Source organism: Hemiscyllium ocellatum, chromosome 5, assembly GCF_020745735.1.
Source record: "Hemiscyllium ocellatum isolate sHemOce1 chromosome 5, sHemOce1.pat.X.cur, whole genome shotgun sequence".
NCBI classification, from domain to species: domain Eukaryota; kingdom Metazoa; phylum Chordata; class Chondrichthyes; order Orectolobiformes; family Hemiscylliidae; genus Hemiscyllium; species Hemiscyllium ocellatum.
The window spans coordinates 123957098-124207251 of NC_083405.1; the positions used below are offsets into that span (position 1 = coordinate 123957098).

General features: G+C 41.7%; 3 protein-coding genes across 7 annotated transcripts in view; all 3 read left to right on the plus strand.

The window, feature by feature from the left end:
- The window catches only part of prkag2a (protein kinase, AMP-activated, gamma 2 non-catalytic subunit a), a 441401-nt gene extending 405929 nt beyond the window's left edge, over positions 1-35472 (plus strand). For 3 of the 5 annotated variants that reach the window (XM_060825154.1, XM_060825157.1, XM_060825159.1), the window contains 8 exons: positions 5530-5575; positions 11127-11181; positions 15268-15394; positions 17469-17634; positions 20843-20880; positions 21281-21427; positions 27500-27593; positions 33874-35470. In XM_060825154.1, the coding sequence (XP_060681137.1) occupies positions 5530-5575; positions 11127-11181; positions 15268-15394; positions 17469-17634; positions 20843-20880; positions 21281-21427; positions 27500-27593; positions 33874-33905 (705 nt within the window). In that variant the 3' untranslated portion in view covers positions 33906-35470. Of the gene's footprint in view, positions 1-5529; positions 5576-11126; positions 11182-15267; positions 15395-17468; positions 17635-20842; positions 20881-21280; positions 21428-27499; positions 27660-33873 lie in introns of all 5 variants that reach the window. The other 2 variants (XM_060825156.1, XM_060825155.1) reach the window with 2 other exon arrangements.
- Positions 35473-69863: 34391 nt separating this feature from the next.
- On the plus strand, positions 69864-197230 carry rheb (Ras homolog, mTORC1 binding). The gene is made up of 8 exons (XM_060825624.1): positions 69864-70245; positions 125959-126030; positions 167419-167486; positions 171163-171245; positions 177942-177998; positions 178090-178137; positions 179137-179218; positions 195820-197230. Exons 1-8 carry the CDS (start codon positions 70194-70196, stop codon positions 195910-195912), a joined length of 555 nt encoding a protein of 184 aa, XP_060681607.1. The 5' UTR covers positions 69864-70193; the 3' UTR covers positions 195913-197230.
- Positions 197231-230825: 33595 nt separating this feature from the next.
- Positions 230826-244422, plus strand: LOC132816153 (gamma-crystallin N). Its single transcript, XM_060825625.1, has 4 exons — positions 230826-230846; positions 237271-237519; positions 240692-240837; positions 244287-244422. The coding sequence occupies exons 1-4, from the start codon at positions 230826-230828 to the stop codon at positions 244420-244422; spliced, it is 552 nt and encodes a 183-aa protein (XP_060681608.1).
- Positions 244423-250154: the final 5732 nt, after the last annotated feature.

Consider the following 250154-nt stretch of genomic DNA (forward strand, 5'->3'; position numbering starts at 1 on the left):
ATCTTGGAGCTGTCCACCCCCATTTTTAAAAAAAAAAGCATTATGGAGACAACAGTGATGTTCTGACTTTTGCTGGTCCTCTATCATGATGCATGCATTTATAGTACTGGAAGAGCCACAAGATGAATTTCATGCAATACCCTCTTTCCTGGTCCCTCAAAGAATCAAGTACCAGTTGTGTTCTGACAATTGTGTTATACGAAAGGTTTCAGAAATCTGTGACCAGACCAGGAATCCTTTTTAAGGGTAGACTTTCACCCTGTAAACATTAGACGTCCTTCTGTCTTATGAAGGTTTAAAGATCAGGGCTAATGCTTTGTGTTGCTTTACAACTGTCTGCCTCATTGTTCATTCTACTGCTGTAATTTTCTCCAGCTCATGTTGCATCATTATGTTTATGACCAAAAGAACTGACTGCCAGACTAGGTATAGGCAATGAGAAGCAATAACAGCATGAGGCTCTGAGCAAAGTGGAGAAACTAATTCAGAAGAGTTCAGGAGAAAAAGATCCAAGCAAAAAGAATGATTTGGAGATGCTGGTATTGGACTGGGGTGTACAAAGTTAAAAATCACACAACACCAATTGGTTATAGTCCAATTAAACCTGTTGGACTGTAACCTGATGTTATGACTTTTAAGCAAAAAGAAAGTAGAGTTAATAAAAGAATGCAGTAGGTGATTTTACTTCCAAAGCTGTCTTTCCTTGATGCAAAACTTTAAATTTATGCATCTTTGCCGTCTTTCTGCACACATTACATCTCTTCTGTAATCTTTCTTATTCTTTAGTTTTTTCACTATTTATCTTTTTATCCCTATTTATTTCTTCAGTCGTTTTGTCTCACAATCCAATAGACAGAATGGCATCCATTTGTACAATCCAATGCCATTTCTTTGTAAAAGGTATCGAATTGGTCTAACTGTTTTCCAGCCCTCCCTGTTTATGTCTTATGCAATCTTGCTCTGTTTTATTTACAGTTTTTATATGTGTATTATTCATATATTATTGAACATTTTTGCAAGGTTTGTGAAGGTTTGTAGCTCAGGTTGAGGTTTAGGGTGTAGGTTTGCTTGCTGAGCTGTAGGTGTGATATCCAGACGTTTCATTACCTGGCTAGGTAACATCAGTGGTGACCTCCAAGTGAAGCGAAGCTGTTGTCTCCTGCTTTCTATTTATATCTTTCTCCTGGATAGGGTTCCTGGGGTTTGTGGTGATGTCACTTCCTGTTAAGGCTGATTTCTGGATTTCTCCAGAAGGCGAAACTTCTCCCAATTTGAAAATTAGTATATTTAATTTGTTTTCTTCGGTGATTGCGATGAATAAAAACATTATATTGCATGATTTGTGCAAATGTTCAGGTACAAATTCATATGGACACTCACTCATTTTTAGCACATGAAGTATCTTGGAAGAAAGTGGCTGAAGTAAAATTGCTGCAGTATTCAAAATCAGGAAATGATTACTGCTATTTGACCCATCATGTCTGTGCCGACCAGTCCAAGCTTGTATTAATTTTTTATATTTGAACTAAGTATAACATTGAACTAAGAACCTGGATGTGAAACAAGGTAAATTAGCTTGTAGCGCTGTTTGAAATTGGCAGGTATAATGTTGTGGGTATCTCAAAGGTGGCTGTATTGGGGTCAGGGCTGCGAACTAAATATCAAACGATACGCGACCTATTGAAAGAACGGCCAGAGGTTGGGTTGCCTTGTTAGTAAGACTTAAGTCGATAGCAAGAAGTGATATAAAGTTGGAAGGCATAGAAGCTGTGTAAGTAGAATTGAGAAACCACCAAGGAGAAAAACCCTTGATGGGATTTACATACAGAGTCGAGATTAGAGTGGTCCTGGCAAAGCACATCTGCCAGCAGAATTCAAAATATGGGGAAGAAAATAATTCAGGTGAAGTTAAGACATGTAAGAAAGGTATTACTGTCATAACCTTGGGGGACTTCAATATGTAGTTGGACTGGGAAAATCAAGTTGGTAGCAGATCCAAAGAAAAGGAATTTGTGGAATGTCTATGAGATGATTATTTGAATGGCAGCTTTTGGTAGAGACCACTAGGGAATATTTCTGATGAAGGGTTCCTGCTCGAAACGTTGATTTTCCTGCAGTGCTTTTCCACCACCACTCTAATCTTGACTCTAATCCCCACTAGGCAACAGGCAGTCTAGTGATTTGTAATGAGGCAGACGGATTAGGGAGCTTAAGGTGATGGAGTCCTTTATAAGGGTTAGTGATCACAACAGAATTGAATTCACTCTGCAGTTTGAGAAGGAGAAGCTGGAATCAGTTGTAATGCCTTTACAGTACAGCAAAGGTAACCACAGAGAGATGCAGGGAAGAGCTGGCCAGAGTTGATTGAAAGGGTCAGATGGTAGAGCAACAATGGCAGGTGTTTCTGGGAGTAATTTGGGAGGTGCAGCAGAAATTCAGCCAAAGGAAGGTGAAGCACACAAAGGGGAGGATGAGGTAACCGTGGCTGACCAGGGAAGTCAGGGACAGTATAAAAACAAAACAAAAAGCATACAGTGTGGTGAAGGTTAGTGAGAAGCCTTTAAAAATCAACAAGGACAACTGAAAAAGCAGTAAAGGTGGAGAAAATGAAATATGAGTCTGAGCTAGCTATTAATATGAAAGATTTCAAGAGGTTTTGTTAGGTTGACAAGAATGGCCGTTGGACTGTTGGAAAATGAGGCTAGAAAAGTAGTAATGGGGAGCAAATAAATGGCAGAGAAATTGAAATGTACATTACATCAGTCTTCATGATGGAAGACACCAGTAGTATCCAGAACTTTGAGTTAGGAGGTAGAGGTGAGTGTTGTGGCTGTCACTATAGAGAAGGTGCTGGAGAAGCTGAAAGGTCTCAAGGCAGATAAATTATCCATATTAGATGGACTGTACCCCATAGGTCCAAAGGAGATGGCTGAGAAGATTGTGGAGGCTTTGGTGGTGATCTTTCAAGAATTGCTGGAGTCAAGGAGGGTCCCAGAAGACTGGACAATGGCTTGTTTAGGAAGGGAGGTAGAAGATGAGAAATTACAGGTCTGTTTGTCTGATCTTGGTGGGATTTTAGAGTCCACTATTGAGAAAGAGATTGTGGTGTACTTGAAAGTACGTGGTGAAATAGTCATGAGTTGGAGATGTGGTGTTGGACTGAGCTGTACAAAGTTAAAAATCTCACAACCCCAGGTTTATAGTCCAACAGGTTTCAGTGAAAACTTTAGCTATAAATTCTGTGACTTATAATTGTGTATTCCACAACTACTTGGTGAAGGAGCAGCACTCCGAAAGCTAATGCTTCCAATTAAACCTGTTGGACTATAACCTGGTGTTGTGTGATTTTTAACATGATGAAATAGGCTTGTGAAGTGGAGGTGATGCCTGACAAATCTGTTAGAATTCTTTGAGGAGGTAACAAACAAGTTAGACAAAGAAGAGCCAGTGGACGTGATCAATTTGGATTTCCAGCAAATCTTTGACAAGGTGTTGTACTGGAGGCTGTTTTTAAAAAAAGAGAAGAGTCCCTGATTTTAGGGGCAGGGTACTGGCATGGGCATAGGATTGGTTGATGCGCAGAAGGCAGAGAAGGGGGATAGAGGGGTCTTTTTTCAGAAAGACAGCCAGTGACTAGTGAAATTTTGCAGCGGTCGTTATTGGGAACACAACTATTTATATAATACATTAACAATCTGCACAAAGAAAATGAGTGCATTGTGGCTAACTTTACAGATGATACAGAAATAGGTGGGGGGAACAGGTAGTGTTAAGGCTGGTTAGCATTGCTGCCTCCCAGTGCTAGGGGTCAGGTTCAATTCTAACCTCGGGCGACTTTATGGAGTTTGCAAATTCTCCCGAGGTAGCATGGACCTGGCTTCCTCCCACAGTCCAAAGATGTGCAAGTTAAATTGATTGGCCATGCTAACTTGCCCCTTGGTGTGCCCAGAGACATACAGGCTAGGTGAATTAGCCATAGTAAATGAGGGCATGTGGAAAAGCTCTTTGGAGGGTTAGTGCAGATTTGACGGGCTCTATGGTCTCTATCCACAGTGCAGGGATTTTCTATGGTAAGGAAGCAGGGAGACTGCAGAAGGATTTCAGCAGACTAGGAGAGTGGGTAAAGAAGTGGCAGATGGAATATGTTGAGGGGGATTGTGCACTTTGGTAAGAAGAATAGAGGCATAAACTATTTTTTAAATGGGGAAAGACTTCGGAAATCTGAAGCACAAAGGGCCTTATGTCTAGTTCAGGATTCTGTGAAGGTTAACATGCACGTCCTTTTGGCAGTAAGGAAAGGTAAATGTAGTGTTAGCATTCACTTCAAGAGGCCTGGAATACAGGAGCAAATATGCTGAGGCTGGATAAGGCTCTGGTCAGACCGCATTTGGAATATTATAAGCAGGTTTGGACCCCGTATCAAAGAAAGAATGTGCTGGTTTTGGAGAGGGTCCAGAAGTTTACAAGAATGATTCAGGTGATGAATGGCTTATCATATGAGGAGCGGTTGAGGATTCTAGTCTGTACTTGGAGTTTACAAGGCTGAAGGGATCTGATTGAAATTTGCAGAAGACTGAGAGGCCTGGATAGAATAACCATGGAGGAGATGGTTTCCACAAGTCGGAGAGAATAGGACCTGAGGGAACAGCCTCAGGGTGAAGGGACAATCCTTTAGAACTGAGAGAAGGAATTCTTCAGCAAGAGGGTAGTGAGTCTGTGGAACTCATTGCCACATAAGGCTGTGGAGGCAAGTCATTAAGTATATTTAAGACAAAGATAAATAGGTTCTTGATTGATAAGGAGATCAAGGGTTCCGGGGAGAAGGCAGGAGAATGGAATTTAGAATTATATCTGCCATGATCGAATGGTGCAGCAGACTCGATGCGCTGAATTATCTACTTCTGCTCCTATATCTTAAGGCCTTATGGATAGGCTGTGTTTGTATTCCCTGGAACAAAGGTGCCTGAGGAAGAATCTAATTGAAATATACAAATTGTGAGGCATAGACAGGGTAGACGGTGAGAATCTTTTCCCCATGGCAGATATGCCTTAAACCATAGGGCATAAGTTTAAGGTGTGGAGTAAGTGGTTTAGTGGGGAATCTGAGGAAAGGTTTTTTTCACCCAGAGGGTGGTAGATGTATGGAACGTGCTGCCTGGAAAGGTGTTGGGGGCAGGTACTCTTCCAACATTTGAGAAGGATCTGACAAGTGCTGAGAATGCCGGGGCGTAGTAGGCTATGGACCTAGTGCAGGTAGTCAGGATTATTGTGGTTTAATATTTGTTGTTTGGCATAGACATGGTGGGGTAAAAGGCCTATTTCTCTACTGGATGACTCGTTAACTGTTTGTGTGAGCAGCTCTCTTCCACCTGGATATTCAAACTGATGGGAAAATTTTGATTTTGCAATGAGCACGTTTTCTAAATATCATGTTTTATTCTTTGGCATACTGTTCAAATAGGAGAATGAACACAGTTGACTGAAAGTTTGGGGTTATCTAAATAATAGGTCATGTGTTTTACATTGTAGGTACAAATCTATGAGCTGGAAGAGCACAAGATTGAATCATGGAGAGGTAGGAACAATACACCTATTGACTTTTGACCTCTCGTAAGGCCCTTATTAATTTGTGAGCAGTGTTCGTAATTCTGGATGGGCATTCAACTGTTTTTCTAAACCACCTAATCCATACTTAACCTTAGATTGAACATTTTCTAAGATTATGATAGTTATGCACTTTCGCAAGTATTTTGTTACAGTCTGACCTTTTGAAGAATGGAGCTAAAATTATTTAGAAACCTATATTATTTTCACTTTTAATTTTCTTTTACCCCTCACAACTCCAAGTGTTACACAAATTTGTTCCAACACTTTTAGTCTTGAATATACATGACCACTATGTTACCTCATCAAATGCACTTTAAACCAAAACATAAGTTTGTAAACCACAGCTTCAAACACAATTAAATAACTCTCCTAGTTGTTTACTTAATAGATGCAAAGGGATGTAGATTTACCTGAGAACAGTGCTCCCCAAACCTCCTCCCCTCATGACACTAGTTGCTGGATTGAAAGTTATTGAGAATGCAGGTCAGAGCTCTGGGGAGGGGGCTCTGGTCATGTGCAGGTGTTGATGTCAGCTGACACTCAGTCAGTTAGTCGGTCTCGCTTACTGTCTTTCATTTACTAATATTCTTGCTACCTCTATCAAAATGCTTCTCATTTCAATCACACGTACTACCCGTTGCAGCTTAGTGTTCTGCTGGCTGTCAGATGTTGTCAGCTGACCCAGCTGGGTATCATGACCCACAGCTTGGAAAGCCCTGGTTTAGAAGAAGAGCATATTCTCTGTTAACTGGTTCCCCCACAGCAACCCAATGGTGGTGGTAAGACTTGTGTTCAGGCATTTGCCTGGACCTTTTCTGTTTCCTAAGTATTTCCTTTTAAATGATCCTCTTCCTCATGAAAACTGACAGAAATTATACATTTGTTTCCTCAAATGATCTCTGACGTATAGCAGTTTCTGTACAGATTGTCTTCGATTTCATGTTTCAGTGCTCCTGAAAGTCCAAAAACAATCAAGTTTCAACGATAAGCACTGGCAACAGCTTAACAAATAGAAACCGTACCAGGTGTTTTTTTTTAATGGTCCAAAATCTTTGACTTTGCCAATCACCTTGTGATTGAACTGAAATGAGTGGTTATTTGCTGTTCTATTGTTCCCAGGATAACACACAAGATATCCAAGTAATGTATTAAAAATGATACATCAGCACTGGTATGAAAACAAACTTAATGTACTAACACTTAAAATCTCCAGTGTGTGTCTGACCTGCAGATTACAATCTTAAATATTTCATGGCTGACTATCTGTAAGTCCTGAATGATTCTTATCTTTTTGATTAAACAGAAATTGTGTCCTTAAGGGTATCCAGCTGCACATTGGCAGAACTAAACCTTGTGCATCATATGCCTCAGCACCTTTGCCCTTCTAAAAGTGCTGGCTTTAGGCTTTTCATGAGAATCACCATGGGTGATCCATTAATAAACGTAGCTTTCCTTTCAGTCCGATTCCTACTCTTGAAGCTGTGGGTGTGTGGTTCTACAAGTCCATCCAAATGACTTATTTTTCTACTTTTGCCTGCACAATAAGAGTTGACACGTTAACTCTTTCAGCTCCTTTAACCTTACCTCATTTCAAAATTTGGAGTCATCTCTCCTAATACCTCATGCTCTTGTGAAGGGTCTTGCAAAGTTTCATGACACTACATTAAAGGGCCTGTGTGAAACCAAGTTACAGGAAGTGACATTATAGCAACTTAGGACAGCATCGCAGCAGTTCCCCTAAAAATGCACTTTCTAGCGGTTGTCAGTGAGCCCTGATGAAGGGCTTTTGCCCAAAACATCAATTTTCCTGCTCCTCAGATACTGCCTGACCTGCTATGTTTTTCCAGCACCACTCTAATCTTGACTCTGATCTCCAGCATCTGCAGTCCTCACTTTCGCCTAGTGAGTACTAACCTGGAGCTAGATTTTTACTTTAGTATTCTGCCCAAAGAGAGCATTGAGATCAATTATAGAATTTCACCTAGCCCAGTTGAGATGTGAAACACTATCCAGTTTGGCTTTATCTGAGAGGATCTCCCATACCATATGGTTCAGTTACTCACCCAACCACATGGAGAGCAGTCAGTAGAATATATATTGTCCACAAGCTCCCTTCATTTATTTCCTTCATAACTTTAAGAAGTCTATTAATTTGTTTTGGCTGAGTCATCAACTGGGCATCAGAAAGCTGACTGGCATCTCAACTTGAGAGCTTCAGATCTAATCCATGCCTATGCTCCTGAACTAGTCCAGTTTCCAGGATTTGAGAAAAGACTGATCCCTCAATGGAATTTGTGCCTGCTTGGGGAAACCCATCCCCAGGCCCACCCACCTGCCCATCTATAGATGGGGAATGTTGCCTGCAAGAGGAAGAGGAAAAATAATCATTCATGGGTTGATCAGTCATGTTTTTTTTCAGGCTTTTACATTTTTCATTCCCATGCTTCATCCTAGCACAGCAGTATTGTACATCAGAGCCATGTGACATTTTTGCATTCATAATTGCAATGGCACTATGATATCAGGAAATACTTCAACTCTTTTCCATCATCTGCATATCACTTGGCTTCACATATAGCAGGTCTTCTATCACTTTCAGTTAAATGACAGGGAACCAGTCAAACAGGTCTCTCTACCAAGTGATTTGGTGATTGTAACTGCCCCCCAGTCTTCCTTTATAATGCTCAGAATGTTTGTTTCGCTGTCATTGCTTCAGTGTGGCATCTTATCAGTTATTCATTTTAGATTAAAATCATCAATATTCAGTTGCCAAATACCACGGATAAGAATCACACCACTACCTTTTGACAGGAACTCTGCTTATGTTACAAAGAATATCATGTCTTGAGTTCTTTGCTTGTTCTGGAACATTTTGTACTAATACTAATTTGAGAGATTTATGATGTGCTCCCTTTGACTTGTTTTGGAGACCTTATCAATACAGTGCTGGCGAAAAGCATTTGCATCTACTAATTAACAAGTGACTCCGTTTTGTTTTGTAAACAAAATTGTTGGATAACTTGAATATTTTGATTTGAATTTGACTTTTAAAGTGCACCAAATAGAGCAAAGAAATTAATTTGAGTTTTTCTATTTATTTTTAATGACAATACAGAGCTGTCTGCGGTGGATGCAAATTTTGTGTTTTCCTTGATACACACAGACAGACTTGGGTTAATTATTTTGGTCACTTCATTTCCTGCAGCGTAAAGCATTTCTCTCCGATTTCCTCCCATTGCCCGAATGTGCAATGTTAATGTGAATCACTGAGGCCTGATCGCCCAACACTTTCCAATACATTTTAGACCCAGGCCCTGGAATGGACAATGACAGAAACAGCCCTGTCAACTTGTAAAGTCCTCCTTGGGACCTGGTGCCAAAATTGAGAGAGCTATCTCACAGACTAACCAAGCACCAACCTGACATTGTCTGCCAGATATGATTCTGTGAATATGACTATGTCCCCAACATCACCACCACAATTCCTGGATATGTCTTGTCCCACAGACAGCACCAACCCAGCAGAGGTGGCAGCACAATGGAATGCAGTCAGGAGGGGATTGTCCTCGGAGTACTACACATTGATTCTAGACCCCATGAAGTCTCATGACTTCAGTTAAGTTTGGACAAAAAAACCCTTTTGCTGATAAGTGTGCACTGCCCTCCGTCGGTTGATGAATCCATACTCCTCCATGTTGAGAAGCACTACAATAATGAGGGTGCAAGATGTACTCTTGGTGGTGGACACTGAAATCCCCCACCTAGAGTGGCTTGACAGCAGCATTACTGATTGAGCTGGTCAAGTCCTGAAGGACATCGCTGCAAGAAGGAAAAACATACTTGATCTCACCCTTGGAAAAAGTGAGGACTGCGAATGCTGGAGAACAGATTGGGAAGTGTATCGCTGGAAAAGTACAGCCGCTCGGGCAGCATCCGAAGAGCAGGAGAATCGACGTTTTGAGCATGAGCTCTTCATCAGGAATGAAAAAAACCGCATCCTTACCAACCTGTTCTCTACAGATGCATCTATCCATGGCACTATCAATAAGAGCGACCGCTGCACAGTCCTTGTGGAGATGAAGTCCCATCTCCACGTTGAGAATAATCTCAGTGTTGTGCCGCACTATCACCAAGCCAAATGGGGCAAATTTTGAACAAACCTAGCAACTTAACTGGGCAGTCATGAGGTGCAGTGGGGCTTCAACAGCAACATAATTATATTCCAGCATAATCTGTAACCTCATAGCCTGGCATATCCGTGACTCAGCCATCACCATCAAGCCAGGGAATCAACTCTGGTTCAATGGGCAGTGCAGAGGACATGCCAGGAACAGCAAGAGGCATACCTGAAAACCTGGTGAAGTTAGCCAACAGTACCAATTACATGCCAAACAGTATAACCAGTAAGTGAGAGTCAGAGTTGAGCAATCTCTCAACCAACAGATCAAACCTAGGTTCTGTAGTCGTGAATGGTGGTGGACAATTGAACAACTCACTGGAGGACGAGGAGGATGCTCCACAAATATCTCCATCCTCAATGATGGAAGTGTCCAGCACACAAATGGAAAAGATAAGGCAGCAATCTTCAGCCTGATGTGCCAAGTGGATGATCCACCTTGGCCTACTGCAGTGGTCCTAACATTACAGCCTTCAGTCAATTCTGTTCAGGATATTGCAAAGGCTTTGGGCCCTGACAGCATTCTGGCAATAGTACTGAACACGTGTGCTTCAGGACTTGCTGCGTGCCTAGCCAAGCTGTTCCAGTATAGCTGCAATACTGATATCTAACTAATGGTGTGGAAAATTGGTCTGGTATGTCTGCACACAAAAAGGAAGACAAGTCCAACCTAGCCAATTATCGTCTCAAGTCTATTTTCAATCATCAATAAAATGATGGATGATGTCAAAGATTCACAGAGCTGTACAGTTGAGTTGTCGAGAGGGCTAGATGATCAAATGACCTAATGCTGCTCCTATTTTCTATTTCCAGCAAGATTAACATTTTCTGCTGAGTTTTGTTGAGCCACCAGAGAAGCTTAATATAATCTGAAATGACACAAAGATGGCTTCGAAGATCTGTGGAATCAGAACCAGAAATCTCCATACAAAATGACTACTGAATAGTGTTAGATTAATGTACTTGTAGCACCCCTGTACAAAGTCATGTCGACTTGATGATGTGATGATGGCAAATGAGAGTCATCCCAGCCTGCTTTCAAATGTCTTGAGTTTCTCTAATAGATAAGGTTCATCATTCTTCATGCCTTGTCCAAGGAAATAAAAACTGGTCTTCGGTAATTTTCTCTTCCATTCAGGAGTTGTGTTAACAATTTGCATTTCAGAATGGTTAGCCACTTTTGGAAGCACACTGAAAAAGGAGGTGAGAGTCCATGTCTATAGTGCTTGACAATAGTATCCTTTTTACTCACCTGTAGCTTTGTGAATAATCTTGCTTTTAATTTGGAGTCTGACATGACCTTACATAGTTGACCTTATGTATTTTTTTTCTCCTTCCTCAGAGCTTTATTTACAAGAAACATTTAAGCCTTTAGTGAACATAACGCCAGATGCAAGGTAGGTAAATCACTTTGCATAGTTTTTTGAGGTTCTTTATTTATCGTTATCTACAATGCTTTTAAGTCCATGCTGCTGTTAGAAGTGGGAGAGCTGGTGTGGTTGCACTTAGTCACCAGCAAGAAAACAGTCCAGCGATTGTCAAGGGGTAGAGTAAATACAGTAAGAGTGGCTGTTGGAGGGGACACACTAAAACCATGATGTGATTTCACTTGGACTCTCTCGTTAACAATAGATGGATTACTTTACCCCCAGACAAACAAATGAAGTGAAGTTATCTAGTTCAGCTGGCAGTTATTTTCAAGGTAATCTAAAAGGATACCCAAACCAAATGTTTTTTAAAAAATGTCAAAGTTTACTTTGGTATTAAGATCTACCACTCTTACATACCACTTGCTTCTGTTTGAGATAATAGCCCAACATCAGTTTGGTGGTTTGTTTTGGTCACCAGATACAGTGGATTTCTTGAAGGAGGGGTTAGAACAAAGAAAATTACAATGCAGGAACAGGCCCTTCAACTTTCCAAGCCTATGCCAATCCAGATCCAAACCTGTCGCCTATTTTCTAAGGGTCTGTGTCCCTCTGCTCCCTGTCCATTCATGTATCTGTCCAGATGCTCTACCACCTCCACTGGCAACAAGTTCCAGGCACCTTCTGCGTAAAGAACTTTCCATGCATATCTCCCTTAAACTTTTCCCCTCTCACTTTGAACTCATGACTCCTAGTAATTGAGACCCCCACTCTGGGAGAAAAATGCTTCCTGCTATCCACCCTGCCTATACTACTCATGATTTTGTAGACCTCAATCATGTCCCCTGTCAATCTCCGTCTTTCTAATGAAAATAATCCTAATCTCTCTTCATAGCTAGTGCCCTCCAAACCAGGCAACATCCTGGTGAACCTCATCTACATCTTCTCCAAAGCATCTGCATCCTTTTGGTAATGTGGTGACCAGAACTGTACACAGTATTCCAAATGTGGCTGAACCAAAGTCATATGCAACTGTAACATGATCTGCCAACTCTTGTACCCAATACCCCGTCCGATGAAGGAAAGCATGCCATATGCCGACTTGACCACACTATCGACCTGCGTTGTCACCTTCAGGGAACAATGAACCCGAACACCCAGATCGCTCTGTACATCAATTTTCCCCAGGGCTTTTCCATTTACTGTATAGTTCACTCTTGAATTGGATATTCCAAAATGCATCACCTTGCATTTCCCTCGATTGAACTCCGTCTGTCATTTCTCTGCCCAACTATCCAATCTGTCTATATTCTGCTGCATTATCTGACAGTCCCCTTCACTATCTGTTACTCCACTAATCTTAGTGTCATCTGCAAACTTGCCAATCAGACCCCCTATACCTTCCTCCAGATCATTGTTGTATATCACAAACAACAGTGATCCCAACATGGATCCTTGGGGAACATCACTGGTAACAGTCCTCCATTTTGAGAAACTCCCTTCCCTTCCTACTCTGTCTCCTGTTGCCCAACCAGTTCTTTGTCTAGCTAGTACACCCTGGACCTCATGTGACCTCACCTTCTCCATTAGCCTACCATGGGGAACATTATCAAATGCCTTACTGAAATCCATGTATATGGGATCTACAGGCCTTTCCCTCATCAATCAACTTATCACTTCCTCAAAGAATTCTATTAAGTTGGTAAGACATGACCTTCCCTACACAAAGCTATGTTGCCTATCACTGATAAGTCCATTTTCTTCCAATTGGGAATAGATCCTATCCCTTAATATCATCTTCAGCAACATCCCTACCACTGAAGTGAGGCTCACCAGTCTATAATTACCTTGATCACCCCTGCTACCCTCCTTAAACAAGGGGACAACATTACCAATTCTCCAGTCCTCCGGGACCTCATCCATGTTCAAGAATGCTGCAAAGATATCTGATAAGGCCCTAGCTATTTTTTCTCTTGCTTCCCTCTGTAATCTGGGATAGATCCCATCCGGACCTGGGGATTTGTCCACCTTTTAGAATACCCAACACTACCTTCCTCCTTACGCTGACTTGACCTCGAGTAATCAAACATCTATCCCTAACCTCAACATCTGCTATGCCTCTCTCCTTGGTGAATACCGATGCAAAGTACTCATTCAGAATCTCACTCATTTTCTCTGACTCCATGTATAACTTTCCTCCTTTGTCCTTAAGTGGGCTAATCCTTTCACTAGTTACTATCTCGCTCTTTATAAACACATAAAAGGCTTTGGGATTTCCCTTAACCCTGTTTGCTAAAGATATTTCATGATCCTTTTTCACCCTCTTAAGTCCTCGTTTCAGATAGGTCCTACTTTTTCCTTTTTCCTCTTAGCTAGTCTCTCAACTTCACCTGTTATCCATGGTTCCCTAATCTTGCCGTTTCTATCCCTCGTTTTCACAGTGGCATGTCTGTCCTGCATTCTAATCAACCTCTCTTTAAAAGCCTCTCACATATCAAATGTGGATTTACCTTCAAACTGCTGCTCCCAGTCCACATCTCTCCGCGCCCCCCCCGCCCCCCAAGCCTCTGCTGTATTTGGTATAGTTGCTCTTCCCCCAGTTTAGCACTCTTCCTTTAGGACCGCCCTTGTCTTTGTCCATAAGTATTCTTAAACTTACTAAATCATTTAATTCAAATATCAGTAAAAGTTGTGACTTTGTTCAGTTACTGACAGTTGTTTTGAGTTTAGGGCAGGTATTTCAATGACTCTTTCACACTGCTTCCAGCTTGTTGATGCATGTGTCTATCTTCACTTTTCAATCATTAAGTATCATCATCTTTTGTTTTTACTCAGCTGGAATTTCTGAAGACAATGAGATATGTCATTAGAAGTACTTTAGTTTGTGAGGAAAGAAGTTTACTTTGGATAAATGCAAGGTGCTGCATTTTGCGAAAGCAAATCTTAGCAGGACTTATACACCTAATGGTAAGGTCCTGGGGAGTGCTGCTGAACAAAGAGACCTTGTAGTACAGGTTCATAGCTCCTTGGAAGTGACTTCACAGGTAGATAGGATAGTGAAGAAGGCGTTTGGTATGCTTTCCTTTATTGGTCAGAGTATTGAATACAGGAGTTGGGAGGTCATGTTGCGGCTGTACAGGACATTGGTCAGGCCACTGTTGGAATATTGCATGCAATTCTGGTCTCCTTCCTATCGGAAAGATGTTGTGAAACTTGAAAGGGTTCAGAAAAGATTTACAAGGATGTTGCCAGGGTTGGAGGATCTGAGCTACAGGGAGAGGCTGAACAGGCTGGTGCTGTTTTCCCTGGAGCGTCGGAGGCTGAGGGGTGACCTTACAGAGGTCTGTAAAATCATGAGGTGCAGGTATTGGATAAATAGACAAAGTTCTTTTCCCTGGGGTGGGTGAGTCCAGAACTAGAGGGCATAGGTTTAGGGTGAGGAGGGGAAAGATATAAAAGAGACCTAAGAGGCAACTTTTTCACGCAGAGGGTATGGAATGAGCTGCCAGAGGAAGTGGTGGAGGATGGTACAATTGCAACATTTAAAGGGCATCTGGATGGTTATATGAATAGGAAGGGTTTGAGGGATATAGGCCGGGCGCTGGCAGGTGGGACTAGATTGGGTTGGGATATGTGGTCGGCATGGACGATTTGGAACGAAGGGTCTGTTTCCATGCTGTACATCTCTATGACTCTATGATAAATGGAGGAACACTTATCTGATTGGAGAAGACCAAACTATCATTGGCAATGTTTCCTGGAACATGTTGTTTCTGCTGTGCAGACGTCTGAGATCGATTAAGCCAATGTATCAGCTCACCAATCGGCGTGCGTGGAACTTCTCCGATACTGCACAGGTCTGAGGGCATGTTGATCATTGGTCCCTCTTTGAGAAAGGATCATAGGTTCCTTTGCATCCGCTGCCGAGGATGCGTGGAGTCTCAGTTTAATGACATTGCTTAGACTGCAGCACTCACTCCACACTGCACTGGAGTATCAGCCTGGATTTTCTGAAATGGAACTTCTGACTGAGACAGAATGCTCCCCAGTGAGCGCAGCTCGCACTTCAGTAACTTGGTAGCTTGCCATCACCTTGAACTTGTTTTGTTCTTTCAGCCTCTTTGATGCAGTGTATTCACTCATAAAGAATAAGATTCACCGGTTGCCAGTCATCGACCCCATAAGTGGGAATGCACTTTATATCCTCACTCATAAACGGATCCTAAAGTTCCTGCAGCTTTTTGTAAGTATTATCATCTTAGAGTAGGACCAGATGTTGCTATGGGTCTATGTGCTGCTTCCTTCATTAAATACTTACGCCGGTTGTTTTTCTTCCACTGGTGCTTTAAAAAAAGGAAATTAAACTTTACTCACTGCTAGTCACTCACAGCCAAAAGATGTTTGAACCTGGGGAGGAAGTTATTTCCAACAGGCTCTATGTTGTTCATTATTATTCTTTAACGTTTCTAGTTGGTGGCCCGGGTTTGGTAAGTATTAAGAGCAGACTTCAAGTCTTAAGTGTTGGTGTGTTCTTGTGTCTGATTTTCAACAAAAGGCAGTCTGACACTCTGAAAAGGCCCTAATATTTCTAAATGGCAGAATTTGAGGTCCAATGTGATTGGAACCTGATGCATTATTATTTCCAGGTGACTTTGTTTTTGTGTGTTTTGCAACAAAGTTAGTAACTTTCAAAATCTCTCCACAACAAGCAAAGTAGTAATTTTCAGCTTTTCCCCACATCTGATCAAACACCCGAGTGGACGTTTGATGGGCCATTTCACATAATTTTTCAACAGTTTTTTTTGATAAACCTGTTAAGATCAATCTGTTTATCTCGAATTGTAGGCTCTCGCAACTTACTGTTCCACTCTGGTGGATGCTTGCATTGCATTTAATTAAAAATGTAACTGTGTTCAGTTGTGCTAGTTCCCTGATGATGAATCCCCTTTTCTTAGGCTTTGGTGTAATACTCATGACTTCATAAAGTATGCAATGCAGAGTACAGGAGGGCATGCCAGGAGCAGCACAAGACTTAATTATAAATGAAGTGTCAAAACTAGACTGCTTGCATATCAACTAGTGGTAGCAGCAGCAGTAGACAGGGATCAGTGTTCCCATGGACAATGGATCATATCTAAGTTCCACTGTCCTGCCACATCCAATTATGATAGTGGTGGTCAATTGAAACTCACTGGAGGAAGAGCTTCACCAATATCCACGTTCTCAACAATGTGAGACCATTAGTCCAAAAAACAAAACTGAGCCATTTGCACCTAACTTCAGCCAGAAGCACCACTATCTACAGGTTCCCTCGGGCATTACACAGCATCCTGACTTAGTAATCAGATGCATGTGTTTTTTAAATTCCGTCATTCTCAGGCTGTGTACGTCATAAGCAAGGATCGCATTTGTCGTCAAGTACTAGTTACCATTGAGAAGATGTTAGTGCCTACACGATTTAAGCTTCCTGCAGTAAATGTAAGTTTCTGAACTAAGATTGCCATTGATTATATTGAAGAGTATGCAAAAGGCAAACACACACGTTCAGAAATTGACTTACTCATCTTTGTTCTAAAATGTTGTGTGTGACTAAAAGAAAGTAAGGATTGTCTCTTTCTGCAGCTTGTATGGGATCCCTATCTGCACTAGTCCAGCTGTGAAAATGCTGGGGGTGGTATCATAGAACATAGAACATAGAAGGATACAGCGCAGTACAGGCCCTTCGGCCCTCGATGTTGCGCCGACCGAGTCCTACCTAACCTATACTAGCCCAATAACTTCCAAATGCCTATCCAATGCCCGCTTTAAGTATCTTTAAGTAACTGGAAACAAATCTATGAATAGGTGTTTGGTAGTAGAGCATTTGAGTACACTGAGTCTATGTACAGTTTCTCCACTTGTAATGTATAAGAGGAGAATGCTGAATAGTTGGCAAGGAGACTGCTAGAGGCATTGCCATAAAGAATGCACCAGTTTACGATGACTGACAGTTAAATACCAAGTCTTGTTTAAAGTTTAAACCAGAAAGGTTAACTCTGATTGATCAAGGCATTGTCCTCAGAGTTAAGGCAACAAAGCAAGACTGTTATTTGGTTGAGATGGAGCAGGTGTATGTGTGTACATGTTATTTCTGACTGCAAGAAACCAGGCCCTGTCTCTTATAGTTAGGTAGCTTCCAGTACATGCAAGTGGGTCACACTGCCAGCCTGACTGATGATCCTAAGTTGGCTGTCAGCCTAATACTTTGCACACCCTCAATTATCCAGTTAAATATTGTCCAATTTGTAGTAAATAATTTTCCTTTTGGGATCTGACAGGTCTCTGAGATGCCAAAGCCCGCCTTTATGAAGAAAACACTGGAGGAACTAGGGATAGGAACATACCTTAATATTGCCTTTATCCATCCAAACACTCCAATTATTAAAGCGCTGAGTATATTTGTGGAAAGAAGGGTTTCTGCCTTGCCGGTCGTGGATGAGTCAGGTTTGTACAACTCCTGTGTGTATGACTTATTCAGATGTGTAGTGTTGTCAATGATTTAAAAACAAAAGCAGCCTACGTTGCTGTCCATGACTTTGAGCAAGGCGATGTACTGAGTTCTGATGAATGATTGCACATGAAAAGTTAATTCATTTTTCTCTTTACAGATGATAACTTTGTTTTCTGTTGCTCCTTTGTATGATATTTAAGTTTGAAATATATGCTGTTTTAAAGTTATTCATTATCCGATGCTACTCGAACAATACCTTGTTTGGTGTTGAGTTATTTGTAAAAGCCACCATTTTGTGCTGCATTGCAAGTAATGCATCCCTGTTGTTCATATTTGCAGCTTTTCAAAAGTAATTCAAAGTTCACTTAGAGTCATAGAGACGTACAGCACGGAAACAGATCCTTTGGTCCAACTCGTCCATGCTGACCAGATATCCCAACCTAATCTAGCCCCATTTGCCAGCACTTGACCTATATCCCTCCAAACCCTTCCAATTCATATACCCATCCAAATGTCTTTTAAATGTTGCAATTGTACCAGCCTCCACCACTTACATACACGTACCACCTTCTGAGTGAAAAAGTTGCCCCTTGGGTCTCTTTTATATCTTTCGTCTAGCACCCTAAACCTATGCCCTCTAGTTCTGGACTCCCCACCCCAGGGAAAAGACCTTACCTTGTCTGTTTACTCTGTCCATGCCCCTCATGATTTTATTAACTTCTGTAAGATCACCCCTCAGCCTTGGATGCTCCAGGGAAAGCAGCCTCTCCCTATAGCTCAATTCCTCCAACCCTAGTAACATCTTTGTAAATCTTTTCTGAATCCTTTCAAGTTTCACAACATCCTTCTGATAGGAGGGAGACCAGAATTGCACACAATATTGATGACAAGTGTGCGCATATGAATGAGGATAAGTTTAAGTTTGGCTACAATGCATTCACAGGTGATCAGCGTGCCTAATTTCATTAGATCGCTTTAGGTTCAACCCTCCAGTGTTTCAGTTAAATGAAAATTGGTCAGACAGGTATAGACAGTCAATGTTAACGATGACCAGTTAGGAATCAAGGCTGACCAGCTCCTACACATGGACAGTTTCCAGCTACTGGATGGTAATCTGGACCAGGACTCCTGATTGATTCTTGCTGAAATACCTGAAACCCCTTTACAGTATCCACACAAGGACCAGGAATTGAACTCAAGACCTTCTCACACTTACCTGTTTTTGTTTCATGTGATGGGGCCATCACACACAAGGTGGCATTCTGGCAATCCCCAACTCTGCCTTGAGAATGTGATGGTGCCCCCAGAGTGTGTTCAAGGATTTTGATTCAGTGATGATGTGCCTGCTTGAAGAGGGGCTTGTAAATGGTGATGTTCCATTGTCACTTGCTCATTTGGATGGTAGGGATCCCCTGTTTGGGGGATGTTGTCGAAGCTGGGTTGGCAGGCTGCGCACTAGTTCTTCACTAAATGCGGATTTTATTTGCCAAGCTGTTATGGTCAAACTGACTCTCTACGCTGTCTTCAGCAAGAAGCACTTGGGACTATATATTATATTGACTCTGACACAATGCACTTCAGCTTGACATGTTTGGATTAAACTGCAGAAGTCCTTGCTGTTCCATTATTGCACCAATTCAAATGTATCACCTGTTCCTTGGACCAGAATTAAATATGTTAGTTAAGACTGCTCTTTTCTTTCATGAACTTGCTAAGGTAGGCATCCGGGAAAAGATTAACAGATGCCAGTCTAGGCAAAGTTTGAAGATAATTCTGCTTAAGTATATCAGGGGAAATCATAGAATCCTTACAATGTGGAAGCAGGCCATTCAGTCCATCGAGTTCACACCAACACTGTGAAGAGCATCCCAACCAGACCACCCTATCCCTGTAACCCTGCATGGCCTATGGCTAACCCACCTAGCCTGAACATCCCTGGACACTATGGGTAATTTAGCATGGCTAGTCCATCTAACCTGCACATCTTTGGATTGTGGGAGGAAACCAGTGCATCCAGAGGAAACCCACACAGACACGGGGAGAATGTACAAACTCAACACACAATTACTCTAGGTTGGAATTGAACCTAGGTCCCTGACGAAGTGAGGCAGCAGTGCTAACCACTGAGCTACTGTCCTGCTTCGAGATGGTGGTATAATGGTGATCCAGAAGCCCAGGTTACTGTTTTTGTTTTAAAGGTTGAAATGCCACCATGACAGATGTTGAAATTTGCATTCAGTAAACTTCTGGAACTTGACGATTACACAACCACTATTGATGGATTTTTCCTTTTTCAAAAAAAAATCAATCTGGGCTCTACCTTGTTCACTGATATCCTTCAGGGAAGGAAATCTGCCATCCTTCCTTTGTCTGGCCTACATATTTCTACAGATTCACAGCAATGTGACTGACTGTAAACTGTCCTCTGGGCAATTAGAGGTGGCAATAAAATCTAATCCTGCAAGCAACTCCTGCATCAATTTTATTTAAAAGCTTTCCTTTTGTGTCGGAAAAAAACCTTGTGATGGGCTAAGTTTCAATAATTGCTGGTGTTCAATATAACGTCAAAATCAGTTGATCATCAGATTAGCACAAGATTGGCACTTTTTGATCTTCAAAAGTGAATTGATTTGAAGTACCTGCTGTAATATGATTTGTGGCATTTGTTCCTAATACTTCATGTTTACACACACCTATATCTTTCACCTGACATCAGCTCTCCATCAGCCATTTGTTCTACGTATCTACTACAATCTTTAGAAATAGATCAAGGACCCTTAATATGACTACAATAAGATATTTAGCTGATTTATTCAGTTGAATAACCTGATATGAGTTGTGAAAACTAAGCGATTTAAGATCGAGCTACAGGTATTTCGACAGTTTTTTGAAAAAGATGTAAGCATCTCTCAGTAGATCTAATCAGTGCCAGAAACACAAACAGTCAAGGCAATTGATTTCAAGCTTTATCGCCTGTCAAAGGTCGAGCAAAATTATTATCAAGTGGCATTTGCTTGTGTTCAGTCATTATTAAGATAATTTGTTTCAAATGCATAATGTAATTTATTTGAACAACAGAAATATCTTGGCGCTGGGGCAATTGGTTCATTGATCCGGTAAAGGGCAGTGGAACTGCATTCTTACAACATAAAATGTTATATCCCAGTCAATCATCTGAGTTCATTTATTTTTCTTTTACAGGAAAGGTTGTAGATATTTATTCCAAATTTGATGTTATAGTAAGTACAGTTTTCACTTACAATGCATGAATTTCGTTATCAGCTTTCTATAGCAGCTATAAATTTTGCTGCCATTCTGAATATAATTAGCTCTTTCGGTGTTAACTTTTTTGACACTCGATTTTGTGGATGCATTTCTGATGTTTTAAAAGATTGCAGGCTGCATTACCAACCAGATTTGACCAGAACCTAATTTGTTGACGACTAACATTGTGTTGAACTGTTGAATTGTTAATTGCAGTTGATGTCACCCAATTTCTGTTTGGATTTTTGAGCAAATTATGAAAATGAAAACATTTAATTGATTGTACTTAAATCACATGAACTTTCACACATTTTCTCTCAAACCTTAAAGAATTTGAGCGTTTCATGTTAAACCAAGTTCATTTTCCTTGCTCAGAATCTTGCTGCTGAGAAGACATACAATAATCTGGATATCACTGTAACCCAGGCACTGCAACACCGCTCACAGTATTTTGAAGGGGTTGTGAAGTGTCACAGAATGGAAGCACTGGAGACAACAGTGGACAGAATAGTCAAAGCTGAGGTAGGGGCACATTTTAGACTGATCTTTGCCTAGTATGTAAAGAGCATGAAGAAGCCATTTGGCTCAAGAAGTCCATACTAGTGTTTATGTTCCACGGGAGCCGTCCCCTACCTCTCTTCATGTAACTATGTTAACATAAATGGGAAAAAGAAAGAGACTATATGTTTATCCAGCTTTTCCTAAGGTTGTTTATTCAATGTGGGCATTTTTGGCTAGGTCAGTATGCATTCCCACTGATTTCTATGGAGAAGATGGTGGTGAAGTGCCTCCTTGAACCGTAACAATTCTTTAGATGTGGGTGCAACAGCAGTGTTAGAAAGAGAATTCTACAATTTTGACCTGGTGACAATGAAGGAATGGCAATGTACTTCCATGTAAAGATATTGTGTAGCTTGGAGGGGAATTTGCATGTGGTAGTGTTGTGATGCATCTGATGCCCTTGGACCCTCTAAATGGTAGGGCTAGTTGGTTTGAAAAGTACTTTTGAAGGAGCCTGGGTGAGTAATGGCAGTGTACCTTGTTGATGGGCACATGGCTACCACAATGCATTCGTTGTGAAGGGAGTGAATGCTGGTCATGATGGATGGGGTGCAGATCAAGAGGCTGCTTTATCCTTTCTGGATGAGCTTCTTGAGAGTTGTTGGAGCTGCACCCATCCAGTTGATTTGAACTTTGTAGATAGAGTACAGGCTTTGGAAAGACAGAATGTGAACCATTGCCCTCAAAACCCTGAGCCTCAGGCCTGTTATTTACGCTCTTATAAGTGTATGACTAATCCAGTTCAGTTTCTGGGTTAGAGTGGTGCTGGAAAAGGACGGCACGTCAGGCAACATCAGAGGAGCAGGAAAATCAAAGTTTCTGGCAAAAGCCCACAACAGGGACTCTTAACAATCATCTCTTGACATTCTAAGGCATTGATGTTCCATAAAACCAGCATCTTTGGGTTAATCATTGACCAGATACTGAACTGGGCAGAGATGGGTACAGCAGTTGCTGGAGATTAGTGATGGTGGAAAATCACAGCAGGTCAGGCAGCATCCAAGGAGCAGGAAAATTGACGTTTCGGGACTCCTAATTAAGGACTTCTGCTTGAAACGTTGATTTTTCTGCTCCTCGGATGCTGCCTGGTCTGTGCTCTAGCATCTGCAGTATCCACCTCCGCCCAGTTCAGTTTCTGGCCAATGATAACCCCCAAGATGTTGGTATTATGGAACGTCAATGCCTTTAAATGTCAAGAGGTGATTGGTAGATTCCCTGTTGTTGAAGATGGTAATGTCCTGGCACTTGTGTAGTGCAAATTTTACTCCTTACTTATTTCAGCCTTGAATGTTATCCAGATCTTGCTGTATGTGGGCACAGTCTGTTTCAGTAGCTGAGGACTCATGAATGGTTGTGAACATTGTGCAGTCATCAATGAATATCCTAACTTCTGACTTTATTATGGAAGGAATGTCTTTGATGAAGCAGCTGAAGATTATTGGGCCTCAAACACTACCCTGAGGAACTCCTGCAGAAATGCCCTGGGGCTGAGTTGATTGACCTCCAATAACCAGTGTCATCTTCCTCTTTGCTGGAAATCATTCCAACTACTGGGGAGTTTCCCCAATTGTCTTTGACTCAAGTTTTGCTAAAGCTCCTTAATGCCATGCTTAAGCAAGTATGGCCTCGCCACGAAGAGCAGTCACTAATTCCACAGCTGGAGTTCAGCTCTCCAGTCTATATTTACATCAAGGCTGTAATGACATCTGGAACTGAGTGGTCCTGGCAGAACCTAACCTGACCATCAGTGAGCAGTTTATTCCTTGATAGCATCCATTCCATCACTTTATTGATGATCAAGAGCAGATTGGTTGATTGGGTGATAGTTGACCAGGTTAGCTGTAGACCGGATATACCTGGACAATTTTCCACATTGTTGGGTAGATGCCAGTGTCGCAGCTTGGTTGGGGGTAAGGCTGGTTCTGGAGCAAATCTTCAGTACTATTGCTGGAATGTTATTGGGGCTCATAGCCTTTACAAAAGCCAGTGCCCCAGCCAGTTCATAATATTATGTGGAGTGAGTTGAACTGACTGAAGATTAAGATCTGTATAGAAGAGGCCCTTCTGCCCATCAAATCTCCTCCAACAAAAAAACATCCACGCTGGTCTCAATTTTTTAGCTTGTGGCCCATTGCTTTGGAAGTTACGACGTTTCAAATGCTCATCCGCGTACGTACCAAACCTTCCAGACAGCACCTCTGGGTGGTTTAAAAAAATTCCTTCAAATCCCCTCTAAACCTCCTGCCCTTCACCTTAAAATTCTACGTCCTCATTATTGACTGTTGAACTAAATAGGAGAACAGCTTTCTATCTGACCTGTCCATGTCCTTCATAACCTTATCCACCTCGATCAGGTCCCTGCCTCAGCCTTCTCTGATCTAACCTGAGCTTTTCCAGCCTCCGTTCACAGCTAAGTGCTGTATCCCAAAATCCCTTTGTTCCTCTGAAATGGCCAAGATAAATATTTCAGCCTTCTGCACTCATGTTCTGGGAGTCTCCCCGTGTTTCAGGATAGGGATATTTTATGGAGCTTTCACCCTCCTATTGCTGTTATTGCCCACCACCATCCCCAACTGGATATGATAGAACTGCAGAGCTTTGATCTATTCCACTGGTTTTGTGCAATCACACAGACTTATCAACTTCTTGCTGCTTCTGCAGTTGGCTGTGTAGTTACTCCTGTGTTGTCGCTTCATCACATTAACACCTCACATTTAGCTGCCTGCTGCTGCTCCTGGCATGCACTGCTCCACTGAACCAGGATTGATAGGATGGTAGAATGGTGGCTATACTAGGCCATGAGGTTGTCCATTGTTTTTGATTATCATTCTGCTATTGATGTCCCACAGCACCAGAGCCCAGTTTTGAGTTGCTATTCTGTTTAACAACATTCCCATCTATCCCTTTGATGGTGTCACAATATTGTGGAGGGCATCCTCCGTGTAAACACATGACTTTGTCTCCAGCATGTAGGTATGTCCGTCACTTCTACCATTACTGTCACTGGATTTTCAGCAGTCAGATTGTTTCCTCCTTCCCTCCCTGCCACAGAGTCCTCAAAAGACTGTCTGTTAGGACTTGGTCAATTCTGAGCCACTCTTAATGATGGGCATTTATGTCTCTCACCTTGAGTACATTCTGCTCCTTTGCCACACTGTGTTTGCTCCAAGTAGTGTTCAACATAAAGGAGTACTGATTCATCAGCTGAGTAGGAGGTTTCTTGATGTCATGGAATTTCATGGTTTCCAGAGATTTATAGAGTTGATACTCAGGACAACTCCTTACTGACTGTACAGCACTGTATTGTCATGTGCTGCTGGAGTGACATACCCAAGGACGATGATGGTAGTATCTGGGACGTTGTAAAGTATGATTCCGTAAATATGACTGTCAGGTTGTCGCTTCAGGAGTCTGTATGACAGTCCTCCCAATTTTGCCACAAACCATGGTATTGGGAAGGAGTAAGGTTACTTAGGCAGTGTTGCTGTTGTCATTTCTCATGCTTGCTTTGATGGTCCATGGTGGTCCATTCAGTTTCATTCCTTTGTTTAGACTTTGTAGCAGTTTGTTAGAATTGAGTACCTTGCTAGGCCATTTCAGAAGACACTTGACACTGCTTTGTCTGGAGTCGCACAAAGGCCAAATTGGATAGTTTGGCAGATTTCCTTCCCAAAGGATCACTAGTGAACCAGAAAGGTTTTTATGTCAATCAGTAATGATTACATGGTCACCAATGGCTAGCATTTTAATTCCAGATTTTATTAAATACAGATTTCACCATCTGCCCTGGCAGGATTTGATTCTGCAGAACACTAGAGTCCTAGAGATGTACAGCATGGAAACAGACCCTTCAGTCCAACCCATCCATGCCGACCAGATATCCCAACCCAATCTAGTCCCACCTGCCAGCACCCGGCCCATATCCCTCCAAACCCTTCTTATTCATATACCCATCCAAATGCCTCTTAAATGTTGCAATTGTACCAGTCTCCACCACATCCTTTGGCAGCTCATTCCATACACGTACCACCCTCTGTGTGAAAACGTTGCCCCTTAGGTATCTTTTATATCTTTCCCCTCTCACCCTAAACCTATGCCATCTAGTTCTGGACTCCCCGACCCCAGGGAAAAGACTTTGCCTCTTTATCCTATCCATACCCCTCATAACTTTGTAAACCTCTATAAGGTCACCCCTCAGCCTCCGATGCGCCAGGGAAAACAGCCCCAGCCTGTTCAGCCTTTCCCTATAGCTCAGATCCTCCAACCTTGGCAACATTCTTGTAAATCTTTTCTGAACTCTTTCAAGTTTCATAATATCTTTCCGATAGAAAGGAGACCAGAATTGCATGCAATGTTCCAACAGTGGCCTAACCAATGTCTTGTACAGCCGCAACTTGACCTCCCAACTCCTGTACTCAATACTCCGACCAATAAAGGAAAGCGTACCAAACGCCGCCTTCACTATCCTATCTACCTGCGACTCCACTTTCAATGAGCTATGAGCCTGCATATGGGATTCTGGGTTACTAGTCCAGTGACCTTCCCCCTGTGTCGCCACCTCAATAATCCTGATGCCAATTGCATCAACTATTGTGTCCCCTTCATATCTCTACAATCTCATCCAGTTCTAAGATATCTGTGCCCCTCTAATTCCAGCCTCTTGATCATGTCTGATTTTAATTGCTGTTCATCTAATAGCTAGGCCTTCAGTTGCCTAGGCCCTAAGCTCTGGAATTGCCTCCTTAAACTTCCTACCTCTCTACCACCTTTTGCGATAATCTTTAAAACTTATCATATTGACCAAGCTTTTGGTCATCTGACCTAATGTTTCTTCGTGATTCGGTTTCATAATTTATATTCCTGGTGTAAGATGTCCCAAGGCATTTTATGTTAGAGGCATTGTATATAAATTTAATTTGTTTTTGTGGTAGCCAGTTCTATATTTTTATTATTCTGGATGAAGCAGTTTCTCCTTTGTTTCCCATTAGATTTCTGAGTGATGCCTGACCCCGAGTTTTGGTTTTATCACCTAGTTTTGGTTGCCTGTGTACATGGAAATCTCTTTCAATTTCCACGCGATCAAACTCTTTCTCAATCACAGGGAACTCTGTTAAGGTCACCCTATAGCCTTTGTTTCACAAACGAGCCCCAGTATATCCACGGTTTTTCATTATAGACTTAACTTCTCCGTTCTAGAAAATGTTTTAGTATCTGCTGCAATGCTTCCATATCCTGTTTATAACATGGAGACAAGAACTCTAGGACATAGTGGTATAACCAAGGTCAAAAACGTGTCCAAGTCTTTCCAGGTCTTTGGAGTTCATGGTAAACATTTTGGTTGTGCATTTCCTCATATCAGCTTCATTTTTTTTTGTTCCTCTTTGATCTGATTGTGATTTTAGTTGCTAACAAGATATTTCAAAATCTTAGACGTTGCCACGCAAATTTTTGCAAAGTGAATATTTTTCTTGTGCTTTACACCTGAGTGGTGAATAACTTTGTTAACATGCCAATTAAGATACTATTTCCCTTCTATCTCACTGCAGTGGCTGTAGGTTTGAAGTCCCAGACCGGGTGATGTTAAATTTGACAGCTGTACAGATGTCTGACTTGTTTTCTGTATGAACCAGATAACTATCTGCAGTGTGTTTCATCGCCAAATAAGGGCTTTGTGCACGTAGGAAGAAATTAGTTGTTAACAGTTGAGATTTGTCAGTAATAGTCGGGTATTTGTGAGAGTTGCTAGATGTTGAGTTTATTTCTTTTAAATGTCCTCAACTCTAAACATTTTGAGTCCATTAAATTCTTCTGGTTCTCCTGTTCTTGACTTGGTGAATTAGAATAAGAATTATTTTGATCATTTCATGGAAAAGATGAAATGTTTTAAGACTTTTTGACTTGATTTTTAATTTGAATTTGAGCTTCTCCTGAAGACCCAGTGTTTGTTGTTGCCATGGGAAGCCTTGCCTGTTGCTTCATTGTTGCAGTTGCTTGGATTTGGGTTTTAACTTGTGATTTTCTTTTGTCTTTTAGGTTCATCGGCTCGTAGTAGTTGATGAAAAGGAAAGTATTGTGGGAATCGTGTCATTGTCCGACATTCTGCAGGCTCTTGTTCTCACCCCAGCAGGTATAGATGCACAATATTCCTAATCTCCTGGACTCTGACCTCTGACCCCTTCCTCTAGGCACTCAGGTAGGGTACACCAGGGCATGTACCCGCTCAGCTTGCTGAAGAGCATTGGCTGCTGGAATCCCCTTTGCTATCTGCTGATTTGCCTAAACAGCTTTTGGCATGGTCAGTATGGCTGAATATGCAGGTGCTTTTGAGGCTGTACAATTTTATTTTGCCAACAGTATACTGAGAATTTTGAATGGGTAACTGAAACAAGTGTGTTCAGTAATGGTGCTTGCTGTGCTTCAGAATGGGCAATGCCCCCCAGGCAATGAGTTCCAAAGTTGTATTTGGGTATGTGGTCTCTGATCACAGACAGCATGGAATTCTACTGTATTTATTATCATGTTAGTGATTCAAAAAAACGTGCATTTTTGTATCATTCACTCAAGTATTTACTTAAGGCAGGTAGTTACAGAGTATTTGGGCGCTGTTTGCCAGAGCCAAAGGATCAGGAACGGGTAAAAGCACAGTCAGACATTCTTAAAGGCAGGGGGTTGGTAATAGGATGAAGTTAGTGAAAGAGGGAGCTCCAGCAGATGGGAATAAGGTCGTGAGAAATGGACCTTTGGCAGAGGTCAGAACAGAAATGTGAGTGGAGTCTGGAAATGATGATCCCATCAGAACTTGAAGTTGAAGACCAGAAACTTATTGGTTTAGATCCTAACTCCCTTCCCTTGGATTAAAAAAAAAAGAACCGGAAATGACATCACCCACCTTAAGAAACCAACACCTATAAATAGAGAGGCTGGGCATACCACCAGCACTTCACCGGTAACTCTCACTGTTGTTACCTATTCATGGGGACAAAACGTCTGAAAACAAATCTTCAAGCTCAGCGAGCTACCTTACATACTTATCATCAACCTGAGCTACAAATCTTCTCAAAAATCCTGAACAAGGCACTTGTTTTACTAGAGTTCAGGAGGCTGATGGAGTTTGATGGGGACAGGCAGGCGTGGGTATAAGTAAAAAGATCATCCTGACATTCTGGAATGGATGAAGCAAACAGACTGTCAGAAACAAATTATCAAATAGGATTTCAATTTTGGGATATTTGGCACAAAGCTGGTGTGTTATGGTGATAAAAAGACATGATCCCAGTCCGGGATGTGTGAGATATAGTAAACTCAGGGTTCAGAAGGCACAGTGGAACTCTGGAGACATGCTGCAGTTTGCAGGAGCTAAAAAGTGACTAGTGTGAAGCAAATTCCAATTCTGTGTTGATATTCAATAAAAACATAAAGAAGCTGCTGATTTGGGCACACTTACCATCCACATATTTTGAGTCTGACGAGTATATCATTGCTATGGCCATGAATTTCCTTACTAATTTGAAAGTACTTTGTCTCACAAACACATTTCACTGGCACTAAATGTGATGAGATAATCGCTTGCATGGAATCAGGATGGAAGCACAAATACACTGCATGTGTCTAAATAGAGGGGCAATTCCGATTTAATACTACAATTAATGCTGACGAAAAGCATGACCAGTAAAAGCTGTTTGCTACCAAATTCCTTATTTGTGTTTAGATTGCAGCCTTGCCTCCCCTTTGTGAATCCCTCAATGATTTTAGTTTGCTTTCAATGAAAATCAGAGAGAAGGAACTCAAGACTGTGACATTTTCTTTTGCTCTTTCTGATACCAGTGAGTAAGACTGCCCTCTGTTGTATTATCAGTACAAGCATTTTGTCATTAATCAAATAGAAGTATAACCCTTGAGCCATTTGTTGAGAGTCTAGCTTCAGTTCAGCAGTCTGTGACTGTGCAGTGTGGAAAACCCAATTTATGGGGGTGTGGGTTCCCAATTTATGAACATCTGACTTACGAATGCTAATGCTTACAAACGCTATTCCATACAGAAGTATAATTTTAAAAACCTAACAAGAACATTTCCTGCATTTATGAACAGCTCCTTTATATTATCCTGCAGACAAATCAACTTGCAAACAGACTCCAGAAAGGAACCCATTCACATCCCATAGACTGGTTTGCACTGTTAGTTAGTGTTTGAACACTGGTGTCTGTACACATATGGTCAAGACCAGTGAGCTGACAGGACAGTAGATTTGTATTCTTGTCGATCTCAAAATTTGAAAGATAGAATGTGTTTCAATAAATGCCACTTAAAGGTGAGGAAAAAAAACTGCAGAAGCTTGATTCCAAAGCAGACAGGCAGGAGGCTGGAAAAACACAGCAAGCCAGACAGCATCAGGAGGTGAAGAAGTCAATATTCTGGATGTAACCATTCTTCAGGACTGGGGGTGGGTGGCGGGGGCAGGGTGGTGAGGTGGGGATAGGTGAAGACAGGTAGAGTGTACGACCTGGTTGGTCAATGGGAAGAATGAATCTGGTTGGTGGCTGGGAGGAGTGGAAGGGAGGGGGAGGGGCTGGGAAGGGAGTTGGGGAATGGGAAGGGAGGTTATTTGAAATTGAAGAACTCAATGTTGAGTTCTCTGTGCTGTATGCTACCCAAGAGAGTCTTTTTACCCTTAGAATTTCTCAGCTCTATCCCTACTGACTCTACATCCCCTGATTCTCGGTCCCCCCACGCAAGGGACTGAATATCATCCCTTACCAACATGGCCACCCCACCACCTCTGCTCATCAATCTGTCCTTACGATAGCACGTGTAGCCTTGAATATTCATTTCCCAGGCCCTGTCCACTTGAAGCTACGTCTCAGTTATCCCCACAATATCGTATCTGCCAATTTCCAAAAGAGCCTCAAGCTCATCCATCTTATTTCTAATGCTTCGTGCATTCATGTATAGTATATTTGTCACCGCCCTCACTCTTCCCATCAAATCCTTTTTCACTCCACCCTACAGCATGATCCCTTTCTGAGCTTTCTGCCTCATTGATACAGTTGTCTTTCTTGACTTCCCTTGTTCTAACTTTCCCTTCAATTTCCTTCTTAAACATCCAGTTTGTCCCCCCTCCCCCCGCTACTTAGTTTAAACGTAGCTGTATTGCAGTAGCAAACCTGCCTGCCAGAATGCTGGTCCCTAACCTATTAAGATGCAGACAGTCTCTCTTGTAGAATTTATGCTTACCACAAAACATACCTCAGTGATCCAAGAATTTAAATCCTCGCTTCCTGCACCAGTTCCCCAGCCACACGTTAAAGTCCATTATCTCCCTGTTTCTGGCCTCACCAGCCCGAGGAACTGGAAGCAAACCGGAGATAACCACCTTGGACGTCCTGCTTTTCAGCCTTCTTCCTAGTTCTCCGAAGTCCCATTGTAGTTTGTTCCTCCTCTTCTTCCCGACGTCATTTGTGCCGACATGTACCACCACCTCTGGCTCTTCACCTTCGTCCTTGAGGATTTCCTGCACTCTGTCTTTGATGTCTTTAACCCTGGCACCAGGAAGGCAACGCACCATCCTTAAGTCCCGTCTGCTGCTACAAAAACCCCGGTCAGTCCCTCTCACTATGGAGTCCCCTATTACCACAGCTCTGTGTGATGGCCAACTCTTCCTCTCTGTCTCCACCCCATCTTTTGATTGACAGACCTGACCGCCTCGTGACTGGCAGTGTCATCTGCCTCTACTGTTTCCAAAATATTCAACTTGTTCCTGACAGGTACTTCCCCCGGCGTCTCTTGCACCTGTCTCCTCTCTACCTTCCTCATCGTCTGCTCTCTTCTGCTTTCTTCTGGTATGGCCGATGTAATAACCTCGCTGAAGGTCTTGTCCAGAAAGATCTCGTTCTCTCGGATGAGCCTAAAGTCCTCGAGTTCTTTCGTCAGTGCTGCAATATGCTCTGTCAGTAGCTGTACGTGCAGACACTTTCCACACTTATACGAGCCAGACACACCAGAGTTGTTGACCTCCCACATCAAGCATGTAACACACTGAACCAGCTTGGCAGTCATGTCTTCACCCTCTTCAACTATGGTGTAACCACTTCACTCAACCTCCTTGTCAAAGACTCCTGAGCTAAAGCCTCACTCTTCAATTCACAGGAACTTCCTTGGACCCTCTTTTTGGGGCAAGTCCATGGACTTTTAATTTAGGTTAGAGGAGGCCCTACTCTCTAGGACCTGGGGTCTAGAACACACCCACTCAAATAACAATCACTTACCTTCCCGACCGGCTTTGCGCTCTGCTTTCACTTCCGCCCAGCTCCCGCCGCTCTCTGCTGCGAAAAGCAGGTGAAGCTCTGTCTAACCTGGAGGGACTGTTTGGGGCCTTGGTTGTGGGGGGGGGGGGGGGGGGGGGGTAGAGGTGGTCGCAGTTTTTGCATCTTTTCCAGTTGCAGGGGAAGGTACTTGGGGGGGATTTGGTGGGGAGGGTGGCACAAACCAAGGACTGTCAAAGGGACAGTTCTTCTGGAAAGCTGAGGGGGTTAGGGAGGGGAATATGTTTTGTTGGTGGGGTCTAGTTGGAATTGGCAGAAGGAAGATGCATTAGATGCAGAGACTGTTGGGGTGGTAGGTGAGGACAGGGAGGTCTCTGCATTTATTATCTGGACATTTCTATCTTCATATTTTGAGATTCATCATTCAGATGGAAGTTGTGCCTTAATCTTTGATTTCTCAGATTACTGTTAGCTAGTTAGTAGAATTGCATAAGAAGCATTGTTACAGCTAATGGACAGAGCACTGTCCCCAGAATCATCTCAAAAGTTAAAAATGTTATCAAAGTTCATTGTCAAATAGCATCAAACCAACAGAAAACATGGACCAGGGCTATGTATTTAACAAGAGCTGTTATTTATTAATACATAAAATAATAAATAGATTCTAACTGCAGATAAACAGTCATGCACTGTTGACATATAACTCTACTGGTTAAAACTCTAACTCCTTTCTAAAACTCCCCTAAACACACACACACAAAATAACATTAGTGTTTTTGGTGGTGGGAGAAAATACTGGGTAAGACGTTTAATAGCGCCAGTCAACAGGATGTGTTAGGATGATCCTTTAACTGCCTGGATTCTGTTCTTCAGTTTCTCCTCCTCTTCTTCACATGAAGCACAGGATTATTACTCAGACTGCAAAGTCTCTTTGTTACTGGTTAAAGGCCTAACCTTACAGCAACTGGTGAGGGAAAATAAACTGGCTTCCATTAGGCTGTAGATATTTTACTAGAGAGAAAGCGAGAGAAGTGCACCATCTGCCCTTGCAGCAGTCCCATTATCATTCACACACACATGAGCTGTTCAGCTACCCAATAGCCAATCAGATGGTTGTTGTCAGGATGATGGCATTTGTCATCTACAAACCACGCAGCAACTGTTTCTGGCCAAATTACACTTTGTACACACCCACCAGCACCAGATGATTCACTGATCTTATATAAAAAAGGCTATGGGCAATCTTCAGTATCCAGTAAGTCGAAAATTTGTAATTCTATTAGCTCGGATAAATTGGAGGCATTGGATTCAGATTTACTTTTCTCATCTCATGACCATGGGTAGGTTATTATTATTTAGCGTAGAGGTTTAATTGTACGTTACTAGCAACAACAAAGCTTTCATTTTTTTATTATTATTATTGTGTTTTTAAAGTATGTCTCCAGGGTCTCGCATTGAGGATAAGCTGCAGAAGAGGGCATTAGTAGAAATTACCAAAAGTTTGATCAAGATGGATATTAAAGAGGATTCTAAAGGAGGAGAGGGGAGTAGTGTTCCAAGTTGGTAACTGGCCTCCTGTTTTTCCAGGTGCTTTTATTGGATCCAGGAACATATGCACTGTGCCTCAGCACATTGACAGTGCACAGCATTTACTTTCTTTTTAATGAGACATTTTTCTGGATGTCGGTTTGCTCGCTGAGCAGGAAGGTTCATTTCCAGAAGTTTCGTCACCCTACTAGGTAATATCTTCAGTGGGTCTCCGGGCGACGCAATGCTGAAACTTTCTACTTTCTATTTATGTGTTTGGGTTTGGTGATGTCATTTCCTGTGGTGAACACCAAGTTGGACCCCATCTACCACCCCCTGAGAAGAAGAACCGGAAGTGACTTTGCCACAGGAAATGACATCACCAACCCAAAGAAACCCAAACATATAAATAGAAAGCACGAATGTTCAGCATTGCTTTGTCTGAGCCCACTGAAGATGTTACCTCGTAGGGTAACAGAACGTCTGGAAATGAACCTTCCGGCTTAGCGAGCAAACCTACATCCAAAACCTCACTTTGAACTACAAATCTTCTCAAAACTCGCTGAGACATTTTTCTTTTTCATAAAAGCTTATGACAAGCTTATGTTTTATAATTTACAGGTTCTTTAAGAAAAGACAGCATTACAGAATGACTGATTACAATGGGCATTGAAAGTGCTTGACAAGAACTCTTTGAAGCTTCTTATTCTGTTCAGGACCAGATTGAATGCTGGCTACTACAGAGGAGAGAAGGCACATGATTTTGAAATCAGGAAGCTGAAACAGTTTAATCAAACACTGTAGCTGGATCTGATCAGTACTGGTGACAATATCTGACCTAAATTGGTGATCTTGCTCACTGAGTAGCTATGCAGATACAGCTGTAATGTTGCAATTAAGACTTTGACAGAATTTATTTTGCAAAAATATTAGCAACTGTACCTAAAAGATATTTTTAAACTATGCGTTAAAGCCAGAATGATTCATGTGGCTATTTATTTCAAGCAGTTTGTTGGTGGCTTTTCCAAGAGTAGGGTTGGTAACCAGCAAAGTTACTGTGTGAATTGTCATGAACGTTTCTAAACTTCAACATCAGTTTGGACCTGCTGACACACACATCTAATTCTCCAGTTCAACACAGTAAGAAAACTGCTAACTGTACTGTACTGTAAATAGGAAGTTGAGGGAAAACGTGCCAGAGAAAGGTATATTTTTTGGTGTATGCAAATGTAAAATTATGTTTGTACGATTGCACTTGTAATTTTTTTGTAAATTATATTGTTTTCATATGGCTGCAAGGATGGGGGATTGTTTTTGTCCTTGTAAATGCACAAAGGCATGAAACTGACACTATATATTGTAGACTTTTTCGTTTGAAAGGTGGGGAAAAGAAAGGGAATGATACTTGGCTGTTCTGGAGATTTATTGGGGCATGAGAAGAAACACTTGGTTTTATGGCAAAACCTCATTAAAGTAATAATGCACTTTAAAAATGGACATTCATTAATTGTGTAGTGAATTCACACAAACGTGATGCAAGTTGAGATTTGCATTGGCCTCAGTCCAGCCTTGTAGTTTTGAAGAATCCCCTGTAGGGGTAAAACTGACGCACAACTTCAAAGTGCTGTGTGGATCATTACCTCACAATAGCTGTTTTTCCAGTGGAAGGGTTCTCCTGCAAATCTGATCTTGATGGGGGAGGTGAGGCTTTAGATTGAGGTTGCTGCATTTAATTACTTGGTTGCCTTTGAAACTTACACTCTCTTTCCTCTTTCCCCAGCTCCAAAAGGGTGACAAAAAAAAATTAATCATTGGTGGTGATTCAGTAATGTCAGTGAATTCTGTATTTCCACTCTGTAAGGATTGTGTAATTAAAACGTGAACGGGTGTATTTATGCCAGGAGTGTGCAGTATCTTTGAATACTTCACCAAAACTTGAAAAGTGTAAGGATGTTCTCCTGTAAGCAACTTTCATCTACAAATGCTTGGGCAGAGGACCTTTTAGAAGTTTGCTCATACCAGTCCTAGTTTAATGTTCCAGCCTTTTGATCTGGGTCGATGAAGTTTACATCACAATATTGGATTTTAAGTGCCATTAAAATTATTCAATCTAAAATTGATGTGAACTGAGTCTAAATGTAGCGTATTAAAACATCTTGTATCATAGTTCGAATGCTGTCCTGCATTTCTTCAGTGCATTATCATATGTATACAGTATTGTACATCTTTAATGTTGAATAAACAAGATTTATTGCCAGGTGCAACTAAATGGCTTTTGCATTTTTTTTGAGGTGGCCATAGCCACCATCACTGGTGCCTCATCACTGCAGCAAGTACGATGTAAACAGGAGGCAGTACTGGGGAGCAACACCAAGGTTCACGCAGTAGCTCCATGCCTTTGACTATCAAGGGAACCAAACATTGTGGGAATATATTCTGTCAAGTCTCACTCCTAGTAATACATACCTTGATTAGAACATGCATCGCTATTCCTCATTGCTGCTGGTTCACAACTCAGAGATTCTAAGCCGTGACATGGGAATGCCACCAGCAAAAAAACACTGCAGTTCGTTTAGGCGATTTAACATGATCCTTTTCAGAGCAACCAGTCAGTGAATGCAGACTTCACTGCATTGCTCGCCATTCTAGAATGAAAACCTTATTAAAATTCTGAAGGTGTTCCTCTTAAAGTATAATTAGAAGATGGTTATCTAACTGGAGAGAAACAGAAGACAGGGTGTGGTAACCTGAGTGTTTTGCCACATGAATTGCACATAGTCCATCTGCCCCCCCCCCCCCCACTACCCAGCCAGTTAGAAATGGGTTATGCTGGTACTGTTGCTACTTTTGAAATACAAGCCAAGTTGTTGCAGTAAGGAAGAATAGGTCACTCCAAACTGATCAGTTGCATGTTTACTCTTGATTATCTGCAACTCGCTGCAGCTTTGAACCTCCATCTTTTGGACTACTTGGGTCCATGTTACTTCTCACTGGGATAGTGTGGTGAAAATTGAGCCACACTCTTCGGAGAATGTGCCAGATGTTAAACTTATTTTTAACATTATGCGCAGCACCCCAATTTACTTGATTTCCCAACCAAAACAGATAGCATGAACCAGATTTTGGTACTAACCAGGAATTATTTTAGATATATAATTCAGACTATAGTTACAAGTAAACAGATATACATATTGGTGTATAACATCACTAATTAAAATTCTAATCCCTTTATAAACTCCCCCTTCCCCACAAACAAATGGAGAAAATAAATGATTGTCTGAGGTAGAAAGAACTGGAAAGTCAGTTCAGTTGTCTTTGCTTCCTGATTCACGTGGAGATGATCTGTCTTTGGCTAGCCAAGCCTTTTGTCTTTTTCTGGAAGCGTTTGTGCAAAGTACAGAGTGATAAATTCACCTGGAAAATGCCTCTGATTTAGCAATTCAAAAGTTAGAGTTCACAGAAGCTGCTGCAGGAAAGTTTTCTTGAAGTTTAAACAGTTTTTACTGCATAGAACAGGCAGTCACTACTGGGGGTAACGACTGCACACAATGTATCTTTCTCAGTCTCTCTAAGTTGTTTCCAGTTTCAAACTGCTCAGTTAGATAAGAACCAATCAGTTTCACTTGTAAAACAGCTCCCTAGTTCCTGATCATCTGTACATTGTAGGAACCCTTTTTTAAAAAAAAAGTTCACAACAGGTATCGAATGCTGTGAAAGTATGCAGCTATCCTGGTTCAACATTGTTTTTAAAAAAAGGTTCTTTCTCTAAAACTACGGATTGCAAAATAAAAACAAAAATGAAAAGGTCTGCCTTATCTAAGCACATATAAAGTTATACAATATTTAACTATAGGATTACACAAAATATCCTACTAATCAATTTCTTATAAATTCAGTCACTTGTAAATTAAGAATCAAGTAGCCAGTTTACACAGTACAACCTACTAGTAACTTTTTTGGGGATGTTATTTGAGGGATGAATATTGGTTGGAGATCTCTCTTCGAGAGAACACTATTGCATCTTATTCAGATTAAGGGCTTTGATTTAAGGCAATCTGAAACCACCATGTGATAAAACTTAACTATTTTGTGAGAACAGACAGTGAAACATTCAATAGATATTTTAAATTGAGGTCTGATAAACATGCAGCTTTATTGAACTGTGCGTAAGATGGAAAGGGATGATATTTAAATTATTGGGTAAGTGGAAGAATTATTCTGCCACAATGGAGAAAACAGACACTTCCTCAACCAGGAAATACAGAGCACATCCGGATGACTTTGAAGCAAAATTGCAGCAATATTTCTTGGATAATTTCAAAAAGAGTAAACTTGTTAATTAAGCATTCAGTATCTGTTTCCATAGAGGAAAGGAAATAAGTGATAGAAAGTAGCCCCAGTAACAAGCAAAGCAGAGGGACCTGATTGAATTTGTTGCAAGTATGGAACAGGAGAAATGAATTTGATTAAAATAAATGCATTTAGGATATGATGTTTTCCATTCCAAGGTTTTGAAAGATGTTACAATAATTACAGATGCATCTGTCATAGTTTTCAAAAGCTCTCCAGAAGTTTAGGGGAGATTTAAGGATTTTTTTTCACCAGAGGGTTGTGGGAATATGGAATGCCTGGGCTGAAGTGGATTTAGCACAACTGCCTCACAGCACTCAGGACCTGGGTTCGATTCCATTCTCAGACACCTATATGTGGAGTTGGCACATATTTCTCGTGTCTGCATGGGTTTACTCCAGGTTCCTTCCAAAGATGTGCAGGTTAAGTGGATTGGCTGTGCTCCAGGGATGTGCAGACTAGGTGAGTTAGCCATGGGAAATGCAGGGTGACAGGAAAAGGGTAGGATGCAGGTCAGGATAGGATGTCTTCAGAAGATCGGTGTGGAATTGATGGGCTGAATGGCCTGCTTCCACTCTATGAATTCTATGAAAAGTACCTGGATGAGCACTTGAAGGCATTTGAGCCTGTGGGTCTAGTGGTGGTGCAGATCTGATGGGCCTCTTCTGTGCTTTATGCAGAAATGACCTCTTTTGGACTGGAAAATCGGAGATGTCACTACATTATTTTTAGGAGGGGACGCTGGGGGTGGGATGAAAGAAAATACACAATTATAATCACCCAGCAGATTACAATAACTTTCTCACAGTTGACTACTAGGGAAAAGGGTAAGAGTAATTGATAAAAGAGAATGGAAATGGAATCAGAATAAAGCTAGCAACATTCACTTACTTGCCCATGAGAGGCAAACTCTTTTTAGCCAAGATTTTAGTATTGACTTGTGCACGATTTAGATTTGCGAGGGTTTTATATCCATCTTTGAGTTCAGGCCACGTAGCAAAGACCAAAACAAAATTGTGATTGAAATTCATAAAAGCCCATCATTTTAGTGACTGAAAAGTGCAAAATCATTGACTTAATTTTAACTGTTGATGGTAACATGGCTTAGTTTCCCACTTTAGGGCTCGAGTGAACAATTAAACATCTCCCCAAGAAAATGCTGAGGATTTGTGTCACTGACCGCAAATGTGGGAACCTCCTCATGTTTGTTTAATGCGGAACAAAATCCGGAATGAAAATAAAGTTTGGAACAGCAATTTCCTATTCTAGAGAGGCAAAGTATTAATCTGCCCCCGTCCTCCATGTGGACTAAGGAGTAAGATGACTTCACTGTTGGTGTACAAAAATTCCTGATGACCTAATCCATGGTTATAAACAATAGGCAGAAATATTAATCAAATTAATTCAATAAGGCTGGAATGTGTTTATAAAGCGATGCTTCCGTTGTACAGAACTTCCATGGGACCTGATTGAGAACACTTTGGCTTTTAGACACCATACCTCAATGAAGGTATGCTGGAAAAGAGATAGAGCAGTGAATAATCGCTCCAGTGGTACCAGTGACAAAAGGGCTAAAATACAAAGATCAGTTCATACAGTCATAGAGATGTACAGCATGGGAACAGACCCTTCGGTCCAACTCGTCCATGCTGACCAAATATCCAACCCAATCTAGGCCCACTTGCCAGCACCCGACTCATATCCCTCCAAACCCTTCCTATTTATATACCTATCCAGATGCCTTTTAAATGTTGCAATTGTACCAGCCTCCACCACTTCCTCTGGCAACTCATTCCATACACGTTCCACCCTCTGCTTGAAATAGTTGCCCCTTAGATTTCTTTGATATCTTTCCCCTCTCACCCTAAACCTATGCCCTCCAGCTCTGAACTCCCCCATCCCAGAGGAGTGTAATGGGAAAAATCACTGGTCTTGGAGTCAGAGTCAGCGTTCAATGACAGAGTTTATTGTACAAGGAAGTCCCGGAACTCCGGTGAGAGAAAGACACCAACAGCACAGTGGTCAGCTGTGATTCTTCTCTCAATCCAGAGCACGTGTCAATATTCTTTTATACATCTTGTGATATAACAGGTCAGTGATGAGATTATTGTCTTTGTAACATGATTTGTTTATGGCAATCATTGCAGAATTGTTGATAGATTTGATACATTGGTAGCTCCAGCGCAGCCTTTGTTAATTTCAGCGTGGTTTTTGTTAGTTTCAATGCAGACATTGTCAGTTTCAATGTCTGCATGGAAGCCCATTGCTGTAGTAATGGGTGCTAATCGCTCTTCCTGAGGAGGATGATTACTGCAGCCCTGGCTATTAGCCCTCTGTATTGAGTCAATATCAAGCTGTTAGCATTTCTATCAAAGGTGTTGACTGGACCCAGACTCTTCGGTGAGCACTGTATGTTACTCATGTCTATTCTGTCGCCCACCTGCCTTAAAATAATCAGCGAGGTTTTGAGTGCATTGTGCTGGCATTCTGAGGCCCCAGGCAATGTCTCTATTGACTCTATTGTCTCTCTCCATATTGTGGTCTGGCGGCCATCTTATGTGTTAAATGGCCAACTGATGGCTCAGCGGCCATCTTAAGTCCGTGTGCCTAGTGTCACCTTGCCCCGTGACATTTCCCACCTTAGAAGAGACATTGTCTATTTATCCTATCCATGCCTCTCATGATTTTACAGACGTCTGTAAGGTCGCCCCTCAGCCTCTGACACTCCAGGGAAAAGTCCCAGCCTGGTCAGCCTCTCCCTATAGCTCAAATCCTCTAAATCTGGCAACATCCTTGTAAATCTTTTAGATTACTTACAGTGTGGAAACAGGCCCTTTGGCCCAACAAGTCCACACCGACCCGCTGAAGCACAACCCACCCATACCCCTACGTATCTGTCTAAATCAAATGCGTGCAAAGATGGAGCACAAACTGTAGTAGATTAGATTACTTACAGTATTAGATTAGATTATTTACAGTAAACCCTTTCTGAACCCTTTCAAGTTTCACAACATCCTTCTGAAAGGAAGGAGACCAGAATTGCATGCAATATTCCAACAGTGGCTTAATCAATGTCCTGTACAGCAGCAACATGATCTCCCAATTTCTGTACTTAATACTCTGACCAATAAAGGAAAGCATACCAAACACTTTCTTCACTATCTTATCTACCTGCGACTCCACTTGCACTCCAAGGTCTCTTTGTTCAGCAACACTCCCTAGGAGTAAAAAATGAGGTCTGCAGATGCTGGAGATCACAGCTGCAAATGTGTTGCTGGTCAAAGCACAGCAGGCCAGGCAGCATCTCAGGATTCCTGATGCTGCCTGGCCTGCTGTGCTTTGACCAGCAACACATTTGCAACACTCCCTAGGACTTTACCATTAAATGTATAAGCCCTGCTAAGATTTGCTTTCCCAAAATGCAGAACCTCACATTTATCTGAATTAAACTCCATCTGCCACTTCTCAGCCCATTGGCCCATCTGGTCAAGATCCTGTTGTAACCTGAGGTAACCTTCTTCGCTGTCCACTACACCTCCAATTTTGGTGTCATCTGCAAACTTACTAACTATACCTCTTATGCTCACATCCAAATCATTTATATAAATGACAAAACGAAGTGGACCCAGCATCGATTATCTGGCCACAGGCCTTTAGTCTGAAAAACAACCCACTACCACCACCCTCTGTCTTCTACCTTTCAGCCAGTTTTTTATCCAAATGGCTAGATTCCCCTATATTCCATGAGATCTAACCTTGCTAATCAGTGTCCCATGGGGAACTTTATCAAACGCCTTACTGAAGTCCAGATAGATCATGTCCACTACCCTGCCCTCATCAATCCACTTTGTTACTTCTTCAAAAAACTCAATCAAGTTTGTGAGACATGATTTCCCATGCACAAAGCCATGTTGACTATCCCTAATCAGTCCTTGCCTTTCCAATTACATGCACATCTTGTCCCTCAGGATTCCCTCCAACAACTTGCCCACCACCACCATCAGGCTCACTGGTCTGTAGTTCTCTGGCTTGTCCTTACCGCCCTTCTTAAACAGTGGCATCATATTAATCAACCTCCAGTCTTCTGGCACCTCACTTGTGACTATTGATTATACAAATATCTCAGCAAGGGGACACCTGATCAGGTCCTGGGGATGTATCCACTTTTATTCATTTCAAGACATCTAGCACCTCCTCCTCTGTAATATGGACATTTTTCAAGATGTCACCATCTATTTCCCTACATTCTATATCTTCCATATCCTTTTCCACAGTGCACACTGATGCAAAATACTCATTTGGTATCTCCCCCATCTCCTGCGGTTCCACACAAAGCCGCCTTGCTGGTATTTGAGGGGCCCTAATTTCTCCCTAGTTACCCTTTTGTCCTTAATGTATTTGTAAAAACCCTTTGGATTCTCCTTTACTCTATTTGCCGAAGCTATCTCGTATCCCCTTTTTGCCCTCCTGATTACCCTCTTAAGTATACTCCTACTTTTATACTCTTCTAAGGATTCATTTGATCTATCCTATCTATTCCTGACATATGTTTCCTTCTTTTGCTTTAGTCATCCAGCATTCCCTATACCTACCAGCCTTTCCTTTCACCCTAACAGGAATATACTTTCTCTGGACTCTCGTTATCTCACTTCTGAAGGCTTCCCATTTTCCAGCCGTCCCTTTATCTGTGGACATCTGCCCCAAATCAGCTTTTGAAAGTTCTTGCCTAATACCTTCAAGATTAGCCTTCCTCCAATTTAGAACTTCAGCTTTTATATCTGGCCTATCCTTTTCCATCACTATTTTAAAACTAATAGAATTATGGACGGTGGCTCCAAAGTGCTCCCCCACTGACACCTCAGTCACCTGCCCTGCAGGTCAAGTTTTGCACCTTCTCGAGTAGGTACATCTACATATTGAATCAGAAATGTTCTTGTGCACACTTAACAAATTCCTCTCCATCTAAACACTTAACATTATGGCAGTCCCAGTCGATGTTTGGAAAGTTAAAATCCCCTACCATAATCACCCTATCATTCTTACAGATAATTGAGATCTCCTTACAAATCTGTTTCTCAATTTCACTCTGACTATTAGAGGGTCTATAATACAATCCTAATAAGGTGATCATTCCTTTCTTATTTCTCAGTTCAACCCAAATAACTTCCCTGGATGTATTTCTGGGAATATCCTCCCTCAGCACAGCTGTAATGCTATGCTTAATCAAAAATGCCACTCCCTCTCCTCTCTTGCCTCCTTTTCTGTCCTTCCTGTAGCATTTCTATCCTGGAACATTAAGCTGCCAGTCCTGCCCATCCCTGAGCCATGTTTCTGTAATTGCTATGATATTCCAGTCCCATGTTCCTAACCATGCCCTGAGTTCATCTGCCTTCTCTCTTAGGCCTTTTGTACTGAAATAAATGCAGTTAAATTGATCAGACCTACCTTGTTCTCTGCTTTGTCCCTGCCTGCCTTGACTGTTTGATTCACCTTTGTCCTCAACTGTACCCATCTCAGATTGACCTCTTTCCTCATTATCTCCCTGGGTCCCACTCCCCCACCTTACTAGTTTAAATCCTCCTGAGCAGCTCTACCAAATCTCCCTGCCAGTATATTAGTCCCTTTCCAATTCAGGTGCAATCCATCCTTCTTGTACAGGTCACTTTTACCCCAGAAGAGATTCCAATGATCCAAAATTGTGGATCCTTCTCCCATACACCAGCTCCTCAGCCATGTATTCATCTGCTCTATTCTCATATTCCTACTCTCACTAGCTCGCAGCACCAGGAGTAATGAAGATTACCACCCACAAGGACCTCCTTTTTAAATTCCTGCCTAACTCTCTATATTCTCCCTTCAGAATCTCAACCTTTTCCCTTCCTATGTCATTGGTTCCAATGTGGACAATGACCTCCTGCTGGCCCCTCTCCCCCTTGAGAACATTCTGCAAGGTCTCTGAGACATCCTTATTCCTGGCACCAGGGAGGCAACATACCATCCTGATTTTTTGCTGCTGGCCACAGAAACATCTGTCTGTACCTCAGACTAGAGACTCCCCTAATACAATCGATCTCTTGGAGCCTGACGTACTCCTCATAGAATTAGACCCAGTCTCAATACCAGAAACTTGGCTGTTTTTGCTTCATTCCCCTAAGAATCGATCACATTTACCAAATCAGCATATTTGTTTGAAATAGGGATAGCCACAGATGACTCCTCCACTGCCTGCCTACCTTTCCTGGAGTTAACCCATCTATGTGACTGTATCTGCAACTTTTCTCCTTTCCTATAACTGTCATCCATCAGATCCCCTTGTTCTTTTAAATTCCTCATTGTCTCTGTCTCTCCAACTAATCTATTTGATTTGATAAATGGCAATTTATTGTAGATATAATTGTCAGTAACCCATAAATGCTCCCTAAGCTTCCGCATCCGCCAAGAAGAGCATATCACTCCACTCAAGGTCATTTTTGCTTCTTTCAATCTACAGACCCAGAAAACAGCACTGGCTTATTCCTCTACAAAACACTGCTCAGGCTAACTTAATACCTATGGCTTATATTTTTAAGTTTAATGAAGAGACATATCTCAATAAAACTGCAGACTTTCTGTAAGGCCACGCTTAAAATATCCACTTAGCTGTGACCTCTCCCAAACAGGTTCCTCCAAGATCAGTTGTAAATTTCACTGTTTGTTAATTTTCCCAGCCACACTCCGAAATTGAGCGTTTCATTAATTCAAACAGCAAAGGCAGTAACTGTGCAGGTTCACTGCTGTGTCAGTTAACAATGTGGGTTTCTTTCTCTTTCTCTCTCTCTCTCTCCTACACTGACCTCACTATGTGCTTCCTTTGTCTGTTCCTCTCCCTTTTAAAAGTACTGTTCTTTTGACTTTTTTTTCCCCCAAGTTCCAAAAAATGCAACAGCATTTGGAACAGTAATTGCTGCTCCTGGAGTTTGAGGATATCACCTCCAACACCGAAAATACCTCAAAAAAGGAGCAGCTGTTACAGCCTGAAATTTTCCCTGTCCTCCATCTTGGATTACCCAGAATCAGTTGCATAACCATGTCTTGTATTTCTTTGACTTTAAGTAATTTGAGCTTGATCTAATTGAGTTGTAGAATGATAAAGGAATTTGATAAAGTTTGGCTATTTAGATGTGAATGCAGGAGCAATGTTTCACATAAAAAGTAGTGGAAATCTGAAACGCTGCTTAACAACCTCATCCCAAAAGAAAATGGCTGCTGGATCAATTGAGGTGTTCAAGAATAATCCATAGGTTTTTATTGCATATTTGTATCAAGAGAAACAAAGCAAGTGAATTGGTTTGAAGGACAGATTCTCCATGACTTAACTGAACAGTGGAACCAGTCTCAAGGAACTGAAAAAGCCTGTGCTATTCGAAGAACTCTCTCTGCAACATCTCTGACCAAAGTTCATTTCTCAGAATTCTATTCCATTCTCCCAGTTTCCTCATCTCAGTCGTATCAGTTTGATGATGCCGCCTTCCAAAGGGGTGCTTCTGATAAGTCTTCCTTTTAACTCAACTGAGGACTCCACCCCAATGTGGTTCACAGGACCTTCAGCCATATCTGACCCATTTCCCACACTTCTGTCATCATCCTCCCTCCCAGAACAACAGTAGGGACTCCCCAGTCCACGATTTCCACCCCACGAGCCTCTATATTCAAAGGATCAGCCTCCACCATGTCTGCCACCTCTTGCAGGATACCGCCACCAAGCACATCTTCCCCTCACTCCCCTGTCAACATTCTTCAGGGACCATTCCTGGTAAAGGACTTTTGCCCGAAACGCTGATTTTCCTGCTGCTCAGATATGGCCTGACCTGTTGTGCTTTTCCAGCATCACTCTAATCTTGACCCCATTCCCTCCATGTGTCTGTCTTTCATTTCAATTGATCCCCCCAACCCTAAGTGCCTTGTTTACATGGTTTTGTTTTCTGTAGAGCTGACGTATGGTTGGCTGGAACTGAGCCATCTATAAAGCACACAATCTCACTTTAAAATTTTTGAAACGTTCAATTGCCTTTTCCAATAAAGTGTGAGGTTCTTCAAGCTGGTCAGAATGAAATTTGCTCTGATGTAACACTGCGGCCAGCAGGTGGCAGTGGTTCCCACCAAATGAATTCCTTAATGCTCAGCCTGTGCAGTTAGATAACAACAAATGTTACAATTATTGACACAATTGGAATTTAATGTCACAAGCCTTAAGTGCACTTGATTTTAATGAATTAATTCATGATTTTAGTGCACAATCCACTCAGATGTTTACAGCACAGAAGGATGTCTTCTAGATCTACAAAGTTCTGATGACACTATTTCTATTTTGTAGCTTTTGGCCTGTTGCCCCGGGGGAACAGACATGAATTTAGGGTCATAAGGTAAATTACAGCATGGAAAGAGACCCTTCGGCCCATCGTGTCTGCACTGGTCATCCATCATCCATTTATTCCAGCATTTGGCCCCATACCCTTGTATCACGTTTCAAGATTTAATCTAAATTGTTCTTAAATGGAAATCTCTGCCACGACCACCCTTTATGTGGAGGTGCTGCTGTTGGACTGGGTTGAACAATCCAGAAGTCACACCTCCAGGTTAAAGTCCAGCAGGTTTATTTGAAATCGCAAGCTTTTGGAGCACAACCCCTTCATCAGGTGCAGTGCAGACGAGCACACAGAGCTTATAGGCAGAGAGATCAAAGCAGAGAGATCAAGGCAGAGAGATCAAAAGATCATACAACTAGCGTGAATGGAGTGTTGAATAATAAGTCTCTACAGGTGACCAAAAGTGTTACACGGGTGAGTAAAGTGCCAACAGCTGAATAACAAGAGAAGGGATGATATAAAATCTGATCAAATGAGGCTGAGAGATAATTACAAAAAAAATTAAGATGGTGCTGGAGACCACCTAAGTAGCTGGAATAACATGATAGGTTTAAGAGTCACATGCCAAGGGTCTAACCAAATTAATAAGTGATCCAAAACTGTACAAACTAATTAAGGGAAAAACGTCATAACAGTTTATCAAGGTGATGGTGTCAGAACAGGACAGTAAGGAAGGTTTTACACATACAGGTACAGAACAGTATGGTGGGGTTACATGTAGCATGACGTGAACCCAAGATCCTGGTTGAAGCTGTCTTCATGGGTACAGAACTTAGCTATCAGTTTCTGCTCAGCGATTCTGCATTGTTGCGTATCTCGAAGGCCGCCTTGCAGGACGCTTACCTGAAGATCAGAGGCTGAATGTCCTTGATCACGGAGGTGCTGTCTGACTGAGAGGGAACATTACTCTTTGGCAATTGTTGTGTGGTGTCCATTCATCTGTTGTCATAGCGTCTGCTTGGTCTCACCAGTACACCACGTCTCAGGGCATCCTTGCCTGCAGTGTATGTGGTACCCATGTAACTCAGCCAATGTTGTCTATTTCATACACTGAAGCTTTGGACATGCACACCAATGTTCTTCTGATCTGTATTTCCTCAGATCCTACCATTCATCGTATAAGCCCATGTTAGTCCTCCCAAAATGCATCACCTCAGACCTACAGTAAATATCTAAATTCTGCTCACATTTTACTGGAGTTTCTGATTAAATCACATTTTCAGGCAGTGAATTTCATACTCCAACCACCCTTTGGGTAAAAAGAACTTCTTTACTCTCCTCTTAGCCATCTACCCACATCTATATCATTCATTCTATGTCCCCAGTTACTGAATCCTGCTATGAATGCAAAATTAGCTTCCTGTCCATCCTACCAAGGCCAGAATCAAGCCCCTTCTCAACCGTTGGTGCTTTATAAGACTATAAAGTATAAGACCAAAATTATGCCATTTAGCCCATCGGGTTTCTCAAATTCTAGGAGCAGCAATTACTGTTTATATGCTGTGGCATTGTTTTTGAACTTTGGAGAAAAAAGTCAAAACAACAGCACTTTTAAAAGGGAGAGGAACAGACAAAGGAAGCACAAAGTGTGTGAGAGAGAGAGAGAGAGAGAAAGAAAAAAAGAAGAAAGAAAAAGAGAAAGAAACCCACATTGTTAACTGACACCGCAGTGAACCTACACAGTTACTGCCTTTGCTGCTTGAATTAATGTATTGCTGGACTTTGGAGTGCGTCTGTGAAAATTAACAAACAGCGAAATTCTCAACTAATCTTGGAGGAACCTGTTTGGGAGAGGTCCCAGCACAGAAACAGATAAGTGGATATTTGAAGTGTGATCTTACATTAAGTCTGCAGTAGTGAATAGAGTGGGTTCTTTCTTGATTATATGTTTCATTATAAGACCATAAGACATAGGAGTGGAAGTAAGGCCATTCGGCCCATCGAGTCCACTCTGCCATTCAATCATGGCTGATGGGCATTTCAACTCCACTTACCCGCATTCTCCCCGTAGCCCTTAATTCCTTGTGACATCAAGAATTTATCAATCTCGGCCTTGAAGACATTTAGCGTCCCGGCCTCCACTGCACTCTGCGGCAATGAATTCCACAGGCCCACCACTCTCTGGCTGAAGAAATGTCTCCGCATTTCTGTTCTGAATTGACCCCCTTTAATTCTAAGGCTGTGTCCATGGGTCCTAGTCTCCTCGCCTAACGGAAACGATTTTCTAGCATCTACCCTTTCCAAGCCATGTATTATCTTACAAGTCTACCCTCAATCTTCTAAACTCCAATGAATACAATCCCAGGAACCTCAGCCGTTCCTCGTATGTTAGACCAACCATTCCAGGAATCATCCGTGTGAATCTCCGCTGGACACGTTCCAGTACCAGTATGTCCTTCCTGAGGTGCGGGGACCAAAACTGGACACAGTACTCCAAATGGGGCCTAACCAGTGCTTTATAAAGTCTCATCCAAATGGGGTAAATGCCTTGAAGACATTTAGTGTCCCGGCCTCCTCTGCACTCTGCGGCAATGAATTCCACAGGCCCACCACTCTCTGGCTAACCAGAGCTTTATAAAGTCTCATCCATATTGAGATATGTCTCTTGATTAAGCTTAAAATATAAGTCATAAGTATTAATTTACCTGGAGCTGTGTTTTGTAGAAGAATAAGACAGTGCTAGTTTCTGGGTCTGTAGATTGAAAGAAGCAAAAATGGCCTTTAGTACAGTGATATGCTCTTATTGTCGGATGTGGGAGTTTAAGGAACATTTATGGGTTACTGAGGATTATATCTGCAATAAATGTCATTGGTTGTGAATCCTTTCAGATCGAATAGATCGGTTGGACAGACAGTGAGAGGCAATGAGGAATTTACAAGACCAAGGGCATGTGATGGATATCAGTTATATGAAAGGAGGAAAGTTGCAGATACAGTCACGTAGATGAGTTAACTCCAGGAAAGGTAGGACAGGTAGGCAGTTAGTGCAGGAGTCTTCTGTGGCTATCCCTATTTCAAACAGGTGTGCTGTTTTGGAAGTGTGGGGGGTGGGAGGGGTGATGGATTCTCTGGGGAACATAACATGAACAGCCAAGTTTCTGTTATTGAGACTGGCTCTAATGCAATGAGAGGTACATTGGGTTCCAAGTGATTGATTGCCTTCGCGGACTCTCTAGTCCGAGGTACAGACAGATGTTTCTGTGGCCAGCAGCGAAAAATCAGAATGGTGTGTTACCTCCCAGGTGCCAGGAGTAAGGATGCCTCAGAGAGGATGCAGAATGTTCTCAAGGGGGAGAGGGACCAGCAGAAGGTCACTGTACACATTGGAACCAACGACATAGGAAGGGAAAAGAATGATATTCTGAAGGGAGAATATAGAGAGTTAGGCAGGAATTTAAAAAGGAGGTCCTCATCGATTGTAATATCTGGATTACTCCCGGTGCTGCGAGCTAGTGAGGGTAGGAATGTGAGGATAGAGCAGATGTACTGAGGGAGGATATTCACAGAAATACATCCAGGAAAATTAGTTGGGTGGAACTGAGAAAAAAGAAAGGGATGATCACCTTATTGGGATTATATCATAGACCCCCTAATAGTCAGAGGGAAGTTGAGAAAAAAATTTCTAAGGAGATCTTAGGGGCGGCACAGTAGCTCAGTGGTTAGCACTGCTGCCTCACAGTACCAGGTTCTATTCCAACCTCGGGTGACTGTGTGGAGTTTGCGCATTCTCCCTGTACCTGCGTGGGTTTCGTCCAGGTGCTCCGGTTTCCTGCTGCAGTCCAGAGATGTGCAGATCGGATGAATTGGCCATGCTAAATTGCCCCACAGTGCTAGGTGCATTAGTCAGATGGAAATGGGTCTGGATGAGTTACTCTTCGGAGGGTCGGTGTGGACAGGTTGGGCCGAAGTGCCTGTTTCCACCCTGTAGGGAATATAATATAATATAATCTTAGTTATCTGTAAGAATAATAGGGTGATTATGGTAGGGGATTTTAACTTTGCAAACACTGACTGGGACTGCCATAGTGTTAATGGTTTAGGTAGAGAGAAATTTGTTAAGCATGTACAAGAATATTTTCTAATTCAGTATGTGGATGTATCAAATAGAGAAGGTGCAAAACTTGACCTACTCTTGGGAAATAAGGCAGGGCAGGTGACCGAGGTGTCAATGGGGGAGCACTTTGGGGCCAGCGATCATAATTCTATTAGTTTTAAAATAGTGCTGGAAAAGGATAGACCAGATATAAAAACTGAAGTTCTAAATTGGAGGAAGGCTAATCTTGAAGATGTTAGGCAAGAACTTTCAAAAGCTGATTGGGGGCAGATGTTCACAGGTAAAGGGATGGTTGGAAAATGGGAAGCCTTCAGAAATAAGATAACAAGAGTCCACAGACAGTATATTCCTGTTAGCGTGAAAGGAAAGGCTGGTAGGTATAGGGAATGCTGAATAACTAAAGAAATTGAGGGTTTGGTTAAGAAAAAAAAGGAAGCACCATGTCAGGATATATCAGGATAGATCAGCACATGTCAGACAGGATAGATCGAGTGAATCCTTAGAACCTAATCAGGTATAGCCTCAAACTCTGTGGGATGCTACGGAAGTGATTGCTAGGGCCTCTTACTGAGATATTTGTATCATCTACAGTCACAGGTGAGGTATCGGAAGACTGGAGGTTGGCTAACGTGGTTTCACTATTTAACAAAGATGGTAAGGACAAGCAAAGGTACTATAGACCAGGGAGCCTGACTTTGGTGGTGAGCAAGTTGTTGGAGGGAATCCTGAGGGACAGGATGTACATGTATTTGGAAAGGCAAGGACTGATTTGGGATAGTCAACATGGCTTTGTGCATGGGTAATCATGTCTCACAAACTCGATTGAAGAAGTAACAAAGAGGATTGATGAGGTCAGAGTGGTAGATGTGATCTATCTGGACTTCAGTAAGGCATTCAACAAGGATTCCCATGGGAGACTGGTTAGCAAGACTAGATCTCATGGAATACAGGGAGAACTAGCCATTTGGATACAGAACTGGCTGAAAGGTAGAAGACAGAGTGTGGTGTGGAGGGCTGTTTTTCAAACTGGAGGCCTGTGACCAGTGGAGTGCCACAAGGATCAGTGCTGGTCCACTACCTTTCTTGATTTACATAAATGATTTGGTATGAACATAAGAGGTACAGTTAGTAAAATTGGAGATGTAGTGGACAGTGAAGAAGGTTACCTTAGATTACAACGGGATCTTGATCAGGTGTGGCAAAGGGCTGAGAAGTGGCAGATGGCGTTTAATTTAGATAAATGTGAGGTGCTGCATTTTGGGAAAGCAAATCTCAGCAGGACTTCTACACTTAATGGTAAGGTCCTTGGGAGTGTTGCTGAACAAAGACACCTTGGAGTGCAGGTAGATAGGATAGTGAAGAAGGCATTTGGTATGCTTTCCTTTATTGGTCAGAGTATTGAGTACAAGAGTTGGGAGGTCATGTTGCAGCTGTACAGGATATTGGTTGGGCCACTGTTGGAATATTGCATGCAATTCTGGTCTCCTTACTATCGGAAAGATGTTGTGAAACTTGAAAGGGTTCAGAAAGGATTTACAAGGATGTTACCAGAGCTGGAGGATTTGAGCTATAGGGAGAGGCTAGGGCTGTTTTTCTTGGAGTGTCAGAGGCTGGGGTGACCTTACAGAGGTCTGTAAAATCATGAGGGGCATGGATAGGATAAATAGGCAGAGTTTTTTTTCCCTAGGGTGGGGGAGTCCAGAACAAGAGGGCATAGGTTTAGGGTGAGAGGAGAAAGATATAAAAGAGACCTAAGGGGCAACCTTTTCATGCAGAGGGTGGTACGTGTATGGAATGAGCTGCCAGAGGAAGTGGTGGAGGTTGGTACAATTGCAACATTTAAGAGGCATTTGGATGGGTATATGAATAGGAAGGGTTTGGAGGAATATGGGCTGGGTGCTAGCAGGTTGGGTTGGGATATCTAGTCGGCATGGACAAGTTGGACCAAAGGGTCTGTTTCTGTGCTGTACATCTCTATGACTACGACTAAGTCTGCTCCACTATTTGATCATGGCTGATATGTTCCTCAATGCCATTCTCCTGCCTTCTCCCCTTGACCCTTGATCAGCACAGTGGCACACTTGTTAGCTCAGTAGCACCAGGGATCTGGGTTTGATTCCCATCTCAGGCAATTGTCTGAGTGGTGTTGCATATTGTCTGCATGGGTTTCCTCCTACAGTGCAAAGTTGTGCAGGTTAGCTAGATTGGCCATGCTAAAAATTGCCCATAATGTCCAGGTTAGGTGCATGAGCGTGGTTAAAAACCCAATGCGATTATGATTATGGAGGTGTGGGTCTGAGTGGGCCACTCTTCAGAGGATCGATGTAGATTTGATGGCTGGCCAAATGGCCTCCTTCTTTACTGTAGGGATTCCATGATTTGCCCAGGAACCAATCAAGAAATAATCATTGTTTTGAGCACTCCTGAACACATACAACTGATCCTGGTTGAAACACTGGGCCATACTGGCCTGGCTACGTACCCATTAGGCCAGCATCTGCCCCATTGCTTGAAAAAGGCAACATTGAAAAGACAGCACACAATTAATTCTTGTTACTTTTCTTTATTTTCTAAACTACGAACATCCTTCTCCTCAGTGTTCCTGTTTTTCCGCCAAAAGTCAAGAAGAATAAAAGTTGTCTTTATATGTTTCATACAACAAATCCTTTCATTATCTGAAGTGGGCAGTGCGTCCATGCACAACCAACTCGTGATTACAAAATGCCAGATCCAACACCAGATGTGATTCCACTCTTGGACAATGTTTATTAACTAAATCTTGACTCTGCTAAGAATTACCCCAGCAGCCAATTTAAGATGAAGCTGGACATGAGTCCTGTGTACTTGCAGTTGTAACCTGTGCAGATAATCCCAGTGAAGATAGTCCGCTGATTTCTCAGCAACAAACCCAAACAAGCAGACAAAACACATCCAGAAACCTTAAGTTACTCTCCCCTACATCAACGACATCTCAGAAATGCCTGCCAGACTATTCAAACTGCTTAGCCAAACTGCTTAAACCTGTCTCTAAACACACTAAACCCGTCTCTCCACCATGGGGCTTCATGCCTCTATTCCTGATGAAGGGCTTTTGCCCGAAACGTCAATTTTCTTGCTCCTGGATGCTGCCTAACCTAATGTGCTTTTCCAGCACCACTCTGATCCAAAAAATATAAGATGACTAGTCAGCCCCGCAGTGTGATTCACGTGTGTGTGTGTGTGTGTGTGTGTGTGTGTGTGTGTGTGCGCGCGTGTGTATGTTTGAAGCTGTTCACAGACAGGACAGAAAGAATATGTTTACACGTGGCATTTCTAACCAGTCTCTTACCCTCCCTGCTGAAAAATTGCACAGGCTGCAAATACCCCAAATGGTAGTCTCGTATATGTACAAACCCTTACGGGTATTAACTATAATATACATCTGGGAAAACTCGTCTAACCACAACTGCAAAGTACACATGACTCACATCCAGCATTATGAAGGACAGCCCCCCTGCTAGCATAGCGTATCAATCCTCTATATAAGGAAATGGTTTACCTTTTGCTTAAAATCCCCACAACGGTGAACCGGTCTGTTGGACTTCACAATCGGTATGACCAGTGCTGCCCATTGCACAAACTGGACTGGTTCGATGATTTCTTTGCTTCCCAACCTCCTGATTTCCGCCTCTACTTTTGCAAATAGCACTGGGACGGCCTTGTGAAATCATGGAATTGCTTCCTGGTCAACAGGCAAGGTGGCCTTGGCTCCTTTGATAGTCCGTAGACCTTCCCGAAAGGCTTCCGGGTATTTAAATAGGACCAGGTTAACAGCCCTAATCAGTGAATTCATATTCTATGAGGTCAATCTGGCTGATGGCTAGGTTAGCATCAAACGTTAACACCTATATTAATACTTACTCTGCATTTTGCATCTTTATCATCAGTTCCACATGCTCATCCTCCCCTCTTTACAACAGCCCCTTCAGTTCTGAAGAAGCCATAGCAGACTCAAAACATAAATCTGTCAATTTCACCATATACAGCCAGAGATATCTACTTCCGTTTTAATGCCCTTTCCTGTCCTCTCTCCCCCCTCCTGTTACTTCCACTGGCTTTCCAATTCATTGCTATCTTTTTGTATAAAGTCAGTTGGAGCCAAAATGTTAACTCTGTTTCTTATCTCCACAGGGTTCACCTTGACCTGCTGAATGTCTCCAATATTTATTATTTTTTTCAGATTCACAGCATCGGCTGTACTTTGCTTTTGTACATGTATCGCAAGGTCCTTTGAAGCCAAAGAAGTATTATTGTCTTGTAATTGTTGTGACATAGAAAGCAACCTTGACATCTGCTGCTGATAAGTTTATCTCTGGCCTCTGACCTTTCACTGAAAAGCCTACTTCTTGCAGGGAGACCCTACAGTAAACTATTTGCAAAATCCAAGTACAGTTCCCCTTTTATTTGCTCACTGCTTTGGTAGTAGCCACTGTTGCTAAGGAAACACTGGGGACAGGGAATGGGACATCATAGAATGGGTCAATGCAGGCCATTCCAATTTGCCATTCCCTTCCCCCACCCTTTACCCAGTGGAGGATTTAACCCATAGACCCGTTACAAATTGGTCAGCTTTACCCTCCTCTGACCTGTCGTTGCCACAATCAAACTCTCGAATGAAAGGCCAAGGCTGATTACTGATAGTGGGTCATGTCTTTTTGTGGCTAGTTCATGTTCATGTATTCTGGTGGCTAGTTTTCTGCCTGTTTGTCCAATGTAGTATTGGTTACAGTCCTTGCAAGATATTTTATAAAAGGTGTTTGTTTTGCTTGTTGTCTGTATAGGGTCTTTTTAGTTCATTAGCTGCTGTTTAAGTGTGTTAGTGGGTTTGTGGGCTACCATGAAGTCAAGAGGTCTGAGTAGTCTGGCAATCATTTCTAGATGTCTTTGATGTAGGGGAGAGTGGCTAGGGTTTCTGGATGTGTTTCGTCTGCTTGTTTGGGTATGTTGCTGAGAAATTGGCGGACTGTCTTCATTGGGTACCCGTTCTTTTTGAGTACGCTGTATAAGTGATTTTCCTCAGCTGTTTGCAGTTCCTCTGCATTGCAGTGTGTGGTGGCTTGTTGAAATAATGTTCTAATGCAGCTTTGTTCATGGATGTTGGGATGATTGCTTCTGCAGTTCAGAATTTGATCTGCTTGTGTTGTCTTCCTGTACACATTGGTTTGAAGTTCCCCATTGGCTGTTCGCTCTACTGTGTCCTCTAGGAATGGCAGGTTGTTGTTGTTTTCCTCCTTTTTTGTGAATTTTATGCCACTAAAGATATTATTGATGGTCTTGAAGAGTCCCCCTAATTTGTTTTGTTTAATGGTGATAAAGGTGTCATCCACTTAGCGGACCCAAAGTTTGGGCTGGCTGGTTGTCAGATCTGTTTGTTCGAGTCTCTGCATTACTGCCTCTGCTAAGAACCCTGATATATCCGAGATCCCATGGATGTTCTGTTGGTTTGGCAGTGCGTTTTGTTATTGGAAGTGAAGGGGGTGGTAAGGCATAGGTCCACTAGCTTGATGATGTTGTCTTTGCTGATGAACTTGGTGGTGTTCGACTGGTACAAAACATCCACCCAAGTCAAGCCACATAGAGACATGCACGAGAATTCCGAGAGGTGTGGCATTCCAACCAGAACTCTATCAACAAACACATCAACTTGGACCCCGTTTACCACCCGCTGAGAAAAAAGAACAGGAAATTGCATCATCACAGGAAATGACATCGCCAATCCAAGGAAACATATACACATAAACAGAAAGCGGGTCATAACACCAGTGCTTCACCGGAGGCTTAATGATGATGTCACTTAGTATGGTGACGGAACATCTGAAAATGAACCTTCCAGCTCAGCGAGCTAACTTACATCCAGAACCAAGAGGTTTTCTTTGTTATCTTTAATTCGCACTACCTTTTAACTTTATTATTTCACTTGCCTGTAATTAGTCCTTCATGCTTCCCGTGACATCTCTGATTTTCTGCAATTTCTCCTTTCTGTATCTTACACGTTACATTTTACATTCCCAAACTCATGACTACTTCCATCTAGAAGGATAAGGGTAGCAGATACATGGGCACACCACCTGCAAGTTCCCCACCAAGCCACTCACCATCCTGACTTGGAAGTATATTGCCATCCCTTCACTGTTGTTGGGTCAAAATCCTGAAATTCCTTCCTAAGGGCAACGTAGGTGCTCCTATATTCCAAGGACTTCTGCAGTTCACGAAGACAGCTCACCTTCTCCAGAACAAATTAACAATATGTAATAAAGGCAACACAGCTGACATCTTGTGAATGAATTTTAAAAACTAAATTGTTTGGTATTACTGTACAATAGTAGTTACCCATCAACTTTCTACGTGACTTTAAATGGCAAGTTGTTGTGAATGGGGTATCCATGTTGGTGTGGTGCCCTCTACAGAGGATTTTTGTGCGTTAGCAAACAACCTTATACATTTTTAACCAACCGAATTTAAAAATTAAGACTAATTAAAATCCGAAGGACTGAGACACCACATTTAGTTTTTAATGCCAGAGTAGTTATTCAATCGTAATTAAGAATTACTATGCCATTAAAGGGTACACAGACTGGAAGACTTAACAGATTTCTGTGACATGTTGAGTCTGTATTTACTATGCTGAAAATGTGTTGCTGGAAAAGCGCAGCAGGTCAGGCAGTATCCAAGGAGCAGGAGAATCGACGTTTCGGGCATGAGCCCTTCTTGAACCATTCCTAAAGAAGGGCTCATGCCCGAAACGTCGATTTTCCTGCTCCTTGGATGCTGCCTGACCTGCTGCGCTTTTCCAGCAACACATTTTCAGCTCTGATCTCCAGCATCTGCAGTCCTCACTTTCTCCTCTGTATTTACAATGCCGTACAATACAATTTGTGATGAGTTGAGTCCGTATTTACTACACCAATACAATACACTAGAATGGGAACCGAAGATACCAGTTTCATGCAGATTTCAGAACAGTAACAAACCTCCAGAGTGTTAGCATGAAACTGTACAAGTGTGCTTTCCACATGTTGATGACTGTTGTATACTTAAATAGCAGTGAGCAATTTTAGTCTCTCCCCATTGTTCTTGCTGCAAAATCCACTTCGCTTCTTATTTTACTATTGGTACGAATTTACCTACCAAATTTGTATTTTACTCAATAACAATGTCTACATTTTCCTTTGCAACCAAGAAACTAGATATATTGTGGTGTTAAACAAACTATCAGACATTTATCACAGTTAACTGTAATGTACAAACATTTTAGTTATAGGTACATAAGTGTCTGAGCTAATATTTGCATTAGGGCAGCATGTTTCAGTCAAAGGTCATACTTTTAGTGATCCCTGGCTTGAGATGGTATCTGAGACCTTTACACCCTCAGGTCACATGGCATCATACAGTGATGATATTATGAACATGTCCCTTAAAGGTATACAGGCATACAGACACATAACACAATCGTTATAATTCCACACTCTTCAAACATCTTAAAATGCTACAGAGATAATTTATAAATCAATTTAGTTCTCTGGTCTGCTATTTCCCAAAATGGTCTGTGTAGCTTTGTGAGGTGGAACAAAAGTCGACACATTTGTATTTAAGAATTATGTTTCAAATGTTCTGTAAGTTTATTGGCTTTGACTATATTGTGAATAGGAACATAGGGCACAATTTTCCCCTTACTGGAGGCAGTGAGAGAGGTGGCAATATGGGAAACAAATGGGCACTTGGCCTTGGAAAGATAGTTACACCATTTTCCTGGGAATAGGATGGGGACGGTGGGTCTGGGTGGGATGTTTTCAGAGGGTTAGTGCAGACTCGAAGTGCCAAATGGACTCTATTTGCATGTAGGGATTCTATGAGTTTTAGGAGAAAGTGAGGACTGGAGATGCTGGAGACCAGAGTTAAAAAATGTGGTGCTGGAAAAACACAGCAGGCCAGTCAGTATCCGAGGAGCAGGAGAATCAACGTTTCATAGAACATAGAAATATAGAAAAATACAGCGCAGTACAGGCCCTTCGGCCCTCAACGTTGCGCCGACCGAAGCCTACCTAACCTACACTAGCCCAATAACCTCCATATGCCTATCCAATGCCCGCTTGAATGACCATAAAGAGGGAGAGTCCACCACTGATACTGGCAGGGCATTCCATGAACTCACAACCCGCTGCGTAAAGAATCTACCCCTAACATCTGTCCTATACCAACCTCCCCTTAATTTAAAGCTGTGTCCCCTAGTAACAGCTGACTCCATTAGCGGAAAAAGGTTCTCACTGTCAACCCTATCTAAACCCCTAATCATCTTGTACACCTCGATCAAATCTCCCCTAAACCTTCTTTTCTCCAATGAGAACAGCCCCAAGTGCCTCAGCCTTTCCTCATACGATCTTCCTACCATGCCAGGCAACATCCTGGTAAACCTCCTCTGCACCCGTTCCAGTGCCTCCACATCCTTCCTATAGTACGGCGACCAAAACTGCACACAATACTCCAGATAAGGCCGCACCAGAGTCTTATACAACTGCAACATGACCTCAGGACTCCGGAACTCAATTCCTCTACCAATAAAGCCCAGTACGCCATATGCCTTCTTCACAGCACTATTTACCTGGGTGGCAACTTTCAGAGATCTGTGTACATGGACACCAAGATCCCTCTGCTCATCCATATTACCAAGTAGCCTACCGTTAGCCCAGTAATCCATCTTCTTGTTACTCCTACCAAAGTGAATGACTTCACACTTAGCTACATTGAACTCCATTTGCCGCCTATCTGCCCAGCTCTGCAACTTATCTATATCCCGCTGTAACCTGTCACATCCTTCTTCGCTGTCCACAACTCCACCGACTTTCGTATCATCCGCAAACTTGCTCACCCAGCTTTCAAGCCCCTCCTCCAGGTCATTTATAAAAATGACAAACAGCAATGGTCCCAAAACAGATCCTTGTGGAACACCGCTAGTAACTGCACTCCAAGATGAACCTTTACCATCAACTACTACTGAAAATGTATTGCTGGTTAAAGCACAGCAGGTTAGGCAGCATCTTCCCTATTCCTGAGATGCTGCCTAACCTGCTGTGCTTTAACCAGCAACACATTTTCAGCTGTGATCTCCAGCATCTGCAGACTTCATTTTTTACATCAACTACTACCCTCTGTCTCCTTCCAGCCAGCCAATTCCTAATCCAAACCTCTAATGCACCCTCAATGCCATACCTCCGTAATTTTTGCAGTAGCCTACCATGGGGAACCTTATCGAACGCCTTGCTAAAATCCATATACACCACATCTACTGCTTTACCCTCGTCCACTTCCTTGGTCACCTTCTCAAAGAACTCAATAAGGTTTGTGAGGCACGACCTGCCCTTCACAAAACCATGCTGACTATCCTTGATCACATTATTCCTATCCAGATGTTCATAAATCCTATCCCTTACAATTCTCTCTAAGACTTTGTCCACAACAAAAGTGAGACTCACTGGCCTATAATTACTAGGGCTGTCCCTACTCCCCTTCTTGAACAAGGGGACCACATTCGCTATCCTCCAGTCTTCTGGCACTATTCCTGTAGACAACGAGGACATAAACATCAAGGCCAATGGCTCCGCTATCTCCTCCCTAGCTTCCCAGAGGATCCTAGGACAAATGCCATCAGGCCCAGGGGACTTATCTATTTTCACCCTTTCCAGTATTCCCCGGACCTCTTCCCTACATACCTCAAAGCCATCCATTCTAATCACTTGTGACTCAATATTCACATCAGCAACAATGTCCTGTTCCTGAGTGAATACTGACGAAAAGTATTGATTTAGTGTCTCTCCAATATCCTCCGCCTCCACGCACAACTTCCCACTATATCCTTGACAGGACCGATACCTACCCTAGTCATCCTTTTATTCCTGACATACCTATAGAAAGCCTTTGGGTTTTCCCTAATCCTACCAACCAAGGACTTTTCATGTTCCCTTCTCGCTGCTCTTAGCTCTCTCTTTAGATCCTTCCTGGCTACCCTATAACTCTCAATCGCCCCAACTGAACCTTCACGCCTCATCTTTACATAGGCTGCCCTCTTCCCTTTTACAAGGGATTCCAATTCCTTATTAAACCACGGCTCCCTCACAAGACCCTTTCCTCCCTGCCTGACTGGTACATACCTATCGAGGACACGTAGTAGCTGCTCCTTGAACAAGCTCCACATATCATTTGTGTCCTTTCCTTGAAGCCTGTTTTTCCAATCCACACATCCTAAGTCAGGCCTCACCGCATCATAATTTCCCTGCCCCCAGCTATAACTCCTGCCCTGCAGTGCACACTTATCCCTTTCCATCACTAGAATAAAAGTCATCGAGTTGTGGTCACTGTCCCCGAAGTGCTCACCTACCTCCAAGTCTAACACCTGGCCTGGTTCATTACCTAGAACCAAATCCAGTTTGGCCTCACCTCTTGTTGGCCTGTCTACATATTGTGTCAGGAAACCCTCCTGCACACATTGGACAAACACCGACTCATCTGACGAACTCGAGCTATAGCTTTCCCAGTCAATATCTGGGAAGTTAAAGACGCCCAGTTTCGGGCATGAGCCGATTCTCCTACTCCTCGGATGCTGTCTGGCCTGCTGTGTTTTTCCAGCACCACATTTTTCAATTCTATGATTCTTGCCACTTCACCAATTAAATGCCTGGTGAGAAGATCCATTAGAGATGTTCTCATTTCACGAGCAGCTTCAATGGCCAACTGACATTCATCTAAGGGCCTCAACATGCCACGCCTTCCTTCCCAAGAGGCAAGAAAAGTGGCTGCTTTCCTGACTGGGTGGCTATGATGACATGAATGCTTGGTTGCTTGGCAAGTACTCCATTTGCCCCATTTTAGAGGGTAATCAGAGGCACAGCTTAGGGAGCAAAGAAAGTGGCCTCTGAAAGCAAGCTGCCTATCCTTGTCTTTGATATCCCGCAGCCCCAACATCCTGTCGCCCCCCCCCACCACCTCCACCATATGAGAAGCAAATGTAAAAGACCTGTCTTCGCACCATTGGATCCCCTGAAGACTAAACCACGACTGGCAGTTTTTAGGACCCAATAATCGCTGGTCTCTCATTGGCTGGAAACTTCTGGAACTCCACCATAAAGCCCTGCAATTGGCCAAGAAGCTCACTGGGCAGCACTTGACCAGCTGATTGGCATGCAATAGTGGGGTCTTCTTCAGCAGTCGGGCAGTGAGTTGGAGCTCATCGTCCTCTTACAGATTACAAAAGGAAAATTTTGTTCATATAAAGAAACAGCATTAGGCCATTTAATCTTGAGCCTGTGCCATGATTCAATGAAAGAATGACTAATCTATAACCTAACTCTGTTAGAAACATATAGATTCCGTGCTTTATATCCCAATTTGGGTTTTCACTGCTAGTCACTAAGTGACTGGAGTTACTTCAACACGATGGCATTCCCTGCCTACTGAGCAGTGTTATTTGTCCCAAAAAGGATGCTGCATGTTCTCTGGACCAGAAGCTTAGCTAAACCTGGCAGCCAGCCCAGCAAATCATCCAGAAACCACGGAAATAACACACGCCAAAATAAAACACATTTGGTCACTCATGATTTGCAGTGTCTGTGACCCCAGGCGACTTGTTCTTATTACAGAGCAATGAGATAAGCATTAGGCTACTTCCTGAGTCACTGGTCACACAGTGAAACGTTTTTGCCAACTTAAAGGATCAGTTGCAAAATTATGTGGAGTTTGTGTCTGGCAACACGCACTGCTCCTCACATTTTACAAAAGACAGATAGAGGAAAAATCCAGATGATTCAGGAGGAAAGGCGGTAGGAGGAGGAAGCAGAGAAATATATGGGGGATGATTACTCTATAATAATTGTGCTTCATTATAACTGCAGCATCTACTCACATTCCACAGACTGTGCATCCTTCAACTATAGTTGGGTTAGTTTCACATCCTGTTTCTAACTGTGGATGTTAATAGACCACAAACTACAGTGGCCCATTAATAAATCAGTTTATAACAATGGCACAGACCTTCCTCGTCTCGAGTGTGGCTTGCACTGGCTGCACAGTCTCAAGTCAAGCTGCAACAAGAACTATACACCCATCAGCAAACTATCCACTGGAATAATATCCAGCCCTCCGACCAAATGAACAGAAACTGTTTCACACCTTGTTAAAAGAAAACATTCAGTTCCTGTGGAAAGACTTTTGCCCTTCTTTAAGCAAAAAGGTGGTATTAAATAAACTGCTCAGCAGGCTAACAATTAATATCTTGCATTTATATAGTGCCTTTAACATCAGAGCAATGTTTGACACAAGGCAGGAAATTAAGTCAGAAAACCAACACCTTGTTTGAAGAAGGTGGTTATGAAAGGTCATCTTAAAGGAGAATCCAGAAAGACACCAAGAGCTTTAGGTAGGGAACTCCAGAGTTTAAAATCAACTAGGTGAAAGTGAGGACTGCAGATGCTGGAGATCAGAATCTAGATTAGAGTGGTGCTGGGAAAGTACAGCAGGTCAGACAGCATCCGAAGAGCAGGACAATCGACATTTCGGGCAAAACCCCTTAATCAGGAATGAGGCAGGGAACCTCTGGGGTGGACAGATAAATTGGGGGCTGTGGGGCTGGGGAGAAGGTAGCAAAGAGTACAATAGGTGGTTGGAGGTGGGGATGAAGATGATAGGTTAGAGAGGAAGGTGGGTGGAGCAGGTAGATGGGAAGAAAGATTGGCAGGTAGGACAGGTCATGAGGACAGTGCTGAGCTGGAAAGTTGCAACTGGGGTAAGGTGGGGGGAGGGGAAATGAGGAAACTGGTGAAGTCCACATTGATGCCCTGGGGTTGAAGTTTTCCGAGGTGGAAGATGAGGCATTCTTCCTCCAGACGTCGGATGGTGAGGAAGCAGCGGTGGAGGAGGCCCAGGACTCGGCACAATGGGAGGGGGAGTTGAAATGTTTGGCCACGAGGCGGTGGGGTTGATCGGTGCGGGTGTCCTGGAGATGTTCCCTAAAGCGCTCTGCGAGAAGGCGTCCAGTCTCCCCAATTTAAAGGAGACCACATCGGGAGCAACGGATATAATAAATGATATTGGTGGATGTGTAGGTGAAACTTTGATGGATGTGGAAGGCTCCTTTGGGGCCTTGGATGGAGGTGAGGGGGGAGGTGTGGGCGCAGGTTTCGCAATTCCTGCGGTGGCAGGGGAAGGTGTCAGGATGGGAGGGTGGGTTGTTGGGGGGCACGGACCTGACCAGGTTGTCACAGAGGGAACGGTCTTCGCGGAAAGCAAAAAGGGGTGGGTAGGGAAATATATCCCTGGTGCAGGGTCCGTTTGGAGGTGACAGAAATGTTGGCGGCAAATGTGGTTTACGTGGAGGTTGGTGGGGTGGAAGGTGAGGATAAGGAGGGTTCTGTCCTTGTTGCGGTTATAGGAGTGAGGTTCGAGAGCGGAGGTGCGGGACGTGAATGAGATGAGTTGGAGGGCATCTTCAACCACGTGGGAAGGGAAATTACAGTCTTTAAAGAAGGAGGCCATCTGGGGTGTTCTGTGGTGAAACTGCTCCTCCTGGGAACAGATACAGTGAAGGTGGAGGAATTGGGAATACAGGATAGCATTTTTGCAGGAAATAGAGTCATAGAGACGTACAGCATGTAAACAGACCCTTCGGTCCAACCTGTCCATGCTGACCAGATATCCGAACCCAATCGAGTCCCACTTGCCAGCACCCGGCCCATATCCCTCCAAGCTCTTCCTATTCATATACCCATCCAAATGCCTCTTAAATGTTGCAATTGTACCAGCCTCCACCACTTCCTCTAACAGCTCAGTCCATACACGTACCACCCTCTGCATGAAAAAGTTGCCCCTTAGGTCTCTTTTATATCTTTCCCCTCTCACCCTAAACCTTTGCCCTCTAGTTCTGGGCTCCCTGACCCCAGGGAAAAGACTTTGCTGATTTACCCTATCCATGCCCCTCATAATTTTGTAAACCTCAGCCTCCGACGCTCCAGGGAAAACATCACCAGCCTGTTCAGCCTCTCCCTACCGCTTAAATCCTCCAACCCTGGCAACATCCTTGTAAATCTTTTCTTAACCCTTTCAAGTTTTACAACATCTTTCTGATAGGAAGGAGACCAGAATTGCATGCAATATTTCCAATAGTGACCTAACCAATGTTCTGTACAGCTGCAACATGACCTCCCAACTCCTTTACTCAAAACTCTGACCAATAAAGGAAAGCATACCAAACGCCGCCTTCATTATCCTATCTATCTGCGACTCCACTTTCAAGGAGCTATGAAACTGCACTCCAAGGTCTCTTTGTTCAGCAACCCTCCTTAGGACCTTACCTATAAATCCTGCTAAGATTTCCTTTCCCAAAATGCAGCACTTCATATTTATCCGAATTAAACTCAATCTGCCACTTCTCAGCCCATTGGCCCATCTGGTCCAGATCCTGTTGTAATATGAGGTAACCCTCTTTGCTATCCACTACACCTCCAATTTTTGTGTCATCTGCAAACTTACTAACTGTACCTCTTATGCTCACATCCAAATCATTTATGTAAACGACAAGAAGTAGAGGACCCAGCACCGATTGTTGTGGCACTCCACTGGTCGCAGGCCTCCAGTCTGAAAAACAACCCTCCAACACCACCCTCTGTCTTCTACCTTTGAGCCAGTTCTGTATCCAAATGGCTTGTTCTCCCTGTATTCTGTGAGATCTAACCTTGCTAACCAGTCTCCAATGGGGAACCTTGTCGAACACCTTACTGAAGTCCATATAGATCACATCTATTGCTCTGCCCTCATCAATCCTCTTTGTTACTTTCTCAAAAAACTCAATCAAGTTTGTGAGACATGATTTCCCACGCACAAAACCATGTTGACTATCCCTAATCAGTCCTTATCTTTCCAAATACATGTACATCCTGTCCCTCAGGATTCCGTCCAACAACTTGCCCACCATCGACATCAGGCTCACTGGTCTACAGTTCCCTGGCTTGTCCTTACCACCCTTCTTAAACAGTGGCACCACGTTTGCCAACCTCCAGTCTTCCGTCATCTCACCTGTGACTATCGATGGTACAAATATCTCAGCAAGAGGCCCAGCAATCACTTCTCTAGCTTCCCCCAGAGTTCTAGGGTTCACCTGATCAGGTTGTGGGGGTTTATCCACCTTTACACGTTTCAAGACATCCAGCACTTCCTCCTCTGTAATCTGGACATTTTTCAAGATGTCACCATCTATTTCCCTACAGTCTATATCCTCCATATCCTTTTCCAAGGTAAACAAGGATGTAAAATACTCAATTAGTATCTCCCCCATTTTCTGTGCCCCCATACAAAGGCCGCCTTGCTGATCTTTGAGGGGCCCTATTCTCTCTCTGGTCACCCTTTTGTCCTTAATGTATTTGTAAAAACTCTTTGGATTCTCCTTAATTCAATTTGCCAAAGCTATCTCATGTCCCCTTTTTGCCCTCCTGATTTCCCTCTTAAGTATACTCCTACTTCCTTTATACTGTTCTAAGGATTCACTCGATCTAGCCTGTCTATACCTGACATATGCTTCCTTCTTTTTCTTAACCAAACCCTCAATTTCTTTAATCATCCAGCATTCCCTATATCTATCAGCCTTTCCTTTCACCCAAACAGCAATATACTTTCTCTGGATTCTCGTAATCTCAATTCTGAAGGCATTCCATTTTCCTGCTGTCCCTTTACCTGCAAAGGTATGGTGGGAAGAGGTGTAATCCAGGTACTGTGGGAGTTGGTGGGTTTGTAAAACATGTCAGTGTTAAGTTGGTCATCATTGATGGAGATGGAAACGTCCAGGAAGGGGAGGGAGGTGTCAGAGATGGTCCAGGTGAATTTATGGTCGGAGTGGAATGTGTTGGTGAAGTTGATGAACTGCTCAACCACCTTGCAGGAGCACGAGGTGGCGGCAATGCAGTCATCAATGTAGCGGAGGAAGAGGTGGGGAGTGGTGCCGGTGTAGCTACGGAAGATGGACTGTTCTACGCAGCCAACAAAAAGACAGGCATAGCTGTGGTCCATGTAGGTGCCCATGGCTACCCTCTCGTCTGGAGGGAGTGGGAGGATTCGAAGGAGAAATTGTTAAGAGTGAAGACCAGTTCAGCCAAACGAATGAATGTGTCAGTTGAGGGGTACTGGTGGAGATGTCAGGAGAGGAAGAAATGGAGGGCTTGGTGACACCGGCCGACCCATTGTCTCAGCCTGCTCCTGCCCACTGAACTCATCTCCACCTACCTCAAAACTGTCCTAACCCCTCAGTCCAGGAACTTCCCACATACGTTCGAGACACCACCCATTCCCTCCATCTCCTCCAAGACTTCCGTTTCCCTGGCCTCCAATGCCTCATCTTCACCAAGGACATCCAATCACTCAACACCTCCATCCGCTATGATCAGGCCTCCTCGCCCTCCTTTCTTCCTCATCCACTTATTGTACTCTTGACTTCCTTCTCCCCAGCCGCACCCCATCCCAGTTTTCTCTCCACCCCAGCGGCTCTCTGCCTCATTCCTGCTGAAGGGCACTTGCCTGAAATGTTGATTTTCCTGCTCCTCGATACTGCTTGACCTGCTGTGCTTTTCCAGTAGCACTCTAATCTGAACTCCAGAGTTTAAGGCTATTGAAGGCATGGCTGTTAATGGGGGATCAATTAAAACTGGGAATGCTCGAAAGGCCAGTATCTTGTTGGGCTATGTTTCTAGTGGAGATTACTAAGGATGAAGGTTGATTCGAAAATAATGATGAAAACTGGGAACCAATGTTGGTCACTAAGCATGGTGGTGATGAGTGAAGGAGAATTAGTGTGGGCTAGGATGTAAATGATCTGGTTTTGGATAATCTCAAATTTATGAAAAGCGGAACACAGCCAGGAATTGGGATGGTTTAATGCTGAGGTAACAAAGAATTTTTATGAAAGGTCGTGCAGGGGTGAATTGAAGCAGGGCACACAGTCAGGCAATGTTTTGGAGATGGAAGTAGGTGATGGAGGGAAGATGTGGCTGGAAGCTCATCTCAGGCCCAAGTTTACAGAAGTCTAGTTCAGCCTCAAGCAGTTGATAGGTTGGATAAAATCAAAATCTAGGGAATGGAAGTTTGTGCCAGAGACACAAAACTATAGACTCATAGAGTCATACAGCACGGAAACAGACCCTTCGGGCCAACTCGGCAATACCAACTAGGTTTCCCAAACTAAACTAGACCAAGTTAAAAGTTTGTCCACCCCAGTCCAATACTGGCTTCTCCAAGTTATGGCAACCATAAACTAGATCCACTTAGAGTCATAGAGTCATTGAGATGCACAGCATGGAAACAGACCCTTCTGTCAAACTCGTCCATGTCGACCAGATATCCCAACCTATTCTAGTCCCATTTGCCAGCACCTGGCCCATATTTTCTAAACCTTTCCTATACATATACCCATCCAGATGAGTTTTAAATGATATAATTGTACCTTGCCTGCTTTTGGCCCACATCTCTCTAAACTTTTCCTATTCATATATTTGTCCAAATGTCTTTTAAATATTGTAACTGCACCTACTTCTACAACTTCCTCTAGCAGTTCACTCCACATATGAACCACCTTGTGAAAAAGATGCCCTCTTGATATTTTCAACATTTAATTTGATGAAATTTCTTACCCAGTATGTCATACAACCTGTGGAAACTTCAGAATGTGATCACACACAGAACAGCAGCATTGGAGAAGGAATTGTCCAGCAGATCTGTGGAGCTCTGGGATGGGTGAGAAGTTGAATGAAATAGGTCCATTTCCTCAAGAGTTTAGAAGAATGACAGGTGAGCTTGACATGACATATTGGGAGTACTTAACAGAGCTGAAGGATTCGGGAGTCTTCATCCATGATTCCAGACTCGCAAGGTCATTTCCTGCACTTAGTGTGTCTAGTCCTGTTAGAACATTATAGGTTTCAATGAGATCATCCCTTATTGTTCTGAATCCGGTGATAGACTGGGTTGGGATATCAGGTCGGCATGGATGGGTTGGACCAAAGGGTCTGTTTCCATGCTGTACATCTCTATGACTCTATAGACCTAACTGAACCAGTTTCTCTTAATACACCAGTCTTATCATCCCAGGAATCAGTCTGATAAACTATCATTGTACTCCATCCACAGCCAGAGCATCCTTCCTCAAATAAGGAGATCAAAACTCTACATAGCACTCCAGATGTGGTCTCACCAAGGCCCCATACAACTGCAGTGAGACATCCCTGATCCTGCACTTGGATTTTCTCACTATGAAGGCCAATGTTCCATTTGCCTTCATCACTTGCCACCCTTACATCCTTCATTCCTAATTGAAGGGCTTTTGCCCGAAACGTTGATTTTCCGCTCCTCGGATGCTGCCTGACCCGCTGTGCTTTCTCAGCACCACTCTAATCTAGACATTGCTTATTTTCAGCGACTATTTTACAAGGACAAGTCCCCTTTGGAATTGGTGATCCAAGATTTATACGAATGCTCTGTTCAAGATTGTTGAGTATGTTCAAGATTGACAGTGATGGGTTTTTGAATTCTAGGGGAATTGGGAGTGGAATGTGGAGGAGAAAGCAGAATCAGATCTTATTGATTGGCAGAGCAGGCTTGTGGCCATCTAGTACACTACAGCTCCTATTTCTTAGGGAAATGGTTTCCAAACATTTCCTGTTTTATTAAAGAAAAGTCAGTTTATCTGTAAGCTGACTCTTAGCATTTGCCATTTTTCCCCAAATTCAGATTTCCAGCAATTTTGTTTTAGTGGTTGCTGTCCCCTTAAAGAAGACAGCACGGTGTTTCAGTGGTTATCACTGCTGCCTCACAGCATTAGGGACCTAGGTTTGGTACCAGCCTGAGGCGGCTGTCTGTGTGGAGTTTGCACATTCTCCCCGTGTCTGCATGTGTTACCACCAGGTGCTGCAGTTTCCTTCCATAGTCCAAAGATGTACAGATGAGGTGGATTGGCTATGCTAAATTGAAAATGTGTTGCTGGTTAAAGCACAGCAGGTCAGGCAGCATCCAAGGAATAGGAAATTCGACATTTCGGGCATAAGCCCTTCATCAGGAATGCTGCCTGATGAAGGGCTTATGCCCGAAACGTCGAATTTCCTATTCCTTGGATGCTGCCTGACCTGCTGTGCTTTAACCACCAACACATTTTCAACTGTGATCTCCAGCATCTGCAGACCTCATTTTTTACCCTGGCTATGCTAAATTGCCTATATTGTCCAAGAATGCGCAAGCTGGGTGGATTAATCATGGGAAAATGCAGGACTACAGGGATTGGATGGACCACAGCTCTTGGGAAACTAGGTAAAGCTTTATGGGCCGAATGGCCTTATATCCACACAGTAGGGATTTTTGATGAAAAGCTCTGACCTGAAATGTCAACTCCCCATCTCCTCTGATGCTGCTTGGCCTGCTGTGCTATTTTTGCAGCTCCACTCTTTTGTCGACTCATTCCATAACTCTCTTAAGGAGGGAATCAAGTGCACTACAATTCCCAGCGATCAGTGCGGCCTGCGCGCCCGGGACGAAGGCGTGGCGGGGTTGAACAGATCAACCCCGGGCGTTGCTAAGGAACCAGCTGCTCCGCCCACCCACAGCCGGCAGTCGCAGGCGTGGGTGGGGGGGTTTGGGTGACATAGAACGATTGACATACAATACAGCCAATGGTTATGAGGAAGATGACGTGGAGCCGGCGGGATCAGACCAATGGGTGCCAGTGAGGGGGGCGGGCCCTCTGGGATGGAAGGTTCCGGTTGAATCTGGTGAAGGGGAAAGGGGGCCGGAGCTGCGCCAGGACGCGTGAGCCCAAAAAATAGCAAATACCTGACAGATCATACCTCCTCAGTCGGATAGAAATCACTTTTAATTGTTTTACCTGTTGTTTATTAAAAAAAAAATCCATGTAGTGTAATTTATTGAGGTATTAAGTTCCTTCCCCTCCCCCCACGTTATTTTGTCCTGGGGGGGTTGTCGGCCTGTAATTTGATTTTTTTCTTAAACAGGAAACAACAGCAAAAACATTATTTTTCCAAAAAAAAACTTTTTTTTTTGGCTTGAACCTCGTTGTTAACATGCCACAACCGAAGTCCCGTAAGGTTGCGATATTAGGATACAGATCAGTGGGTGAGTAAAAAGCGCCTGGCACAGCCCAGCCTGTGCACTGAGTGAGCAGCAGTTTCTGTCTGTCTTTAACCCAGAGACGGCAGTGCTCATCATTTGCAAACATTCGTGCTTGTTCTGTAAGCTCTCACAACCAGTTGTTATATAGCTGTGCATTGACATCGGGTTAGCAGAAATTTTAATGGCATTATTACTTGTTATAGAAAATACTCCAGCTAGACATTTTTTTTCCTAAAGAATAAAAGTGTTTCCACAAGCGAGCTTGTCTAACGAGCAATAATGTCTAAACATGAAGAGCTTGTGGAAACACCGTTTTGTTCTGTGTTTTATACAAGGTGTATTTTACGTATCTGTGTATTTCCATGAATTTAGAGATGTTATTCTTTTTCGTTACAAGATCTTGTAACCTTTATACATTTGTGTAGGCTGAGCAGGAAGCTGAAAGACGTTGCTCGTTTTCGAAAATGTTGTAACTCGTTCTCGTTTGTCAGTATTTCCTTAACCTAATCATTATTGCTTGATCCAAAAGATCCCGCAACTATTTAGATTGTATTTTTACATTAACATAAAACTCTAGATTAAATCTCTGGAATAACTAACCTCGTGTAATGGCTGACTTGCCTTCCTTCCTCAGCCTTACTTTGTTTTACTACCGAATGGCGGTGTGTTACTAATTTTAGGAACTAATGTGTCTAGTTAACTGCCAACAACTTTTTAAGTTTTTTTTATTAAGAGACTTTATTGGATTAACTAACCTCATGCAATGATTGCCTATTCTTCCCCAGGATGGAGCTTTGTTTTGTGTCATGAGTCGGTGTGATGCATGTTAAATGTGTTTTTTCTGGTTTGTTCCAGCGGCTTTAATTCACAAAGGAATTCTCTGGGAAACCTAACCCCGCGTAATGACTGTCCTTAACTTCCCCTCCCCCAGGGCCAGCTTTGTTTTAGCTTTTCAGCGACAGCTGGTAGAGATGCAAGCATTATTACAGTGATGTATTTCTTGGAATTTGTTTGTAGAGTGCCTTTTAAAAGATTATTACAGACTGCAGTCGGTAACACTTATTCTAAAAGTAGTTTTTAAAATGTTAACATTACACACTATTTTGAAATGTAAACTTCGACTTAAAATAGTTGGATGCTCCATAAACAATAACGTTATAGTTTAGTGAAACTTGGTGGATTCACCGTTTTAAAATAGATGTTCCTTATAATAAGTGGGCCTTTTATCTGCATTTAATGTTGCAAATTTTACCTTTTGATTTTAATAATTTATGTATAATGTTGCATCTGTTTGATGCAGTTTGATGAGCAGTGAACAAAGAAGGTTGTTTTACAACAGCAAGTTATTTACCTGAAGGAAAAATATGCTTGTGAAGTATCTGTGCAGGATTTCAACTTATTGTTAGTAGGTTGAGATTTATTACCAAGCGATTAAATATTTCAAAACATAAATATTGCGCAAAGGTACTTTCAGCAGAAATAACTGTCTTGATACATTCAACTTAAACAGCCAGAAGGATTTTGCAATTATGAGATAATTATGCTTTCAGTTTTATAATGTTTCAGTCTGTCCAGAATCTGGCAGCTATCTAGATATTTAGGATTGCAGTAAATAGATTACCTAATGCAGCAATTGCCTTATATGTGTTGAAATTCATTTTGGAGAATCCTGTGTTTGATGTGCTTTCTGGATGTGGAAATAAACAATTGGACTTCTTTCAGGACTAGACTACTTTTGGTGTATTTTTGGAATTATGGTTTTTGGAATCATGTGCCTCTTTGAACAAGGAACATGGTATAAATATATTGCCGTTAGATTTCTGAGGCTTTGAGTTGCAAGCATTTTTTAGTTGCTGAAAAAAATCCTAGCATGGAACAGGTTCATTTAATAAGGACCTGGTCATTTTTGAGAGTAGTAGTGCAGGTTGCCTTGATGCAGGATTGAAACTTCAATATTTCTTGTCTTGCCAGCTGAGAACTGACTCACCAATTGTAATACAGTAAATAAATTTAAGCAGTGCTTTTACTAGTATTTAATAGAGAAACAAGTGCAAAACAATTTGAGCTAGCAGAGTATTTAGTAAAGGCACTGGTAAATGTGTATTTGCAAAGTCAAGGCCATTGATGTGACATTGATCACATGGCTTGGTTCACTCAGTTTGCAGTGTCATTCCAATCCTGAGTTGTATTATGCCCTTGAAATGTACTCCAGAATGTTAGTGTTTGTCTTCATACACACAGGTTTGCTTTTTAAAATTTTGGTCTGTATTTTTGTGTAAGAGTGATGGGCAGAGAGGACAAGCTCTGACAGTTGAACAATTGGAATCAAGGCAGTGCTGATCTTGTCATTTGGATTACATTGATATTGAAATTTTAATGTGGCAAGTGGCAGTATCTATGTTCAGTCCAATAAATAATCAAGCTTCTGTGGTTCATCTGTGGTGTGGCTAATAGCAGATTTACAGCAAACTGGTGTCTTTCCCATTAGTTGCACAATCTTTTATTGGCTACAGTTAGCTCTGTTTTCAGAATGTCATTGATCATTTAAGACACAACATTAGACAGGGGACGAAACGTCTGCAACACAAATTCCCAGCTCGGCAAACACAACCTCAACAACGAGCACCCGAGCTACAAATCTTCTCACAAACTTTGAACGCAACGTTCCTAATTTTCAGTTCTTAGCTTGGACTATCTGGAATGCTTAGTTTTTGCTGTTGTTTTGATGCATACTTGATTGCCCTTGCAATAAAGACTAATATTCCATAGATTTTCCTATTTATTTAATATACCTGTATGTTAACTTTGTGATTTATCTAAACGGGTATCCGTAAACCTCTGTACTGCTGCATACTGTAGTGTCTGCATTTAAATATTCTGCATTTCTATTCCTCCTGTCAAAGAGGACAGCCTCATTTTTACAACATTATATTCTATCTGCCACATTTTAGTGTATTCAATTTATCTGGGTGCCAGTGCTTACTCTGCATCTTCTGCACAACTTGCTGTCGCACTTAGCAAATTTGGTTGCAGTACATTGTCACCTGGTACGACAGAATGTTTGTGTTACTAAGAAAGAAACTTGCTGTCAAAACTTCATATTTGCATTTATCAGGACAGACTCCAGAATATCAAATTTTAAAGATACAGTAGTTTATAGTTATGAGAAAAGGGTGATTTGGAGGTGCCGGTGTTGGACTGGGGTGTACAAAGTTTAAAATCTCACAATGCCAGGTTATAGTCAAATAGGTTTATTTGGAAGCACTAGCTTTCCGAGCGCTGCTCCTTCAGGTGGTTGTGGCGTATAAGATCATGAGACACAATTTATAGAGCTAGTTTGCAGTATGATGTAACTGAAATCATATATTGAAAAAGACCTGGATTGTTTAAGTCTCCTCTTTTAGAGTAAACATGTTGGTTTCAGTTCTTTCATACGTAAGTCGCAGAACTTTTTTTAAAGTTACGTTCTCAAGTGAACTTTAACAATTGGTGTCATGTTGGCCCAGATAATACATTGAAGCTGTGACGTGCCCTGTGTGAGACTGTGCCACAATGTTCAGACTGATTCTAATCTTTAAAAGAAAAGATTTACAGAATCTTACATGGATTCATGCAGTTTTTGAGCAAAATAAAATATAATTCTGCAAGTACAAATTCACCCCACAAACTTGAGAGAGAGTCTGGGTTTGTGTGTGGTCGAGTATGAGTGTCTGTGAGAGAGTATGTGTGAGAGTGTAAAGGGATGAGTCTGAGAGAGAGTGCGGGAGTGTATGTGTGAGCATACAAGAGAGGATCTGCATGAGTGTATGTATGGGCCTGTAGGAGTGAGTGTCTGTAGAAGTGTGTATCTATAGTGCATGGGGTCACCTGTAGTGTAACATGAACCCAAGGTCCCAGTTGAGGCCAACCCATGGGTACCGATCTTGGCTATCAGCTTCTGCTCGATCATTTTGACTTGTTGCCTGTTCCGAAGTGCACCTGGGCGGATGATCACCCCGAAGGCCTGAGGTCAAAGGTCATGGACCACTGAAGTGTTCTCTGATTGGGAGGGAACACACCTGTCTGTTGATTGTTGTGCTGTGTCCATTCATCCATTGCTGTAGCCTCTGCTCGGTCTCACCAATGTACCATGCCTCAGGGCATTCTTGCCTACAGCATATGAGACACGGTGGGATGTGTCCCCACGTGTAATGGTGGTATCCGTGTCAATGCTTTGACATGTCTTGCAGCGTCTACCGTGGCAATGTTGTATGGTGTTGTCCTGAAAGCTGGGCACTTTGCGACAAATAATGATCTGTTTGAAGTTTGGTTGTTTAATGACGAGAAGTGGAGGCATGAGGAAGGTCTTGGCGAGGTGCTCATCCTCATTGATAACATGTTGCAGGCTGCGAAGAACATGCATAGTTTTTAGGCTACACTTCGTTGCCCAGTAGCCGATCGGTTGTGGCTCGTGTCTATCTCCTGAGGAGGTCATTACAGTTTCTTGCTGTGGCACGTCAGAACTGGTGGTTGATGAGTTGAGCATCATACACACTCTGTTCTTATGAGGGCATCCTTGAGAACTTCCAGGTGCCCGTCACATTTCTCCTCATCTGAACAGACCCTGTGTACGCGTAAGGCTGGTCCACAGTGGATGGTTGTTTTAATGTTTCGCATCGTGAGGTTATCTGTGGGTTTGTGGTAGAGTGAGGTACCCATTATTGATAGAGATACCTGTGTCCAAGAATGAGATAGATAATAAAAAGTAGTCCATGGTGGGTTTGATGGTGGGATGAAACCCATTGATATCACTATGTAGTTATTTTAGTGACTCCTCGCCATGGGTCCAGAGGAAGAAAATGTCGTCAGTGTACCTGATGTACAGTGTTGGTTCGAGGTGCTTTGTAGAGAAGAAGTCTTGTTCAAACCTGTGCTTGAAAATGTTCACATATTTGGGTGCAAATTTGATCCCCATGGCTGTTGTGTGTATCTGGATGAAGAACTGGTTGTGAAAGGTAAAAATGTCATGGTCGAGGATAAAGTGGATGAATTGTAGGATGGTGCTCGGAGATTGACAGTTGTTGGTGTTGAGTGCTGAGACTGTTGCCGCAATACCATCGTTGTGGAGGATGCTGGTGTAGAGTGCTGAAACGTCCATTGTGGCAAGGAATGTTCCCGGTTCAACTGGTCCATGGGTGCTGTGTTTCTGTAAGAAATCAGTAGTGTCGGTGCTAGTTTGTGATGAGTGGACTCTGGTTGAGGTGTGCTGATAGAGAATACATAAGAATACAGTTGGCTCTCAAGCTTCTCTTTAAATTAATAGCAGAAAAATTGACTGTGGTTGAAGCATTGCCATGAGAAAAGCACCATGGAACTGTTGTTTAAATGCTTTTGGATATGATTTTGTGATTGGACATCATTTCACCATTCAAAGATGATGATGGCCTTACGGTATTATTACTAGACCATTAATCCAGAGATCTAGGTAATGTTCTGGGGATGCAGGTTCAAACCTTACCATGGCACATAGTGGAATTTGAATTCAATAAAAATCTGGAATTAAGAGTCTAATTACACCATGAAACAATTGTCAATTGTTGGGAAAAACCCATTTGATTCACTAATATCTTTTTTCGGGAAGAAAACTACCAACCTTACCTGGCCTGGCCTATATGTGATTCCATTTCCACAGCAATGTGGTTGATTCTTAACTGCTCTCTGTGGAAGTAGCAATGGGAAATAAATGCTGATTTGGCCAACGATGCCATTAACCCCCCCAAGAAACAAAAAAAAATTTCTGAACAACCCCAAGCATCCTGAGAATTACAGTAACAACCAATTTAAGACAATCTATAATAAAACAAAAGTATGGATGCTAGAGATCTAAAATTAAAACAGAAATTCCTGGTGAAACTCAACAGACCTGGCTGCATATGTGGGAAGAAAGTACAGTTAATATTTTGCATCCAGTGTCTCTTCGGAGTGTCTGCTGAGGTTTGCCAACAAATTCTATTTTTGAATCAATTTAAGACCTACAGTTGGGTTTTCAATATGAATGTTAGCTGTGTGAAGGGCACAATAACCTGCAAACAGATTGTGTGCAGGATTAGTACTTTTTTCAATTCAACAAAGACATGGTAGGTATGACACATGGTAGCACCTTGACCAATCAGATCAAGTTGTCTCCAGATTAAAGAAAATCTTGGGGCAATAACAACCTTTTGCATTTTCTGTAGTAATACCTCAACCAATTAATAATCTTTTGTCCAGAAGTGAAGGCAGGGCAGGTGACTGAGGTGTCAGTGGGGGAGTACTTTGGGGCCAGCGACCATAATTCCATTAGATTTAAAATTGTGATGGAAAAGGATAGACCAGATCTAAAATTTGAAGTTCTATATTGGAGAAAGGCTAATTTTTGACGGTATTAGGCAAGAAATTTCAAAAGCTGATTGGGGGCTGATGTTTGCAGGTAAAGGGATGGATGGAAAATGGGAAGCCTACAGGAATGAGATAACGAGAATCCAGAGAAAGTATATATTTGTTAGGGTAAAAGGAAAGGCTGGTAGGTGTTGGGAATGCTGGATGACTAAAGAATTTGATAGTTTGGTTAAGAAAATGAAGGAAGCATATGTAAGGTATAGACAGGATAGATCGAGTGAATCCTTAGAACAGTATAAAGGCAGTAAGAATATACTTGAGGGAAATCAGGAGGGCAAAAAGGGGACATGAGAGAGCTTTGGCAAATAGAATTAAGGAGAATCCAAAGGGTTTTTATAAATCTATTAAGGACAAAAGGGTAACTAGGGAGAGAATAGGGCCCCTCAAAGATCAGCAAGGCGGCCTTTGTGTGGAGCCGCAGAAAATGGGGGAGATACTAAACTAGTATTTTGCATCAGTATTTAGTGGAAAAGGATATGGAAAATTACAGAGGAGGAAGTGCTGGGTGTCTTGAGGCGCAGAAAAGTGGATTAATCCCAACAACCTGATCAGGTGAACCCTAGAACTCTGTAGGAAGCTAGAGAAGTGATTGCTAGGCCTCCTGCTGAGATATTTGTATCATCAATAGTCACAGGTGAGGTGCCGGAAGTCTGGAGGTCAGCTACATGGTGCCACTGTTAAAGAAGGGTGGTAAGTACAAGCCAGGGAACTATAGACCAGTGAGCCTAACGTCGGTGGTGGGGAAGTTGTTGGAGGGAATCCTGAGGGACAGGATGAACATGTATTTGGAAAGGCAAGGACTGATTAGGGGTAATCAACATGGCTTTGTGCGTGGGAAATCATGTCTCTCAAACTTGATTGAGTTTTTTGAAGAAGTAACAAAGAGGCTTGCTGAGGGGAGAGCGATAGATGTGATCTATTTGGCGTTCGTCAAGATTCCCCATGGGAGGCTGGTTAGCAAGGTTAGATCTCATGGAATAAAGGGAGAACTAGCCATTTGATACAGAACTGGCTCAAACGTAGAAAACAGGGTGGTGGTGGAGGGTTGTTTTTCAGACTGGAGGCCTGTGACCAGTGGAGTGCCACAAGGATCGGTGCTGGGTCCTCTACTTTTTGTCATTTACATAAATGATTTGGATGTGGGCATAAGAGGTTTGTAGATGACACCAAAATTGGAGGTGCAGTGGACAGTGAAGAGGGTTACCTCGGATTACAACAGCATCTTGATCAGATGGGCCAATGGGCTGAGAAGTGGCAGATGGAGTTTAATTCAGATAAATGCAAGGTGCTGCATTTTGGGAAAGCAAATCCTAGCAGGACTTATACACTTAATGGTAAGGTACTACAGAGTGTTGCTGAACAAAGAGACCTTGGAGTGCAGGTTCATAATTCCTTGAAAGTGGAGTCGCATGTAGATAGGATAGTGAAGAAGGTGTTTGGTATGCTTTTATTGGTCAGAGTATCAAGTACAGGAGTTGGCAGGTCATGTTGTGGCTGTACAGGACATTGGTTAGGCCACTGTTGGAATATTGCGTGCAATTCTGGTCTCCTTCCTATCAGAAAGATGTTGTGAAACTTGACAGGGTTCAGAAAAGATTTACAAGGATATTACCAGGGTTGAAAGATTTGAGCTACAGGGAGAGGCTGAACAGGCTGGGGCTGTTTTACCTGGAGTGTCGGAGGCTGAGGGGTCACCTTTTAGAGGTTTGCAAAATTGAGGGGCATGGATAGGGTAAAGAGACAATGTCTTTTCCCTGGGGTGGGGGAGTCCAGAATTAGAGGGCATAGGTTTAGGGTGAGAGGGGAAAAGATATAAAAGAGTACTAAGGGACAACCTTTTCACACAGTGGATGGTACATGTATGGAATGAGCTGCCAAAGGAAGTGGTGGAGGCTGGTACAATTGCAACATTTAAGAGCCATTTGGATGGGTATATGAATAGGAAGGGTTTGGAGGGATATGGGTCGGGTTCTGGCAGGTGGAGGTAGATTGGAGTATCTGGTTGGCATGGACAGGTTGGACCATGTTGTACATCTCTATGACTCTAAGTATAAATTGTTATTCCCTTTGAAGTTTGGCATTCCTATGCCTGTACTAATGAGTGCAAGATAAAAAAAAGAGTTCATCTGTTTGCCTCTTTTCAAGAATATAATCCACTTGGTTCCTTTATTCAGATCAAAACATAGCATCTAAGTAATTGAGGTCCCAGCAGTGATCCCTGTGGTACTTAAATAGTCGGCAAGCCTGGAATGACGTCTTCATCAGAAATTTTTTCCCAGTTTAATCTTAATCTTCATAAAATCACAGAATCCATTCAGTGTGGAAGCAAGCCATTCAACCCATCGAGTCCGCACCAACCCACTGAAGAGTATCTCATCCAGAAGGGTCGGTTTCTGTGCTGTATATCTCTATGGCTCTAATATGGTTGCTAATTAATGGCTGCTCATTTGATTTTTGCAGGTGTTGGGAACTAAATTCTTGAAGTACAACTCTGCAGCATATGTGACTCCAATATAAAATCTAGTATTTTATAAATGTAATTTAGTTTGTGAAGGAGATTAATTGATTAACCGTCAGGCTATGAAAACTGGTGTTAATCTTAAAAGGGCTACTTATTCGTGGCATTCTTTTGAGCAGCTTGAATTTAAAGATTCAAGCACTGAAAAAAAGATGTGCTCTATTGGAAACTGAAATATTCTTTTTTTCTTCCAAGCATTTATATTCACAAAATAGTACTGTTATGCTGTTCTCTGCAAAATTATTTGGTCCTCAAAGGTTTTTTGCAAGGTTACATAGGCCCATCAACTGTGACATTTAAAGGTCTTTTGTGGGGTGAGTTGGCAGATACAGCGACTGAACATTAGACTCTCAATTAAGCTGCGTTGAATCGCAGTATTGATTAACATTTGCAGTCTAACTTCTCCATTATAGCAAGGCTCGGCTGGTTAAAGTATGGAAGACAACTAGCTGATGAGGGACCTGCTCCTGCAGTAAATGCGTTCTGGCAGTTAGGTGACTGAATTCTTAATGGCCTCTAGAGTTTGTTTCCATCATCTCAGCCAAGAGAATGTGAATGTGCAAAAGTAAAATACTGCAGGTAGCGGATGTAAAATTAAATCCAAAAGATCTACAAGCACTTAGCAGATCAGGCCGCAATATTGGAGAGACATTTTATCGTTCTACACAATATATATGAAATATTCATAAAATTTGGGTTTTCATTTGGCTTAAAGGACCTAAGGGCTCATTTCAGAGGTGACCACATTGTGAGGAGTGAGTAGAATATGTACTAAATTGACTGAAATACACAAAAAGTTATAATTATGCCATTGTAATTGACAAATCTACATTTACATTATACAAGTATAGTTAGTATATTTATTAATCAAAATATATAATCAACAATACAATGTTTATGCATGTAACTCACTTCTTGGTAACACTTGCTTTTCCAGTCATTTCCTGCCTGTTAATTTATAGTGAAGCTTTTTCCATGTGTGTCCTTCCAGCACAGCTACACCTGCCCTGAGTTTATCATCTGATTGGTTTGTTCAACTGACTGTCCCACAAGTTGAACCCTATAATTTTTTTTCCTTACTCTGTTGGCAGTTTCATTGCATCATGACTGACCATCAACTTGTACACAAGAGCTGTTATCTATTCATCATTTCTGTTTGGGATCTCATGGTAAAATTGCTAATCACCTTAAAGCTTTTTCCTAATCATGTGAAAGGAAGTTATTTTTGATGAATGAGACTAGAATTCTTTCAAGTGGTTCCTCACAAACCGACTGGGATATCCTTATACATATAATGAATAGCACATGGTAGTGGAGTGCTTTGAATGAGAGCTCTTAAATCTTATGAGAGTGGAAAACAAATTAATTGAGACTTACAATGTAGGTTCTCTTTGCCTTGGATCAATGCAATTGATTTTTTTCTTTCCTTGATCATCCATGCCAAAAATCCCGTTTTGTTTTTTTTCCACCTGTTATCATTCACACCATGTCAATTGCACCCTTTGCTCAATGTACTCTGACCTTTTAACGTAAAATAATTGTTAGTACCTCAACTGTGACAGAGGAAGATGCTTACCAAGACAATAATGGTGTACAAAGGATCTTGTGTAAATGCAAGTGTTGCGCTTTTTTTCAGCAGTTCCTCATGTCATGGAAGACAAAGGGATTGATGAAGAGGGGGAAGTAGAGTACAAGCCTCAGCTTGCGGGTAACATGCAAACAGATTGTGAAGAGAAAAAGATTCATTAAGACAAATGCAAGTCCTTTACAGTCAGAAAAAGCTATAATGGGGAATGAAGTGATCGCAGACCAGTCAAATGCATAATTGATTGCTTTCTCAAAGGAGGACAAAATAACATTCCACAAATGTTGAGGAGCATAGTTTAATGAGATGGAGGAACAGAAGGAAATCTGTTTAGTAGGGAAATGGTGGTGGGTGTAAGAGGCAGTAAATCCCTAGGGAGTGATAATTTGCATGTAAGAGTATTTAAAGAAGTAAACCTAGAAATAATGGATCCATTAATAATTGTCTTTCAAGATTCTATAAATTCTGGGCAGTTCCTACAGATTGGAGATTAGCTAATGTAACCCCATCATTTTAAAAAAAAGTGGATAGAATTGTAGACCAGTTAACCTGACGTAGTGGGAAATATCCATCATAACAATGAGTCCATCATAAACATTTAACAGTAGAGCACTGAGGCAAACAGTGACAAGATTTGAAAGATTCAGTTTGGATTTATGAAAGGGTAATCATGTTTGAGAAATCTGGACTTTTTGAAGGATGTAACTAGGTGTGTTAACTGGGAGAGCTGTTGAATGTAGTTGAATTGGACTTAAGAGTCAGATGTACAAATCGGTTCGATTTGTACATGCTGACCAGATATCCTGAATTAATCTAGTCCCATTTGCCAGCATTTGTCTATATTCTTCTTAAACTCTTCATATTCATATACTCATCCAGATGCGTTTTAAATGTTGTAATTATGTCAGCCTCCACCATTTGGCAGCTCATTTCATACATGCACTTTCCTCTGCGTTTTTAAAAAAAAGCTGCCCCTTAGGTTCCTTTTAAATCTTTCTCCTCTAACCTTACAATGTGCCTATAGTGTTCAGGGATGTGTAAGTTAGGTGCATTAATCTGGATAAAATGTAGAGTAATCGGGGAATGTGTCTGTGTGGGTTACTGTTGGGAGGGTCGGTATGGACTTGTTGGGCCAAAGGGCCTGTTTCCACAGGGTAGGGATTGTATGATTCTATGCATTTTAGGTTTGAAACCTCCCCACCAACCCCAATCAGCCTCTCCCTATAAGCTCAAACTCTCCAACTGTGGCAGCATCCTTATAAGTTTTTTCTGAACCCTTTCAAGTTTCACAAAATTCTTCATTGTAGTAGGGAGACCAGAATTGCATGCTGTATTCCAAAAATGGCCTAACCAATGTCCTGTACAGCCACACATGACCTGCTAACTCCTATTCTCAATGCACTGACCGATTAAAGGCAAGCATACCAAACACCTGCTCCACTATCCTATCCATTTGCAAGACTTTCGGAACGTTTTTGAGAAGGTCTCACATGAGATGTTGGCATGTAAAATGAAAGCATACAGGGTTGGAGGTGATTGGCAGACCAGAAAGAACTGTATGAATAAGTGGCAGCCAGTGACTAGTGGGCTATTTCAGTGGTGAATGCTTGGATTCCTTCTGGCTGTTATATTAATGAGTTAGATGAGCGCATAAAATGTGCAATGTCCAAATTTGCAGACCATGTAAAGCTGGATTGGAGGGTTAACTGTGGTTTGAATGCAGAGACTTTTCAGTGTGATTTGGGCAAGTTGAGTGAATTGGCAGATTTGTTTTTATTCATTCAGAGAATGTAGGCATTCTAATTGTCAGAGTTCATCCTAACTGCCAGAGTCAACCACATTGCTGAGAGTCTGGAGTTACATGTAGGCCAGAACGGATAATGATTTCCTTTGCTAAAGAGGACCAATGAACTGACAATTGACAGCAGTTTCATGGTCAACATCAGACCATTAATTCCAGGCATTTATCAAATTCAGGTTCCACCATCTGTTATGGGGGGGTGGGGATTCAAACCACGGTCCATAGAAAATTATGTAGATCTCTGGTTTAATGCCACTAGGCCCTTGTCTTTTCTTCCCCCCCCTTAACTGCCGCCACTAATGAGGTAAAGTATGGATAAATGTGGGGTCATTCACTTTGGTATCATAAACAGAAAGGCAAATTATGATCTGGATGGAGATATATTTAGAAGGGAGGAGGTGCAGCAAGACGAGGGTGTCCTTGTACATCAATTGCTGAAAGTAAACATACATATGCAGTAGATGGTGTAGAAGGCAAATAATATGTTAGCTGAAAATGTGTTGCTGGTCAAAGCACAGCAGGCCAGGCAGCTTCTCAGGAATAGAGAATTCGACGTTTCGAGCATAAGCCCTTCATCAGGAATATGTAGCCTTCATAACAAGAGGATTCGAGTACAGGTGCAGGGATGTCTAGCTGCAATTGTGCTACGCCTTGGTGAGATCACAGCTGAAGTACAATGTGCAGTTTTTTAATCTTTCTTGAGGATGGATGTTCTGGCTATGGATGAAGCGCAATGAAAGTTTCCAGACTAATTCCTCGAGTGGTAGGAGTGACATGAAGAGAGACCGGATCTGTTGGATTATATTCAGTGGGGTTTGTAAGAATGAAGATTGAATGTTTCAAGGAGTTCGGTATAGGCCTTGGGCTAAAGGGACCAAAGGATACGGGGTGGATGTGGGAACAGCTTACCGAGTTGGATAATTCATAGGGTTTACCCTGCTCCTATTTTCTGTAGGTCTAACTCTCCCATTGTTTTCAGATTTTCCATTACAATGCTTCCAAACCTGTAAAGTCCCTGTCAATGCTTTTATCTGTAGATTAGTTTTCGTGGTACCTCAGCCAATACTCTCTTTTTAAATTTTGAGACATTTTGTCTTGAATACAAGTCGAAAAGCTTTGACATTTTGCAGCAATGCCAGTTTAAGGGGAAGAGCAACAATTACATTGCACAAGAAGAGAATGCTGATTGTTATTTTTCATGGCAATGCCTCTACCAATGATTAAGAGTTAACTGATAAGTTTGTTTAAATTTTAAACCAGTGAAGACAACAAAATATCTGTTCAATGCATCAACCTTTTAATATCTTCATACTAATTCCCTTGACTTGCTCTGTAGATGGCAATGTAGTTACTGTTCTCATTTTTAAATATCTGTAGAAACTAGCCATCTATTTTTATATTGCTAGCATCCTTTTTTACATTGTCCACGTTCACCTGCATTTTTTTAGCCATGCTTCACTTCTGATCAATTTTTTTTGAGCAATTTAGTGACCTCTGTGTGCATAGCACATTATTGTGTATTCACTTGAACAGGCTGACACAGAAGTAATCTTCATAGAATTGTGCACTTTTTTGAGGTGTTTTATGACTCCTCCTTTCTCTCTGGAATGTATCTTTGCTGAGTGTTATGATATACCTCATAAATGCCTGTCACTGCATTTACAGGGAAACTCTTAATTTCAAAGTTTAACTTGAGAATTCTTTGAAAAATAAGTTCAATAAAAATTAAATGCAGCAGCTATCAATGGATTAAATTGGATTGATTTTAATTAGCTGCATTTTTAATAACTAAATTAGATTTTTTGATCTTCTGTTTTAACTTACTTTGCATTTGCTTATCTCTGAATCCAAGGAAGGTATAATTAAAAACTAAAAATGTGGGATGGTTGTTTGGGAAGATTCACTTGACTCTTGGGGTAAAAGATTTATGAAGAAACGTTGAACAGATTGGGCCCACTGGAATTTTGTATAATGAGGGATCTTATAAAATATGAGTATGTTATGTTAAATCAGAGAGAGTAGAACTAGGGGACATTGCTTAAGAATAAGCAGTCATCATTTTAAGAGGGAAATGAGTATTTTTCTTGAATGTTGGAATGTGGAATTCTGTGCATTGAAATGCAGTGGAGGCTGGGGTCACCTGTTAAAAGGCTAGGTCGATTTTGATAAACCAGGGACACAGACAGGAAAGTGGATTTGAGATCAAGACCAGATCAGCTGTAATCTTATTCAATGATGGAGATTGTTGAAGAATCAAATGGTCTACCTGACCTTTGGCCATGTAAATAGATTTTCTTTCCCTTATGATTTGGTATGATCATTTGACATTGACTTTTAATCTTGGAACATATCTGTAACCCTGGGAAGCATGTTGATTTTTAAAAATTTATTACTAAATCTTGGCAATAGAGATAATTTGGTCTGTTTTTCAAAATGCTATGTTGAACAATTTTTTTTTAACAAATTAGTGACCTCTGTGCATAGCACATTATTGTGTATTCACTTAAAAATTACATCAACAACCTGTTCATTTTGTTTTTGTTAAACATATTGTTTCATTTTCAGAATTTGATGTAAATGCATTCATCTGTGTGATAGTGGATCATATCAAAACTTAGTTTGAATTAGTATTGAGTAAGCCAGTTGTCGTTGGCAGTGTTCAGAACAGCAGTTAGACGTGGTATATTTATGGTAGCATTCAGACCAAAAGTCACCCGGATCTTGGATTCAAAAATCAGCCCGAATTCTATTCCTGATCCAGTGGCAATCTTGCAGTTTCATTAAACTCTCAAAACAAGATTGACTTTTTATTTCTGCTTTTCTTTCCCACTCTTTTCCCTGATTGTGTCATTCTGTGTGAACATGATGTTCCAGAACTCCAGCAACTCAAAGCATTAACTCTGTTTCCTTTCCTGCCAGACTTGCTGACTTTTTCTAGCACTTTTGGTTTTCATTTTAGATCTCCAGCATCCGCAGTATTTTACTTTCATTTTAATGTGTTCACAAGTTGCAGCTGTGCCAAAATGGCAAACGTTCAAACATGATCTTGTTTGCACACGTGTGCTGTTCACTGCGGTGTCCAGAATCGTGCTGAGACTAATGGTGCTACTTTGCTGACATTTCTTTGGTCAAAGTTAAGCGTTGCAATAAGTTCTCACTTTCCATGCACTAGCACAGTTTTATGAAAGACTTGTCATCAGTGATGTATAGTTAGTGATAGTAGAGAAGTTGCTGACAGCTCCTGTACTGATGTACTGTAACACACCGGAAACAGAATTGTTGACAGTCCAGGTGCGCACATTCGTCTGATCTGATTAATATTAGACATAGTTCTGTTGTGAAATCAAGATAGCTTAAACCTTCACATTATCTTGATTTATAGTAGTGCAGGTGTAAGCTAATACAGTTACAATAATTTTTTGTTATCCAGTACCTATGGGATTAGGAGTGTGCTGATTGATCACATATTCCAGATAATCAAAAGATCTACATAATATAAAAATACACAATTAAGTAATAGAAATGTATGCAGGGGATATATGCATCACTGTTATACTTTATTTACAGAATAAATCACTTAAATAATGTAATTTTGCTTTAAATCAAACTTCACTGCAGAGAATCTTCTCACTTGCACCCCTAAATAACTACTCAGATATTTCAGCAGTTTGCAATATTTGAAGAGAAGTTGACTTGAAGTTGAATCAACTGTTGATATTCGATTGAACAAGTATATTTACATTGAAGTAAATAAATTTAAAACTGTAATAATTAGAACAATACAGTAAACTTGCAGTATTTGAGGTATTTTTTTTGCCCATTTATCAAGTGCTGGTTCATGAGGGGCTGGTCAAAGCAAAGTTTGCTGTATGTTGACAGACTGAAACAGGCTGTGGTCACTCGTATTGGAGCAAGAAGTTTGATAGACATATTTAAAATCATGTTTTTAGACATAGTGATTGAAGCAAACACTGTTGTTGCAGCTAAGGAGGTAATAACAGCATCACAGCAATAATGATGAAGACTTATGCTTCAGTAGACTTACCAACTGTCTTAGCTAAGCAGCTTTAATGGTTTGACAGTCTCGTAAATGGGTGGTGAGTGCAATGGTACTGGCCGAGTCAGAAATGTGCACGCCCTGTGAAAAGAATAAGTTTTTTTAGAAAAAGTAATGACACCTCTGTTTAAAAATAGCTCATTCAACTGACAGACTTCTTAAACCCTCCCAGTAATTCAGTGGTTGACTGCACTAGTCAGTCTTGCACTACTTCATTTAGAACAAGCTGTTCTAGTATAGCAGCAGCAATGGCATTCACCTGATACTGTGGAAAATTGCTGAGATATGTCCTGTTCATAAAAAGCAAGACAAATTAAATTTCGCGAGTTTGTATGAAGACAGCTTGATACCCCATTTTCCACCTTGAACATTCACTCCTGCCAGCAGCGTGCTGATTATAGGATGTATCATCTATGAGATGTACAGCAGCAACTTGCCAAGTCTCCTTTGGCAGTTCCTTCTAAACCCAAAATCTCTTCCACTAGGATGAACAAGGACAACAGACCAATGGAGGACATAGTGGTAATGTCAATAGATTAGCAATCCACAAACCCATGTGAACGCTCCAGGAGCACTGCTTCAGCTGATGGTAGTTTTTAAAAATATTTTTAAGAAATTTTTTTCTTTACAAAGTTAAAGTGGTAAAAATATAACAATTTAAAATTATAACAACAATTACAATGAACTAACTATACCCAACTCTGCAAAGCAAATGCCCTCCCGTGTCTCTGAGGGAATCTCCATTCCAACTCGCTACAAATCTATAAATAAAAGATATTTGGATGGGATGGATAGGAAGGATTTGGAGGGAAATGGGCAAGGTGCTGGCAGGTGTGAGTAGATTAGGTTGGGATATCTGGTTGGCATGGACGAGTTGGACCGAAGAGTCAGATGTACAGCATGGAAACAGACCCTATCAATAAATAACACCACTCAGTGCAACCACACTGAGGCCCCCAGGAGCACCCATGCTTATTTGGGATTCTTCGTCCCAAAGCAGAAAGCTCACTAAACTTAATCATCATGGCTAAATAAACGCCCGAATTAAAATGGCAGACAAATCTGCTTCCAGGTAATTCAAAAGGGCTGCCATGTCTCACAATAAAGTTCTGTTTTATGGGGCACCATGTTTGTGAGGAAATCCAAAGGGATGTGTTCCATAATTAACTTGTGCCACCCCCAACAGGCCCGGAGGGCTCTCGGTCACCCAACTCATCAAAATGCTGTTCCTTGCACAGTGAGTGAGAATATTAAATAGCTTTTTCTCATGTCTAAGGAGGATAAATTCGGCTGAACCAAGAGAAGAGACTGGGTCTTCCTTAACTTCGGTCCCCAAGACTCCCTCTATTACTCCTGCCACAGTGGTCTACTATATACAAAGCTTGAGGCATGACCACAAACAATGAGTGAGGTGACCTATGCTTATTTTGGAGATGTTCCCTCTTTGAATTTTGCAAGATGATAGGGGGCCAGTTGAACCCTATGAAGAACCTTCAACTGCATAGCGTGTGTTCTGTTACAGATCAAGATCTTTCTTGCATTCTCCCAAATGTCCTCCCGTGTCTCTGAGGGAATCTCCATTCCAACTCTTGCTCCTGGTCTCATGTAGTATCTCAATGTCGTTAAAGGCACTGCACCCCAGTAGATGGTAAAGAGTACTAACTGAGAGAGTGCTTATGGTATGAAACACTCTCCTCTCTGTGTCAGACCAATAGGGGTTGGTCAAAAGTGTAGTCTGTGTTTGGATGAAGTCCTAACCTGAAAGCAACAAAAAAGATCTCTGCTGGGCAATCCGTACTTGTGGCTCATTTGTTTGAAGGATATCATGACCTCCCCCCTCAAACAGGTCTCCCAAACAGGAGTCTCCCTTAGATGCCCACAGTTTGAATCTAGGGTCCATCATCCCTGGCTGGAATCCCGGCATACCAATTATAGGGGTAAGAAAGGAGGTTTTAGATAAACTGCCCTCGTTACGTCTCATTGCTCTCCATGGTTTGACGATATTAACTATGATTGGATCCTGACAGTATTCCACAACTGTCCTCCTCTTATCCATAATGGACATGGATAGGATAAATAGACAGTCTTTTCCCTGGGGTGGGGGAGTCCAAAGCTAGAGGGCATAGGTTTAGGGTGAGAGGGGAAAGATATAAAAGAGACCTAAAGGGCAACTTTTTCATTCAGAGGCTACGTGTATGAAATGAGTTGCCAGAGGAAGTAGTGGAGGCGAGTATAATTGCAACATTTAAAGTGCATCTCAATGGATATATGAATAGGAAGGGTTTGGAGGGATATGGGCCAGAAGCTGGCAGGTGGGACTAGATTGGATTGGGATATCTGGTCGGCATGGACGAGTTGGTTGAAAGGATCTGTTTCCATGCTGTACATCTCTATGACTCTAAACAACAGACTAACAAGGCAGCACTTTGCCTGTGAGGCCTCAATATGCAACCATATTGATCTCTGGTCCTCACCAGCCCAGTCGCTCACGAAAGGCAGAAGGGAGTTTAGTTGGTATCTCTTAATATCACCCAGCGTTTGGGTAACTGCAATTTGGTGAGCTTAATGAGGGACCTGTGACGCCAAATAAAAGAACTAAACCAACCAGTGAGTCTCTGCAAAGTTTGCCTGGGAAACATCAGAGGGAACTTTCTCATGGGCTATAACAGATGGGAAAGGACTTTCATTTTGATAAGGGCTATTTGACTAAGCAGGAGATTGGAAGGGCCTTCCATCTTTGAAGGTCTTGTCTAATCTTGTCAAGCAAATAAGCAAAATTAGCCATGAATACATGATCAACAGTGGGAGTAACAAAAATGCCAAAGAAAAACCCTGCAACCATTTAAAGGAGAATTCACCTTCAATATCAGGTATTCCCTTAAATCTCCCATGCACATAGCCTCCGATTTTGCAAAATTGATTTTATATCCCCCAAAAAAGCCAAATAAATTAACATATTGTATCAAATGGGGTACAGAAATTGCCAGGTTTCGTAAGAGGAGAATATCGTCTGCATACAACGTGATCTAAGGTGCCCTTGATCCCCTTTAGGACAGCTGTGTTAGGGTGCTTATGGATTGCCTCTGCCAGCAGCTTAATCACTGGTGTAAACAGTAGCAGCGAGAGGGGATAACCTTGCTGACTGCCCCTGTCAATACTGAAATTACTGGATCTTGCACTATTGATGAGAGCCACAGCCAGAGGGTCACGATATGGGATCTCCATCCATCTGACAAAGACTTCACCTAGACCAAACCATTCCAGAGTATAAAAAAGATATGGCCACTCCACCCAATTTAATGCCTTCTGTGTCTGAAGAGTTCACCAAAGCCTGAACCAATCTTTCTTACACTCTTGGACCATATTAGTAATTTTCTAATATTATTGGAGTACCTACAGCCCTTTATAAAATGCAGATTAGAGTGGTACTAGAAAAGCACAGCAGGCCAGGCAGCATCTGAGGAGCAGGAAAATTGATGTTTTGGGCAAAAGCCCTTCATCAGAAAATCTGATGAAGGGTTTTTGCCCGAAAGGTTGATTTTTCTGCTCCTCGGATGCTGCCTGACCTGCTGTGCTTTTCTAGCACCACTCTGATCTTGACTCTGATCTCCAGTATCTGCAGTCCTCACTTTTGCCTTTATGTAACCCCTCTGGTCGTCCTCAACAATATAGGGCAACACCTTGTCCAATCTCAACACAAGTGTCTTAGATAAAATTTTAAAGTCCGAATTTCACAGCAAAATGGGCCTATACAAAGCACAGTCCTCCGGGGTCTCTCCTTTCTTGAGAATGAGAGAGATGTTAGCCTCTGTCAGGGATGGCAGAAGGCAGTCATGACTATACGAATAGTTGTAACTGTCCAGCCCAGGCCCTGATAGGATATTTATAAATCCTTTGTAGAATTCACTCGGCAGACCATTAGGGCCGGGCACTTTCCCACCTTTGAGGTGTCTTACTGCCTCATGTATCTCTTGCACTGTCAAGGGGATGTTAAGAAGAGATGCCTGTTCAGAGGTCAAACCTGGATGGTCCAAGTTCTGAAAAAAAAGACTCCATCTTAGCCCACGATACTTGCAGCATTCTGACCAATATAGCTCAGAGTAAAAACTCTGAAATGCCACATTGATTCTTTTAGAATCACATGTAAGAAACACTGTGCATTCGCTAATTGATGTAATGGATTGCAGGGTGCTTTTTTCCTGGCCAGATATGCCAGGTATTTTCCTGGCATATCACCATGCTTAAACAGCCTTTCTTTCGTGAAAGAGAGTTCTCTCTTCGCTGTCTGAGTGAGCATGGAGTTCAAAGCAAACTGGAGGGCTGTGATTCGCTGCAGTTTAGCCATTGACGGCCTATCAAGATATGCTGTCTCAGCTGCCTTCAACCATGCCTCGAACAGACATTGCTGCTCTCTCTTCTAGGTAGCTGAATGAGAGAACTATCCCCCCAGCATAGGCCATGGCAGTCTCCCAGAGGAGACAGGTTATTAGCCATACCCAAATTCATTGAGACTGCTTTGAACTCACTCAAGAAGTACTCAACAAACTTACTGTCATTGAGTATGAAAGGATCCATTCGCCAATGCCAGGAACCTGTTCTGTTGCCCTTATTCTCAACCTCCAAATATACTGCAGCATTATTGGAAATGGCTATGTTTCCAATTTTACAGGACATCACCGAATCCAGAAAAACTGAAGGTGCTAAAAAGGTCAATCCTGGTATGACACTTGTGTGGATTAGAGAAAAAGGTGAAGTCCCTATCTGTCGGGTGGAGACATCTCCAAATGTCCACTAGCCCCAATTCCACGCATAAGTCAACCAATTGTTTGGATTGCTGAGACACATTTGGGGGATCTTTTGGGCATTCTATCCACTGTGGGGGTCTATGCTACAATTAAAATCTCCCCCTACAATAGTGTGTCGCGTTCCAAGGGCAATCATCGTCGTGCATCTGTCAGGAATTTGAGGGTGTGTGCCAGAGAACAATAAACATTGAGTGCTATACTCTTCACCATGTATTAAAGCTTTAAGAATTACAAACCACCCATATTCATTTTTTAACTTGATCTAATAACTTAAATGGGAGAGTCTTCTGGACATGTATGGCCCCTCCCATGCTCTTAGAATTAAAGGAAGAAGAAACACCTGATTTGAACCCACCCTGGTGTAACCTTAGGTGCTCTTTATCATTAAGATGGGATTTGTGCAACAGGGCAATATTAACCCTCTTCTTCCCGAGACTCAAAAGTACTATCTTCCTCTTGACTCGCCTTAATATTCCAGATGTACCATTTAAGGAGACACTTCACCATATTCCTCTACAACAACTCTTGAACCACTGAGAGAAAGAACTCTACTCTGAGTGATAGTGTAAAAAATATGCACACTAAAACAACATTAACAAAACTTTCAAAAGCTAGCTCTAGTAAAAATCAACAAACTAAACCACTGACAGCATACAAAGAAAACTCAATGGGAGAGACTCCCTCCCCTCCCCCCCCCCCCCCCCCCCCCTCCCAGGATCAACAACAAAAACAGGTATTATGGACAAAAAAAATTAAAAGTGGGCACTTTGCCCATCCCTAAGCCTACCTTGACTTCAGTTATTACTGTTTTTGAAAAAACACTTTCTGTAATAAAAGAATAAAAAGAAGTTCACAAGGCAGAGGAAAAAATTAAGGAAAAAGAAAAGAGAACCGTTATTGTTCCAAGTACTTTGGACCATCCGGTCTATTTCAAAGTGTTCAGAAAGTTCTTGGCTTTTTCTGAGGAGTCAAATACATACAGGGACTGCTGGCTACCTGATGGAATATTGAATATCCAGATCTCTCAGCCTCCTCTTCACCTTATCAAAGGACCTCCTCTTGCAGATCATGGCCACAGAAAAGTCCTGACGAAATATAATCATTGATCCTTTATAAATCAGGGCTTGAGGATCTTTTCCCAGCGATCTGGAGGCCTCCATTACTTTTTGTTTGTTTCTGTAGGACTGGAATTGCAGTAGGACAAGGCAAGGGTACTGGTCTGAGCCAGGTCTGTGCACCGCCACCCGGTGAGCGCTCTCAATCCGCACACAGTCCACCGCTGCCTCTTGGCCCAGAAATCGTGGCAGCCATTCTTCAAAGAAACCGGCTGGCTGCTCGCCTTCCTGTTGATCCAGCAGCCCAACAACCCGGGTGTTTTTTTTCGACTTTGATTTTCAAGATCGTCGCCTCGTTCTACTGAAGCCTCTACCTGCTTCTCCAGGGCCTGGATGCATCCCACTGACTTGACCACCGTCTCTGACGTCGCGGTCCGCTGCTCAACCACCTCCACTGACTTCCCAAAACTCTAACTCCTGCTCATGCTTCTGCAGCATAGCCGAGATCAATTGTTGCCTGTTGTGACTGTCTGCTATTGATGCCTCGGTCATCTCCTGGAGCTTTGCAATGTCAACAGCCAGGCCTTGTTGAGTAGGTGAGTCCATCGGGATTTCAGGAGTAGCCGCAGCTGCAGCCGCAGGCGTGTCCAGTGCTGCAGGGGAGTGGCCTGCCTATTGTGATTTATTGTCCTTTGCCTTTAGTCATCTTCCCTTCATTTTTAAAAAAATTATGTAGTACTTCTACTAATATTAAACTGTCTGTTTTCTTCAAAATATCTTAGTTGGGGATGGTAAAAGCACCATTTTGCCTGATAATGGCGCAGAGCTCAGCAAGGCAGACCTATTAGATTGCCACTGTCTTGGACACCCTCCCAATTGGTGGTAGTTAACTTAATTATTTTTGAAAAACATGGAATTGACAGTCTCAGTAATGAGGTAAAAACAATGACTACAAATGCTGGAAACCAGATTCTGGATTAGAGGTGCTGGAAAAGCACAGCAGTTCAGGCAGAATCCGAGGAGCAGTAAAATCGACGTTTATGGCAAAAGCCCTTCATCAGTCTCCGTAATGATGACTGTAAGGATCACTATCCACCAGTACTGTTATATTCATTTATTGGATGTGAGCATTCATGACAGGGCCAAGATTTATTGCACAGAGGGCAACTGTGTTAAGAGTTGTCATATATTGCAATGGGTCTAGAGTGCCAAGTGGGCCAGACTAGGTGACAGTGACAGACTTCCTTCCCTAAAAAAAAGTTAATGAACCACTTGAGTTTTTGGCATTTCACAGTAGTTACATTGTCGTTTTTTATTTCATTTTTTTTCAAAATTCAAATTTCGCTATTTGCCTTGATGGGATTTGCACCCATGTCCTAAGAGCATTGATTACTAGTGGTTGTGCCTATTTCTGCCAGGAACTTTGTGGTCATGATTTGACATGCTTGTCTGTTTTGCCAGCCTTTCTTATCCATTGCAGCCTGTCTGGAACCATGCTGACATCCAACTATACTTGAATTTTTCCCATTTTTCCACTTTTCCACCTCTAGAACAGATCTCTAGACATTCAGTTCTGACAGGATGACTGAAGTAATGATATTTTATTTTCTGAATTTAATTTTGAGTTATTTTAGCCCTTAGAATTTCAAGTACCTCTTGTGGTCTCTTAGTTTTGGTATGGAATTTTTAGCATATTTTAGCATCCACAATTCAAGGGTGCGATTCCATAAAGGTTATTGTCCAGATTTCTGAGCCATATAAGAAAGTGAATAGAATGTAGCATCGTAAACTTTCTTTGTTGTAAACTTAAGTTTTTTTTGTTCTTAACTATCATTACTTAAAAAAAAACCATCTGGTTAACTTTAGGAAAGGAAACCGATGTTCTTCCAAACCAAACTCTTAGTGGCCCTATAAAATTGCCTAGCATGCTACTCAGTTCAGGGGCAATTAAAGATGGGCAATAAATGCTGACCTTGCCAGCAAACCTGCATCCCCTGAGAGAATAACTAGAATAAAAAATGAGGTCTGCAGATGCTGGAGATCACAACTGAAAATGTGTTGCTGGTTAAAGCACAGCAGGTTAGGCAGCATCCAAGGAATAGGAAATTCGACGTTTCGGGCATAAGCTCTTCATCAGGAATGAGGAGTGTGCGCCAAGCAAGCTAAGATAAAAGGTAGGGAGGAGGGACTTGGGGGAGGGGCGATGGAGATGTGATAGGTGGAAGGAGGTCAAGGTGAGAGTGATAGGCCGGAGTGGGGTGGGGGCGGAGAGGTCAGGAAGAAGATTGCAGGTTAGGAGGGCGGTGCTGAGTTGTATATTTCCCTCCCCTCCCCTATCAGCGTTCCGCAAAGACCACTCCCTTCGTGACTCTCTCGTCAGGTCCACACCCCCCCCACCAACCCAACCTCCACTCCCGGCACCTTCCCCTGCAACCGCAGGAAATGTGAAACTTGCGCCCACACCTCCTCCCTCACTTCCCTCCAAGGCCCCAAGGGATCCTTCCATATCCGCCACAAGTTCACCTGTACCTCCACACACATCATCTATTGCATCCGCTGCACCCGATGTGGCCTCCTCTATTGGGGAGACGCGCCGCTTACTTGCGGAACGCTTCAGAGAACACCTCTGGGACGCCCGGACCAACCAACCCAACCACCCCGTGGCTCAACACTTTAACTCTCCCTCCCACTCCACCGAGGACATGCAGGTCCTTGGACGACTCCACCGGCAGAACATAACACGACGGCTGGAGGAGGAGCGCCTCATCTTCCGCCTGGGAACCCTCCAACCTCAAGGAATGAACTCAGCTTTCTCCAGTTTCCTCATTTCCCCTCCCCCCACCTTGTCTCAGTCGGTTCCCTCAACTCAGCACCGCCCTCCTAACTTGCAATCTTCTTCCTGACCTCTCCGGCCTATCACCCTCACCTTGACCTCCTTCTACCTATCACATCTCCATCGCCCCTCCCCCAAGTCCCTCCTCCCTACCTTTTATCTTAGCCTGCTTGGCACAGTCTCCTCATTCCTGATGAAGGGCTTATGCCCGAAACGTCGAATTTCCTATTCCTTGGATGCTGCCTAACCTGCTGTGCTTTAACCAGCAACACATTTTCAGAACAACTAGAATACTCAAGTTACCTTCTAAGCCATGTACATGTCCTGACTTGGAACCAATCCTCGTCGCTTCACTGATCAGAATCCCGGAACTACTTACTAATTGGAATGATGTATGTTCCCAGCCATTTTGACTGCAGCTCCAAAAGTTTCACAGCCACTATCTTAAAAGCAGTTTTGGGATGGGCAATAATTGTCAATGATGCACGCATTCTGCAAAAATAAAAGGCATTAAGGATGGGAAAAGAGTAGTTTTAAAATGATTGTCAGAAGAGGTTTGATGAAAATATTTGCATACAACAAGTAATTGGGATTTAGAATGCCTTCTCTGAGAGGATGGTGTAACCAGGTTTAATTGTACCTTCAAAAGAGAATTAAATGAATTTTTTTTGTAAATATATTTATTAGTAAATTTTTTAAACTTTACCAACATATAAAATTATTGAAACATACAATCAATAACAAATATCAGTATAATAAAAACAAAAAAAAAATTACAACTACTGTCTACCAACTACTAACCTACCCTATAATACAAAACAAATCCTAACACTGTGCAAAGCAACACCCAAAAAAAAGCAAAAACAAAACTAAAAAAGCACAGAATACACAACAGCTATGCTTGGCACAAAGCTCCCAAACAAAGGAATGGGAGCATTGTGTATATATACCTGTATTAACTCAGGAGACCCCCTCCAGGGCCCAGGGCTTGACAAACCTAACAAACCTGGTTAGACAAATGCCCTTGTTAAATAACTGACAAATCTATATCCAAATAACTCAGTTAGGGCTGCCATGTCTTTTAAAAATGGTCTGCTGTGTGGTGTATCATTTTTGTTCAAAAAAGTCAAAGGGAGATGAATTTTAAAAGTCATAAGAATATTGAATAAAAGTGGGAAAGTGGCACAAACTGAATTGTTCTGCAAAAGAGCTGAAATGAACTCGATTGTCACCTTCCCCTGCAACTGCAAGAAATGCAAAACTTGTGCCCACTCCTCCTCCCTCACCTCCCTCCAAGACCCCAATGAATCCTTCCATATCTGTCGCAAATTCACCTGCACCTCCACACTTATCATTTACTGTATCTGCTGCACCTAATGTGGTCGTCTCTACATTGGGGTGATAGGCCGCCTACTTGCAGAACGTTTCAGGATACACCTCTGGGACACCCGCACCAACCAACCCAACCACTGTGTGGCTGAACACTTTAACTCTTCCTCCCACTCCGCCAAGGACATGCAGGTCCTTGGCTGCCTCCATTGCCAGACCTGGCCACATGACGCCTGGAGGAAGAGCGCCTCATCTTCCGCCTAGGAATCCTCCATCCATGCGGGATGAATGTAGATTTCTCCAGCTTCCACATTCCTCCCTCCCCACCGCCCCACCTTTTATCTCAGCCCGCTTGGCACACCAGCCTCTTTCCTGAAGAAGGGCTTATGCCCGAAACGTCGATTCTCCTGCTCCTCGGATGCTGTGCTTTTCCAGCACCACACTTTTCAACTCTGGTCTCCGGCATCTGCAGTCCTCGCTTTCTCCCTGTCAAATAGTCTTGTGTGCTAGACTATTCTATGGTGGACAATTAAGATACTGATGTTTTTGCCTTGTTAGCAAAACCATTTCAGGTTGATTCTTGATGTCCTTTGTAGCATATCCTCTAACTTAAAAGGTTTTGGGAGCTATCTTGTGTGAAGCAGGAACTTAGAATCACATAGCTTTGAGTAAGCATTGCTTTGACTGTTCATACAGTTAAAAACAATCATATACCTAAAGATGATTGGTTAGCTATTGTATATCTTTAAGGAGAAAGACTGCCAGTACGATGTTATATGTGATGTTGTGTGTCAATATTAACTTGTTATGATAGATTGTGGAATGCAGCTTGGCTTCATTTCCAATACGGAATTGGTCTGCAAAGAGCAGGTTTGAAAGCTGAATCTGCAGTTAGTGTACGTGCTTCGACTGCAATTGCTTTTTAAAAACTAATTCTGATTGTCATAACTGCAAAATTAATTCTTTGCTTTCGGAGTAGAATAGTCATACTTGTTCTGTGGAGGTCCACTGCAGTGTTCCATGACTGGAACTTCTTAAATATTTTTGGTTAAAAATTTGGATATTAGAAGGTGCTGGGAATGCAGTTGGCTAATTTGTCTTGAAATGTTCAAGCCTGTCGAAAATTAAATGTCTTTGCTTAACAAAAGTGCACATCAAATTTACTGCAAACTGATTTATAAATGGCTTGTGATCTGCTTTTCGTGTAACTTAGGAACAGGACTGGCGCACTTAGCTCCTTGAGCCTGCTCTGCCATTCAGAAAGATCGTGGCAGTTTTTTTTATTAGTTCATGGGATTCGGGTATCACTGGCTAAGCCTACATTTATTGCCCTTTAGGCAGTTGGTCGAATTATTACAGCAAGGAGACAGACCCTTTGATCCAGCTTGTCTGCTCCAACCAGATGTCCTAAACTGATCCAGTCCCATTTGCCAACATTTCGCTCATAGCCCTGTAAACACTTCATATTCGTGTGCCCATTCGGATGCCTTTTAATTGTACCATCCTCCTCCACCTCTGGCAACTCGTTCCACACGTGCACCATCCACTGCACCAAAGCATTGCCCCTCAAGTCCATTTTAAATAACCCTATCCATGCCCGTCGCAACTTTAAATCTGTGTAAAATCACTCCTCAGCCTCCGATTCTCCAGGGGAAAAGGTCACAGTCTATTCAGCCTGTCCCCATGACTCAAACCTTCCAATCTGACAGCATCCTTCGAAATCCTTTCTGAACCCTTTCAAGTTTTCAACACCTTTCCTATAGCAGGGAGATAAAATTGAAAGCAGTATTCTAAAAGTAGCCTCGCCAATGTCCTGTACAGCTGCAAAATGACATCCTAACTCCAATACTTGCGCTGACCAATGATAGCAGGTGTGCCAGACGCCACCTTCACTATCCTATCTATCTGTGACTCCATTATTCAAGGAATAATATATCTGCACCCAGTTTGGGGGTCCAGAGTCACATGGAGGGCAGCAGTTTTCCTTCCCTAAAGGACTTTAGTGAACCAAATGGCTTTTAATGGCAATTTCCGTAAACAGGGCTACCTGCTCAGCATTGGGCTAGATTTTTAATCCAGATTTGATTACTTCACTTTCCTATCTAAACTCCATAACCTTTCATCCTTTTTACTTGTACAGAATTTTTCTACCTCCTTTTAAAAATATTCAAGGACCCTACTTTGCCTTTTCCAGAAGAATGCTAAAGATTCAACCATCTGAGAGAAAAAAAAGCCCTCATTTCTGTCGTGAGTGGATAACCACTTATTTTTTGAACATTTAGATTCTCCCACAAGAGAAAACATCCTTTCCAAGTACTTCCTGTTCCAGACACTACTTCAACTAGTCAGTTTAAAATCTAAATAACATATTTGGTAATTCTCTCCTTGCTAAAATGGGGGGAGGGTGGATCTCATGTACTCATCTCCATCTAACAATCCTTCATTGCTTCTCCGCCAGTGTTTACTTTTTTCTTCCAAGATTCATTACTTTTCACAGGAAATGACCACTTAATGCGAGAACAGGGACTGAGTGGTTTTGCTTTCCCACAGTAATAAACTCAGGTTGCATGTGCATTTCTAATATCGGGCCAGGTCACCAGAGATGTGGGTTTGACTCTCCAGGGAGAAGGGGGAAAATAAACATTTGCATTTATTTTATGAAGGATTCAGTAAACTACCAAATCCTATTAAATGTTTCTATTCAAAGTGAGACTATTCAATCCGTCTAGTATTCATAAACAGCACTTCGCATCAAACTTAGAGCTGATATTTTATTATTTTGAGTTGTGATTGACTCATTATTATATCAATTTATTTACTAGAACAATGTTTGTAGATGTCAAGATTTTGGACGGTTGGAACTCACCCAGTTGATTCAATTATAAATTGTTTGCTATGAAATTGAATGTTGCTGATGATCTTTAAATCCCCAGTTCCATTTGCGAATAAATTTGGTATGTGCTGTTCTTTCATGTGTATCTGGATCACAGTTTGATCAATGCTTGTTTCTATTGCACTTTAACTGTAGAATGAGGAAGGAACCACACAAAAAGCTTAGTAAACAAAAATTAAATTGACTTTCTTTATGCAGGACTGTAATCATGCTGATATTTGGCTGACTAAGTTTTGGCATGTTGGGGTTGTGAGGAATGAGGGATGTATGAGAACAGTTAGTGTAGAAGGCTCTGGACTTTAAAACTAGGATTATAGAATTAAAAGGCACAGAAGTTATGATATTAGTCAATAAAATACTGGTTTAGCCTCTGCAGCACTATTGTGTCTGGTTCTGAATACCACACTTTAGGAAAGATGTGAATATATTAGAAAAGGCCCAGAAATATTAACACACATGGTTCCAGATTTGAAGAACTTCAGTTACTTAGATTGAAAAGCTGGACTTGCGTTCTTTAAGATTGGAAGATTGAGAAGGAATTTGATAAAGATGTTTAAGATCAGGTCTGGACAGAGTCATAGACAAAGGGAGACAACTGTGGTATTGTCACTTGGCTAGTAATCTAGAGAATTTAGCTAGTGCTGTAAGGCTGTGGGTTCAGATCTCCTTCATGGCAGATTAAAATTTCAATTCTGTTAATAAATCAGGAACTGAAAACCAGGCTATTGATGACTTGTAGAAAAAAAAACTCATGGTCACTGATGACCATTTAGATAGGAAAATGTGTATCCAGATCCACAGCAACGTGGATCTAACAAGCTTCAAGCTGTATCTAACCAGTACAGAAGGAATAAAACTTGGGAAGCTAGCCATTCCTGATGAAGGGGTTATGCCCGAAATGTCGATTCTCCTCCTCGGATGCTACCTGACCTGCTGTGCTTTTCCAGCACCACGTTCTTGACTCTGATCTCCAGCATCTGCAGTCCTCACTTTCTCTTTGGGAAGCTAGCCAGTTGGATACAAAATTTCCTTGAAGGTGGGAGTCAGCGTGGTGGTAGAGGGTTTCTTTTTGGACTGGAGGCCGATGATGAGCAGTAAGCCACAAGGTTCAGTGCTGGTTTCACTGCTTTTTGACATTTGTTTAAATGATTTGGATCTGACTATAGGAGGTATTGTTAGCAAGTTTGCAAAACTGGTGGTATAGTGGACAGCGAAGAGCATTATCTCAGAACAACGGGACCTTGATCAAATGAGCCAATGGGGTGAGGAGTGGGCGATGGCCCTTCGGCCTTTGATGTTGTGCTGACCGTTTATCCCACTCTTAGATTAAGCTAACCTACATACCCTTCATCATCCATGTCACTTAAATGTCCCTGATGTATTGACTCTACGACCACTGCTGGCGGGTAGCCACTTCCGCCCTGGGGGAAAGGTCTCTGGCTATCTATTCTGTCTATGCCTCTCATCATCTTGTACAGCTCCAACAAGTGACTTGTCATCCTCCTTCGCTCTATAGAGAAAAGCCTTAGCTCCCTCAATCTTTCTTAAGACATGTCTGTATCAGTATCCTGATAAATCTCCCCTGCTTCTTCTCTAAAGCTTCCATATCTTTCCTGTAATGAGGTAACCAGAACTGAACACAGTTTTCCAAGTGTGGTCTAACCAGGGCTTTGTAGAGCTTCAGCAAAATCTCGCAGCTCTTAAACTCAATTCCCTTGCTAATAAAAGCTAACACATCATGCGCCAACTTAACAACCCTATCAACTTGGGTGGCAATCTTGGGCCCCAAGATTCTTCTGTTCCTCCTCATTGCCAAGAATCCCGCCTTTAATCCTGTAATCTGCATTCAAATTCGATTTTCCAAAGCACCATGGATCACCGAGCTCCAGGCTGAATACTTGACATCTACTACCATCTTCTGTCTCCTATGGACTATCCACTTCTATATCCAGACAGCCATATATCCCTGTATCCCATGCCTCCTCACTTTGTGAATGAGTCTACTATGGGGACCCTTATCAAACACCTTGCTAAAATCCTTATATGCACCACATCCACTGCTCTCCCATCTTCAATGCGTTTTGTCACATCCTCCTAAATTAAATAAGGTTTTGTGAGGCATAACCTGCTCCCCTCAGAGCAATGTTGGCTATCTCAAATCAAGTTACGCTTTTCCAAATAATCATAAATCCTGTCTCTCCAATAATTTGCCCACCACTGATCTTCGACTGACTGACTGGTCTGTAATTTCCAGGGTTATCCCTATTCCCTTTTCTTGAACAAGGGAATAACATTTGTAAACTTCCAATCATCTGGTACTACTCCAGTGGACAGTGAGGATTCAAAGATCATCACCAAAGGTGCAGCAATCTCTTCCCCCACTTCCTATAGTAACCTTGGATATATCCCGTCTGGCCCAGGGGACTTATCTTTTCTTGTGTTTTTCAAAATTTCCGGCACAGCCTCCTTAACATCAATCTGTTCGAGCATATCAGCCTGTTTCAAGCTGCCCTCACAAACAACAAGGCCTGTATTCATTAAGGACCTCCTTAATTTAGGAAAATGCGAGGTAAGGCAAACTAGGTAGAGCTCTGGGGAATGTTGTTGAACAAAGACCTTTGAGTGAAGGTACATTGTTCTTGAAAGTGGAGTCACAGGTCACATGGTGAAGCATCCGCCTTGCATACTTGGCTTAATTGGCAAGGAGTTGGGACCTCATGTTGCAGGATATTGATGAGGCAACTTTTAGAATACTACGTTCAGTTCTGCCCCCCCCCCCCCCCCCCCCCCCCCCCCGCCCCCCATAGGAAAAATGTTCAACCTGAGAGTGTAGAAAACATTTACATGGATGTTGTCAGGACTGGAGGATTTGAGTATAGGGAGAGGCTGAATAGACAGAGACCTTTTTTCCTGGGACATTGAATGCTTGGAGGTGATCTTATGGGAATTTATAAAATCATGATTTGGAGATGCCGGTGTTGGACTGGGGTGTACAAAGTTAAAAATCACTTAACACCAGGTTATAGTCCAACAGGTTTAATTGGAAGCACACTAGCTTTTGGAGTGATGCTCCTTCATCAGGTGATAGTGGAGGGCTTGATCGTAACACAGAATTTATAGCAAAAATTTGCAGTGTGATGTAACTGAAATTATACATTGAAAAATTGATTGTCTGTTAGAATGAATTTATGTAAAACTCTGTTATCTCACTTTTTAGATTAGAATCAATCTAAACACCAGGTCATAGACAGGGAACACGGGGGGCTAACATATTGTCTAGCTAAACCTGTTGCAAGTCAAACCTGTGTTGGTTTGTTTAGCTATCACCATTGCTAACAGCTAACCCGAGAATGCAACTTTAAAAAAAAAGGTTTTGTGATTTACACATGAAAGAAGTGAAACTATCACTGAATTCTAACAGATGAAAGGCTTAACAGACAATCATTTTTTCAATGTATAATTTCAATTACATCACACTGCAAATTTTTGCTTTAAATTGTGTTATGATCGAGCCCTCCACAATCACCTGATGAAGGAGCGTCGCTCCGAAAGCTAGTGTACTTCCAATTAAACCTATTGGACTATGACCTGGTGTTGTGTGATTTTTAACTTTATAAAATCATGAACAGCATAGGTAGGATGAATAGCCAAGCTTCTTTTTCCCCAGGATGACCGATTCCAAAGCTAGAGGGCATAAGTTCAGATCCTTTCTAAAGCTTTCGAAGTGGTGGAGGCACGTGGAATTGCAACATTTAAAAGGCACCTGGATGGATAAATGAATAGGAAGGGTTTACAGGGATATGGGCCAAATGCTGGCAGATGGGACCACAAAAAATTGGGATGTCTAGTCGGCACAGACAAGGTGGACTGAAGGATGTTTCCATCCTGTGTGACTCTACATATTTCCGAACAGATCAAATAAAAGAGCTTTCATGGGAAACTGGACCTATTGGTTGAATCCCTCTCTCTGAACCAGGATGCCTAAGTTCCAATCTCACCTGTTTCAGAAATGTGTAATAACATCTCTGAACAGGTTGATTAAAAATATCTGACATTATGAATTATTTTATGAAAAAGTGCTTTGCGATTAAAATCCTTAACGCCCAGCTCTAATTTTAAGATTTATGCACCTTTTGGCCTGGATTCTGTCATCAGAGGAAAGTTTTGCTGTGTCTGCTTTATTGAAAACGGAGATGATTTTAACACCTTGATTTAATCAGCCTTGACCATATCAACTTGTCAAGATAAACTATATTTCTGCAAAATAGAATTGTGCAGCACGAGTTCATGACCTCAGAATTTAACCCTAGTATTAATACAATGAATCTAATGCTCTTCATAATTTGATGTATCAATCTCTGAGGCTTGTATCACAGCAGTAGCAGAAGGAGAGATATGGTATGCACTGAATTTCAACACATAAATGCAAAGGATGGGAATGATTTGTGAGGTTCTGAGCAATGATATTTTTGCTCCACAGCCACCTGATGAAGGAGCAGTGCTCCCATAGCTAGTACTTCCAGATAAACCTGTTGGATTATAACCTGGTGTTGTGATTTTTAACTTTGCTCCCAGCGCCATCAACCAACACAGGTTTGACTTGCAACAGGTTTAGCTAGAGAATATTGAGTTTTGGCAGGATTTAATCCTTGTAGCTAATGAAGTATGCTCTATTTCACATCTGCCGACAGATATTTGAAGATAAAAGCTCAAATGCTACTCACAGTCACAGTCTCATTATGCCAAATAGGAGTGTGCACCTTGAACACCTTTCTTTTATTTGTCTAGCCTACTCTGCCATTCAGTAATTCAAAATTTGATTTACGTGGATGCACATGCAACTCTCCCGTGTTCCTAATTTGTTCAGTTGTGAATGAATCAGGACTGAAAGTGATATAGTTATAGAATCGTAGCGATGTACAGTATGGAAACAGATCCTTAGGTCCGATTTGTATATGCTGACCAGATATCTTAAATTAATCTAGTTCCATTTGCCAATGCTTGGCCCATATCGCTCTAAACCCTATCTATTCGTGCACTCATCCAGATGCTTTTTAAATGTTGTAATTGTACCAACCTCCATCACTTCCTCTGGCAGCTCACTCCATGCATCAACCACCCTCTGCGTTAAAAATGTTCCTCCTTAGGTCCCTTTCAAACTTTCCCTCTCACCTTAAACCTCTAGTTTTGAACTCGCCCACCCCTGGGAAAAGACCTTTTTCTGATTAGCCTATCCATGTCCTTCGTGATTTTTTTAAACCTCTATAAGGTTTAATTTTTCACTGAATACAATTCAGTGCATACCACATCTCTCCTTGCGCTGTTGCTGTGATATAACCTCAGCCTTTGACACTCCAGCGAAAATAGCCACAGCCTATTCAGCTTCTCCCTATAGCTCAAACCCTCCAAACCTGGCAACATCCTTGGAAATCTCTTCTGAACCATTTCAAGTTTCACACGATAGCAGGGATACCAGATTGCACGCGCTGTTCCGAAAGTGGCCCAACCAATGTCCTGCACAGCCCCAACATGACCTCCCAACTTAACATTCTGACCAATAAAGGCAAGCATACCAAACGCTGTCTCTGCTATCCTATCTACCTGCGACTCCATTTTCAAGGAACTATGAACTCTCACACCAAGGTCTGTTTGTTCAGCAACATTCCCTGGACGTTATCATTAAGTGTGTAGGTCCTGCCATGATTTGCCATTCCATAATGCAGCATCTCTCATTTATCTAAATTAAACTCCATCTGCCACTCCTTTGCCCATTGGCCCATCTGATCAGATCTCTGTACTCTGAGGTAACCTTCATTGTCCACTACACCTCCAATTTTGGTGTCATTTGCAAACCTACTAATTTTGCCTCCAATGTTCACATCCAAATCATTTGTATGAATGACGAAAAGTAGTGGACCCAGCACTGATCCTTGCGGCACTCCACTGGTCACAGGCCTCCAGTCTGAAAAGCAACTTTCCACCACCACCACACTCTGTCTTCTACCTTTGAGCAAGTTCTGTATTCAAATGGCTAGTTCTCCCTGTATTCCCCTTGATCTAACCTTGATAACTAGTCTACCATGAGGAATTTTATTGAATGACTTACTGAAATCCATGTCGATCATGTCCACCACTCTGCTCCCCTCAATCCTCTTCATTACTTGTTCAAAAAACTCAATCAAGTTAATGAGACATGATTTCCATGTTCACTGTCCCTAATCAGTCCGTGCCTTTCCAAATACATGTAAATCCTGTTCCTCAGGATTCCCTTCAACAACTTGCCCACCACCAATGTCAGGCTCACCGGTCTGGCTTTTCCTTACCACCTTTCTTAAATAGTGGCACCATGTTTACCAACCTCCAGTTTTCTGGCATCTCACCTCTGATATTGATGCTACAGATATCTCATCTTGGGGCCCATCAATCACTTCCCTAGCTTCCCACAGAGTTCTAAAGTATACCTGATTAGGTCCTGGGGATTTATCTACCTTTGTGTTTTAAGACATCCAGCACAGTAATATGGACAGTTTTTCAAGATGTCACCATCTATTTCCCCACTTTCTATATCTTGCTTGTCCTTCTCCACAGTAAACACTGATGCAAAATACTCATTTAGTATCTCTCCCAACTCCTGCAGTTCCACGCATAGGTTGCTTTGCTCATCTTTGAAAGGTCCTATTCTCCCCCAATTACCTTTTTGTCTTTAATGTATTTATAAAATCTCTTCGGATTCTCCTTAACTTTGTCAAATGGGGTTATCTCATGTCCCCTTTCTGTCTTCCTGATTTCCCTCTTAAGTATACTCCTACTACTGTTATACTCTTTCAAGGATTCACTAGTTCTTTGCTGTCTGTACCTGACATATACTTCCTCCTGCCCCTTAACCAAAAACCTCAGTTTCTCCAGTTATACAGCATTCATTACTCCTACCGGCTTTGCCTGTTTGAAGGCTTCCCATTTTCCAGCTGTTCCTTTACCCACAAACATCCACCTAAGGGAAACCTCCTTTACTATTCAGTTTTACTTATGCCTCTCATGATTTTATAAATCTCTATAAAGTCACCCCTTATCCCCTCCGCTGCAGTGAAAATGTCCCAGCCTATCCAGCCTCTCCTTATAACTAAAGTCCTCCTGTCCCAGCAATTTCCTGGTAAATATTTCCTGAGCCCTCTCCAATTTAATAATATCTTTCATTTAGCAGGATGACCAGAACTCCACACAGTATTTCAAAAGTGGCCTCACCAATGTTCTGTAAACCTGAAGATGACATCCCAACTCCTGTGTTCAAAGATCTGAGCAATGAAAGCAAGTGTGCTTAAATGCCTTCTTAACCACCCTGTCTCCCCCGATGCAACTTTCAAAGAAGTATGTACTTGAACTCCAAGTTCTCTGTTCAACGACACTGTCCAGGGCCCTGCCATTAACTGTTTATTTTACCAAAATGCCTTACTTCGCATTTAACTAAATTAAGCTCCATTTGCCACTCCTCAGCCCATTGACTCAATTGATCAAGACCCCTTTGTAATTTAGATAACCTTCACTGTCAAGGATTGCACCAATTTTGGTATAATCTGCAAACTTATTAACCTTGTCTCCTGAGATCTCATCCAAATTGTTTATATAAATGACAAACCACAGTGGACCCAGTACAGATCCCTGTTGGTAATGGGCCTTCAGTCCGATAAACAGCCTCCACTACCACCCTCTGTTTCCTAACACCATGCCAGTTTTGTATTCAATTGGCAAGCTTTCCCTGAATCCCATGTGATCCAGCTTCACTAATTGATCTACTGTGCAAGACCTTGTCAAAGGCTTTACTGAAGTCCATGTAAATAACATCTACTGTTTTACCTTCATCTGTCTTTTTGGTTACATCCTGTAACTCAGTCAAATTTGAGAGGCATGATTTCCCCCACACACAGCCCATGCTGACTATCCCTAATCAGTCCTTGTTTCCTCAAATGCACATAAGTCCTATCTCAGAATCCCCATCTTTGTAAATAAAAATACCTGGTCATACAGACACTTCAAGCCCTCAATTTCTTGTCTTCTCCCTTCCACAAAGTTTAAAAAATCATTAATTTCAGCTTGGGACTCAAGAACTGATAAAAGTGGATTGAACCAGCTGGGAAGCAGTATTTATTTATTTGTAGTACTTCTGGATTTGAAGTTGAAATTAGTTCAGCACAAAGAAGGGGGTTTGGTGAGGTGGAATGCTGAATTTGGTTCTGCTTGAACCACTTAAGGACTAAATGAAATAGTTAACTTATTCAGGACTGATCCCATCAACTTAAAACATTTGTGGAGGTTGCTATTCACTAGATTTCCACTTTCAATGAAGTGACTCTACATCGTTTTAAGTTTTTAGTTCAGTTCCAAGCTTTTAATTGATTTCTCACAATGGAAGCTTTGTATTAAAAAAATAATGTAACATGTATGGTATCCATGTTGTAGTTTTACTTTACTAGTTGAAGCACAGAATTTGGAGAGAATGTTCATAGAACAGTACAGCACCAGAATAGGCCCTTCAGACCAAGATGATTTTCTGAACATTTCGTCAAATTAAACCAATCCTTTCTGCCTGCCCTTGTTCCATATCTCTCCATTCCTTGCATATTCATGTGCTTATCTAAAAGTCCCTTAAATGCCCCTACCTCACCCCACCCCTGGCAGCAAGCTCCATACTCCTATCACTCTATGTAAAAAAAAACACACAAACCTGCCCCTCACATATCCCCCTCTCTCCTAAAATGCATGCCCCCTATTATTATACATTTTAAACTCTAAAGGGGGAATAAGAATCTCACCGTCAACCCTATCTCTGCATCTCATAATTTTATAGACTTCTATCAAGTCGTGTCTCAGTCTCAGCAACTCTAGAGAAAGCAAACCAAGTTTTTCTAGCCTCTCCTTGTAATTCATACCCTCTAATCAAGCAATTCCTGATAAACCTCTTGTGTGCCCTTTCCAAAGGTCCATATCCTTAGTGTAGTGTGGCAATCAGAATTAAATGCAATATTCTGTGTGGCCGACCAAAGTCTGAAAAGCTGCAACATGACATCTCGATTCTTGTACATGATTCCCCAACCAATAAAGGTAAGTATGCCATATGCTTACCACTTTCAGGAAGCTATGGGCTTGAACCCCAAGATCCCTCTGTACATCCTGCCATTAACTGTGTACTTTCCCTTTAACATTTGATCTTCCAAAATGGAGCACCTCTCACTCACCATTTCTCCACCTGCAACTGAATTATATCCTGCTGAATCCTTTGGAAACCTTCTACACTATCCACAACTTTGTGCCATCTGCAAACTTACTAACCCACCCATACTCTCAGCTTTCTGTGGGCAAGTTGATTCTGAATCCAAGCAGCCAAGTCACCATGGATCCCATGCATCTTAATCTTCTGGATGAGCCTAATTTTGGTGACCTTGTTGAAAGCCTTACTAAAATCTATGTAGATAACATCCACTGCTCTCCCTGCAGTGATCACCTTTGTTGTCTTCTCAAAATACAATCAAGTTAGTAAGACGTGAACTGCCCTGCACTCAGCCATACTGACTATCCCTAATTAGGTTATGCTTTTCCAAATGCGTGTAGGTCCTATCCCTAAAAATTGTCTCCGGTAGCTTCCCAACCACCGAAGTGAGACCCACTGGTCTGTAGTTTCCTAGATTATTCCTATTTCCCTCCTCGAACAGAGGAACAAAATTAGATACTCATCAGTCCTCCAGTGGCTAGCGAAGATACAAAGATCTTGGTCAAGGCCCAGCAGTCTCCTCTCTTGCCTCGCTCAATCAGCTGTTTTAGATACCATCAGGCACTGGGGACTTAACCACCTTAATGCTCTTGAAGAGACCCAATATCACCCCTTTCTTGATCTCATAATGCCCTAGCATATTGGCATGCTTCATTATGGGGACTTCGGGAGCCATTTAAAGGGAAGTGCCAGCAAAAGTGCAATGAAGAGGCTGTGTTGGTTCCCTGACATGTTACTATCTCCTTACGCTTTTTCTGGAATTGCTTCTATGCATGTGGTGGCAATATGGCTTGCAGTGACCATAAGCCAATTGCTCATCAGTCCATAAGCAGCAATCTTCTGATGCAAATGAAATTTTATTGGCATTGCATGGTATCCCAGTTGTGAATACAGGTCATCAGTAAATAAGAGCAGAGTGCAAATGAAGTCAGAAAACCATGAGAAACAAATCTTCTGTTTTAAAATGTAAATTGACAATCCTGAGTCTGTCTGTCTTTGCAGTTTCTTTCCAACTTCCTGAAGGTTGCAACAAGGAATAGTGTTGGTGGTGAGGATTATATATATTACATAGGAAAAACAACATAATAAAGGCCAACATAATCAAAGCAAAGAACTGCAGATGGAAAATTGAAACAAAAACAAAAAGGCTGGAGAAGCTCAGCATGTCTAACAGCATCAAGAGAGAAATAGAATTAACATTTCAAGTCCAATAATTCTTTATCAGAACATGCATTGTGCATGATTTATCCATGAATCATATTAATATTCCACTCGAACCATCTCCCAAATTTTCACGTTAATGTTTACAGTTGTAACCCTCTCTCTGATAAGCTTGTCTAATTTTCCCTTAAATGCACCTATGAATTAATTAACATTCTTATTTCCTGTTGAAGTGTCTGCTGTATTACCTCTGGGATTTTTTTGACTTTTATTGATGACTTTTCATCATGCTACACAGACAGACACACAGACACACAGACACACAGACACACAGACACACAGACACACAGACACACAGACACACAGACACACAGACACACAGACACACAGACACACACAGACACACAGACACAGACACACACACACAGACACACACACACAGACACACACACACACACACACAGACACACACACACAGACACAGACACACAGACACACACACACAGACGCACACGCACGCACACAGACAGAGACACACACGCACACACAGAGAATGCATTCACTCTGTCTATTCACTCTATCAAAGCTTTTCATAATTTTAAAGACCTACAAGTATACAAACAAATTGGGTCACTGGTTTGTCTTCTCTTTCTGCAAAGGAATGGCTACTGTTTGTTTCCTTCATTTTGTTCAGTTGTCTCATGTCCCACACATAATGTTAACACTCTTGTTGCCTTCACAAAGAAGGCTTTCAACTGGCCTTGCAGACCCATGAGTTGTCTTGCTGTTCTGTCTCTACAACCAACTCGCCATCCCTAATTGATCAATGTTCACAGAAGCAGCCTCTTAATTGTGTACTTCATGTAAAATTATCCCCAGTGGGTGCACTGCTCTTATAAGCAGGGTCAGGATCTGAAAACAGTTCTGTTTGTGGAAACTTTTCAAAATCCAGAAGATTCCACCCTGTCAGTTTGAATTCCACAATGCGGCAGTTGAAAATGTGAACATTTTTTTCAGAAATCTGGTATTCATAAGAATTTATTGTGAGAATATTGAATTTGGCTTTTACAACAATCCATTCTCTGTTGTTTGAAGGAAGTACAACCATCATCTGTAACCTGGCGTTGGCTTAGTCTCATTCAAGTTGCACATGTTTGATTCTTCAACTGTCGCCTGAACTGACCTAGCAGGCAGATCAGTTGTTGCAACTATATGTAGGTCCATGTGTCAATGAAGCCCATATCTAAGAATAAATAAAAAATGGTTTTAAATCTGATTATGTCCCTTGCATTTATTTAGAAAGTTGAAACTTAACCAAGTTATATTGAAATTATCATTCATTTATCATACCTTTTTGAGATTCACATTAACCCAAATTTACTTGATAGCAACCATTGGCTAATTCAGCATTGCTCTAGTAACAGGTAAAGAAGGTAAATACAGCATCTGGCAGACGGAAAACACATGAAAGAATTCTTGAAACAGATTCTACTTGGAAAGAGTTGATAATATATTATTGGCTTCCTCCTGAAATAAATATCTCTATTAGGCATGGTTTCAGTTGAGCAGGGCCCATTATATTTGCCCTGCTACAGTAGTAAGGGTGAAGCATTATATTGTTCCTTTTCTCAGAATAGTACATGAATAATTGTGGGATATGGACAAGGTTTTGTGTGGCATAATTATGCCGCAGTTATAAATGTTATAAAGTTTATGTATCTGTTGAGCTCAACATCTTTTAAATATAGCAGTAAATTAGGCTTTTGATTTTTCAATTCTGGGTGAATTTGAATCTCTCACTTAATTGACTGATTGCAAGAAATTGTGCCACACTATTTATCAACATTAACTTAATTTTTGAAATGAATACAGTTTCACAGCTAGTGAATTTCTCAACGAATCTGCAATAACTGCATTCTAATTTGCCTTTTGCTGCTTAAAAAAATCCATTGTGGCTTTTGATGTTGCATATCAGTTAAGTGTAGGAAATAATTTTCAAAAAAATTAGTATTTTCTCCAGTGTTTAGATGCAAAGGCAGTTAATTAGTTCAAACTTTAGTAAAACTAATTGCCTGTGAGCAACTGCTGCTTTAGGCATTAGCTTTAATTATTTTCACAGTCTGCTTTAATAAATCAAGTTGTGATGTTTAGTAAATTTTTATTTTGCTTTTGAAATCTGTTTTTCCAGAAATAATTCCAAGTACGTTCGTGGAAATATTTAGGCAAAAACATTAAATATTGCACAAAGGTTGGTATGGTGGAATTTGGTAGTTGTGAATAGGTTTCATGTGTTGTGAAAGAAAAACAAGATTAACTGCAGCAATCTAATACAAATCAACCTCAATTACCGAGCAAGATCTCAAGGTCCTGTATAAATGCTATCTGTTATCGGAACAAAATACTCCCTGCCTGTCTTGTTCGGATAATTGAAGTTTTTCTGTAGTGGGGAGTTGGCGGTTCCAAAAGGACAGCTTGAACATTGGGAGCAAAAACAGGAATTTCCAGAAAAACTTAGCAGGTCTGGCAGCATCTGTGGAGACAAAACAGAGAATCAACATTTCAGGTCCAGTGACCCTTATTTAGAGTGAACGGATGGTGGAGTAAACAATATGCAGAGATGGAGTCCTGACAGAGAGCACAGTTGGGTAAAAAGGAAGGGTAAAGGTCAGCCTGGGAGAAGCAAAATGGGAACCATTCGTAGCTGACAGTGGATATTTTGTAGTAGCAACCCTTGTGATGAGGAGACCTGTGTGTGGGAATTGGAGTAAGCAATGGGAGAATGTCCTCAGGTCCTAGAAGTATTGACTTTGATATTGAGTACAGAAGGCTGCAGAGTCCCCAACTGAAAAATGAGGTGTTTCTTTTCCTGCTTGCATTGAAAGCACTATTACAAGCCCGAAACACAGATTGACCAGGGAACATGATGATGTGTTGAACTGGCAGACAACAGGAAGCTCTGGATCATTTTATTGCTGGCAGAATGTAGGTGTTCTGCAAGACGGTGCCCAGTCAGCGTTTTGTTTCCCCAGTGTAGGAGAGATCACATTCTGAACAGGGAATGTAGAACTAGATTAAGTGAAATGCACTGTAGATCGTTACTTCACCTAGAAGGTATGCCTGCTGCTTTGGATAGTGAGAAAGGAGGAAGTAAACGGGCAGGTGTTACACCTTCTGCTATTGCCTGGGAAGGGGCCATGGGGACATATTGGAGGGTTGAAGAGGAGTGGACCAAGGTGTTTCATAGTTCTACCTTTTTCCTCAACTTAGGATTCCCCACCACGTTGTTTGACAGAGCCCTCAGCCGTGTCCAACCCACGCCTTCTCTTCTCTCCTACAACAGCATTGTGTCTCGCTGATCCTCACTTACACACCATCAGAAGCCACATCCTAATGACTATGAGCCATCATTTCCACCACCACAAATGGGATATCACCAATAAGCACCCATTCCCCTTTGCTCCCTTTCACAGGGACTGTTTCCTGCAAGATACCTTGGTTAACTCTGCTTTGTCTCCACAAATTCTGCCAGATTTGCTGAGCTTTTCCAGCAGTTTCTGCTTTTGTGTCTGATTTTCAATATCTGCAGTTCTTTAGCTTTTTGGAAATTTTGGAGGTTTTATAAAACACTTGTATTAGTAATAGTGACATCATCCATTTCTTTAGATTGTGGTGGTGACAGTTACCTTTTGTATAAGGATCTTTGCTGGATGTCTTCATTATTGTCAACATCTGCAGGGAATTTCAAAATTAACTTTGGCACATTGTGTAAAGCGCAGCAAGGCATTCTAGTCCCACTGTCCCATTGCAGCTATATAGCTCCATAACAGAAGGTACACAAAGTAACCCAGTATGATACTTGGCCACCTCACCCATGAGAGCACAGATGAGATTGCAAACTTATTAGCCAATATTAACTTTCCTAAAATGTTCACACTCTGTTAGATTCAAGATTGTGATGGAAAAGGACAAGTATGGACCTAAAAATTTTAAACTTGGGGAAGGTTGATTTTAATAAGATCAGATTTAGCTTAGCCAGACTAGATTGAGGATTGATGTTTTTAGGTAAATCTGCGTCAAAGCAGTGAGACTTATTCAAGAAGAAAATAGGGAGAGTGCAGGGCCAACATGTTCAGAAAAGATCATCATTGTCAGTCCATCGCAAACTAGGATGACTTTCTTCCTCTCTGTTAGTCCATTGGTGGCTGTACAGACCGATGCGACTACCACAGGCTCAGTTACACTCAGGCAGGTGGTGGTCATGGAAGTGGTTGATGAGGTGATGAGGTACTGTTGTGCTGTTGTCCCATTCCAGCCTCAGTCAAAGCAAAACAGTCGGAGATGCAGTATAGTTTTACTTCCTCCATCTTTATTCCGGGCCGTGGAGGGAGAGAGAACTATTGTTCACGTCCACAGAGACATGAGTTCTCAGCCTTCTCTGGAATAGCAGATTCTTAATGAAATACTTAGTCATTTTACAGGGAGGAACATCCAGATGAGGCAACATACATATTGATTGGGTGACCGTTACAATCAGCGAGCATCAATAGTAAAGACTAAGCCATCTGCTGTTACACAATGAATGTTCTTAACCTTAACTGGCTTCACATAATGAATACTTATCGCCGCCTTAACTGACTTTACATACTGAATGCCTCATCTTGTTAAATGGCTCTTCATGATGAATGCTTTTCTACCTTGTTAACCCATTACCCTTGCCTCCAGCACCCCATTTTTAACTAAGTTCTTTTCTGATCTAAGTTATGCTCAGCTGGACTACTTGTTTCACAAAACTCAAGACTTGATTCTTTCTCTACCTGCACATACCTTATTCGCATTCTCAGTGGCAGCATGCTCCTTCTGCTGTTTTTGCCCCACTTCCATTTTGTTCTTGACAGCTCGTCTCAAGGTGCACAATGCCTTCCCAGATGCTTCTCCTTCAACTTTGGGCAGTCTTGGGTCAGTGATTCTCAGGTGTCTGTGGAAATGCTGCACTTTGCCAGTCAGGCCTTGAGGATATTACTGAAGTGCTTCTTCTGTCCACCAGGGGCTCACCTGCTGGAGTAGAACGCTTGCTTGGGGAGTCTCCTCTCAGTCATGCAGATGACATGTCCAGTACATCATACCAACAAATCCAAGAACCTTGGATATCAAGGGATATGCAGGGTTGGATAAGGAGAAGTTCAAGTTCAGTGGGATCTTGGTCAGTGGGCCAGTGGATTAAAAAATGGCAGATGGAGTTTAAATCAGATAAATACAACATGTTTCATTTTAGTAAGGCCAACTAGTGGCAGGACTTACACAGGTAATGGTAGGCCCCAGGAGTGTTGTTGAACAGACTCACCAAGGAGTGCAGGTACATAGTTCCTTGAAAGTGGCATTGCTGTTAGACTGAGTGGTGAAGGCATTTGGAAAGCTTGGCTTCACGGTCAGAGCGTTGAATGCAGGAATTGGGGTGTCATGTAATGGCTGTACAAGACAGTGGTAAGGCCACATTTGGAATACTGCGCACTATTCTGGTCAGCCTTGTATAGGAAGGATATTATAAAACTGGAAAGGGCGCAAAAAAGATTTACGAGGATGTTACTGAAATTGGTAAATGTGAGTTACAAGGAGAGGCTGGGACGTTTAGGCTGAGGGATGACCTTGTAGATGTTTATAAAATCATGAGGGGCATAGATAAGATGAATAGCCAACACCTTTTTGCCAGGAGTCCAAAAGTAGATCATCTCAGCTTAAGATGAAAAGGAAAAGCTTTTAAAAGGACCTGAAGTGGTAGAGGTGTGTACAGTTTAAAAGACATTTGGATAGGTACATGGATAGTGTAGGTTTAGAGAGCTGTAGGCCAAATGTAGACAAATGGGACTGTTCAGTTTTGGAAACTTGAGTGGCATAGACAAGTTGAGCCAAAGGGCCTGTTTCCATGCTGTATACCTCTGACTCTAAAGAAATTGTAAGTTTACTTTGTAAGCCCGTTAAAGGTAAAATGACCAAGTAAAGAGTAGGGCCCATTAAGGACCACAGTGATAATTTGTGTACAGTACAGGAAAGGCCTTTTGGCCCATCAAGTCTGTACTACCAAAGCTACACTAAATTTACACTAATCCCACTTTCCAGCATTGGGTCTGTAGCCTTGAATGTTATGACATTTGAAGTGCTCATACATGTACTATTTAAAAGTAAAAAATCACACAACACCATGTTATAGTCCAACAGGTTTAATTGAAAGCACACTAGCTTTCGGAGCGACATTCCTTCATCAGGAGCGTCACTCCGAAAGCTAGTGTGCTTCCAATTAAACCTGTTGGACTATAACCTGGCGTTGTGATTTTTAACTTTGTACACCCCAGTCCAACACCGGCATCTCCAAATCATATTTAAAAGTAGGAACTGATGGCGAAGCTCAACAAGGCTGGCAGTAACTGTGGGAAGAAAGCAGAGTCAACAATTCAAGTGAGCTTTCTCCTCCCAGATGATGCCAGGCATGCTGAGTTTTGCCAGCAGTTTCTGTTTGTTTCAGACTTCCAGTACTGCAGTTCTTAAGGTTGTGAAATTACCTGCCTCACTCAGTGTAGCACAGATGTGGGTACAGTTCTGAGTGAATACTTTGTGTCAGTGTTCATCACTGAGCAAGATGATGTGGATATAAAATCAGTGAAAAGGACTGATCTATTTAAAAGAAATTAGCATAGACAAAGAGGAGATTTCACGTAGTCTGGCAGACTTAAAATTAGATGAATCTCCAAGGCTGGGTGAAATGTCTGACAAGATTTTGGGTGAAGCAAGAGAGGGAATAGATGTTGCAATAATTTTCAATTCCTCTCTGGCTGCAGGAGAGGTACCAGAGGACTGAAGGACAGCCGAAGTGGTGTCGTTATTCAAGAAGGGAACAAGGGGTAAGCCAGGAAAAAGGCCAGTCAGTCTAACCTCCAGGGTGTGGAAACTATTGGAATCAATTCTGTGGGATAAAATTAACGTGAACTAGAAAAGACAGGGATTAATGAAGAACAGCCAGCATAGCCTTTTTTAAGTGGAGGTCATGTCTGACCAAGTTGACTGAATTTTACAACGAGGGCAACGTATTCGGCGATTTGGATAGACCAGCGTTGTTTCCCTTAACAGAGGAAACGTTTTTTTTTGGTTTGTGACGAGAAGACATAATTAAGATATATAAAATTGTGGTGCGGAGACAGATGAGAAATTTTATGTCAACTTAAACTGCGGAAGACCAGCAGCAGTTCAATTGTGTTTTCTATTCAAAACTTAAGATACTCCTAGAGAGAGAATTTGAGTTGTTTGATAGGAGAGTGAAGTACTACTGTGAGAATAAATTCAATATGATTGTGTACCACAAACAATCTCAGCAATTGCAAGTCGTCAGTGGTGGTGAAGATTCTAGGAAACAATGATTTCAAGGAGTTTGCACATTCTCCCCATGTCTGCATGGGTTTTATTCAAGTGTTTCGGTTTCTTCCCACAGTCCAAAGATGTGCAGGCCAGGTGAATTGGCCATGCTAAATTGCCCGTAGTGTTAGGTGCATTAGTCAGAGGGAAATGGGTTACTCTTTGAAGGGTCGGTGTGGACTGGTTGGGCCGAAGGGCCTGTTTCCACACTATAGGGAATCTAATCTAATAATCACTTCAATGTCTTTTTATTTGGTGAACAGAGGTATATAACATCATGCATCTGGACAATAGGTTAGAATAAACTATTTCCATTGCTGATAGGATTGAGAATGAGCAGGCACAGATTTGGTGTAGTTGGTAAAAGAAGCAATGAGATGAAAGTGAGGACCGCAGATGCTGGAGATCAGAGTCGAGAGTATGGTGCTAGAAAAGCAGAGCAGGTCAGGCAGCATCCAAAGAGCAGGAGAATCAGGAATGAGGCTTGTGGGCCGGGGGGACTGAGAAATAAATGGGGGCAGGGTGGGGTTGGGAGGAACGTAGCTGAGAATGTGATAGGTAGATGAAGGTGACAGCTTAGAGAAAAGGGTGGAGCAGATAGATGGGAAAGATGATCAACAGGTCAAGAGAGCATTGTCGAGTTGGAGGCTTGAGACTGAGATAATGTGGGGGGAGGGGAAATGAGGAAACTGGTGAAATCCACATTGATCCCATGTGGTTGCAGGGTGCCAAGGTGGAAGATGAAGCATTCTTCTTCAAGATGTCGAGTGGTAAGGGTTTGGCAGTGGAGGAGGCCCAGGACTTGCATGTCCTTGGCAGAGTGGGAGGGGGAGTTGAAATGTTCAGCCACGGGGCAGCGGGGTCGGTTGGTGTGGGTGACCCAGAGACATATTCTGAAACGATCAGTAAGATGGCGTCCTGTCTCCCTGGCGTAGAGGAGACCACATCAGGTGCAACTGATACAGTAGATGACATTGGTGTAGGTAAATTTGTCAGATTTGGAAGGATCCTTTGGGGCCTTTGGCGGAGCTGTGGACGCAGACTCCCCCACCAGCCCACACCTCACTCCTGGCACCTTCCCCTGTCACTATATTAAGGGTAGACAGATCTGAATGGCTTGTGCACTCCTATCATGTAATCATGGTCATTCAAACAATGATTCCTTTGTCCACAGCCTAACTGCATCATTTATAACAGCTTCTGTACATAAATATACTATTAAAATTAAGTATATTGCAAACTTTTTATTAACTGGTACCGATGGGATCAGGAATGTGCCAAATGATCAAATATTTTGAATGTAGAAACACATGCTAAATATTATAAATGTAATACAGGGGCTATACATACCACTATTAGACTTTATTTACAGCATAAAGCACTTAAATAGTAATGCAACTTTGCCTGAAATAAAACGTATTGGCAGAGAGCCTTCTCATTCATACCCTCAACTACTGTTGAGATTGATAATGCAGTGAACCTCTGGTATTTAAGGTGTATAATTATCAAGCACACTGGTTCGTAAGTTGCCAGTTAAAACAAAGTTTGCTGTACTTGATATGATGTACAAAGATTTCAATTCTTGAGGTTTACACTTAGCCATTATTCCTTTAATAGGCACAGGAAATGCTCGAAAAACTCAGTGCGTCTCACAGCATCTATGGAGTAGTTTGGTAAGACAGCTTTTCAGAGCAGAATTGCTGTCAGGCCTCTGAAGATTCCCCAACTTTGTCTATGTTTGTTTTGAATTTTCAGCATCTGCAGTATTTCTTTATTTGACCATCATTCCAGTACCAAAGAAAACACATGCAATGTGCCTCAACGGCTACTGCACAGTAACTCTGACCTCCATAATCATGAACTGCTGTGTGAGACGCTGGCAATGGCCCACATCAACTCTAGCCTCCCAGTCTGCCTCGATCCCCTGCAATTTGCCTACTGGTGAACCTGGTCCACAGCAGGTGCTATTTTCCTTGCCCTACTCTCATCCCGGGAACAACTGGATAGCAAGGACACACGTCAGGCTCCTACTCATTGACTACACCTCCTATGCATCAACTACATTTTCTCCTTCAACACCATAATGCCTAACAGACTAACTTCAAACCTCCATGGCTCAGATTTTGCCTCCGCCCTCAGCAACTGGATCCTCAGCTTCTGACCCATTAGGTCGCAATCAGTGAAGATAGACAACCTCCACAATAATCCTGAATACTGGCACCCTGCAAGGATGTGTTTTCAGCCCTCTATTGTATTCCTTGTACACACACAACTGTGTAGCCAAATTCCGTATGAATGGCATCTGCCAGCTTTTGACAGCACCACCGCAATGATGAGTGAATATACAAGGAGGAGATAGAAGGCTTGTTGTCATGGTGCAATGAGAACAATCTCTCTGTGTCCGCAAAACAAAAGAATTGATCAAAGACTTCAGAAAGAAAGGAGGAGCACTTCCCTTATTTATATCAGTGGAGCTGAGGTGGAGAGGGTCAAGAACGTTAAGTTCTTACGAGTGACGATAACCAACAGTCTGTTCTGGACCTCCCACATAGATGCGATGGTCAAGAATGGACAACAGCACCTCTTCCTCAGGCAGTATAGGAAATTCAGCATGCCTGTAAAGACCTTCACCAACCCTTACAGATGCACCACAGAAAGCATTTTATCCAAGGTTCACAACGGCCTGGTACGGCAACTGCTCTGCCTAGGACTGTAAGAAACTGCAGATCAGTGTGCATAGCCCAGACCGTTATGGAAGCTGGAGAAAGTGAGGACTGCAGATACTGGAGATCAGAGTAGAGAGTGTGTGGTGCTAGAAAAGCACAACAGATCATGCAGCATCTGAGGAGCAGGAGAATCGATGTTTTGGGCAGGAGCCCTTCATCAGGAAATTACGGAAGCCAGGCTACTATCCATGGAATCCATTTCACTTGTTGCCCCAGAAAGGCTGCCAACATCATCAAAGATCCCTCTCACCCTGGTAATACTCTCTTCTGCCTCACTGGAGAGGTCGGAAGATTGTAGCACCAACAGGTGCAAGAACAGTTTCTTCCCTGCTGTTGTTAGACTGCTAAATGGACCTAGGCGAAAGTGAGGACTGCACATGCTGAAGATTAGAGTCAAGACTGTGGTGCTGCAAGAACACAGCAGGTCAGGCAGCATCGGAGGAGCAGGACAATCGATGTTTCGGGCAAAAGCCCTTCAGGACCTCTCTAACTTCAAATAATAATTTTGCTGATGTTGATCTTGCTTTGTGCATCTCATTTGCAGCTGTAACATTGTATGCCTCGCTCTAAGTACCCTGTTATCTGTCTATCTTTGTTTGTTATGATCTGCCTGGACTGCTTGCAAAACAAGACTTTTCACTGTACTCTAGTATATGTGACTACAATAAATCAAATCAAAATTTGGACAGTAAAAATTTTATTTGGCCATGCCAATGTTTTAATATTGAATATGAAAAAAATTCAGTATCTATAGATTTGGCTATGTAAAATTATTGCACGCTAAGCCATTTCTGCACTAGCAGCAGAGTTGGTCAGGCAACAAACTTATAAATGTGTATCTATATGTTTTCATTTCAAGCCTAAAGAGCACAATCTCAGTAACATAATGCCTATTCCATTAGTTTAAAAAACAGCCTTTGCATGATCAGCAAATTGTCAAATCAAATGCTTCAATAGTTTTGCTAAAAACAACCTTCACAGCACTAATAGTTGTTTTGTTTGTCATTTTCTCCCCTTATTCTACCTTTTTTGCTGTGATAATTAGATGCGTATTTTGAATAACAAATGAAACTTGCACACACTGTATAGTGGAATGGTGCTGCCACACACATCACACTTGCATGGGAGAAGGATGAATAATACCTACACCTGACTACTTAAACCATAAAAGTAAACCTGGAATAGTTTGCTGGCATGTGCTATCTGAATAGAGTGTGTAAAGAATCCAAATGCGTGTCTTTTTTGGGCAAGAGTCTGCTGATTCAAGCAAGGATTTTCTGTTTCTTGTCCTTGCAAAAGTACATCAAGTCTCTGTTAGTGTTCATCAGATCGTACCACAAAGGATATGAAGATTATAGCAGTAGACTGCTTTTTGGAAGTGAATATAGATTGGACAGAATCTCAGATTTGTGACGCCGACAGAAGCCTTTTCTTCATGACCCTACACATTCTTCCTTTTCAGATAACCATCTCATTCCCTTTTAAATGTTTCAGTTGAACTCTATGCCTTTCAGACCTTGATTACTCACTGTGTGGAAAATGTTCCTCAGATCACTTTTGTTTCTTTGTCAGTTTATTTAAGTCTGTTGTTCTGGAGCCTTTCTGGAGTGTAAACTGTTTCTTCCAATCTGCTCTGCTCTGCTCAAACCTCTGATTTTGAATACCTCTGTCAAATGTCCCCAGAGCATTCCCATCTTCAAGTGAAACAGTACTAACTTTTTCAATCTATCTTCATAATTCATGTTCCTTATTGCTGGAGCCATTCTTATAAATTTGCTCGTGGACAGCTTGATTGATTTTGTGGTGAATCAAATGCAATTTAAATGGATGAATGTAAAGTGCCTGTCCTCCAACTAAAGGTCTGTCCTCAGAGCTCCATTTCCTCAGCTTTTCTCATTTAAAAAAAACTGCTCTATCTAATTAATTGTCGGATCTTGTGTGAAAATTATTTTTAATTATCCTACTCAGCCATACTGTGATCTAGCTCTGAGGCAGGTGAGACTTGAACCTGGACTTTCTGATATCAAGGTTGTGCCACAAGAGCCTTCCACATGTGGAGATCCAATGATCAGTTTAATAATCAGTGCTTATTCTATAAGTGAGTATTTGTGCATTAGGATTTCAAGCCTGTCTAATGGCTAATTGACATACTACATCCTTTTGTTTGCATCATGGATCTAAACAACAGTTTCACTTAAAAGCTTCGAAATAGCAAAAATGAACTGGATAGTGCAGCAGTGAAGGCCATTTTTTTCAATGGCTTCCAGACCAATATAGATGAGGTTTACATTTATTTGCCTGTACAAGCTTAAAACTAAACTTATTTTCCACTAAACATGGAAGAGCGACTCAAATTTGCTGTTAATTTGTTCATACTGGGTAGGTGGTGGCATAATGGGAATGTCAGTGTTAGGGATAGGCAGTAAACGCTGGCCTAGACTGCAACGCACACATTCCATGAATGCATTTTTAACAAAGATTGTGATTTCACTTGACACTAAGTAAATCAATTCTGCACGAGATGGAAAAATATTAGTGTCCATAGATTCCTTGAAGATGAGGAGTGAACTGTTTTCTTGAACTGATAAAAATCTATATTTCACATTCAATTTTCAATATTCATATTACACATAGTGCTGTTTTGGATGTTTAAAATGCATGTTCCCTTTGCTGAACTTGGACGTAAAGATTCTCATTTTCTCAAAATAAATTGGGTGGAGCAACTATAGATTGTATGGTATCATTTTGTCGTAATTAACATTCTCCAAGACTAATACGAGAATCCAGAAAAAGTATATTCCTATCAGGGTGAAAGGAAAGGCTGGTAGGTATAAGGAATGCTGGATGACTAAAGAAATTGAGGGTTTGGTTAAGAAAAAGAAGGAAGCATATGTAAGGTATAGACAGGATAGATCGAGTGAATCCTTAGAACAGTATAAAGGAAGTAGGAGTATACTTAAGAGGGAAATCAGGGCAAAAAGGGGACATGAGATAGCTTTGGCAAATAGAATTAAGGAGAATCCAAAGAGTTTTTACAAATACATTAAGGACAAAAAGGGTAACTAGGGAGAGAATAGAGCCCCTCAAAGATCAGCAAGGCGGCCTTTGTGTGGGGGCACAGAAAATGGGGGAGATACTAAATGAGTATTTTGCATCAGTATTTACTGTGTAAAAGGATATGGAAGATATAGAATGTAGGGAAATTAATGGTGACATCGTGCAAAATGTCCATATTAGAGGAGGAAGTGCTGGATGTCTTGAAACGGGTAAAGGTGTATAAATCCCCAGGACCTGATCAGGTGTACCCGAGAACTCTGTGGGAAGCTAGAGAAGTGATTGCTGGACCTCTTGCTGAGACATTCGTATCATCGATAGTCACAGGTGAGGTGCTGGAAGACTGGAGGTTGGCAAACGTGATGCCGCTGTTTAATAAGGGCGGTAAGGACAAGCCAGGGAGTTGTAGACCAGTTAGCTTGACCTTGGTGGTAGACAAGTTGTTGGAGGGAATCCTAAGGTACTGGATGTACATGTATTTGGAAAGGCAAGGACTGATTCGGGATAGTCAGCATGATTTTGTGTGTGGGAAATCTTGTCTCACAAACTTGATTGAGTTTTTTGAAGAAGTAACAAAGAGGATTGCTGAGGGCAGAGCGGTAGATGTGGACTTCAGTAAGGTGTTCGACAAGGTTCCCCATGGAAGACTGATTAGCAAGGTTAGATCTCATGGAATACAGGGAGAACTAGACATTTGGATGCAGAACTGGCTCAAAGGTAGAAGACAGAGGGTGGTGGTGGAGGGTTGTTTTTCAGACTGGAGGCCTGTGACCAGTGGAGTGCCAGAAGGATTGGTGCTGGGTTCACTACTTTTTGTCATTTACATGAATGATTTGGATGCAAGCATAAGAGGTACAGTTAGTAAGTTTGCAGATGACACCAAAATTGGAGGTGTAGTGGACAGCAAAGAGGGTTACCTCAGATTACAACAGGATCTTGACCAGATGGACCAAAGGGCTGAGAAGTGGCAGATGGAGTTTAATTCGGATAAATGCGAAGTGCTGCATTTTGGGAAAGCAAATCAGGGCAGGACTTATACACTTAATGGTAAGGTCCCAGGGAGTGTTGCTGACCAAAGAGACCTTGGAGTGCACATTCATAGATCTTTGAAAGTGGAGTCGCAGGTAGATAGTTTAATGAAGAATGTGTTTGGTATGCTTTCCTTTATTGGTCAGAGTATTGAGTACAGGATGTGGGAGGTCATGTTGCGGCTGTACAGGACATTGGTTGGAATATTGCGTGCAATTTTGGTCTCTTTCTGATAGGAAGGAGGTTGTGAAACTTGAAAGGGTTTAGAAAAGCTTTACAAGGATGTTGCCAGGGTTAGAGGTTTTGAGCTCTCGGGAGAGGCTGAACAGGCTGACGCTGTTTTCCCTGGAACGTCGGAAGCTGAGGGGTGACTTTATAGAGGTTTATATAATTGAGGGGCTTGGATAGGGTAAATCAGCAATGTCTTTTCCCTGGTGTCGGGGAGTCCAGAACTGGAGGGCATAGGTTTAGGGTGAGAGGGAAAAGATATAAAAGAGGCCTAAGGGACAACTTTTTCACGCAGAGGGTGGTACGTGTATGGAATGAGCTGCAAGAGGATGTGGTGGAGGCTGGTACAATTGCAACATTTAAGAGACATTTGGATGGGTATGTGAATAGGAAGGGTTTGGAGGGATATGGGCTGGGTTCTGGCAGATGGGACTAGATTTGGTTGGGATAGCTGGTCGGCATGGACAGGTTGGACCAAAGGGTCTGTTTCCGTGCTGTACATCTCTATGACCAATATTTATTGTACAAATCATTGGTTTTGTTGTCCTAAGTAATAATACAGTGTAAAGATTATTTTAATTGGTTGCTATGCACTGATGCAGTTTGTTAACTTGGAGAATATTTGTTCACTGTTTTGGCTAAGTTGCAAATAGGAGTTTCAGATCTCAACCAGGTTAATTAGGGAATGGTTCAGCAGAGTCCAGATGTGTCCTCAATATGTTGGGAGGTAGGGGTAGAAACAATCTTGTTGATCAAACAAACTTGATCAGTCTCACTTAGTGGCTGACTTTTTTTTTAAACTTTCATTATTTGAACCTATTTATTTCTCTCTCTCATTTTTTTCATGTGATGTTAACTTTGCTGACTGTCAGTATTTGTTGCTCATTTCTAATGGCCCTCAAAAATGGCGGCTACTTTCTTGAACAGCTACTGAATGTGTTGTATGTATACTATAGTGCTGTTACTCCTGTATAGTTGGAGTCAATTATGTGACTGGCTAAGGCATTTGTAAGGGCATTGATAGTCAACCATAGCTGTAGTTCGGATGTTACTTTGGGCCAAATCAAATTGGGGCATTTGAGAGGAAGATGAGTTGGCAACAATCCAATAATTTCATGGTTCCCATTGCTGAAATGTGTTTCTTATTGCAAAAGAATTCATTTAAAATCCCCCACCTGCAGTAGTGGAATTTGAACTTGTGTTTCTGAAGCACACAAGTTTTTGAATTGCTGATCTGGTAATTTTGCCACATTACCTTTCATTTGACCAATGTAAATATTTAGAAATGGCATAAGTGTATTAGAAGCAAGTACAAGATAAAACAAGGCATAATCACATTTAGTAATGTATTAACAGGAAGTTGTGCATAAAATACTAGTGGTTTAACAATACAAACTACAAAAGTTAGAATATAATATGAAAGATGTGATCTGCAAGCAGTAGAGATTAAGTTCTAAATGTAGCCCATAGGAAGAGAGATAATATGAATATATATTTCATTATTTCAGATGACTTTTCAGGAAACAAGACCTGGTATTCAGATTTATTTGTTTCTCTTTTAGGAAAATCTTCACTGACCATTCAGTTTGTTGAAGGGCAGTTTGTGGACTCGTATGACCCTACAATAGAAAACAGTAAGTAATCAGTTTTTTAATTTTTCTGTGAAACTTTCACACAATGCTCAACTCATTAAGTTTCAGAACCCTGTTCTTTGTAAACTAATAAAAAATGCATGCACCCAGTTTTTCCTCATGCGCTTGTTCTAATCTTCTAGTAATAACTTGTCAGTGAGAAAGCTTCTGTTTGAACAAGTGTGGGTGGATAAATACAACTGAATGGTATGCTGTTGTACCTTGAACCTCATATCTTTCACTGTTATATCCACCTTCCAAAGTAATTCTTCAGTGCACAGTGTCTATCTTGATTATGAAATTTCCTTCTTCACCATTGTAATGGCTGAATTTGTGGAATTTGAGATGCAGGTTATGGTAGTTTTCAAATCCTCCCGAAAGATTGAGAATGCCAAACGGAGGTCTTGTGTCAACGTTTACTGAATACTGTATTCTGGCAGTTTTTCACTACATTTTAAAAGGGCTTTAATTCTAAGTGCTTTTGCACTGGCATTTATTTAGATTAGATTGCAGGCGAAGATCATCTGTGAACTGGTTTTCTGCATTATTATATATAACCCCTCAATGCTGAAAAATTAAATTGTAGTTTCAATATTGGGATTATGGACCCAAATTTAGGAACATAGGTGTGGAAAGTTGACTTAAAATTGGCTGTTGTCCAGATTCTGATCAAAATGAAAAACAATCTGAAAGTGATTTTTAAGAATTTTGAAAGCTTTATTCTGGGGTGTGAGCTACGATGGCTGGGAAAGTATTTATTGTCCATCTTGAGTTGTGCTGGAGAAGATGGTGGTAAGCTGCCTTCTTGAATCGTTGCGGTCTACTTTGGCTAAGTTTGCCCACCGTGCTGTTTGTTAGGCTGAAAATTGTGATTTTGATCCAGTGACACTAAGGAACGGGGATATATTTCCAAGTATTGCTAGCCTTGTCTTTATAGATGTAAGTGGCCATAGTTTGGAAGGTGCTATTTGAGGAGGCTTGGTGGACTTCTGAAGTGGCTGTCAGTGTGCATTGGTGGTGCAGGTGTGAATGCGGTGCCAGTCAAACTTCTACTTTGTCCTGGATGTGAGAAATGTTTTCCGAGTTGCTGCAGCTGCACTAATCTAGGTAAGCAGGGAGTATTCCATCACACTTCTGACCAGTATTCCCTCTAAGCCAAGTAACTGTGTGCAACACCTTAACATTCTGCGATTCATGTGCTGGCACAGAACAAAGCATTCTGGTTCCAGAAGTCACTGCCTTGTGTGGACCTCCGATCTGTGCAGAAGAAAATTAGAGGGAACACTGCTTCTGACTTATGCATTTTAAATGATGGACAGGTTTTGGGAATCAGGATGAGAGTTATTTGCTGCAAGATACCTAGCCTGATTATACATAAGTATATGGCTATTTCAGTTCAGTTTCTGGTCGACACTAACTCCTAGGATGTTGATAATGGGGGTTTCAGTAACTTTAATGCCTTTGAATGTCAAAGCAAGATAGTTGAATTCTTGCTTGTTGGCGATGAGCTTTGTGTGGCATATTACCTCAAATTCATTTTCTGAGATACCTTTGCCAGGTTGATAAACCCAATCTCCATGTAGGTTAAAGTCAACCATGATTATGGTGGTACACCTCGGCTGTTCCCTCACCACCAGATGCCTGGAGGAAGAACGCTTCATCTTCTGCCTCAGAACACTTCAACCCCAGGGCATCAATGTGGACTTCACCAGTTTCCTCATTTCCTCTCCACCAGCCTTACTCCAGTTCCAACCTTCCAGCTCAGCACTGTCCTCGTGACCTGTCCTACCTGCCAATCTCCCTTCCCAACTATCCACTCCACCCTCCCCTCTGGCCTATCACCTCCATCCCCACCCCATTCACCTATTGTACTCTTTGCTATTTTCTCTCCAACTCTTCTCCCCCCCCCCCCCCCCCCCCCCCCCCCCCCAATTTATCTCTCTACCCAGGAGGCTTCCTGCCTCTATGCCTGTATTCCTGATAAAGGGCTTTTGCCCGAAACGTTGATTTTCCTGCTCCTTGGATGCTGCCTAACCTGCTGTGCTTTTCCAGTACCACTCTGATCTAAACTCTGGTATCCAGCATCTGCAGTCCTCACTTTTGCCAAAACGTTACGTGCCACTTTTCAGCCTAAATTTGGACATAGCCCATGTCCAAATGCAGCAAGAAAAGGACAATGTCACTAAATATATTCAAAGCTGAAGTAGAATTTTAGTCAGGACGAGAATCCAACATTATGGGGATTCAACAAAAAAGGTTCAGTTGAGGATTATCAGTTGATCCATGATCTCATTGATTGGCGGAGCAGACTTGGTGAGCCAACCAGCCTACTTCTACTCTTATGTCTTGTGTACCTGTGGTTCATCAGGCATGGCCTACTTGTCACAACTCCATGCTAACTTTCTCGTTTGAGCTGAAAATAGTTAAGGTGTTTAGCTGCTACTCATTTATTTATGAACTCTGCTAATTTCGTAACAACAGATTTTATACTATCTGGTCCTTGACTTCACTCTAGCGTTCTTAAATAGTGGTGAGACATGCAATTTTCCAATCTGAAGAACAATTCCTGAAGACAATATTTGTGACATCTGCAGTGTGTTCTCGTACTTGATTTAAATTTCTATGATGAAAATCATACTTTGTCAGTCATTTGTAATTGTTTTCTTTATCATTATTTTGACTTTGTTCATTTTGGTGAGTCCATGATGTTCATGTCCCTGATTTCAATATTAGCGCTCTCATCTTAAATATTAGTGTCAGAACTCTCACTGAGTTTTCATAATTTTTCATTTTATTATTTTTTTCAATTTTGGTTTGAAACAGGGAACTGAGGACTGTGAGCTAAAGATGACCTTTTGTCCGAACAGCAGCTTGTATGAAAAAGCAAAACAAAGTGTAGAACAAATAAGTTATGAAAACAGAAATTGCTGGAGAAATTCAGCAGGTCTGCCAGGATTTGTGGAGAGAAACCAGATAGCAGACATTTGGCCAGTAATGGAGTCAGTACTTGGGGAATTATTGTAAGCGAGTATGGGAGTATGGTCATCAAACAGAGCAAGCAGCCAGAGAATTTGGATTAGCTTTTGGACTGTCCTTCTGTGAGAAGGAGTTTGACTATTGTTGCAGCGTGACGGTTCAAGAGCATCCTGCCTAACCTCCCATTATGAGCTATTGAAAGTTCATAGAATAGAAAACAAGTTATAAGTACCACTGACTTCCTCAGTGAAGTGTAAAGGCAGCCTTGAATATTGCCTTCCGAAAATCGACCAGGAATCAACTGTATATGCCTGATCAAGAATGGATTCTGAAAACTGATTGATTGTTAGCTGGCCAGTTTTGTGATTTTATTTTATTTATCCCTTAACTTTTTTTTTGTCTGTCTTCCTCTGAGGCTGAGTTTTCTAAAGGTTCCTTTTTCCTTGCTCTGCCTGCCTTGCTCCTTTCTCTGTCTCAGGGTTTGTTGCTGAGCAGACACAGACTTTTGTGTGTAAGGGACTTGCAACAATGTTGAAGCCTCTCAGAACCCTCTTGCCCCCCCCCCCCCCCACACACACACACACACACACACACACCCCGATTCAATGGGATCGACACAGTGAGCACTTGCTAAGTCTGCTCCCCGTTCAGGAGACAAGTGCTCTGCGCGTGAGCCACCCTCAACTCCATCCCCAGGGCAGCGGACTAGTCACCAACAGAAAGACTGCTGCTTTTTGGGGAGGCGCGGGGGGGGGGGGAAACGAGTCTCAAAATAACACATACGCAGATACACATACAATACATGCACATACACAGACACACACACACCCCTTTTGACAAGGTCCACCGTTGCCCTATACAGGACAAGGTTGGAGAGATTATCTGGGGAAGAGGGGTTTAGGGTACACATCTGTGTAGAACTCCAGGAAAAATGTGTGCCACGCGACAGGGTGGGCAGTCAGTCATTTGGAGATGGTGTCTGGGCTCCCATCGATGTCCAGGACTGTCCTTGGCGGGATTTCAGTAGACCGACTTCATTTTTAATCGTTGTAAACAAAATACGCAATCAGTGTTGGAAACATCTCTTTGATGTAATGTTTCTATGGGGACCTTCAGATCATAACATAATCTGATATTCAGGTAATCAAGGTTCGTCTACATTAGTTTTAAAATATTCCACATTGTTGTGGACCATTCTGCCTTTCTTAACGTATTTAAGGTTTTGTGTGTTAAATTTAAATGTCTCTTGTAAGTTTCTTTTCAATTTCCCTGCCTCTTACCCCTTTTTGTTTGTTTCCCTCCTGTTCACCAAGATCTATTCTATTTTTGTATGCTTTGTCTTTTAGTTTTCATGCTATCTTTTAAGTCCAACTAATGAGTAAATTTCAGATTCCTGTAAACAGTAAGTATCCATTGACCCCAGTATAGTATCTGTGGATGGACAAAAACAACTTTAAATTCTGTTGTGGTCAAATAACTTCTCAACGCACTTTTGAATGATTGGTGCCAATTAGAATTTGCCCTGTACATGTGGAGCTGTGGTTCAGCAATATGTTTGGACCCTTTAGGAGAGGATAGAGAGCTAAATTAAATTTGTCAAGTTGACCATTAATCATCATTTTAAACAACTTTTGCATTCAGCTCAACTGTAATTTCATAGAAACTGCATAGAATGGAAGAGACAAAGCTAGTTAAATTTGACACTTAAAGCTTGAGGCAGTGGGTGAAATAAGTGGGAAGCCATTTGATGCCTTCAGATAATCCTAAAAGTTAACCATATAGGGTCTTTTGGAACTGAGACACTGGAATTCATAGTTGTCTTGGCAGTGAAAGGGAGTGGAGAAATCATGACCAAGAACAGCTCAGCATTTTATTCTTGTACTGTATAATATTCCTGGAATTATTTGGTATGAAAGTTGGACTGGTGAAAACCTAAGAAATAGTGCAGCAGTGCTTCAGCAAAATTGTGTTTTGGAAATGTTATAGTCATTGTTATTGACCACATATATTATAATTCTATGAAGAATTACATTTCAGAATTAGATCTACTTGTATATTCTTGGTAAATTGCATTTTTCTATTCAGTGAGTGAGTGAGTAAAGAAGTTAGTTAAGAATGTAAGAACAGCAAAACTTCACCCATGAGCTTGATTGAACAAAAGATTAATTCTGTTGATTTATAACATAGCAACCATCCAGAAAGCGAAACTCAACTAAGCAGTCCCAAGACTGATGGTGAGGACCAAACTGTTATATATTTGAAGTATGTTGACTAATTCTGGCTGATTACAGCAGTAACGCAGTGGCCTGCTATTTTTCCATTCAGTCATTAAGTTAAAACCTTTAATCTTCTCCCTTTTGCACTAGAAATGCTTGCATTTCAAAAATAAAAATCTGCATTTAAACTTTATCCAGCTTTCTTTTTTGGCCATTGCCGAACAACCAAGGACGACACTAACAAAAATAATAGCATCTACCACCATATAACATAAATGTGCAGTCCTATAGCTGCTTCAGCAAAGACCTTCCCTCTATCATAAGGTCAGAAATGTGGATGTTTGCTGACTGCAAAATGTTCAACATGATTAATGACAACTACTCTGATACTGAAGCTCTCCATGCCCAAATTCAGCTGCCTGACCTGCTGCACTTTTCGTGCACCACATTTTCAGTTCTGATCTCCAGCATCTGCAGTCCTCACTTTTTCCTCAAATCTTCTACCGATACAGGCAAAGCATTCCGTACCCTTACTACTCTCATCAGTAGAGACTTAGTTGCAGATATTTAAGAATAATCATAATGCTCAATAAGTATGTTCCTATTAAAAGAAAAATTCTAAAAATAGGATCTACCATCTGTGGTTAACTAAAGAAGTTGGGGAAAACTTTGAAGGAAAAAGCGCAAAGGTAAGGGTCAACTCAGATAGTCCAACACAATATAAAGAGTGGCAGAGAATGAGTAAACGGTTAATCAGGTGGAAAAATTAGTATGTAAAGAAGTTAGTTAAGAATGTAAGAACAGCAAAACTTCATACAGGTACTTAGTTTGCAAGTGAAGTTAGTCCCCTGAACAGTAAGAATGCAGAGTTCAGAGTTAAGATGGCTATGGTGGAAAGAGTAAATAAATTCTTTGCTTCACTGTAGAGGGCAGTAATTGCAAGGGAGAGAGGAACTTGGTGAAATTGGGGTAGTAGTTCTAAACAAACTGATGCAGCCAAGTCCTAATAAGTCTTCAGGTTCAGACAAGCTTCATCTTAGAGTCTTAAAAGCTAGTAGATATGTTGATAATGTTCTATAGTTCCATTGATTATGGAAAGAACCAAATATAAGCCCTCTATTTAAGAAGGGCAGGAGCTATCAGCCAGAAAACAGGAAACTCTGCCTGATAACCTGACATCTGTGGTGGGGAATGTGTTAGAATCAGTTATTAAAGAGTTAAAGCTGAGTACTTAGAAAAAATCAAGGTAATTGATCTAAGAAAAATCCCGTTTAATCACTTTATAATGCTGTTTGGAAGTATATAGTTGTGGAAAGAAAGGGTAGACAAGCAAAAGGCTGGAAGAACACAGCAAGCCAGGCAACATCAGGAGGTGGAGAAGTCAATGTTTCGGGTGTAACCCTTCAGGACTGGGGTTGGGTGTAAGGGAAGCTACAAGTAAAGGGTGGGGTGGGGGAGGTTGGCGCAGGGTGGTGAGGTAGGAATAGGTGAACATAGTGGGAGGATATGACATGTTTGGTAGAAAGGAGGGTAGCATGTAAACCTTGGATCCAGAAAGTATTTGAAAAAAAGTGTCACATCAAAGGTTATTGTGGAAAATAAAAGTCAATCTCATAGGGGTAACATGTTGCTATAAATATAAGATTGGCTGGCAGAAAACAGTATGCATGAATATGACTTTGGATGGTTGGCAGGGTATGACAGGTAGACAGTGCTGCAGGAGTCTGAGAGTCCTCAAATTTTTTTCATTTTAGTTTTTATATCAGTTTTATGAATAAAAGGAGCAAAATTATAACAAATAAATTTACAAAAGTATGTTGTAAAGACCAAAAAGTTGCAGACAGATACGTTTAGTGAGTGGGCTGGAATCAGACACACGGATTGTAATGTCAGAACATGTGAGCAGTAAGTATTAAAAAGCAGAGTATTACATAAATGAACAGCAACTGTGAATTTCTGAGGTGCAGAGAGATTGAAGTCCATAGTCACAAGGTTAGCATGCAGCTACAATATTGTAACCAAGATGGCGCTGGAAATGTGACTTTGTACACTTTTCACCCTACTCAGGTACTCCTGTGCTTGAATACACGTAGCAATAAAATCTAATTCTACTTCTACTCAAGAACGCCATTCTGATAGTATGTTTTATTTTGTGAGGAATTGAACATAAAAGTAAGAATCTTAAACTTCAATGATACAGAGCAATCATGAGACTACACCTTGAATACAATTTGCAGTTTTGGCTTCCTTAATTAAGGAAGGATGTAAATGCATTGGATGTAGTTCAGAGGAAGTTTACTAGATTGTGGATAAATTGAATGTTCAAAAATATTTCATCTTGTGCATTGCTCCAGAAATATAGGGCATTATTTTAACATCAGAGATTGCCCTTTTAGGACAGAGATTACGATCCACCTCTGAGAGCAATGGAGACAATGTCATTGATTGTTTTTAAGCTAGAGGTAAATGATTGTTTGGCAGGGGAATCAGGGACCCCTTGAACCCACTGTGCTAGTCATTGATGGCTAATCTGTTTGTGTTTTGAGTTCCACATTCCCAACCACCCCTGATTAGCTTTCATTCGCTACTTAACAAGAATCAATCTGTGTCTCTTAAATGTATCCTGTGATGTTGCCTCAGCTATCTTTGGAGATGGAGAGCTCCAAAGTTTCTCAACCATCTGAGATTGCCTGGGTATTAACTAGAAAAAATGCTCTCTTTCAGCCTCTCACAAAGAAATGTATCTGATGACAGCTAATTTTTAATAAATCAGAATGCTGAATTCAAAAGACTGATAAATACACAAATTAAACAACAATGATTTCTAGTTAAATCCTTTTCAAGGATTCTCTAAGAATGTTCAACCGTATATACATTTCAACTTTCTTTTATGCTGGATACTATCCTTTTTTAACTTTGCACCTGTGTACTTATGCTCAACACAAAGTCTTTTCATTCTCAGGTGAACAGTCGAATCAATTGCTCCAGCTTCCACCAGAGAAAACGTTGTAATTAACTCTTTACTGATACATAAGACGTTGGGTAATTCTGTTTTAATTACAGAAGTATAGCCTCATGCTAAAAGAGCATGGATCTTTGTTGCAGTCAACTGAGTTAGATAGAGGGGAATAAAGGGAACTGATTAACTCCTCAGCTAATTGTGACAGTTGTTTGATTCTAAACTTGTTTAGAACCAGAGCTTGTGTTGTGCCTGCAAAATTCTTTTATTCTAATTTTTCCTGATAGGGGGTTTTGGTATGTTTGAACAGGCAATTTAACAGATGGGGTTGAGAAATTGAACACATGGAATGCCTTTTCAAGTTTCATAACAAAGTAGGAAAAGGCCACAGGGAGGTTTTGGTGGAATGCAAAATCTTCTGCTGGTTGCAAGTTGTATATCTAAGTCTGGTAGTGTAGGATGTAGTATTATAGAAATTTCATGACTTTAACAGCAAATAAAAATATAATACCATTTCTGTAGTGGCACTTAACTTAGCAACCATCTTGAAGAAAACTTAGTAACATGGGATACAATGCCATCAGCCAGTGCAATATGTCAATTTGCTTTCTTAGAAATATCAGGCTTTGTTATTGTTCAGAGTTAAGTGTGTTTAAATTTAATGCAATTGTTCCATTTGTACATACCAAATGGATCCAAAAATTAGGTAATATTCTTCTGGATTATATCAAATTTCTGGCTTTTGTATCTTCATTTGCCTGTCTTGCTTTGTTCTCAATTTTAAAAAGTGTAATACTCCTCTTTTGACGTATTTGTGACCAGTCTAACTGTGAATCTGCCATATTATCTGAGGTGTCTTCCTGCCAGTTGAACTGATGTTTTGCTGTCTAGAGTTCACAGTGCCACCCTGGCTATTGCTCAGTAACACTTAGTTGGTTGTTTCTCAGTGTTTTGCTTTATGTTTGCAAAACCACAAGCTGAGTTTAGTTTTACCTAAAATGCATGCAGTGATAAAATCTGGTTGTTTTGTGATATAGCACGGATGGTCATATTAACCACTGCTTGTTAGAGCTACAAGGATCCCCAATTTTCAAAGATCTGTCTTATGAATGCATGATCCTATAAAGGAATATAATTTTACAGATCCAATGTGCGAACATTTCCTGTACTTAGGAACAATTACTTTACATTGTCCTGCTTGTCTTCTGACTTAGGTATAAGTCAATGACTTGAGAACGGAGCAGGCACATTATAGTTTTACCTCCTTCATCTTTATTCCCGGCCCTGGAGGGAGAGAGAACAATCACCCATGTACACAGATACATGAGTTCATGGTCTTCTCTGGAAAGCATTTTGCAGGGAGGAGCATCCAGATAAGGCAACATACATATTAATTGGGTGACTGTTATAATCAACGAGTATCAATAGCAGAGACCAAGCCCTTTACTATTGTACAATGAATGTTCTTAACCTTGTTAACTGGATTCATACAATGGATATTTTTCCCCTTGCGTACTGAATGCTTCCAATATTGTTAAATAGCTCTACATATTGACTGCTTTTCCACCTTGTTAACCCATTACCCTTGCCTCCAGCATCCCATATTAACTGTAAGTTCTTATCTGATCTCAGTCATGCTCAGCTGAACCTCTTCTTTCACAAAACTCAGAATTTAACTCTTTCCCTGCCTGCTTATACCCATACACATTCTCACCGTGGTCCTGCTAAATTAAATTTGTGATGCATTTAGTTTATGACAGAAAAATAATGTTATCATAAGTGATAACAAGGTTGAATATGTGAAGCTTAAAGTAGAACTGGAAGAAGATATTGTGGCAAAAAAAAGATAATACAGTAACACTTAACAATAAAAATTATTCCCCAATGTAATTGTGCCTGTGTTTTGAAAATCTCTGCTTTCAAAGCTTTGACCCCCCTCTTCAACATGACATTGCTGCAACTACTAATTTACTTATCAGCATCTTCAACTTTGGATTGAAATGAAGCCTTTCCATATAAATGCTGACCATTCCCCTAGTCTGACTTTCAACTCAAGTTCACAGAAGGCAGACTAGAAACAATATGGCAGACAACTGGTTAGCCATCATGCACTACCAGATCAGCTAAAATAATACCGGGTCCTTCTCTTGTCTCCTAAAACTCCCATTATTCGAACATCGTTCTGGAATACGGATCTAACCCTGGCTGCTTTTCGACTCTGCAAATGTCTTTTGAAACCCTATTCCCTGTTTTCCCCACTTGCCTAACATAGTGTGCAAGGAGCTCTGAATCTGTCAATAAGATTGAGGCAGTTTGATTTGTTGACTCTAAGTTCCCTTCCACTAGCACACTTCGCTAAATTTCTTTTAAGGGTCCTCCTTGTCCTAGTCCTGCAATTGCATCTTTCTCTACTTTTTTCTGTCTTCAGTTGTCTACTCCACAAGTTCATCTTGTGCCTGAGATCCACCTTGAGTTTCCATGATCCTATTCCCACTAAACTACTGATCTCCCAACCTGGTGTCTCAAGTTAGTAGGTATTGTGAACAGTTTCATTCTCTAACAGTGTACTGTCTTTGTCTCTCCTTTTACATCTGGTGTCATCACCCTGCTCCTCAAACTTTAAAAAAAAACCCTTGACCCCCTTAGTCCTTGCAAATTACTATCCCACCTTCAATCTCTCTTTGTCCTCAAACATCTGTGAACATATCAGCTTGAATTGCTCCAATTGAGTTTCTATTGCCTCAACATCAGAACAGCTCTTAAAGTTGCAAATGGCAGTGTGCATGATGGTGACCAAGTCAGTACTTTCCTCTTTCTCTTCTGAACCTCCCTGCAGTTTTGGATATAGTTGACTACATCATGCTTCTTCAGTGCCTCCCCACTGTTGGTTTATGAGATGAAATTATACTCAAGTTCTATTCCCACCTAATCAAAGCTTTAAAAAAACACTAAAACACTTGGGCATTGTAGCCGTTCGTGTGCTGTTACCTGCGCGCCCCCCCCCCCCCAAAAAAAAAGGAAGAATCATTCATTCTCTCTATTTCTCAGCAGTATGGTGTCCCTTAGTTGACATCATTTAAGTTTTCACATGTATGCTAATGACACCTACTTTAGCCTCACATCACTTTGTTCTAAATGGTCAGATTCCTTATATTGCACCGAGTGCTGTTTGCAGAAATTTTCTCCCATCAATACTCTGGCCATCTTCACCACTCCAGGGATCCCCAGCAGCATAGATGCCAGTCTTCAATCAATTTGAATTTCTCCACATGTTATCAAGAACCAGTTAGAAACATTGGATACTACAAGGATAATGGGCTGTGATAATTTTCTGGCAATACTACTGAAGACTTCTGCAGAACTTGTTGCACTCCATCCAAGCTGTTCCAATACAACTATAATGCTACCATCTACTTAACCATGTGGAAAATTGTCTGGGTCTGTCCTTGTCCACACAATTTGGAACAAGTGCAACCAGGGCAATTGCCCCACATCAGTCTGCTTCCATAGACTCCAGCATTCACTTCCTTATCTCCAGCTTGCAACAGTTTGTGATAGCAGAGCCAGTTTTATGGAAAAGTTGATAAATATTTTTCTGTTTGCAGCACCAAATGTTTTTTTAATAGATATTTTTATTGAAAGTTTAACATGTTTTTACAAGTTTACAAAAGAAATTTTTTTTTTAAAAACTCAAGTATAAATATTGATATTCAATTATATCTTAAATTAATAATGACCAAAATCTATCAAACAGAAAAAAAAAGATACCAAGAGAAAAAAAACAAAACTCAACTAACTACTCATCTAACCTACAGCTGACAAGAGTGTATAATTAAGTCTCTTACATTATTCAAGAGAGAAAAAAATGACGGATAACACAGAAATTGAGTAGTGAAATACATGCTTGGACTGTGTTAACATCAGATCATAACAAAACCCGTACTTGTACGGGATTCCTCTCCCAAGGGGCCCCGGACCAGCCAGGTCCACCACCTCAATTAAATAAAAGCCCTTATTAGGATGACTGAAATATCTGTATTTGTGTAATTCAAGAAGGGCTTCCATATTTTATGGAATAATTCGTTTTTTTTGATGCACCATATTTGTAAGGAAGTCGGGGGACTATATTCCATTATTATTCTGTGCCAATTTGAAAGTCCATGAGGGCCCTCAGCCACCCAGTTTACCAGAATATTTTTCTTTGCGCAGAAAGAGAGAATGGAAAATAATCTCTTCCCTGTCATAATTTTTCAAGTGTTCTTTATCCAATAAGAGTATCTCCTGTAGGAGAGCTATAAGAACCCTTTCTTTCTAGAGGTTTGATAATATTTTCTTCCTTTTGATTGGTGAATTACTCCCCGTGACATTCCAGGTGCACCATTTAATTGACTGATCAACCAAGAAACCCTATCCAAACATCCTGAGCATAGAGCATATAAAATTCACAAAAATAAAGGCTCTTTAATACACTCATTACTATAATAAACTATTTCTAAATAAAAAAACGTATTTAAACGGAGATTTTCCCCGTTGTTCCCGGGGGCATCACTTCCTTTCCAAAAGCCCGTCATATCCTCTCCCAACCAGTGCCCTACCCTTGACCCAGGCACCTCACAATGAGTACCCGCCCACACCAACACCTGGATATATTTGGTAATGTTAATACGGTGTATGAACATATATAACTATAAAATTACAGTCTCAACAAATAATAATTAAATATAGCAATACAAAATAACAGGGGGAAACAACCCCGCTCCTAAAGACAGAGATAAAATAGGATAAGGTAACCACTTCTTCCCCCCCCCCCCCCCCCCCCACCTACATTAACTAGGCCCCACTGGCCTATATATATATTAAAGGGGGGAGAAAATCGCTAAGTGAAGAACAAATAAATAAACCCCTCTCCCCACTCCCCGGAGATGATATTAAACAGTAAGGTAATGAAAGGAAGGAAAAAAGGGGGTAAACCGGGGTGGGGGAGGGCAAAACAATATCAATTAACTCTTACAATTTATCTTAGAGAGTCCATAAATTCCTTGGCCTTCTCCGGCGATCCGAGGTTGTACACGGACCCTTCATGGCTGAAGCATAGCATAGCTGGGTAGTGCAAGGAGTACTGAATGTTTAAGTTCCTTAAACACTTCTTTGCTTTGTCAAATGCCTTCCTCTTTCGGACCAAAGCTGGGGGAAAAGTTTTGGAATAACATAATCTTGGATCCTTTATAAATCATGGCTTAGGGATCTTTCCCAAGGTATCTGGAAGCTTCCAAGAGCATCTGCCTCTCCTTGTAGCTCTGCAGCCGGAACAGGACCGGGCGGGGGCACTGGTTCGAGCTGGGCCCACGCATTGCAACCCACATAAATGTCATAGGAGAATTGATCCCTTTCTGGCTCCCTCGGCCCTTCTGAATTCGATTATGAGTTGTAAAATTGGGAATATAGCTATCTCTGATCATGCAACAGTGTATTTGGAGGTTAAGGCAAGAGTAAAGGGCTAGGTTTGCGCATTGGCGTTTGGACCCTTTTCTCCTTAAGGATTCCAAATTTGTGGAATACTTTTTGAAGGAGTTTCAGGAATTCTTGACTATCAACTCAGGCACAACTAATAGTCCGTCTATGCTATGGGAGACTGCTAAGGCCTTCGCTAGGGGATTAGCTATTTCCTATTTGGCAAGCCGGAAACGATAGGAGGAACAGCAGCGTCTGCTTGAGACGTGGTTGAAAGCTGCCGAGGCAGCACATTTTGCGCAGCCTTCAGTGACTAAGCTACAGCAGATCAGAGCCCTCCGGACTGCCTTGAATTCAATACTGACACAAAACACAAAGAAAGAACTTGCTTTTGCTAGGCAAAGGCTGTTCAAATATGGGGATAGGCCAGGGAAGTCTTTAACTTACCTGAGAAAGAAAAGGCGTGCTCCCCAATCCATTACTGCAATCAGAGACAGCGCCAGGGTCCTTGCATACGATGCTAAAAAGATTAATGAGGCTTTTCAGAGCTTTTACTCTGAATTGTATTGATCTGAAGGTTGTGAAGACAGGAAGGCTAAAATGGAGACCTTTTTAAGAACTTGGACCTCCCAGGGGTAACCTTGGAACAAGCCTCCCTCCTTATTGCCCACTTGACAGTTCAGGAAATACAGTCGGCAGCTAGGCAACTTCAGAGTGGGAAAGCACCTGGCCCTGATGGTCTTCCGGGTGAGTTTTATAAAGAGTTTATAGGGAATTTGTCAGGACCGATGCTGGAGATGTACAATCACTCCTATATGCATGAATGCTTACCACCATCTTTGAGAGAAGCTATTATTTCCCAATTCTTAAGAAGGGGAAGATTCCTGAGGATTGTGCCTCATACAGGCCCATCTCTCTATTAAATTCAGATTTCAAGATTTTGTCCAAGATCCGGGCACTGAGATTGGAAAGGGTGTTGCCCCATATTATTAAAGAGCACCAGGCACGTTTTATAAGGGGCCGTAGGTCCTCCAATAATATTAGAAGGTTGCTGAATATGGTCCAAGCTTGATTTCGCAGACATCAGGAGGTATCAATTGAATTCCCTGTTGTCCTTTGTCTGTGATTGGGTAGGTAATGATCCAAACTGAATATAGCTGGATATCGAGGCCTCCCAGGCAAAGTGCCCTCTTATGAACCTATTGTTCATAAATAAGATGAGGACAGTTATAGACCACTGCTGGAACCCCATTGTCATTCGTACAGTCAAGGCATGGAGGGCGATGCGTCAGAGTGAGGGTTGTTTATCCAAGACTTCACCACTTATGCCTATAGTTGGCATGCCAGCATTCTGACCAGGGATGATGGACTCAGGGTTCAAACTATGGGCAGCAAGAGGAGTTTCTAATTTGGGAGACTTGTTTGAGGGGGAGGTTATGGACGTCTTTTGGGCAACTGAGTCACAAATACGGGTTGCCCAGCAGAGATCTCTTCAGTTTTTTTCAGGTTAGGGATTTCATCCAGAAGAAGACTTACTCTTCTTACCCAGTAAGCCCAATACAGAGAGGCTGTTGCTACATTCCACAAGCACCCTTTCGGTTCGTGTCCTCTATCGCCTGCTGGGTGGCAGGGTCTAGCGGGATATTAACCGATTATGAGAGGTCTGGGAGCAAGAGCCGGGAGTGGAAACATGGGAGAATACATGGGAGAAAGGTCTCAATCTGTAACAGGACATGCGCTACACAGTTAAAAGTTCTGCACAGGGCTCATCTGGCGAAGTTTAAAAAAGGGGCATCTTCAGTGTGCCCCAAATGTAAAATAAGTGTAGGTACTCTAACCCATTGCTTGTGGACATGCCATGGGCTCCGTGTTTATTGGAGCATTGTGGCGGGAGAGATAGGGAGGGTATTGAGGACTGAAGTCAAGGTAGACCCGATATCTGAGTATAAGACTCTGGTGCGGCCGCATCTGGAGTATTGTGTGCAATTTTGGTCGCCATACTATAGAAAGGATGTGGAGGCACTGGAATGGGTGCAGAGGAGGTTTACCAGGATGTTGCCTGGTATGGTAGGAAGATCGTATGAGGAAAGGCTGAGGCACTTGGGGCTGTTTTCATTGGAGAAAAGAATGTTTAGGGGTGACTTGATAGAAGTGTACAAGATGATTAGGGGTTTAGATAGAGTTGACCATGAGAACCTTTTTCCACGTATGGAGTCAGATATTACAAGGGGGCATAGCTTTAAATTAAGGGGTGGTAGATATAGGACAGACGTTAGGGGTAGATTCTTTACTCAGCGAGTCGTGAGTTCATGGAATGTCCTGCCAGTAACAGTGGTGGACTCTCCCTCTTTATGGGCATTTAAACGGGCATTGGATAGGCATATGGAGGAAAGTAGGCTAGTGTAGGTTAGGTGGGCTTGGATCGGCGCAACATCGAGGGCCGAAGGGCCTGTACTGCGCTGTATTTTTCTATGTTCTATCTCTCATCTTATCTACCGAATTTACCATCTTTGGAAGGGCATGCATATTCTTGCTTTCTTGCATACTGTGCACGGAAGAATATTCTGATGAATTGGGTGTCTGAGAACCCGTCAGGCTGTGGCTGGGATGGCAGAAATTAATTATGGAGCACATTCCCTTGGACTTTTTTTACAAACATGGTGCACCACACAACAAACAATTTCTATAAGACATGGCAGCCCTACTTGAGTTATTTGGGTATAGATTTGTCAGTTATCTTAACTAGGGCATTTGTCTAACCAGGTTTGTTAGGTTTGTCTTTTTATTATACTGATATTTGTTATTGTTTTTTTTTCAATAATTTTATGTTTGTCAAGTTTTAAAAAAATTTGCTCATAAGTATATTTACGGGAAAAAAAACAGAGCCTGTTCCTGCCTTCCAAAAAGCAGTGAATTCCCCAAAGGTAAGAACTGGTAACTCTCAATTAATTCCCACTTGACTAAGTTTTAACGAAGTGATGGCAGGCTTTTCTATTCAGGGAATATCAGAGCTCTGACTCTCAGCTATGTTCTATTCACTTGTCTTTTCCAGCTGGGACCAAGGTCCAGGCAACAATATAGAGTAGGAGAAAGTGAGGACTGCAGATGCTGGAGATCAGAGCTGAAAATGTGTTGCTGGAAAAGCGCAGCAGGTCAGGCAGCATCCAAGGAGCAGGAGAATCAACGTTTTGGGCATGAGCCCTTCAGGAGAAGGGCTCATGCCCGAAACGTCGATTCTCCTGCTCCTTGGATGCTGCCTGACCTGCGCTTTTCCAGCTACACATTTTCAACAATATAGAGTAAGTAGGAATTGTGGGTGATTTTACTTTCCAAACTAGGTGAAATGGGGCTAATTGCAGACTCCTGTTGTCATCGAATCGGATCAGCTAACTTCGTCTAAGTGTCAAGCACTTAACTTGTACCATGGTATAGGTGAAATAATTAGGGAATATGTAGATGGGAGAAATAGTCCTGAATTTAATTAGAGTTGCACAGGTCGTTCTAAATCATGTACTATTTGGAAAAGTGAACTGTATTATGTGGCACAGAATTTTATACCACAGAAAGAAGCATTTATCCTTCTGCAACACTCTAAATAATCACTGAACCTGGCCTTCTGCTTTTTTGATTGTACATTTAAAATAGTAAAATTCCAGTTTCTATAATGGTTTCCAATAAGGCAATCTATGTCTTTATATATCCGTATTAGGGCACTGAATTTGCCAAAGTGTGCTTCAGATGCAATGACCTCTATTTACTTCCATTTGAATGTAAGCTACGTTTAAACGTTAGCCAGTAGTGATTGTGAAGTTGATTATATTAATGCACAATATCGCCATCAGGGATATCAAGGGATATACAGGTTTGGATAAGGAGGAGAAGGTTATCTAAGGGTTCCACAGAATCTTGGTAAATGGACCAGTGGACTAAAGAATGGTGGATGGAGTTTCGATCAGATAAATGCAGCGTGTTGCATTTTGGTAAGACAAACTCGGGTAGGACTTAGACAGTTAATGGTAGGCCCCTGGAAGTGTTGTCGAACAGAGACCTAAGGGTATAGGTACACAGTTCCTTGAAACTGGCATTACAGCTAGACTGGGTGGTGAAGCAGGTATTTGGCACACTTGGCACATAGATGATGAGGGACACCAGTTTGACTGGGACAATACTTCCAAGCTGGGAAAGGCTAAACAAAGAGACAAACATGGGAATTACTGGAGGCCTGGTATTCAAACTGGAACTCCATTATCAAAAGGATCAATTTGGACCCCATTTACCAACCTCTTAGAAAAAAACCCAGTAGTGGTATCACCCACCACTAAAGACCCAGACAGACAAATAGAAAGCGGGACAGAACACCAGCGCTTCCAACGAAGGCTCACTGAAGATGTTACCTACCATGGTGACGAAACATCCAAGAACAAATCTTGCAGCTCAGCGAGCAAACTTACAACCTGCCCTACAAATCTTCGAGTAAAAAATGAGGTCTGCAGATGCTGGAGATCACAGCTGCAAATGTGTTGCTGGTCTTCACAAAAATCACAAACACCTTTGGGCGCAATATGCTCAAACCAGCCCAAAGGTGAGAAACCAACATCATCCGACTGAACACTACCCGTGAGCAACTGTACTTCCTACACGAATGCCTCAGGAAGCAGGTATTACCACGACGTGTCAAATACAAACCACCTCTCAACACCCCACAAGCAGAAGAACAGCAGAATAGATCAGCCACAGAATGTTATGAGAAATGATGCCCACAACAGACTCCACAAATACAAACAAGAAATTTCACACCAAAACATGGTAGACTAGGAATGGGCAAGTACAGTAGAACGAACCATCAGCACTAAACAACAGCGGACCAAGACAAAGAAAAGACTAGCCCTACAATAAAAACTGGACAAATTCATGCACAGCAATAACACACAGGTCAGAAGCTTGGATAAAGAACCTGTCAGACCAATCATTCTCAGACACTGAAAAAGCCGTCCTAGTACGAAGGATAAACTTCAACCTCAGGGACACAGACAGAAAGGACTTCCTAGCAGCACTGGAATCAATGTGAAAATACAGTGGACTTACTGAAGAAATCCAGGCCATAAACAGACAGTAGCACCAAAACTAAGCAGAAAGAAAGCAGTTAATATCCTCAAAACACAAAAAAGGAAAGCCCTGGAAGGACTTAGATGAGACAGAAATATTTTAATCTTACCAGCAGACAAAGGACACATGGCTGTCATCCTGAATAGAACGCAGTACTTTTAAAAAGCAAGCGCACTATTCGCAGATACTGAAACCTACCAACAGGTGGAGATGGACCCAACTTTACAGTTGGAAAACAGTTTTATAGCAGTACTGAAGAAGCTCCACAAGGCAGTGACATTAACAAGGCACACGTCTAAAGAATGAAACCAGAAGGATCAAACACACCCTGTTTCTACGGATTACCAAAGGTACACAAACCAAAGGCTCCTTCAGACCAGTTGTCTCACTTCCCAGCACACAAATGTACAGACTAGCAAAGGGACTTCAACACAAACTGAAATACCTAGTAGAAGACTCATGCCACTCCACCCAAGAATTCCTGAACATTATCAAAGACACCAAGATAGAGGACGACAGGGTCATGGTTTTCTTTGATGTGATGACCTTATTCACATCAATAAACATCACCCTGGCCAAAGAAACACTGGCCACACTAATAGACAAACCAAGGATACAAACACCAGAGCCAAGTCAGTCAGCAAGGACTGCATCCTCAAACGAGTGGACCTGTCCCTCTAAACCTACTTCACCTTCAATGACAAGACCAACAAACAAATCAACAGGATACCCATGAGATCACCAGTATCAGGATTTGGGTGGATATGTAGATGACACCTTTGTTCTCATGAAACGGAACGAATTGAAAGAAATTCACAAACACAAACGGCATCCTTACTGGTATAAAGTTTACCAAAGAGGAAGAGAACAACAACAGCCTCCCCTTCCTAGATGTTACAGTAGAACATTAAAGCCAATGGAAAGCTGCAGATCAGTGTCTACAGGAAAGCGACACACAGACCAGATTAGATTAGATTCCCTACAATATGGAAACAAGCCCTTCAGCCCAACAAATCCACACCGACCCTCCAAAGAGTAACCTACACAGACTCATTCCCCTACTCTATATTTACCCCTGACTAATGCACCTAAGACTATGGACAATTTAGGATGGCCATCTCACCTAACCTGCACATCTTTGGACCATGGGAGGAACCGGACCACCCGGAGGAAACCCACACAGACGCTCAATGTGCAAACTCCACACAGACAGTCGCCCAAAGTGGGAATCCAACTCTGGTTCCTGGTGCTGTGAGGCAGCAATGCTAACCACTGAGCCACTGTGCAGATACTCAACGACAGGAGCAATCATCCCAATACCCGCAAACAGAGCTGCGTCAGAACATTATTTAAATGAGCCGTACACACTGCAGCACCCAGGAACTACGCGATGCAGAAGAAAAACACGTATACAATGTATTCAAGAACAACTGGTACTTGATAAACACAGTCTGCCGATTCTTACACAACAAACCTCAACAAGAAGCTACAACACACCCAGAGACGCTAGCCACATTATCATACCTTAAATACATCTCTGATATGATGACCAGACTACTCTGGCCCCTTGATATCATGGTAGCCCAGAAACTACCAACATGCTTAACCAGCTCTGGATAAATGTAAAGAATCTTACCAATAATCAACAGAATGAACTTCATATACAAAATACCCTGTATGGACTGCAACAAACATTACATCGGACAAACTGGCAGGAAACTAGCCACCAGGATACACAAGCACCAACTAGTCACCAAAAGACATGACCAACTATCACTAGTATCCTTACACATAGACAATGAAGGACACCAGTTCAGTTGGGGCAATGTATCCATCCTGGGACAGGCTAAGCAAAGACATGCATGGGAATTACTAGAGGCCAGGCATTCAAACCGGAACACCATTAACAAATGCATCCATTTGAACCCCATTTACCAACCTATTAGAAAAAGATCCAGAAGTGATATCACCCACCACAACAGACCAAGACACACAAATAGAAAGCGGAACACCTGCGCTTCAATGGAGGCTCACTGATGTTGCCTAGCATGGTGACGAAACATCTGAGAACACATCTTCCAGCTCAGTGAGCAAACTTACAATCTGATCCACAACCTGAGCTATAAATCTTCACAAAAATTGCAAACGCTAAGCTTCATTGGCCAGATCATCGATTTCAGGAGTTGAAACATCATGTTTTGGTTGTGTACTGCACTCTATTACGGACAGCCTTGTATAGGAAGGATATTATTAAACTGGAAAGGTTGCAAAAAAAATCTTCAAGGATGTTAGTGAGGTTGGAAGATTTAAGTTATAAAGTTGTGAACTTAAAAAAAAACCTTGAGCATTCTCATTTGTGGGAGTCTAAATTTATGCATTTCTAATGGACTTGCTTTGCAAAGATAATTTCAGGGGATAGTCTTAACTTGACTGCCAGTTTGTCTTGCAGAATTGGAAAACCTGTGCCCACACAATTCCTCTCCCCCTTACCTCCGTACAAGGCCCCTAAGGAGACTTCCACATCCATTAGAAATTTACCTGCACTTCCACACGTCATTTACTGTAACCTTTGCTCCCAATGTAGTCTCCTCTATATTGGGGAGACAGGGCGCCTACTTGCGGAATGCTTAGAGAACATCTCCCGGGCACACATGGAACAATCCCACCATCCCGTGGCCAAACACTTTAACTTCCCCTCCCACTCCCCCAGGGTTGTGCAGGTCCTGGGTCGCCTCCATTGCCAAACCCTTACCACCCGACACCTGAAGGAAGAACGCCTAATCTTCCACATTGGGACCCTTCAACCACATGGGAGCATGTGGATTTCATCAGTTTCCTCATTTCTCTTCTCTCCCTGCCATCTATCTCTCTGCCCCTTGGCCCACAAGCCTCGTTCCTGATGAGCTTATGCTCAAAGCGTCGATTCTCCTGCTCCTCGGATGCTGCCTGACTGGCTGTGTTTTTCCAGTACTACACTCTTAACTCTGCCAGTTTGCCTTGATTGGCCTTAAGCATAATAGACATGTAGCTTAAAATCAAATGGAGTTACAAAATCTAAAAAAACGACAACCCTGTATTTTCCGATTGGGTGAACTTGAGGCTTCTCGCCTAAAGCAGTATTCTGATGCAGATTTCTTTCCTTGATGACTTTTTACAGCTGAAGACTTTCAAAAGAGAATTGGATATATACTTGTAAAGGAAAAAAGCTCCTTTGAAGTAATAATAACTGACTGACAGAATGGCATCTTTCTGTGATGAAAGGCAGTTGAAAAATGTGTTGCTGGAAAAGTGCAGCAGATCAGGCAGCTTCCAAGAAGCAGGAGAATCGACATTTCGGGCATAAGCCTTCTTCAGGAATGAGGAAGGTATGTCAAGCAGGCTAAGATAAAAGATAGGGACAAGGGACTTGGGGGAGGGGCGTTGGGGATGCAATAGGTGGAAGGAGGTTAAGGTGAGGGTGATAGGCCGGAGAGGGGTTGGGGGCGGAGAGGTCAGAAAGAAGATTGCAGGTCAAGAAGGCGGTGCCGAGTCAGAGGGTTGGGACTGAGATAAGGTGGGGAGAGGGGAAATGAGGAAGCTGGAGAAATCTGCATCCATCCCTTGTTCATGAGATCTGCCTTTCACGAGAGAGTTGAGTCCCTTTTGAACCATGATTTTCACCCTTCCAGATACAATGAATTGACTGACTACCACAAGCTGAGCTGCTGTTATATCTGCACTTGTCTACTCAGAATAAAAGTTCAGTAAATGCAACATTGTCACATCTTTATGTTTGCCTTTAGCATGGTGTTTGTCAAATCAGGAAATGCAAGATGCTGATAGAGTCAGAGAGTACAGATTTAAAGCAAACAGTGAAACAAGAGTGGAAACATGATAAACTCTCGTGCAGCAAATTTTAAGATATGTAATAGAGAAAGCCATTCCTGATGGACGGCTTATGTCTGAAATGTCGGTTCTCCTGCTAGGATGCTGCCTGACCTGCTATGCTTTTCCAGGACCATAGACTTAAGATCTGTAATGCCCATCCAGGAGGCACATCCAATATCCAGTACACAAATATGAAATTGCCTTTCCAATTTCATTACACTTCTGTTTGGGAGGAAATCAAACTATTATCTGAAAAGGAAAATATGCAGTATTATGGAGAGAAAAGTGAAGGGCAGTGCCAATGCTTATTTGAAGAGCCAGCACTGGCACAATGGGCTAAGTGGCCGCCTCCTGCCCTGTAATAATTCGGCTGAATCCGTCTGCAAAAAAAGTGTTCTCTTTGTTTCTTGCATAGTCTGAGAATCTGGGAGAATTCTTGCAGTATACCGTTTTGTATAAACTTTCAGGTATGAGTGTGAGGTACTATCCAATTTATCAGGATCTCAGCAGCTCAGCTTTATTTTAAAAACTTGAAGTAAACTAAAACATTTAATGCTACTGTTGTTTTTTTAATGCAAGTGGAACTTTTTGTATGTCACAGCTGCTTCACTCCTGTCTCGGTCTTTTGCTGAGCCAGCCATTCAGATTTGTGTCCTTTCATCTGTACACAAGTAGCTTCTGAGATTAACTAACAACTCTAATTCACAACGGTGGCACTTCTCCCTGATTATGGATGATTTCGGGCTGTTTTATATTTGGTGGAAAAGTAAAACAATATAGCCATTCAGAACATAAAGGTTTTGTACCAAAGGACACTATTACAAGAAATGTTCGAGTTTGTATTGAACATATTAAATGAAGCATTTCATTATGTTTTTGTGAATTACTCCTTAAACTGGGTTGGAAAATCATGATGAACATCTTCAAATTTCAGATGGCTAAAACATGACTCATCATTTAAAATTAATACTTCTGATTCTGGTTGAGATTTTATTTCCCTAGATGTTTTTGATTGATGTGCTCTGTGTACCAATACATAGTGTCACTTATGAGAAAGTTAGAATCATGTGATTTTCTGAATTTTCAACCCTTCAGTCATAGAAGGGTTAATTCTGCAGCAGATTCCAAAGTACGGTAAATGTGATGTAGAAACGTGAGCTAAAAATTGTTGATTGCTAAGTGGCAACTGAGGTGCTATTTTTAGCACTTGACAGGTTGCAGAGTAAACTCGTATAGTACGCTGTACTATACCTGTCTGTGGGTCAGTTGCTGATGCTGTTGGAATTGTAATGAAGTTGGAAAGGCAATTTCACATTTTCTTTCCTTGTAGTTCTTCATGCTTGTGTAGTATTTAGCAAATGATGTTTATGCGTTGTTTCCTAACAAAGCATGTTCTGACATTTTGCATCTACGTATTTTATGTATTGGGAAAAATTTGTTACCCACCAAGAGACACTTACGGTTGAGGACAAGATTGCACAGGGAGTATATTTGCCATTGTTATGTGGATTCATTAATTTTATACTTTACCAAGGGATTGAGTTTGGCAACAAAAATTCATATTCATTCATCACCATTAGTATAAGTAACATGGCATTTTGGCAGTTGACAGCATTATTTATACATGAAAATTTTGGTTTGATTCCATTTTTTTTGGGTAGAGTAAATGCAAGCAGCCATTTCCATAGTCGAGGGTGCATGGAAATTATTCTTATCAGGAAAGCAAAACTTAAAAATCCAGAAACAAAAACAGAAATTGCTGGAAAATCTCACCAAGTCTGGCAGCATCTGTGTAGAGAAATCAAATTTAATGTTTCACGCCCAGTGACCCTTCAGAATTGAGTTTAGCTAGGAAAATTTTTTTTAATGCTAGAGGAAGGGATAAAGAGTAAATGACCAGTGGAGATAGAGTCTAAAGAGAGAAGAACCGTTGGACGGACGAAGGAGATAATGGTCAGCCTAGGAAAATGACTGGCTGCTAATGGGGTCTCTTAGGGTCCAGCAATAGGTAGTGTGAAACAGCAGATCATGTGATAAGTCCTGTGTGCATGGCGCTGAGGTAAGAATAGTGGGAAAAGGTGTCTCAAACCCAAAAATTGTTGAACTTTATATAGAGTCCAGAAGACTGTGGAGTTCCTGAGAGGAAATTGAGGTGCTGTTCTTCCGTTTTTCCTGAGCTTCACTGGAGCACTGCTGCAAGCCTGAAACAGATGTTGGCAAGGGAACAAGGTGATGTGTCGAAGTGGCAAGCAACTGGAAGTCCAGGAATGTTTTTGCAGAACGTGCTCTGCGAAGTGGTCACCCAGTCTACTATTTGCTTCCCCAATGTAGGCAAGACCACATTGTGAGCCGTGTATCAGTGGACTAGATTGAGTGAAGTGCCAGGACAGCAGTGCACTTTACCCAAATGTCATTTAACACATTAGTTAGTATAGAGAGTGAAGGAGGAATGGACCAGAGTGTCCAGAAGGGAATAGTTCCTGCAGAAGGCTGACAAGTTAGAGGTGGGGAATATATCTTGTGGTGGCATCCCACTGGAAGTGGTGAAAATGGCAGCTAATGATCCTCTGGATGAATATCCCCCGGCAGGATGGAAGATGAGGGCAAGAGGGACCCTGTTGCATTTGTGGGAGGGAAGAGGGGTGTGAAGGCTCAAGTATGGAAGATGGGTCGGACCTGGATAAGGGCCATGTCAAGGATAGGTGCTGGAGAATCCTTGGTTGACATTTTGGAGGGCCCCTTGTCTAAGTTGACATCATCAGAACAGATGCAAGCGAGACAGAGGAACTGGGAGAATGGAATAGAGTCTTTACAGTAAGCAGGGTGTGGGGATGCATAGTCAAGGTAACTGTGGGAACAGTAACAGCTATATGTAACAAGGTAAAAATCCAGTGAGCAATACAACATCTATTGGAATTATAACTGTACTGGAAGATTGATTAGTTGTTTTCTATTTTAACTCTGTTTTCTCTCATGCCTGACCATAAGGTATAGAGTTAGAATGACACCATTTGACCCTTTGAGTCTGCTCCACCATTTGATCATGGCTAATGTGTTTCTCTCCCTGTAGCCATTTAACTCCTCACTAATCAAGAATTTATCTACCTCCGAAATGTCTTGGCCTCCACGGCTCTCTCTGACAATGAATTCACCTCCCTCTTGTCAGTTTTTTTTTTCCCCTGAGGTTTCACACATAAGATGCAATTTGTATACATCAACTTCTGCAAAGTTAATTTATTAAAGCTTGCATAAGCTCGGAGACCCCTTTGACCCTCTTTGCAGGTGTGCTAAGTCGAGTCAAAGTGAGCCCCGAACCAAAAAAAACCTATCCCCTTCATACAAGTCAGTTAGTCATGCTCACGGATATTCTGACCATGCCCCCAAAGTCACATGCCACTCAAGACAACCCCAGCCAATCCCTCGGTCACGTGTTACCCTAGGTACAATTATAGGGTGAGATCATTCTCTGAGATGATGCAAATGTCCTAATCCTGGGGAATCATTATGTAGATGATTTCCTGACTCAGTGATTCCCCAAGACAACATAGGTGTGATATACTAGCTTCAAGGGATGGCTAGAAAGCATTTCTGAATGGAGAAGATTGAATGATTGTTTAATTTGATAATAGTAGGGGGAGTTGGAGCAAATGACTGTCTAATTGGAGTGGGAGTTCCTGCGTGACTGTCATCCCCATCCACTTCCAGAACATTCAGTCAATGCAGCTTAACTCTTTAATATTACATTAATGGAGAGAGAGTCCCGTTTAATCTTGTAACATTACACTCTGAAGAAATTTCTCCTCAACACAGTTAGGTTGGGCCTCTGATCGTAGTCTCTCATACTAGTGGAAAGATCTTCTCCACATCTACCCCTTCATACTTCTAAATTCCATTGAGTATAGACCTAGAATCCTCACTTGCTCCTCATGACAAACCTTTCATTCCTAGATCGTTCTTGTTATCTTCCTCTGGCACTCCTCCAACACCAGCACATCCATCCTTAAATAATGGGCCCAAAATTGCTCACAGTATTCCAGATGTGGTCTGATCAGAGCTCTTGTATTCTAGGCTGCTTGAACCAAATGCTAACAATACACCTGCCTCCTTAACTGCCTGAGGAACCTGTATGTTAACTTTAAGAGAATCCTGATCTAGGACCTAGAAGTCCTTTTGTGATTCAGATTTCTGAAGTCCTTCCCCATTTAGAAAATACACTAAATCTCTATTCTTCCTACAAAGTGCATAATGCCAGACCTTCCCTCTGTATGTCATCTGCCACTTCGTTGCCCATTTTCTTAGCCTGCCCAAATCCTTCTGCAGTCTCTCTGCTTCCTCAGCACAACCTGCTCCTCCACCTATCTTTGTGTCATCTGCAAACTTAGCAACAATAACTTCAATTCCTTTGTCCAGATCATTAATGTATAAGAGAAATTGTTGTGGTCCTAACACTGACTACTGCAAAACTGTACTAGTCACTGACTACTATTCTGTAAATGACCCCTTAATCCCCACTCTTGCCCTTCTGCCAGTCAGCCATATCAGTATCTTCCTCCTAACAGCTCGGGCTCTTATTTAGCAGCCTCCTGTGTGAAACTTCGTCAAGCGCCTTCTGGAAATCTAAGTAGATCATGTTCACGGGCTCTCATTTGACCAATTTGCTCTTTACCACAAAGAATTCTAGCAGCTTTGTCAGGCGTGACCTTCCTTGGACAAAGTCATGCTGACTCAGCCCAATTTAATCATGCATTTCCAAGTACACTGTAATATCATCCTCAATAATAGACTCTAGAATCTTAGCAGTGACTAAGGTCTGACTGCCTGTCCTATCATTTCTCATCTTCTGCCTCCCTCCCTGCTCAAGCAGGGGTGTTACGTTAGCCATTTTTCAATCCTCTGGGACTCTTCTGATTCCTGAAAGTTCACCAGCAATTTCTCCACCATCTCCTCAGCTATCTCCTTCAGAACCTAGAGTATAGTACATCTGGTCCAGGTGATTTATCCACATTCCGACCTTCTAGCTTCTCCAACACCACCTCCTTTGTGACAGCCAGTAATACTCACTGTGCTTCCTGACCCTGTTGAAGCTCTAGCTTGCTACTGGTGTTTTCCACCATGTAAAATTCCTCTGCTATTTCTTTGTTCCCCATTACTACTTTTCCAGCCTCATTTTCTAGTGGTCTATTGTCCACTGTTGCTTCTTACTTTTTAAATATCTTTTTATGAAATACTCTTGCAATCTTCTTTTATATTTCTAGCTAGCTGATCTTCATTTCGGCACGGTGGCACAGTGGTTAGCACTGCTGTCTCATAGCGCCTGAGACCTGGATTCAATTCCCGACTCAGGCGACTGACTGTGTGGAGTTTGCACGTTCTCCCCGTGTCTGCGTGGGTTTCCTCCGGGTGCTCCGGTTTCCTCCCACAGTCCAAAGATGTGCAGGTCAGGTGAATTGGCCATGCTAAATTGCCCGTAGTGTTAGGTAAGGGGTAAATGTAGGGGTATGGGTGGGTTGCGCTTCGGCGGGTCGGTGTGGACTTGTTGGGCCAAAGGGCCTGTTTCCACACTGTAAGTAATCTAATTTCTTCATCTTGCCCCTTATTGCTCTTTTAATTGTCTTTTGCTGGTGTTTAAAGGCTTTCCAATCCTCTGGCTTCCCACTGATCTTCACTACATTTGTGAGCTTAACTTTTTGCTTTTATTTTGACCCTGGCGTCACTTGTCAGTCATAGTTACCTTGTTCTCTGTTACAAACACAACACACCACGCACACAATTTAGTATCTTCCTTGGGATGAATGTCTGTTGTGCCCCCGATTTGCCCACAGAAACACTTGTTGTTGCTGCTTCACCATTTTCCTTGGAACCTTCTCCTCCTAATCAGAGTTGACGAACTCATCCCTCCTTTCTTTGTAGTAGTCTTTATTCAATTGTAATACCATTATATCTTGCCCATAGTGTTAGGTGAAGGGGTAAATGTAAGGGAATGGTTCTGGGTGGGTTGCTCTTCGGAGCGTTGATGTGGACTTGTTGGGCCGAAGGGCCTGTTTCCACACTGTAAATAAGCTAATCTAATCTGATTCCAATTTCTTTCTCTCAAAATGCATGGTGAATTCTGGCATACTATGGTCACTGCTTCCTAGGGATTCCTTCACCTTCAGCCTCAAGCCTGCCTTATTTCACATCACCAAATCCAGAATTGCCTATTCCCTCAAAGGATGTACTCCAATCTGCTTCAAAAATTGTCAGGGGGGCAATGGTCTACTGAAGTCATTGCTAGATTATTAGTCCAGAGACGAGTTAATATGTTAGGGACAGAGGTTTGAATTATGGCATGGCAGATGTTAGAATTTGAAGTCTAATGATGACAACGGAGCCACTGCTAGTTGTTGGGCCATCTAGTTCACCAAAGTTCTTTAGGGAAGGAAATCTGTTGTCCCCATCTTACCTGGCCTACATGTGATTCCAAACCCACAATAATGTGACTCTTAGCTGCCCTATGGGCAATGGGCAGTTAGCAATGTGCAATATATGCTGGCCCAGCCAGTGATGCCCTCATTCAGTGATCAAATAAATGAAAAGAAAAAGATATTCCACAAATTCTTGGGATCTGCTACCAACCCAAATTTCCCAGTCCACCTGCATAGTGAAGTCCCCGTAATTATTTAATCATACCTTTCTTGCATACCTTTTCTATCTTCTGACTTATTTTCTTCCCCACATTCTGCCAACTGTCCTGAATCTCTGTGGTTCCCTGTGACAGCTTAAGGTGTTATCAATATAAAGGAGATGACACCTCCAGGGACTTCAAAGAAATTCTGCGATTTGCATATTAGTCAATCGAAACCTGCGCCTTCATTCTAACTGCATTAAAGATTTAAAAGCCTTCTTGTGGGTTCAGTTTGTTTGCATTGTTGTATAACCCTTTGACCTTTTCCTTATATATTCTGTGTCTCAGGTCTTCCACACTCAATGACACCTGATGAAGGAACAGTGCTCCAATAGTTAGTGTTTTCAAATAAACCCATTGGACTATAACCTGATTTTTGATCTTATTCTGGAAAGTAAGCTCTGCTGATCACCTCTCCCAACTTTTTCCATAATTTCCTATGCAACTGAGCCATGCCGTCCCCACCTATTTAGTTTTAAAGCCCTATACACAGCCTAACTATGCAATTTGAGAGGACTTTGGTCCCAGCATGATTCATGAGCCTGTCCCATTGGAACAGCTCCCTCCTTTCCCAGTACTAGTGCCAACGACCCATGAATTTGAACCTGTTTCTGCCACTCCTATCTTTAAGCCTCACATTTACCTCTCTTTAATCTTGTTAACCCTGTTCCAAATAGGTCATGTCTCAAGTAGTAATCAGGACTTTATTACCTTTTGGCCTTTGGTTTTGAATTTAGCCCTTAGATGCTCTTATTTCCTCAGTAGAACGTTTTTTCTATTTTCACCTATATCGTTGATATCTATGTGGAACTTGACATCTGGATCCTTCGCTTCCCATCCAAGTTCCTCTGCAGGCCAGATGAGCAATCCTGAACCTGGGCACCAGGCAGGCAGGTACAGCCTTAAGGACTCTAGCTCCTGGCCACGCAGAAGAATGACTGTTCCCTTGACTATACTATCCCAGATTATACCTGCATTTCTCATTGTTTCTTCCCACACCAAATGGCTCCCTGTGTCACTTTGATCATCCTCCCTATATTTGGACCACAGTCTAAATTCAAGGTAGTTAATCTAAGGGGTGTGACTGTATCCTGAAACAAAGCATCCAGGTAACCTAACGCTTGCTGCAGATGTGGTCACTGAGCCGCAGTGGGGTGCACTAGCTCCCACATCATACCTGTATAACACTGCCTCGTCTTGCATCTCTCTCTATTCGTTGGCTAAGCCAGCATTTATTGTCCATCGCTGATCATCCAGGGAGCAGTTAAGAGTCAACCAGATTGTGGAGAGTCTGGAGTCACATGTAAGCTAGACCAGGTAAGGATAGTAGTTGCCTTCCCTCAAGGACATAAAATATTTACTTACGCGTTTTTTAAAAAAATTTACTTGTCTTTTAGTTTGTCCTATATATTTTTCCTATTTACCTTCAATCTGGAAGTAGCCTGTGTCACAAAACTAGTCCCTTTTTTTTCTAAAAGCTGTTCCTTGGCACAGGGATGCTCTGTCCTTGATTTTTTTCAGAGGGGTAATAACCCAGGCTGGGACCTGATCGGTCTGGTTTGGTACAAGGATGAAAAGGATTTTGAGAGGCATTTTGTTTATATTTAAACAGATGAGACTTCAGGCCAAAGTGGTCATGTTTTAGAAATTACCTGTATAATGAAAGGGGAGTAGTCAGCTCTCTAGCTGAGCTGAGTAGCTTAGTTCAGTCCTGAACTGGTTGGGAGTTAACAGTAAGCTGTGTGGGAATTCACACACTCTCTCTCACTCTCTCTGTCCTTCAGTTTCAACCTGTAAGCATGTGTTCCATTTATACTGGATTTTAAAGGGAGTTTGCTTTTTGGGACTGTTGTGTATATTCGGAACAGCATACTTAAGCCTAGTTTGGATAGACTGAGTTCTGTAGGGGTTCTTTATTCTGTTCTTTGTGTTTCATTGAGTAATTATGTGAATAAACTTTTGACTGTTTTAATATCTAATAGTCAACCTAGCTAACTTACTCTGGGTAATTTTCACATGCACTTAACGAAACAAACAGCAAAGTTATGGTCTGCGCTGCCTGCTTAAGAATGTTTTGAGTGGTTTGGCCTAGTCCATAACACTTGTAATAGTCAAATTAATAATTATTGCTAATCGATGAACGTATGGTTTTCGTGTGGTGTCACTGTTGTTTTTTGCTGGGCTCCTGATCCTCTGCTTCAATTTATTCTGCACAAAGGCCTTAGAAATTACGAACCAAAAAGCAACCAAATTCCCTGAACTATATATTTCACTCTGACTGTCTCCCACTGAATATGGTCTGTCCTTCATGACTTTGCATAGCTGACTCTGGTTACTGAAATTCTGGATTAGTTGAGGACCAACAGGAATACTCTTAAATCTCTCATAGGTTTGCAATTAAGATATGATATCTGAAAATATTGTAGAAATGGATTTTGAACTGATAAGTTTTGATCCAAGGAAATGGAAAGTTGCTATTGAAGAGAAAGTTGAATTCCGGACATAATTAACAAACAAAAAAGCGCTCCAGGCAGCGGATACATCTGTAATTGCATTTATGATTAATTATGTGGACACTATTCTTACTTTATCTTTCAATTTTCTGTTCTCTAAGTGCATGTAACCATTGGAAGCATTGCACAACTGTTGCAATATACTTGTTATGTCGGATTTTCAGCTACCTATCAATCACCAATGTATGCCTCTGCCTGATTTCAGGTGAGCAATTACATTTGGTCAGTCCCCTAAAAGTAACAAAATGTCTGCAGCTGTTAGAGATTTGATTGTCCCAGATAAAGGCAGGAAATCTCAACACTCTTAAAAAGTACCTGGATGAGTATCAAAATATTCAAGGCTATGGGCCTAGTGATGGAAGGTCAGCCAATTGTAGTACTGTCGTATATTTTTGGTGGTACAGACAAACCTGAAGTGCCTCTTCTGTACTCTATAATTTTGACATCCAATAAAGATATCAGGAGAAAATACACAGAGTATGGTTTGGATATGCAACATGGAATCGTTGAGGGTACTAACAAATACATTCACTGAAGCTAGCTAAGTACATGAAAGAGAAAGAAATCAAAGGATATCTTGGAATTAGATGGAGAAAGGTGAGAAATGGTTCATGTCAGGCATAACCGCAAATTGCATGAACCTGTTAGGCTCAATGTATTTGTACAGTAAAAGCTTGATCATTTGTAACGGGTTAAAAGCTTTTTGGTTGATTTTGGAAAATTAATGCATTTTCCTTGCCAATGAGCTAAAACTACTTCAAAGTGAAATTTTCCAATGTTAACCAGCATAGTTCCTTTACTTGAAGGGAGAACTACAGTACAAGGGATCACAGTTCAGTGCTGTTTGGAATGGCTTAGATTGATGTCCAGCTGACAATACTGTTGCTTCTGAGTAGCTCCAATATAACTCTAGATTAATACCAGGATCTAAGAAAATGGTGTCTTACGTATTTAGCATTTATATTTTTGTCTTATTATCTTGTTATTGCTTGGATGCCAGTATCATTGCCATGCACTAATCAACTTGCATGCAAAATGGCCCAGACTCTAACATATGAAATATAGTGTGGAAAAATATGCAGTGATGAACTTTAGCAGGAAGAATCGAGGAGCTGAACATTGTTTATGTGGTAAAATATTGTAGAATGCTGCAGAACAGGAATTTGGGTCGCTTTGTGCATAAATCATAAAGCTAGCATCCTAAGTTCAGGTAAAAAACAGGGCAAATGGAATATTGGTTTTTATTTCAAAGGAATGGAGTATACAAATATGTGACTTTGGTTAAAGGTAACTCTACAGCTGGAAGCCACACCTGGAATACTTTGAACAGCTTTGGGACCCTTATGTCAGGAATAATAGAGTCAATAGTCATAGACTTTTCCCTAGGGCAGGATTGACTGGTATGAGGAGTCATAGTTTGAAGTATTAGGAGGTAGGTTCTTTACACAGAGAGTTGTGAATGCGTTGGCAGCTGTGGCGGTGGAAGCAGAGTCATTGGAGACGTTTAAGCGACTGCTGGGCATGTACATGGATAGCAGTGAGTTGAGGGGTGCGTAGGTTAAGTTACTAAATTTTACATTAGGATTAAATCTTGGCACAACATCGTGGGCCAAAGGGCCTGTTCTGTGCTGTATTTGTCTGTGTTCTATTAACGATGTAATGGAATTGCAGGCAGTCCAGAGAAGATTGACGAGGTTGATCCTGGTTATGGAGGGTTTTTTTTTGGGAAGTTGAGTAATTTGGAACTGGAGTTTGGAAGAATGAGAGATGACCTTATTTAAATAAATAAGATTCTGAGGGATTGACAGGTTAAATGCTGCGAGGTTGCCAAGGCCATTGGTTAGGCCATTGTTTGAGTATTGCGTGCAATTCTGGTCGTCTTCCTTTCGGAAAGATGTTGTGAAACTTGACAGGGTTCAGAATAGATTTACTAAGATGTTGCCAGTGTTGGAGGATTTGAGCTATCGGGAGAGGTTGAACAGGCTGGGGCTGTTTTCCCTGACGCATTGGAGGCTGAGGGGTGACTTTATAGAGATTTACAAAAGTATGAGGGGCATGGATAGGGTAAATAGACAAAGTCTTTTCCCTGGGGTCGGGGAATCCAGAACTAGAGGGCATAGGTTTAGGGTGAGAGCGGAAAGATATAAAAGAGACTTACGGAGCAACTTTTTCATACAGACGGTGGTACGAGTATGGAATGAGCTGCCAGAGGAAGTGGTGGAGGCTGGTACAATTGCAACATTTAAGAGGCATTTAGATGGGTATATGAATAGGAAGGGTTTGGAGGGGTGCTGGCAGGTGGGACTAGATTTGGTTGGGATATCTGGTCGGCATGGACGGGTTTGACCGAAGGGTCTGTTTCCATGCTGTACGTCTCTGACTCTGAGGTTGTTTTCCCCACTGGAGAAGCCAAGGACCAAAGGACAAAATCTCAGAATAAGGACTCATTTATTTAAGGCAGAAGAGGATTTTCTTCCCTGAGGGTAGTGAATCTATGGAAATCCTGACCACAGAGTAGGAAGATTGGGTCAGTGATTATATTCAAGAAGAGATGGGCAGACTTTTAATCAGTGAAGGTATTGAGAGTTACAGGGAAAATGCAGCCAAGTCAAGTTGAAGATTATCAGATGAGCTCTGATCTCATTGAATGACAGGGCAGACTCAGTGGGCCGAATGTATTTTTGCTTATGGGCTACAGTGTATTAAATGAGATGCCAGCTCATTATGATGTTTTCTGCATAATCTGTGAATGCCTATGTAAGTTTATTGGAGAAGAATTTAAATGATTAACTGGGGCATTGGGGAATTATTTTACCCGTCACCAACAACAGAGCTATTTCGGAAAATGAAATTTTGAGATAAAACATAATTTGACGGTGCAAATATATGCTGGCAGGATATATAAACTAAATGCCTTTGAGATAATGTTGCTTTGCTTAGAGTACTGGGAAATACTTTGAATGAAAACAACATGATTTTTTAAACAATAACTTTTCGGCACAGATAGTTAGTAATTCTTTACAAAGGAAGTTGCCATTCCACATTTAAAGTTTGGTTTAGTATTGTGTGCAACTACTTGCTGCATACCAAATTCTAGAATGTTGGTCAAAACTTATTTTCCTCCAGTTAGAGCCTCTTGAATTTGTTGCCATATGTATCTCGAGCAATCTGTCCTGTCTAAATATGCCGAAATCCCCTCATTGGCTGTAGCTGGGGCCTGGGGCCTGTGTCTAAACCTGTAGTTAAAATGGTCTGCTCTTGTGGAGAGGTTAGTGAGCCAAGAAATGAGTTATTCAAGTAACTTCACTGTCCTTTTGACTGTATTTTACTGTATAAAAATGCTGAAATTTCATTTTTAAATATTGGGCTGAATCTTCTCCTGTTCCTGTTCTAAATTCGAAAGAACAATAGAATGGCTCTTTTGCATGTAACCAAGGATCCTGTTAAACTTTTACAGATGCTGTAGCAGTAGATTGTGGGAAGAGTAAATTTGGTTCAAATCACATATGATCATAATGTGGGTTGAGAGAACTGCAGTCGAATACTGCATTCATGCAACAAAATATTTGCTGCAGAATTAAACTTTTAAGAATCACAGCTGCACATAGCAAGGTTTCTTAAGATCCCCCTCAGTAGGTGCTTCACCCAGATTGAATTTTTCCGTGAACTTTGAGTGGAAGTGTGACATCCAGTTTTTAACCAGAAATTTTGACACCTACACTTTGTAGCAACCTGCTTAATGTGGAGGGGATGAGGATCATAAATACCAGGGATAAACTAATTAAAACTTTGATTTTGGGACATTTGTATTCTGCAATGCTAAAGAACAGTTATACTAATATATGCCAGATGTTCTCTCGGTTTTTCAAACTGTTTTAAAAATGTTCTCCATGAGTGGAAGTGACAGTAGATTAATCAGCTGTACTGTACATAATACTGAAAAGGTTAAGGATTTGTTTGAAATGTTCAAATAAATGCATTTTTGTAAAAGGTTACAGCTTTCTTCATTATCGTTATATTTCCATATAATGGTAAAAAGTGCAAAGAGCACAAGATCAATCACTTTCTAAAGATAGTCATCTCTGGAACCTGTGGTAAACTCTCTTCAGTGCCTGTCTTTTTGCTTGGACTTGTAGTCTTGAACCATTTTCTCTCATGAACTGGAGAATGTGTGCCAATCATCTTGTTGGAACACTTAAGCTATAATTGATCTGCGTATATTTAGTGTGAAAGCGTAGAATATAAACCTGTAAACAAAATTAATAAGGGAGACTAGAATAGCAGAGATGGCTTTTATGAAGACATTATTAAATATATTAATCAATGAACAGTTGCTTTGAAGATTGGTATGTGATTGTGACAGCTGGAGCACTAATTTCAAATTCAGGTTATTAACTTCATTGCAGTGTTTCAACAACTAAAATCCAATCAGTGGAACAAACAAACTTGATGCTTTTGTGCAAAATTTCAAATATTTAAAAACAAAGTCAAGAATGTGATAACATTTGTGGAAAGTAGCACCATTTCTTTCCTCAGATTTTGTTGAGGTTATCTGTCATTGCTTTGGACGTGCAATAAGAATCTAATAATCTTGGAGTCAAAAAACCTTGCTTCTTGCCTGGTAAGAGTTTGAATTTCTGATTTGGCCTTGTGTCTGCAATGTTTATCCTTAATAAAAAATAACAAATAGATAAACATTTCTCATAGCATCCAGCTTCTTTGGAACCACATGACATTGAAACCTTTTTAAATTCTAGGAAGCATTTGTATACTCTTTTTTTTAATTAATTGAAAGTTTGAAGGCATCGTACAGTGGGTTAATAGAAAACTATTGTCCATTAAAGGAAATAAATTTAGAGGAATGTTTAAATGATTATCTGAAATGTGGCCTTCTATAAAATGCTTATAAAGAAGTTGGTATGGTTTGTGCAGGATTGAGAATAATCCTTATTAGATACTACAATGTTATATACTTTCATCATGAGCAGAAAAATGTATCCTTCCTTTTTTGATTACTCTGTGGACCTTGGACTAAACAGAAGATAGATTACCATAAACTGAAATAAAAGGAGAGTTTTGCAACTTAAAAAATCAAGTACTGGATATCTTTGAGCTGTTCCTTTTGAAGCCATGAGAATACAAATTTGAGACAGTGTAACCAAGAATCTGTCAAGTGAAGGAAATCTTTCCTGGCAACAGCACTCAGGGAAAAAAAAAGAAGCTTAAAAGAAATAATTGTAAAGCAAGGAACACTTAGGTCCACCTGAGCAGTCATTGAACCAAAGAATGACCATTGCTGCTGTGGTTCTGTTCACCAAGCTGGGAATTTGTGTTGCAAACGTTTCGTCCCCTGTCTAGGTGACATCCTCTGTGCTTGGGAACCTCCTGTGAAGTGCTTCTGTGACCTTTCCTCCGGCATTTGTAGTGGTTTGAATCTGCCGCTTCCGGTTGTCAGTTCCAGCTGTCCATTGCAGTGGTCCGTATATTGGGTCCAGGTCGATGTGCTTATTGATTGAATCTGTGGATGAGTGCCATGCCTCTAGGAATTCCCTGGCTGTTCTCTGTTTGGCTTGTCCAATAATAATAGTGTTGTCCCAGTCAAATTCATGTTGCTTGTCATCTGCGTGTGTGGCTACTAAGGATAGCTGGTCGTGTTGTTTCGTGGCTAGTTGGTGTTCATGGATGCGGATTGTTAGCTGTCTTCCTGTTTGTCCTATGTAGTGTTTTGTGTAGTCCTCGCAAGGGATTTTGTACACTACATTGGTTTTGCTCATGCTGGGTATCGGGTCCTTCGTTCTGGTGAGTTGTTGTCTGAATGGCTGTTGGTTTGTGTGCTGTTATGAGTCCTAGTGGTCGCAGTAGTCTGGCTGTCAGTTCGAAATGCTCTTGATGTATGGTAGTGTGGCTAGTCCTTTGGGTTGCGGCATGTCCTCGTTCCTCGTTCTGTTGTCTTTCCCTTAGGCATCTTTTGATGAAATTGCGCGGGTATCCGTTTTTGGCGAATACATTGTATAGGTGTTCTTCTTCCTCTTTTTGCAGTTCTGGTGTACTGCAGTGTGTTGTGGTCCTTTTGAATAGTGTCTTGATTCTTTTGTGTGTGTTGGGTTGGTTGCTTTCGTAGTTCAGGACTTGGTCCGTGTGTGTGGCTTTCCTGTATATCTTTGTGGTGAATTCTCCGTTAAGTGTTCTCTGTACCAAGAATTCCTAGAGGCATGGCACTCATCCACAGATTCAATCAATAAGCACATCGACCTGGACCCAATATATCGACCACTGCAATGGACAGCTGGAACTGACAACCGGAAGCGGCAGATTCAAACCACTACAAATGCTGAAGGAAAGATCACAGAAGCGCTTCACAGGAGGCTCCCAAGCACAGAGGATGTCACCTAGACAGGGGACAAAACGTCTGCAACACAAATTCCCAGCTTGTGGAACAGAACCACAACAACGAGCACCCGAGCTACAAATCTTCTCACAAACTTTGGATGACCATTGCTCTATCAACAGCTGCATGACATCATTGCTAAAATCAAAAGAACAGTGTGAAAATAGCTCTCCATCTTGTGAAGAACTTTAGTACTTTATCTACAGATAAAATACATTGTGTGTGTGTGTGTGCGTGTGTGTGTGTGTGCGTGTGTGTGTGTGTGTGTGTGTGTGTGTGTGTGTGGATACTTAGGGGTTTGGAGGAGTTTTGGTTCAGTTCCTAACTGGTAAATTAGAAATCCTGTGTTTTCCCAGTTATGAGACCAAGGAAGTGGACGAGGGCAAAGCAGTAGATGTGGTGTATATGGATTTTAGCAAGGCGTTTGATAAGGTACCCCATGGTAGGCTAATGCAAAAACTACGGAGGTATGGCATTGAGGGTGCATTAGAGGTTTGGATTAGGAATTGGCTGGCTGGAAGGAGACAGGGTAGTAGTTGATGGTATAGGTTCATCTTGGAGTGCAGTTACTAGCGGTATTCCACAAGGATCTGTTTTGGGACCATTGCTGTTTGTCATTTTTATAAATGACCTAGAGGAGGGGCTTGAAAGCTGGGTGAGCAAGTTTGCGGATGATACGAAAGTCGGTGGAGTTGTGGACAGCGAAGAAGGATGTGGCAGGTTACAGCGGGATATAGATAAGTTGCAGAGCTGGGCAGAAAGGTGGCAAATGGAGTTCAATGTAGCTAAGTGTGAAGTCATTCACTTTGGTAGGAGTAACAAGAAGATGGATTACTGGGCTAATTGTCGGATACTTGGTAGTGTGGATGAGCAGAGGGATCTTGGTGTCCATGTACACAGATCTCTGAAAGTTGCCACCCAGGTAAATAGTGCTGTGAAGAAGGCATATGGTGTACTGGGCTTTACTAGTAGAGGAATTGAGTTCCGGAGTCCTGAGGTCATGTTGCAGTTGTATAAGACTCTGGTGCGACCTCATCTGGAGTATTGTGTACAGTTTTGGTCGCCGTACTATAGGAAAGACATGGAGACACTGGAACGAGTGCAGAGGAGGTTTACCAGGATGTTGCCTGGCATGGTAGGAAGATCGTATGAGGAAAGGCTGAGGCACTTGGGGCTGTTCTCATTAGAGAAAAGAAGGTTTAGGGGAGATTTGATCGAGGTGTACAAGATGATTAGGGGTTTAGATAGGGTTGAGAGTGAGAACCTTTTTCCGCTAATGGAGTCAGCTGTTACTAGGGGACACAGCTTTAAATTAAGGGGTGGTAGGTATAGGACAGATGTTAAGGGTAGATTCTTTACTCAGCGGATTGTGAGTTCATGGAATGCCCTGCCAGTAGCAGTGGTGGACTCTCCCTCTTTATGGTCATTTAAGCGGGCATTGGATAAGCATATGGAGGTTATTGGGCTAGTGTAGGTTAGGTAGGCTTTGGTCGGCGCAACATCGAGGGTCAAAGGGCCTGTACTGCGCTGTATTTTTCTATGTTCTATTATTGTTCCAGTTAAATGAGTTTATTTTTGCTAATCTCACAACCTGGTATAAATTGCTTTTGTACTGAGTAGCAGTCAGTCAGGCAAATGGGTAACTTTTGTGGTCTGTTTGGGATTTTATGTATTGTTTTGTGATAGCTTGTGAAGCAGTGGGGCACAATTTGCAGTGCACTGTTGCAACTGAAGTTGTAACAACCTTAAGAGGCCTAAAGATTTGCTGATATGTACTTTAGTGGTGGTATTTGTTTTCACAAGGAATAACTTTTTGACACACACAGCACAGTTCATTTTGGAAAGGTATGCATGCCTATAAATAAATTCTGCTTATTAGATTCAAGGGCATTCCCAAGGTAAACAAGCATTTCTGGAACAGTTACCAGATTCACTGCTGCTACCTCTTTCTCTCTGCAGATATATTAATTTGATTGGTATTAGTTTGACAGTACATTGCAGTTTGGTTATGATTCATTAATGTATCCTACAGGCACAACACATTTTCTCATTCTTGAAATATTTTGTAAATGAGCAAGAGCCTGTAATACAATTATTGTTGCCAGTTTGTATTTGTAATACCTTTTTCAGTTTTATTCTGCTTCTGTTGCTAATTTGCAGTCTTGAAACATGATTGCATCGTGGCTGCTTCTACCATCAGTCTAGCATGTTTTGAACAATCATTTTCAAATTTGGTTTAGCTGCATCCCTTGAGTCTAGGATCTTTGGCTGAATAATTCTCACTTCTGGCCAAAATGTGGATTCAAGTTCTGCTTAATTGAAGTTTAATTTAGTACAATTCAGTGAACTAAGTAAGTTTTTAAATCGATATATTGCCAGATTACTCATTGTCGTGATCCCTTTGTCATTGTCATTGAGCATATTGATATTTTTGCCAATTAGTTTTGTTAATTGGTTTTAGATTAGATTAGACTTAGTGTGGAAACAGGCCCTTCGGCCCAACAAGTCCACACCGACCCGCCGAAGCGCAACCCACCCATACCCCTACATTTACCCCTTACCTAACACTACAGGCAATTTAGCTTGGCCAATTCACCTGACCTGCACATCTTTGTGACTGTGGGAGGAAACCGGAGCACCCGGAGGAAACCCACGCAGACACGGGGAGAACGTGCAAACTCCACACAGTCAGTCGCCTGAGTCGGGAATTGAACCCAGGTCTACAGGCGCTGTGAGGCAGCAGTGCTAACCACTGTGCCACCGTGCCGTTTGATGTGTTAGTGGAAAATTTGAGGTCTGAAATAGTTCAAAGATTTGGTCTTTTTGTCTTAATTTTGAGCTAGACATTCCAAAGTACCATGGACAGTGTTTTATGGTCATGATCAGTTGTGTACTAAAGGCATAGAATCATTTTAGGGCATGTTCTATTCCAATTTGAAATTCTGGAAGTTTCTAAGTTTAGCAGGATCTTTGTGATTGGGATAGTTTTTGATGTTTGCAATACTACTTTTCTCATTTTAAAAAAAGTTAACTTTCAAATATTAAGCTTTAATGCAATAATGTTAGGAAACTTAGCCTATGAAAAATGTCATTCTGACCTTGGATAGTTCAAGTAAAGCGTTTGTGGATACTTTAAACCAAATCGTCCCAAAAACCCTTGTCATTCTTCAAGATATGTTGTTCATTGATTTAGTTGTTTTGCGGGATACCAGTGGATATAACACAACATCTTTTATCTTTTCTGATTTCAGCATTTACTAAGTTGATCACAGTGAATGGGCAAGATTACCATCTGCAGCTTGTGGATACAGCTGGCCAGGTAAGGATGAATCTAGTCAGTGAATTTAGACAGGGATTTAACCTGATTTGTCTTGTGCAGTCCAACCTCTGCATTAGAACACTGTAACCAAACATAGCTGACTCCATGCTTTTGTACAATTAAAGGCTGGCAAGCCTAATTCGAAAAGGGAGAGAGGCAGAAGGTAGGAAGCTGTAGACTAGATAGTTTAACATGTGTCATTGGGAAATTGTTATAATCATTATTGAGGAAGTAATAACAGGATATTTGGAAAGTCAAAACATGCTGCCTTGGAGCCAACGTAGTTTTCTGAAAGGTAATTCATGTTTGACTAATTTGCTAGAGTTCTTTGAAGATGTAATAAGCAAAGTCACTAATGAGGATCCTGACGACGTGGTATATTTAGACTTTGAGAGGCATTTGAAAAGGTGTAGCACAGAAGGCAAATACACCAGCGTAAGATCACAGGGTGAGGGGTCATTTGTCAACTTGGATAGAGGATTGTCTAACCAATAAAAGCAGAGAGTCAGGATAACTTGGCCGTTTTCAAGATGTAGTGGATGGCAAGATAGAACGAGTGGAGTACCACAGGGTTTGGTCCTCAGAACTCGGGTATTCACAATTTGTATTAATGACTGGATGCAAGGAAATAAGATACTGTAGTCAGATTTACAGATGGCACAAAAATAGGTGGGAAATAAGGAATAAGAAATTTACAAATGTATATGGATGGGTTAGATGAATTGCCCAAAATTTGGCTGCTGTAGTTTAATAGTGAGGTTACCCATTTTGATTGGAAGAATAACAAAGCAGGGTAAAAACATCTGCAGATGCTGGAAACCAGAGTCTAGATTAGAGTGGTGCTGGAAAAGCACAGCAGGTCAGGCAGCATCTGAGGAGCAGGAAAATCGACGTTTCGGGCAAAAGCCCTTCATCAGGAAGAGAGGTGGCAACTTATCCAAATGGAGAGAAATGACAGTGCTTCAGTGGAGGGATCTGGGTGTCCTCATGCAATAATCTTTCAAAATTAGTATGTAGATAGAGCAGGCAAAGAAAGTAGATTGGATTTGGGTATTTATTGCGAAAGGAATAGAATATAAAAGTATGAAGTGTTACTTAAACTGTACAAGGCATTCCGTTGACCACACATGGAATCTTGTGTACAATTTGGTCCTCATAGTTGTGGAACGTAATTGCATTAGAGGTTCACTCAATTGATTCCAAAGATGAAGGGTTTGTCACATGAAAAGAAATTGAGCAGCTTAGGCCTGTACTCTCTGGAATTTAAAAGAATGAGATGAGATCCAATTGAAGTAAATAGGATGCTAAAGGGGATTGACAATCAGTATATAAAGGATGCTTCCCCACATAGAATAATCTAGAATGAGAGATCATAATTTTCTTTTAAGAGGTAGCAGATTTAAAACAGAGACAAAAATCTGCTTCTCTCTAAGGTCATGTATCTGTGGAATTAGTTACCCCCAGATGATGATGGATGCCAAGACGCTAAATAAATCTGAGGAGATAGTAATTGAAAATTTATCTAATAGGTTGAAGGGTTATGGAAGTGTGAGCAGGAAAGTGGATTTGAGGCCAAGTTGAGATTAGCCATTATTGTACTAAATGGTGGAACATTCTCAGGAGGGCTGAATTGTCTACTTCTCCTCCCCATTTTTATGTTCTTAAATTTTAATGTCCTTTTAAGGAAGGAAAACTGCCTTCCTTACCTGGTCTTGCCTACATGCGACTCACAGCAATTTGGTTGACTCTTAACTTCTCTCAAATGGCCAATTTGGTTATTCAACTGTGTCAAATGGCTTAAAAGTCTTGTTAAAAGGAAGCAAATGAGAGGGACAACCTGGCATTGACTTCGGTACTAAGATAGCTGTGCGAAGTCACCCTTACCAACACTTGGGGATGAGTGCCAGAATTGGGGAGTGCAACCTCTCAGACTAGTCTAAATGCAACAACGTCCAAGTTTGGGCTACCAGGTTGCCAGTAACATTCTTGATAAGCAAGTGCCATGCAATGGCCATCTTCAATAAGAATTTGCTTTTTGATGTTCAAAATGTAATTCAAAGTGATTCAAAATGACAATATGAGGTGGATTCAAACTGACGATAACAAGTGGCACTGTTCTGGAAATCCGATATGATACTTTCAATTTATTTAATTGAATGTAAATTCTCCAGCCTTCATGATGGGATTTGAACTGACATCTCCAATATGCTACTTTCTTGATGGGCCTTGATCTCCTCTGCACTTGTCCTCCTTGCCAGAATTTGCTGATCTCCTTCCAGTACGAACTGCTCAATTTGTTCAAGGCTATCTTGTCCACATCCTAACTGACAACAAGTCACACTCCATTCTTTCCCCATCCTTAAAAACCACTTTCCAGCTTTATCTTCAAATGTGTTGATGTCTTTGCCTGACTGTTCTCTTTTGAACCAACCTTTTCAAGGTGGAGTCGTTGCAGCCTTCATCTTACCTAGTCTTTCATTCAAATAGTTTGGTTTCTACAGCAATTGATTTTATTTCATATGGTCACCATTTGGTTCTTTTATTTCTGGAATTTATTCAATTCAAATTTCACCATCTGCGGGGGTCAAATTCAAGCCTATGTCCCCAGAACTTTGGCCTGGATTTCTGATTTACTAGTCCAGTGACATTACCACTATGTACCACCTCTGTCGCTGGTTTGAAAGTCTGGAACTCCTTTCAGCAGATCAAGAAGGTGGCTCACCACTGCTTTCATTAGGGATGAGACACAAACGCTGGCTTTGCCAAGCAAGTGTTTAGAACATAGAACATAGAAGGATACAGCACAGTACAGGCCCTTCGGCCCTCGATGTTGCGCCGACCGAATCCTACCTAACCTATACTAGCCCAATAACTTCCAAATGCCTATCCAATGCCCGCTTAAATGACCATAAAGAAGGAGAGTTCACCACTGATACGGGCAGGGCATTCCATGAACTCACAACCCGCTGTGTGAAGAATCTACCCCTAACATCTGTCCTATACCTACCACCCCTTAATTTAAAGCTATGTCCCCTAGTAACACCTGACTCCATGAAACAAAGAAAATGTTGGCCAGAGGGTGACTTCTGTCTAATTTGAGAGATAAATGTGAAACCTATGGGTGGAGGTTGAGCAAGAATCCTAACATTTTCAGCTGTTCTGTGTTACTCTATAATATAAATGTAGGTAGGGTTCCCTCTTGTGGTGTAGAGGTAGTGTCCCAAACTCAGGATCGAGACCTGGGTTCATTTCTAGACCAGGAGACCTGGGTTCAGATTGCGCTTGCTTCAGTTTTGCGTAATGACATGTCTGAGCAGGTTAATTAGGGGGAGAAAAAGTAAATGTGTAGTTCATGGGGTGCTTCTGATGCAGTGGTAGTGTCCCTACCTTGGAGCTAGGAGTCACAGTTTAAGTCAGATGGTTAATTGAAAAATATCTAAAGATGTCGTTAGTGATATTAAGCATTCTGAAGGATGGTATGAATTATGAAAGCAATGTCGGTTGGCACTAAAGACATTGCAGTTGAGTTTTAGTGTAGAAATTCATGCAAGTGAAGTTGCAAGCCATGATCTAAGCTTCACTTGAGTCTCTGTGGTTACACTGTATTAGTAATGTAGTATAATGTGAACTCATTATCCTGACATTCTGCCACCTTATGTCTTTTTTTAATCATTAGGATGAGTACTCTATTTTCCCTCAAACATATTCCATAGACATTAATGGATACATTCTGGTGTATTCAGTTACGTCTAACAAAAGGTAAGGATTTTTAAATTTAATATTGTTCATTATCAGTCAGGCGATTGCATTGGTTTGTGATGGTATATTGCTGCTTCAGAAAGCAGCAATGAGTCAATTCACAAGCCATGTTGTTGCTTAGAAGTATTGCTATTGGTGTCTATTATTCAGCAAATAATTTGCCATTGATGAACACAGTTGCTTTTTAACAAAGAAATGAAAAGTTGATGTTTCCAAAACTACTGAACGTATGTAATTGTACTGTTATTGCAGTGATTTATTTTAACAAGAGGCTAAAATGCCTTAAGGTTTGCTGCTTAATGCATTGAAGTCTTAAATCAGCCATGACCTTATGAAAACAAACTTTACGCACCATTAATGTGTTAATATAGAAACAGTTAGAAGAAGCTCCACAAGTTGAAGTCCTTCTTGGTGTTGTGTTTTATATAAAATTGTTCTGTTTTCAGTTAAGCAGAAGATTATATGGTGGAGGAAATTGTTATGTTCTTTTTTCCTGAGATCCTTGATGCAACTGCAACACACCAACTTGTGTGGACAAGCAAAATTTTATTAAGCACAGTACAGTCAAGCTTTGGAGAAACCCTGAACACACTTCGCCATGGTTGCAAAGCATATCCAGGGAAGCTCCCTGAACAAAGGGAACATTCCTTCCTTTATACAAAATCTTTACATCACAGTTTTGCTCACAAGACAATCCCCAGTCACATGCCACTCAAGACACTATGCAGTGACCACATCACCTCCAAAGACGATGTAATGCAAGTCATCCCTTAATGGCCAGGTCTGGTGTGAATTGTTTTTTTAAATATAACTATAGGGTGCAGTCAGAATTTCAATTGCAGTGTTCCAACTGAATTCTGAATAGGTGATGGTGATGCAAATGGTTCTGAATGGCAAGGAAATAGCCATGTAAACGGTTCTGAATAATAGGAGATGGTAATGTAATTTCTTACAATCTATTTGTAAGTCAGAGGCATCCCACCCTAGCCCCAGGGCATCCAATTTCCTGTAGGTCAGCAGAGCAATTTAACTCTTTAATATCACAGAAATGGGCAATTTTCTTCCAGCTGGCACTTTTTTAATGTCAGAATTTATTTCCAGCTCTTCATGGAATTGGCACATTAGAAAATTAATACTGAGCTAGAAAAGGGAAATATTATGGCGAGATTATAAAAGCAGAGCAATGGAATTAGTTTAAGATCATTCTAACAACACTAGTTTCATGACTGGCTAAAGCCCCTTCTCTTTGTCGTACTACTGGAAATGAAATACTGATTTTGAGTAATTTCTCTAAGGAGGAAATAGGTGGAGACATTTTGGTACAGAACCTTGAGAAGAGGTCAAAGGCAGGTATTGCTTTGTCATTGGTGGAATAGATGAGTTGAAGCAGAGGATGGCATTTGAAGAGTTGAATTTTTGGCAACATCGAGGCGTGCACAGGGTTGGCTTACATTGCAGAGATGGTTTGGGGCAGTCCCTGGAGAGATTTTATTAATGAAAACATGGACTTCAAGTTAAGACATGAAGCTATTGATTTGCCGCCTTCTAATCTAAGTCAGCAAGCAAGGCAATCTTGATTTAATTGCAAGGCATGATGCTTAATAGTGGACCAGTTGGAGTTTAAACGGGAATAAGCATAAAATATAATGCTCAGATACCCAAAGAATATTTCACTAAAGAATTGATACAACTTACTATGGTGATACTGAGATTTCAGCACTCAAAATTAAGCTTTTAAAAATTTTGATTTCTGTTGATAGAAATTATAGTTCATAATATCTGATAACATTCCGCTTAAGTATAGAAACACATTTTGTTGATGTTTTTCATCTTGTACTCATCAGGACAACTCGCAAGAATACCAAGTTAAGGAAAAAATATTATTTATACTATATGAGAAAGGTGTTGCTTTGTTGACAAGTGGGCTTTGACTGGTAGACGTGTTGCCATGGAGACCGCCCATTAATATTAAATATAGATGTTAGTTTTCCCCTTGAATTAGTATTCTTGTGAAATAACTTGCTGAGTGCAGAATTAAAAAGTTTGATAAAATGTCATCATTCAGCAGTACTCAGTTGTGATTTACTAACCCTATCAGTTTATTGTTTTTGATTATGAGCACATTTTTAAAACCTTCACATGTTTTAGGTATCCTTTACATGTTTCACATTCAGGTAAATCTTCAGTTGGCAATATTTTAATTCAGAAAATACAACCTAATAGCTAGAGTCATCTTTGAACATGAATTACAGGCCGTTCTGTCTTACCGGTGCCAGGATCCGGGATGTCCCCAATTGGATTAACAAGATTCTGAAGGGAGAAGGTGGGCAGCCAGAAATCATGGTACATATTGGCACCAATGATATAGCCAGGAAAGAGATTGAGGATCTGAAACGTGACTACAGAGAGCTAGGTTGGAAGCTGAAGAGCAGGACGGGTAGAGTAGTGATCTCAGGTTTGCTACCAGTGCCACAAGATAGTGAGGTGAGGAACAGTCAGCGAATGCAGCTTAACACGTGGCTGCGAGGCTGGTGCAGGAGGGAGGGCTTCAGATACCTAGACCATTGGGATGCCTTCTGGGGAAAGTGGGACCTGTGCATGAAGGATGGGTTGCACCTGAAGTGGAGGGGCACAAATGTTTGGGTGTGAGATTTGCTCGTGTGGTCACAGAGGGTTTAAACTAGTTCGGCAAGGGGGTGGGCATCAGACATCTGAGTGGGGAGTAGGTTTGGATGGGGCAGTGAAGGATGTAGCGAATCTTATCGGGAAGGTTTCTCACGTGATGAAACAAAGGGATCGGTTTAAAGTGTGTCTGCTTTAATACAAAGAGTATCAGAAATAAGGGTGATGAACTTAGAGCATGAATCAGTACTTGTGGCTATGATGCTGTGGCAATAATGGAGAAGTGGGTTTCATAGGGGCAGGAAAGGTTGCTAGATGTTCCAGGGTTTAGAATGTTTAAAAAGAACATGGAAGGTGAAAGAAGAGGAGGGGGTCTAGCATTGCTCATCAGAGAGTGCATCACAGGTACAGAATCAAAAGTTGTGGAGGAAGATTTGTCTACTGGGTCAGTATGGGTGGAAGTTAGGAACAGCAAGGGAGCAGCCACCTCATTAGGGGTTTTCTACAGACCCCCTAATAGCAGTAGGGAGATTGAAGAACTCATAGGCCAGCAGATTTTGGAAAAAATGTAGATTTAGCAGGGTTGTTAAGGGTGATGTCAACTTTCGCAATATCAACTAGAACTTTCTTAGTGCAGATGGTTTGGATGGAGCCGTTATTGTCGGGTGTGTTCAGGAGGGTTTCCTTACTCAGTATGTAGACAGGCCAACGAGGGGAGAGGGCATTTTGGATTTGGTGTTTCGGCAATGAGCCAGGACAGGTGTCAGAACCTGCAGTGGGAGAACACTTTGGTGACAGTGACCACAACTGCCTCACATTTACATAATTTTGGAGATGGAAAGGAGCAGTTCCAAAGGGAAGATATTTAATTGGAGTAAAGGAAACTACGACACTATCAGACAGGAGTTGGGAAGTACAGACTGGGAGCAGTTGTTCCACAGAGAGTGCACAGCATACATGTGGAGACTGTTTAAGGAGCAGTTGTTGCGAGTGATGCATGAATTTGTCCCTGTCAGACAGGTAAGAAGGGGTAAGATTAAGGAGCCTTGGATGACGAGAACAGAGGAGCTTCTCGTCAAAAGGAAGAAGGCAGCTTACGTAAGGTGGAGGAAGCAAGGATCTAGCACAGCTTTAGAGGATTACAGGCTTGCTGTAAAGGAGCACAGAAATGAACTGAGGAGAGCCAGGAGGGGGCACAAGAAAGGCTTGGCAGGAAGGAATAGGGAGAACTCATCCGTGAGGAATAAGAGAATGATCAGGGAGAAGGTAGGACCGATCAGGGATAGCGGAGTGAACTTGTCCGTGGAGTCTGAGCAGATAGGGGAAGCCCTAAATGAGTTTTTTGCTTTGGTTTTTACTCAAGAAAAGGACCTTGTTGTGAACGAGAACTTTGAGGAGCTGGGAAACCGGCTTAAACAGATCAAGATTGATGAAGTTGATGTGCTGGAAATTTTGGCAATCATTAAGATTGATATGTCCCCAGGCCAGACCAGATTTATCTTAGGCTGCTCTGGGAAGCAAGAAAGGAGGTTGCTAAGCCACTGGCGAAGATCTTTGCTACCTCACTCCCTCCATGGGAGTCGTACTAGAGGATTGGAAGGAGGTGAATGTTGTTCCTCTTTTCGAGAAAGGTAATAGGGAAATCCCTGGCAATTGCAGACCAGTCAGTCTTGCGTCTGTGTCAGCAAGGTTTTGGAAAGAACTCTGTGGGGCAGGATTTATGACTATTTGAAAAAGCATCGTGTGATTAAAAGCAGTCAGCATGGCTTTGCAAGGGGCAGGCGAAAGTGAGGACTGCAGATGCTGGAGATCAGAGTCAAGATTAGAATGATGCTGAAAAGCACAGCAGGTCAGGCAGCATCCGAGGAGCAGGACAATCAACGTTTCGGGCAGGAGCTATTTATCAGATGTAAGACTGACTGACTGGTCTGTAATTGCCAGGGATTTCCCTATTACTTCCCTTTCTTGAAAAGAGGAACAACATTTGCCTCATGCCTGATGAAGGGCTCCTACCCAAAACATAGACTTTCCTGCTCCTCAAATGCTGCCTGACCTGCTGTGCTTTTCCAACACCACTCTAATCATGACTTGTGAGGGGCAGGTCTTGCCTAGTAATCTTATTGAGTTCTTTGAGGAGGTGACGAGACAGTCAACGAATGTCGAGCAGTTGATGTGGTGTATAAGTCAGGGAGATTTGGCTACCTGGATTCAGAATTGGTTGGCTGACACAAGACAGAGTGGTTGTAGATGGAAAGTATTCTGCCTTGGAGGTCAGTGTTGAGTGGCACCCCGCAGGGCTCTATTCTTGGGCCTCTGCTCTTTGTAGTTTTTATAAATGACTTGGAGGAGATTGAGGGGTGGTAAATTTGCAGATGGCACAAAGGTTGGAGGTGCCGTTGATAGTATCGAAGGCTATTGTAGGCTACAGTGCGACATTGACAGGATGCAGAGCTGGGCTGAGAAATGACAGATGGAGTTCAACCTGGATAAATGCAAAATGATGCATTTTAGAAGGTCGAACTCTAATGCTAAATATAGGATTGAAGACAGGATTCTTGGCAGTGTTGAGGAACAGAGGGATCTTGGTGTTCAAGTACATACAAAGTTGCCACCCAAGTGGATAAGGTTGTTAAGAAAGCATATGGAGTTTTGGCTTTCATTAACAGGGGGATCGAGTTTAAGAACCGCAAAGTTTTGCTCCAGCTCTACAAGCCCCTGGTGAGACCACACGTGGAATATTGTGTCCAGTTCTGGTTGCCCTACTATAGAAAAGATAGAGGTTTTGGAGAGGGTGTAAAGAAGATTTACCAGAATGCTGCCTGGACTGGAAGACTTGTCTTATGAAGACAGGTTGACTAGGAGGAGGAAGAGAGTGACCTGATTGAGGTATACAAGGTAATGAGAGGCATGGATAGAGTCAATAGCCAGAGGCTTTTCCCCAGAGCAAGATTGACTGGCACGAGGGGTCATAGTTTTACGATATTAGGAGAAAAGTTTAGAGGAGACTTCAAAGGTGTGTTCTTTACGCGGAGAGTTGTGAATGCACGGAATGCAATGCCGGTTGTGGTGGTGGTGGAAGCAGTCATTAGGGACATTTAAGCAACTGCTGGACATGGACAGCAGTGAATTGAGGGGTGCGTAGGTTAGGTTATTTTATTTTACATTCGGATTAATCCTCGACACAGCATCGTGCGCTGAAGGGCCTGTTCTGTGCTGTACTTTGTGCCTTTGTAATTGTCCGGGCTGAGTTCACCACACTCTGTAACAGTCTCTGATCTTGAATAGTACAGTTGCCATACCAGGTAGTGATACATCCAGGCAGAATGCTGTTGATGGCACACCTATAAAAGCTGGCAAGGGTAATTGCCATCATGCCAAATTTCCTCAGCTGCCTGAGGAAGAAGAGACGTTGTTGGCCCTTGTAACCAGTGCATCCACATGAGTCCAAGAAAGCTTGTTGTGGATGACCACTCCTAGGAACTTGACACTCCACTCGTTCCACCTCTGTGCTGTTAATATGTCGGGGGGGCATGAGTAACATCCTGCCAAAAGTCAATAATGAGTTCTTTGGTTTTGTTGGCATTGAGAGCTAGGTTGTTCTCAGAGCACCATTTTTCCAGGTCTTTCACCTCCCATTTGTAGTCTGATTCATTGCCATCTGAGATTCGACCGACTATGGTGGTGTCATCAGCGAGCTTGTAAATGGCATTACTCTGGTATTTGGTGACACAGTCATGGGTATACAGTGAGTACAGTAGGGGACTGAGTATGCACCCCTGGGGGGTGCTCCAGTGTTGAGTGGGGACAATATTTCATCCTAACAATGTTCATTGATTGTGACCTGTTGGTCAGGAAACTGACGATCCAGTTGCAGAGAGTGGGGCTTAGTCCGAGATCACTAAGTTTAGTAATCAGTCTTGAGGGAGCAATCATATTTTGTCTCCAGAGTAAAGAATGTAAGCTATGGAAAAAAATCAGTGTGATTGTGATTAACTGATAAGATGATAGTTATTCACCATTAACTCTCAACTGGGTATCACTGCAATGAAATAATTGTTTTAATTTTTTTGGCAGTTTTGAGGTGATCAAGGTTATTCATGAAAAATTGTTGGATATGGTGGGGCAAGTGCAGTAAGTGAAACAAAACTATTTTCAAAATTGTTTTTATATCATATATCATATTTTGAACTTTTAATCTGACTTGATTATATTTTCTTTGCAGAGTCCCCATTATGTTGGTTGGAAATAAAAAAGATCTACATATGGAAAGGTATAGAAGCTGCTGTGCAAAAATGCGCTGTACATATAGTTGGGTCATACTTTCATTTGGCTGCATGACTGTAAACTTTGTCTAGAAGTTTGACCAGTCTGCGTGCTTTATGCTTTTCTTTTACTTTAGTTTTGGGGCACATCAATTTTTTGAGAAACATAAGACCAGTGTAAAGTGAATTATATTTTTTCCTAATCTTTGATTTTTCTGCCTTCCCTCTGGCCACATGCATGACGAATTCAAGCCCAACTCATCTTGATAATGTGCCTTTGCAACAGAACACACATCTTTGGTTGATCCATCACCATTCTCCTGACTGAGTTTGTTTTGTTGGTAAACAATTTCACTTTTTAACTTGTCTTGCTTTCTTCAAATAAAAGCATGACCATGGATACCCCCTTGGGTCCTAATTCTACCTTTCTGCAGGACCATTCCTTGTGAAACAGTCTTTGTTCCAGACTTATTTTGGATGCTTGGGGATAGGGGGTGTGCTTCCACAATAACTTTTCTGGTACATTGATGACTGCCCTGGCACCATGCCTTGCAACTCGAAAAAATTTTCAATTTGGCTTTCAGTTTGCACCTTCCAGCTATCTTCATCTGGCCCATCTCTTACACTTCCTCCCCTTCCTCTACCCCTCTCACCATTTGAGGAGTTAGCCTGTCATATTTATCTTATCCCAAACCCTATTTTCTGTTTAGGCACTTTTCAGCTCTCTGGACTGAATATTGAGTTCAGCAGCTTCAGCCCATGAATTCTGTCCACCATTTTGTTTACCCCACTGCCATTATTCCCACCCAATGTCTCGTTTTCTTAGTTTTGCTTTCAGCATTCTGCCTGCTTAATATTTGGACTGTTTCCACTTGAAAGTATGTAGTTCTTCAATTCATTGAGATTAAGTTGAGGAGCCTCTGTTCATTTGCTAATATTTCTAATCTTATCCATATGTCAGTTGCAAATTGTTGATCATCAATTAGTTTTTGAAATGCTACTTTCAGAGTGATCAGTTATGAAGAAGGGAAGAGCTTAGCTGATTCTTGGAGTGCTGCTTTCATGGAATCGTCTGCCAAAGAGAATCAGGTAAGGATAGTAAAACGTAGAGATTGGGTTTAGAGCATGAAGCAGGATTATCACTGTCCAACGTTAAGATTGCTATTTATTATACTTGCACCCTGCACAAACCTTGAACTTTGCTAAATGTTTCACACCGAATGAAGTACTGGGGGTGTAGTCTCTAATGCATGGATATGCAGCAACCATCTTGTGCACAGTACGATCCCATAAACTGGTAAGACAAATTCCCAGTTGATAAGTTTTCTTTTCAAAAATTGTTAAATCATTCATAACTGTTGCCTAAAGCACTCAGGAAGAACATCCTTGCTCTTCTGACCAGTAGGGCATTTAAAACAAAAACAAATTAAAAACTAATATATTAAGATAACGGGTCAGATGATGTGCTTACCTGTGATGTTGGAGTTAGTGGTTCATAGTGGTCACATCTGTAAACAAATCAGAGTCCTGCAGCATGGAGACAGGCCCTTTGGCCCAAACTATCCACACTGACCGAAATGTCCATCCACACTAACCACTTTTCCCTGCCCTTGGCCCATATCCTCCTAAACCTTTCCTATCCATGTATTTGTCCAAATGTCTTTCAAATATTGTTAATGTACCCACCTCAAACACTTCAGTTGGCAGCTCATTCCATATGCGTACCACCTCTGGGAAAAAAAAACAGTTGCCTCTCTGGTTTCCTTTTATTCTTTCCCCTCTGACGTTAAACCGATGTGCTCCAGTCCTCAATTCCCCAACTCTTGGAAAAAGACTGACTACATTCACCCTATCCATACCTCTTGTGATTTTATACACCTTTCTAAGATCCCTCCTCAGTCACCTGCACTCGAAAGAAAAATGTCCTAACTTGTCTAATCTCTCCCAATATCTCAGACCATTGATTCCTGGCAAAATCGTTGTACATTTCTTCTGCACTCTTTCCAGTTTAATAACATGCTTTCGATAGCAAGATGATCAAAACTGAACGCAATACTCCAAGTGCGACCTCACCAACCTCCTGTCCAACTGCATCATAACTTCCCAACTTCCATACTCAATACCCTGACTGATGAAGGCTGGTGTGCCAAAAGCTGCCTTCACTGCCCTATCTACCCGTGACTCCACTTTCAGAGAACTGTGCACTTGAAGTCCAAGGTCCCTTTTTCCACTACACACCTTACGGCTTTACCATTAACCATGAAACTCCTACCTTGATTTGACTTTTCAAAATGCAAGACCTCACACTTGTCTATATTAAACTCCATTTGCCATTTCTCGGCCCAGCTGATCAAGATCTTGCTGCAATTTCTGATAACCTTCCTCACTGTCCATGATACTGGCTATTTTACCATGATACTGCAGAGTTACTAATCAATTTCATCCAAATCATTGATATAGATTACAAACAATAACTGGCCCAGTGCTAAGCCCTGAGGCACTCCACTAGTCACTGGCCTCCAGTCCAACAAGCATCCTTCCACTATTACTCTCTGCTTTGTACCGTCAAGTCGATTGTGTGTCCAATCTGCCAGCTCCCCCCTGGATTCCATGTGATCTAACCTTCCAGAGCAGCCTACCATGTGGAACATTTATCAAAGGCCTTACTGAAATCCATATGGACTGCGTCTACCACCCTCCCCTCGTCGACCTTCCTGGTCACTTCATCAAAGCACTCTTAACAAATTTGTGAGGTATGATCTCCCATGCACAAGCCATGCTGACTATTCCTAATCAAACCCTGTCTTTGCAAATGCATGCATATCTTAACCATCAGAATCTTTTCAAGTAAGTTACCTACCACAAGTGTCAGGCCTCCTGGTCTGTAGTTCCCAGGTTTTTCTTTGTAGCCCGCCTTGACTAAGGGTGCAATATTCACTACCCTCCAATCTTCTGGGACCTCATCTGGGCCTCTGTATTATCAACCAGGACCTCTGTAATTTCTTCTCCAGCCTCTTGCAGTGTTTTTGGATATATCTGGTCAGGACCAGGAGATATATCCACCTTCATACATGCTAATACATCCAACACCACCTCTACTGTGATATGGGCTGTCCACAAGATATGACCACTAGCTTTACCAAGTCGTCATGTCTTTCTCCACAGGAAACAGAGGAGCAATATTAATTTGAGGGCCTTGCCCATCTCTCGCAGTTCTACGCATACATGTCCACTTTGGTCCTTGAGGGGTTCTATTCTATCATTATTCTTTTTTCTTTAATATACTTAAAGAACCTCTTTGGATTCACCTTGAACTTCTCAGCCAAAGCTGTCTCATGCCCCTTTTGGTCCTCCTGATTTCCTTCAGTACACTCCTGTATCCCCTATATACCTCCAGGAATTCTCTTGATCCCATCTGCCTATATCTAAGCTATACTTCCTTTTTTCTGGTCAAAGCCTCAATACCTCTTGCCATCCAGGATTCCCTCTTACTATCAACTGTGTCTTTCACCCTCACAGAAAGAGAGAGACCTTGAACTGTAGCTATTTCAGTTTTAAGGGCCTTGCTGGAGGTCCCTTTGCAAATGAACTATTCCAAGCTCTGCAAGCTCCTTTCTAATTCCATCAAAATTCACTTTGCCCAGTTTAGAACTTGAGCCTGTGGGCCAGTTTTGTCCCTCTCCATAACTATTAAAAAGTTAATAGAACTATGGTCACTGGTCCCAAAGTGCTCTCCCACTGACACCTCGGTCACCTGTCCTGCTCTATTTCCCAAGACTCTGTCGAGTTTTGCCCACTCCCAAATAAGACCCTCTTTTTTAATGTTTGAGGAAACTTCCCTGAACGGTCATAAAAATTCCACCCCATCTAAGCCCTTAACGCTATGGCAGTCCCAGTCTATGTTAGGAAAATTAAAATCCTCGACAATAACAACCATATTGCAACCCTGGCTACTCGAGGAATTCCAGCTCTGAGTTCATGAGCTGGAGTCTGAGCTTTGAACACTGACATATCAGGGACAGGGTTAGTTACCTGAATGCTGTGTTTCAGGAGACAGTCGCAACCCTTAGATTAACTGCCCTGAATTTGATCCGGTATGTCAATGCGTGAAGCAGGCCGAGGGATCTAGGAGGATGCACTGCAGGGGCCTCTGCCCTTGTCTTTGTCCAACAAAGTTTGAGATTCTTTTGCCCTGTGTGGATGAGAGCAAGGACTGTAGGATGAGGAAACTGATTGTCACATCATGGTATAGAATGCCTTTCAAGTGGGTAGGAAAGAGAAATGTAATCCGGGTTAGTACAGCTCAGGGCATAAACAATCTCCTCTGGCCAGGATAGAGAGCCCAAAGGCTGTATTGCCTACCTGTTTTCAGGCTTCAGGATCTCTCATCTGGACTGCAGTAAGAGGGGTAAAATCTAATTGTTGTCCTCTGCCACTGGTACCACTGATATAGTTTGAATGAGGAAAGAGGTTCAGCCTAGGAGATGTGAGTATCTGAGGAGGAATCTCCTGTTGCTACCAGGGCCGCAAGCTAATTGGCGCAGGTCAATAAGATTAAAGAATACCCATTTTGGTTGGAAGAATAAAAAAACAACTTATTATTCAAATGGAGAGAGACCTCAGAGTATTTCAGTGCAGAAGGATCTGGGTGTCTTCATGCAAGAGTCACAGAAATCTAGTATACAGGTACAGTCAATAATATGGAAGGTAGATGGAATTTTAATATTTATTGCTAAAGAAAAAGAGTATAAAAGTCAGGCAGTGTTACTGTGATGTACAAGGCATTATTGAGACTGCACCTGGAGTCACTATTCAGTTTTAGTTTTAGTCAAACCTCTATCCAAGCTCAAATTGCTCCTAGTCGTTTGTGATCTTAACCTTCTGTAATCTTATTTGAAGGGATGTAGTTGGTTTGGGGGCAATTCAGAGAGGATTCATTTGATTGATTCCAAAAGTGAGGAGTTTGTATTATAGAGAGATTTTGAGCAGTTTATATGTATACTCTCTAAAGTTTAGAAAGATGAGAGGAAATCTAATTAAGGTAAATAAGATGCTAAAGGAGATTGACAAAATAGACATAGACAGGATGTTTCCTCTTGCAGGTAACATTGAACAAGACATCATTGTTTTAGGGTAAATGGTAGCAGATTTAAAACAGATGAATATATATTACTTTTCTCAAAGGGCTGTTAATCTGTATAACTCGCTCTTCCAGAATGCAATGGATGCTGGGACATTCAGTACATTTATGGAGGAGACATTTAATTAATGTGTTGAAGGGTTATGTGGAGCAGGCAGGAAAGTGGAGTTGAGGTCATGATCATATTAAATGGCATAACATTGTTGGAGAGCTGAATTGCACTCTCTTGTTCCTAGTTCCATCTTCTGCACAAGATGTGCTTTGGGATGTTTGACAACTATGTGAAGAAATGGGTTATATTTTTGGTTTAACATCACATCTGAAACAGCAATTTCATTACTGCAGTTCTCTTTCATCGCTCAAATCTCAAGTGGGGCTTAAAGTTAAGGTCCTTTGATTTTAAACTGAGTTGATATCAGAACGTCCGGGGGCTCACTAAAGATGTTACCTCGTATGGCAGAAATTCATGTGCTGTATCTACTGCTGGAACACTGGTACTTTGTTTAGTAAACCTGCTCCCAGTGTGATGTTGCTCTCAGCAGAGATCCAAGTCTTTTGTACAATGAAGTCATTGGACAGACATCACTTACTTTCCTCTAGCATGTGTAGATTCACATTCTATGTGTAGAATCTTGTAGATTCAAGAATTCAAGAAATCTTAAATTTCTCAATCATTCTCTACTCTCAGCAGCTACCAAGGTTAACTTTTCAAGACAGCTGTCCTTCTCTTGATTGTCAACATCTGTTAGTACATTAAACTAAAAGAAATTTGTCGTCAGGATGTTCTGAAATGGGCAGTACAGTGGCTTAGTGATTAGCACTGTTGCCTCACAGCGCTTGGGACCGGGTTCAATTCCAGCCTCAAGTGACAGTCTGTGTGAAGTTTGCACATTCTCTGCGTGTCTGCATGGGTTTCCCCGGGGTGCTCCGGTTTCTTCTCATAATCCAAAGATGTGCCTGTTAGGTGAATTGGCCGTGCTAATTTTCTCATAGTTTTCAGGGATGTGTAGGTTAGGGGCATTAGTCAGGGGTAAATGTAGGATAATCGGATAGGGGAATGGATCTGGATGGGTTACTCTTCGGAGAGTCGGTGTGGATTTGTAGGGCCAAAGGGCCTCTTTCCACACTGTAGGGCTTCTATGATTTTATGCAATGATTTAGTGGTAATTAATTGCTGATTTGACATGTTGAAACTCTGACCTTTATCAGTTTTAGATATCTTACCTATGTTTAAATATCTTATTTACCTTAATTAGATTTTCTCTCATCTTTCTAAACTTTAGAGAGTATACATATAAACTGTTCAAAATCTCTCTATAATACAAACTCCTCACTTTTGGAATCAATCAAATGAATCCTCTCTGAATTGCCCCCAAACCAACTACATCCCTTCAAATAAGATTACAGAAGGTTAAGATCACAAACGACTAGGAGCAATTTGAGCTTGGTTAGAGGTTTGGCTAAAACTGAATAGGTCCGTTGATGGTCCGTTTCCTTTCTATCAATTTCGATGGCCAAGATTGCTTTTCTGTGTTGCCAATTAGTCATAGAATTCTACAGCACTGAATCAGACCCTTTGGTCCAACAATCCATTAGCGAGTTCTGAGAAGATTTGTAGCTCCGGTTGAGGTTCTGGATGTAGGTTTGCTTGCTGAGCTGGAAGGTTCATTTTCAGATGTTTCGTCGCCATACAAGGTAACATCTTTGAGCCTCCGGACGAGGCACTGCTGATGATTTCTGCTTTCTATTTATATGTTTGAGTTTCTTTGGGTTGGTGATGTCATTTCCCGTGGAGATGTCATTTCTTATGGTGATATCATTTCATGTTCTTTTTCTCATGGGATATCTAGGTTCTTAGCAGAGACTCAACAAATAGTTCTGCCAACCATCCAACCCAAACTTTCGGTCTGCTACATTGATGACACCTTTGTCATCACTAAACGAAACAAATTAGAGGAAACCTTCAAGACCGTGAATAATACCTTTACTGGCATAAAATTCATCAAAGAGAAGGCAAACAAACTGCCATTCCTAGATGTCTCAGTACAGCAAACAGCCAATGGGGAACTTCAAACCAGCGTCTACAGGAAAACAACACGTACAGACCAAATATTGAACTGCAGAAGCAATCACTGCAATATCCACAAACAAAGCTGCATCAGAACATTATTCCAACGAGCCACCACTGTATAGGTGATTTTCCTCTGCAGCACAGAGGAACTACACAGAGCAGAGGAAAATCATCTATACAGTGTATTCAAAAAGAATGGGTACCTAATTAAAATAGTCCACCAATTTCTCAGCAACAAACCCAAACAAGCAGACGAAACACGTCCAGAAACCTTAGCCACTCTCCCTGACATCAAAGACGTCTCTGAAATGACTGCCAGACTATTCAGAGCCCTTGGCATCATGGTAGCCCACAAACCCACTAACGCACTAAAACAGCAGCTAATGAACTTGAAAGACCCTATACAGACGACAAGCAAAACTAATGTCATTTACAAAATACTATGCAAGGACTGTAACAAACGCTATATTGGACAAACAGACAGAAAACTAGCCACCACTATACATGAGCATCAACTAGCCACAAAACCACATGATCCTCTCTCACTAGTACCCTTACATACAGATGAGGAAGGGCACCGCTTCGACTGGGACAACACATCCATCCTAGGACAAGCCAAACAAAGAAATGCACAAAAATGCCTAGAACTGTGGCATTCCAACCAGAACTCTATCAATAAACACATTGACTTTCACCCAATTTACCACCCCCTGAGAAAAAGAACAGGAAATGACATCACCAACCCAAAGAAACCCCAACATATAAGTAGAAAGCAGGGATCGTCAGTGCTTCGTCCGGAGGCTCCCTGAGGATGTTACTTAGTATGGTGATGAAACGTCTGAAAATGAACCTTCTAGCTCAGCGAGCAAACTTACATCCAACTTATGCTGACCAGATATCTGAAATTAAGCTATTCCTGTTTGCTAGCATTGGCCCATATCTGTCTCAACCCTTCCTACTCATGTACTGATCCAGATGCCTTTTAAATGTTGTAACTGTACCAGCCTCCTCCACTTCCTCTGGCAGCTCATTCCTTACACTCACCACCCTCTGTTTGGAGGAAGTTGCCCCTTAGGTCCCTTTTAAATATTTTCCCCCCTCACCTTAAACCTATGCCCTCTAATTTTGAATCCCTCTACCCTGAAAAAAAGACCTTGGCTATTCGCCCTATCTGTGTCCCTCATGATCTTATAAACCTCTAAGGTCACTCCTCAGCCTCCGATTCTCCAGGGAAACTAGCCCCAGCTGTCCGTATAACTCAAACCCACCAATGCTGGCCACATCCTTGTAAATATTTTCTGAACCCTTTCAAGTTTAGCAACATCTTTCCTATAGGGAGACTAGAATTGAATGCAGTATTCCAAAAGTAGCCTAACCAATGTTGTGTACAACTGCAACATGACATCCTAACTCCTGTACTCAATGCACTGACCAATGATGACGTGTACCAAACGCTGCCTTCACTATCCTCTCTATCCGTGACTCCATTTTCAACAAACTATTAATCTGCACTCCAAGGTCTCTTTGTTTGGCAATACTCCACAGGACACTACCATTAAGTGTATAAGAGTCGCGAGTGTGGTGCTGGAAAAGCACAGCAGGTCAGGCAGCATCCAAAAAGCAGGAGACTCCTGCTTTGTAAATGACAAAATACCTTGCAAGAACTGTAACAAACACTACATCGGACAAACAGAAAACTTTCCACCAGGATACATGAACATCAACTGGCCACAAGGAGACATGACCCACTCTCACTAGTATCCTTACATACAGAAGAGGAAGGACGCCACTTCAACTGGGACAAGGCATCCATCCTAGGACAAGCCAAACAGAGACACGTACAAGAATTCCTAGAAACTTGGCATTCCAACCAGAACTCCATCAACTAACGCTTTGACTTGGATCCCATTCCCCACCCCCCAAGAAGGCAAAAGGGAAATGACATCAAAAAATCCAAGGAAACCTAAACACACAGATAGAAAGCAGGTCAAAACACAAATGCTTCACTAGAGGCTCACTGATGTTATCTAGCATGGTGACGAAATATCTGAAAATGAACCTTCCAGTTCAGCGAGCAAACTTACATCCAAAACCTCAACCTGAGCTACAAATCTTCTCCAAACTCGCTTTATATTGGTGTGTTTAGACTAGTGTATTTTCTGTCTGTAAATGTAATGAACTGTGGCACAAAAGTACAAACTAGTTCCTTAGTCATGCAAAGTTAAAGTTTTTTTTTCTCATATGTTCATGGGATGTGGGCATCACTGGTCACATCAGCATTTATTACACGTCCCTGATGTATTGCCCATCCCAGAGGACGGTCAAGTGTCAACCACATTGCTGTGGGTTTCAAGTCTCATGTTAGCCAAACCAGTTTCTTTCCCTAAAGGACATTAGTGAACCAGATGAGTTTTTCTGACAATTCACAGTGGTTTCATTGTTATTATTAAACTTTTAATTCCAGATGTTTCTTTTACTGAATTTAGTTTCTGCCATCTGCCACGGCAGGATGTGAAACATCATGTGAAACTAATCTCATTTTTGACTTAGTTTCATTTCCCAATAACTGTAAGGATTTTATAACAATTGTATATTTGATTGGAAAACAAAAGCAGCTTGGTTTCATTTATTTGATGAGACTTCACAGCAATTCATACAACTAAGTGGTTTGCTAGGGCAAAAGATCTGAATTCCAGAGATGAGATGAAAGTGACTGCCATTGATTTCTAGGCCAAATTTGACAAAGTGTGACATCAAGGAGCCCTAGCAAAACTAAAATCAATGGGAATCAAAGGGCAAATTCTCCAATGGTTAGAGTCCCACCTGGCATGTAGTGAGATGGTTGTGGTTGTTGGAGGTCAGTCATCTTGGCTGCAGCACATCTTGACAGGAGTTCCTCAGGATAGTTTCCTTGGCCCAACCATTTTCTCAATGACCTTGTTTCCTCAATGACCTTTCCTCCATCATAAGTTGAGAAGTGGGGATGTTTGCCAGTGATTGCACAACGTTCAGCTCCATTTGTGACGACTCAAATAATGAAGCACTCCAATTCAAATTCAACAAGATCTGGACAATATCCAGGCTTGGGCTGACAAGTAGCATATAATATTTACATCAGACAAATGCCAGGAAGTGACCATCTCCAATAAGATACCATATAACCAACACAATGGTGTTGCCATCATTGAATTCCCCACTATCAACAACCTGGGGATTATCATTGACCAGAAACTCAACTGGACTCACCACATAAACAAGAGCAGGTCAGAGGCTAGGAGTACTACAATAAATAACTCACTTCCTGACTCCTCTTTCAGCCTGTCCACCCATCTATCAGGAGTGTGATGGGATTGCACTCTCCACTTTCTTGAACATGTGCAGATTGAGAAGTTTGACACCATTTCTGGCAAATCAGCTTGTTTGATTCGCATCCATTCCCCCCTTCCACCAACACTCAGAAGCAACAGTGTGTACTACCTGCAAGATGCTCTGCAGAAATTCACCAGAGGTCCTTAGATAACACCTTCCAAATTCACGACAACTTCCATCTAGAAGGATGTAGGCAGCAGGTACATGAGAGCACCACCATCTGCAAGTTCCCCTCCAAGCCATTCACCATCCTGACTTGGAAATGTGTCACTGGGACAAACTCCTGGAATTCATTCCCCAAGAGCATTTTGGATTAACCTATTGCACATGGATTGCAGCAATTCAAGAAAGCATCTTGCTGCCATCTTCTCTAGGGCAATTGGAATGGACAAATGTTTGCCAGCCAGCCACACTCGCGTCCCACAAGTTAACAAAACAAATGTGTACTCTGTTGATTAAATGTATGTATTTCCACTGTGATTGCTGACCTGAATTGATTTTAAAGAACTCATCTTTGTTGACAAATAGTCCAGTAACCTGCTATATGATTACAAGCTATTGTCTAGTGTCCTTGCTAAAAGTCTAAGAATAGATTATTCTGCCATAATTTATTTCTCTTATTCGATATTATTTCAAGTTCATCCTATCTTGCAAGTTTTAACAACGTCTGAGTGCAGTTGAGAAACATCAATTTAAATGTACACTGGAGCTGCGTGAACTGCAGCTATTCTATTTTCCAGCAATATATCGTCTAAATCTAAGAGGAAGAGAGCAGAATGATTAAATTAGATTCCCTACAGTATGGAAACAGGCCTTTCGGCCCAACATGTCCACACCGACCTTCTGAAGAACAACCCACCCAGACCCATACCCTTGCATTTACCCCTGATTAATTCACCTAACACTACAGGCAATTTAGCATGGCCAATTCACCTAATCTGCATATCTTTGGACTGTGGGAGAAAACTGGAGCACTCAGAGGAAACCCACAGACACTGGCAGAATGTGCAAACTCCACACAGACAGTTTCCTGAGGCTCGAATCGAACCTGGGTCCCTGGTGCTGTGAGGCAGCAGTGCTAACCACTGAGCCACCATGCTGCCATGGATAAATGATATTTTTCTTTTGTGTGTTTTCAATATAAGAAACTGTTCCTTTTAATTTAGGATAATACAGTAGTTGCTTGAGACATTACACAGGAGTGGCTTTTGGTTATAGAGAAGCCGAAGTAGATTTAACAGATGTTCTCAGACAGCTGTTGAGATTGTCCAGCAGATACAATTAAAAGTTCTGTTGGCTGTTGGATCATCTATATCTTTGATTAGTGCTGTTAGATTCTGCTGTTCAGGGTAACATCACCTGTTCCCATAGCAACATTTTGAAGCATTCCAGTACTTAATTTGCATCATCATTATCAAGTTGTGTTCTTAGGATTAGATGGTCATTGTGAAGTAACGAAGCAATGTGATTGTAAAATGGGCCAGTTGAATAATGCAGCATTGCATAAAAATCAAGGACTGACTTTCAGTGAACAGTTTGAATTTCAGGTTTCAGTAAATATTGAGCTTTCAAGAAGTTATTGTTTCCTCTTAACTTCATGATTTCTGTTAAACTGTTTCTCTGTTGACTTAATGTGTTTGATTTTTCATAGTTGGTCTTCAAACTAGCTTATGTTTTTTTTCTCTGTTCAATCCTCAAATTCAAAGTCATCCAAAACTCTATTTTGTTCTAATTTTCATTTTCACTCATCGCTTATGCTCATTAACTAGCATTAGTTTGCAGTAGAGAAACTTTATTTGTAAATCCTTCCATGCACACTTTCCCCACAATTTTCTCTAGCCCTGCAATCTGTGTTCCTATTTTTGGTTCTTGGGCAACTCCAATTTTAATTCCACAATTGCTAGTAGAAGTGGTTTCAATTGTCTCGACTCTTAATATTTGGAATTTGGTAGGGAATCTCTGTTTCTATACCCCCTCTTCCCCCTTTTTAAGATGCTGCTTAAAACTTCCTTGGACATCTTCCTAATATCTCCTGGTGAGGTTCAATGTCCTAACTTATAATATGCCCCGGAGAAGCTCCTTAGGACATTCCATCAGATTAAGAGCACTATATAAATACAGGCTCTTATTAAAATTACCTAAAAATGCTCAAAAGCTGGACGGTGTTGTGAACATCATTTGAAATATCTATTGTCCTCTGGTAAAAATGATCAGAACACTTGTTTAATGTCATGGGGCCAGTCTGGCACTCCCAGAGTAGGTAGACTGTAAAATCTTTACAACTGTCTAGGTTTCACATATGCTGATCCTGCCAGTAACTGGGGTCAAAGTCCCCCTTGCCGTTGCAGCCAAGGCATCCCTATTCATTTTGAAGCACACTCAAATTCTTCGTCAACTGTTTCAGATGTCAATTTCATGTTTAAAATCCCTGGGGCTAAATGTCCATTGTGCCAAAGCCTGATTTTTCAACCCTTTCTCCAACATTCTATGCTGCAAAGCCTCTTACACCAACAACCACAAATGGTTATACCAAACTTTTCTGGTTCAATGTTTGTAAAGCATTTCATCTCTCCTAATCCTCCTCTGATGTTGGAAGCATCCCACTATCCCTGAACCAAGTGTCTCCCTTCAATCTTTTACATCTTGATATACATATTGAACTTCTCAAAATTAAGAAACAAATGTTGGAATGAATTTGTAGCCCAGCTCACTAAATGATTGCACAGGAGGTTCATTTTATGTTTTGAAATGTGGAAAGATGCACAGGAAGGTTTGAATTTAATTGGGAAGGTCCTCGTGATACTGCTTAATTTTTTGTAAATTTCAATGACAAAAAAATTCCTTTCGACAGGATTGATAGCTTTGATTCTGTAATGTGTATATCCTCAAGAAGTCTCTGTCATAATTGTAATGTAATGTAATTAATTGGGTTTCTACGTGCACATGACTCAGGTTTTTTTAATTCTTTGAATTCTGATGTGAGGTTTTGATGGCGATTAAGAAGGATGACAGGAGGTGGTCAGGGAAGTACAGACCATTAGCTTAATTTCTGTGGTGGAGAAGTTGTTGAAATCTGTAATCAAGGATAGTTTAATGACAGAATAAACATAATCAAATCTGGCACCTTTCTCTGGCTTGAAGAGATGGTCTGCAAAAACTGAGAAAAGCAATAACCTTTCTTTAAATTAAAAATCTGAGGTAAATTGCATTGGATCAGAGCTAGATCATTGTGACTCTGCAGTATCATTGCTGCTATACAAACTAAGCTTAAACACGCAAAGTTAGCGTATGCGACTAGTCTTGCGTATTAAGATCAATTCTTGTCCTAATGGCCAACATTGCTTTTGTATTAAAAGGGTGGAGTTGTACTCAGCATATTTAAGGCCAAATTAATTTCTGGGGCAACCTGAAAAGGTATAATTTTAGTGCCTTAATTTTACAGAAACTAAATAATACTTAACAGGGAGCAATTGTACTTAACTGCAAACAGGTTCCTTCTCTGTTAACTACCACACCTGAAATCCAAAATATGCTGGGGAATCAGAGCAGGTGAGGCAGCATCCATAGAGAGAAAGCAAGCTAATGTCTCGAGTCTAAATGGATTCCAGAAGGGGGTAAATGTTGAGTAATAGGTAGGGGAATGGGTTTGGCTGGGTTACTCTTTGGAAAGTCGGTGTGGACTTGTTGGGCTGAAGGATTCTATGATTTTATTCGATGAAGTAGCAAGAGACAGAGTTGGAATAATGGGTAGGTACTCAAATTGGCAGGGTATGACTAGTGGTGTCTCACAGGGTTCCGTGCTGAGTGTTCAATTATCCATAATATTCATTAATGACTTGCAGGCAGCATTAAAATATAACAGGATATTGATAAATTCAGTGAATGAGCAAAGCTGTGGCAGATGGATTTTGATGTAAGCAAGTGTGAGGTTGTCGAGTTTGGACTGAAAAAGAATAGATCAAGCACAATGTTAAATATAGTGGATGTCTAAGGTCCAGGTGCATTCTGTTTAAAATGCCATGAACAGGTGCAGAAAGTACTCAAGAAAGCTAAAGGAATGCTCGCCTTCCTATTTAAAGGGCTGGAGGATAGGGATGCAGATGTTATGCTGCCATTATACAAAACTGTAGTAAGACCCTTTTGGAGCACTGAGTAGCTCACTAGGAAGGATGGTTTGGTCCTGGAGGGAGTTCCATGCAGATTTGCAAGGATGACACCTGGACTGCAGGGTTAAGTTTTGAGGAAAGATTAGACAAAATGGGCATTTTTTTTCTCTAGAATTTAGAGGATTAAAGGGTGATCTAATCAAGGTTTTCAGGATATTAACAGAGAAAGACAGGGTAGACAAAGATAAACTATTTCCATTGGTTGAAGATTGCAGAACCGAGGGCATAGTCTAAGAATTAGGGTCCAGCAGAAGAGTTGTTAGAAAGCATTTCAACACAGAGTAATGGAGACTTGGAACTCTTCCTCAAACAATGGTCAATGCTAATTCAATTGTTAAGAATATCTCAGATTCAAATTTAAGTAGGAGTATCAAGGAATATGGGCACAAAGTAGCCATGTGGCACTAGACCATAGATTAGCCATAATCGCATTGAAGGTGGCGCAGGCTCAGGTACTGAATGGCCTACTCCTATTCCAATATTCCTACATTTACTTCTAGCATATGGCAATGAGGATTCCGTTCCAAACTCCACCCAGCTTTTCACCAAGCTCTCTTCTGCCGCATCACAAGATTTTCAGTGTCTTAAGTAGCGCTATTTAGTATTCTGATTATCCCTGACTTCCAGGATCCTACTTTAAGGAACGTCCCATTATCGTGAGCCCTCAATCTTTATATTTCCAGTGGTTGAGTAGGTCACCTCGAGCTGCTGTAGTGAATGTAAAGTCACATTGCAATTGGGGAGGAAGGACTATGATTTTGATCCAGTGACAGTGAAGCAATAGTGGTAATGGCTCCAGATCGGGAAGGTGCACTTGGGGAACTTATTAGTAATGTTGTTTCCATGCATTTGTTCCCCTTGTCCTTCTATGTCAGAGGGCTCTTCAGTTTGGAAGAAAATGTTGAAGAGGTCTTAGTGGGTTTCGGCAGTATACACTAGTACTATTGTATTATTGTGGCAGAGGGAGTGATGTTTAAGGTGGTGGCTGGATTGCTAACCAATGAAGATGCTTTGTCTTAAATTGTGTTGAACCGACTGAGTGTTGTTTGAGCTGCACTCAACCAGGCAAGTGGAGGATATTCTGTCATAAGTCTAATTTGAGCTTTGAGGACAGTACCCAAGCTTTGTGATTTAAGGAGGCAAGTCACGCTGTAGAATGCCCCGCCTCCGAACTGCTCTTGTCATAGGTTACGTTCCTAGTCTGTCTCACTTGCGCCTTCTATGTTTATTTTTTATGCTCCTGTGTGCATGCACCTATGTAGTGCTTCCTCTGTGTGAGTTTGTGTGTATCTGTCTAATACTCCTCTGTGTGTATGTCTCTTTCTCTCCCTGTGGGAGTTGCATGCTTTGTTTCTATCCACTCCAGTGACAACAAATGTCCAAGTCATGAAATAATTTGTGATGTAGACACTAGCGATAACAGAAGAGATTGTACAAATGTCATACGTTTGCTCCAGTAACTTCCCAGAGAAGCATATTTGTATTTCTTGGGGGTGTGGACATTGCTGGGAAGGTCACATTTATTGCACATGACCAGTAGTCCTTTGAAGACCGCTTTCTTGAACTACTGCAATCTTATTATTGTGATGGATTGGAAGTTCCTCAATTTTGACTCCATGAACTTTTATGAACAAACAGAATAGGGTATGTCATCTGCACTTAATATTGTCTTAAACTTTGCTTTACACGCTCTACATGCTGAACAATTTGTGTTTAGGACATCTTGATATTCCAGTAGAGTCTGAATTATACGATCTAAAATATTCCCTTAGTATCATTTTGAATTATCAATGCATGTGAAGAAAGTGAGGTTTTTTTTTGCAGAGTCTGTGCACCTGTGATGCTAACTTGATTCTGAATTAAACCAGTAAAAGTACTTAGCCTCAGATTTGAATAGATTTGTCTCAAATGTTTTGCAAGAATATCTCGTTAAAACCATTAGCATTTAAGTGATACAACTCCTATTAAACTTGGTGCGTGCGCGATTGTGAAGTCAGGAATGCTCCACAGGACATTGTACATGGAGCACAGAAAGGAATATCCCTTGAGAATAAAGACTGTGAATAAAGGGTTTACTAACCTCAGAGTCCAGCCAGTGGCATGTATCTTTGGGATAACTTTTTCTGATTCTTCAGTTTTGTGCATTTGTTTCATCGGAGGCTGAGCAGTGACGTTATAGAGGTTTACAAAATGATGAGGGGCATGGAGAGGGTAAATAGACAAAGTCTTTTCCCTGGGGTTGGGGAGTCCAGAACTAGAGGGCATTGGTTTAGGGTGAGAAGGGAAAATTATAAAAGAGACCGGAGGGGCAACTTTTTCACAGAGGGTGGTACGTGTATGGAATGAGCTGCCAGAGGAAATATTAGAGGCGAGTACAATTGCAACATTTAAGAGGCATTTGGATGGGTATATGAACAGGAAGGGTTTGGAGGGATATGGGCCGGGTGCTGGCAGGTGGGACTAGATTGGGTTGGGATATCTGGTCGGCATGGATGGGTTTGACCGAAGGGTCTGTTTCCGTGCTGTACATCTGACTCTATAAGTGATGGTCATAGACAGTCAACTGCGTCTGACATGTATGTTTAATGTTGGAGGCAGTACCGTGTTAAATTGGCTGTTAATAAACTCAGTTGATGGTCAGAAGTAACACGTTCTGTTTATCTACTGTACCAAAGAGCAGGTAAATTTGTTAATGTGCTTAATAATTCAGTGGACAAATTAATGTATTGAGAATTCCTGGTTGATTGCTGAGTTCATGGGGATTGAATGCTTCCTTGTGATTGTGAACAAGAGCTCAAAGGAAATACCTGGATAAAATTGAAAAAGGGTGCCACTGATCAAATTGTTATCCGATTATTGATTTTTCATAACGTGAATGCCCTACAGAATTAATGCAGCCTTGGCGAAATGTTTGTTTCACTTTAAATGTCTTTTTGCTTTTCAGACTGCAGTTGAAGTCTTTAAGCGAATAATTATGGAGGCTGAAAGGGCGGATGGAGGCTGTCAGCAAGCAAAATCTTCATGCTCTGTAATGTGAGCCGTAAGATGCTGATGAAACTGCTCCACTTGAAGAGGCATACTGCCACTTTCCCTTTAAATAAACAACAATGCCTTTTTACCAGTTCTACAGATGGTCAGAGACTTCCTTTTACTTTCCTCACTTATGTTGAACTCTGACCCTTTTGCAAACAGCTTCACTTCAGCATAAAAAAACTTAAAAGCAATTCATATTTTTCAAATTGTATATTGTATTTCTTGACACAGGCAATGACTAATCATTTGCCAACATTCATTCTTCTTGTAGTGTGAATGTCAGTTGAAAGTAGTTGATTGTAAACTTCAAACTGAAAAATGCATATTGTTACACTACTATTTACACAAACAGGCTTAGATATATCAGTGTTTTTCTTCATGTATGTACATTGTAAATAAACATTAGCAGCAAACGGATTTGTTTTTAATACTTGCTGGTAGAAAAATACTGTATTAAGTCTATTGTTTTTAGTAGACTCGCTGTACAAAGGTATTTTAAATCAATCAAGGCGGGTTGTATTTAAGATGATGCTTACACCTCGTTCTTGCTCTGAACATGGAGCTTGCAGGAATCCCGAAGTTGACTGACATCTGCTTTTTTTTGTTTCTAACACTTTTAAGTTGAAACCAGTGAAGACAACATTTCATTAATTGAAAGTCATAAGCTTGCTGTGTGTAGATTTCTATTGTGTATTTAAATGGGTTTTCAGCAGGCTAAAGGTTTAAACTTGAGGTATCTAAAAATGCAATGCAACAAAACAAATTTTTATATGTATTTATGAAATTGTTACCATTCACTCTTTAGAAACATAAAATTGATTAATGTAGCTATTGACAATCTGCAGTAGTACAACTGCTTTATAATACCTACTTTTTAAGCAAACCATCCTTCAATAATTATTTGTGTAGGTGATACTAATGCATAAATATTCACATGGACTGCCTTTAAAACTTTCATTGGGTAGCATTTGTCAGTGTTCACAGGAAAATGCATTTCATGTTTTCCCCATTAATTTGCAAACACTGGCTGAGGATTTTTAATGTCCTATTCCATCATTGTTGTAATTCCTACATACAGGGTATTTGTCAACTAATAAAAAGTGGGATTTAGCTAATAAATAGATGTAATGAAATTTTGTTTGCCTGAAGTAATGCAAAATAATGTTTTTTTAAGTTAAAGTAAGATGAGGAAGGCTTAGCTTGTCTCGACTATAAATTTGTTGCGATGCCTTTTGGTCTATAACCCTGGGCAATGCTATTTACAACACAATGAAAATATTACTGTGATCGGTCAAAAATGCAATAAAAATATTTTAATCTCACTTCATTTGAATACTGAAAATATTTGAGCTCAGCTCTATTTGAAGCCATAGAAATATGAGATGAGATAATCCTTCAGTTAGCTATGGGAAATGGAAGAGAGTAGGAAACAAAAGCAAGAGAAATGCTTGAACTTTGGATAAGAAGGTCTTATGTTACACTGTGTTGTCTGTGTTATTTAATGTAGAACAGCTGCTGAGTATTCTACCCATCTGAAGGAATGACTGAAATATGTGTAGGTTGGAGGGTCAGAATGGATGTTAGGTGCTCATTGGCCAGTCTGTTTTATAATAGAGTCATAGAGATGTACAGAATGGAAACAGACCCTTCGGTCCAACCCGCCCATGCCGACCAAGTATCCCAACCCAATCTAGTCCCACCTGCCAGAACCCATCCCATATCCCTCCAAATCCTTCCTATTCATATATCCATCCAGATGCCTTTTAAATGTTGCAATTGTACCAGCCTCCACCACATCCTCTGGCAGCTCATTCCATACACGTACCACCCTCTGTGTGAAAAAGTTGCCCCTTAGGTCTCTTTTATATCTTTCTCCTCTCGCCCTAAACCTATGCCCTCTAGTTCTGGACTCCCCGACCCCAGGGAAAAGGCTTTGTCTATTTACCCTCTCCATGCCCCTCATAATTTTATAAACCTCTATAAGGTCACCCCTCAGCCTCCGACGGTACAGAGAAAACAGCCTCAGCCTGTTCAGCCTCTCCCTGTAGCTCAGATCCACCAACCCTAACAGCATCCTTATAAATCTTTTCTGAACCCTTTCAAGTTTCACAATATCTTTCCGATAGGAAGGAGACCAGAATTGCATGCAATATTCCAACAGTGGCTTAACCAATGTCCTGTACAGCCGCAACATGACCTCCCAACTCCTGTACTCAATACTCTGACCAATAAAGGAAAGCATACCAGACACATTCTTCACTATTCTATTTACTTGCGACTCCACTTTCAAGGAGCTATGAACTTGCACTGCAAGGTCTCTTTGTTCAGCAGCACTCCCTAGGACCTTACCTAAGTGTAAAAGTCCTGCTAAGATTTGCTTTCACAAAATGCAGCACCTTGCATTCATCTGAATTAAACTCCATCTGCCACTTGTCAGCCCATTGGCCCATCTTGTCCAGATTCTGTTGTAATCTGAGGTAACCCTTTTCGCTGTCCACTACACCTCCAATTTTGGTGTCATCTGCAAACTTAGTAACTGTACCTCTTATGCTCGCATCCAAATCATTTATGTAAATGACAAAAAGTAGAGGACCCAGCACCGATCCTTGTGTCACTCCACTGGTCACAGGCTTCCAATCTGAAAAACAACCCTCCACCACCACCACTCTGCCTTCTACCTTTGAGCCAGTTCTGTATCCAAATGGCTAGTTCTCCCTGTATTCCATGAGATCTAACCTTGCTAATCAGTCTCCCATGGGGAACCTTGTCAAACGCCTTACTGAAGTCCATATAGATCGCATCTATTGCTTTGCCCTCATCAATCCTTTTTGTAACTACTACAAAAAACTCAATCAAGTTTGTGAGACACGATTTCCCACGTACAAAGCCATGTTGACTATCCCTAATCAGTCCTTGCCTTTCCAAATACATGTACATCCTGTACCTCCAACAACTTGCCCACCACTGACGTCAGGTTCACTGGTATATAGTTCCCTGGCTTGTCCTTACTGTCCTCCTTAAACAGTGACACCACGTTTGCCAACCTCCAGTCTTCCGGCACCTCACCTGTGACTATTGATGATACAAATATCTCAGCAAGAGGCCCAGCAATCACTTCTCTAGCTTCCCACAGAGTTCTCAGGTACACCTGGTCAGGTCCTGGGGATTTATCCACCGTTTACCCATTTCAAGACATTCAGCACTTCCTCCTCTGTAATCTGGACATTTTGCAAGATGTCACCATCAATTTCCCTACAGAGTATATCTTCCATATCCTTTTCCACAGTAAACACTGATACTAAAATACTCATTTAGTATCTCCCCCATCTTCTGCGGCTCCACACAAAGGCCGCCTTGCTGATCTTTGAGGGGCTCTATTCTCTCCCTAGTTACCCTTTTGTCCTTAATGTATTTGTAAAAACTCTTTGGATTCTCCTTAATTCTATTTGCCAAAGCTATCTCATGTCTCCTTTTTGCCCTCCTGATTTCCCTCTTAAGTATACTCCTATTTTCTTTATACTGTTCTAAGGATTCACTTGATCTATCCTGTCTATACCTTACATATGCTTCCTTCTTTTTCTTAACCAAACCCTAAATTTCTTTAGTCATCCAGCATTCCGTATACCTACCAGCCTTTCCTTTCACCCTGACAGGAATATACTTTCTCTGGATTTTCGTTATCTCATTTCTGAAGGCTTCCCATTTTCCAGCCGTCCCTTTACCTGCAAACATCTGCCCCAATCAGCTTTCGAAAGTTCTTGCCTAATACCGTCAAAATTGGCTTTTCTCCAATTTAGAACTTCAACTTTTAGATCTGGTCTATCGTTTTCCATCACTATTGTAAAACTAATGGAATTATGGTCGCTGGCCCCAAAGGGCTCCCCCACTGACACCTCAGTCACCTGCCCTTCCTTATTTCCCAAGAGTAAGTCAAGTTTTGCACCTTCTCTCGTAGGTATATCCACATACTGAATCAGAAAATTGTCTTGTACACACTTAACAAATTCCTTTCCATTGAACCTTTTAACACTATAACAGTCCCAGTCTATGTTTGCAAAGTTAAAATCCCCTACTATAACCACCCTATTATTCTTACAGATAACTCCAGCTCTCTTTACAAGTTTGCTTCTCAATTTCCTTCTGACTATTAGGGGGACTATAATACAATCCCAATAAGGTGATCATCCCTTTCTTATTTCTCAGTTCCACCCAAATAACTTCCCTGGACGTATTTCCGGGAATATTCTCCCTAAGCATAGCTGTAATGCTCTCCGTTATCTCTCTCGCCTCCCTTTCTATCCTTCCTGTAGCATTTGTATCCTGGAACATTAAGTTGCCAGTCCTGCCCATCCCTGAGCCATGTTTCTGTAGTTGCTATGATATTCCCAGTCCCAGTCCTAACCATGCCATGAGTTCATCTGCCTTCCCTCTTAGGTCACTCGCATTGAAATAAATGCCGTTTAATTAATTAGTCCTACCTTGTCCCTGACTGGTTGACTCACTTCTGTTCTCGGATTGATCTCTTTCCTCATTATCTCCCTGGGTCTTCCCCCCGCCCCCCCCCCCCCCCCCCCCACCCACTTTACTAGTTTAAATCATCCTGAGCAGCTCTAGCAAATTTCCCTGCCAGTATCTTAGTCCCCTTCCAATTTAGGTGCAATCCATCCTTCTTGTACAGGTCACTTCTACACCAAAAGAGATTCCAATGATCCAAAAATGTGAATCCTTCTCCTATACACCAGATCCTCAGCCATGCATTCATCTGCTCTATCCTCCTATTCCTGCCCTCACTAGCTTGTAGCACTGGGAGTAATCCAGATATTACTACCCTTGAGGACCTCCTTTTTAAATTTCTACCTAACTCTCTGTAATCTCCCTTCAGAAGCTCAACCTTTTCCCTTCCTATATCGTTGATTCCAATGTGGACAATGACCTCTTGCTGGCCCCCCCTCCCCCATGAGAACATTCTGCACCCTCTGAGACATCCTTGATCTTGGCACCAGGAAAGCAACACACCATTCTGCTTTTTTGCTGCTGGCCACAGAAACATCTGTCTGTACCTCAGACTACAGAATCCCCTAACACAATTGATCTCTTGGAAGCTAATGTACCCCTCGTTGCATTAGAGCCAGTCTCAATACCAGAAACTTGGCTGTTCGTGCTATGTTCCCCTGAGAATCCATCACCCCCAACATTTTCTAAAACCGCATACCTGTTTGAAATGGGTATATCCACAAAAGACCCCTGCCCTAGGTGCCTTCCTCTCTTACCTTTCCTGGAGTTAATCGATGTATGTGACTGTATCTGAGACTTTCCCCCATTTCTATAATTGCTGTCCACCACATACAGTTGCTGTTGCAAATTCCTCATTGCTTCTAACTGTCTCTCCAACCGATCATTCAATCTGATTAGATTCGCATCCAACAGCATTTATGGCAGATATAATCTGCAGTAACCCTTAAACTCTCTTTAAACTCCCACATCTGACAAGAAGTACACATCTAAAGGCCATTTTTGCTCCTTCCCAATCTACAGAAAATAACAGTCTTACTTGTCTACAAAACGCTGCCTCAGGTTAAATTAATAGTTATGGCTTATATTTTGAGTTTAGTCAAGAGACATATCTCCAAAAACATATAATCAAGAAAGGGCTCACTCTACTCATTACTGCAGCCTTTCTATTGGACACACTTAAAACAACAATTAACTTATCTGATACTGTGTTGTGAACTTCGCCCAAACAGGTTCCTCCAAAATTAGTTGTGAATTTCACTGTTTGTTAATTTTCCCAGATGCACTCCGATATCCAGTGACACCTGAATTCAAAACAGCAAAGGCAGTAACTGTGCAGGTTCTCTCTCTCTCTCTCTCGCACTGTCCTCACTCTTTGTCTGTTCTTCTCCCTTTCAAAACTGCTGTTGTTTTGACATTTTTTTTCCCCAAAGTTCCAAAGCAATGCAACAGCATGTAGATCTCTGATCGATCAACCCACCTCACCTCACTCCTCGGTGCATCCTGTTATACCAGATTGATGAAAATTTCACATGGTGCAACCTTGAGCTCCTTTTAATCAATGTTACCGTTCAAGTCACAAACATTCAAACAACTTTTTAAAGAAATGCTTTATTTTAAATTCAGGTTAAATAACTTCAACACTTGAACATCAATGGCTGGAAATTTGCCAGCTCTTCTCTCCCATGCTGAGATGGGTTATTTGTTGCTTGCAGTAGCTATATTACTTAGGGTACACTTAATGGCACCTACGTCACAACAATCTACCAGGATAACTGAAAGAAAAAAATACATTTGAATCAAAGTTACTGCTTGTCTCTCTAGATTGGGTTCCTTTTTAGAACGTTGTATGCATCGAAGCATCCTGCATGGTGCAAAGCTTATCCGTCATTTCTTTGCTACCTCAGTAGCTCACTGTGTTACTTGGTTTTCCCAAGCAAATGGGTTAACTAATTTTTAAAAACTGAAATAAGGCAATATGAAACAAGAATTTGCACAGGTAATCTTTCCAACATAAATTCTAGCTTCAAACAATCTAATGATTCTATTTGCATAATTTAAAAGGAAGGAATTGACTAAAGGGTCTCTGGCTCAGAACACTGAGTGGAAAGTCAATGGGGAGGTGGGATAAATCAAAATGCATTGTGTGGTACTGGGTTTAGATTTCAAAAGCTTTTCTGATTGAAAAATCTAAGTCTCATTGCAAGGTTTTCATTCTTGGCATTGTAATCATTAGAAGTCTGAGTAAATACTAATTACTCTTGATTTTAATATGGGTATATGAGATCTAGATTTGATGGTTAACTACTCAGAGCTTGAATAATAAATATTTACAAGGATATTTTAGTAGGTATTTATTGACAAAATGTTTTGAGATTTTTGTACAAAATTACAAAAGTAATACAAATAAGTATAAGTACCAAAAATAAATAAATAAATAGCCAAAAAAGTGCAGGGGGGAAATCCCAACTGACTTTTAATCTATCCTACAAACAACCAAAACATAAAATAGGATGTCATACAATACTAGCAGTAAACAACAAAATTATTGAATAACTAAATACATGTTCAAAATAGATTTACATGAAGACCTGTATTTATTTGGGATTCCTCCTCCTGGAGGTCTGCAAACAAACCAGAACCATTACTACACCTAGACAAAAGACCTGGACAGTATAGCCAAAATGTCTGTCAATATAGTTCAAAAAGGGCTGCCATGTTGCGTAAAATAATTCAGTTTTTTGGTGCACCATATTTGTGAGCAAGTCAAGGGGGATATGTTCCATAAGTATTCTATGCCAGTTTGAAAGACTTGGAGGCCTTCAGCTACCCAATTCACTAAAATATTTTCCCTTGCACTAAAGGAGAGAATGACAAATAATTTCCACCCGTACACATCCAGGGAGGGTAAATCTGAAGAGCCCAAATGTGGATCCAATCTAATCCCCGTACCCAAGACCTCTGTCAAGGCATTCGCTACTCTATCCCAATACCTACGGATCTTATGGCATGTCCATAGACAATGCGTGAGAGTGCCAACTTCTATTTTACATTTAGGGCACATTGGGGATGCTCCTGCCTTGAGTTTTGTGAGCCGTTCAGGTGCCATATGAGCCCTGTGAAATATCTTTAATTGAATAGCCTGAGTTCTATTACAGATAGAGATCTTGCTGGCATTTACCCAGATGTCCTCCCACATTTCTAAAGAGATTTCCAATCCTACTTCTTGATTCCAGATTTTAAATAATCATTCCATGTCCTTTGAAACCTTATTATATAATGAGTGATAAAGAGTACTGACTGAGGGCGGCCCCATCAACCATAGCACTCTCCTTTCCCTATCTGATTTGTAGGAATTAATGATCAATGCGGTCTTCTTTTGTATAAAATCTCATATTTGGAAATACTGCAAGAGGTCCCTGTTAGGCAGTCCAAACTTTTTGTGCAACTGCTCAAAGGACATCATAACCTCCCCATTCAAAAGGTCTCTCAAGCAGGAGATATCTCTGGACTTCCAAGTTTCAAATGTAGCATCTGTCAGCTCTGGCTGAAATCCCAATGCTCCTACTATAGGGGTATAAGGAGAGGTTTTTTGCAGATTACCCTCATCTTGTCACATTATCCTCCAGGCTTTAACTGTATTTCATACAATAGGGTTTTTACAATAGTCCATAATAGCTCTCATCTTGTCCATACAAGGATATTTTTACTGGTTGAATGAAAAGATGTAAGATAAATTGCTATGTTTGCTTTATAAAAGGTATGTGATTAGGTCCATAAGATGCAAAGGCAGTGACATTGCTAATGTTTTAATATTACTGGTTATGGTTCAGATTTTTCATTCATTTCTGGGATGTGGTTGTCACTGGCTGGGCCAACATTTGCCCACCCCAGTTGCCCTTGAGAGGGTGGTGAGCTGCCTTCTTGAACCAATGCACTTCATTTTTTATAAGTGTAGACCCACAATGTTGTAATGGAGGGAGTTCAGGATTTTGACTTAGCGATACTCAAAGGAAGGCAATTTATTTTCCAAGCCAGGATTTTCAGTGGCTTGAGGGGGACTTGCATGAGAACACTACCATCTACATTTGCAGTCATGGAGGTTGAGTCTATTTCTGGTAATTGCATGTTAGGAAGGATGTCAGAGGATAGGAATACTGTGGCAAGTAACTAGCCTCCTGATTCCCCAAAGCCTGTTCATTATCTACAAGGCACAAGTCAGGAGTCTGATAGAATATTCTGCATTTGCCTGGATGGGTAAAACGAGCTCCAACAATATTCACGAAGCTTGACACCATCCAAGACCCAGCAGCCCACTTGTCTGGCACTGCATCCACAAATCTTCCCTCCTTCCCCCACTGATGCTTTGTATCAGCAGTGTGTATTATCTACAAGGTGCACTGCTGAAATTCACCAAAGGTCATCAACCAGCTCGTGCCAAACCCATGATCACTTCCATCTAGAAGGATAAGGACTGCAGATTCACGGAAGTACCACCACCTGCTAGTTCCCTCCAAGCCACTCGCCATCCTGACCTGGAAAGACATCCACTGTTCCTTCACTCGAGTCAAGGTCCTAGAATTCCCTCCCTAAGGCCATTGTGAGTTAACCTGCTGCATGTAAACTGTAGCAGTTCAAGAAGGCAGGTCACCAACACTTTCTCCAGGGCAACTGGGGACAGGCAATAAACACTGGTCCAGCCAGCAGTGCCCATATCCGATAAGTGAATAAAAAAAAGGCCTTGGAAATGGGAAAGGGATCAACCAGAAGAATATTGGGAATGAGTGACTTAATAAAAGACTACACTTTTTTTTTGAGCAAAGATGGATAAGAGGGAATTTGATAGAGGTGTTTAGTACCATATTGGCCTTCCGTAGATCAAATCAAGAGGGAGCTACTTCTGGTATCAAGAGGGTTGGTAATCAGAGGAAATATTTGTAAGATATTTGGTAAAATAACAATAGGATAGATGAAAATGATTGAATCTGGAAGGAACAGCCAGAAAAGGCCTTGGAAGCAGATTGAGCAGTAACTTTCGAAAGGAAGTTCACTTATGTATATAAAAGGAAAATTATTGCAGGACTTTGGCAAAGAACAGGTATCTGGTGGGGCAGTGGTATATGGATAATTGGATAATTCATGAATGAATAAATTTTCCTCAGTAAATGTTGGTGAAACAAACAGAATGCTGGAAAAATTCAGCAGGTCTGGCAGCATCTGTGGAGTGAGCAAGAGAGTTAATATTTTGAATCCAGTAGAGCCTTACTGGACTCAAAACATTCACTATTTCTGTCTCCACAGATGCCACCAGATCATCCGAGTTTCTCAGCATTCTGTGCTTGCTTCAGATTTCCAGCATTTTGCTTGTATTTGAGTGAATCCTGATGAAGGGCTTTTGCCCGAAACGTCGATTTCGCTGCTCGTTGGATGCTGCCTGAACTGCTGTGCTCTTCCAGCACCACTGATCCAGAATTTGAGTGAATCAGATGAGTGCATCTTCAGCCATCTAGTGGTGCAAGTGTGCAGCTGCAGGTATGAGTTGTGATGGCCAAATAAGGGATTGCATGGTGGAAACTTGAGTACAGTATATACCTGAGCATACTGTAAAATGGGGGAACATTAGAACATGCATTATAAAGGATTATGTTCACTTGGCAACAAACTATATTTTAACCTAGTCAACCTTTTAGAAGTAAATGTGCAAACTTTTAACATTTTTTGTGCGTTTGCAGCTCAGTGATAAGGTTGCAGAGAATCTGAGGGAACTTCATCCAACCATCTGACTCTTGAGTAACAAATTTCAGTACAGTCACTACTGATATAACGTGATAGTTCTGTTCTTTGCAATCTCACATTATAAGAAAATCATGCAATAACCGCACCATTTAAACCAATGGGACCGGAATCGCTTTATAACCAATACAGGTAAGAAAAATTCACGTTCTACAAATAATAGCCTAAATTCCTCAATCACGTTGAAGAAACATGCTGGTTTATTAAACCTATTGATGTCTGATTATGTTGGAAGCTGCAACTTTATGACATGAATTGGCAACTAGTGGGAAGTTCTGTTTGTTACCCTAATTGTGGAATGAGACAGGAGGGTTCCTTTGCACGTTTGTGTTTGTGTCACTGCTGAAGGAAAACAGGAGGAAAACATCATTATCACTTGAATCTATTGTTACATCAATTTATTAAAATAATAGTGCGTCAAAATAAAGTTCAAGTTTGGTGTTTTGTGAGAATTGTCATTTTAGCTGGAGAAAGAAAACCGTGATTTGGTAGTGTTGCTGCTGATAGTTTGATTGGTTTCATGAGAACAGTGATGTTAAGCCAGGTATGGGGTAATAGGACGGTGACCTACTGTGGGATGGAGGCTATGGCCATCTTGTGATGGGGAGTCAGTGTTAAGGTTGAGTTATTGGCTGAGGTGTTGCAAGGTGTGGGAGAACTCGTCAATGTGGTTTTCAAGTATGGAACTAGCTGTGTTGGGATTGATGGTTTCTGAGAATAGAGTCATAGAGATGTACAGCATGGAAACAGACTCTTCGGTCCAACTCATCCATGCCGACCAGATATCCTAAATTAATCTGGTACTATTTGCCAGCATCTGGTCCATATCCCTCCAAAGCCTTCCTATTCACATAACCATCCAAATGCCTTTTAAATGTAATTGTACCAGCCTCCACCACTTCATTCCATATACATGCACCACCTTCTACAGGGAAAGAGTTGCCCTTTAGGTGCCTTTTAAATCTTTCTCCTCTCACCCTAAACCTATGTTCTGTAGTTCTGGACTTCCTCAACCCAGGGAAAAGATCAACATTAGATTACCTACAGTGTGGAAACAGGCCCTTCAGCCCAACAAGTCCACACCGACCCTCCGAACAGCAACCCACCCAGACCCACTCACCTACGTTTACCCCTTCACCTAACACTACGGGCAATTTAGCATGGCCAATTCACCAACCTGCATGTTTTTGGACTGTGGGAGGAAACCAGAGCACCCGGAGAAAACCCACACAGACACAGGGAGAATGTGCAACCTCCACACAGACAGTTACCTGAGGCAGGAATTGAACCCAGGTCTCTGGCGCTGTGAGGCAGCAGTGCTAACCACTTTGCCACCCATATCTTGTCTATTTACCCTATCAATGCCCCTCATGATTTTATAAACCTTTATAAGATCATCCCTCAGTCTGGATATTTATGAGCAAAGAATTCTCAGGAACCTTGGAGTGCAGCTGATGTCTGTGAAATGGGATGATGCGGGGATGCCGGTGTTGGACTGGGGTGGACAAAGTTGACTCTGACAAAGGAGCAGCATTCCGAAAGCTTGTGATTTCAAATAAACCTGTTGAACTCTAATCTGGTGTTGTGTGATTTCTGACTTTGTGAAAAGGGAGCCTAGACTCTAGTAGGAGTTGAGAGGAGAGTTATTGCAGTGAAGGACAGAGATTTCCCAGAAGATTCGGAGTTGCTAGAATCTGTCACATTGACAAGCAGGATGTCGGAGGAACACAGCAAGCTAGGCAGCATTAGGACATAGAAAAATCAACAATTCAGGTATTCAATTCAATTCAATAATTCAACCTTTCTTCAGGACTGGTAGTTCTGGTTTCATGAGAACCGTGATGTTATGCCAACTATTATTAATAGGACGGTGACCTACTGTGGGTTGGAGGCTATGGTCGTCTTGTAATAGGGTGTCAGTGTTAAGGCTAAGTTATTGACTGTGGACCCTGGCTGAGATGTTACAAGATGTGGGAGAAATTGCCAATGTGGTTTTAAAGTATGGAAATAGCCAAGTTGGAATTGAAGGTTTCTGAGAATGGAGTCATAACGATGTACAGCACAGAAACAAACCCTTGGATCCGATCAGATACCCTAAATTAATCTTGTCCTTAATGAGGGTTACACCCAAAACATTGATTTTTCCACCTCCTGATGCTTCCTGGCTTGCTCTCTTCTTGAAGCCTCTGGCTTGTCTACCTTGGATTGCAGCATCTGCAGTTTTTCCTTGTCTCTAATGGAATCTGCTATGTTGGATGGAGCAGAGTCTAACTATGAATGTATAAAGACAGACTTCAAGCTATTATTTTGAACCATCAGATACACACTTCAACCATGGAACCAAGAATTAACCTCCTCTTTAACCTGGCAGCAGCTTGTTTTGTGTTTCTTGCATCGTATTTAGTTCCTGACTTGTTTAAAAAACTTTGATATCAATTGCTACTATAGTGCATACACTCTCATGTGCACCAGGGTTGTAAATTCATTAAGGCAATGGAAAATCACAATTGTGAGATATATAATTCCCTAAAATTTATGTACATTGCGTGTCAGGAGTTTGAGTGCCCAAACTTTAGTACATTCTTATTGTATTTGCCAACTTGGACATCTTATGCAAATGTAAGTTTTCATAAATATTGTCTATGACATGAATCTGTCTCTTGAATAGGTAGATTTCAGAGGCTGAGTTTTTAAAAAAAATGTTCATGGGATGAAAGTCTTGCTGGTAATGCATGTTCGCATCCTTCATTGTCCTCGAAGATGGTAACCACTGTCCCTATGTTATCAGTACAGCTGCAATACCATTCTGGAGGAAATTCCAAAGTTTAGATCCGGTGGGTGTAAAGGAGCGGTGATACAATTTCAAGTTAGGATGGTGTGTAGCTTGAGAATTTGCAGATGTTCTCACATCTGCCCTTGTTCTAGGTGTTACAGGTTGCAGATTTGGAAGATACTGTCAGAGGAGTCTTGATTAGATGCTGCTTGTAGGTCTTATTGGTAGGTCATATTGCTTCTATTCTGGAATTTAATGTTGAAGGTTGTAGATGGGGTGAAAATCAATTTTGCCTTTGCTTTTTGAGTCTGGCTTGTATTTTTCTGAAGCTGCACTCATCCAGGCAAACGGAGAGCATTCCATCATACTCCTAACTTTTACTTTGAAGATAGGTAGGAGAGAAGTTATTTTCCACAGAATGCCCAACATCTAATTGGGGTGTTCAAAATGGTAATGGTGAAAAGCTTAAAGAGCTATGAAGTAAAAATGTTTAGACAAAGCTCAGAATTTTGAAGAGGGGCCACCATTAGCTCTGCTTTCTCTCTGCACATGCTGTGAGACGTTTTGAGTTTCTCCATGAATTTCTATTTCTGCCACTGGATTTTGAGACAGACTGAGTCATGACCATTCAAACTTTTTAGATTTTATTGTTGAAGAGCAACTTTATTTAGGACTCAAATTTCTGTTAACAAAGTGAAAAAAAGGCACTAAGTGCTTTTTTTAAAAATTCACTTATTCAGTTGCTCTATTTACCAATTGATAATGCAATGTTTCCCAAGTGACTGTTTACAACTATAGCAGCTTATGTCAGAATTATGACACAGGAAGTAGCATTTTTGGAAGAGAATTGCACTGTAATGAGACAATTAACTAGATTATCTAACACTCTTGTATCATTACTAAATTATTTATGTTTACTGGAGTCATCTGGTTCTGCTGCTGGCCATTAGTGTTCACTGACTCACCATGACAAGTCTCTATTCTTGACTGTTTGGAATTCACAGCACAATGTCAGGCAATTATACAAGCATATCAGAGAAGGAGATCAACCGGCTCATCACCTCTACTTCTTCAAGTGGCTAAGGAAATTCAGCATGTCCATAAAGACTATTACAAATGTTTATCACCAGTAAAGCATCTTATCTGAGTGCATCATGGCTTAGTATGGCAACTTCTGTTCCCAAGACTGCAAGAAACCACACAGTTGTGAACACAGCCCAGTGCATCACTCAAACCACCTGCCTATCCACAGACTTCATCTATACTTCCCACTGCCTAGGAAAAGCAACCAACATAATCAAAGACCCCTCCCACCTTGTTTATACTCTCTTCCATCATCTTCTGTTGGCAGAAGATATACAAGTATGAACACATGTACAAATTTAGCATTGCTGCCTCACAGCACCAGAGACCCGGGTTTGATTTCAGCCTCAGGCAACTGTCTGCGTGGAGTTTGCACATTCTCCCTGTGCGTGGGTTTCCTTCGGGTCCTCCAGTTTCCTCCCACAGTCCAACGATGTGCAGGTCAGGTGAATTGCCCATAGTGTTAGGTACATTAGTCAAGGGTAAATGTAGGGGAATGGGGCTGGGTGGGTTACTCTTCGGAGAGTCGGTGTGGACTAGTTGGGCCAAAGGGCCTGTTTCCATACTGTAGGGAATCTAATCTAATATAATAGCCTCTTCCCTGCTATTATCAGACTTTTGAATGGACCTCTTAAATGTTAATATTGATCTTTTTCTGCACCTCTACGCCAGCTATAACACTGTATCCTGTTCTGTTACCCTGATGCACTTGTATAGTACGATCTGCCTGTAGCATTGAAGTCAACATTTCCACTGTACCTTGGTACATGTGGCAGTAATGAATCAAATCAAATCAAAATCACTCATCCTGGTTTTGAAATATATTGCCATTCCTTTAATGTTGCTGAGTCAACTTCCTAGAACTCTACCTATCTACCAAAGAACTACAGCAATTCAAAAAGGCAGCTCACCACCACCTTCTTGAGGGCATCAGGGATAGATAATAAATGCTGGCCAGCCAACAACACCCACATACCCTGAATGAATAAGAGCAACCACTATGTTCATAAAGACAGTGATGGAAAAGAAGACGAATTAAGGGTGAGAGGAGAATGTGGGGACTGGGGAGTAGGCAGAGGGAGAAGGTGAGACAATAAAGGGAGTGCGAGTGGGTGTGTAGAAGTGAAGGTTCTGAGAGGAAGGAAGTGAACAGAGTACTGAGGGTGGATAGTGAGGGATAAGTATCTTGGAGGTAACAGAGGGAGTGAGGCCTAGTTTGACAGAGCCTGAGTGCTAAAATACATAAGGGGAGGCAAGTTTTCCCCAAGCTGAGCCCCCAGGCTGTTCAGATGGCAGACATGAAAATCATGTATGTAAGACAGCTGGGATAATGTGCCAAGCAAACAGTTATTGGCTTATTTCTGGTGTGCGCGTGTGTGTTTTGGGGGATGGGGAGGAGATTGGTTGAAACAATATGGAGTGAGTCACAATAACAGAATATCTGAGCTGGCGTTCTTTCACATTGGAATTAAAAGCTGACACGGTTCACATTTGGTGCTGACTGCAGCGATTGTTGCCGTTCTCATTTGATGGGAATGCAGCAATGTTTGTAGAGTTAATGGACTGGCATTGACCTGTGGGCTTTCATAATAGGTCTTCAAGTTATTGATGAAAGATGTGTTTCCAAGGAGTTTGCCTTGTTTTTGCATCAGGTCTTGGCTACTGGGTTTTAGTTACAGATTTTCCAACTGACTTCTCTTTGTGGTAATTTGCTTAATGTACGCAAAAATGAAACTACATCTCTCTGTTCTGATGAAACACTGTTCCTTTCTGGACTCAGGCTACCTGATCTGTTGAGTATTTCCAGCATTTTCAGTTCTTATTTCATATTTCCGGTATTTGCAGCATTTTGCTTTTGTGGGATGGTAATCGTGTTGAAGATATTTGCAAAAAGGCTCATTTAAACTGTGGCTTTATCATCATGAATCACACTTCGAGTTAAATATATCCTATTTTTGAAGGATGCACTTGCATACAATGCTGAATCTTCTTTAGCTGCTGCCCTTCATACACAGCATTCTGTTGTGTTTTCTTTCAAACATCTCCGACCGCTTCAACAATGATTAATTGCTCTGTAGTAGATGGTGTTGTGGTGTATTCAAATGCAGCATTTACTCTCACTCACCCATGCACTCCTCCATGCACACACGTGAACCCCCACCCCATGCACATACCCATGCACTCACATACAGACAAGACACCACACACACACACACCGCCCTTCCCCATGCCTATAGTAAAGCACACAGTTTCTGACATGGTGTTAGCCAGGACACTGAAGGACTCCTGAACATACCAGCAAGTTGTTATATGGCACTTTTAGTGCAGTAAGCACATCATCAGGAGTTTTGTTTGATAACAGTTGATAAAGGGACACTGAAGGAGGATTTAAGAGAGGTGGCCAAGAGTAGGTATTTTTCTAATCAACCTCTTCAGCGATGTTATTATATACCACTGGAGCAGGTGTAACTTAACCCCAGACCTCCTAATCTAGGAGCAGGAGCACTACATGCTTTGAAAAGTTGGAAATTGCACTCCAGCCAGGAAGGGGTCCAACCTACAATCTCCTGATTGGTTTTCAGGTACATTATCCATTGAGCAACTGACCCCATCCACTCAACATTGAACTGAATAAATATCACGTGGTAACCATTAACAGAGACGTGGCTATGGGCCAACATGGATTGGGTTCTGTATATTATGGACGATATGACATTCAAGAAGAGAAGAACTTTGCATGATTCTGGTATCTCAACTCGACAATGTTTTTGGAGAATTAATTCCCTGCATGCCCCTAAACTCGTCGTGTTGATTGTGAAAATGCTTCCTTTCACATGCTGTTGAACTTCAGAAGCTGCTATCTGAGTTTTGTGACCAGATGGCATAATCTTAGTCAGGCTTTGCTCATTTAAGACTGAGATGTGAGAGTTTTTCTCTCTGTCTCTCTGTGGAATTCTTCACTCCAGAGGGCTATAGAGGCTGGGTCATTAAGTATAATCAAGGCTGAAATAGTCAGATTTTCAATTAGTCAGAGAATTGAGGGTAATGGAAAGAGAACGCCTTATCCAAGTTGATGACCTGACATGCCAAACAGAGGTTGCCATGGCAGGGTTGTGTGATGTTGTCTTGAAGGCTGGATAGTTTGCTGCGAACAATGGTCTGTTTAAGGTTTGGCGGTTGGTTGAAAATTGAGATGTGGGGGCACAGGGGAGATTTTGACAAGATGCCCATTGTCGCTGATGACGTGTTGAAGGCTGCGAAGAACATGGTGTAGTTTCTCTGCTCTGGAGAAGTTCTGGACGACAAAGGGCATTCTTTTGGTTGTGTCTTGTGTCTGTCTTCTGAGGAGGTCGTTGCGGTTCTTTGCTGTGGCACATTGGAATGATGATTTGAGCATCGCATCCCATTCTTATGAGGGTGTCTTTCAAAGCCTTCAGATGTCTGTTGCGTTCCACCTCATCAGAGCAGATCCTGTGTATGTACAGGGCCTCTCCATAGGGGTGGAAAGTAGAGAAGTGCAGCGTCATGAGGGTATCCGTGGGTTTGCAGTAGAGAGAGGTACTGTCCGTCCTTGATGGAGATTGGGGTGTCCAAGAATGAGACTGATTCTGAATGGACTAAGTCATCCATGGTAAGTCTGATGGTGGGGTGAAAAGTGTTGATATTGCTGTGTAATTGTTTCAGTGATTTCTCGCCATGAGTCCAAAGGATAAAAATGTCGTTAGTGTATCTGGTGTGTAGCACTGGTTGGAGGTCCTACACGGCAAAGAAGACTTTCTTGAACTTGTGCATGCAATGTTGGCATCTTGGGATGCAAATTTGGTCCCCATAGCTGTTCCATGTGTCTGGATGAAGAACTAGTTGTTGCAGGTGAAGATGTGGTTGAGGATGAAGGAGGTGAGTTGCAGGATGGTGCCAGCAAATTGGCAGCTGCTGGTATTAAGTCCTGAGGCTTTGCAGTGATCCTGTCATTGTGGGGGTTGCTAGTGTAGGGTGTGGAAACATCCATTGAGATGAGGAATGTTCCTGGTTTGTCTGGTCCATGGATGCTGAATTTCTGTAAATGTCGTGACAGAAGCTGGGGGTCCCCTGGACAATGGGTTTCATGATGCCCTTGACATAGCCTGAGAGGTTCTTACACAGGGTCCCATTGCTTGATATGATGGGATGTCTAGGTGCGTTGGCTTTGTGTATCTTCAGAAGGCAGTAGAGGTCTCCTACATGAGAACAAAGAACAAAGAAAATTTACAGCCCAGGAACAGGTCCTTCGGCCCTCCAAGTCTGAGCCAATCCAAATGTACTGTCTAAACCTGTCGGTCAATTCCATAAGACCAGAAGACATAGGAGTGGAAGTAAGGCCATTTGGTCCATCAAGTTCACTCCGTCATTCAATCATTGCTGATGGGCATTTCAACTCCACTTTTTAGATTAGATTAGACTTACAGTGTGGAAACAGGCCCTTCGGCCCAACAAGTCCACACCGACCCGCCGAAGCGAAACCCACCCATACCCCTACATTTACCCCTTACCTAACACTATGGGAAATTTAGCATGACCAATTCACCTGACCCGCACATCTTTGGACTGTGGGAGGAAACCGGAGCACCCGGAGGAAACCCACGCAGACACGGGGAGAACGTGCAAACTCCACACAGTCAGTCGCCTGAGTTGGGAATTGAACCCGGGATCTCAGGCGCTGTGAGGCAGCAGTGCTAACCACTGTGTCACCGTGCCGCCCACAAGCCACTGTGCCGCCCACTTACCCGCATTCTCCCCATAGCCCTTAATTCCTAAGCATCTGTATCCCTCTGCTCCCCACCTACTCATGCATTTATCCAGACGCATCTTAAGTGAACCTACCGTACCTGCCTCTACCACCTCTGCTGGCATCACATTCCAAATATCCACCACCCTCTGTGTGAAGCACGTGCCACATGTATCCCCCTTAAACTTTCCACCTCTTGTCTTGAAAGCGAAACTTCTTGTTATTGAATCCTTCACCCTGGGAAAAAGCTTGTCTCCATCCACCTTGTCTATACCCTTCATGATTTTATAAACCTCAACCAGGTCCCCCCTCAATCTCCTTTTTTCTAATGAAAATAAACTTAACCTACTCAACCTCTCATCATAACTAGCACCTTCCATACAGACAACATCCTCGTAAACCTTCTCTGCACCCTCTCCAAAGCATCCACATCCTTTTGGTAATGTGGCAACCAGAACTGTACACAGTATTCTAAATGCAGCCGAACCAATGTCTTGTCAAGTGTTAACATGACTTGCCAACTCTTATACTCAATACTCCGTCCAATGAAGGCAAGCATACTATATGCCTTCTTGACCACTCTATTCACCTGTGCAGCAACCTTCAGGGTACAATGGACCTGCACTCCCAGATCTCTCTGCCCATCAACTTTTCCCAAGACTCTTCTGTTCATTATATTATTCGCTCTAGAATTAGTCTTGCCTAAATGCATCACCTCACATTTGTCTGGATTGAAATCCATCTGCCACATTTCCGCCCAACTGTCCAGTCTATCTATATCCTCCTGTATTCTCTGACAGTCCCTCATGCCTTCTGCTACTCCACCAATCTTTATGTCATCTGCAAACTTGCTGATGGTACCAACAATGCCTTTTCCAGATCATTTCTGTATACTACAAACAACAGTGGCCCCAACACTGATCCCTGGTCACCTTTCTCCATTACTCTCTGTCTCCTGTTGCTCAACCAGTTCTTTATCCACCTAGCTAGAACACCCTGCACACCATGTGACTTCACTTTCTCCATTAGTCTACCATGGGGAACCTTATCAAATGCATTACTAAAGTCCATGTATATGACATCAACAGCCCTTCCTTCATCTATCAACTTGGTCACTTCCTTAAAGAACTTTATTAAGTTGGTAAGGCACGATCTCGCCCCGTACAAAACCATGTTGCCTATCACTGATAACCCCATTATTTTCAAAATATAAATAGATCCTATCCCTCAGTACCTTCTCCAGCAACTTTCCCACCACCAATGTCAGGTTCCCTGGTCTGTAGTTACCGGGAATATCCTTCTAATATCCTACTACCCTTTTTGTACAGGGGGGCAACATGAGCAACCCTCCAGTCCTCCGGCACCTCACCTGTATTTAAGGATGTCGCAAAGATATCTGTCAGGGCCCCAGCTATTTCCTCTCTCGACTCCCTCAGCAACCTGGAATAGATCCCATCTGGTCCTGGGGATTTGCCCACCTTAATAACCTCTAGCATACCCAACAAATCTTCCCTACTTATGTCAACATGATCCAGACTAATCAAACTTCTATCTCTAATCTCAACATTCATCACATTCCTCTCCTCAGTGAACACTGATGCAAACTAATCATTTAGAATGTCACCCATTCTCTCAGGTTCGACACACAGTCTTCCTTCATTATCCTTTAGTGGACCAATCCTTTTTCTAGTTACCCGCTTGCTTCTTATATAAGAATAAAATGCTTTGGGATTCTCCTTAATTCTGCTTGCTAAAGCTATTTCATGACCCCTTTTCACCCGCTTGATTCCTTGTTTAAGACTTGTCTGACTCATCCGATATTCCTCCAGGGCCTGTTCTGTTCTTAGCTGCCTAGATCTTATGTATGCTTCCCTTTTCCTCTTGGCTAGTGTACAATTTCTCCTATTATCCACGGTTCACAAATTGTGGGATGAGAGTGTATAAGATACTCTGAAGTTCTGGATCAAAAATCTTGATCAGTCTGTTGAGGTAACGGGTGTGTTCTTTGGTCAGATGGGCAGGTAGTTGTCTGTGTTCCTGGTTGTTCAGTTGTCAGTATGCTTCTTTGCAGTAGTCTGTTCTATTTTGTATGGCAATGGCTACTCCTTTGTCTGCTTCCAGAATAAAACCAGCCTGATTCCGGGTGAAAACTCAAACTATTCAGTTCGGTGTTGGACCTTAGATGTCATCTTTTGTAAATTCCTATCACTCTGCTTGACTGTCATGACAACACAGCACTGACATTGACATTAGAAACACTTTACAAACTGTCTAACACTCTTGGTCACCTGCAGAGATGTATTATTTGACTTTCCACTCACACTAATTGCATGACCTTCTGCTCTTTCTGCCTATAACTCTGTGTCAATGTGCACTGCTCTCTCACTGCACCTGACAAAGAGGCTGGGCTCTGAAAGCTAGAGAGTTCAAATAAACCTGTTGGACTATAACCTGGTATGTGACTTCTGACTTTGTCCACCATAGTCCAACACTGGCACCTCCACATCCAAAGAGATAAACAACAGAACCTGAAATGGATAACAATCTATTGGAATATTAGATTGATCGGCAAGAGATTTCATTGAGATGGAATTGTGAGTTCGAATGCAACAAACAGAAGGGCTGTAAGAGAGTAAATAGAAACTGTTTTTGGTGCTTATGCGGTCCATATTGAGTGGAGATAACAGTAAAATTAAATGTAAGCAGTGCAAAAGCAGAGGTGGAAACATGTATCTACAACAAGGTTTATTAAACATTGAGATATATTGCCAGAGTTAGTCATTGAAACAGCGGCAATCTTAATCTTTAAGAGGAGGTTAAATATATGGCAGACCAAGAATAAAGGCATGCACGTGAGATTGAAACTGCTGCCAATGTAGAAGATAGACACCATCACAGACCAGACCGGCCAAGCCGTCTGTTTCTGTGATTTTATTCTCTGGTAATACAGTTAAGAATTAAACTGACGTTTATGGAATTCGTCTGACAAATGAGGTCATCTCTTTAGTATAGAGAGGTTGATATTTCTGTTAAATTCCAAACTCAGAAATTCATGCTGAAAGTATACTGTACAATTTCCACTTCAGAAAGGACATAGATGCTCAATTGGGCTGTGGCAGACATAGGAGAAGAAATTAGGCCATTCACCCCATCGATCTGCCATTCAATCATGGCTGAAAAGTTTCTCAACTCCATTCTCCCATTTTCTCCCTGTAACCCTTGATCCCCTTGATATTCAAGAACCTATCTATCTCCTTCTCAAGTATACTCAATTACTTGGCCTCCACAGCCTTCAGTGGTAATGAATTCCATAGATTCACCACTCTCTGCCTGAAAAAGTTTTGCCTTATCTCCGTTCTAAAAGGTCTTCCCTTTACTCTAAGGTTTGCCCATGGGTCCCAGTCTCTCCTACCAATGGAAACATCTACCCTGTCCAGGCCATTCAGTATTCTGTATGTTTTAGTTAGATCCCCCCTCATCCTTCTAAACTCAATTAAATATAGACCCAGAGTCCTCAAACATTCCTCATAGAGTCACAGAGATGTACAGCATGGAAACAGACCCTTCGGTCAACCTGTCCATGCCGGCCAGATATCCCAACCCAATCTAGTCTCACCTGCCAGCGCCTGGCCCATATCCCTCCAAACCCTTCCTATTCATATACCCATCCAAATGCCTCTTAAATGTTACAATTGTACCAGCCTCCACCACATCCTCTGGCAGCTCATTCCATACATGTACCACCCTCTGTGTGAAAAAGTTGCCCGTTAGGTCTCTTTTATATCTTTCCCCTCTCACATATGTTAAGCTTTTCATTCATGGGACAATTCTTCTGAACCTCTGAACATGCTCCAAGGCCAGTACATTCTTCCTGAGAAATAGGGCCAAAAACTGCATACAATACTCCAAATGTGGTCTGAGCAGAACCTCAGAAGTACATCCCTGCTTTTATAATCAAGTCCTCTCAAAATAAATGCCATCACTGCATTTGCCTTCCTAACCACTGACTCACCCTGCAAGTTTACCTTGAGAGAATCCTGCACTAGAACTCCCAAGTCTCTTTGCACTTCAGACTTCTGAATTTTCACCCCATTTAGAACATAGTCCATGCCTCCTGTAAAAGTGCATGGCCTCACACTTTGTATCGTTGGCAAACCTAGCCAGAATGCTCTCAGTTCCTTCATTTAGATCATTAATGTATAAAGTGAAAAGTTGTGATCCCAACACTGAGCCTTGCAGAACACCAGCTGCCATCCAGAGACGGACCCTTTTATCCCCATTTCTGCCAGACAGCCAAGCTTCTATCCATCCACTTTATCAAAGGCCTTTTTGAAGTCCAGGTAGATAACTCTCCTGCGTCTGACCTGCTCGTTACTTCCTCAAAGAACTTGAGCAGATTTGTCAGGCATGACCTCCCCTTGATGAAACCATGCTGACTTTGCCCTATTTTACCAAACAATTCCAAGTATTCAGAACTCTCATCCTTCACAATGGAATCCAGGATCTTACCCAGGACCAAGGTTAAGCTAATCAGACTGTAATTTTTCATCTTTGCCTTACTCCCTTTTTAAACAGGGTTGTCACATTATTGATTTTCCAGTCCTTTGGAATCCTCCCTGATACTAGCGATTCCTGAAAGATCACCACTAATGCCTCCACAGTCCTGTTATATCCTGTTGTGAATGCTGATGGACAATCAAACAACTAACAGAAGGAGGCAGCTTCACAAATCTTGTGACTTTGGACACCATGAAGTGTCAAGGCATCAGATATATTACCAGTAGGTTTTAGGAAAGTGTTATTATGGGTAACACATGAGATACCCATTTGGAAATAAGGAAAATACAAGCCAAAATATAAAGACATTTTTATTGGCCTGGGCTGAATAAAGATGTGTCTGAATTTTGCCGGACATGTCACGTGTCATGTAACAGGAAAACCTCAGGCTGTCATAAAGCAGGTCTTGTTAATATCCCTTCCAGCATTTGAGAGACCTTTTGGAAGGGTCTTAATTGATTGCATAGCATCCCTGCCTAAAACAAAAAGTGGGAATCAATATTTGTTGACTATAATGGATGTATCTACTAGATTTCCAGAGGTCATTCCATTACACAGTATCATGGCTAAAAGAATTGTAGAAGAGTTACTCAAATTGTTTTACTAGATACAGACTTGATGAACTTCTGCTCATTTTTCATCTACCTGAATATGTGATGGTCTCCATTTCCTCATCAGGACTTCAGTTTTAAGATAGTAATATTCTGGCATATACTCAGATTCTTCTTTGCTGTGTGCCTTTTGATACAATTACTTTAGTTTTCATCGTTTTGTTGTAATTCAGCTAAGTTCTTTGAACTAAAAATATTTACTTTGTCATCCACCTGTTCTTGATTTTCTCAACCATTTGATCAAATATAGTTTCTGATATTTGAACTTCAACTTCTTCAGACCATAGTTAAAATGCAAACCAAAAAGGCATAACTTTTTTTTGTTGTGCATTTTGATCGAGTTCATATTTTAATAAATGGAAATACAATCAGATCAAGGATCAAATTTTACATCAAAGTTATTCAAGGAAGTTATGGATACTTTAAAAAAAAATAATTCAAATTCACTGTGTACCATCTGGAATTGCAGGGAGTGGTGGCGTAAAGCTTTAAAGACCATGTTGAGAGTCTATAATCAAGACTATCCAGATGATTGGGATAAAGGAATTCCATTTGTACTTACTGTAATTATGATGTACCTAATGAATCACTAAATTCAGTCCATGTGAATTAGTTTTTGGGCATGAGGAACACTGAAATTACTTAAAGAAAAATTAGTGAGTCAGATATCAGGCACCACATTTTTTGACTACATGTTACATTTTAGGGAGGAATTAAATAGAGCAGGTGAGTTGGCTACATAGCATTTAAAAGCAGCACAAAAGATGATGAAACAGGAAGCAGACAAGAAATCAAAATTTGTAATTTTGCTAGATGAGATAAAGTGTTAGTGTTACTTCCCAGTGGTAGATGAACCTTTAAAAGTAAGTTTCAGTGGGCTTTATCAAATTGAAATAAAATTGAGTGAGTTGAATTATTTGATGATAACTGCAGGCAGAAGGAAAACTCTGTGTGTGTCACTTGAATATGCTCAAAAGGTACTTTGATAGGGAAGGAAAGCAAAAGGAGAATGTGTTATCAGTTACAACACAGAGCAAGGAACCAAATCCAGAAGATTGTGAATTTGGCATCCCTCAAATTAAATTGGACAATGAGGAAGTTCTCAAAAATTGGGATAAATTATTGAGTTACCTTTGAGGAACATCAAGAGGACCTGAAAGAATCATTACATGGAGACATATTTAGGAATAAACTGGAAAGTACTAAATTATAATGTAGACATAAGAAATGCTGTTCCAATTAAGCAACATTCTTACAGGCTTAACCTTCTAAAATTGGCATAGGTTTAAACAGAGATTGAAAGCATGCTCAGAGACACTATATCCCAAGTGAGTTGTAGTGAATACAGCTCACCAGTCGTAATAGTGCCCCGATTGTACCCACTCATTGTACCTAGTTGGGAACAGTATCCTTGTGAATTGAGTAATTAAGGCTGTAAAGAGAGCTTTCAACTAATTAGAGGGATGAATGTTGGATGTTTGTCATTTATGTATAAATGATTTGGATGAGAATATAGAAGGCATGGTGACTAAGCTTGTGAACAACACCAAAATTGGTGGCACAGTAGACAGTGAAGAATATTTTCTAAGATTACAAAGAGATCTTCATTAAACAGGTCTGTGAGTTTGAAAATGGCAGATGGAGTTCAATCTGGATCTATGTGATTTTGGTACAACAAGCAAAGGTAGGGCTTACATAATTAATGGTAGGGCTTTGGGTAGTCTTGTAAAACAGAGGGACCTGGGGTGTAGGTACATTATTCTTTGAAGTTTGCATCACATATAGACAGAGTGGTTAAAAAGGCATTTGGCATGCTTGCCTTCATTACTCAGTCCTTTGAGTATAGGAATTGGGACGTAATGTTGAGGTTGTACAGGATATTGGTGAGACCTCTTCTGGAATACTGTGTCCAGTTCTGGTCACCCAGTTATAGGAAGAATATTATTAAGCTGGAGATGGTTCAGAAGAGATTTACCAGGATGTTGCTGGGTATGGAAGGTTTGAGTTAGAAAGAAAGGCTGGATAGGCTGGGACCTTTTTCACTGGGGCATAGGAGATTGAGAGGTGACTGACAGAAGTTTACAAAATAACAAGAGGTATAGATAGAATTAACGGTAGATGTCATTTCCCTAGGATGGGGGATTTCACAACTAGGGAGTACATTTTTAAGGTGACAGGAGACAGATTTTTTAAAAATGATGCAATTTCTTAATATACTGTTCGCGTGTGGATCGAACTTCCTGAGAAAGTGGGTACAATTACAACATTTAAAAGACATTTGGACAGAAACATGAATAGGGAAGGTTTGGAGGCATGTGGGCCAGGAGCAGGCAAGTGGGGCTAGTTTAGTTTGGGATTATGTTTGGCATGGACTGATAGCACCAAAGAGTCTGTTTCTGTACTAGACTCTGACTCTACAATGTGGTCCTGAAGAAGGGCTTATGCCTGAAGCATCGATTCTCCTGCTCCTTGGATGCTGCCTGACCTGCTGCGCTTTTCCAGCAGAACATTTTTCTGCTCTGATCTCCAGCATCAGCAGTTCTCACTTTCTCTACATTATGGTAGTCAGGCAACAAATTTGATATTGATAGCCAGAATGGTACAGGAAAGGGTAGTGTACAAACAGAAAACGCAGCAAATAAAGTCAAATGACAATAAAATGAGTAAAAAGGCAAAATTAATGGCTCAATTTAAATGTGTGTAGTGGTCAGAATTAAATTAATTAATTAATGGCACCAATACAGGTTAATGGGCATGATTATATAACCATTATAGAGAGATGATGATAATGAGATCAAAGCTGGGAACAAACTATTCAGGGGTTTGTAACCTTTGAAATGACAGGCAGGGCAGAAAGAGTGGTTGGGTAACTTTGAGATACAATAAGCCCAATAGCAAAAATTAATCTAGGATGGACGATGTAGAACCCATATGAGTGGATCTAAGAACCTAACAAGGGTCAGATGACACTCGTAGTTATCTATAGGCCCCTCACAGTGGCAGTAACTATGACTGTCTTTGTGATGGCGTCTTCCCTGGGAGTCTCACTTGTGAAATTACCTGTGCAGGTGTTTTAACATATTTTTTATCTCCTGCTGTGATAGGTCGAATCTCCATGTTTGTTCCCAATGGAAACAACAATGGACAAGTATTGTTTTTGGACTTGTATTAATATCTTGTTTTTAAACAGATTTTACTCGTTCCTCTGTTGGTGAATCGACCTGGAAGAAATATGAGACGGCTGTCAGCCCGCGTGACTCAGAGATGCCATCATTGGTGCTGCCATTCTCAAAAATTAATTGTGGCTGATTGAGATAGTCTCCCAGAGTCAGGATGGACAGGAAACCAGATAAAAAAACAATCCGTAAGTACACTAGTGTTGGTGTCCTGCGAAAAGTGTGGTAGCCTCATTAGAATTAAGGCATCCACTTCAATACAAACCGATGGAATGAGACCCACAGGTGAAGGAGCAGCGCTCTGAAAGCTCGTGCTTCCAAATAAACCTGTTGGACTGTAACCTGGTGTTGTGTGATTTGTAACTTTGTCCACCCCAGTCCAACACCGGCATCTCCAAATCCTGTCAAATCCCAAAACCCAGATGCCAGCCTGAAGGGTCAGGTAGTAGGACAGAGGATGACACGTGTTCTGTTGTGAAAATGACCGATAGGTTAGCTTCCTCTGTCGGAGAAACTATAATACGCAACTTTATTTTTACAATTTAAAGTTTTATGGCTTGGGCAATCTAGATCTTGAGCAGAGAGAGAAGGATGTCTCACCCAGTGATCACCGGATTCCTTTGCCTTCCCAAGATAGGAGCAGTGTAAATGGAATAGTTATACAATATCTAGTTGGTTGGTTATATTGCAAGAGATGCCATACCCGTCATCCCGTATGGGGAGCCGTTTGCTTTTGTGTGAAAAAGCAGCATGGAATAAAAAGCACTAGAGCTAGATGTTTAAAGTGTAATAAGGAGAATATCGTGCCGTCACATAGCATTGTGTGATGTAATGGTGCACAGGGGGATAATATAGTAGCAGCATTTAGTTGTCCACATTATGAGATGAGTTTTAGTACAAATTGGGTTTAGGAAAACATCAAAGACAGAGGCATGCAATAGGTTGTAATCAAAAACAAAAAGATAATTTAGCTAAAGATAAAAAGGTGGAAGGAAAGGAGGCATTTTGGTCTGAGAGAGAAGTTAGATTATTGCCTTGGGTGTCTGCCTGTGTGGAGTTTGCACATTCTCGCTGTGTCTGCGTGGGTTTCCTCCGGGTGCTCCGGTTTCCTCCCACAGTCCAAAAAGATGTGCAGGTCAGGTGAATTGGCCATGCTAAATCGCCCATAGTGTTAGGTGTAGTAGTCAGAGGGAAATGGGTCTGGGTGTGTTACTCTTCGGAGGGTCGGTGTGGACTAGTTGGGCCGAAGGGCCTGTTTTCACACTGTAGGGAACCTAATCTAATCTAATCATTGCAAGAATTGGAGCTTAAGGGAAGTACTCAGATAAATAAAATGATAGCTAGTGAATTAACAGGAAAGACACCGAAGCAAATATCAGATAAGAGGGGAACACTTGTTAAGGTGAAGTAGGCCCTGCAATTCCTCAACTTGTTGAAGAGGAGGAAGAGGAGAAATAGATGTTAAAAGTCAGAAAGATATTGGCTTCAATAGTGGAAAGATGAACAGTCATATTCCAAATCATAGGAGTATAGATGAGCTATTAAATCAGGCTGAGGAACTTTTAAATAGAAAAAGGGGTGTAGGTTTTATTAGTCAGTGGTTGCAATTAATTAATAATATTACTGAAGATTTAATGAAATGAAAAGTAGTTAAAAAGAAAAATGAAGGAACATCACAACAGACGAAGGGAAATAGAGAGAGGAAAAGATGTAATTACTGGGTAGAGAGGAGATATGCTTCTAAAAAGGCCCACTTCTATACAGAACAAAAAGAAAGCAATTGGCGTGAGAGCTTGTGGGGGAGCAACTAATAATATTTGCCCCCTGAATAAAGGTGAATTAGAGCAAGTTTTTCTGGAAAACCCTTGGGGCCCAATATTAAAGCCAGCTTAAATCGGCATAAGTCCTACATGGGAAAATCCAAGATAGATCATTTGATGGAACCTATTGGAAAATAGGAGGCTGATAAAGCTATTGAAGAAACCGACCTGAAATCAACTGCAGAGTCAAATGGCATTAAGTTAAAGGATATATCATCGATTCATGCAAAGGATATATCCTGGTTGCCAAGGATGTTGTTCTTGTGGATGCAAGCAGGGGTTATTCCAGCTGCCCTAAAAAACAGTACGGTGGTCTTAATTCCCAAGACTAGTGATAGGAAAAGCCTTTAGGATACGTATTGTTGTTGTTGTGTCACCATAGTCTTGCCAGACCATAGGGATTTCTCTCATTAGAGAGCAGCAACTGATGGTGATTTAACCTGAGGGCCACCAGACCTTAGGCGAGAGCAGAGGTTGAGAAGGAGAGTAGCTATAGATTATTGGCAGCTGAATACAATCTGGCTGCTACTCCTTTGCATTTTTGCGAAAAGAATAGCAAAAAGATTAGGCGAGGCAGTTTAGCTGAATCCAAGACAGAAAGGGTTTCCTCACGCAAACCTCAGGTGTGATGAAAATGTTGCAATTTTAGATAACATTCTAAAAGGGGCAAAGAGGAGTAAGAAGGATTTAGCACGTTGTCTTTATAGATTTAGCAAAGACTTTTGATTCGATCGGGCACAAATTGCTATTTATGACCTTCCAACAGATAGACCTCCTGAAAGAATTTATTCATTTAATTTATATCACCATAATACCACAGTAGTAGAGGGATATAATAGTAAAACTGATTTTATACAGGTAGCATATAGTGAGGCAGAGTGACTCTTTGTGCCCCACTCACTAGATGGATCCTCAAATATGTTCATTGGAAGGGCTGCGATTAGGCGTTTTTATGGATTTTAAGAATGAACTTGTACACTGTTCGGCCTTGACTTTTGCAGACAATGTGGTATTCTTAAGTGAGTCTTATTTAGGGATGGTGAACAATTTGAATATCATTAAAAGGTTTTGCGAAAATACCGGCCTCATGATTAATGTAAAGAAGATGACAGAATTTTGGTTTTCTTATAGAAGTAAGAATTTTTATATAATCATCTCAGTAATTGGAAGCTGGGAGAAATGAGATCCAGTGCATCTTCCCAGATGAGACTGAAGATATGTTTAGGCCCTAAATTGTCTCCCGGTCGGGCAGCGACAGGGCCAGCTGTGAATACAAGTTAAAAGAATGGGCAGAGAATTTAAGAACTTCTGCATTATGCCTGAAGCAAAAGGTGGAGATTTTTTAGAACATTTTATTCCTAGGATGTACTATTATTTAGTTTTATATGAAGCATCACAGAACCTTTTATGACAACTTGACACTTTTATTCGGAGTTTCATAAGGGAGATTTTACACCTGCCATGAGCAATACCTGAAGGCATCCTGTATGTGCAGAATACAGTTAGAGGATTAGGAATTCCCAATTGCAACTTCAGATCCCTATTGCAGTGATAAGAAAGCGCGAGGCCCTTGAAAATGTTTTTGGATAAGGTAATCCATGCCTCTTCTAGTTTAGTAAGGGGAACAAAATAGAAGATATAAAGGCCTTAACAAGGTTAATGGTCCTTCGTGAGATTTGGATATCCGAAGATGACTGTTTGCAGTTCGAAGATGGAATAGATGGTGATAAAGGACGAGGCCTGGAGATTGTGCCGAGTTCGAATTACAAAGTTTGGAGGGAGAAAGAATTATTGAAATGGACTAACCAACAATGTCAAGAGCTGGGGATGGGATATTTTAAGAACTATAAGATTCCCAATGTATGGATTCAATAACATTCTATATGAAAACCTCCAAGTTCATTAATAGTTTGCTATTACATTGCAATTTATCACCAACCAGGATGACTTTGATACATGAAGATCCCTTGTGAACAAAGAAAGTTGAAGATGCAAGTCACTGATTGAGACACTTTCCCACATTTCCGGGTGGTGCCCAGTATGAAGGATATGAGAATCAAGAGACACAATAAGATAGTGCCGAAGTTGTACCAAAATATGGGCAAGACCACATTTGGAGTATTGTGAGCAGTTTTGGGTCCCATATCTCAGAAAGGTCGTACTGGCCCTGGAGTGTGTTCAGAGGAGGTTCACCAGAATGGTCTCAGGAATGAAAAGCTCAACATATGAGAAATGCTTGAGGACTCTGGGTCTACACTGGATGGAATTTAGAAGTATAAGGGGGATCTAATTGAATCTTCCAGAATACTGAATGACCTGGACAGAGATGTTGGGAAGATGTTTTCGTTAGTAGGAGAGACTAGGACCCAAGGGCACAGCCTTAGAGTAAAAGGAAGACCTTTTAGAAAAGAGATAAGGAGAAACTTCTTCAGCCAGAGAATAGTGAATCTATAGAATTCACTGCCACAGGAGGCTATAGAGGCCAGGTCATTGAGTATATTTGAGACGGAGATAGATAAGTTCCTGAATGTCAAGGGGATCAAGGGTTACGGGGAGAAAGCGGGAGAATTGGGTTGAGAAGCTTACCAGCCATGATTGAATGGCAGAGCAAACTCGATGGGCTAAATGGCTTATTTCTGCTCCTATGTCTTATGGTCTAAGTTCATTTGGATTACTTTTGTGGAACCCCGTATAAGAGATGAAGAGGGGAAATTATGGAAACCTGATACAAGTTTCCAGAAAGATTCTGTGGTTATGGTTGTAGATGTGACAGTTTGCTTTGAAAATGAGGATAATGCTGTAGAGAAGGCTTGGGACAAAAGCGTTGTTAAATGCAAGCATTGGTCAATACAGATTATGGAATTGACTAAAGGGGCTGCACCATCATTTTATGGCTTTATAATGGCTGCAAGGGGTAAGTGGGCAAAGAAGAATAATAAATGTTCGAATCAGTTGGCAATTCAGAATTTTGAAGTATTTGCTCAAGAAACCTCCTGATGGATGTTATTTTTGACTCTCAAAATGCTTCAGATTTTTAATGTTGGCTAAAAGACTTTATCTATATAGCAAGATTTTAGATTGCTCATAGAGCTATATCTAGTTTGTTTGAGGTTGAATTGTTATTAATTTTAGATTTATTTGAATTGATTTGGAATATTTTAATATTTAGCTTTAGTATTAGATTTTAAGGTTATTATTTAAATTTTATTAATAAATTTTGTTGGTTTTATTTACTACTAAGGATGGAGGGTAACTGGGTGGTTATTATTTCACAATAACAACACATCATATGATGCTATCAATGGGTAATATAATCTAACCGAACAGTGGTCAGTTTTTGTTCCTTTTCCATCCCTTGGTGAACTGCATTGTCCCATTGTGCCTTAATATTCCATCTCTTTCATATCCAGCTACAGTTAGCTTTATAGAGATGACTAAATAAGTATCGACGAGTGACTTAAAAACTCAAAAGACATACTATTTGTAGTGTTTTAATGTTGTTATTCTATAGGACAGAGAAAAAATGAGGTAATAATAAGGGTGCGTAAAAAGACAGAGCATTTTGAGCTTCAGGGAGATAAGTTGAATTTTCAAAGGTAGCCACAAGGAAGAATTTATAAATTGTCTTCATAGAGTCGTCGAGATGTACAGCACAGGAACAGACCCTTTGGTCCAACTCGTCCATGCCGATCAGATATCCTAAATTAATCTAGTCCCATTTGCCAGCATTTGGCCCATATCTCTCTTCCTATTCATATACCCTTCCTTTTAAATGTTGTAACTATACCAACCTCCACCACTTCCTCTGGCAGCACATTCCATACAAGAGTCACCCCTTTAAATCTATGCTCTAGTTTTGGACTTACCCACCTCAGGGGAAAGACCTTGTGTATTTACCTTATCCACACCCCTTGTGATTTTATAAACCTCTATAAGGTCACCCCTCAGCCTCTGATACTCCAGGGAAAATAGCCTCGGTTCTTTCAGCCTCTCCCTATAACTCAAAACCTCCAACACTCAAGGCAGTATGCTAGAAAAATATGTTGTGGACTCTACTAGTCATAGCGTCGTACTGCGCAGAAACAGCTCCTTCAGCTCATCAGGCCTATGCTGACCAATTACATTAATCTCATTTATCTGCCCTCGATCCGTCGCCTACTGTGTCCTGGCATTTTAAGTGCTCATGTAGATGACCAGACTAAGTTGGATCTGGTAATGAGTAATGAAGTAGGTTTAATAACTGATGTGAGAGTAAACAATCCCTTTGGGAACAGTGACTGTAACGTGGCAGAATTTAACATTCAATTTGAAAGGGAGGCACTTGGGTCAGAATCAACTGTGCCAAAGTTAAATAGGAAAAATTACATAGGGATGAGCGCAGAATTAGCCTACTCTAACTCATCTTCCTTATATTCTTAAATAATGTGCATTTATATTGCCCCAACATACCGCAAAGTGTTTTACCGCTAAAGAATCCTTTCACAATGTTGCAACTTCTGGTGTCAGAAACAAGATGCTCTGTCACAGAGAAGCGATGTTAGAATTGAAAGGTCAGTCTTTACTTGGTGCTGTTGGACATGTTGTAACAATCAGATTTGCAATGACCGTAGCAGCGAATAGGAGCAGATCATCTATCACCACGACCCACCCAGTGAGGCAGTTACTGAGCATGGAAAGGGCAGATGGGAACAAAATCACTTCACAGCAAAAGAGCAGATTCACTCTTACAGACACTGCTCAAAGGTTGGAAATATGAGTCAAGCTCTTTGGGATGTCTTGATGCTAAATCAGGTGCTATCTGAACGTGAAATCTTAAAAACATTTAATCTCTCTCACTGTTGTTGCACCTCAGTTTGTATCTGAATTCCCATAAGACCATAAGACATAGGAGTGGAATTAAGGCCATTCGGCCCATTGAGTCTACTCCACCATTCAATCATAGCTGATGGGCATTTCAACTCCACTTACCCGCATTCTCCCCGTAGCCCTTAATTCCTCGAGACATCAAGACTCGATCAATCTATGCCTTGAAGACATTTAGCGTCCCAGCCTCCACTGCACTCTGCGGCAATGAATTCCACAGGCCCACCACTCTCTGGCTGAAGAAATGTCTCCGCATTTCTGTTCTGAATTGACACTCTCTAATTCTACGGCTGTGTCCACGGGTCCTAGTCTCTTATCAAGGATCTCACCTGAATGGACTGTAAACCTACACTGACACTTATCACATTATCCTCTTATACTGGACCGAATGAGTACAATTGCAAAATTTGGGAGCAACTTCTTTGACCAAGCTTTCAGTGACCTCAACCAATATTTCCTGCCTTGGGTGGATTTTCCCTTTGTGAAGCGCTAACTGAGTGGTTTGAAATAGTGCTCCACTGCGTGTATTTGACAAAGCAATCCCCAAAGCACAAGCTCCACTAGCACAGACCTTGTCATGTCTCACATATGGGTTACATTTCCTCTTTCAGATTCAGGCAGCTGCCAAAGCCATCCCAAATCACAGTAACCCCCAGTTATCACCAGCAGGTTAGTGGCCCTGACTGAAAAGGTACTAATCCTCCAAAATCCTTGCCCTCGAGGGAATCTTTTGTTGGAGCCTCCTCTGCGGCCACAAATGCCCAGAATCAGCAGAATCCTTTCCAAATAATTCTGTGAGCAAAGCAAAATCTTTTCAGCTCGGCTTTGCAGTTCCATTGATGAGGTGGCCTCGCGAGAGGTGGAACATCCCCAGCCTTCGAGTTATATATTGGGCTGTCCAATTATTCCCGAGTGTCAAAGACATTTTGGCATTCAGCTCCGTTGGACAGAATCCGGCAGCAACATGTCACAGTATTCAGGCAAGGTGAGCAACCTATTCAATTTTGCCTTCGTATTTTGTGTGTATTTTTATAAAGCTCTCTGTCAAATCCCACTCTCGAGACTTCAGCATGAATTCTAAGCTGACTGTCCCACTGCAGTACCGAGGGACTGCTGCACTGTGCTTCATATTCAACCAAGAGCCCCATCAAATTTCTCAGTGAAATGACTCCACAGAGACTGGTATCCTGTCACCAAGATACCCTTTTTTTTTAGATTAGACTTACAGTGTGGAAACAGGCCCTTCGGCCCAACAAGTCCACACCGACCCGCCGAAGCGCAACCCACCCATACCCCTACATTTACCCCTTACCTAACACTACGGACAATTTAACATGGCCAATTCACCTGACCCGCACATCTTTTGGTCTGTGGGAGGAAACCGGAGCACCCGGAGGAAACCCACGCAGACACGGGGAGAACGTGCAAACTCCACACAGTCAGTCGCCTGAGGCGGGAATTGAACCCAGGTCCCTGGCGCTGTGAGGCAGCAGTGCTAACCACTGTGCCACCGTGTGTTTCTTTACACATACATAGTACTTGACATGATCCAGCTCCCTCAGAGCCAGCTCTCAGCACGAACAGACCCTCTGACACGCCCGTTTATATCTGTCAGGCAGGACTCCCCGAATGAACCAAGTTAACACTCCCAATCAGGGAACTCATATTCTATGAAGTCCGGGGACGTAGGCTTGTTCTTTCTCTTGTAGTCTCTCCTGGGGCATCTTTGCACTGAGTATGGTTCGCCTGGCTCAGCCTCAGATAAGGGCAGTGTGTACCAGACTGTAACCCATCTCTGGTGCCCAAAGCATCTTGGAAGAAATTCATCCTTTTCTTCAGGTGGCAATGGTGTCAAGGCTGTGACACCCAGCAGCCTTTGCAACTGGTTCGGAGGGGCAAGGTATGTTTTGCTCCTGCCCGATTGCAAGTTTGCAGCTTTCATGTGGCCCACATGCCTGTTCAGGACCACCTCACCTACTCCAACTTTGTACATCACAGGACCTGACCATACGACAACCATGTCTCCTACATGACCCATGCAGGACACAATTTTTCAGACCCATGCATGACCCATGCTGGGCCATTTCCATGGTTTCAGGACAAATTTCATCCCCTGAAGTACATTGTCTCTCTCATTAAGTGGAGTCCTGTGTCCACCATCTTGCATTCTGATGCTATTTTAGTTTTGTCAGGACTGGAGCTTTTTGCGTCCAGTCTGATATTGTCAGTGGTGACAGGAAGGATGTATAGAAAGTTTAAAACCAGAACAGACTGTTCTAGTAGTGGAAACCTTGGTGGTTTATCTGCAAACACGAGACAGCTCAAGGCATCCACAGTTGCTACTTGGCCTCCCAGACCGTGTTCCAACTTCCAATTGTATGCATTTGGAATGACAGCCCACCACTATATTCAACCTGAAGCAATGGGCAACACAGTCTTGTCCTCTTTGTGTAGCCCTAGCAGGGATTTGTGCTCTGTTACTATTACAAATTTACGTTCAAAGATGACCACCAAATCTTCCTTCTCTATCTGGGCATATTTGTGCTCTGCATCAGCAAATGTCTGGGAAGCATATACTATTATTGGGCATTCCACTCCATTGGGCCAGCTAGGAGCCAATACTACCCTGATACCATAAGGCATATGGCATCGTATGTCAGCACCAGATCTGGGATCTCACTCGGGATCATAGTGTGCTAATGCCTTAGACGATGATAGCTGCTTCTTCGCTCCCCTAAAGGCTATGTCTTGGTTACCCTTTTTACCCAAGGCTAACCCCTTTTCAGATGTAAAGGTGCCAGGATGGAGGTCAGGCTACGTATGAACTTTCTGTAATAATATACAGCTAAGTGCGAAGTCGTTCACTTTGGTAGGAATAACAAGATGATGGATTACTGGGCTAATGGTAGGCTACTTGGTAGTGTGGATGAGCAGAGGGATCTTGGTGTCCATGTACACAGATCTCTGAAAGTTGCCACCCAGGTAAATAGTGCTGTGAGGAAGGCATATGGAGTACTGGGCTTTATTGGCAGAGGAATTGAGTTCCGGAGTCCTGAGGTCATGTTGCAGTTGTATAAGACTCTGGTGCGGCCTCATCTGGAGTATTGTGTGCAGTTTTGGTCGCCATACTATAGGAAGGATGTGGAAGCTTTAGAACGAGTGCAGAGGAGGTTTACCAGGATGTTGCCTGGAATGGTAGGAAAATCTTATGAGGAAAGGCTGAGGCACTTGGGGCTGTTCTCATTGGAGAAGAGAAGGTTTAGGGGAGATCTGATAGAAGTGTATAAGATGATTAGGGGTTTAGATAGGGTAGATACTAAGAACCTTTTACAGCTAATGGAGTCAGGTGTTACTAGGGGACATAGCTTTAAATTAAGGGGTGGTAGGTATAGGACAGATGTTAGGGGTAGATTCTTCACACAGCGGGTTGTGAGTTCATGGAATGCCCTGCCCGTATCAGTGGTGAACTCTCCTTCTTTATGGTCATTTAAGCGGGCATTGGATAGGCATTTGGAAGTTATTGGGCTAGTATAGGTTAGGTAGGATTCGGTCAGCGCAACATCGAGGGCCGAAGGGCCTGTACTGCGCTGTATCCTTCTATGTTCTATGTTCTATGTTCTATACCAAACCAAGGAAATATCTAACCTCCAGTACAGATATGGGAGCCGGGGCACCTTTGAATCCCCTCACTTGATCTTCCAACAGATGTAGCCCGGTCTCGTTGATTCTGTAGCCCAAGTAAGTCATTTGGGATGCCTGGAACACACATTTTTCCATTCTAAGGCTTATGCCCACCTCAGAAAACCATCTAAGGACTACAGGTAGTTCTTCTATAATGCAATGGTTGCGTTCTTGTGCAACCCTGTGTTATAGAAAAATCGTGTATTAGAAACAGCGCCTATAGTGTTGATGTTACAGCCAACACACGTTTCAAACGTTCACGCTTTGGTAACAGTGTCCCCATTCATCAATTGCATTACAACGAATTTGTGTTAATGAAACACGCATTATAGCAGAACAACCTGTATGTCCAAGTTCTCTAAGTGCTCTTTATTGGTCTTCCATGTTATGAGCACGTCATCTAGACAAATGGTGAACTGCCCTTGTAAAATGTTCTCTATCATCCGCTGAAAAGTGGCACAGGCTAATGATACCCCAAATGGTAGTCTCCTACATTGGGACAAACCTCTTATGGGTATAATTGTAGCATATTTCTGGGAATCCTCATCCAACTGCAATTGCAGGTACATGTGGCACATGTCTAGCCTCATGAAGGACAGCCCCTACCCCTGTCATTTTTGCATACAAATCCTTTATGTGCGGGATTGGGTATTATCCAGTTGTGAGAGGTGGTTTACCATTTGTTTAAAATCCCCACAAAGGTGAGCCAACCCATTGGGTTTCACCATTGGTATGACCGATGCTGCCCATTTTGCAAACTGGACTGGTTTGATCATTCCTTCCCTCTCCAGCCTTCTGATTTCTACCTCTACTTTTGCCCATAAGGCAATGGGAACTAGGTAGGCCTTGCAGATTTGTAGAAATGCTTCTTGGTCAACAAACAAGGTGGCTTTGGTTCCTTTGATAGTTTCTGGACCTTCTTGAAACTTTTCCAAGTTAGCAAAATTTTAATTAGGACTTCACTCAGATAGCCACTTGCTATTAGAAGAATATTAAACCAGTCAAGGTGAATCTTTCTCAACTGAATTCGCCCCATCAGGCTTGGGCCCAGACCTTTTACTACAACCAGTGGTAACCGAATCAGCTGCTTCTCATATGAGACTGGAAACAAAATTAAACCCTTAATCTGTAACAGTTCCCCAATATAGGTTCTCAATCTAGTCGAGGTCTTGCACTTAACTTAAGGTTTGGAATCCAGAGCAGATTTTATTAAAACCTAGTTTGACAATCACTGATAAAGCCACGCTGGTATCGACCTCCATTAGAACCGGATTTAACCAGATGTTTATTTTGGTTCTGATTTGGATGTTGCTAAGCAATCTAACTGTTCCAAGCCTGATGTAGGTGGGATTTCCAGGGTGTGCACTCTCCTGGATACCGGCCTATGAGTTCTCTTACTGAATTCAGGCCTTTTGGGACACTTTTACTGTCTCAAGTCCACATGCTGGCAGCAACTACAATGGCTTGTCAGCTGGATCCTGAAGAAAATGTTAGCTATTTGGCTAAGGCTTGACTTTGTTTTGGGGTTTTGCTATGAGCTGACCCAGAGTCCCTCTGTTCAGGATATATCCTAAGTAAGGCTATGCAATTGCCTTCACTCAAGCTCAATTAGCTTGGCGAAGGTGTCCACTTCCACCCTATAACTCACTGTATGCTCTAATTGCCACATTTTCCAATGATAATGCCAATTGCAGTGCTTAATTGAACTCCAGTTGGGCTTCAGCTAGTAGGCACTTTTGCATAGTTGCATCATTAATCCCATATACCAAACAATGTCTCATTAAGGGTTAAACCAAAGTGGCAGGCCTCTGCCAGTCGTCCTAATCTAGTCAAAAATCTAGATGCGGATTTCCCTGGTTCTCAAATTGCTAAATAAGATCAATAGCATCTCAGAATTAGAGGAGGCTTGGGGTCATAAAATTCCTTAATATTCCATCAACTCTTGAAAGGTTTTAGTATTTGGTGCCTCAGGAAAGGTTAAGCTCCTAATAACTGAAAAGGCTGCAGGTCCTCAAGCTATCAGGAGAATTCCTCATTATTTTTCACCTGTCCCAATGTCATTTGCTGGGAAAAATAACCCGTGACTGATTACCTGGCATTGACTGGGGCTTCATGCAAAATTGACTGCCCCTTTCCACATCTCAACAGCAACTATGTTTCAAAAGTGCATGAAGCACGATCGCTCATTCTGAAGTCGTGGAAAGCAAAATGTAAACGCAAGGTATACGTTTTCTTCACTTAACGACAACGCTGATAAAAGCAAATTGCACTCATGTCGAGATTTGTTTGTTTGATTTGCAATCTGGGCAAAGATTAAAGCTGCCTCAGTGCAGAACAGGCTGAAAAGAAAGGGGATAGGAAGAGAATAATCATCTTGTTTCATTGTGTTTAGATGCACATTAGCTTGGGCTTTTATTTCTGCTGTTCCTCTTTTTATTTCTTGGCTTACTGCTTGCGCCTACCCTGTTCCCATATGTTTTGGATCTGCCCATTGGTTAGTTATAGTGAGAAGGTCAATTTGTAACATTTTGAGACAAGCCAAACATATTTAACAGAGCAATTATCTGTAATCATACAGTAAACTCTGATTAGAGGATTCTTTCTCTTATTAGGAAGTTTAATTTGAAATCATTAGAACCAAGAATTAATATCCAAATCTTAACTCATGAGTCTCAATGATTCCTCAAGTTCTTGTAGCTGTTTTAAAACTTATTGCTTTTTTATCTCTTAAGGTTCCATTCCATTTTCTGACCCCTTATCTCCACCGGCAGAGATTATGATGAGTTTGGGGGATTAAAGGCTATGGAGGAGAATTCATGACCTTTCCCCTTTCTCTCTTACTAACCCCCACTCCACACACACACACACACACACACACACACACACACACACACACACACACACACACACACACACACACACACACACACACACACACACACACACATCCAAACACTCATGTACACATTCCCCCATCCCACACATACACTCACAGACACAAACCCAAACACACAGACAGGCGCACGCACACTCACACACATCCATCCCACAAACACACTCACAGACACATACTCAAACATACAGACAGACACACATACACATATGCTCACAGATACACACCCAAACACACACACCCCCAGACACACCCCCCCACACAAACACTCACAGACAGACAAATACATATGCACACACCCAAACATGTACACTCAAACACACCTACCTTTTGAATAGCAAGAGGTGACTTGGCTGAAACATTTAAAATCCTGAGCAGCCTTGGGAGGGTTGTTGCAGAGAGACTGTTTCCTTTTCTGACAGAACTTCAAACGATGGATCAGCTAAAAATCAGGAGTCACCCATTTAACATAGAGATTAAGGAACAAACTTTGTCTCAGAGGGTTGTGAATCTTTGGACTTGCTTCCTAAAAAGAAAGTGGAAGCAGAGTCCTTGAATAATTTTATGGCAGAGTGGATGTTAAGTAAGGGATTGGAAGGTTATGAGGGGTAGGATTTGAAGTTACAATCAAATGAGCCATGATTTTCTTGAATGGCTGTGCAGGCTCGAGGGGCTGAATGGCCTGACTCGCATCCTCAACAAAATTTTTGATGAAGTTGCTGTCTTGTTGTGATTAGCTGAATAGATCCCAGCTTGCTTCAGATTTCCTACTATTTGGGAGTTGGCTGAACCACTGGGGCATTGATTGAGGTATTTGTGCTCTTTCCTCCATCAGATCATCTTCTACGAGGGGAAATGTTTTACAGGCAGAAAACTGGAGGTGTGTGGAGACTGCGACAACTTCCAGGACAGGGGATTTCTGAACAGAGTGAACTCCATCCGAGTGGAGAGCAGTGCTTGGATCTGCTATGACCACCCGGATTTCAAAGGGCACCAGTACATCCTGGAACGAGGAGAGTATCCTGACTTTTACCGCTGGAATGCTCACAATGACCACATGGGCTCCTGCAGACCCATCAAAATGGTATGTTAGGACACATCAGTCGCGTTGTGTGAACATGCTGTGCCAACATGGAAGATCCTTGGGCATTAAAGTGTTGGCTCAGCCAGCAATACCCCTCGGAGTGAAAATAAAGTCTCATTGATGAGAAAGCCCTGTGCCAGTTCACAGAACTGAGATGCATTAATTGATTATGATTCTAGATTTGGGTATCACTGGCTGGGGCTGTGGCAGGGAGAGAAGGAGGCTTATATTAGATTACTTACAGATTGGAAACAGGCCCTTCGGCCCAACAAGTCCACACCGACCCGCCGAAGCGCAACCCACCCATACCCCTACATTTACCCCTTACCTAACACTACGGGCAATTTAGCATGACCAATTCACCTGACCCGCACATCTTTGCAACCGTGGGAGGAAACTGGAATGCCCGGAGGAAACCCACGCAGACATGGGGAGAACGTGCAAACTCCACACAGTCAATCGCCTGAGGCGGGAACTGAACCCGGGTCTCTGGCGCTGTGAGGCAGCAGTGCTAACCACTGTGCCACCGTGCCACCCACTATTGTGAATCCCTAGATACCTTGAATAAGGTGGTGATGAGCTTTTCATCTTGGAGGACTGCCAGCCAGTGTGACATGGTGGATCAGTGGCTGGCACTGCTACCTCACAACAGTGGGGGACTCAGGTTCGATTCTGCCCTCAGGTGACTGTGTGGAGTTTGCACATTCTCCCTGTGTCTGCGTGGGTTTTCTCCTACACTCCAAAGATGTGCGGATTAGGTGAATTGGCAATGCTAAATTGCCCATAGTGTCCAGGGATGTGAAAGGTAGATGGCTTAGCCGTGGGAAATGCAGGGTTACAGGGTTGGGGCGTGGGGGAAAGGGGCTGGATGGGATGCTCTTTCAGACGGGTGGTGTGGATTCGATGGGAAGAATGGTCTGTTTCCACACTCTGGGGAAGCTATGAACTCTGTGATCATGTGATGAACACACAGTACTTTTACTTACAAAGAACTCCATGATTTTGCAGAATGGCCCATTCATCCAAGCACATCACATGTAAAAAGCTATAAAATGCTGAGAGGGACTTGGCTGAGTAGGCAGTGGGAGGGAGATATCTCTGATGGGAGAATCAAGAAGTATGGGACCGGTTTAAAAATCATGGGTCTCCCATTTGAGATGACTATGAGGACACATTTCTATCAGAGAGCCATTAATCCATGGCATTCTTTGATTTGATTTATTATTATTGTCACACGTACGGAGATATTGAAAAGTATTGTACTGTATGCTATCCAGGCCAATCATACATTACTACACACGAGAGTGATAGAGCAGAATGCAGAGTATAGTGTCACAACTACAGAAAAGGTGCAGTGAGAGATCAACTAGAATATATGAGAGGTTCATTCATAAGTCTGATAATGGCAGGGAGAAGCTGTTCTGAATCTGTTGGTGCATGTTTTCAAACTTTCTGCCCAATGGAAGAGGATGAAGAGAATATAAATGGGGTGGAAGGAGTCATCAATTATGGCAATGGGAATTATCGACGGAGTCAATGGAAGGAAGTTGGTTTGTATGATGGACTGGGCTGCGTTCACAACTCTCTGTAGGTTCTTGTGCAGAGCATTTGCTACACCAGCTGTGGGGCATTCTCTTTCCCTGAGAACAGTAGAGAGTGTGTCTTTGAATATATTCAAGACAAAGTTAGGCAGATTGCTGATGAACAAGGGAGTTAAGATTAATGGGGGTCAGGGAAGTATATTGAGGCCACAATCAGATTAGCCTCTGGTTTTATTAAATGCAAAATCAAACTCCAATGGCCTTGTCCTGATCCTATTTTATTTGATGGTAAATCTGCCCCGAACTCTCACCAATTTTACAGATTGTATCCTTTATCACTGTGACATTTTAAAAAAATGTTAATGGGACATTGTCATCACCGGTAAGGCCAGCATTTTTTGCCTGTTTCAGAGGGAAGCTAGGGATCAACCACATTGCTGTCTCAGGTGGGCTAAGTGGGTAAAGATTTCTTTGCCCCTAGATGGCGTCAGGGAACCAGATTAATGGTTGTCACAGTCACCATTACTTAGACTGGCTTTCAATTCCAGATTTTATTAATTAGTTGCCATAGTGGGATTGGAACTTGTTACAAAGGGCACTGGCTCCAAGTGTTGGGATAACTAACCAAAACCACCATGCCATCATTTCCCACGAGAAATGTGAGTATTCCAAATATTCAATCGAACCATAGAAACAATACAGCACAGAAGGAGACCTTTTAGCCCATCTTGTCCATACTGATCCAAAGACATTCAGAGGCTCTTGGGGTGGCATGGTGGTTAGCACTGCTGCCTCACAGTACCAGAGTCCCAGGTTCAATTCCCACCTTGGGTGACTGTGTGGTGTTTGTACATTCTCCCTGTGTCTGTGTGGGTTTCCTCTGGGTGCTTTGGTTTCCTCCCACATTCCAAAGATGTGCAGGTCAGGTGAATTGGCCCTATTAAATTGTCCATGGTGTTAGGTGCACTTGTCAGAGGGGGGTGGGTTACTCTTCAGAGGGTCGGTGTGGGCTTGTTTCCATGCTTTAGGGAATCTAATCTAATCTCTTTGTAATCCCATTTTCCTGCACACAGCCTCCAGTCTTGAACCTTACAGCACTTAAGGTGTAGCTTCAGGTTTCTTTCTGAAAGTTAGAATCTCTCCCTCCACCATCAACTCAGGGAGTGCATTCCAGACATCCACCACCCTCTGCATAAAAAACATTTCCTTATAAACCTCTAATCCTTCCCACCAATTAGCTTGAATCTATCACCTCTCTGCCAAAGGAAACAGGTTCCTCCTATCTATTTTATCTTTACCCTTCACAATTTACCTCAATCATGTCGCCCTGAGCCTTCTCTGTCATGAACTCTGTTAGTGACTGTGGACATTCACTGCTCTCTGATCACCAGATCAGTTATAGATTATGTTTTAGTCTTTACCTCTGTCTCCTCAAATAATGAGTTGCCACGGGCAACAAAATGGCTGACCTGTTATGCCAAAACCATGGTTTCTGCTTCTATTCCTGTCCTGTTTGAGCCCAGGATCCAGTAAACATGGGCATAGGGAAATATTCGAAGATTAATGCCCAGGATGGATGGGCACCAATGGATGACTTTTTTCACCCTTTATGTCTGACTTGTTTTTTTCAGCATGGCGAGCATTACCGGATAGAGCTGTTTGAGAACTGCGACTTCAATGGCCAGTGCATGGAGTTCTGTGAGGATTGTCCCTTTCTACAGGGTAGAGGCTGGAACAAAACCTGTGTCAACTCCATCCGGGTTTATGGTGATGGGGCGTAAGTATCAATTCCTCTGTCAGTTTGAAGTTCTTGTCTGACGTAGTTTTGATCCTTTCATAGTTTCCTTGTACAATGTAAACTGTAAGTACAGACAGTAGCTCAAAAAACATTGATGTATATTATTGAAGAGATGGAAGTAGGACAGCTACTCCATCAGGTCACATAACAAAGATGGAAACTATTTGGCCCATTGTGTCTATACCAGCTCCCTGAAAAAGCAGCGCTTTTAGTCCCACTCTCTCAGCCCAGCAAATGTTAAATAAATCTCCAGTTCCCTCCCAAAAGTTATTACTGCATTTTCTACAGCGCTTTCAAATATCAGATTTCTTTGAAGAGTCTTCAATCTATGCTATCCAGTTACAGATTTTCTTGCAAGTTGAAACAACTTCCTCCACCTTCTCTAGTAAAAAAATGTTTACAATTTAAGCACCTGCATTAAATCACCCTTTAACCTACTCTGCTCTAAGATTCTATCCCCACTTCACACAACTAAACTCTCTCATATTTGGTACTATATCTCCTCTTCAAGACCTTAAAGTCACTCTTAAAGTCTGGTGGCCAGAATATGACATAACACCATTGATGAGATCTATCCTGTGCTTTGTAAGGGGTGGCTATAAATTCCTCCTTTTTGTATTCCAGGCCTTGCTTTTTAAAGCCAAGAATTCCACGTGCTTTTATTCAAATGGTTTTGCTACCTCCAGAGATTCATATTTCTGAACCTCCAGGAATCACCATTCCCACATCCGCTCTAAAATAATGGGATTAATGGGGCAGTGGGCAGATAGTCACCCTGGCATTTATCCTGGATCAGGGCATGATTAGAACACTCAGAGAAGAGGATTAATGTTGCAAAAGCACAACTTTCAGATGCTCTCCTGCTGCTCTGTAGGGAGTAAATACAGACTCCCAGTGGACCAAATAAAAGTGTAAAAAAGCCCCCTCTGAGTCCATGCCAGACCCTGTTGGCAAGTACTTAATGGGCCAAATCCACTTCTTATGTACCATAATCTTTCTGGCTTTAGGTCTCTTGTCAGATACATGGATCTGCCCCCAGACTCCACTGACCAGATCCCAAGCCCTCAGCAGGGTTAGGCACAAGTGGCGTAAATATCTTGGGGCATAGTGAACAGGACTAGCCCCAGAATCAAAAAGCTATTTAACATAAAACCCCCAGCGACATAAAATTACTGTCAGTAACTGGGAACACAGGATTAGGAACAGACCACTCATTTCATAGGACATAGAACAGTGCAGCACAGAACAGGCCCTTCAGCCACAATGTTGTGCCGACCACTGATCCTCATGTATAGACCCTCAAATTTCTGTGACCATATGCATGTCCAGGAATCTCTTAAATGTCCCCAGTGACCTTGCTTCCATAACTGCTGCTGGCAACGCATTCCATGCTCTCACAACTCTCTGTGTAAAGAACCCGCCTCTGACATCCCCTCTATACTTTCCTCCAACCAACTTAAAACTATGGCCCCTCGTGTTAGTCATTTCTGCCCTGGGAAATAGTCTCTGGCTATCGACTCTATCTATGCCTCTCATTATCTTGTATACCTCAGTTAGGTCCCCTCTCCTCCTCCTTTTCTCCAATGAAAAAAGTCCGAGCTCAGTCAACCTCTCGTCATAAGATGATCCCTCCAGTTCAGGCAGCATCCTGGTAAACCTCCTCAGAACCCTCTCCAAGGCATCCACATCTTTTCTATAAAAGGGCGACCAGAACTGGACGCAGTATTCCAAGTGCGGTCTAACCAAAGTTTTATAGAGCTGCAACAAGATCTCACGACTCTTAAAACTCAATCCCCCTGTTAATGAAAGCCAAAACACCATATGCTTTCTTAACAACCCTGTCCACTTGAGGGCCATTTTAAGGGATCTATGTACCTGCACACCAAGATCCCTCTGTTCCTCCACACTGCCAAGAATCCTATCCTTAATCCTGTACTCAGCTTTCAAATTCGACCTTCCAAAATGCATCACCTTGCATTTATTCAGGATGAACTCCGTCTGTCACCTCTCAGCCCATCTCTGCATCCTGTCAATGTCCCGCTGCAGCCTACAACATCCCTCTATACTGTCAACGATACCTCCAACCTTTGTGTCATCTGCAAACTTGCTGACCCATCCTTCAATCCCCTCATCCAAGTCATTAATAAAAATTACAAACAGTAGAGGCCCAAGGACAGAGCCCTGTGGAACACCACTCACCTCGGACTTCCAGATAGAATATTTTCCTTCTACTACCACTCGCTGTCTTCTGTTGGCCAGCCAATTCTGTATCCAGACAGCTAAGTTCCCCTGTATCCCATTCCTCCTGACCTTCTGAATGAGCCTACCATGGGGAACCTTATCAAATGCCTTGCTGAAGTCCATATACAGCACATCCACAGCTCGACCCTCATTAACTTTTCTTGTCACATCCTCAAAGAACTCGATAAGGTTTGTGAGGCATGACCTGCCCCTCACAAAGCTGTGTTGACTGCATTTAATCAAGCCATGCTCTTCCAGATGGTCATAAATCCTATCCCTCAAGCCTGTTCCCCATACAGTTGGGTCATGGCTGATTTGTTGCTTCAGTATACCTCCAATGGCCTTGCTTCCACAGCCCTTAGTACCTGACAAAAAAATCGCTCCGTCTCTGTTTTGATATTTTCAATTGCCCTTGCCAAGCACCACTGCCCCCACCACAAACTTCAGCAGCTATTTTGGGAAATAGCTAGAAGGCTTTCACTCACCTTTGTGCAAAAATGAGAACTTAGAGCAGGAGTTGGCCATTCAGCCCATCGACTATGCTCTGCCATTTAATATGATCCTAGTTGACTTCATCTCAGTCTTAACTTTCCTGCTCATTCCTCCTAACCCTTTGACCTGATGCTAATTTGAGATCTGTCTATCTCCTCAACTGTATTGTGTCCCAGCATCCACCCGCACTCTGGGATAGTGAATTCCACAGACTCGTGACCCTTGTAGAAGTGACTTTCCCTCATCTCTGTTTTAGACCTGCCATCCTTTAGCCTAAAACTCATTCGAGATTGCCCCACAAGGGGACACATCCTTTCTACATCTGCTTTGTCAATCCCCTTTAGCATCTTAAATACCTCCAAGGAAATGAAGGAGTGCTCGCTGACCTCGCTCCTGAGCTGCTTATGATAGCAATGTCCTTTTCCTCTTGGCTCCCCACAAGAGGTAAGTTTCTGTCCATCTATCCAAGCAACCACTTTCATCATCTCAAGTTCCTCAAGCAAATCCCCCTCTGAATTTCTTCTACTCAAAGGCTTGGAGCGATTTCTGTTTTTGAGTGACTCAGCCACCTCACTGATACTGGACTAAAAGGAATGAGTGCAAGCACCTTTCCTCTGACCTATCTGCAAAATGCAATCCTCGCAGTTTGATTGCAACCATTTAATTGTTTGACATTTCTCCTGTTCAATTTGCAGCTGGGTCTTATATGATGAGCCCAATTACCGCGGTCGAATGTACATTGTGGAACGAGGAAATTACCACTCCCACACACAGTGGCAGGCACAAAATGGAAACATCCAGTCCCTGCGAAGGGTGGTTAACTACTTCTAGTGAGCCTCAGACTGCTTCCTTCCATCAAGATCAAACTGAGATTGCTGCCAACATCAGAAACTATAAAATAAATAAAACTGTTCAAAAATATCCTTCACAGACATGCATGTTCTCTTCTATTTCGACGGCTAGTTTCATTCTAAATATCTGGGGTGGGGAAGAAACTCCATACCTGCCTCAGTGAGAACCTGGGTTTAACTAGGGACATCAAGAGTCATAGAGATGTAGATGGCCCTTCGGCCCATCTTGTCCATGTGGTCTGGTTTTCATAAATAAACCATTTGCCTGCATTTGGTCCATTTCCCGCCATACTTAATCCATCCATGTATCTAGACAAAAGTGAGGACTGCAGATGCTGGAAACCAGAGTTTAGATCAGAGTGGGACTAGAAAACCACAGCAGGTCAGGAAGCATCCGAGGAGCAGGAAAATTGACGTTTCGGGCCCTTCATCCGGACCCTTCATCAAGCCCTTCCAGCACCATCCATGTATCTGTCTAGATATTTCTTAAATGACAAAATTATACTCACCTTGACCACTGCCTCTGGCAGCCTGTTCCAGACAATCAACACCCTCTGAATGAAAGATTTGTGTCTTTGGACCCTTTTGTATCTCTCCCCTCTCTCCTTAAACCTATGCCTTCTAGTTTGAGAGTCCCCTACCCTGGAGAAAAGCTGTTGGTTATTTAAATTAACTATGCCTCTCATGGTTTTATACATCTCTCTAAAGTGACCCCTCAGTCTCCAACATTCCAGGGGAAATGTCCGAGCCTATTCAACTTTCCCATATAACTCAAACCTTCCAGTCCAGGTAGCACCCTAGTAAATCCTTACTACACTTTGTCTAATTTAATAATATTCTTTCTATATTAGGGCGACCAGAATTGTATGCAGTAGTCCAAATGAGGCCTCACCAACATATGATATAGCTGCAATAAGATATCCTGACTCCTTTACTCAGTGCTGTGACTAATGAACACCAACATGCTGAAAGCCTTCTTCACCACCCAGTCTATCTGTGACTCCACTTTCAAGGAGCTATGAACCTATACCCCTTGACCTCTTTATTCTATAGCAATCCCCATTGCCCTAGTGTTATTTGCTGTGACTGGTGGTTGGGAGTCACCATATTCTGCCTGATGGTGTGGCATCAAAAGAAAATAATTAAAGTCCCTACATCCTACCTGTTGGATATTTGTCTCTTTCCCCACACAACAACAATTTGCACCCTTAATTTACTGAAATGTCCCATAAGGCACCTCATAGGAGTGCTATCAAATCAAACTTGACATCAGGAGATAACAGAGCAGGTGTCCCATTGTCAGGAGCGGTAAAGGGTCACCCCCCACCTCGTTCCAGGCAGAGAGAGAAATGAAAAGGTTTAAGGGGTGGGGGGAGGCTCCAGAACTGAGCAAGAAGACCAAGGCATGGCCATTAATGGTGGAACGATGGAAATCAGAGACAAGATTAGAGATTGTGGGGCCTGTTGATTTGGACCCAACCAGGACAACAGGTTATGACAGAGCAGAGACTTACCCCCACCCAGGGAATACTGAAATTGGAGCTGATATTGGTTAGCTGCAATGAGAAATGTCAGCCAAGGCTGGTTTGGTGATGTTCTCCGTCCAAAGATTATGAGATGTGGCTCCACTCAAAGAGCGTTCAGCTCAGAGTCTAAGCTGAGCCTCCCACTGGCAATGTGATTGAATGGCCACAAGATGGCAACACTGGATAACAGCAATTGAAACTGCTCAGAGAGGGCCTATTTATTTCCTGCCACAGAGAATGAGTGACTGAATTATAAGGAGGAGAAAGTGAGGTCTGCAGATGCTGGAGATCAGTTGTAGGTACAGGTTGTCCTAGTTGGGTCCAAATTTTGTTGGTCGGAACGTAGTTCTGATGAAGTGCTTATTCCCGAAACGTCGAATTTCCTGTTCCTTGGATGCTGCCTGACCTGCTGCGCTTTTCCAGCAACACATTTTCAGCTCGTGACTGAATTATAACACAATACTTTCACGTCTTTACCTGTATGATTCTTTTCTCGCTATCTCTCTCTCAATAACACTTGCATCTCTATCAGAAGGTGGTGAGTTGAAGTCCTACTCTAGACTGTTCTTGAGGCTGACATTCCAGTGCAATATTGATCAAGGGACAAACATATTATCAAAGTCGGATCTTGTGGATGAGACTTGAAACAAGAATCTTATCTGTCTTCTCTTGGGGATCAATAAAAATCCCATTTCACTCTTTTTAGAAGAAAGCTAAATATTCTAGTCAATATTTATTCTTCAATCAACATTTCTTAAAAATAAATGATCTCCTGAGGCACTTATTACCATTTGTGGAGTGTTCCTGTATGTAAAATGGCTGCCATATTTCCTACACTATACCAATGACTTCAAGCAACAGTACTTCATTTATTGTAAGATATAATAAGACCATGAAAGGTGTTAAACAAATGCAAGTCCCTCTTTCTCTTTTGCTCTCCATTACAGTGAAGTTTGAAAGAGGAAGAATGGTGGGCTATATCAGTTCAGTTGATGGAAAACTGGGACCCTTCAAACACACGGCATTAATGTCGATTTCATCAGTTTCCTCACCTCCACCTCGACACCTGTGACCCCCCCCTCCCCAAAACCACAGAATTCCTGATGAAGGGCTTATGCCAGAAACTTCGACTCTCCTGATCCTTGGATGCTTCCTGACCTGCTGGGCTTTTCCAGTGCCACACTTTTCAACCCTCACATTCTCTTGGAGAACTTAAACCAACAATCAAGAAAGATGTGCCTAGCACAATGATGCTTTGCTGGAGTGAAGGTGGGTTTTGGAAAAATATGATGGAAGCTCTACGATCTGTGATGGACAGGGGTGGCATTTGCACCTGCAGCAGTTGCTATGTGAGGGTACAGGACCTTGTAGCAATTTTGCAATGAGATCACAGAGCTACACATCAATGAGCATAAATAGCAAATTGTGGACAGAAGTAAAGCATATTAGAACTTTACAGAATCTTGACAGCACATGATTATGAGCACATGAAGAACATAACTTTGCCATTATCTAACGTATTTATAAGTAGGAGCCTGGTACATTGATAATTCCCAATCCTTTGACTTCCCATTGATCTTCACTACATTGTATGCCTTTTCTTTTGCTGTTTGTTGTCCCTGCCTTCCCTTGTCAGCCATGATTGCCTTGTCCTCCCCTTAGTATGTTCCTTATTCCTTGGGATAAATTTCTGCTGTGCTTCCTTAAATATTCCCAGAAACTCTTGCCATTGCTGCTCCCTTGTCTTCCTTGCTAGACTCCCTTCCAATCAACTCTGGCCAGCTGCTCCCTTATGGAGTCGTAGAATTATACAGCACGAAAACAGTGTTTCAGTCCAACCAGTCCACATCGACCATAATCCCAAACTAAACTAGTACCATCTGCCTGCACTCAGCCCATATCCGTCCAAACAGTTCCTACTCATGTAATTATCTAAATGTCTTTTAAATGTTGGAATCGTACCCACATTCACCATTTTCTCAGGAGGTTCATTCCACAAACAAACCACTCAGTGGAAAAAGAATTGTCCCTCATGTCTTTTTAAAAACTTTCTCCTCTCACCTTAAAAATATGCACCCAGTCTTAAAACTGCAATACTAGGGAAAATACATCTTTCATTCAACCAATCCATGCCCCTCATGATTTTATCAACCTCTATAAGCTCACCCCTCAACTCCTATCCTCCAGTGAAAAAACTGTCAGCCTATCCTATCTCTCCTTAAAACTCAAACCCTTCATTCCCAGCAATATCCTAGTAAATCTTTTCTAAACCCTTTTAAGTTTATAATATCCTTCCTATAACAGGGAGACCAGAACTGGACACAGTATTCCAGAAGAGCCCTCAGCAACATCTTGTACAACCTCAACATGACATCTCAACTCCTGCACTCAAAGGTCAGAATATTAAAGGCAAGCCTGCTAAATGCCTTCTTAACCACCTGTCTACATGTGATGTAAACTTCAAAGAATTATGTACCTGAAACCCTCTCAGTCTCTCTGTTCTGCAACATTACCCAAGGCCCTTCTTTTACCTGTATATGTCTGTCCTTGTTTGTTTTACCAAAATGCAAAAACTCGCATTGATCCAAATTAAATTCGAAACAAACTATCCAAAGAAATTAATTGAGCCAATTTCTTTGATCAAAAGTTCTGTATAAATGAAAGTGGTCGTAGTATTGATACCGAGCCATTCCAATGCACTTAGATTTTGTGCTGAGTATTCTGGTGTTAGTTTTGGAATCACAACTTTCTGACTTTGAGTTGGAAGTGCTACCAGCTCAGCTGCAGGTGACCAGGGACAAAGCAGCGACCCTCTGTACTGGAGCAGTCACTGTGCTGGGCTGAGGTATCGCCAGGGTATAAACACTGAGATGACAAGTATCATCATAAACCACGAACCTCTTCCATTAACTCCATTCACGATTAAACCCTGATCATTGGCCACATTGGGTTCATACAATTGAAGGGAAATGGTGGTGTAATGACATTATTGCTAAACTATTAATCCAGAAACCCAGGCAATGTTCTGGGAGCCTGTGTTTGAATCCCAGGTGGAATTTTAATTCAATAAAAATCTGGAATTAAGTCTAATGATATCTGTGAAATCATTTTGATTATTGTAAAAGGTTCATTAATGTGCTTTAGGGAATGAATCTGCTGTTCCTACCTGGTCTGGCCTACATGTGACTCCAACAATGTGGTTGACTCTTAATGGCCATCTGGGCAATAAATGCTGGCCTAGCCAGCAACACGAGGTTCAGTGAATGAATAAAAAAAATCTGATGCAAGCTTTCCGAAATGGTTCATTATAAGCCCAGTTGCCAGGAAGGAATAACACTATCTCAACTGACTTTTTTAAAGTATCTTTGGAAAGTGGTGTGCTCCAATGTCAGGAGTATAGTGTGAAATGTTTTTAATGAAATGCACAATGTATTTCATGCAAAGTGTTGTTATATCTCAGGAAGTGTAAAATGATGCACGATACAATATGGCGATAGGGTTAGGCAATTGAGACACAGAAACAGGCAATTCTATCAAAGGCGGCAAAAGTGAGGACTGCAGGTGCTGGGGATCAGAGTCAAGATGAGAGTGGTGCAGGGAAAGCACAGCAGGTCAGGCAGCATCTGAGGAGCAGGAAATTCTATCAAAGAAGTCTGTGTCATTTTTATGGGTTAGTTGTGACTCCTCTTACTGAGTATTTGTGTCCATGTGCAGCAGCAGATAGACAATATTCAGGTTCAAGTTGATGAGCTGCAAATAATATCCATGCCACACAAGTCCAATGGAACGACCTGCCGGATGAAGTGGTGGAGGCTGGTACGGTTACAACATTGAAAAAGCATCTGGATGGGTATACGAATAGAGGGATATGGGCCAAATTCTGGCAAATGGGACTGGATTAATTTTGGATATTTGGTCGGCATGGATGAGTTGGACCGAAGGGTTTGTTCCCACGTTGTATATCTCTATGACACTATGATTCTATAACAAAGCTTATTCTCTTCATCTGGTGAGCTGTCTGTCGTATGAGGACCCATTTGGTAAAAATGCCCTGATTCTCCTTGCAAACTTAGACACAGCTCACAAAAATGTCCTCACTGTCTGAAAGTGTGTTTGAAGTACAATGACTAACAACATTCACTAACAAAACCAGGATATCAGAATAAAAAGAAACATTCAAGGACTG

Coding starts and splice junctions, on each gene's coding strand:
- rheb (XM_060825624.1), top strand. CDS start 70,194: ATGCCACAACCGAAGTCCCGTAAGGTTGCGATATTAGGATACAGATCA. Junction 171,246..177,941: donor TCAGTTACGTCTAACAAAAG/GTAAGGATTTTT, acceptor TTTTTTTGGCAG/TTTTGAGGTGATCAAGGTTA. Junction 177,999..178,089: donor GATATGGTGGGGCAAGTGCA/GTAAGTGAAACA, acceptor TTTTCTTTGCAG/AGTCCCCATTATGTTGGTTG.
- LOC132816153 (XM_060825625.1), top strand. CDS start 230,826: ATGTCACAGTATTCAGGCAAG. Junction 230,847..237,270: donor TGTCACAGTATTCAGGCAAG/GTGAGCAACCTA, acceptor TTCCTCCATCAG/ATCATCTTCTACGAGGGGAA. Junction 237,520..240,691: donor CCTGCAGACCCATCAAAATG/GTATGTTAGGAC, acceptor TGTTTTTTTCAG/CATGGCGAGCATTACCGGAT.